Here is a 288358-nt window from a genome sequence, read left to right as displayed (position 1 = left end):
AGCTGTGAGGCTTGATGTAGGCTGCATTTCTACATGCTTAAAAGGCCCATTTCCTTGCATTAAAAAATCGTATATCAGAGTTGAAACTTTTTTAGTGAATATATTTCAAGTTGGAATGATAACTTGAGATACATATTTTGAGGTGCTAAATTTGAGTAAGAAAAGAAGCAGGACTACAGAAAAAACTACCAGAGAAGACCTCATTAGCTTCTTGTTTCTCCAGATCTGCAACGAAGGTATTCATCTTTTGTACACTTTATCACTGTTCTTATCAACACCTCAATATTTAAGCAACTGAAATTGAATGTAGCTGAACTTCTGTTCTGTTTTATTTGCCCTCATGCAACTTCTACTGAGTTCAATTTAACACAAAATTGACTTTGCCTTTTTATGCAGGCAAAGCTGAGACTCTGCACCTTCAACTGCCCCTTTACCTGTTGCTTGGCTTCACAAGACATGAAAACTGCAGTAAAATGCAATTTCCTCTGAATAGCAGCCTCTGAAAGAAGAAAAGGATTTGATTAGGAGAGACAAAGAGATAAGGTGTCAGTTCCCATTTTGAAATGAGTCGTCAGGAGACACCACTTGTAGAGAGATATTGAGTGAGCATATTTCAGTTCAAACAGGTTTACTCCCTGCAATGCCACTAAAGAATATTGTAAGTGATCCAGGGAGAGCCTGTGTAGATAAAAAAACCACACACTTTAAAAAGGGCACCTCCTTCAGCGACTGTAATTTTTGTTAGTAAAGAGCTAGAAAGAAATACATTGTTTTCTCATTATCTTCCTAACTGTTTTGCTATATAGACCAGAAACTTAAAAAAACAAACACTGCACAAACAGCATTAGATCATGCCAGGTCTACTTTACAAATTCCCCTCTCTTGCTTTACCTTAGTTTTATCATTTGAAAGGAATATTATGTTTTGGCTTTCTCTTTCAACTTCACTGTACAGCTTTTATAATGACAGATGTGCCAATTTTGCAAGTTGCAAACATTGCTCAGCACTTTCTTCGCCAAGACCAATTTCAAGGGGTTTGTAACATAGCTTGGGATTAAAAACTTTGTTATATAAAGGAGGCAGTCTCAAACATGGAAGGAAATGAAACAAAACCTAAGAAACACAATGGCTAAAGAAGAAAAACACAAAATTTTTCTTCAAGCTTTCAGAGCTACGTAGTATAGAATTGAGTGGATGATAGTTTTCTCTGAAATATTTCAAACATTTCTTTGTCTTCTCTACTCTCATGAAATTAAAGCCTTCTGAACAGGAGAGAAACACCCCACTAGGGATTTTCTCTTAAACTCATGTTCTGGACTTGTGTACTTGTTATAGGCTAAACATTTACTTGTATTAAAATGTGACCCTTGCCACTAGCAAATAACCTGACAAGTTTGACAGTTAGGTTTCTTCCTCTTTTCTCCCTTGTATTCAAAACAGTACCTCTGCCATCTATAAATCAGGGGGAACACAATAACCAATTTAACATGGTTGGAATTATCATTTATTAGATATGCACAGATTTTTTATTGAAAAACAGCTGAAAATTTATTCAGTGTAGTATTACAAGACAGGAGATTTTTGTGCCCATTCATGTGTGCAATTTTGATTCGTATGTCTCATTTTGTCCTTTTGACCAGTCACATGCATTTCAAATACTAGCCACTTTACTGTGGTACCTTGCCTGTTATGCACAGGCAAAGCAATCCAAGTGATGGCTTTACTCACATTTAAAACTACCTTATGTGATCAAACAACTAGTGAATATGGGCTACCACCCCATCAGTAACTAATATTTTAGCTAAAGCCTTTCTGAACATTTGCAGCATTATGAATGATTATACCGCATATTCAAATTTGGAAGCCAAAAATTGTATGAAGATCGACTGAAAAATACAACTAATAAAATAGTACTTAAATCTATTAAAATACTCATGTCAATGAGGGAAGAGAGACCAAAACCCTGAGCATCTTGATCTGATATCACAGCTGACCCTGCTTTGAGCAACTTGAACTACATTCTACTACTACTGCCTTCTTTGTCTCTGTCTACTCTGCTGCAGGCAGTTCTGAAGAACCCTGTACCCCTGAGACCTTAGATGAAGTCAGGTTGACGGAGCGGTTTGCCTTAGTCGATGAGGAATGGGTTAGAGATCAGTTGAGCAATCTGGACATCCATAAATCCATGGGTCCAGATGGGGTGCACCCGCGGGTGCTGAGGGAACTGGCGGAAGTCATTGCTAGACCACTCTCCATCATCTTTACCAAGTCTTGGGAAATGGGAGAGGTGCCTGAGGACTGGAGGAAAGCAAATGTCACTCCAGTCTTCAATAAGGGCAAGAAGGAGGACCCGGGTAACTATAGACCGGTCAGCCTCACCTCCATCCCTGGGAAAGTGATGGAATACCTTATTCTTGGTGCCATCTTAAGGCATATCAAGGATAAGAGGGTTATGAGGGGCAGTCAACATGGCTTCACCAAGGGGAAATCATGCTTGACCAATCTCTTAGCCTTTTATGAGGAAATAACACGGTGGATGGATGATGGCAGAGCGGTGGATGTGGTCTACCTTGACTTCAGCAAAGCATTTGACACAGTCTCCCACAGCATCCTCACAGCTAAATTGAGGAAGTGTGGACTGGATGATCAGGTAGTGAGTTGGACTGTGAACTGGCTGAAGGAGAGAAGCCAGAGAGTTGTAGTCTATGGGGCTGAGTCTAGTTGGAGGCCTGTAACTAGTGGAGTGCCTCAAGGGTCAGTACTGGGACCGGTATTATTTAATATATTCATCAATGATTTAGATGAGGGAATTGAGTGTACTATCAGCAAGTTTGCTGATGACACTAAGCTGGGAGGAGTGGCTGACACGCCAGAAGGCTGTGCTGCCATCCAGCGAGACCTGGACAGGCTGGAGAGCTTGGGCAGGGAATAACTTGATGAAATATAACAAGGGAAAGTGTAGAGTCCTGCATCTGGGCAGGAACAACCCCAGGTTCCAGTATAGGTTGGGGAATGACCTGCTAGAGAGCAGTGCAGGGGAGAGGGACCTGGGAGTCCTAGTGGACAACAGGATGACCATGAGCCAACACTGTGCCCTTGTGGCCAAGAAGGCCAATGGCATCCTGGGGTGTATTAGAAGGGGGGTGGTTAGTAGGTCGAGAGAGGTCCTCCTTCCCCTCTACTCTGCCCTGGTGAGACCACATCTGGAATATTGTGTCCAGTTCTGGGCCCCTCAGTTCAAGAAGGACAGGGACCTGCTGGAGAGAGTCCAGCGCAGGGCAACTAAGATGATTAAGGGAGTGGAGCATCTCCCTTATGAGGAAAGACTGAGGGAGCCGGGTCTCTATAGTTTAGAGAAGAGGAGACTGAGGGGTGACCTTATTAATGTATATAAATATATAAAGGGGGAGTGTCACGAGGATGGAGCCAGGCTCTACTCAGTGGCAAACAATGATAGGACAAGGGGTAATGGGTACAAACTGGAACACAAGAGGTTCCACTTAAACTTGAGAAGAAACTTCTTCTCAGTGAGGGTGACAGAACACTGGAACAGGCTGCCCAGGGAGGTTGTAGAGTCTTCTTCTCTGGAGACATTCAAAACCCGCCTGGACACATTCCTGTGTAACATTATTTCGGTGTTCCTGCTCTGGCAGGGGGATTGGACTAGATGATCTTTTGAGGTCCCTTCCAATCTCTAGCATACTGTGATACTGTGATACTGTGATACATACCCTCTGAAGCCCCTTCCAACCTGAATTATTCTGCGGTTCTGTAGAGAAATGTTCCATCACTTAAAATGCCAACTAGATCTTTCACTTACTTAGACAACCCAGAAGGTATGACATAAAAAATAGAAACTGAATATCCCAGAGAGAGAACAAGTTATTCAAGCAGAATCACATTTGAGCTTCAGAGAATTAAAAATCACACCATAAAATCACTTTTGCCAGTTAAAAATCACAGAGGGAGGAACCTGTGTGGCCACACAGTTGATCTGCACTGAAATCTTGGCACAACTGATGTCAAAAACTGTTGCAAGAGTAATAATACTGAAGCTGATGGGCAAACCTAAGGAGACACAGTGCACTCGAAAAAGTCCAATGTAATATAGCCTTTAGCAAGGGCAAAAGAGAAATGTCAGAGAAAGATATATTTGCAAACTAATGTTCAGTCTTGTAGAAATGTTTTTGGCAATGATAATAATTTTCGATAGTTCAATTTCTTATTTAAAAGTAAATACAAGAATTTCTTACAGAAATGACAGGTACTTCTACTGGGATTTTTAAAAATATTTTATATTCCTTCTCTTTCTATTCTCTTTCTGTAAGGCTTCACTCCTTTACTTGCAAGAATGATTCCTGATACCACAACACTCACACGAGCTGGCAACAATAATGGCTCTAGATATGAGAAGCACAAATAACCACGGTGCAACCGCACACTCTTAGAACAATCTTTTTTTAGATTAACCAGGAAGGATGTGTCCCTCCTCCCAAGTAATCACTTTCTGAAAAGGCAACACTTCTGTCCACTTTTCTATACTCTGCTCCAAACAGGACTTTTCAGAGGACCACAGATTCATGAAATTGCTGCAGATTTAAGCACTCACAGCTTGATTTCTGTTTATTTCCATTACAATTTATCTCTATTTTGTTCTTGAAGTTCTGGGATGTTTCACAGTTTCTTACACTGACCTGCTGAGTTGTCTTCAGCAACTTGCTATCACATCAAATCATAGTCAGGTCCCACACTGAATTTTTGTACAACTACATTATGACATAAACAGTGTTATTTCAGCACTACAAAAGGAACCAATATTTTATTATTTGAAACATGGACATTGGTGTTTTGGAAGCACTTTCTAAAAATTACATGTAATTGAAAAGATAAAGAACTGAAGAACATCATGGTTTCTGAGGCTTGTTTGCTTTCTTTACACTCCAGACTGGAAAAAAAAATCTTCATAATGATATATTCTTCTATATAACACACAAAAAAGCTTAGCATGATTTTTTTCACTTTCCTCTTGTGTTTCATTTTGCTTCAAGAGTGTCATCAAATACATTGAATGGTTTTATTTCAAGAACTGGAACAAAAGTGATACAACTATAAAAAAAAATCATGCATTTATTTCCACTTTATAGGATGGGATTTTACATCTTAAGATATATCTGTTTAGCATTTGTGAGATCATTGTCATTCCTTTCTTACTCAGTTGTTTGTTTAGATCCATTCCCCTTAATATTGAAAACAAACCGTTTAACTAAAAAGAATGGTGCCAGTCTTGCTGCTCTTTTTAAAACACAGGACACCATCTCCAGCATTACCACATTCTAGCCTTACATTAGTTATGGGAAAATTATTGCCAAATCAACAGCTATGTAATGAAGAGGCAACCAAGCACAGGGGCATAGGGATATTTCTGAATATACACCTCTGTGCTCCTGAGAAAAGTTTAAAAAGCAGGAATTTGCTGGTCATTACCAGTGAATTTGAAGTCTTTGCCTTCTGCCCTTGTCTGTGACAACATTTGACTATAGTTTGAGCTAACCAGATCTACTGACACCATAGTATATTTAGAACAAGTTCTACTGACAAATGATGCTGTATTTCTGTCAGGAAAACAGTACTATATCTACATTCTTGCGTGTGCCTAAACTTCCCTTTATGTGGACATGTTGAGACCAGTAAGCAAATCCAAAAAAAACAGACTAATTTCCTGGCAATGATAAGAAATTTATACTCGTACACATCTGTGGTTCTGGGGCAATTGACTGAAACTATAAATCTTAACTAAAGCTTTTGAAACTGCCTCAGAGTGGCTTTCTGAAATGTAAGTTTGCTGATGAAACTTCTAGAATATGGGAATAAAACTTTACAAAGCATCTGAAGATTTGTTACACAAATGTGTTACTGTCGAAGATGAGAGCTGTAAAGTGGGACTCTGTAGGGGACTGCACTTTGTCAGTAATCTGGATGGTTGAATATAGCCTACATAAAGCCTAGGTACGTTAAACATGGCAGGAAACTGAGAGGGATCACAAGTACACTGGAATTTATAGAGAGCAAGTAACCGTAGATAACTTGGATTACTATGTATGGATAACAACCTGCACATACCAAGTGATCAACAAGTGGTTAAGGCAGCAAGTCTTTAAAGAATAATTTGGAAACTGCAAGCTGAGCCCATATCAGAAATGTAAAGCAAGCCAGGCAAATGGGCTGAAGCAGAAGAACAGAGCAAGAAGCACGGAGAGACCCTTGTGCTTTACTCAGCATTTGTATGGCTTTAAGAGAGGAAGCTGTGTTTCAGGCCAGATATGAAGTGCTATGTTCACATAACCCAAATAGACCTTAAAAAATAATCAGGAAAAAAGGAAGCATTCTATCTGCATTGTTGAAAGAAAAAAATTCTATATAAATCCTTACACTCCAGAAGTATTCAAACAACTATGAAAAAGGGGGAGAAAACTGTTGAAAATTACCACTCATATCATAAAAATAATAATCCATATCATATCATAAGGAAAACATACAACACTTTTTCAAATCTGCAGAAACAGAGAAAATATTACTAAACTTGTAGGAGACATTTAAAACAAATAAAAATAAGTACTTTACACAGCAGGCAGTGACCTTCTGGAACTTGTTGCAACAGAAGGCTGAGGAGGCAGATGTTTGCTGAATTTCAAAAAGAGGATGAGACAAATACATGGAACTTCAAGCAGATAACAAAAGGACTGAACCTTTTAAGGAACTGAAGAATTTGACATGGAAACTCTAACAGGTCTGGGTGCTGGTGGATCACAAAGTCACAGAAATCAGCTATGCTGATGTGTTCTCCCAGCACAGCATTTCTCTGATGCAGTGGGGCATTTCTTATGTTATTAGGGTATGTGGGACAAGAACTTACACTGAAGTATCCTCTCCTTCCAATTACATATTGTTACAGTAAAATTAAGAAAGCATAAGAACACACCCTTTTGATGGGTAAGAAAATTATATTCATAAAATAACAGAGGTATAGTTGATTCTGCTGTAGGACTACAAGATAATCACAGAGGATCTCAGAAATCCCAAATTTGAACACTATTTTCAGTTTACTGTCAAGAGTTCACTCAAGAGTAGGAAAAGGTGGGTAAAGACATTTCGGATATTGTATATATGACTTTTATTTTCTATCTCCGACATATTTAAACAAACACAAAACTATTCATAGAAAATAAAGGTAACATGCAGCTAATAGATATATTCTAGAAAGAACTATGTTCACTACTGCCATGGTAAAATGACATTACTGAAATCGTAAATGAGTGATGAGAAAGGTAATAGGAGGGTGACATCTTTTTAGAAGCTTTCTACAGAGTTTCTGTCTGAAATTTATTTTTACAGTACACATTTATGAGGTAAGATGAAATAGACTTGTTAGAGAAGAAATTATGTAAGGATAGTAAAAACCATTTATGATGCAGATTACCTTGTTATCTTTAACAGATCTAAGACATTAGAAGAATATGATGCTAGTCAAGAGAATTTGGTGTATTTCCAGCCAAACCATAGCAGTTACTGGAAGCTATATACATTTTAAAGGCAGAACAAGTTGTTAGTGCTATAACCTATTTGTGTACAGTAAAATGAGGGAGGATTGGCAGAGTTGATACATTCTCGATTCTTAGTTCTAAGAAAATGTATAAAATAGCATTATACATTGCGAGTGGTGAAATTGAAGAATGAATCCTTCTCTATTTGATGTGTATATAGAAGAACATTAATGAAAATCTGAAAGCTTAGCTGGGAGTATCTCAAGGAGTGTGATTCTTGACTGGTCTTGCAAATAAAGGGAAGACGCCTTCCTTTTTCAGTCCAGAAATTCCAATATGTTTGGAGAAATGGGCCTGATGGCACAATGAATAGCACATTTTCTACTTTAGCTGGCAATGAATATGTAACTCACTGATGTATCAGGTTCCCTAAGAGATTTTCCATATATTTTATTAAATACCTACCTAAGACAAAGTAAAATGTCAACACCATTAGCTGTATCGCTATCGATCATGAGTCTCTGTGGGCTATATTCCCTATAAGAAATTTTCACTGTAGACTGAGAATAGAACATTCCCTTTTTACATTCTGAATCCTGTAAATGTTTGGGTAAACTCTGTTCCTTCAAAGCCAAGACTAGCCAAAGGTGACTTACTGTTTGCATTTTTAGATACCGGAAGACTAATAGTGTATAGATTACCAGGTCAGCACAGGATATTCAAACAGTTGAGAATGTATGTTTGTAAGTAACTAATCTGTCCTAAAATTTTTACCCCTAAACACAATTACAGTCTTATCTGAAATTACTGGCTCCTCTCCACTTCTGTTTTGCAGAAAGGTCTATATGGAGTAATTTTAAATAAGCTTCTTTTAAATGGGTAAAATAATGTATTAAGAACAAAGAAAAAAAACACCAACAAAACAAAACCAAACAAAAAAACAAACAAAAAATTCCAAGTTTGTAATTACTACAGCAACACTGCAAATTTCTTGGCTTGTGTGCAATCAAAACCATAAAGGTTATGTCATTTCTATTAAGTACCTGGGCTAGTATATGGCAAATGCAATTTCACTGCAGCTAAATGTGCACTTTAGAACTGATACAGTATCTTAATAAATCTATCGGTACAGATTCAGGAGCTAGAATATAAATTACACTAAATGGAAGAATGATACAGCCTAATGACTTAAAAAGGGCCTCCAGCATCCCAATCAAGTGTGCAATCTGTAAGTTTCATTTCCCCTGCTTGCAGCTCCCCATGTAGTTTTAAATGTCTGATATTTATCTTCACTTCTTCTCCTAAATACTTTCAACCAGTATTTGAGAAATAAGCAATTCACACATTTCTAAGGACTGAACACTTCATGGGTGAACAGAGATTCCACCTGAAAATAATTAATTATTAATCAACTACAGAGTTTTCTGCAATTTAGAAAACAGTTAAGAATGTTTGCTCTGATGTGGGAAATTACAAGCTATGGGGGATACATCCTCCTTATTAATGCATTCTATCCAAGACCTGAGAAATCAGTAGAATTCAGGGTCAGTGAAGCTTTGTGGGGTGAAGCGCATAGCACATCATAGGAGAGCCACAGATGCTTATGATTTTCCCGCTATACACCAAATGGCCACAACTAATTATCATAGAATGGAAATTTATCTCAGTCGTAGGATAAAATATGTAGGGGAAAGGAAAGTGAACTAACATTAAGCCTGCACCTGTTAGGCACCCAAACACAGAAAGTGACTGCATATACTCTCCCACCTAGCCCACTGCAATGTAAAGTCAAGCAGATTAGTCAGAAAAGCAGTAACTTCTTAAGCTAAAACGCTAAGCAGTAGCTTCTGACACTGCCTTTATCTTAAATCTCAGTGAAAGAGATTACAGTTAATGTATTTTACCTCATAAATGTGATGGTAATTCATAAGAAAACAAGGTCTTCCTTTAGTTGTTCAGTCCAAACATTTTGGAGGCTAGGGTAAAACTCTCAATTTATCATATTTTGACAGATATCACATGTGGCAGTTGCAGCTACACTCAAATCTTTCTATGAGATTTTAATGAGATGAAAGACACAAATAATTGCTGAGTGGCATTCCCATCATCTATCATTGGTGCTTCTTTCATCAATTTGACAGGACCTCCAATGCCCAGAGACAAGATGAAGAATTGTTTATTGAGACAAAATGTATGCTGGAAAATAGAAATATACTGAAATATACCTTTAATGAGCATTCATTAAGCATTTGAGGATAGACGGCATTGCTAGAACAAAATGCCAAAGGTTTCTTGTGATGCAGTCATAGTGGAATGCTTTTTCTCCCTATGCCATCACACAAATGCAGAAAAAAAAGAAATTCTTTTCAGATGTGCAAAACAGTGTCCTGTACGTAGGATCTCTTGCCCATTATTATTAGCTATTGATATCAGGATAAAGACAAATTCTTGGAAGTAAAATTTTAGATCATTAATTAGTCTGAAATATATTGTTACTATGGACAAGAATTAATTGCAAGGGAAGAAAATCTGGGGAAAACAGATCTATATCTTACTCAGGAAAGCTGTGTCTATCCCTTCAAACCAGTTACATTCCAAGTAACCATCAGTGGTAATAATGGAAACACCTTGGTGACTTAAAGGAGGTAATAAGGTAAAGCATGAGACCCAGTGGAATCATTTTTCTCTCCACATATATTTTACTCCCAAGTTTGATACCTAATAGGTTTGGTTATTTCTTAAAGAAGTGATATTATGTATGAAACAAGTGCAGCTTTGGCTTCCCTCTGTCATTTGCCCTTTAGAAAGCACGGTATCACCAGAGTATGAGGATCGACAGCTTGGCAGAAATAAATAAGCAATTTGTTGTTCTGTAAATAATTGTCCAATTACCTAAACATTTTGCTTCATTTCCCAGTAGACTGGGCTTCTTCTGCTTCCCCACTTTCATTTTGAATTGGGCCAAACCAGAAGTTTCAGCTGTGTGGCACTACCATTTAATTATAAGGAACAGTAAAAGTAGTTTCTCTAGAGATATATCTGTAACAAGCATTAGGGAGCAGAGAGCATATGGAATATTTTTTTTTAATTCATATAATCTTCATTATACATATTATCAATACTTACTGGTCTTTTGCAAGAACCTTTCTCACAGGTATACACTTTTCAACAACCTCTTTGTACATCGCTATAAAAGAAATATATCCATATCATCTACGTACATCTTTGGAATGAGGTAGGCATTCCCTTATTCTACCCACCACCATTTCTGAACCTACATTTTTGACTCTTCTGCTTTCCAGCCCCTCAAAGTCTCTTCAGAAGAAGAAAAACTGCTTGTCTTGATCTTTCAGCTGGAAAAATGAGAAACATCTCTTCATGTTATATAAGGGGAAAATATCAAACAGTTGTAAATACAAGACCTTGGCTACTGAGTCTACTTCCAGAACTCAGATAACATATCTGGAAACTCACAAGTCACTAATTCCCTCTCAAAGTATTCTACTTATCACTGGATGAGTCTAACTCAAGAGCTACTTTTTAAATTAGGCAACTTGCCATGAGCTTGTGGCATCTGATTACTTTTATTAAACCCTGGATCCCATTGTCAAATTATTATAGTGAAAAGTCAAGATTTCTTTCATCAAAAAGTGTGTTTTCACACCAAAACTACAGTAATAGCAACAGCATCTATATTGATCTTTTCAAAAAATGAATCTCTTATGATTCTTGTATTGTCATCATTTATGCAAGCAATTATGTGAGGATTTTAGATCTCATGGGCCTGAAGTAACAAAACAATTATTTTGTGTATAGTTCACAGAACAGAATATTTTAACAGAAAATATACAGTTATTATCTTTATGGTTTCTACAAGAAGTGGAGCTCCCTAAAAGGGATGTTATCTACACTTAATAACCTCTTTTATTTTGTGAAATCATATCCTTTTTTGAGTGTCACTACAAAGAAACACTGGCAAGTGGATTTGGTAATAAAAATATTATTATAGCTGAACTATCTCATCTTCTGGGATATAGTTACTGTATACCCAAGCCAAGAGAAAATCAGAAAGAAAGTGAGTGGTAAATTCAGGGAAGGGGAAATCTGTCTCTTTTCTTAAGGAGAAGCAAAGAAAATGTCTACTCAAAATTATAATAATTTTCAATTGTGATTCCAAACATTCACTGAAAAGAGTATTGCAAGTTATGCCCCTATGACCACTCATACCAAGCAGTATAACATGTGCAAACTACATAGATTTTTGAGGGTTCCTTTCTATAAGTTGTCTACTTCTATACCAAATGTGAAATACAGCTTGATATTATCAAGGACCACTTGATAGCAGAGTATGGTAAATTAAAATTAGAAAGAAATAAAGATGTCACATATGGCAACATCGGATCCTCAGACAAATTACTGTCTCAGTACTGAAAAGTAGAGCTGTGCTGCACATCTTCCAAATCTCAGATTTCACTGTTCTGGGGGAAAAAAAAAAATCGAGTAAATTCTCCACAAGACTTGGCAAGAGCAAGATAAGAAGTTGCAGACACCAGAACAAGTCAAACAGGATATAAATGTACATTTTATTATGTATCATCAGTTTAGTTACTATTGTTTGTTCATAATTTGCATGTAATGTATATTATACCTTACATTTGCAATGTCATGTTTAAATTAGTTTCTCCAAGACTATAATCATGTGACTTAAAGAATGCTTATACACTGTGTTAATTTTCATTTATATACTAATATCATGTTATATTAATTCTTAAAAAAAACAAGCAGAAAGCAAGTATTATTTACCTAACAACACTCCTCTAGATGCCTGAATAACTGAGTGCACTAAAGTGTACTGGGGGAAATATTTTTCAAAGAAGAGCAGATAATTGTTAGAGAGAAATTAAAATGCATTAACAAGATATTAATAAATCCACTATAATATAAGTAAAGATTATTTGGTTTCATTGGAATTCTATAATGAAATAAAAAATACTTTATTTTTAATTGCAACTCTTCCTTGAAAAGCAAAAATAAAGCCTTTTTTATAGGTTTCCTTGTTTATTATCTCTCAGCAATTGATTTCCATACTAAGCTCTCATTTCGCATACAAAAGCATATTTCCGCACTTTGAACACTCTCACCATCCAGTCATTTTTTCTGTTCCAAATATTGTCAGTATTAGTACAGATACATAACAAAGAGCAAACAGCACTTGAGAAAAATCTCATAAAACTCAATCACAAAACCTACTGTGAATATACAGTCAGTAAATGTACAATTGCTTTATACTTCCAACATCAACAGTCATTTCAGTTCCTGGATAGACAAGGGAAGTATCTAGGTCATAACCTGGAAGAGATTTCTGTTTTCTCTCAAATGTCTATAGCCCCAGGAAACTAGTTTCCTGGTCTAACTTGGTTAGACAATGAAAACGGTCCAAGTAAACAATCCTGTTGATACAAAATAAATGTTGAAACCCGGTTCAGTTTCAGCTTTGTTATTTTAGTTTTTTGGATTTGTGTTTTTTTTAAGTCAAAAGACTAGAAATCACTTTCTGACAAATAAAGACCCAATACAGTTTTTTTTTTAAATTTATTAAACAACCAAAAAAATTGTTACCATGAAAAGGGTGAGCACAGTTACATGACACTTGCACTACACTCTCAGTCGTTGTCAAGCTGAGTAAGTGGTGACCCTACGCTAGCTTTGATGCAAATGGTCTTCTCCCATAAAAATAAGATTTTTCAGAAACAGCATACCAAAATTCTATTTCAGTACTGCCAGGACTGAATGCAGTTAAAATACTTCTTCTTATAGTCAGAATCTGTATTTCTTCAAAAGGCAGAATTTTTATCTAACATATTATTTGGATACTTCATGAGAACAAGGCTATCCCTTGTATAATGAAAATGGCAGTAAAGGCCACAATGAATCTTTTTTACCTACATATTTTTAAATATTTATTGAGAGAACTGAAGTTGCAATTGAAGTCAGTCTTGCTGTCATTGAAAAACTGTCAAAACTATGTGTGGACTAGATAAATAGATAAAGGATAGATTTTATTTTATTTTAAAATATTACATAAAATATCTAAAAATTAGTAACAACATTTTTTAGTTACATCAATTTTCTCTTCCCTGCTACATTTTAAAACCTTTTCTCCTGCTTTTTGTTTAAACAAATTCAGAGAATGGGTTTTGTAAACATATTTCATATCATAGATTAATTCCTCATGCATAATTTAGATGGAAAGCTTCTGGAGTAAAAGAAGGACAAAGAGGGTGGATGGATTTAATTTGAACTGTAAGTGAAACAGACAGCTGGCCTTTAAAGACAAGAAGGTTGTAAGTGAACTTTTAAACTGAAGAGTAGGGAAAAGCTAAGATGTACAAAAGTGTATCTTTTACAGAGAAAGCAAAAGAAATTCTTTAACTCATGAAGGCTAAGAAACAGTCATACAAGAAATGCCAGACTGCCATTTAAATGGGATGCCAAGAGGACCAAAATGAATGCTTTAACCTCAGTGCTAAAAATCTAAGAAATAAGAGAGCAGAAAAAGAATGTCCAGCAAGAAACACTAGAAACTTGTTGGAAGAAAAACACTCACACAGAAATATCAAGGTGCAAGAGATCACACACAGTATCACACACAGTATGCTAGAGATTGGAAGGGACCTCTAAAGATCATCTAGTCCAATCCCCCTGCCGGAGCAGGAACACCTAGATAATGTTACACAGGAATGTGTCCAGGCGGGTTTTGAATGTCTCCAGGGAAGGAGACTCCACAACCTCCCTGGGCAGCCTGTTCCAGTGTTCCGTCACCCTCACCGAGAAGTTTCTTCTCAGAAGAAGATACAAGGATGATTCTGTGCTAGTGATGAAACACTACATCTTTAAAGGGCTGGTCCAATTATGACGGTAGCAGAGAGAGTATCTTTATGATACTCTATCATCTACTCATACCTGAGGTGAAAATGGAAAGGTTCAGGGCTACAAAGTGCAGAGTGGCTTCTGGACAAGGAAGACGCAAACTGGAATTCTTTAGATCAGACAAGCAAACAAGGAGTTTTGTGGAATCAGAAGCTGCAAGAACTGCCATGCTAGGGTGGGCCAGCTATTCGTGTCCCCTCTGAAGTTAAGAAATGAGAAGAAGCCAGCAGCCAGGCTCAATTCCAACAGAAGGAGGAAATTCTTCATGCAACAGAATGCTAGAATACACAGGTTCAAGTTCACAGAAGAAAATTATTGAGAGCTACTGAATAGATACAGATAACAATGTCAGCATTGTATTAAAGTGTTAAATATGCCTGCCTAATCTTACTTTTCCTCTACAAAATGCTCATGACCACCACTGGTAACAGGGTACTAGGGAAAATGATCTTTTGGTCCAGTTTAGTAGAGCTGTTTTTCCCAGCTGCAATTCAAGGAGTGTTTTAGTCACAATTAGGTACTTCTTATCTGTCCTTGATCACTGGCCTCGCAAAGTATTACACTTCTGTGTCTCTGCTGAGCCCCAAACCTGAAAGAATAAAAAAGTAATCCCTACAAAGCCTGCTTCAAGCTGAAATTCAAGCATACATGCAAATACACATGCATATATTATTAGGAATAAAAAAATTGCTCCCAGCAGAAACACAAATGCCCACAGTGGGAAGGAAAGAAGATCATGCATCACTGTCATGTGTAATTCTTTTAAACAAAGGCTTATTTCTGTCAAGATTTTGATCTGTTTCTACTCCTCTGAACCTTACTCCGTGAGAGCAAAAAGGATATAAAATACAACCAGTCAGGAATAAATGTCACTTTTCTTTGCACCAAGATCAATTTATTATAGCTAGATACAACAAAGCTAGGATATAGAACAAAGTGACTGTTCTTGTCTTCATCCTTCCTGAGTCTGTCTAACCTACACCTGATTTAGCAAAATCAGTATTTATTACGCTATTAGTTATTCCATGCAGTAACTCAGAATTTAGGAGGATGTAGAGCTAATTTTGTCCTCTGAAGACTGTATGAATCACAAGAAAGTTGTTACAATTTACTAATTTTTGTTAAACACCATTGTAACATATAGACTTTATGCTGCATCATTTGGCTCTTATTTTAGCATTAATACAGACAGCAGCAATACAACAATTATCCTGTCAGAGATTAAATTTTTAATTTTGCTCAGTATAAAAGGAACTTGTATTAAAGAGTCACCAAAAGAGACAGCAAACATGCCTTTTAGTCTTTAGATCACATATATTCAAGCAAACAATAATAGCTGTACTGCTTGCAGGAGCATTAAATAGTGACCTAATACCATTATGGTCACCAGCTAGATAAGGAAGATCCAAATGATTCAGCTAGAAGACTGGCAGCTGCACCAATATAGATCTTTGTCTATTTAATTTGCTTTGTATTACAAAACAGTCTTTGATGTAAGCTTTCCCTCACTTCATGTATTTCTGATACCTTTCCACTTTTTGCATTTACTGTGCCAGCAAAGAATATCTGTTACTCTCCCTGAGACACCCGAGAGGTGTACTAGCATCTCCTGAATAACTGTCATCACTATTCCAGTTACTTAACCTTAAAAAAAGAATAGGGAAATTAAAACAAAACCTTCTCAAATCCAATTTCACAGCTAGGCCACAGAGATAGCAAATAATCCATTGGTCCACATCATGACTGCAGACGTTTCATGTCAAGCATCTCAACTACCTGAAACCACCAGCACATTGCCTTGGTCCAAGACCCACCACAGTTTCTCATTATATGTTTCGGCTGATCTCTCTTTTATTTTGACTCCACCAATATTTCCTTACTTGCTTATTAACTTTCCTAAGCAGATCTAGACTTCCATAATCATAGAATCACAGAGTGGTTTGTGTTGGAAGGGTCCTTAAGATCATCCAGTTCCAACCCCTTGCCATGAGCCAGGACACCTTCCACTAGACCAGGTTGCTCCAAACCCCATCCAACCTGGCCTTGAACACTGCCAGGGATGGGGTAGCCACAGCTTCTCTGGGCAACATGTGCCAGTGCCTCACCACCCTCATGGTGAACAAATGCTCCACAGAACCCTTGGGAGGGCAAGGACATGAGGGACAATGCAAGCAGTGGATGTGTCGACCAAAAAGCATATAATCATAAAATAATTAGAAATTATAATAATAATAATTATAATAATTATATATTATAATAAGGATTGTAATAATTATTATAAATCATATAATAGTAATATAAATGATCATAGAAAAGAAGAGATGCCATGTAACAAAACTGGAGTTTTGACAGTAAAATTTGGTGATCATAAACCTATCTCCAACCTCATATTTGTTGTCTTCTTCTTCTTTACTCCACTTGCCAAGAACCACCCTCCCACTTACTATTTTCCCGTATTTTTCCTGAGTTTTTCTCACAGGCTTCCTAAAATCTCACTTTCATGATGGGAGACAGTCATCTCAGATTTACCTTTATTAAGACTCTGATGCAATTGCAGACCCCTTCTGAATTTCCCAGGGAAAAAATACATAAATAAATAATAATTAAAAAAAAAAAAAAATCCAGCAAGGTAAGTGCCAGACTCTCTATCACAGGGCCACTTATCTATATGCCCTTGTGTTTGTATATTTTGATCACCATAAACCGCAGTTAGCATTGGTCTAACATCTGTCCCTTAGAAAAATAGTGTCTTTCTGAAGACACTGTTAAAATCCAAGAGAACCTGGTATAACACTATGAATAGGGGGCACTGATATATAAACTGTGCTAATAATGCTATAAATCAAAATAACACAATGCTGGCTTCTGGCACTGAGGTATTAAAACGAGCAAATTCCCTCTAAGTCACTATAATGGGGTAAACGCATCGACATAATCTTGCTGTTACTTTACAGAACAGAAATAACTGCAGAAAATTTACTTCTCCAGCCCTTCTAACTCCTCAGTACTATAAAAGCCTTGTGTCTTTGCCCTTTTCAGATTCCAGTCCTTGACTGCTGTTCTACAGATGACTTATTCTCTTTCTTTCTGTAACAATCTTTTATTTATATGTAAGACTCTATTACAACTTGGAACAAAGCCTGATTTTGTCAAATAGTTGATTTAAAAGGATTTGCATTTCTAAACATTCTGTATGCATTTTAATACACTTAAATAAGAAAACCATCTGTGCATTTATTTCTTTATTTGAAACTATGCTTGACAAATAATCATTACAATTATAAGTAGCAAGCCATTAAGCATATGGTTAAATGACAACAGATTTGCTTATTTCAAGATGAATTCACTTGAAAGCACTGTTTCGTTTAATATTAAAATTCATAAATCAAAGCTTTATAATAACAAATAGCGTCTACCTATAGCAGCTTTGGCTCAGGAGAAAATACATGATCATGGTGTCGAGAGGTTTAGAGTTGTATATAAAGTTAAGTTCTTGACACAGTTGAACATCCCACTTGGCCTTTTGCTCAAGGAAACATCTGTTAAATTCTGAAGATCTCAGACATTGTGCCTGGAAATATTTACTACTTCTATAGAAACTGACCCCATCTGAGCTGCAATATGTATTACTGCTTTTCTTGACAGCCCATAATGAATGTCATAGTCCCCAAAAGAATGATACTGTAAGAATGTATGCAATATCCCACTTCCTCATAATTTTCTTTTACTCCCAAAACAAAAAACAGGCAGGAGGTCAGGACTTATTGCACATAAAAAAAAAAAAAAGGAACTAATTTACCAAATTAAGCAATTTATTCTTAGGTTCCCTTTAACATTTATTCCTTCTCAGTTTTTTTATGAAAGATGGTAAAGTCTGCATTTTCTGGGAAGAATGCCCACCTAAAAAGCATAATCATGCATTATCTCTTAAATCTTGAAAAAAATTTACTGCATTTAGAACTGAAAATATGATTCCATTGAGCTGTTTGACCTGCAAACCCAGCCTGGAATCTGATATTTAAATTACGGTGGTTTATTGCATCAATATCATTCCCATATTAATATTTTCTGTTAAAAACTGGATGGGTGATGAATGAGCTGAAAAGTTTCCAAAACGTTGTCACGATGATGCATTTACTCAGCAGAATCAACAAGAAGTTCCAACATATGGAAGTAAGAGAGGAAAATGAGTTTATGACTGTCTAGTCTCAATTACCTGCATAGGATCATAAGTAATTTTCTTTATTACACTCTTCATATGTAAAAATTAAAATAAATTAACAGAAGTATATGAGGAAACATGTATTCTGGATAGTGCTGAACAAACTCCTCTATAAAACAGATTATTCCATTTTACCAGTAAGGGTGGGTAACAATGAACCACAAGGTTTCAGCTTCAAACAGGCAAGAAAATACGTACATGAAAATAAAAACATTAGGTGGTCACAAGGGTGAGAGGAAGTGATATATCTGAACTTTTAGGTTCTAAAATCCAAGCAGAAAGGACACAGCTGCCACAATTGTGAAAGCTGCAGAAAGACTATGGAGTTTTGAAAGGAATGGCAGGAGGCATAAACTAACAAGGGCAACATGTGTAGGTTGTTTTTTATTAGTTATTAGGAATAAGCTACTGGAGGAAAAATAAACCAAGCCAGATCATGTTTACCTTCTGTATCATTTTTCTGAGGAGACAAATGACATAAAGCAGAGGCAGTGTTTTGCATATTTAGGATTTAAAGTCTAGCGTGGTGAAGGAGAGTTGCAGTTTTCCATAACCCAATGAACAGGAACAGAATAGGGCACAAGCAGACCTTTCCTCACAAGGTGCTTCATACATAGAGAGCAAAAGAAAATGTTTTCCAAAATCAGTGCATGAGAGCTTGGGCCAGGCAGCTCAACTCATTCAAGCAAATTGATGAGCAGCAGCTTGTTTCCTTTCAATTATTTTCTCTATGCTCTTGATTGGAAGAACAAGCCTTTCTCCCCTCTCCACTCTTGTTCTGATCAATCTTATAAACTTACTAAGCTACAGATCCTAAAAAGGATTTTTTATTTATGACAGCATGAAACCAAGGTATTGGCTAAATCAATTTCTTCTCCCTTCTTGTTCTCTGAAAATGTATTTATTTTTATTAGTAGTGTAATCTCAGTAGCAGAACCTCGGAGAAGCTACATTCAGGCTTCACTATAAGTCCTCTTCTGGCATGCAAAACACAGGTTCAGACACAGCTCAAATGCACTAGACATTTTAGCTCACACAAAACTCCAATATGATGTTCAATTAGAGATCTACCTTACTAAGAGCTGCATAAGGACAAGAAATGAACATCACAATATTTGGCCTGCTTTCACTGTAATCTTGTTTTCTTAACCCACTGTAGCCTGACAATTTTTCTATGCTGCTTTTCACTGCCCTGCATATTTCTTCCATAGACTGCTTAACAAAACCTTGGAAGAAGCTCCATCTAGTTCCAGAGACTTGATAGCTTTCATTTGTGCTAAATTGCTAAGTGCTTTTGCCTCACTGGTCACAGAATCATTCAGAATATCGTATACACAAATAGTGTTAGATGACTTATTTTTCCTGAGAAGCACCCATGTAATTGTCTGCTTTATCATTCCCTCCATCTTCTTTTCTAATCCACTCATCTGATGTTTTAATTTCTTTCTTCAGTGAATTCTGCTTTGTCACCTAAAAAATCTTGTATGTGTTCCTATAGGTTTCATTTTAGTTCTCTTAGTGCTGCTAATGCATTCTTTTTACAGCATTCAGTATTTTGCTTGAATTCTTTTCATTATTTATGTCCTCTTCTGTTGTTGCTTACACTTTTCACATAGTTGTTAACTTTTATTCTTCTCTAAATTGGTTTAGTGATTTTACACTATGTTTAGTCAGAATCTTTTCTTATGCTAAATAGATATGTATATAAACGAAGATATTTATTGCTGGGTCCTTCATAGTTCAATCAAATTCATTTCAGTCCACTGGGAACTTTCACGTTTGTTTTGTTTGCTGGTACAAATAATTACTGTGTAAAATTTTAAGTCCGAAGTAAAGCAATACTAGTAATGCCATGAATCTAAAACGGAATCTAGAGGTCCTATTTCCACCACCCCAATTCTATTTACTTGGTAGGCATTGATTATTCATTTTCTATTAAAAAAATAATTTGAACTTTAATTCAGCATTCGCTGCTTTATCATCTCTAATAGTGACAAAGAGCAATACTGGGCCCTCTGGAAGAGTCAGGCAGCACAAGTAATCCTTAAGACTGTCTCTTGACAAATGCCCAACTTCCTAGCCTAACATGCAGGAAGCATGAGATTCATGACACACAGAAATGATCCAGAAATTTCTGTTCTGATTTCTGTGCTACAGGAATCATTATGGGAAACTTGGAGGCAACAAAGATGCTCCGTGTCCAGAATTAAGGTCTCCTCTGCACAGTCAGAAATAGCTACATTTCTAAATGAACGATGGATCAGTCCTTCAGGGAAGATTTTATGTCAAATGTAAATTGTAACAGTTTAGACTCCTTCAGGCTAATCTTTGATTTTGGCCATTAGTCATGTTTGTAAGCTCTGATCCCATCTGCATCCCTGAGTCCAAAATGCTCTGCAGTGTCTCCAGCATGGTCTTCTTTGATCTGTGCTGCTATAGGAAGGCATAATAGTATGGCAAAAATGTACAACAAAAAGCACTATTTATGCTGATACCAATACCCATGAATAGAATTGCTGCTTTCTTTTAGACAAGGACTATCTGTTAGGTTAAGGTTGTACCTGGGTTCATATATGACATACAAGAACTCTTTACAAAAGAAAACACTGACTGAAAATTGTAGCAAATCATGATAAAGTATAATTAAAAAGACTAGGGGAAGGCCACCCATGGCTTTGAGACACGAATGTTTATTTACGAGCAAAAATAGTCAGAATATTTGTTCAAGGCCAGGTTGGACAGAGCCTTGGGTGACGTGGTTTAGTGTGAGGTGTCCCTGCCCATGGCAGGGGAGTTGGAACTAGATGATCTTAAGGTCCTTTCTAACCCTAACTATTCTGTGATTCTATGATTCTATAATACCAGGAATTTTCTTACCATCAAATATAGTCAGATATTTATAGACAAGGATTTAGGAGAGATTTTGAGATTAAAAAATGGCCACCTACTCAAGTCTTGCCTATTAAAAGGGATTAGAAATATTCAAGTATAACCCTATGCCATCAGCAAATGACCACAAATATCCCAGCGTTAGTTAATAATGTCAAGTGGTTCCACATGGTCAATAGCCACAAACATTGCCCATACAATACAATTGAAGCATATGTCAATACTGATGGTTGGGATCAACTTCTATCCCAAAGCAGGTTTGACTCCAAACTCAAAACTCAATTCACAGACATCCAGGGAACCAAAGAGTTGAAGAGGCTTCAGGAATTTGCCCAGATTGTTTTGGGCAGTGGTCCTCCCCATATGGTATGGGCTGATAAACATCAAGTCTGCTATGAAACAGTGTTTTCAGAAATAGGGAGAGCATTTTAACTACCTTAGGAAATGCAGGCGCCAGGGCTTTTGTTTCAGTGGCCACACTGCAGTGACCTTTCTCAGTCAGACCAAGGATTTGACACAGACACCCCAGGAGCACCCCAGCTTTAGTGAGTAACACAAGCAAGGGAAAAATCAACCTGTGTCCTATCAAGCATTTGCTCTGTCACCCCTGGATCTCTGCAGCCTCATGCCCCCCATCCCAGGGGGGGTCTGGCAGTGAGTTCTCACCCAGTCCTGCCCAGAGTCAGCCGTAGGGCTTGGACTTCTCAGCTAAGAGGATACCAGGAGGAATCAGGCTGTGAGGAGCCCCTACATGGCCCCCGCTTCTCAAGGCTGCTTGAAGGTCAGCCATTGCTCCCAGCCTGTGCCATGTCACAGCCACTTCCTGCCCCAGGCACACACTACCAGTGTGGTTTCCCAGCCAGACATTATCCTGTCCTCGTCCCTGTGGCTGCCACTGTGCCTCATGGGGCTGGGGGTGAGTACCCGCCTGTGTCATGGCCCCCAGCTCCTTCATCCCCCAAAACTGACTACTGAAGGAGAAAGTCTCCCATCAAACAGCAGAAGATCATTATTCAGGAAAAGGAAGTGATTTTCCCAAATACAAAATCTGGACTTAAGGCAGTCTAATCAGAAGATACCTGGTTCAGCAGGTGTTTTCCTTAGCAGCTGTGCCCAGTATTGCTCCATAGCTGTCACCTGCCCAAACTCACAAGCATTAGCCCTCTCAGCACCTTCTGTGTCACCACACAATGACTCTCTTTAACACTGTGGGGGAAAAAACATGTTTAAGAAATTATCCTTTGATGGCACTTAAGATCTTACACAACAAAATGAACTCATATTCTTAGCCTTGTCTACAGCAGAGTAATTTTTGTATTTGAGGCTGGATATTGAAAGTGCAGCTGCAGTCACCATCTCCATGCCTTCCTGTTTTGCACCTTATGTTAAGCTGGAATAATGTGTGACAATAATGGCACCGATACACTGCATTTCTCACAACAAATACGTGCATATATATTTCCTGTGTTAAAATATGTAGTTGTCCTGACTTCTTTTATTCAGTAATCTCAAATCTGATTTCAAAGTGATTGATGGCAGAGCTGCGTGTTGATTCCTACCACTTACAGTAGGATTAGTACACAAATATATCTCACCTTTTATACCCACTCACCCCTCTGCAATTTCTTTTCTTGACTGAACAGTAGTACTGGCACTTTCTTATTCAAGATTTCTTGTCAAACATCATTGTCAGATCTCAGTGATAAAGTCCTTGCAATCTGTGGTGCTGGAGAAGCCACAAGATAGTATATTCTGATATATTTTTAGTGAGTTAAAAATGCTATGTATTTTTTATAATTGTAGGAAGGACAACAACTTTTATAATAAAAGTTAAAAAAAAAATCCGTAGCTCATAACCCGAAAGCCTGATTGATAGCTGTCCTCAAGAACATAAATCTAGAATTAATTCAATTTTTATTTCAGCTTTCCACTTCACTTTTATGACAGATTTTTGAACCAACAACTAGTGGAAACCCCACTGCACTGTAGAGGTAGTCTGAGTATTCACAGATGTCACCTACCTGGGGGGAGTGTACTGCTTTCAGTTAACATTGCCTCATATTTAAAAGAACATTTTCTTGATTAAACAGCCTGCTATTGAAACCTTATAAAAGACAACCCACTACAACAATTAATTATCTTGTATGGATAAAGAACATTTAAATTATCTGGAACATTTTTCAATTTTTAGCTGAATCATTTTTTGAAAGTAACAATAAAAGCCTCAGTGTGGATAATTTTTTTCAACTTTGTTCATTTTGCATAGAAAACCTTGCATGACATTACATACTTTTCTGTTTAATATTTTTCAGAACCTGTGTTATACAAATCACAAGTTGCAGTGACTATTTAAGTTTTTCTACTTTTTGTAATCATATATTGAAGAACCTTTCACTCACAGTTGCCACTAACAACTCAGTGTTCAGTGTTTATTTTTAGGCCACTGGTACCTGACATTATACCTGCCTTGAGGTACTACAAGACAGCATGGCTGCTCAGGCAGACAGGAACAAAGTCCTGTGTAGCAGGACAGCAGATTGAGATGAAACTTTGCTGTCCTCAGTCACACACAGTAAGCATTGGAAATCCTATACTTCCCTATAAAATCTACACCTGCTCTATGACAGCCTTCAGAAGCTTTCTTACTTAAATCAATCAGCAACCCATAAAGCTGTCCAAAGGGAACAGTATGCAGCAATTACAACGTACCAAATCACTACCGTCAGGAACAAAAGAAGTACCGAAGAAGTTTCTCAAATTCTCTTTGCACGCTGTATCCAGTTACAGTCAGACCTGTACATAAAAGACAGAGAATATAATCAAAAACCCAACTAAATCTGTGCAAATTTAGAAATTTTCAGAAGTATAAACCACTATTCCACCAGAAGATACAAAAGGGAATCCCAGAGATACGGATGTGCTCAGTTGTACATGGAGTGGCATGCTGTCACTGAAGACAAAATAATGGTGGGAAAAAAAGATTAATAGTTACTGAAATATTTCAATGCACAGAAGTCATAACCAGCTTGATGGAGATGTCAAACTATCCAATTGAAAGAGAAAGGGGTACTTCAATTACAGCAGTCATACTCAGCTGTCAGTTTTTAAGTTCCCTGTGATACCCATGGAGTTTTCTTTATGTGCACTCGGGAACTTAGCAATAAACTTGCTGATAGATGTCGAAGTTCATGTTCTTTCTTATATAACTCACATCTAGAAAAAGAGAATGTGAAAGCCATCTGAAAAATTCCTACCTCTTCACAGAGATTTTTTTTAGTTTTAAAAATTGATCTTGCTTACCCATCACAGTTAAAATGAGGATCTCCAAAATCCAAACTGTTCTTCAAAATTCTGAAAAACCAACTGTAATATCTGCTCCTCCTCAAAAAAAAAAGCTCTCTGGAGCCACAGTCTGTCCCACCATCCATAAAATCTTTGTTGTTAATAATTATCATAATTGCCAAAAAGAAAACACAGCGACTATGCACTACTGACTTTCAGACTTGCAACTCCTATTTTATGGAAGATTAAGGTGTTTTTCAGACTGTTCTTTTGCAAGTTATTCCCCCCTTCCTTTTAATTTGGGGGTTTGGTTCTCCTTTGCCTTCACAATTTCAAAATCAAGTTTAGAAAAACTGAAGAACCAAGTGGTGTGAGTCTTGAAGGCCATCGCCTCCTCAATAAACATTTCCAAAGAGAAAAACTAGAGAAACTTGTAATGAGGTGTTGTATGTGTAATGCCTGCAGTTTGCTGATGCTCCTTAACTACTTCAGGATTTCACTGCAAGAAGGAAAAATTGCATAAAAATGAAAATTGGGCCTTTCTTGTAGGTTCTGAATGCACTGGCACATCTAACTAAGGCATCAGTTTACAAACCAGATTATCAAAGATTCAGTGAACAAAAAATATCAGTTCATCTAAAGCAAGGTTCAGGAACATAAGCCTGAGATTATTAAAAAGGTTGTTTTGAAGAGTCAGACCTGTGCTATGCCTGAGTTCAAAGCTCCTTTGGTTCCAGTGTATATTGATGTGATATTAAAGCTGGCGGTATATTCAGACATAGGTAAAAATAAACAAAACTGTTGAAAATACAAATTGGAAAAAGTATTTGTAACCATGCTCGTATAACATCCCCAGTTACATGATCCTGGGAGGCATGCTAGCCTGAAACTATTTCAGAGGTGGTAATAGCATAAACCATCATCCTGAGAGACAACTAATAAGAACATCTGATTTGTGTTCCACATATCATTCGTTACTCCAGATTCTATCACCTGTGGAGAGAGTCCATTTTCTCTTTAACTGCACGGTCCTGGGATTTTCAATCTTTCTCCACATGGAGTATTTTCTCATGGTTTTTTTTTTTATGTCTGTTTTTCAGTTCCCTACATTCCTAATGTTTTTGTTTGGTTCGCTTTCCTTTCTTTTTCAGGGCTATTACAGGAGGCAGTAGCCACAGGAGGGCATACTATGGATTTATATAATGACAGCCTATCAGTATGAGTTTGACCTGTCGCTTTATATTACTGGCTGCCAAACTCCACAGTTGAGTCTGATTGCCTTGTCTAAAACAAAAGTATATATCCACTCAGCTGTCAAAGGTGGGAGTGCAGCTTGTGTATACACATCTGAACTACCTTTACATGAGCTACTTCAGGTGAGGAAGGTAGAGTGGTTCAACACAGGCTATAAAGCCCACCTGAGAGGCTGTGTAAATATTCTGCCAATTAAGCTCTGTGCTGCTGGGACTACACTGCCAGGAGTACCTGAACTAGCTCTTTTTAATATGAGCTTGGGCGATGGACATGAGCTGGAGATGCCACAGCCCTGCTGGGGAACCTTAATGCTCATTTCAAAAAAGGAGCTGCAGAGCAAGAATAAGAACAATCTCTTGTCCTTTGTAACCTGTTCTATAACATGCAGGTGGAAAATAGGAAGCTTTCACCTGCCAAGTGGGTCCTACACTGATTGAGCTCTCTGGAAAACAGAAGCCTTCATAGAGCAATGAGGGCAGAGTATATGTTCAATGCACAATACAGAATATGTGTAGGTACCATTATACATAAGAAGTGTTACACTTTAAATACAGGTATCTGAGGCCATGCTGTTGTTTTGAAAATAAAGTCACACCTTTAAATGTATAAATAAGGAACTAAAAACCTAATTTTAGCCATCTACTGTCTGTAATATTTTTATTTCAACTGTAGACTACATGGCAAATGTCAAATTCCCTAATTCTGACTCCTGCTTTCAGTATGAATTGTTTGCTTGTGCTTCTACTGAGATACGTAACAAGGCTCAAGATAATATCTGAAAAGAGTTTAAAGAAAATGAGCTTAATTATGGGTATATATGTGGTCTGCAACATTCAAGATATCCTTCCACAGTATGCATGATGAATTACTTACTGATAGTCCCAGTGAACAAGTTTGTTACCTGCATATCTTTGCCTTAGAAAATAAAAAAAAATACACTTTATACAAGTGTAGCAATCTATTACTCAATGGTAGCTTCTGCTTCTGTGGTTTGGGTGTCTACTAGAACATCAGCCTTTGGTGTATCCTAGAATATAAACCTTTGGAAGAAGTTTTTAAGTGAAGGGAAGGGCACAAAGGTGAATTCTGAGCAAAACATCAAGTTCTGAAACACCAGGTTTAGATCCACACAGTGAAGAAAAAAGGCCAAATCCAAATGTTTTCAAGTTATGTTTCCTGCAGCGTATAAAAAGGTCTTGTATTTTAACTATCATGCAGGAGGAATTACTGGATTTACACTATGGTGTGAGTTGTAGGACACAAGTCATAACATCCTTTGTTTTCAAATGCTTGAATGAAAATGCTTGCAGACAGAGTAACTTAGGTGGACCTAGTTCATAACTGCAAAATGAGAGATGACAGTGATTGCATATTTGTATCCACAAAGTTGGGGTATTTGCACAAGGATTCAGGTCAAGGATGAGTGGAAAACAGCCATTTGGGGACTAATCAGCTATCTATGTTGTTAACATGTAACACTGAAATATCCATTCTACCAAGGATAAAAAACCTCCATCCTTTTTTTTTGCTAAATCACCTACTTAGTCTAGTTCTACAAATAGAGTAACATGATTACAAATATAAGGTTGGTATCACACCTATTGATATAGTTCTGAATATGACCGTAGTATCTGGAGACTCTAACTGAGAGTCAGGCACAATTATACCTGGATATTGTACAAACTTTCATGTTGTACAAAAGTCTGTCACAGACTTCTGCTGAAGGAGCTCAGCTGTATACAGGAGAGAGAAAAGCTGGGAAGAAGCATATATTGATATCCCCAATTTTTGGCACACAAAAACTTAACGAATTGCCATGTTGCTGTTTAATGTCAGATGACTCTAGCTCTCAAATCACTGAAACTGCAGACTGAAATGATGTGCTCTTGTCTGCAGTTAATTAAGGAGCCAAGTTGTAACCTGCTGAACTTGAGCTGACAACTTTAACTAAAAAACATTTGAAATCTACTAAAACTGAGAAACCAAACATTCGCATACCTACCCCTCCAAATAAAACTCAGAAAAAAAATCACCATCATTCATACTGCTATTTCACCAGTCATCTCCGCTGTGTTTCAAAAGATAACACTAATGCATGCTGATTGACACAGTGTATTTTTTCTTCTCTTGAATTCAAGACAGGTAGTAAATGTATGATTTTGTTTTGGTTTTGTACCTTCTGTATGCAAAGAACAAGAACTGTCTTTCAAGATGGTGCACAATGAGGACACAATTTCTATTAAAAAAAAATGACGAAAGACACGGGTTTTTTTTATATCATTGCTTTGAACTGGTGGTTTAGGAAGCCAGCCTTGATGATGCAAGTGTAAACAAATCCTTCAAGATTAAAAGCTGTCTTCATCTTGTGTTGAACAGAGCGCAAACTGAATTTTAAAACCAAAGAGATGGGGCTATGAAGTTGTATTGGAAGCAAATCTAATTTTCAAGCTGCCCTCAGGCGCCAAGACCCGCAGAATATTTGAAAGGACTGTGTAGAGGATTATTGTTTGATCCCTGTCTCAATCTCAGAATTTGCACTATGCTTCACTCTCTGTTGATAAACATCTCTGTTCCCATAGGCAAAGCTAGGCATTTTCACTTGGGATTCCAAATGCCTTCTCTGAGATTAGGTGAGCTCTATCCCAGGGAGCAGGATGAAGCTCAGAGGATTTGAAGACACAAAAGGAGCACAAAGAACAGTAGGAACACCATCTTCTTTTTTGTGCTTAATTAATTATTAATATTGTTTCAACCAGAAACACCATGGAGATGAATATATAGCATGTGAACAAAACAACTCAGTTTTCTTAACTTACCTACATTTGAAAACAGGAAAAATTTAATGAGGCTGGGAAGGGGTGACTGATACAAGGGAAGGATAAGATTTACACCTTACCCCATAAGTTTAACAGTTACTTAAGAGCTATTTGAGAGCTATATGCTTTCTAGTGTTAAGAATATGTCTTCACGGTCTCCATGATACCTTTCACCACCTTTTTGTTATTTCTCAGGGAAATGCAATGTTTCTTCTCTCAAAATCAGTATGAAGGAAAGGGGAAGAAATAGGGGGCCGCTCATCTTTGCACCATATAACAGTGCTTTCCTGTGAAGCACTTCTTTAGTACTTCAAATTCAAATGTTATGGGAGGTAATGAAAAACCTTTAGCTTTACTACTCTCAAACCAATCTTGTGACAATCATTTCCACAGTGCCATTAGTTGCAGAAAAAAACACTAGTGAGACATTAGGCCTGTCTAGCTCTTATATTCTTACAGCAACAATTTTTTGTAAACCACAGAATTTCTCTTTCCTTTTTCTTACTGATTTTTACCAGTGCTTGTTATGTTTGCCCTTTTTATATATTTGAATTTTACACATAGTTTTGCTTTACATATATTTGGGACTAAATAAAGACAGTGCTTCTTCCTTGTGTTAAGAAATAAGTATAAACAAGAGGAATCAATCAATTAATTGTTTTTTGTTTATGATTATAATCGTTTCTATAGTTTATACTGGCAATTACTTTGTTGTGGTTTAAGCCCAGCCTGCAACCCAGAACCACGCAGCTGCTCGCTCACTCCTCCCACTTTCTGCCCCCGCTCCCGGGGGGATGGGGAGGAGAATTGAAAGAATGTAACTCCCACGGGTTGAGATAAGAACAGTCCAGTAACTAAGGTATAACACAAACCACTGCTGCTGCCACCAATAATAATAATGAGAAGGGAAATAACAAGGGAAGAGAATACAACCGCTCACCACCTGCCAACCGATACCCAGCCCAACTGAGCAGTAACCTAGCCCTTCCAGGTAACTGCCCCCAGTTTATATACTGGACATGTCGTGCTGTGGTATGGAATACCTCTTTGGCTAGTTTGGGTCAGGTGTCCTGTCTCTGCTCCCTCCCGGCTTCCCCTCCTCCCTGGCAGAGCATGAGACTCAGAAAGTCCTTTGTCAGAGTAAGCATTACTGAGCAACAACTAAAAACATCGGTGTTATCAGCGCTGTTCTCAGGCTGAAAGTCAAAACCACAGCACTGCACCAGCTACTAAGAAGGAGAAAAATGACTGCTACTGCTGAACCCAGGACATAGTTATACTGCAATTTTAGCTCAGAGACCTATGAAAATTAAATCCTGATTTCAGGACATAACAATTATGAATGATGTGTAGAAAACTCTACTGAATATTTTCTGCCCTCCATGTTACTGCTTATAATGGAAATATATAAATTGGTCACAAATTACAAATCTTGTCCCTAGCTCCTAAAAATAAGTCTGATTAATAATTTTAGGTTAATAGCACTGCTAATAACTGAAAGACGGAGGGAGAAGAAAAGACTTAATGTTTTCAATCTTAACATTAAGTAGACAAATTCTCCCAGCAGCTGTTGCTATTCATTGAAAAGCAGTGTTCACAACAGTCAAAAAATGTGTTGCTCTTCACTTGACATTCAAAATAAATCCATTGTAGAAGACACAGAATTGACTTGTGATTAAATGAGAAATCTTACAGTGAGCAGAAATTAAGAAGGAACAAGCAAGGTCTCAAGTAGCTTCCAAAGGCTTTGATAACTAAAATTATTTAATGAGGAGAATACTTTTTTTCCCCAAGTACTCTAGATCCATGATTTCTACCTTACTGAGAGATTGGGATTCATATTTCATCCCTGAACATATAGGAAGATCTTTATGAGAATTCAACTTCATGACAAAAAACAAAGGAAAAAAATAAACTGGACAGAAAAACTGACTATATAAAGGACTTTCAAAGTTACCGTAATCCCTTTATAATAGATACAGACTTCACGGACAGCCTGAAGTGACAGGCACTGTAATTGAGGAGACCTAGGTTAGAATCAATGATTGAACTTTAAAGTGCTAATCAGAGCTACAGTGTTGATCGATTTTGAATAATTTTAAGCCTACTTATCAAAGATCTGGACTGACAATTAGTAAAACATTAAAATAATGAGTTCAGGAAGAAACAAATGGTATTGATTAAAAATGGAGAGGGAGGGAAGTGAAGCAAAGAAAGAACACCTGAATTCCAGAGTGAAAAATGTTTCCCAGGTGATGGACACACAAGTTTATGGCTGCCTAAATGCAGAAAATAAACAAAAGCTTAACTAGAAAAAAAACCAACCTTATTTAGATGACTGCTCCAACACAAGAGTGGTGGTGGGAATTATCAGAGTGAATAATGCACTTGAATTAATAAATGTTTCTGGCTGAACATAAATTATCCAAATAGTGTACATATCTGCAGATATAATCTAGAATTTTTAGAAGCATGTTAGCCTCTGGAGCACTACAAGGCTATTTTCTGAGTTTTCTGATGCCACTGACCACCTCATATTCACTGCTTCTATTGGGCAAACACTAAATTTCCGACATATTTCCCTGTGAAAAGGGAACTCTGAGGGCCCAACATCTGTCCCAGAAAATGTTACCACCCTTTTGCATTATTAAATAGCTCAAAGCAAACACAGACGTAAAGAGGGGGAACTGTCTTAATATCTACTCAAAGAAAAAGGTATACATGTGTTAAGCAAATGTCTATTAGAGACAAGACAACGTGAATAACAGCTTCTGAATGCAGACAGGGAGAAACTTGGAACCACTGAAACAGTTCAAGTGGTGAATGTGCAGATTAGTCACTTTCAGTCAAACTGAGATATGTCCACTCAACGCAATGACCTGACTGATGCTGTCCTTTGAAACAACAATATACTGTGAATACAAGCAACCCCTAAATAGCAGCAGGTCTGAATTTCTGCACAGACTCTGAGCACTTATAAACTGGAGAATGAGGCTTAAAAATACAGCTTTAACTTAACACCACTGAGTTACCCCTGTCTACCCTAGCTAAAAAGAGAAGCCAACAATAGCTTTGAGGAAGATTTACAAAATCTTCATTAATCACACCAGACTAATATCACCATCCTGAGAAGATTAATTTTAAACAGCACTAGGTCAGCTTTCTGACAACAAGCACCAATTCAACTACTCTTTTTGTATCATATATGTTGGAAAGTGACAGTTCAAAAAGAGAGCATCAAATAGTACCCAACAAGTTATACTCTAGATTTCTTCTTGTTGCAGTTTCAGACTATTGACCTGAGATGCACATTGCACTTTTTATTTCTCTAACATGCAACACGCTCCAAACCATTCAATGCTACTTGCACTTTCAATTATATTTTTTGTTGGCTTTGTAGGATAAAGTTCTTCATGTAAATGACAGAGCTTCTACGACATACATCATTTATTCTCTGGCTACATCAGGAGAACCATCCCTGACCTATTTTCCCTTATTTTTTCCATCTGTACTTTTGATTATGTTCCTATTTACAGGGCTGCCACTTGATGCCTTTCATTTCTTGTTTGAAAATGTCTCATATATGGAACATTTCCTTGCTACTGACCTTTCCAGATTCCATCATTTTGAGATGCCCCTACTTGTTTTTACAAATAATCATGCTGTTTAGATTACCTAGAATGGGACAGCCCTGTAACATACTATCAAGCAGTAAAGGAAAATGTGAGATTGCCAAGTCTGAAGATTTAGATATCAAGGCACAACTGAAATAATTCTCCTTATTATCCTATTTCAGAAGAAGAAAGAAGGAAGTTATAGTTTAACCAAATGGAATTCTGTGGGCAAGAGACCAGCCTTAGCTAAGCTCTTTGGGTATATGTCTGATTGATAGTGCAAAATGTTTTGAAGCATCTATCAACAGAAATTATCCAAAGCAACAGGAACAAATGGTGTAGGTTGAGTTGTGCTTTTCATAAACAGACGGCTGTCATGGTTTAACCCCAGCCAGCAACTAAGTACCATGCGACCACTCACTCACCCATGGGATGGGAAGGAGAACAAGAAAAAGGAGAGTTAAAAACAGTTTAATAATTGAAATAAAGTAAAATGTAATAAATAATAATAATAATAATAATAATGGAAAAAATAGATAAGAAGAGAGAGAAAGGAATAAAACCCAAGAAAAGACAAATTATGCACAATGAAATTGCTGACCACCCACTGACTGATACCCACCCTGACCTGAACAGCGACTGATTTCTTCCAAGTAACTCCCCCCAGTTTATATACTAGGCATCATGTGCTGTGGTATGGAATACCCCTTTGGCTACTTTGGGTCAGGTTTCCTGTCTCTGTTTCCTCCTGGCTTCTTGTGCCCCTCCTCATTGGCAGAGCATGAGAAATAAAAAGTCCTTGATTAAGGCAAGCACGACTGAGCAATAACTAAAACATCAGCTCTTATCAACATTATTCTCAGACTAAATCCAAACACAGCACTGTACCAGCTACTGGGAAGAAAATTAACCCTCTCTCAGCTGAAACCAGGCCAATGGTAGATACTCTTTTAGAGTGCATACCTTCTTTTTCTGCATATCATGGAAATATACAACCACTGAATTCCTTCCTCTGAGTTCAGAAATATCAATGTGTGCTCAGTAAAGGATCATTTCACAAAACCACTAAAAGTAGATAGTCACTACAGGCAGAATATGTTTACCTAAACTTTCCCCATCCAGTCTAAATTAATCATTTATGCTTTAGAGATGATGGAAACATTCTACACCTTCCCGGAAGATGATTAATCCCGCCTGTTTTATGATGGGAAGCAAACGTCTGGAGAGACAATTTACTACAAAGGAAAAGAACATGACAAAAAGAATGCTAGTCCTAATTTGCATATTCTGAAAATAAGGGAAATAATGGAGAAAGATCTATAAATTATACCGGCAACAACAAAAAAAAAACATGCAACAACACACATGGGGAAAATAAATAACTTTAAGAGTGTTCTTGGGATATGGCATAGCCAATAGCTGCATCCCAATTTTCATTTACATATTTATTTAAGACATAATGCCAAATCCTCAGCTGCTATAAACCATTATTATTCCATTTAAGTCAATAAGACTTCATTAATTTACACCAGTAGGATGTTTGGTCAATAAAATTTACAATCAAAGGAAAAATTAGACCAGATGGCAGGCAGAAAGATTAAGGGACTATGTGAATTTAGCCAAAATAGAGAATATAAAAACCCAAGACCTTTATTCTTTGAAAAATAAACCAATGGACCTCATGCAGAAAATTATGAGGGAGCAGGGACAGACACTTCACCATATTTGAACTTCTGTGACATGAGAGAACGCAGGGTACAGACTGAAATTTAAGGAAGCTTTAGGAGTTAAAACCAGAAAAGCATATTTTCCTTCAGGAAACCTTTTAAAATATCCATATACACTCAGGCAAATCTCTTCAGACTTTTCTGTGGCTGGTTCCCATAGCCCCTAACCTACCTGTCCTTTTTGAACCCTGACACAACTGTGCTACTGTGCTTTCACAGGACACTGGAATTTTACGTGCCAGGGACTTTGCTGTTGCTGTTTCAATAAGAGGACTATTCACCCAAGAACATCTGTACAGGGCACTATGACTCACTTTACAACTCCAGGAAGCAAAGTTCTACATTGTCAAATAATTTTTACAAGCAAATTACTGTGCAGAATTTTTCTATCTCAACCTGAGTTTATAAAAATGTGTACAGTATGAATTATTTTACTGAAGGAACATGAGAGTGTATGGATTGGAGTAACAGAATATATAAATAATTCCAGGCACAATTGTTAGTGCTCATAACTGTATTTGTAAGAATAAAGTATTGTCACCTGTATCTAAAGCTAGCTATAATTTTATGTATACAAACAAAGCTCCTTGTGAAGATTTGCTTTGAAAGGAGTATAAAAAGTTGAAAGGAGTGTAAAAAGTCCCTCTGGGAACCTAGTCAGCTCCTCTTCCATCTGAGCTTTAATTCAAGCTGTCAACATATCAAATATTCTTCAGACATACCAGAAAAGTATTTATACAGCTATGCATATCTGACAAGCAGGAAGTTTGCTTTTCATCAGCATATTTTACCATGCCTTTCCAAGGATCACTGAAATACTAAGGAGTTCTAGTGCTATACATACGTACATGTCTGGAGCATAGGTCTTAGGAGAGTTACACTGTAGTTTTCTGGTCTAACTAGGAAAAACTTGGTATTTGAAATAAATCTTAGGTTTGCTATTATTAAGAAATGTTTCAATGGTCAGATGAACATAGGCAATGCTGGTTTTCTTATCCTTTAAATTTAAACCATTGTGGACATTTTTTGGTAAATTCTGCCACAGTCCAGAAGGTAAGGGTTTATACATACGTATAAATATATTTGTATATTATAACTTCTTTCTCTCATTACATACATAATATGTAAGTAAGAGTATACATACATAAAACTTTATATAAGTGCCATATACAAACCTTCTCACTCCCACAAAGAAAACCCCTCAACCTACAGAACTGCTCACACATACACATTCCCATACACCATGATGAGGGTCCCACCTAAAGAAAGAGTTGTGGCCTCCCCAGCTCATGAAATGCATCATGAGTGGGCAGCAAAGAGAAACAGCATTCTCAGACCTTCCCTTTTACTGATTCCTGAAAATAGTATGCATTCTGTGTTTATTTTGCTTTAAGCTTTCCCAGATTAAACATACCAACATACATCACTTAAAAAGTGCTGCCTTGGGTATCACACTGCTGGGCATTCACAAGCTTTCCTTGGGTCTCCTCCTCCCTCCTATCAATTCCATCTTCACGAGTCTTCACTTCTCAGTTTCTTTGGCAAACAAGACAAGACAATACGCTGTTTGTCTCTGCTTACAAGATGAAAGCTTTCCACTTCCCCTTCTGGCCAATGCTGATGTGGCAGCACAAAATATACTTTCAAGTTGAAAAACATTTAGAAAGCCAGCACGCACTACAGAATTCTGTTCTGTTGATGACTACAAAAATCATGAATATGAGGAATTGCAAGCACCCAAGTGCATACAGAAAAGCCGTAGCTACCATGGCAGTTTCCCTTGGGATATATTGTATACAACAGAAGTACTTTATGGATTTGATTAAAACCAGACAATTATTCTGAATCACAGTACTCTGAATGTGCCAACATTTCCATAGTGTATTCTTAAATATTCAGAATTATTAATGGTTCTTGCATATACAAAGGTTTAAACCTACTATTAACCACCTTATGTAAGCTATTTTACACTGACAAACAGAAAATCTGGGTGTGGAAAATGTCTCAATGCCTAAGAATTGTTCATAGATCTTGCAAAAAAACTAATGCAATAAAACTTGCCAGTTGAAGAACATGATTGTATACAATATAACAAGGTACTAAAGAAATGACTTATGAGAAGAGGAAGGCTCCCACAGTTTGGAGAAGGAGTTGCTGTTACACTGAAACAAAAAGGTCTCCTCCTCTTGGTATCTATAAAGTTCCTTGCGAGCATATGAAAATACCTAAACTGATAAGAAATCTAGCTGAACATTTACCAATTTGTGCATTTGTCAAAGCAGCTAGCAAGAGCAATGAGTTATTCATCTATATCCTACCTTATAACCATGTAAACCAACCTGATCTGACTGGATGCTCAGAATGGCTCCTTCTCTTTTTTTCCATGATAGACTTTCAGGTGGCATTTTCAGAACCAAATGCTTAGGCAAAAAAGTCATCAACCACTCCCATTAATAGGTGCATACCTCCAAACTCAGAGGCAAAAAAAGGAGTAGAAATTCTTCTAGAGCCAAAGTACTGAAAGCAAGTATAGAATGATTTTACAAGTAAAACCTGATCTCCGTAGCATCTCTTTCCTTGCCCTGGTATTTTCAAAGCTTTTAAATACACTGACAGTATTATAAGCCCTTAAAAGTATTACACTTAAAAATAAATTTATAAAATGTCATAATGTACCAAAAGAAATTAAGTTGCTCTCTCATACTGTATCACTTTAACAATATACACTCTATTAGAGCAACTGAGAACCAGGCAACATGCAGGCAACCTTCAATGCCAGAGGTGCAGTTGTTGCTGTCAGCAGAGTTTTAATAAAAACACTTCCTTAGATTTTTCGCTCCTTAACATTGAGAGTTTCTTTAACTCCATTTAAAGGAATAAATGAGAAAAATACAACTGTGTGTTAGTGTCTCTTCCTCTCCTAAATACAGCTGGAGAGAGCAAATAAAGAGCAATGTTAGAAGATTAGCCCAGAGGAAGGATGATTAGCCAAGTGAAAAAAATTACTGCAACTAAAGATAAGCTGAACTGATTCAGTTTAAACCAAGAGACTTTCTTTATCATGGTGTGTTTTATCTGAGACAGCTGGTGAACTTTATGAGAAATATTATGCTTCCAAGTAGTACTACAGAATTTGCTAAAATTTAGATTTTTTCAAGTTTATTTTTCAAGTTCAGATATGAAGGGCTATTAATGCGTAGTGGTAACTACTAGTACATTACGACTGCAAACATTTTGTGAATAACCATCCTATGTGTACTTGGGAACAACTGTCTGAATGACCTCTTGTGTTTGGGATAAAACGTTTGGTTAAGAAGATATTACTGCTGAAAGGGCTGGTTATCGAGTACACTTGCACTCTTGTGAGTTCTGATAATTTCTGGATTCTGCAGAGAATCTATGCTTTGTTGCAGATTTTTTTGTCCAAGTAATTCAGAGATATGCAGTAGTAAATAGAGAAACATGTATGATGTTGACTTCAGTTGTGTTCCACCAAAGCATAGGGCAGTGCCAGATCTTATACTGCATTTTAAAGACCATTAGTTTGTCTTTACATGGCAACAGAAGTGACGCTATACATAAATATCACAATTTACATTATAGCTTCAACTTAATCTAGCAAAAGGAGAAACAAGGCTATTTTTCGCATTTGGTGCAACAGTTCCACAAAACAGCGCTGTAAATAGCATACAATACGTTCTTGATCTTTTGAAATTTCAACAGTTTCCTTTTGCTTGTGGAAGCTCAGCTGATCAGGGCATTAAGAAGGTTGGACAGGAAAAGAAGTGGTATTAAATTACAGAAAACGAGGATGATCAGGGGACTGGAGCACCTCCCGTATGAAGATAGGCTGAGGAAGTTGGGGCTGTTCAGCCTGGAGAAGAGAAGGCTGCGTGGAGACCTCATAGCAGCCTGCCAGTATCTGAAGTATCTATAAGGATGCTGGGGAGGGACTCTTCATTAGGGACTGTAGTGATAGGACAAGGGGTAATGGGTTAAAACTTAAACAGGGGAAGTTTAGATTGGATATAAGGAAGAAATTCTTTCCTGTTAGGGTGGTGAGGCACTGGAATGGGTTGCCCAGGAAGGCTGTGAATGCTCCATCCCTGGCGGTGTTCAAGTCCATGTTGGACAGAGGCTTGGGTGAGATGGTTTAGTGTGAGGTGTCCCTGCCCATGTCAGGAGGGTTGGAACTTGATGATCTTCAGGTCCTTTCCAACCCTAACTATTCTATGATCCTAAAACACAGCTTGTATTAGGTGAGGAAGAATTCACTGTTAGGAAGATGCAGCATCTTAAAATGAAGGCTCAGAGCTGACCTTACAAATTCTCCTCCTGTTTCCTGCAGATTCACTGTGAGATTTATCATAAACACTCTAATACCTCCAGAATTTAATGTACAGCCTTGGCTTCAGCTGGGATAGAGTTACTTTTCTTTCAAGTAGCTGGTGCAGTGCTGTTCTGGATTTAGCCTGAGAACAATGCTGATAACACATCGATGTTTAGTTGTTGCTGAGTAGCACTTACCCTGATCAAGGACTTCAGTCTCTCATGCTCTGCCAGTGTGGAAGGGCACAAGAAGCTGAGGGGGTGGAGAAGAAACAGAACAACAGACTGAAACCAGCCAAAGGGGTATTCCATACCACAGCACATCATGCCCAGTATATAAAATGGGGGGAGTTACTTGGAAGGGACCAATCGCTGCTCAGGTTGGGCTGGGTCAGCAAGTGGTGAGCAACTGAGTTGTGCATCACCCTAGGGGTTGTTCTTCGGTTTGTTTTTTTTTTCTTTATTCCTCTCTCTTTTTCCTTTTATTAGCATTATTATAGCTTATTAATATTATATTTTAAATTATTTTTATTATTAAACTGTTCTTTTCTCAACCCATGGGTTTTAACTTCTGTTTCAATTGTCCTCCCCATCCCACTGTTGAGCGGTGTGAGCAGCCATGTAATACTTAGTTGTCAGCTGGGATTAAGCCATGACAGGTACTTACCATTAGTACCCTGAAAACAGCAGTGCTCCTCTACCTCACAAAGATATTAAAGCTGAATGCTGGGTGATAACGAGTTGAAGACTGGATTCTCTTTTACATCATGAGCTCCCGCTGCCCTTATTTCTACATCTGAGTACACCTTCCCTGCCTATAACTGCTCTGAAAATATTACCAAGTAACACCCACAGGCTGCAGTTTACATCACGTTTGCACTTCTGCAGTGCGGTGACCATACAATTAAAAAGATGAGAAGACCTGATGTAGGCCTGACATAGAACCAGTTTATCAGTCCAAGAAAGATTTGCACCTCACCTAGAGCCTTCTTATCTATTGCTTTACCCTTTAAACCAAACATACTGAACAAAATTTCTAGGACATAAATCCTGTCTTTTTTCCTTGCTCAGAGCAGGCTATAAGACATCTTTCTTCTTGTGCAGGTTCTCTCTTGAAGCTTTTCCCTCCAGCTGTACTCAATAGTCTATTATAAGAAACATCTGATTCCTTCCCACCTGTCACTATTTCCCCTATTACCATGGCCCTATAACTAGAAACCTCAAAAAAAGGTCTATCTCTGAGTAAACTTGGTTGTCTGAAGAATCAAACTCTACCTTAAAATTTGCTGCTGGACTTATTGTGAATTGCTGTCAGAGTTTCCATTCAGTTCTGAAGCCCAAAGCAAAGCAACAGGAAGCCAAGTGTATGTCCTGAGTCTGAGGTGCTGAAGTGGTACCTTGAGGGCTCCTGATACCAGCTTCTGGCCAGTCATCGCTGTGCAATAGCTCTTGGGTTTGCACATTTTTGAGTTTTTTTAAATTTTAATGACTTCTAGTCGGAAACTCATTAAAAAAACCCAGCAGAACATTAAAATGTGCTCAATGAACTTGTTGCTCATGAAAGCATCTCTTTTCATTTTTTAAGAACACACTGAAACAGGAGGGAAGGCTCCTAAATCATTCAAAGGACTGAAACTAGTTGAAATAATATGTAATTCTCTGTTCGTGACAAAGTTTGTCCAAGATTAAGTGAAAACATGGACAAACACATTTACTTAAGTAAGGTATCTGTATAGGAACCTAAATACCCATAACTCCCTATATTAGCAATGGACAGATAAAGAGAGATGGGCTGAATCATTCCTTGGATGAGGTTATCTTTTTGTATTGATTGGAGGCCACTCTAAGATGGCTATGCTTCTAACCCAAGTTTTGCAGCTGAGTGTGTTAAATTAGATTAGACAAATTTAAGACAGAGTAAAGAAAGGTGTCAAGTTTTTTAATATAACCAGATTAGTATATAGTCAAGAGACAGATAGAAATCCATATCCAATGTCTCTGATGTGTGTGGTCATACGAAACACAGGGTCTACTCCTGGCACTGTGTCCTTTCGGTCAAGTGATTTAAAGCTGGGCCAGTTGTGTAACATGGCAGCATGTATAGGAGACAGTTATTTTCTGAGCACTAAAGACTGCACAAAATTCCTTCATTACATAGCAAAGAAACCCCTTTTTAGGAAATGTGTTACTATGCAATTTAAATCTAACTTTTAGTAATGTGAGAATGAAATATAAGCAAGGGGGGGGGGGGGGGGGGGGAACAACCTGGAGAATAAAAAGTAATGATTACTTATCAGTTGATAAGACAAAACAATTACTTTCCTTGCTGGTGTGTCTAACTGCCTTTCTCTTTTATATTAGGATATGCAGTCTCAAATTAATTAAGGACTGCAAATTTCAATAAAACAAGAAAGATAGAAAAAATAAAAATATACAATACTTCCATACTGCTACTGAAAGTACCTTGAAGGACAGGACAGGTTTTATCTTCAAGCCACCTCCTAAACAACTACTGAGTTCGAGCCCCTCTAGACTGAGTTTCAAGAAACAGTTATAACCTTAACTATTCTGCACTTATGGCAGGTGCAGCTATCATAAAAGAAATAGCTGTTTGTTCTTTATGATTACTTCCTAATGCATTCCATTTTATGTGAAATTCAATTCAAAGAGTTGCTGGGTGAAGCAGCTCCCAGGGCAAAATATCATTATCTATTATTGTTTGCATTATGTCTAAACAAACATACAAACAAACTTGTCCTCAGTCTTAAACTGTGATTAACTTAGAAAGGCCTTATATTAACAAAACCACTTTTAGTTTATGGGTCTTACTTGTTTCCACGGAAATAACTGCTAAAACTCCTGCTGACATGAAATGTGCAGTGCCTTGCCCTTCGCAGGAACACAAATGTCACCCAGTTTCACTGACTCTGTGAAAGGTCAGCCTTAGTTTCAAAAGGACAACTTTCCCTTTTGTCATTAGAGGACACATTTATGTACCCACAAATGAAAAGGTGACTAGGAACAGTCAGCATGGACTTAGTATAAATGATGCCTGACCAGCCTGGTTGCCTTCTATGGTAAAGTGACTGAAGTTGTGGGGGAGGAAAGAAAAATTTTATTTACCCTGACTTTAGCAAGACTAAACACACACAATATTCTCCCTCAGCAGTCTTGCCTAAACCATAAAACCAAGCTATGCATCAATCTGCATCCAGTTTTTGTATCCTCACTCAGTACAAGAAAGGCATTGGGAAATAGGCAACTTCAGGGAAGAACCCCCAGGATGGTTGGAAGCTGAAGCACTTGCCTTCTCAGGAGACAGTGAGGAACTAGGGCTTGTCTGTTGTGGGGAAGAGGTAGCTTCAGTGATGGGGGTACCTGATAGCAGTACCCCAGTATCTACAGGGAAGTTACCCAAGAAACAAGGCCAGGCTCTTGATAGCAATGCATACTGCAAGTACAAGACATATCAAGCATAAATTTTAATAAAAAAGGTTCAGACTGCATATAAGGAAAAGCTTTGCCATCATGAGGACACTCAGGCATTAAAACAAGTTGCCCAGAAAGCCTGTATCTCTGGAGGTTTTCCTGACTAAAATGTCTTAAGCATCCTGTACTGACCTAGCTGGCTCTGCTTTTATCTCTAGGCTAGAGATGTCCTGAGGTCTTTTCCGAACCAAATTAAATTCTGTAATATGAATGGAGAAAAAAAAAGAATAGACAAAGCAGGATAGGTGGAATTTCATGTCAAAATAGAGTGAACCTGGAACTGTGAAAATGTAACCAAGAAAGTATTTAAACAGACATTCTTTCAAAGTCAGGCATACAAGCATCATCTTCATAGACCTTGTTTCGAAGTTTTGTCTCTTTCACACATGAAAAGTTTCTGCCTCCCAAACCTTCCTTCTATCACTTTATAATCAGAGGATTTTAGAACACTTTATAATTATCACACACTTTATAATCAGAGGATTATAGAAAAGTTAGCAGTTGTGATTCTTATTGACATGTTGAGTCCTCTTACTGGTGTGAACAGATCAGTAATTTCACCACAACTTAAGTCTCTCAGACAGCAAGAACTGTCTTTCCAACTATTTCATGACCCAATCCCTTAGTAACTATTCTACGAGATTCCTGCCTAGGACAGGCAGCTAATCAATTAAACACAAGGCTATTCTAAGATGAAAGATCTTTAAGGCATCAGACCTGAACAGTTTTTCCAAACTTTATCTTGTGGAGGTTTGATCTCCCTTCGTTAACCTGATTCACACATGCAAGTGCATAATTGCTGTCACAAATGAACCCTCCTTTAATTCCTCTGTGTTTGGCTTTGTAACCATAAAACTGCTTTGAATGCAGGAGATACATGCAGAGCTGGACTGCACTGGCGCCAGTGAAGGTCCCAAGCAAAGGAATGACCCTTTGTTCCTTCCCTGCTCGTGTCTAACTCACACAACAGAAGACAGACAGCCAATGCTGTCAGATTTAGTCTAGGAAGGACTCACGCAGCATCAGGCTTCATAGGATTGCCTTGATTGCTATCTCTCTTAAAATGCTTTGCTCATACAGAACAGCAAGTACCCTCTTGAAAATGACATGAGAGAGTGCCTCCATGCCTGTCAGAATTGGCAATTTTAGAGAGAACAGAAAATTATTCTCTTCTTCATAAGCATGTCTCATCATGGAAGCAAGATCCATGAAAAACACTTTGACATGCATAACAACTTAATATCTTGTGTGTATCTTCATGTTATTTGATCCTTTTTGATATTATCCTGTTCTCCCTTTGATGTGCTGAGATGGTTTCACTTTCAGTATTTCAAAAGTTTATTTTTCCTTCTTGAATCACTTGCATATACAAACTTCTGTAAGGAAACATAATATTCTGGTTGCTCTACAAACAGATATCTTTTGAAATTGAAATCATTCTCCTATGTAATGGTTCACCCCAAAAAAACTCTTTCAAGCTCCCACTAAACCTTTCTTCAATTCCTTCCTCGGTATTTCAATTATTCTGCCTTGAAATTATGAACAATAAAACCCTAATATAAAAGGCAGAAGTGCACTTCTAAGGGTTGGCTGTCATTTTTTTGGATAACAGCAAGAAAAATACCCTTTTAAAAGCAGAACTGTTCATTCATTGAGTCATCTTTGAGATCAGGGTGTTTTCTGTGTTGCATGCTCCAATACTGTTCACTTAGTTGTTCCTCGACTCTTTCAGTATCATATTTTTGAAAAAGATTTTACAAATGCAGCATAAAAACCTCCAACATTTATACAGCATCAGTGCTAAACAGATGCCAAACTTCACAGAAGCCAGGTTGTAAGCGGCGAGGAGAAGCAGACAGGCCAACCCAATATGGGTGATATGCAACTTCTAATTCATTTGTGACGCAGTTCACACATATATAGGAGTGGTATTCAGCCACTCCTTCGTGGCATAACAGTATTGGTTAGCCCCCACAGCTTCCTCCACATTCTCCTCCCAGGTCCGGTCTCTGTCCACCTGTGGGGGCCACCCCCTGCCTTGCTTGCACAGTCCTCCAGAACTCTATGGTTCTGCTCTTAGAGTCATTCTGCAACAATTCCCCCCTTTTTCTTTGTGCAAGCAAGGCATTATGGGTTATTCTGTTCACCTGTTATATCACACAACTATAAACAAGTCTAATAGCTACGATAATTAACCTAACAATGATACATAAGTGCAATACTTCAAACAGCAGTGTTTGACTCAACCTGTAATGCCCGGTGAAGACAACCATCTAGTTGTTCTTAGGATATTGCTCATTTACTATTGCTGGGTAAGCTGAGCCAGGGTTCTCAGCTGTGCGTGCATCGAATTAGCATAATCAGAGAGACTCATACAACACCTTCCATCAAACTCTTCACATCCATGTCCCTGTTCCAACAACAAAAGGTTCTGCAGTGTTGCATGTCTTACAGAGTCAACATTAAAACAAATCAGGAATTGCCTTCGATGTAGAATTGTCTGCTTAGCAACTCAGCAACCCAGTCTGCTTAGTTGAGCCAAGGCCCCGGCTGAAGCACTTACAGTGATTTGGCATATTATGATTGGATACATGTTTTGAAGACCCTTAGTGACTAACATATAATTGGTTAAACACAGGTGTGAGAACTCAACCTTGAAAGCTTGCCAACAGTCCACAGTTCTCATTAACTTGGTGAATTCCAGCCTCGTATCTTGCTTGCTTAAGCTTCTTCGGGCCTCTCATGGCCTTGCTGTGTCTTTCAGGACTATTCAAAGTTTATGTACCAATTATGCATTCTCCTGTGAGAACACTGTCTCCACATCTTCCCCCTTTTGTTTTATCCAGTAACAAGTCGCTACTACAGCAAGGCACACACAAATTTACATTAGCAGAGTTAACTATTACAGGGTGCAGCTGCATGTCGAAGATGCTGAGGGCAGTGAAGGACTAGCGAAAGAAATTTCTTACCAGTGGAATTCTCCCCCCCTCTTAATTTGTTCCATCACCTGCTTTATAACACTACCATTGTATTAAAATTTTTCTAGCTTTTGCCTTAGCATTTTCTAGGAGCTACTGCAAATTTCCATACTCTAACATCTCTTTTACAAGTGACAAATCTATACAATACAAGGTGCAGTTTCTTATTAGCAACTAGCTAGTAAATACAGGTGGTTTTATACACAAAATCACAACCTCTAATATAGCTACTTTACAAGCACACATATTCAGGATGTTACTTTTCAGTTGTCCCCAAGTGATGTTTTGCAGTTATTCGTTCTTTCTCTTCCTCTATCTCAGTCTGCTTGGGGTAATCACAGTCAGCTCCTGTAGCTGAGGCATCAGGTTTATCCATTTGTCTGTCCAGCTCATGGCAGGGCTTCACAAACTTTGCACAGTCACCGTGGCCCTGTAGGCAGGAGGGCACAAATATACCCCCTCCCCCAGGTTATCAGTTCTTCAGTTCTTGAGAAGTAGACAGGTTAAAGTTAAATGTAACATCATTACTCTCTCTCTCCCCCCCCCCCCTTTTTTTTTTTTTTTTTGAGTCCCTGCAAAAGCCATCATTACTCCCACTACAGTCCCACGTACAGAATGTGGCACAAGGACCCTGTGGAGACTAACAGCAAACCAGCTCCGAGAAGTATCATTGCAGTGCGAGGTGGCAGGCTCAACCTTAGCGGGCGTCCCCGCAGAGGCTCTGCCTCCCCCACATTGTATGGGGCTTGGGCTTTTAAACTGACCAAAATGCACACTCATTCCGACACAGGTGGCCAGCCTGTGCTGGAAGAAGTGGCCAGCAGTATCTACAGAGGTCTCCAAGGGTTGACATAAACCTGGACATACTTATATTTACCAACTTCTAGTACATGAGTATCACAGAGAGACTGTATGGGCTTCTCCCTGTCAATTGCAAGAAAAAATCATAACATATACAGCTTGAGTATAAGAGCATTTTAACACATACGTGGTCACCGTTTGCCAGGCCTCCTTAACTATTTTGAGATCAAGAGCTTCCCACTCTTTAGCCCCCTGCTGTGTAGTAAACACAAGATATGCAAAAATGCTCATTGCAGAAAATTCCCCAGTAATGATCACATGTTTGGTTACCCATTGTTACAACTGAGCGTCTCCAGGCCAGTGAGTCTGAGCAGACCGACCCGGGAGACGAAGAGTCAGGGTCTGGAAGCAGAGGATATAAATCTGGCTCGGATTCAGGGGATTCGGGGGCTGATCCTGCGCCGAACTCGGGGTCTCCGTTGCTCGCAGCTGTGTCTCTCTTATCAGATGTCTCTCGTTCGGTATGTGGCCATCTGCAGACCTGGCTCCTCCGTGACTGAGTTAAAAATTTTTTTTTTCACTCTAGGGCGTAGTGGGCTGGAGAGGCTCGCGGTTCCTTTAAATCTCCCGCTAGCGCATGATCCCTATTTTCTACTGCGTGCTTCACAGTGGCGCCGCAATGGATCCGGCGCCGAGGCACCGCCCTTTTTCGGATTCCTCGACATTTATCATGCGTATACCTTCTAATATACTTTCTCTGTCCTTTTCACAGTCCCTACTTTCGGAACTGGGGTGGTGGGGGAGCGGGGTGGGAAACCCTGTGCTCCCGCGAGTTGGGGGGGGGGGACGAGTTGTAATCTTCCCCCGGTTTCAACCGACCGGGGACGTCTGTTCCTAGTTTCTCCGTTGCTACCGCGGCAGTTTTCTTTTCTGCCTTGTATCTTTTTATACAGTTCATTACTTCCCTCCTTGGTTTACCGAGTTTCTTTGCCTTTTTATGATCATTAAGCACTGAGTCAAATAGTTCATCACCAAACTTTTGCCACTCACTCTTCTCAAATATTGTATTAGGATCTGCAAAAAAAAAAATCTCTTAGCCTTCCCTACAGGCAGTAGACCTGCTAGCTGCTTTAGAGTCTCAGGCTCAATTCCCCGCTTTTATAAAAAGCACTGTAAAAGTTCAAGGCTCAGTTCCCCGCTTTTATAAAAAGCACTGTAATAAGTCCAGGGCTACCTCTCGGTCCATTTTCATGGCCAGCCTTTTCCGGATCGTCTTCTTCTGGGTCGTCCTGTAACCTCGGTCTCCGGATCGGCCTCCCGACGCAGCAGTGTCTGGTATACCCCAGCGGCGGACTTTTTTGGTTAGTCGCAGCACCCGGGTCCGTCACGCCACCGCAGCAGCATTGCCCGCGCTGCCCGGCCGCTGCCGCCGGCGCCGCTCTCTCGCCGTTCCGGGTCCCCGTCGACCGGGGCCCTGTATCCCGGGTCCCCGCTAGTCGGGGCCCTGTATCCCGGGTCCCCGTCGACCGGGGCCCTGTATCCGGGTCCCCGTTAAACTGGGGCCCTGTATCTCAGGTCCCCGTCAGCCGGGGCCCTTTATCCGGGTCCCCGTCGACCGGGGCCCTGTATCCCGGGTCCCCGCTAGGTGGGGCCCTATATCCTGGGTCCCCGCTAGTCGGAGCCCTATAATCCGGGTCCCCAGCGACCAGGGCCCTGTAATCCGTGTCCCTCTTCGGGCGCCATTTGTAAGCGGCGAGGAGAAGCAGACAGGCCAACCCAATATGGGTGATATGCAACTTCTAATTCATTTGTGACGCAGTTCACACATATATAGGAGTGGTATTCAGCCACTCCTTCGTGGCATAACAGTATTGGTTAGCCCCCACAGCTTCCTCCACATTCTCCTCCCAGGTCCGGTCTCTGTCCACCTGTGGGGGCCACCCCCTGCCTTGCTTGCACAGTCCTCCAGAACTCTATGGTTCTGCTCTTAGAGTCATTCTGCAACACCAGGTAGCTGTTGCAAAATAAAAAATAATGGAGGATATCCACACCATAGACTTTAACTTTGGTGAAGTTCAGAATCAAAAAGCTCTTTCGAAAATAAAGAATTTCTTTTCTTTTTTTTTAATCTCCAAAAATCTAAGCACAGGCAAGTAAAATTAACAGGAAATTCATTATCAGTCATCTGTGTAGACCTAGATTTTTCATACCACCTACCTGCTGATGCTTAAATGCACTGAAAGCATTAACTGTGCAAATCCATAACAATAACAGTAGGAAGCCCCAGAAAGCTTACAGGGAGAGATTTAGCAGCTGGCCTTCTAACCTGGGCACTCCCTGGCCTTGTACCCTCTTTCAGGTTGACTGAAATCCTGGGGTATATTTAATGTCTTCAGAACATGACCCTTGTCAACATCATCAGGAAGGGATTCTCAAATTTAGCACTCCAGCCTATCTGAAAAGTCTTTCCAGGGCATCAGCTGTAGGCAATAAGTTGGTTCATGACCATGCACTTGATCATAAAACTTCGGGGTGCTCAGTCCCACATTTTGTTTTAGCAGATGCATAATCATTGCCTCTAGTCAATTAGGGAAGACAAGTGTTCCAGGCATCTCTTCTTTACTGAGAAGACTGTTGCTTAAAATCATGCAGTAAAGTATTCAAAAAATCCCTGACACTTTGGGTTATCATTTTCATTCGCAGCCATTAAAGAAAACTCTAATTTTGAAGCTTTTCACTGCTTTTTAAATGTTATATCACACTAACCTGAGGAAGCTGAGGAATTTGTGATAAACATTAAAGGTATTGGCAAAGATCAAAGGTATTAGCAACCGCCTTTAGTAGAAGTAGGGAAAAGAGAATATTGATGATTCTGCTAGAACTGAAACTTTTTCTTTAGTAAAAACACTTCAGACTGTGCCTTCTTTTATGCCAAAAGCAGAGTTCAGGAAAAATTGCTAGTTGCCTTTTATTGTCAAGATAATAGGTACATATTGTTTACAGAATATTTATCAGTGCTCCCATTGTATAGTGTGCCATCATGACAGAGAGAAAATACAAAATATAATATACATTAGTAGCAATTTCATTTTTTTTCTGGCAGTAGGTAAATAGCAGGCTATTACACAACAGCAAAAATAAGGGTAATATATCAAAATCCCTGCCTACGCATAGAAGACTTCATAGCTACAGGAAAAACACAGCACACAGACTCTCCCAGAGGTCCAGCTCTAGTGGCAAAGCTATTCTTTTTCAGCTGAAACACCCCACCCCGACTTTGAAGAAGCTGCATCAATAGCATCTGCTTTTCACTGTGGTATGTGCATCTGCAGTTGGGGCCTTGTACATCTCAGATGGGCCTCCACATCCTTATTCAACCTGGGCATGCTGGCAGAGCTCAGTGTTTGAAACATAACCTAAGACACCTGAAGTATGAGGCAAATAAAACCAAAGTTTGACTTTCTATGATGAATAGTGGAAACCTGCAGTGATGGATGGCACAGCATCTGAAAGCAAGGGTAGTTCTATGCTTTAAATTTTGGATATTGCACAGAGAAAAGGCACTCTCAACAGCTTAAACACTGCAGCCCACACTATCCTGGGATGAGCACACGAGCAACATGCTTAATTTCCATGAGCTGAGCCAACCAGAAAAGGCTCTGCATTTCAAGTGAGCAGCAGTGCTGTCTCTCCAGGGTGCTGTGTGCTGAACATGTTAGCCTCTCACTCACTTCCAGTCACTCTTTTCATATATCAAAGCGAGGCAGCAAAGAAAGTAATATTTTTAAAAGACATACCCAACCATTGTCTCAAACATCAAAAAAGAGCACAAATACTTATCTTGTCAAAGAGATGGTCTTCCTTAAGTAAAAAGTTAACCATTTCCCAGCTTGTCATAGACAACTGCTAGAGGAAGCAAGCACTTCTGACACCAAGTATTCAAGCAGAACTAAAAGGCTGAGCAAGCCTTTTTTGATCATAGATGAATTGCCTGATTTGAATGAGTGCTAAACACTTGCAGCTTTTATACAACTGGAAACTGTGAAGTCTAATTTTTTCCAGGATAAAATAGGCTGAATTACTCTTTTGGAAAGTTTTTTGACAATAGATGCATAATTATCAAAATAGCAGCTTATCTGGAATACCAATACAGTAAGATAAAACATTACCCATTTTTAAGAAGTCACATTCACTTAATCATTGATCTTTAAGTGTAAGTACATAAAAGGGTTACACAAAACCAGAAGCAGTTTATGCAATAGATCAACCTCATTTGTTGCTTTAATGGCTCCTTAGCACAAGTAGGAAAGCAATAATTTGAGGGCATGAAAGCACAACAATTTTCCCAATTTCCATGACTTTCAGTAAACACTCACTACTGTTGTTTTCAGACCTTTCCAATCTTCAATGTTATGTAAATGTAGAATTACTCTAGAGTTAGCAACTGTTATGAGTTCATACCAGGATATTTGAAAACTTTTCTTTTTTAATCTAAACATCTGAAAGTAAACTGTAGCTTTTTATTCCTCTATGAGAAACAGGTAATTAAAAAACACCCTGCGCTTATGAAAAAATACTTAAAGTTGTAATGAAAACGCATAAAGAAAATGTATTCTCTGAATTTGAAAAAAATAATTAGAGCCTGTAAGTACATTCAAGTAGGGAGTATTTCATTATAACCCTGGATAATTTACAAATATTAAGACCTATTTCCTCTAAGGCTTTTTGTCCAACGATTTCAATCACTTTTGGAAAACTGCAGGGAAGATCTGTTTTATAGAAAAATACATACAGCATATGAGTACTCATAGAGGCTGCTCTCCTAGAATATGTGGAATGCCAGAAACCCTCAGAAAACAGAAAAGAAACACAAAAGTCTTGAAAAATAAAATTCTTGTCATTTTAACTGCATCAAGATTGTGAAAGAATGGAAGACAAGAAAGGAAAAAAAGAAGTATATCAAACGTGCTAAAAAAATAAACCATCAAAAAAGTTAGTCAATGTTAAGCTTGTACTTCAACCACAGAAGCTAATTAATGGTTGAGAGAACTTGCCCAACAGCATGGCTGACCCTCCATCTGCTCCTAAGTGCTGGATGTTCAGGTGTCTGCTTCTTCCCATGATCTGCTCTGGCTCAACAAACAACTACAGGCTTGGTGCAAAAGTTGAGATCTTACCTGCAGGAAGCCAGATCAGAACAGGCTTAAAACAGCCTATAGCCTGTGAACCTATGACAACAGTAGACTACATAATTAAAGGGAGTTTGACTTCATAAAGGACAGAGACTGGTGTAAATGACTCCAGAGTCTTGCATCCACCTAAGCAACTATCCAAAGGTGAACTTTAAGTCCTTCTCATCTGGGGAAACATTTTAAGGGCATGTTAAATTCCAGGCATGATGTGAACTCCCTTGTTCTCAGTGATGTTTAAGTACTGTAATTAAATATCTCTTTCAGTATTGTCTTCAAGAGGGACATTTTCTTAAATTGGGATCTGTAGTGGCTAAATTAATCTTTAGGAGCAATATCATACTGTTAGACTACACTGGGGAGGAATATGCTTCAGTACAAAACTTTCACTGACTAATAGTAGTAGTGCTTCTGGCTCTACCATCTCAGGCAAATGCCTGTACTTAAAGAATATCATTGCTTCACCATGTTGTGGAGTGGGCTATACTAAAATCAGAGGACAGAGTCTTGCCAGCAGTCTCCTTGTTATCATCCTGGGGAATATATCCAAGTTGGATTAGTATGCTACAAGTAATTGAGAATCTTCTGCCTTGTAATCATGCCATATTACTTTTTAATAGCAACAGTGGACAGGCTGAGAAAGTTGGGGCTGTTCAACCTGGAAAAGAGAAGGCTGCATGAAGACCTCATAGCAGCCTTCCAGTATCTGAAGAGGCCGTGCAAGGCTGCTGGGGAGGGGCTCTTTATCAGGGACTGTAGTGATAGGACAAGGGGTAACGGGTTAAAACTTAAACAGGGGAATTTTAGATTGAATATAAGGAAGAAGTTCTTTACTGTGAGGGTGGTGAGGCACTGGAATGGGTTGCCCAAAGCAGTGGTGAATGCCCCATCCCTGGCAGTGCTCAAGGCCAGGTTGGACAGAGTCTTGGGTGACATGGTCTAGGGTGAGGTGTCCCTACCCATGGCAGGGGGATTGGAACTAGATGATCTTAAGGGCCTTTCCAACCCAAACCATTCAATGATTCTATTATGTTTGCTATGCCACATTAAAAAAAAAAAAAAAATAGACTTTTTCAGTATTGAGGAGTTGCATTTGCAATTCATTGTACTGGCAGTGTTGTTCAAAAATCCCAGAAGGATTCAGTCAGTAATATCCAACACAGCTAAGATGAGAATATTTCCCCAAATGTCTTTGACTTTCCAAAGCTACCAGCAGATTGTTATTTAGAACATGCAAGTGGGCTAATCCACTCAGGTAAAACAGCTGTTTACAGGCATAGGGTCAGTTCTGTGGGTAATCGCAATGAAATAGGAATTTATAATCATGTTCTAGAAATAATTAATATTAAAATGAGTGGGCAAGGGAGACACTAGAGAAAATGTTCTCTCATCTGTAGTAGCTTCCCAACACATAACATTTCTTTTTTTCTTTTTTTTTTCCTTAGCACAGAAGGATTTAGGTCAAGAAATATTGTTCATGGGAAACAACTAATTCATGTGCAAATCCTCCTTGGAAAGCACATGCTCTTGGCAGGTTAACATTTGCCTATAGGGGTCTGATGAGAAACAGTGACTTTGGTTTCCATCACAGTCAGCCCATTGTCATTAGCCTAGATGAACACACACTTGGCATTCAGAAACGCGAGAACAAAAGTGTCCCCTCAAAATAATAATATGCAATAAAAATAATTCCCTCAAAATAATAATAATAAACAGGGAGGAAGAAGAACGCTGGTGGGGGAGAGGGGAACCAACAACCAAAAAGCCACAAACATGTAAGGGATTATTTTGATTTGGAGGTTTTTTTGTTCTGTTTTGTTTTGGTTTTTTTCTAATGGTGTAATAGCCTCTGCTTTAATTACCTGACTGTTATGGTAAACTGACTGCCTAAGGAGTCAACCTCCAAGGAAGCAGCTGCTCTCTCAAGAACTTTACCTTCTTGCTCCCTCTAGTGTTCCCAGAAATCATGCAGTTTTACCTAGCCCTAACCAGAATATTGCTCTCATTATTTCCTTTCACACCGTGTCCAACCAAAGTGATTTGATTGGAAAGGACCGAGATTGACTTTATAGTGGCAATAATTTGAAATGTAAACCTTCACCTGGCATGCAGCTAACTAATACAAATTGGTGTAAGGTCTTTTACATTGCTCAAATTAGTATGTCTTTTCTTTTGCAGACAAAGCAATATTTGGATCTGAGAAAAAAAACACAAATATATGCATTACTATAGCCGTTTTTAAGCACACATTTTAATAATACATAGGTGTTATAGACCAAAGCTGTGACCATCGATCAAACTTTACTGCATCCAAAGAAAAAAAACGTGTCTGCATGTTGCACTCAGCTACTTCTCTGCGCTACTGTGCAAATACATGAAACTACTATCAGCTTCAAGAAAACAAGTTTCTAAGCTCATAGGAAAAACAAGCCTCCACTAGCTGTCTTAATTAACACTTATAGCCTGCTATAAATGGTGGTATTTCTGAATAATGAACACCTGAACTGCTTGATTATAGATGAGAAGCAGTACTTTTCCACTCATGCAGGATAGCAAGCAGCAAATTCATATTATTACCCAAACACCACTTCTACTTCATTTTAAAGGCTCATCTTTATTTTCAAAAGGGAAAGTTGCAAAGCCAGGTCTAAAACATGAACACAGCGTGACACATTGGCTGTCTGTAACTCCAGGCTACCTAGACCAATGCTGCTCCTGGGCACCTCAGTGGAGCAAGTTAAAGTCAAGTCTGAAACACCAAGCTAGCAAGGCAAGACTGTGTTAATTGTCTTCCTGATAAGCAGAAGTACTTTCAGTATAAGAATCTGCAGAATCTACTGTGGAAAACATTAATCTGTGATCAAAAGATGGGCTGAGCAAGAAAACTAGCACTTGTAGATTTTCCAGTCTGACTTCTGCCAGTGGCAAGCTGGAAGCACCCCCATGGCAATAAAGGGTAAAGGGACCAAATTCTCTTCTGCAGCATCAGCACGATTCTCCTGCCACTGTCTAAATTAGAGAGAGCAGAGCCCTTGTTTCTCATAATTTTCAAAGACATTTTAAAAGCTAATTTTTGCAACACACAGGAATATCTGGGATCAGAAAATTATCAAATAAAACCTCTCGTTTTCTACATATACAGATTACTGTAGGAAGCTTACCATTGATGACAGTGGTCTTACCGTATATTAAGTTGCCATATCAAGTTGAATGTCATATACTTTAATGATTACACCAAGAGGGCAAAATTTTTCACTCTTGTACTTTAATTTACGTCCTATTTCCTTCACATGACTAAGTCTTGGAAGGCACATGTAAGCCAACTGCTATGTAGAAGGGAAAACTATAAGAAAATGACACAGAGAAAGTTTTAGTTTCATGTCATTCATGAATGACAGATACAGTGACAGCACCTTTTGATACACAGATGTACCTTTTCAGAAATCAACTCAAAACATTTTAAAAGGTCCACATAATGCTGTCTTAACAGAGTCATATCCTTTTCTTTAGAAAATCAATTCAATGTGAATTGAGAAAATGAGTCACCCTTATTTCCTTGCAGTGTTTCATGTTTGTGGCTGCTCATAGTTTCATTTCAGATCAAAGCAAGATAAAAGTGAATTAAAGAGTCTTCTAATCTGTTATTCATTTCTGACTAAAGTACATGTCCTTTTACCTACCACATACTACTTCATCCATTTGATTTTATTGTGTTTTGCTAAGAAAATAGAATACACTATGTTTGAGGAAATTAAGTTGTATTTAAATTTGGTAAATATCTGCACTTACAAAGTAAACCCACAGAAAATCTCTACACAGATAAGTAAACTTCAACAATCATGAGTCTTATCTAATACCAAAATAAGTGTTTATATGAATTTGGTTGAATTTGTAAGGTAAAAATGCATAGAATTTTCAAAGGCAGACGAGGGACTCATTTTCAGAGTAATTTTCATTTTCTAGACTAAAAGAAAAAAAGTAGAGGCTTAATATTGCTTTGAAAGGTCTTCAATTTTGTTTGAAAAACTTCACAACCAAATATATTTTCTTTGTTCACTTCTGCTCCCAATCTTCTACTTTTCCACCCTACACAAAAAAAAAACACTCTCCACCACAACCCCTTCAAACACCACACACCCCCCCCCGCAAAACAAAAAAAAAAAGAGAAAGGAAAAAAAGCATGAGAAGGAGGAATAACAAACAAAAGAACAAGAGAATGGGTTGTATTTTATTAATTTCCTGTCAAAGAATATCTGTTATTCTTTGTAAAAGATATCTGACAATGCTTTTCACTAGATAAATTTCATTAATTGCAGACCAGGTGACCTTGAAAAACCACATATTGCAATCAATAGAAAGTCCATGTAAGGACTGTACCTTTCCTCAAACCAAATTACAGGCGAAAAGCACTGTTATATCTGAACAGGCACAGTCCTGTCTTTGCAATGCGGCTAGCTAACATAAACACTTTCTGCTGGAAGAAACTGGATTAAAAAACAGGTCCTTGGTTCTTAATGCTCACAAGTATAGTGCCATTGATTTCAGACATTTCTCTATCTTTTTTGTGCCTAGAAGAATGGCTCTTCTAAGCAGGTATTGTCCTTTTGAGATAGCTCTTGCCGTTAGACCTTGCCTTCAAAATATGATTAAGACTTGGACCATTACACCCCCTCTAGACTTCATTAAGACCAAAGGGCTAGATGCAAACATACTGCTTGCTTTCACGTCACTCTTTATTACTGTGATCTAAATCAGTGTCATAACTACTTTATATACTGCTTAGCAAGAGAGGAAGAAACTTCAGCAACTGGGCTTACCTGCAGCATTTTGTCCATTTCTACATTTCCTAATAAATTCAGAAGGGAAGGACTGACCTGAGGACACCCATCAAATTGATAACTGCAGCCCCACCATTCCCTCTTCAGAAGATTCAAACCTTGAACAGAATTTTCAACAGTAGACTTCCCAAATCTGCTCAGGCCCACTGAAAAAGCCCTAAAACCTGTCCATAACTTTTGAGATGCTTTTGTTATTTGGGCTCTTGATTGTGTCAATAAGAATTTTTCTGTGAGACAGGCACATTTTTCACCACTTCCAAAGCCACGTGAAGAAAGTGTAGTAGTCAAACTGACATTTTTCCCCAGTCAGTGAAATCAACTAAACTCTTATTTGCAGAGCTATCAATGAAAATTAGTTGCCAAAACCCCTCCATAACTTCCTACAAATATTGAAGCACCATGTTCAAACCCTAGCACTTAGATCTGATCAGGCACATAGGCAATGTACATGAGAGTCATAGAGCAAAACCAACTCTGACTCTCACCCTTGAATCTTGAATGGTGGCTGTGATAAACTCAAAATGTGCTTTCTGTGAATGTTACCTAATGTCTGTAAATAGATACTGCTCTCACGGACACAGCTACTAGGAAACATGCTCCAGAATGGACCTCCAGAAGCTTCTTTTGAAAAAAAAAACCAAAGCAGTGCAGAAGCATCAGTGATTTTGTTCAGGTCTTCCTGAGCAAAGTGTTTTTCATGTGACAGCTACTGGTGTACCCACTGATGGAAAACACTAATGAGAAACAAGCATAAGATCTGGTGCTGAGCAGAACAGATGAATGTCTTTGAGCACTCCAAGAGTCGTAAATCTGTTTAGAAAAAATTATCTAATGATTTAGCAGAAGCAAACAGAGTAATGATCCAGAGAAAAAAATCCCAGCTCTTTGATATTCCCTACCAAGAGAGTTTAGGGAAAGCTTTTCACATTCAAGATCTGGCAACCAGTATAGTGAACAAAAGGCAAAGCAGTTATGAAAGGAAACAGTTCGGTCAGATGCTGAGTTTTTTTCAGCTGTGGTGTAACAGTCAAAAAAAAACATGAAGCTGAAGCTTGACAGCAGTGGGTCCTATTAAAAGAATAATAATCTTGAGTTAAGTCCTAGCAAATGCAATCTTGGTGCAGACAAATGCTCACCCTTCCTGAAAAACCTTCCTGAAAAAGCATTTTCTCTGCTACGTCTATATATGTGTAGTCACTTGTATTTACAAGGAAGTAAGGCTCACAGCAAAGCTTTCCAATTCCTCTCACAGTTTGTGTCTTGAACTGTTTAAAAAGAGGGCTCTTTCCTCTTGCTAGAGACATGTACCCTTCAGGCACAAAGTAACATTAGATATCTGCTGTCAGACTCCAACCCCGAGTTCAGACATATAGCAGATGCTTGGTTCTCCTGTTACTCTCACCTGAAAGGTGCAGACGTCAAAGAAAGCAGAAAATGCACAAAGGATGGTAAAAATCCAAGCTGAATCAATTTACCGAGCAAGCTCAAAGCCATGGTACTCTTACTCTTGCCCTCTCAAGCCTTTCGTTTTTAAACGCTATTGTTGAGAATCTACCCGAGAGAACCCATGTTTTATTGATTTCATGCAGCTAATTCAGTGAACTGTAGTTGCAAATGAATAACTGAGGGCTTGTTAGTGTTTGGAGAAACTGAATGTGGTTGGTCTTTATGCCCTTTATTCCTTTTCATTATGTCTTTTTGTATGTTAAAACTAATAGCTACTAGTAAGCTTTTAATAACAGCTGCATAGTCAGTTCTTTCCCAAACACTGGATCACGTTTCTTCATCTTCTTATGGACAAAAGCCACCTCCCTGTCATCTTACCTGCAGCCAAACCTTCATTAAAAATTGAATTTAAATTTACTGTTTAACATGTAAATTCTTTACATATGAAATTTAACTTAATTTTAAACAGAGCATACACATGGGAATAAATACAATTCCTGATCACATGAGCAGAGAAGCCAAAGAACAGGGTGTGAGGGAAGCAAATGAGTAGAAAATGATGTCATTTTGTATGAACATAGGGAATCATAGAATGGTTTGGGTTGGAAGGGACTCAAAGATCATCTAGTTCCAATCCCCCTTGTCTAGGTTGCTCAAAACCCCATCCAACCTGGCCTTGAACACTAACAGGGATAGAGCACCTACAGCTTCTCTAGGCAACCAGCTCCAGTGCCTCATCACTCTCAAGAGTAGAATCATTTATGCTAGAAAAGATCAAGTCCAACTATAAAGAATTTCTTCCTAATATCTAATTTAAATCTGTCCTCTTTCAGTTTAAAACCATTACCCTTTGTCCTATCACTACACTCCCTGAGAAAGCATTCTGCCTTATCTTTCCTGTAGCCCCCTTTAGGTACCAGAAGGCTGCTGTAAAATCTCCCTGTACCCTTCTCTTCTCCAGGCTGAACGAGTCCAACTCTCTCAGCCTGTCTTCATAGGAGAGGTGCTCCAGCCCTCTGATCATCTTCATGGCCCTTCTTTGGACTCGCTTCAGTAAGTCCATGTCCTTGTGTTGGGGCCTCAGAGCTGAATGCAGTACTCCAGGTGAGGTCTCCCTCAATCTTCTGGCCACAGTACTTTTAATGCAGCCCAAGATGCAACAGGCTTTCTGGGCTACTAGTGCACACTGATGGCTCATATTCAGTTTTTCATCCATCAATACCCCTTTATTCCTTCTCCTCATGGCTGCTCTCAGTTCACTCATCCGCCAGCCTGTATGCATGTTTGAGATGGCCTCAACACAAGTGTAGGACCTTACACCTGGACTTGTTGAACTTCCTAAGCTTTGCACTGACCCACCTCTCCAGCATGCCAAGGTCCGTCTGGATGGCATCCCTTCCCTCTAGATTATCAATCACAACATTCAGCTTGGTGTCATCAAAATATATGAGCATTTTTCTTTATGTCTGCTTGAAGGTTTGAACCAACTCCCAGGTTTGTGGAACAGGCAAGATCAGCTATTCTGCTGAAGTCTTGCTAAGTCCTGACTGAACTTTTATGGGAACACAGTGAATAAAGTTCTTGAGAAAACAGATTTTGACTCTTACTCTTTGGAGGGATGTGTATGGCAACAAAAAACAGCACAAGAAATAGTGATGAATACATAGGGTCAAGCTCTACAAGATGCTAAATGTTGGCTGTCTCTAAGCCCAATAACAAGACTTTATATGTGTTTTACTAATCTTAAAAAAAAAAAAAAGGGCTTATTTTCCTAATTTAATTTTTCCACTATCCTCCTTTGCAACCTTAGACACGGGGTTGTCATTCTGTGCTTACCTTCTTGCTTTGTAAAAGTGTTTTAACTATTTATACTGAAAGTTTTTGAAATCATGGACTGTCACACCTTTCAGACACATAAGGTAACTGGATTGTAGTTTTCATTGACTGATCTTATCTGCCACATTTGCTGAACCTCTAGAAAATCTATTTCAAATTTCAATTTGCAAAGACTTGAAAATATACTTTTGTGCATTGCCTTTTCCTACCAGTTCAACTAAAACACACAGTTAGTAAAAAAAGGGACTGATAAAATGGGAGTATAGGGTTGTCTCAGTGAGCAGCATGTAAACAGTCTCGGCCCTGGGCCATCAATAAGATTTTCAGTGACTAGTTGACCACTGACAAGTGCCACTTCTAATCATTCAGTTAGCTTTGGAAGTGGAAAAAAAAAACAACAAAACAACACTTCAGAACATTGTGCATGACATCTATTCTTACTTTTCATAGAAAATACTCTCTTATCTAGATTCAAGCTATTTTGGATTCACACATTGCTTAACAGAATTATTCATAATAACAGACTTCTAAGAAAACAATTTCAGATTCTTCTTATGAGACAATTATCATTAGCTATAAAGTACTAGATGACTACAACTCCTCAGCTAGATCATTACATGCATATTTGATTTAATTCACAATAAATGTCATGCTATAATTGTTGAACTCTTAAGAACCAGCTCTGAATAAAATAAGAGAGAAAAAAAAACAAGCTTCACAAACTTTCATATTTTGTAGAAGTTGAATCAAGCTCCACAAGATTTAAGTCTGAGGGAAGAGCTGAGGGTTTTGGAGGGGGTCTGGTTATGGCATAGTAAGGTATGTAGATCAGGAATTAAGAGTGGTGTCAAAATGTTATGTGTAACAGTTTGCAATTTCTCTGTTTCAGCACAAACAAAAGGAAAAAGCTTTTCTGATCCTTCTCTTGGACTTTATGCATTACCCTTAATTATAAACTAGCATTTATTGCCTCAGTATGAGGGTGGAAGGACTCCTCTTTGACCTTACCTTATACCACAGCACATTAGAGGAGCCTGTTCTTTTCCTGCTGGGTACCTCATAGTCAGCTGAATCCCAAGGCACTTCTTTAAACTGTACCTGGCATGCACTAGCAGCCTAACAGGCAGCAAAATTATGCATGTATAGTGTGTTATAGCTGCAATAAATTAGTTGCAGATGGAAATCTTGTGTGTTGACTTAATCATTTGCTTATATAGGTAAAATTTCCTTTTTCTCCATATGTACGTTGAGAGAAAGCAGATATGAACCTTGGTGATTTGATGCTAAAGATGTGCATACATTTCTACTTGTGTCTTTGATTAGGGCTTTTACAGAGTCATTGTGAAAGGAGCCAGAATTTACCCCAACATGTATTTCCATGTAGCAATAGGCATACGGGTACTGCTGGAACAGTATTCACTCTGACAAAAAATTAACAAAGATAAATGTTTGGATTTCTTTCAGTGATCTGTACCATTATTTAGCATGGAGAATTCATCTGTTAAAAAATTTGGCTATACCTTGTCTGCTTATAGCAGCAGACTGCTGCTATGTGTGTGAGAATAAAATAGCTGTGATTTCTGCTTTGTACCTGCTGCCCACTGTCATTACACTTGCAACATCAGTTTCATTTGTAATGCAAGTATATAGCATGCAACTGAGGAATCATTTTCTATTTAGTTGTTGTTGGTCTCAGGAAAGCTGTCTGACCTAGTCAGCTCTCAGTCACTTAAAGCAAGATCTTTGCACTGCTAGCTTTGATCTCTCTGTTCTTTAGAAAGAAAAATTGAATAGTGCTGACATAAAAAGATTAATTCACAATAAACTGAATCAAAGAAAGTGTCAGCTTTACTACCTGCTAAAAAAAAAGACCAGGATAAGTAATATTCTTACTTAAATTTGGTTTTGACGGATCTAGGAGTTGAGCATTTCCAGCAAGAGTCAGATTCAACTCCCTAATTTATGAGATTTCAGAACCAGGTGATTCAAATTTCACAAGGACAAACAAGCTCAAAAGGTGCCCAGTTTCCTGCTGGAAATCACATGACACATCCTTCCACAACCCCAGGGGAAATTTGTCATCTTTGGGCATGACTGAACAAAACCAGATAAATAAGTTCTTTCTTTTCAGGACAAAAATCTATACAGAAATTTAATATGTAGCAAGATTAAAAATGGCAATTCATGAGTTTGCCATCCTATGCACTACTACCACCACCCCTCCATCCCCACTAAATCTGTGGTACTTTTACCTAATGTTCAGACCTACAGCTTATTTTTGCCCACCTCATTCTGTAATTGCATGAAAATTCAAATAGGGCCTGAACCGACCTGCTCTGTTTGGCAGAAGCTCATCTTTCCAACTTAAGTGGAACAGTTGCTTAAAAACATGAAAATCATCTCCCCAGTTTCAGTGTTGAGCATTTCAGATATGCAATTTCCTCATTTTGAGCTTAATTCTAGATTTTCATTCAAGCTGAAGGGCAAATATTCACAGTAAGAGAAATTTCCTTTTGAAATAACATGAAGCTTTCCTAACAGAAATCTCACAGGAGAAGTTATTGTTTAAAATCCTCAGATGTCTTCCATTCAAAATCCAGAGGTGTTAAAGATATTTCTGCATGATCTACAAATTCAAGGACTCTGTCATCATTAACATAAAAATGACCTTTTCTGAACAGACTCCCAGTTTAGGAATTCATTTTTTTAAAGAATTAAAAAAAAAAAAAGAAAAGAAAAGAAAGTCTTAAAAAGCAGGAATGCAGCAAGTCAACGAGAGGGAAAATATCCTCTGAGACAGAACCCAGGACACTGGAAAGCAATTAGATTTTGACCTTCTTTGGCCATAAAGTATTGGTAGGCAAGCATTGTTTGCTACTTGCCTGAATTAAATTGGGTCTCCTGAGACACACATGAAGCAATTTTAAAAGAGAAAAGCACTGTTAACTGAATTTACACAATCATCAATCTGAAGTAAGCCTTATTTACTGTACTCATCTATTAAACTAGTATTATCTTTTACTTTTTAATCAGAAAAAAAAAAATGACATTTAATTAGCGTTGCACAGCCAAACCTTGGAAAAGCTCTCCTAGCCAGGCATTTAGCTAAGGTACTCTTTTTCAGTCTCACCACAGTGAGTCTTGTACGTTTTTATGCTTCCCTTGGTCTAAGCAAGCTGCAGGACTCTCATTAATTCAACTCCCCAGAACACTTCCTAAGCAGGAATAAGCACTCTTGTCACAATTTCATACAAATGGGACCTTCCGGCTCAGCTGCCTTACACCCTGACAACTGGAACTATCTCCTTTCCCAAATTTATCTCCTAAATTTCCTTTTTTTTTTTTTTTGAGGGCTTGTGATAGTTGAAGTAGAGATACTAGTTTATAAAAACAAGTCAAAACCAAAAGAAAACCAATCAATCATAATGTCAGCAATTCGCAGATCTAGACATACCAACAGAAAAAGAAAAAAAGCAGCTCCCTGTGTACATGTTATCTTGCCATACATTCCCTTGTCTTTTTTTTTTCATCTGAGCTACAGAAACGTTCTGTTAAGTAGTTTCAAATTATGACTCAAAGATGCTTGACCATGTCTTGTACCCTGAGATCCTGAAATTAAGCAGGACACTTATGATAGCATACCCCTGTTTCTGCCGATTTCCTGTGTCTGCCTTCTTTTTCTTTCACCTCCACTACTTCTTTCACACTGTTTTGTAAGACTGACCTTTTCCTGTTATGACTGGGGACCTTAGAAACTTTCCATTCCCAGCCTTGTGCAGAAATTGAGAATAAATGGTTTCACCTTAAACATGGTCATCTCATTGTGCCATGGCATTTCTAGCAGGAGGGTGATTGTTGGGGGTTAATGGCTCTTCAGTACTTTGGATCTTGAGGACTGCTACAGCTGAACCCAGGACAGGAGCATGGCAAAGTTCTGATAGTATGTGCAAACTGAATATACCAAACCATTCTAATAATAAAGCAGTTTCATAAACTCACTCACTCTTGTTCATATGTACATGCAGACCAAGTCTGTAAATCTTCTTTTTTATTATTATATTAATCTCCTTTTTTATTGTTATTCCAGGATTTAATTTCACCTTTATAGAAATAAGTAACCTGGATTCTGATTTTCAAAAAATCATAATGGGCCGAAAACACACCAACAAATCAAGCCTCAATACAGTCTTGTGTGTCAGCTTGCAAAGCCTAAAGCACAAATAAATTTTTTTAATACTTCGTCGTTGTACAGCAGCAAATTACAGCAGCAGCACTACAAAATTTTCCATTTAAAATTGATTTTTCCATCTCAAAGTACATTTCCTCTTCCCCTGCCTACCCCCCAGTGTTAAATTGCAGCAACACAATTCTAAGTCACCATTTCTACAATTTCAACTATCAATCAGACAAGATAGTCCAATAAAAGTGACATCCACTGCTTTCCACAGGAGCCCCAAAGACTTTCGTTGGAAGAGGCAGAGGTTTACACCAAAATGGTTTTGCACTTTTTTTCTCCCACTTCAATGCGCAAAGAATTGTATGTTCACTTCTATGTGTGTATAGGGTAAAGGATGTGACATGGCCTAGGCTGAAGTATCTAGCATCATAATATACATTTATTGAAAAGTTAATTGCTCAGTGTCTGAATGTGTATCTTATTTTCTTTTAACATGCCCATTAAACAATATTTTGACATTCTTTTGGGAAAAATAAGAAACAAAAAAATAGAAACAAAATAGGTCATTAAAAAGATACTTGAGAATTCTCCCAGCAGCAACCTGCAAGTATAAGGGAACACTCATTTCAGGTATGATTTATGGAACCGTGTTAAATTTACTTAAGACAACTGGGAGGCAAACTAGTACACTAATCACCTCTTTAATATAAAATATAGCTCCTCATTTATACAATAAAGACTAATTTAACTTGTCACAACACAGAACTGAATTAATACAGAAGTCAAAAGAATTTCATTTTTTGCTTTAAATATTAATATTGGCTGATAGCCTAGCTATTGCTACCATTCAATGGGGTTTTCTCTCCTTGCCATGTAAAAGTTAAACATTAAGTGCGCATGCAAGAGATTACTGTGGTCAAATGGATGTAGAGTCACCACAAAAATAATCTACTATACACTGTGACATTTCAACATTTCAGATCACTCTTTTTTACACAAAGCTGCATTAATGAGGCCCTTATGAATTCCAGTTAATTAAAAAACTGATTTTTAGTCCGCGTGTAACCAGTTTCATGTTTTACTGAGAACTGGCAGCGTTCCTTCTGGCCTACAGATGCAAACTCACCTCTGCTTCTACTATTGGTTTCTCATACACAGACTGTTAACAGCTGAAAAGTTATTACATGTTAAATGTGCCTATGTATACACATACACACACATATATGCTGCTGATCCTGTTCTAAGTCTAGACTGGCAGGTGGTCATGATGAATAACAGGAGATTCTTGTGAAGAATGCGAGACTTCTTGCTGTTGTGTAGCAAAATTAATGAATACCTGTAAGATATGAAAAACAGTAGGACTTTCAAAATATAGCATTTGAACTGAATCTTTGAAGCCAAGCTGATGATAATTTTCAGTTACTTTCCTAAGCTTTTGTGACACAAAAATGAACAGTTTATATTGAGAGAACCCCTCTAGAGATATATTTTGTAAACTCTAGAAATTATCCCCCTTCAACTCTCCAGCTATCACAGTGGTTAATGAATTATAAAAATAATGGTAAAACGAGTTACTAACTTATGTATGAAAATTATATTTTGTTGCTGCACAAGTTAGCAGGAAACAGTTGTTTTAATTTGCTTTGAAATGACACACCTAAGGAACTTGAGCCTGCAGTTTCTATCAATAACCATCACAGTTGAGGGCCCAGATATTTTAAGGTGAAAGTATACTTTTGAATATTGTAGAGCAATGACTCAACAACTGATGTGACTCCTTTGTTTGCTTGTTGTTTGTTTTTTTTTTAACAGATCTTACTACAGAAAGCCTTGTGAGCTTTTTAATCACACAATTATTTATTTGACAGCAAGCAGTGTAGAGGGAAAGACGTTTTTTCTTGATTCAAATGATCATATTCAGATGCAAAAACCAGGATGAATTATAAGGGCATTTGTTATTCAGAAGAACTATTTTCCTTTTAAAACTGTCAGTCAGGGAGAGGAAATAATGGTAGGTGACACTGAGGTGATGGTGAATCACCATGAATAGTGGAGAGGAATTGAGTGAAAAATGCTCTAAATAATCAACAGGTTGAAATTACCTTATAGTCAGGCATTCACAAGCACTTAATAGATCAGTACAGATCAGAATGCTTAATTAATGATCTGCATATGGGAAAAAGAAATAAGCTCACACCATCTATCCTAGAGAATTAGTATTTTGACTAGATGTGACTCAGTTTGTAGAATACGTAACAAGAAGTTGCATATGAAGATGCTGTAACAAATCACGTCCACACAGAAATACCATCCTTTCCGTCAGGTCTGTTCTTCTTTTTGCCCAAATAGGATTTTACAGTCTCTGGTAGTGGGATCTCTTCTGTCTGCTTGTACATTTCTACTGTTCTCTAATGTGCAGCATGATCAAAAGAAAACTCTCAAAAGAATATATCCTGTAAATCTAAGGTTTACTGAAATTTACAGAGACTGGTTCACCATTTTCAAGGACACTGGTAAGATCCCAACTTTTGAACTATGGAGGTGGCAGTTCACAGTCCCACATTCTCTTCCCGCACAGACTGGGGTGCTTCTAAGCACTGGTCAGGTTCACACACAATACGAATATCTGGCTTACTGTGATGATCCAGCAGGGTTCATGAAATTACTATGTAGACCTGAGATGGCCTGAAAATGATGGTTTATCACATATATTGGGTAATCCAGCAAATGATCTAGTATTCCATTACAACAATACTTAAGATAAACAGCATGTTTAGACATAAAAGAGAATAAAATATATATATATACCTGCTCTAATGTGGTTTGGCTGATGGAGTAGTGTTTGATTTGTAGAAAAGCTTTGTGATTCTCTAACACTCTGAAGAGCTCTGCCAAGCATCCCTGGCTTCGTGGTACATGGTACTCGAGCAGGTTAAGATGCTGTGCCTTAAAACAAGAAAAAATGGTAAAACCAGAAAAAATGAATGCACATTGTGATGAAGTTACATTTGCTTATAACCAGTCTTTCTTCAATAAGCTCTTATTGCAAATTAACATGAAAAATATGAGCTTTTAAACAAGAATATATTTTGTCTAAACTGTTTTATTACAAAGAAATGTTCACACTCAGGGCACACATTTTGTGTATGTTCTGAGATCACATTTTGTTAATCTCATTAAAAGATTGTATTAGTTTAGGACAGTTTTATTCTATGGGCTTTTAATCTAACAGACTAGTACTGTTACAATCAGTCTGGGTACAGGTTGAGCAAACACACACTTACAGACATATACACTATCAGTGTATATGCACCTTTCCTACAAAGATAGCCTGAAAGAACGGGATGTTCAGGCTCAACAATAGAAGGCTCTGGGGAGACCTTAAAGCAACCTCCCAGTACCTAAAGGGGGCCTGCAAGAAAGCCGGAGTGGGATTTTTTACAAGTGCATGTAGTGATAGGACAAAGGGAATAGCTTTAGATTGAAAGAGGGGAGATTTAGATTAGATATAAGGAAGTAATTCTTTACTGTCAGGGGTGTGAGGCACCGGAACTGGTTGCCCAGAGAAGCTGTGGCTGCCCCATCCCTTGCAGTGCTCAAGGCGAGGCTGTATGGAGCTTTGAGCAGCCTGGTCTAGTGGAAGGTGTCCCTGCCCATGGCAGGGGGGTAGGAACTAAGTGATTTCTATGGCCCTTTTGAACCCAAAACAATCTATGATTCTAGCAAATAGGTTTGTAACTAAGGTATAGTTTTACATGATTTTTTTTTTTTCTAAACTTGGATAAAGTAAAAACCAAACCAAAATAATTAAAGGCCCTTGAGAGTTCTTGGAGTGTAATTACCGTAGGTCTTTCGTAAGGCTTCATATCAAATAAAAGACTCTCAATAAAGACTGAAAATTATCTTCTGTGGATAATTTCATCATAATTTCTTATGAGAAAGCACTCAAATACTTGGTGACTACATTGCACTCACACTTCAGGAGACCACATATGCAAGTTCAGCTTCATCAACAATAAAAACAAAAGGAAATTTTCACTCAGAGAAAAGGCCTGTTTATACTGCCTAAATGTTTGAGTTGCTTCAATCAATATCACAAGTCAGATTTTTCAGATTTGCTTAATTGGAAAATAAATACTCATATATAATTATTCTAAAAAGATCAACATATCCAAATGTGTATATATTGTTCTTACTAGCCCATACTTAATCCTGCCACAGAAATATTACTATGATGAAGAGTTTTAACTGTACCTTAAACTGTGTTCCAGGAAAATGCAGCTGTAGATAGTCCAAAATCATTCTTTGATAGCTTATATCTTTACTAAGCCAAACCTTGACAGAATAACCATCTCCAAACCTAAGAGCAGCACACAGAAACATAAACCCATTTGTCTACACTATGAAGACAGGAAGAACATTTGCTTTGATTGATTTTCACACAGTATCACAGTATGCTAGAGATTGCAAGGGCCCTCAAAAGATCATCTAGTCCAATCCCCCTGCCAGAGCAGGAACACCATATGATAATGTCAAGAAATGTCATTTATACCTACTGTATTATCACTATGATTCCAGTATTACACTTTTGAACAATAAAATTTCAATGAGGAAGTTGTTAAATTAAGGATAACAAAACAGCAACAAAAAAATGTTATGCCTATGTTTTAATTACTACAGGATTTTTCACTATTTAATGTACCTGAACTTATGTTATCTAAACTATACTTCACTATATTGCTTTGAATAGTTAACAAAATGCTGTGAAGGTTACAAATACAGAAGAAAAATCAATCCTTTTACCTTTCTAATATGACAAATGGGCATAGCTCTATTTTCCAAATCTTTTAACAAATCTGCACATTCATATGCATATTTCAGCAATGTGAGTATAACTGTGTTTTACAGATAAGCAAACACAAGTACAGGAGTATTTAGGGAGATGGTAAAGTTAATGAATTTTCTTTAGCTCTATGGCCACACAATCTCTCTTGAAATAATTTAGGAAATGAACTTCACTTTCTCAATATACATGTGATAAAAGTTAAGTACAGGCAATCTAACCAACACATTACCTTTTATTACATTTACTCACTGCTAATATTTAGTTGAAGAAATTGCAGTAAGCCCATAAACACTGAAATGGCAACTATAGTCTTATGCACATTCCTTAAGCAATGGAAGTTAGGCTGCATCAGTTCCCAGAGTAAGGTCCAAGGGCAGAGCTCAGCAGGGAAATAGGGTGACAGGGGGCTGCTGCGGCACCCTCCCCTCTCAGCCCTTCTTCGCAGCTATGTGTCCTCTCTTTGGATTCAACTCCTTCGTTAATCCCAGAAGCCAAGTCAGAAGAGCTTTCTTCTGCTGCCGCTGTTCCCTGTTGCTGGTAAGCAATGGAAAGGCAGATCTGGTAGAGGGATAGGGAGCTCAGACAGCACAGCTCACATCCCCTCAGAAACCTGCACTTCCTCTGTCTTCCCACAGACCACCACTCCTACATCCTTCACTCTATCATTTCTTCCTTTTCACTCTCCAGCTCCACAATTCCTTTACTCAAGTTATTTTTTTCTAGTGTCTATCCTGTGCATGTCTATCCTCCCTCATGCCAGTACCCACCTCTCCTGTGTCTTTTCTGTGTACAGCTTGTGATTCAGGGAAGAAGCTGGGTTAATTGGATCTGACAGGAGTGAAGCACATTTTCATGTGATCAAAGCAGAAGTATATAACACAGCATGCTCTGTGATGCTGCCCTTTCCCAATACAGAAAAAATATCTACATAATCTCAATCAAAATGTAATAAAAATTGGAAAGGACTATTCTGAGACATATATCCAGTTTAACCACTGTCTGAGTGACTCCCAGCAAAATACTTCACATGAAGCACCACATGTTCCTCATTGACAGTACATGTATAGCAATGTAAGGCCTTTTACTTTGCATTGGATCAGAACCTCTGCTGGAGTAAAACAATAAAGTCTTCACTGATTCCAGAGCAGGGCAAGTTTCCAAAATTCTAGACTGCAGATTTTATTCTATTAAGAATTTCACATGAATTCAAAATATAATTGCCAAGGATCTTCTCAGAGAAAAATCCTATTTCTTTGTCTAGAATAAAACCATAGCTGCTACACTTTAGGTGTGACAGTGTCAGCTTCTGCCCCATTTCAATTAATTTAGGGTTTTTTGGTCTTTAGTCGTTTGGGGGTTTGGGGGGGGGGTGTGTGTTCTTTATTGAAGTCAAGTGCAACCCCTGAACTGCTTGAAATGGAGTAAGAACAAACATTCCTGAAGGACATTTTATGAATAAAATCCTATTGGGTGCAAACCACAGGGTACCAAATATACACTAGGAAGTGTCACCTGACAGATGAACAGTGCTGTTACATCAAAAAGATCCAGAATAAGGTGGAATCCAAAGCAGTGTCTGGCTGATTTGCTTTGGAGTGATTTACTAAAACATAATATAGCCCTAATTAAATGTTTTAAATGCATAGCATCACCCCTGAAACAATATGTTTGACAATGAAAAAAGATGTTACAAAGATAGATATAGTTAACAAGGGTGTTCAGTTTAGTTGACAGCCAACCTGAGGCAACATTTTAAAAGAGATTGATTCTGATCAGGTTTTTGGCATCTCTACGCAGTCGCCATTGAATTGTGGCTTGAAAAATGCTGGCTTATGGAGATGCTCAACAGTCTCATAAAATGAAATTGTTGTATGCAATGAAGTTTCCAAAGAAAATGAATCAAAATTCTGATTACCAAAGACAGACAGTCTGTGCAACTTGGATTTAATCTAAATTGTGAATGGCATAAACACCAGCGTGGTACAAATAGAAACCTTTGAAAGATTTTTTTTCTTTTGACTAGTCAAATTATGATGTTTCTACACCTTGATTTTGTAATTTATTTTAGTATAAGAGCTCCCCATATAGAGTAAGCTAATCAGCAATAAGCATTTCCCCTTGCTATGATCAGGAAACTGCTTTCAAGAGCACACTAAGGCAATGGAAATTTACCATTTTTTTTTCACTGTTTTCCTCTCTCACTCAGACAATATAATTAGTTCAGAATCCCAAAGTGGAATTACAGAGAAAAGCACAATCTGGTTTGATTAACACTTTTAGGATCAAACCTTTAGCACCTGATAGTCCAAGACCTAAGGAGGGAAACATTACCATTAAAATGGCGCAAGTTGAGCCAGCACACCTGCTCAGCAGCCATCTGCTACAAAAGAAGCATCTCTTCAAAGGTTTTCAACAAAGATATTTTCCACTGCTAATTTCCACATTATTTTAACAACACCTGCATTTCTGTGTGTACACATACACACAAACCCACATATTCTAACAAGAAGTATTTTTCCTCTCTATCCTTCCTCTTCTCCCTCAAACTAGTTGTTCACATTTGACTTTCACTTCATTAGTGGTTCTGAAAGTATAACTTACTGAGTGCTTTACACACTAAAATGCCACCATGAGACTGAAAATAAAATATAAAATCCCAGACTGATTGTAAACTAATTAACTTGAGCATTAACAACAGCATTAGCTGCAGAAGCATGAGCTTAGTTAGGACTACAAAACGCATCCAAGAGCTCCACACCTTTAATTACATAGGTCCTCAAGCAAGCTGAGCAGTTCAGCTAGGTAACAAGGGAACAAAAGGAACATAAAATGGCAACAAGGAATTCCATATCAGAAATTACAGAAGAGATTAAAATCGAAGAAAGACACTGAGGTGGTAGAAAGATGTTTTTACAGAGCCCAGAATCATGACTGAGCTAAGGAATGCAACTGAGGAACGATTTTTCACTCTCCTATACTTCTCATGCAAGAACAGGGGGCATGAAATTAAATTGTAAGAAATGCAATGCAAAATTGGTAAGAGGAAGTAATTTTCCTTACAGCACATAAGAAAACTGTACAACTAATTGACACAGGACATGCTGGATGCCAGAACATGACATGAGTTGAATAAGAGATTAGAGAATTTCATTGGAGGAAGGCGGCAGTCCACTAAGATCACCTCTGGTTAGGAAGAATCTAAGCAACAAATTGCCAAAGTAACGTTAAGTAACGTGGAAAAGTAATTTCATGTGCATATCTTGTTCCTGTACTTTTCAGTCCTGGCCGCTGTCAAAGAGAGGATACTGTGCTAGACAGGTCTTTGATCTGACCTCATAGTTGTTCCAGTGTAAATATCACAGAGAGGAGGTCAGACGGGGCTAAGCACGCAAATGGCTCCTCAGTTCTCAAGGGTTTTGCAGCCCGTAATACAGTTTCACAGCCACACAGCCAGCAGTACAAAGACAGATGATACGAAACCACATCAGATAGGTGTCTATGCAAGCTGCCATCACACACTAGAATAAAATGTAGCCATATCAATACTGATGAGGAAGTTCCCCTGGCTGCTTTCCTGGTTCTCATTCTAGCCTTGCAAAGGGAATGGAAGTGAACTTAGTTGCCCAAAGGCTGAGAATTCTCATAAATACCAAGTAGAGGAGTTGCTACTTAGGGCAGATCAAGTAATATTAATTTCTCAATGTTCCCTTCTCCCATTCCTTAGAGGTCCTGGTCCAGAGATTGGAATAGGGACAAGAAGAGTAGTTGCTGAAACACAGTGTCTTACGGAGACACAGCTGAACCTACACTTGGCTCCTCACAGGGGGTCCCTAGAAATACTAACCAAGGGTTTTCTGAAGCTTGACCCACGAAATCCTGTTATCTGTGAAGGATGGAAAAGAAAGTCTGCAGAGGAACAAAACAGAACCTAGAAATCACTGTTCTTACAGCACAGCCCAGAATGACCATTCCATGGAATCGCACTCTTCCCAAAGCCCATTTACCATGTCTTTTCTACCCCAGTCAAAATTGCTGAGTATAACCTCAGGAAATCAAGAACACAGCTCTATTTCCTAAACCCTGATGAATAAGAAAAGCATCTAATCATCCATATGCTTTTATTCCACTCATCAAAGATTTCATTTCCTGGAGAATGTTCTGCTATATATATACACACAAAAAATGTTGTGCTACATATATATATATATATATATATACACAGCTCCTGGCAAGTTTACTGGTAGGAATATAAAGTGCATACTTTATGTATGTGCTAGTCTGATTGATCAAAAGATTACTTCAAAATTACATTATTGGATAACAAAATAAAAAACAATAAAGAGAACATTGGCACTTAATGTCTGGCAAGGAAATGCATCTTTTTTAGAATATATGCCATAAATCAAAGAGGAGGAATAATTTGTTGTGCTGCTGTCTGCCCCTCTGCGTTGGTTTACATTCATTTGTAGACAGATAGATACAGTTCTACTTTCCCTAAGTGAATAAGCCTCATCTAGGCAAGATAACTTAGTTATTCCAGTATGATTGCAGGAGCATGGCACACAGAATCAGGTCATTCTCCTTACAGCCCTAGAAAAAAGTACAATTTACAAAGAAAACAAAACTTAGACAACACTGAAAATAAACCACTTTGAAAAACATTGAAAAAACCCAAACAAATATTGAAATAAAATTATTAAAACAAATAAAACAAATCACAGTTTAAGATCATTTTAAATCAGCCAATAGATTTATTTTTTTTCATCTATTAAGTGGGAGATAAAGACAATATCTGGGAAGGAAAAAATGTTATTAAATTTGAAATCATTGTTTTGGTTTGTTTTGAAAAAACAAAAATGAGAATATAATGTCACTGCAAAATGTAAAATCCTTCTGCAATTATTCAGAACAATATCAGTGCTGAACAGATAAAAATATAATTAGATGCAAACAGACATAAATAAATTATGAAAACTGTCTTTTCTATACTACTCATAGATTTTGTTTCATCATTTTTTAATTGATTATGATTTTTCCAGGGTAACAATAGAAACATGAAAACAACTATTAGAACAGCAAGTAACACTTGTTCAAGTATATTGTACATGTACTATTTGTTCACATGCACTCCAGGCCTTCATATCAAGCCATCTAAAGTTAATTTCAGTATTTAACATGAGCATTGCTGTAACAGTGACAGCCTCAGGTTATGAGCAATTCAGGATACAGCTTTGCTTTGCTCTCCAAATGCAGGCATCTTTGAGCTTAGGTGTGATTTACAAATATGTGGTAAATCCCTCAGAAAATCTTTTTAATTGTTTATAATGTGCACACAGAATCTGTCTGTATATGATCTTGCATGTCTTCACATACAGGCAAGTATCAGATCTGATACTGTTGTATCATTTATACATTACGTTCCCAGAGATACAGGAACAGCAGCACTGTAATTCTGGGCAAGGATGATGGTGCAGCCTGCAAAGAACAAAAATTGCTTCCTCAAAGTTCCTTCTTGGCCTCACCAGTGAAAAAAGTGGGAGGAAGTAACATTATCATTGTGTTGCTGTCCCTGTTTTCTGGTATACTGTTTTTCAAGTGAGTTTCTTAAAAAAATAAGAGTCAGGATATTACACACTAAAACGTCTATTATAAGGACCTTATCAGCACTTCAAGGTCAAATTCTCAACTGTTAGAATGGAGACCAGCTGTGAAATTAAAATTTAAACCACTGGTATATTTGCATTATGTAATAAGCTTTAATTACATCATAACATAACATCTCTTCATGAAATTCTTGCAATGAATGCCTTATATGGAGGTACAAGCTATGTGCTCAGACAAGTGGCTTTATTTGCTGCAGGATCTAGAAAATGTTGCAAAAAGAAGACAGCAGGTTGATGAGAAAAGGAAAGAAAGTGCTTTATGGTTCTGGTATGCCCCTGGGAAACAGAATCCTACCCTTCCAGCCCAATATACCTGTGTGACCTGTGGTAACTCACTCAGACACAATTTTTACTACTGCTTCCCTATCTTGCTAAGGGCCCACCTTGAGACCTAAAGCTCCTTTCTGCAAAAGTCATTTACAGTATTTTCAGAAACATCCACAGGTACAGGTGAAGGCAAGAGGCATTGGACTTTGAATGCAGTGTTAAACAAACAGGAAATATTTAGCCATACACTGCTCAGTGTATTTAAAGTTAAAACCCTTTTAACTTTAGCACCATGCTTCAGTTACTCTCCTATAAAATGGGAATAATTATTTTAAACCCAGATTCCCAGAAATATTGTGGGAAACCTAAGTATTGGTATTTATGAAGAACTACTCCAGCAAATGTTGAAAATACTGCATTATTTAGAGGCAGGTTTGAAATGTGTCTAGAAAAAACAGTACAGAGATCACATACTGGGCAAAGAGGAGAATATGAAATCTTTATTGAATTAGCTGCTGCTCATTGAATGAATATATAAACAGATGTAATACAGCATCCTGTGGAAAACACACTATAAAATTACCAAAAAGAAGAGCAATCTAATGCACACTCACAGTAGGGCTGAATTAATGTTGCACAAAGTTTTATAAGAGTGCAAAGATATTGCTCATTTCTGAACTCTCAAACTGTGTGTTTTTAAAGCAGTAAGAACTCTTCAAATTTTCCTCTGGGAAGATAAACTAATACCTATATTACACCAATACACATCCACTCCCTTGATACATTTTTCATGTTCCAAAGGAGTTTGTTTTTTAGTTGACAAGAATAAAAATTATATCAATTTCTATATTTTATGGTATGTAAGAAACTTAGTGTGACTATATCTGTTAGCATAACACTGTGCCCGCTGGAGGCGTAAATATTGATGAGATCTTCAGATACACTCCTCTCTTTTCCACTTGAAAAATCTAAATGTGAGTTTGAGAAAAGCAATAAAATATTCTCAAGAAACCCTTAAAAAAAATGGCAAAGTGTAAATAGCTTGCCAACAGATTTTCCATTCTCACTCTGCTATAACAAATGGATTAATTGTTAGGTAATTTAATCAGATGGCTTGCTGATAAAATTTGAGCAAAGACTTGATGTGTGTCCAGAACTTGACGAATTGCTATGAGTTTTTCAGTTATGAGAAGTCTGTCCAGATGGCCCTAGAATGAAGGATAGTGTTCAAACCATTGTTCCCAGAGAACTGGCCAGCTGTATCGAACATGGAAATGCTTCTGTGAATTTTTAAAAAAACATTAAGTATAATGGAGAATACTGGAGAGAGCATTTAAATGCAATGCAGTCACAATTGTGAGCAATTGGCTCAGTTGGCAGGAGTCTTCTGAAATTTTAACAGGCGCAACTACAGACACATCTATCTCATACAAACTATATCCAGAACTAAGATGGAAACTCTTTGGAAATTGCCCTTCAGTTCATTCTTTCCAGCTAACACCTTTCTTGGCATTATTCAGAAATTTGGCACCTGCAACAATAGACCTTTCTAAAGTCCAACACTTATTATTCTCCTGAGAAACATTTGAAAGCACATGAAATCTGTTTACACATAGATAAATATAGTCAGGGCTCAAGAGCTGGGAGCTGAAACCCAAACACCTACATTTGTAGCGGGAAGACATTTTTGGATGAGCATTTTGTAAGACACAGGAGCTGGAAAAATGAATCAAGTCTCACACATTAGAAGCTTTGTTACTTTTTATATCCCTATGAAGCTTTAATGTTTCACATTAGCATCTTTCTGGAGCTCACCCATACCCTTCATCGCAGAATTTTGTACCATCTGACAAAGCTGTATTCAGTCCAAGATCATGGTCTTTCACATCTGCCAAGGGCTGAAAGCATCAGTGAGAGAGAAAGCTGAATCCTTGAAACTTCTCATCACAGCAAAGAATCAAATTTAACAGGGCCCCAAGGAAGACCCATTAAGTCTTCATCACAGGTCCATCAAAAAAGTGATCATAATCTAGACTTTACAGGCTGGAACGGTACCAAAGGACAAGCAAATAAAGCAATACTGAGGATTTCCATCAAGACAGACAGAATTGTCAGGCAGGGAAGAAATAATTTCTTTTTAGTGGATGTAGCTATATTTAAAGGAAGAAAAAAAAAAATAATCTTAAGACATGCTAATGTGATCACATGTAATATCAAAATATGTTCCCGCTGTTAATTCTAACAATACAGGACTCATTCTATCATAAATAAATGCTATATGAAAGTTTTCTTTGGTTTAAGTGTTCATAGAGTGTTTGAATTTCTTTCCCTCTTGCAGCCTTCAAAGATAGATCAGATCACTTGCACTTGATTTTAAAATATTTGTTGAATTTTATTTGTAGACATAAATTGAAGACAGACAAGAGGATATCAAGAGCTGCTTATAGGAGAAATTAAAAAAAGGAAAGAGGTGTAAAATCTAACAAAAGCCACATTAATCTACAAATATGGCCCCCATTAATCTATTCTAGTACCAGTCTTGCCTGTTATTACAAATATGTATATTACTGGCTTAATTCGTTCACACACATAGAACACAAAAGCATCATAAAAAAAAAATTACAAGTAATTTAGATTAAATCAGATGTAGCAAAGTCAGTTTTGCTTATGCATTCTTTCACTCACATTGCTTCATGGAACAGTTTTGTTAAACACAATGTCAGTTGATGGGGTTTTTACTGTGAGATGGTGCCAGAGACAAATACACTAGACAGTGCTAATTGCAGGAAAACACTGAAAAATAGAACTGACTAGTGACTGTATCAATAGAGATGGTTGCTAAGGATAGCATTCTTCTGATGACATGAGTTACCTAATAGTAGATTTAGAAATCCTTATGGACTCTCGATTTCGAAGGAATGATGTTTTCCTCTGCATGGCAGCAAGAACGATAGGGCTATTAAATCATAGAGAGGAAAGGAAAATGGGAAGGAAGGAGTAACTCAATACTTTTTCAAGTCCTGGAAGTTTTTCACAATGCTCATAGGTAGAGCAGAAAGGAAGAAAATGAAAATATTAAAATAATTTAAAGCTTAATTATTTCAATGGTTTTCTTGGAGTAGTAAGTAAAAGAATTCTGCTTCTCTCCTCCTTTCGCATCTCATGTAGATACAGAAGTCATCCATAAAGAGTACGGCAGGTTATCTGGAAATCGTCTTCAAAATAGTTTGGAACATGAATTACACAGAGGTACTGGGTTTCTTAATCTACTAAGAATTACTTCAATTATTAGTTGTGTGAACCTGGATCTTACGCTAGAGTACTGTATTGGCAAGTATTGGAAGTCTGGAAACTCAAGTAAGCAACAAAATAAAAGGAGTAACAGGAACAGTGTTTGGATGCTCCCCAGTACTTGGCAAATTTTTCCAAAGAAAGCATAGAAATGTCTTTACTGTGTGCTTAATTATTAACTAAAAAATAAATCCACCAGCCAATCAAGCACCCTTATCTATCAGCTGTGTGGACATCAAGTTTTAAGACTGTGCTCTCTACCATGGCTTTTGCTCCCAGAAACAAGAAAATAAATTATGCAGACAGAGCAAATTCAGACAACTGCATGATTTTAATTAAATCCATTAAATCTTTTTATAAAGCTAGTGCATTATTTTTTCCTAATAAAAGGTTCTAAAGTTTTAGAAAAAATCATTAGATTCCTAAACAATATGTGAAAATTTGGAGACCAAATCAATAAGTTAAGAGTTAAAGGGATTTTGGTCCTGCCTTAAATGAAAAAGTTTAGCTTCAGCTACACAGTTTCTATGGAAAGCCCCAGCAATATTGATATCCAGTGTACATACTATCCCACGTGAATGTCACTGACCTACGTTAAAGAACTGTCATGGCAATACAAGGAACACAAAACTGCTGATAGTATGAAATATTCTTAACAGAGAGAAGGTGTGTTTTTGTTTTTTTTTTATTTTTATTTTACAATGATTTTAAACAAATAATTGCTATGAATATGACTGCCAAACTTCTTAGCATGACCTTGCTTTGGAGAATTTAAGAGAGATGCTCATACAGCCTTCATGCTTGAATGGCTGATCTATGAATGTCTTGATACCTTCAGAATTAATTGGAAGATACTTCCAGCATGTCATATAGCTTATTCTTCTGCACTGATTTGCTTACTGTGAACTGAAACAGGTGTATGTACAGAGACAGTGCAGCAAATTGAGAAATAACTGTCCTATTTTTGAGTATAGTGCATACTTATGAGTATGTTTAAAATGTCTTTCATCCTAAGAAGGCAGATGAAAAGATGCTGCTAAAGGAAACATCAGGAAAGGCAAAACACTGACAAAGTCACTGGGAAGATAAACACAACGGTGGCCTTTTTGGAATGTCTGATTTTATCCTCTCAAGGCTCAAGCTAAGAAGACAGTGCATACTCACTCCAGAGAATCTGAAACATAAAAAGTGGAGACACACATTTATCCCAGCTAACTTTATGCACTCAAGTGAGGTGCCTAAGAAATACCATTTTTCCTTATTAGGGGACAACATGTACATCTTCAAAAAGCAGTTTCAGCTGTCCAGCATCTGCATTGTCCTCTACAGATATCTATGTCTTACTGTGAAAGTGTCTGAAACCAGGACAGAAAGGAACAAAGGGTGTGTGCACTCCAGCTAAAGCACTCCAGCGAGTGAGAAAACAGGCCACTCTGTGCTATGAAACTTGGGAATAAGAGAAAAGATGGCAAAGACAAAAAGCTAGATACAAAAGAACCAGAAACTGTTAAAGAGTGATTGAGTTCTCACGCATCCAGAAACTGAAACAACTACTCTCTGAAATGTACACAAACATGAAAAGAAGGCTATGATCACACAGAGCAATCCAAAATATACCTGCAGATTTCAGTTTATTTTTTTTACCATCCAATTTGTAAGGTTATTAGCTGAAAGTTTGTCTTGATAAAAAAAATAACCAACCAAACCCTTGGAAGGAGAGAGCTTATTAAAGTAAATGTGACTCAGGCTTGTCATCCCAATGCAGCTGCAAAACAAGTGCCTAAAGTTCTACCCAAGGGGGAGGACAGAAAGCCAAAAGTGCCCTCAAGGGACAAGAAGTTGTCTGAGTCACAGATAACTTCTGTCCTATAACTTTGGCAGACAGCAATTCCTAAACATTTTTGTAGAGCTTGTTTACATTTCCTGTACTTAAAGAGTGCTAAATGCTGAGCTAGTACAAAGCAGTGTAGCACCACTGCTTGTAAATGAGCTGTATAATTTTCCACAACTGACTGTCTGGGTGTCATAAAATTCTACTTGTTACTGAATGTGTTATAGCTATAAATTGCAGCAACTTTTCCCTCAGTTTCTGGTCTTGTTTCCCTTATGGTGGTTTGAGCCCATCCTCTAAATAAACACCCTCATTAACAGATATTAGATTAATTCATTAACAGAGTTCAAGCAGAAGAGAGGTTCATGCACACCAGGAAAGGATGCAGAAAACATAGCATAAATATCTGCAATTGCCAGTGAAATCGACAGAAAACAGAGATGGTTCAAAGTACCTTGTCTTACTGGCTTCTGACCTGTTAAAAGCACTTCTTCCTGTTAAAAGAAATCCTCTCAAGGAACCAAAGTGTATTTCATCTCAACATGTTGAATTCTCACAACATACTTCTCAGGTTGAGTGCAGAAGTGCCTCATTTTAGATACAGATCTGTCTTTTTCAATTACCAGTGCAGACTATAAAGAATTTTAGCAACACCATATGTCAATTTAGCTTGCTAAGATATCTTAATTGGCTCTTTTTTAACTTCAGTTTATGGCAGGAAAAGAAATATGTGCTTAGTAGTCATAAGTATTTATGCCTTGGCACTATTAAAGTGTCTAGCCAGCTCTTAAACTGAATGTAGCTGCAGAAGGTTTGATGTTGACATATAATACCTGTTTTTAATGTGCTGGGGAGAACCAAGGCACTTGAAACTTCCATTGACCATAATAGCAAGACGTGTGCAGAGGGCTTCACATTCTTCCATACTACAAAATAAAGTAAAAAAAAAAAATTAGAAAATTACAATAGTGAAAACAAACAATGTTATTTATACCTAGCTTTGATTAAAGTGGAAGGAATCTGTACAGCTGCAAAAATGAGAACATGAAACCTTTGATTTTAAAAACAACAGTCCAAATCATAGTCTTTTTTCAGTACATACCAAAAGTTGTTACGACACGGCAGCTAGAAGAGAGTCCTGAAATGAAATTTATGGTTTTAGTCTAGAACAAATTGGAGATTCTGGCCACAATAAAGGGTTTTACTACCACAGGCAAATACATGATAAGCAGTCTCAGAAACACAACTGAGTGTGAGAGCCATGAACTCTATTATTCCCTGTAATATCTGTTTGTGGTTATTCTGAGCTAAAGGATAGAGGGAGAAGAATGAAGTAAGCTCACTTAGCTTGCCACTTGCATAGCACATACCTTTAAAAAGTAGTTACCCTTAGTCTGATTGCAGAAGAAGATGCAAAACGCTACAATCCAAACAGAATTTATGTAAATACAGCTGAATAGAAAAGCAGGATCCTGTTAGATGCAACTGCTGCAGATGATAAATAATAACTTTGACTTATAAAGCTTAGGGCAGGTGGGCTGCCATTCTACATACTGTGAAATACAAGCTCACTCCTCTAATAGATATAGCAGGGTTTTACTGAGGGACAAAGTCAATAAAGCAAAAGCAACAGTGCTGGGTGCATGACAGTAGCCAGAGGCACGCTGATTAGTATTTGTTACAGGTTTATATACTTTCGCTATTGCATTAGCCACATCCGTAGTCATAATTTCTCTGTATAGGTGGGGAATGTTATAACTAGCTCCAGGAACTTATTATCATGAGTCTCCTCCTCTTGGTGTCATGGGCAGGGGTCTTGAGGATGAAATAAGCAGTCTTCCTCTTGTGAGTAGGGGTCTTCAAGATGAAGTAAGCAGTCTTCCTCATGGTGTACTTTTCACCTTTGACACAGTTTGATGCCCCAGTAATTACAAAACTAGCTAAAACCAGCCATATCTGTAATTCTTCTGATAGCTAGCAAAGATTTAAAACAGTGTGACCTTCCTGCAAAATTTATTGCAAGCAAAACAGGACAGGCAGACAAAGAGGATCTGAAGCTAGCAGATGTTTGGGAGTCACTGTCTCTAAACTAACTGATAAGTAGAAGGATGGTGTGAAATAACTCATTCATGTTCAGTGGAGCCACTAAATCCTGTCATCTCACCACAGACTTACAACACAAACATTGTTCTCTTTCTTCAGCCTAAGTAAAGCTAGAAAGTATTTAACCTTATGTTTTCCAGGCACCAGTTTTTCTTATATCAAGCCCCCCACGCACACCCCTCTTTTCTTTTACCTTTACAGATTCTTTTGTTATATGACTCCGTTTTGCTCAAGAGTTCTGGCCATTTTCAACTTGTAGTCTAATCTTGTGTCTTTAGCAAGCTTTGTTTCTGTTATTGTGAACTCATACAGTTATATCCACATAGCAACACCTATGATTTGCGAAAGCCAATACATTTATGTGTTTATCACGATACTATATAGAATAAGCAATTCTTCGTAACCACCTCTTTAGACACAGGACATCAGTCAGGATATATCTATCGTCTCAAAGAGGAGTCAAAGTTGTTTGTTATTCCTGCAATTCCCTGCGTGTACTTCCCAGCCCCTCTGAGACAGCTGAACAGGAGTTGTCTTGTGCATCTCAGCCATGTGCCAGTCGAAATTCAAGTGCTCCTGCTGAACAAGCATGGAAATTAAGTACCCTCCTACGAACAACTTACTTAAAAAAGGACAGGGATATGGTGAGAATGGCCAAACCATGATATTTGAGAGAGATGGGGAGACCACTTGCTAACGCATCTTCCCACAGATCAGGAAGTTAGCCAAGTCTCTCTGGGATGCAGTAACTCCTGATTCTCCCTTTGGCATAACACTCCCCAGCTGTACCAAAATAACACTAATTTAGGCCGGTATTGTCAGTTAATAAGACCTCACTTCTGCCTCCTTCACACAACCCTGCCCCCTTCCAAACAAAAGTGAAGCCTTTTCTCAGAAAATTAGGTAAATACACCCCAAAACCTAAAACCTGTTTTTTTTACACAGGAAACCCTCTCCATATCTTATGCATGAATATTCACTTATTCCTTTACTTATACAAGTAGCTTTTGAAAGGATCTCAAGTCTCAAATGACCTTCAGCAAGAATATAAATAATATAAAATAATTTCTCCTTCCTCCAACCTGGCACAACAATGTCTCATTAATTAGAAATGAAATGTGTACACTATCACTGTACTTATAACTGCTGCAAGTCACTCATCTGTGGAGCTAAATGAGTAATTAAGAACAATTTTATGGATTTTGTTTGTTTACAGCATATTAGTAATGAGATCACAGCCCTTTTCTGTTTAACATGTCTTTGACAACTAAGGGTTCTTGATCGGGACTGAACACCATTTCCTGAACATCACTTAATTCACAGTGTGTAACTTGTGCTCCCAAAACGCTTACTAGCTCACTCAATCGGCCAAAACGTTATATTGCTAGTTTTAATAATGAGACCGTTCCTCTCCGGGCATGTTTTCATCATCTCTTTCTCATTTAAAACCATTTTATATATAATTATACGTACGATACTATATTCCCCAAGGGAACGTTTAATTTATTCCATTTTACTATAGATGTTAGAAAACAGAATTGATGTTTGCTCTATTAAACTGATATACCAATGACCATACCAGAGAATTGACAAGATATTTAACTCAGATAGTCTCTTCTAAGAGGATTGGCTCACTCCTACCATTTCTGCTACTGCATACAGAAAACAGACGAGGCGTGTGCCTATAGGATGCCATGGCATACTCTTTTCATACACTGATGCATAACAGAATCCTTAATAAAATTAAATGAGGCGTTTTGACTCCCACCTCCGTTTGTAAAGATTGTTAGAGTGGGCAGCTGCAAGAGTATAACTTGGTGTTCAATTACGAAGAGACATCACAACATGGAATAGAAAGAACACAGAAAAGGAAGAATTCATTGCATCATTTTTTCTGTGCCCGCAGCTTCCTTGAGCCACATTCAAATCATTGAAAATTAAATATAGAAAATATTTAGTATTTATACATATTCAACTTTCACAAGCCAAAGAAATTGACTTAAAATACCAAGATGTATCTGCTCACCCCCGTATTTCACACCAGCATGAGTATGCCTTCAGAACTTCTACTCCCAGTTGAGTGCAAATGAAGAGAGTACAGGAATACACTGGCTGCTAAGATAAGGTTCTTACCTGTGGGATGTCAGTACAGCTGCACAGCCGTCCTGAACTTCCTTCAGGATGGTTTTCCAAAGGTAGCGTTTAGAGCAGGGATCCATCCCAGAGCTGGGTTCATCCTACAGGAAAGATTTAAATACCAATACAGCAGGATGGGAAAAAGCACAGTTCCAGCCCAGCATGAAGTATTAACAAAGCTCACAATAACATTATATATTTTTCTATTAAAAAGCTACATTTTCAGGATGTCACTTACAACACACTTGATCAGCTTTTTTTTAACACATACAGTTTAATTTCTAAATTTATAGAAGGCACATTTTATTAAGGATATTTATATATATATAATATGTTTATAGATTATAATATTATTTAGACATATATATATATGTTTAATCATACATATAGGTTTTTAATAAGAGACTTGCAGGTGGTTTTTCTCACTTTCTAGGGGGATTCGGTGTCTTTTTCTCCCCTGCATGCACACCTGCCACAAGCACAAGCAAGTGGAGAGGTAACTCTCAGCTGCTTGTGTTATCCATCCCATAGCAAGATGTGGATACTATGTTTGGAACTGACATCCTTTAGCAGTTACTCCCAGAGTTCTTTTGAGGGGACCTCACTGACAGTGGGGAGAATCTACAGGATTAAATAACAACCCAGTCAGTGCTGCCCAATGCAAACCACCTGGAAACCAGTTTCCCACTCAGATGGGATAGGGACACAAGGTTGATAAGGGGGCTGGAGCACCTTCCATATGAGGACAGATTGAGAAAGTTGGGGCTGTTCAGCCTGGAGAAGAGAAGGCTGCGTGGAGACCTCCTAGCAGCCTTCCAATAGCTGAAGGGGGCCTATAAGGATGCTAGGAAGGGGCTCTTCATTAGGGACTGTAGTGATAGAACAAAAGGGGGAATAGGTTAAAACTTAAACAGGGAAAGTTTAGATTGGATATAAGGAAGAAGATTTTTACTGTAAGGCACTGGAACAGGCTGCCCAAAGTAGTGGTGAATGCCCCCTCCCTGGCAGTGTTCAAGGCCAGGTTGGACAGAGCCTTGAGTGACATGGTCTAGGGTGAGGGGGTTTAGAACTAAATGATTTTAAAGTCCTTTCCAACTCAAACCATTCTATGATTCTATGATTTTCATGAAGAAAGATGTGCAGCTACCAAAATTACCTTTCCCTTTCCTATTTAAACCTGCTGTCCTCCCTAAATCAACTTTTGACTACATCTGTTCTTGGAAGCAGAAGGAATGCTACCCAATTGTCAAAAGCCAGTCTCTTGTTACTGCAAAACCAGGGAGAAGGAAACTCTCCCAGTTGCTTTTTACACTATGGAATTTTATGAGGGGTGTCAGCACCTATTGGGGTGGTATAGCCTTTGACCAATGTATTTGCAGCAAGGAATCACAGCTGAAACCTGAAAGCAAAGTTCCCAAGAAACAAAGCAAATGAAACATTCAGTTTGAGGCTGCTTTTGGTGCTTAGTTACCAATGGCAGAGGTGAAAAAGAATTCAGTTCAGTTTCCTATTATTTGTGGATAGCTAACAAAAAGCAATAAAATAAAGCAACCCACACTATTCCCTAAATTAATAGCTATGATCCTGGATTCAATCTAGAAGCAGATTCAGTGGTTTATATTGGTGTCTGCTTTCAGACAAATAAAAAAAAAAAAGAAAGACTTTTAAAATACTGAATAACTACTTCAAATTCTGCTAGCTTCTAAAGCCAGCCAAATGTTTTAAAGTATTTGACACATTTAGATATTTTTCTTTCCTTTTGTCATTACATATGCAATAGTGTGTGCCCTGTAGCAAGAAGTAAGTTGAAATGGATACTTGCTGTCATAAAGACATTAAAAAAGAGTTGACGCATTTTCTAAGATCAGGAAATAACACTGACTTAGGATTTTCTCCTCCTTTTACTAACTGAACCAGGGTCAGTTTGAGCACAAAATATAAATAAAATAATTCAGCTCAGAAGCGAGGCAATGGTAGGAAGTTAGTAGCAGCAAAATGTGTCTGATCTTCTGAAACATGAACACCATAAGAATACCAGTTTTATCTGGTTCTACTTGGCCTAAGATCTATTACTGGGAGCACCGGTTTCCCCTCCAGCTCTGGGAAGCAAGATTCCCTCCCTCTGACAGTTCTGAAAGGTTTGTTCCACTATTGAATGGGTTTATCTTTTCTCAGCCAAGGATTAAGAAATGGGTATTCAATATTCTGTAGTGAAACAATAGGCAATGACAATAAAGAGAATGTGGTGTCATAATGATGCAGTTCCCAAAGCTTTGTAATTCCCTGATCTTCATTACAAAAGGCATTGTTTAAACTGGAAAGGCCAGTTTCAGGCCTAAATAGGGAGTTGGATGCAAGCACCAAAACGTGATAACCAATTCAAATTAGTATCATTCAGAGGTATTAGTTTGATTGTATGGTTTGTGAATGCAACAGAAATGTAAGAACCATGAATCATGAAGCATAACATAGCAAGGAATATGAATATCCTGAGAAACATGGGTCAGCCATTAATAACACTAGCTCCAAGTTACTAAGTAAAATAAGAATCTTCCTTCTTAAGGAAGCCAGCAGAATTGTTCATATATATTTTTCTCATGTAATATACAAATCAGAGAATACATAAAGCATTAATATATTTATATTTAATTTTTTTCTCCTTCTTCTACATAAGGAAATCTTAAACAAAAATTACATCTCCATTTGGGTCATGGGCCTTTTTTTATTTTCCCTGCTAACCCAAGGAAGATTTCCTAAGGAAAAGAATAAATAAAAGGAAAGACAACTTCACATTTAAGTTTTGTGAGCACTGGAGGATAAGAAGTTTTCATGCAGCAGGACAGTTGTACATCAATGTATCAATTACTTCTTGACTGACCAGAAAACTACCCAATTTTCTTCAGAGCAACATACAATACAACAAAATTGAACCATTCACCATAGGCACAGTACTACCTTTACTCACCAGTAAAAGTATTTGGGGTTTACCAACTAAAGCCAGAGCAGTAGAGAGCTTCCTCTTTGTGCCAGCACTGTACGTTCTCACCAGTTGGTCAGCATGGGCATTAAGGTGTAACCTGTTAACAAGGTCCTCTGCAACCTGTGTTTTAGAAATTTAAAGGCCAGTAAATATGAGCCAAATTAGCTAGCATTTGTGCTTAGATAGAAAGAACATTCTGTTCATGCATATTAAGCAAATGTACGTGTTGTTCATTTATTTACCCCTATTTGCTGCATATTACTACTTTTGAATCCCAGACACATAGATAAAGCTGCTACAGGACCCCTTAGTTCTCCACGAAGAATAAGGATTTTCTTATATAGAAAAGTTTGGTTTATCATTGCTTGTAACATTCATTTGTGTTCATTTTGTGTTGATGGGTCAATGATCTAAAATGTTCCTCATTTCACCTCATTCTCTGGTATTTATTTGAACAAGCATCTTAGTGACTGAAAATTCAAGAGACAAAATTCTATATGAGCCACAAAAAAAAAATGGAAAAGCCAGGAAAGCAATTCACAGGTTGAGGATTTAGAGTTTCTTAAAGACAAAAAGGTAACTTAGGGTTAAATTAATACTCTTCTCTAATAACTGAGAAGGTTAAGTTGACCCTAGCTGGTTTGGTTGCAAGCTTAAATACGTATGTGCAACCTGAGTAACTTGTACCAGCACATCAGCGCAGCTGAAGACAACAGTCATGCTGTCCTCTATGGTCTTTATTCCTTACCTGTCAGAGACAGTCCTAACGTACAAGGTCCCTTCAGATACTGGTGAATTTTAAAAGAGCAAGAGCCTTGCTCCACCTCTATCAGCTGTCACTGTCTGACCATCCAGGGAGACCTCATGCAAAACCACAAGGGACATAGCACTGACTTTTCTACTCGCCACTGCCAGATACAGGCTGCAAAGCAGCGGGTGTTTAGTGGCATGCTGCTGGGCGACTGTGTCATCAAGGGATGATCAAATTTGTAATAGAGCCATTATACCTTGAACCTGTATGTACCACAGCCGGGAGATTCTTGTAAAACAAGTAGTTGTGTGGTGCTCTACTGCCTGAGATAAACTGCCAGAGCATCCCCAACAGTATGGTGCATTTTATTCCCTCTGCACTACCTTCAGCTAAAAGCAAGGAAGGACTGGAAGGATTAGTCAGATCAGACAGTCTCCAATTAATTCAGAAGATCCAATAAAAAAGAAAATCAAAAAACAATATTGTGAATTAATATTCACTATCCATTTCAAATAAACTGCTATAAGCAAAATATTTTTAATAAGATAGTTTTATCTCTCTTATTAAAATCCTTAGGAAATGGTCAAGATGTTTGTGACCCTTTTACAAGATTTTTCAGTGCTACATGTAAAAATAAGAGACACCTCTGAGAGCAGGTTCTCTATAGGCAAGTACAATGCCGCAGTGGTAAGAATATGCAGTATTCTAGTGTGGATTCTAGCACTGATATTAATAGTCACTTGTGTTCAGTGTATCTTAATGTATAACCTGACAGCAATGCATGTTCTCAGACAAAAGGTACATTTTATAAGTATTGCTCTGAATACATTCAATCCAGGGAGATTTGTTTTTTTTTTTTAATTTTAATCAACAACCATTAAATCACAAGCGGGCAATTTTACATTAAAAGTTCAAGTTTTTTCTCTTTCAGAGTTAATTCACAGTGGTTTACTTTCATTTAGACACTACTGATGTATACCAGTAAAAGTGCTGCAGATTCAAATATTCTGTGGCTTTAGAAATGGTCAAGCGTCTAAGCTTTATTCTAAGATGTAACTTTCAAATCAAAACAGCCTGCAAAGTGAACAACTCCAAAGCATATGGTAGGCAGCTTGTCTACTCTACTAAACTAACTTGCCTTTACTGCCACTGGGAATGCATGCATGTTAGGGACAACAGGATTACCCTCCTACAAATCCACTAACAATATACAGAGAAATGTACAGAAAAGCTTATAAAAAATTAAGACCAAAAAGTGAAAAAATGTGTCATCTATTGTTTACACCAAATTTAACACATATTGCAAACTATAACAGGCTTGAAGAGTTATTAAACAATATGGAAAGAAGGACTACATATCACATCTGAAATGGTGATATGTAGTACAAACTATAGAGCTCATTCCTCTTTCAAGAGATTACTTCTATCCTTCTTCTCTTTTCTTTAATGTCTTTAATATAGGTTTCCAGTAATAATAGACTCACCTTCATTAATCCAACCTAAACAACAACAAAACAATTATCAGAATGAAATTACAAATATTATATATTAGGTATACTGTAGAGGAGCCTGCACACCTCCATTATAACTTCATTTATCTGTATAACCAGTGGTATCTTGCGGTTTGTGTTATAGAACACTATAAAGTAAAAATGAAATCCCTCTTAAACTACTTTAAATAAGATTCAGGATTGAGCTTGTGATAAATCTTCAAACAGATACACATTTATGCAAGATATTTACAATTCTAATGGTTTCCTTCCTTTAGTGAATGTGAGATATATACACAAGCACCTTCTTTTCCTCCTTGTCATATTCATCATGCCGTTCTATGTCTGGTTTCAATTACTTTCAGCAGTGAAGAGTGAGGAGATACATTAATTTATTTAGCAAGTTGGTTACACTGAGGCCAAATGAAAAGACACAGTTATAAGCGCTTGAACCTTAAAGATGTTTTACATCTAGTCATTGCTGTAATAATTTATTTAAACTCTTTCCTTTCTCCTCTCTGCCCCCCACACTCCCCCAATCCAGATTATAACAGACTTTCTATCTACCAGAAAAGAATTTTCCTATTTTCCAGTATTCCTTCAAATTATTTACTTTTCTCTCATCAATTCTAACATCTTCAGCAAAAGTTCTTTTTCCCAAAATTAATCTGGACTTGTTCCTCTAGCTTTGGAATGGGCATCGGAATGAGCCTTTCAATCTGCAAAATCTAACCCAAATCCTCGAAGACTTTGCGCATTTCCTAAAGACTGCATTCATTCTAGAAGAGGCAATAAGGTAACATGAATTTTTACACACATGTTAATATTTGTAGGAGAAAAGGTTAAAATAGGCATGGTGTCCTTTATCCATGAGGGAACCAAGTCATATCCCTCACACTGAAAAGAAGCAAGTGATGGTAACTTTGTATCCACTAATGCTGATGATTTTCTACTCTCTTTGAAAATTACCATTAATATTCAAGTAAGAATTTAAGTGGTACAGAGAATTTTCAGGGTGTCTTCCAGAAGAACTTGGAATTAGCAAAGACTCAGTCTATTAGAAGACTAGAAATGCAGTAGCAGGTCTACCCTGACTTGAAAGGCCGCATATATCAGTGTATTAATATTGTATAATTTCAGACAAAATACAGTGTATGACATCTTGTGATTTTTATTTCGAATCAAGCCAAACCAAATCACAAAGCAAACCTGACCTAATACTGAAAATGTGTATCATAGCTAGTACAAATAATAATGGACATCAGATGAATTCTAAAATCATCTGAAAAATAACTATACACGTCCAAAATAATTGTGCAAAGTGTCAGGTTCTGAGTAAGTGAATGAAGTGTAGTTTGAATATCCTAAATAAGTCATTCATGAATTCCACACCAAGCAGTATTCATTCTGTTTCCAAGTAAACTCAGAATTGGTAAATTTCTTACGTTAGGAAAGTGTATACTTATGGTCAAACTTCCAGGCAAAACCAGTTCTTCAGCCCTGTGTTATAAAACTGCCCACACTAATTATTAGCGTGCTTGCTAAAAAAAAGTGAGCATGCAAAGAATAAAAGAATTTTCAAATACCAATCTCCAGCATCTATAGAATACATCCTGTAAGGAAGTCAATGAGATTCCAGAGTCAGTGCAAAAATCTTCTTGGAGAGTTAATGTAAAGAGAAATCCATGCCGACAACCCAAGAAGTTGCCTGTGAAGGCCCAAGGAAACTTGTGTTGCAAACAAGTTCTAATGTAATTAAAAGCCATAAATGTCAATTAATGTGTTAATATTTCATATTTTAACAAGCTGTATGTTGTCTTTTGGAACACATTGAGATATTGAAACATGGTCTATTAAAGAAATAAATATAAGAATTAAGACTATGATGTTATATCAATATGTCTAAATAGCCCAAAAGCTCGACTGTAAGAGTTTTGCAGCAAAAAAGAAACTTTCAGACCAGGTTTGGGAAATAAAGTAAAACTGCACATTACATGAAGCTTAATATTGATAGCAAATGACCCTTTTTTCTCCTTCTTTCCCATTCAGTTAATTACTGTTTTGGAACATTAAGTGCACTCAACTTTATGTCAGGCACTTAACTCCTGCTGATGATGAATCTGTCTAGCAAAGGATTTGATCCTTGAAGTTAGTGCTTCAATAGATAACTTTAGCAGCAACACATCCTGTAAGTAACCTGCCTTCTTGCCAATTAATTAAAAACTAAAGTGAATGTATGTTTCTTTCCACATCAAAACCTACTCTGTAGAATGTATGTGTGTGTGTATGTTAGCATAAGCACTCACCTGGCAAATGTTCAGAGGCAGGCTTGGAATGACTTATAATAGGCAAGAGGGAATGAGAACATAACAGCTTAGATTTCCATACAGATGCTATTCCAAAGCATTCCCAGGCCTTATTTTCTTTATAGACAACTAAAATTCACACTTTCTCCAGGCACCAGCCATCTCCGAGTTGAAACTCAGCAGCTGTTCAGCACTTGACAGCAGTACCACAGTTGGAAATGCCCACTGACAAACACATTTATTTTTCTCTGAGATAGCTGCATTTCAGTTTTTGATGAAGGCAAACCAGAGTAGCTAAATATTATTTGCAGGAGCCCTTTGATGCCTTGACTGCAAGCATATGGCAACAAAGTCTGTTCTGCAATCTACGCAGACAAAAAATTAAGATAACTGAAAGAACGGTCTCTATATCACAAATGTGAAAATGAGGCACAGAAGGCTGCCTGTAAAAAATAGTCTAAGCCTACACCTAGATCATCTTAGGTGCAGGATAATCAATAAGATTAATATTTATCTTCTCTCAGTGCACCACAGTAACATAACTCATCTCTAAATAACACAGAATCAATTTGATCCACTTGAAGTAGAACTTGTATGTGAATTACCTACCACACTACTTGAGGAATGGTTTTGAGAACTGCTATGGCAGTAGCTGCTTACTAATTGCCCAGAGAATAGCTAGTTCTGAACATAAAGTGGAAGCTCTTATGTACACCAATTATTACTAAATACTTCTGCATTTGAAATGGGTTTTATGCATGCCAGATATTTCAGAAAGCATGCTATGCTCATGTTATCTAAACTATAGGAATCCGGGTTACCTTTGTGGCTCCTCACCAAATACAGACAGGAGACAGCATTTGCAGTAGTGTTCATTTACATGTGCACATGCAGAGGAACACCCTGCAGGCCCAGCACAGAAATCTGTTGGTATGGTCATGCTTACCATGATCTGGAAAACTTCCCAGGCACCTGAGAAAATCTCAGTGCTGCATTGGGTAGTTTTCATATGAAATCCAGGTCCATAAGCACACTGCAGATCTCTCCATTCTTAAGGTTCTGCATAGCTCCCAGTCCTGCTCCTCATCCTCCAAAACAGCTGCTGCTTGGAGGCTAGTTAACTTGAAGGAGTTATAAATCAAGTTATGACAGCAGGATTCATGTGCACACATACACAAATGCATTCTCCTCTACTACCTGCTGTTGACAGGGCTTGCAGAGAGTGTAAGATTAAAGCATTAAGAGTCCACTGTAACGCATAGATCAGTTCACACTTCTCAAAGCTACTGTCTCAATTTGCCTGCAGATGAGGTATTACCAATAAGAAGGTGTCTGCCAGTGCCACCTAAACAGCTTTTTCTCACAGCTGTGAGCACTAAAATAAAACAATAGCCAAGAGTATGTGGTTTCAGGAGTCAGAAAGGCAGCACAGCACTAAAACCCCTACTCATAAAAGCCCTACTCGTCTCTCACTCAAAGACACCCTTCTTGGCAAATTCAAGTCAGTTATATAAGTAAGTCTTCCAACAAGGCTGAGGCAATTATTTTAACTGTGGGAAAGTCCTTCTTAGGGTACATCATAATCTCATTCTTACTTCATATCTATCAGAGGATCACCATCTGCCTGGGTTTATGTGCTTCAGCTTATTCATAAATGGGGAATATGCTTAGTTTATAGTATGGAGTGAGCTTGCTGACAGTAACACTGTATGTATATGACCCAAAGTATGCGAGTTAAGCAAGTCCCACAAAATTTAATAAGAACTATGTACTTCTGTCATTCAGGTGCTTCTGAAATCTCCATTCTTAGGGTGCCTTAGAAACTGCTTCATTTATAGTACATGGTATACCATTTGGGCATATGCATTACAAGAATATATTGTCTTTTGTGATAATAATGAAAAAAAAAGACCAAATAAAAGCTTAAAAATCATGCTTAGAATACTTTAAGAGCACTGCTGCATAATTAAACAATCAAATTTTGATTCCTGTTTTAAATTACACTTAAGACCAAAAGCATTCAATAACATCTATGAGATACAGAGGTACTTAACAGCATCCTTTTGAATGACTACAAAGCTCTAGAGGAGATGTTGCCACCTTTGTGTCTATTAAAGAGCTATGACAGGTGCTAGTCATGATAAGCTTTTAGCCCAGCTGTTAGAGAGGAGCTGTCAGTTCATGGAGAAAACAGGTAATCAGAGTTGAAGGATTTAATGCAATAACAATTATCCCTTAATATATATCTTTTAGAGCAAGGGAAACATATTCAGGTTTTCAGTACTTTGTTGTCACGAAGGAGTTACAAAGAGCAAACAACTGAGCAAGAGACTGTATGATGATTTCTAAGCAGCCTGCAAGAAATGTACTGCTCAAGCAGTCAGTCAAAAATCCAGCCAGGCAGGACACTGCCCAAGGGAAGGGGCAAAGACTGGTAAGAATTTTTTATTTCTCCACAGTTTGTCATCCAGAAACACCCAAATGATCAGCTTAATACTGGAAAAATTCAAAGTGCTGCCTGTCCTGATACTATTATTGGGGCATGATGGCAGTAACCTCTGAATACTCAATGTCCTATTGCAGGAATCATACCTTTTTTCTGGAACAGTACCTAGCTGCTGAGGAAGTAAAGCTGCAAAGAATCAGAAGGTGGCCCTCTCAAATACAGACAAGCAGCTGTCTGCAAACCACTTAGCGGACCCTGAGGCAATAGCCAGGAGAATGCTGGATAGGTATTAAAAACAGGCATTCCAGTCACATGCAGATTTGCTTTTGGAAAAAGGAAAAGGAAGACAACAGGTGGCATTCTGGAGGTTATGACAACAATCCTAGAGCCATAGTAACTGCATGGAACTAAATTTTACAGCAGGAATGACAGACACTGTTTTTGTGTCACACTCTGATATTCTCATGTTAATAGAGATGCAGTTAAGCACAAGAGGCTGAGCTGCTCAAGTCCAGATCGGATGAGAAACCTCCATCTGCAGAGACAGAAAACCCCCACATTTTACACTATATATCCAATTGGTACTTAGGTTTTGGAATTGGCTGGCTGATTGCCTCACCATTTGCTAGTCAGCACAGCTACATCTGTATCTGTAAATTCAAAACCTTCCAGTGACATTCCCAGATATTGTCATCATCTGTGCTATCAAGCTCTTGAAGCATTTTCTGACATGGGTTTGGCCTCTTCTCGGACAACCCCAGGCCTTGTATGGTAGCTGGAATATTTTAGGGACTGCTTCTAGCAGGTGGTTTGAATGCAGTCAGCATCTTGTGATGTTTAAGACTAGTAGCGTGTTGACAGCTACCACCTCAGTATTCAGATGTTTGGTTTATTTATATAATCATTCAACAGTTTTTAATTCCTTCACAGCTAAATCCCATCTCTGAAGAAGAGTTTTTCAGAAGTGTATGATTTAAACCTGTGGTGTTCCCTCCCAGTTCTCCAAGTGTGATAATGAAGCTGTTGAAGAATTCACAAACTCCTTTAGATTTGGTATATCATTTGCATTTGTGTTGATTTACTGTCCTCAGTGATATTACTGTGTTTTGAACCTGGCATAACAGGCAGGGAAGAAAAAACATATAATTTAAATAAAGCAGTAGTAATGAAAAATCTTATTACTAAAGCTGTTAAGTTGAAACATTAGATATTCCCTCGTGAAAAAAAAAAAAAAAAATACAATTGTTTTATAAACTCCACTGCCCAACCTGGCCTCAGCTCCCCCTGCAAATCTGTTCTGAGAAAGTACCTTATGGATATCATGTTTTGGAATTCCACGCAGTGTGCTGTAATAATAAAGATGTTCCCAACCAGTTAAAAATTCATCCAAGGCATCTTGCTGTGGACAATAGCCAGTGAGAATGCCTTCAGAGCTGGCAGACAATATATCCATTTCAGACCTGTTTAAAGAAAGAGCAAAAACTTGAATATTGTTTAAAAACACACAGCTCTGGGTTTCAACCTCAGGATTACAGAGATTCCCAAACAAAACCACTTGCCCCCAAACTCCATAGGTGAAGGAGTTTGAATCTCTTCACTGTGATTACCCCAAACACACAATGCATGCTTTTTGTCCCTTCCAGATTAGCACTGCCACCCATGTGTCACTATTCTAACAGTATTTGCATGAAGGTGAACAAATCAGTACAGGACAGATATATGATAATTAATTTTTACCACATTTGCCTCCCTTACCTCTTTGGTAGACCCTGCTCTAAGGAGACATTTCAAAACCATACTGCCTGAATCACATTCAGTAATGAAGGGATAAGAGTTGAGAGAGAAGGAAATGTTGCTGTGTATCCTTTGTGTGTCTGTGCACACACATATGAATGCATGCATTCTCTGAACAAGAGTAAAACAAAATGCAGAATATTATAAAGTCTAGTACATTAAAAGACAATACAGGGAAAAATATAAAATGATCCTGATTTAAGAGACTTTGACCATCACTTTGTAGCTGTACAGCATTGCTTGAAATTACATTCATTGCTAAGAAGCAAGCTTGATTGCAAGGGTGTCTCATTACCCATAATGACACTAATCTATCCAATTTATTCCAACATCTAATTCCACATTCAATGATGCTGATTTCCATGTACAGAAAAGACCTGTCAAAATTGAGATACTTAATAAAAAATCTGAGCTTTGGCAGAAAAAGGGTTCTAAAAGGTTCTGGGTAATAGAATGGTTTTCTCCTCAGTGGATTTCTACGTTTCTGGTTAAGAGAACTAAATACACGATTAATCATTTAGACACAAAGTAAATATATTAAATGCAGAATCTACAAATAGCAGTACTAGTGAAAATATAAATATGTATCTCCTGTTAACAAGGTTCAGGAGACTGGAGAGAAAAAGAAAACACAAATTCTGCATTTTACATAATCAACTACAGCATCAAAATATATTTTAATGCTATCAAAAGATAAGTTATCACGATTCTGATGAACCTTGCTGGGGACTAATTAGACTTGTCCTCTGCTGTTAATAGCAAAGATATAAAATTTCAGTATTTTTGTAGGTTTGGGTGGTGCCAAGGAAGTTTACTCCCTGTAGACATCTATCTAGACAAAGACTTAGCAAAAAAGAAAATAGGTACTAGGGGAAAGGAGTTAACAAAGTGTACTTCCTCAGTAATTTATATCTGCTAATTGGTTATTTGAAATAATGTATATACAGAATTTTACCAGCTCAGTCTCCAGCCACACCTAAATCCAATTAAATTGAATTTTTAAGGTTATCTTTACCATAAAGTACGGATTTATTAACATTGATGTTTTTGCATAACTTGTCAGAAGCAGTGGATTCCTTATTTAATAAACACTAACACAGTGAAACACTATCCACAGTGAAAAGTTATCTAGAATCTGCTGTACAGAGAGACATGTCCGAAATTTGTTTTGCTAGGAATATTCAGGCATAATAACAAGGTTTCCTTTTAGTGAAGCTGCTGACTTTAAAGAAACAAGAGACCGGGCTCTTGGTAGTATGCCAGCTTCAGTCACAAGAGAACAAATCACGCTCAGGGGTAATTTCAGGGACATTTTCTCAGCATGAAGCCTGTAGCTGACCCTGTAGCAGGATAGAAACATCTAGTCTGGAATGAGTCCCTACCATGAAGAACAAAAAATAAGTATGCATGGCTGCAAAAAATAACAGACATCTAATGTTCTTTAGCTAGAACTGTATTAGACAGGAAATAAAAGTACTGTGTCCCCAGTCCTAATTGTGCAGATCCAATTTTAGTGTTGTGGCTCCAGTAGAGAGCACAGCCTTAGATGAGCAATATCCCACTCACTGACCTTTAGCTTTCATAAAGGAAGAGTACAGTAAGAATAGATCATTTAATATTCTTCCTCAATTTGGTCCTTATCTTGCAACTCCATTCATTAGTGCTGACCTTGAACACTTAAAGAGTTCCCATTAATAAAGAGATTCTAATGTATTCACTAAACAACTCATGGACCTATTTTTTTTCCAAGTCTGTTCCTGTCAAAGCAGAAAAAAATCTGACCAGAAGAAAAAAAAAAACAACCAAACAAAAAAAAACCAAAAAAAACAGAAAAAAAACCACAAAACAAACAGACAAAACAAACAAACAAAACATAGGAGCATTCTGGACATTTTTAGAATGTAAAGTGCAATGCCTATTCTTCTCTCAGCAATATCACTGAGTAGATTTCAAAATCAAAAAGCTGGAGATTATCCTTTAGTTTTGTTTATCCAGGTCCTAAGCTTTTTCTGAATACTGAAGGAACAGATGAAATAAAAAACACGGCTTAATTTTTAATGATATTACATACCTTACAACAGAAAACTGCCATCATCTCTAGGAACTGATTTTCCTTGAAATTCAGTTAATCTTTCAGATTTCATTTTCATGGGTCTAAATGAAATGAACTTTTCAAGTAGTGATGGCATGATACCAGAAAGCCTTTTCACTAAATTATATCCTGTAAATGCTTTTCTCTAAATGATATATTGTAAACGTTTTTCCCTTTTTTAAAAAATCCTGATGCCATTCATTAAACCAATTATAATCCTCTTCACCCTCAACGAACACCTTTATGTATGTATTTCCAATGAAATTGGAAATATAGGGGGTTTAATATTTTCTGAAATATAGATTAGCATGTAACAAAATGCTGATTTTTTTTATTGTTTTTTCCTTAAGCTAGAGAAAAAAAGGTTTTGTTTTCTGCACTTTTATTATCATGCTTGCATTTCTCATTAGGTCATTCATATAAAAAACAGGACATACAGGAAGAAAAAAACGGCTTGTTTTATAAACAAAGAGAGAAAGAACAATGTATATACACATCTGAGGGAGGCTGTCAAGAGGATGGGGACAGACTTTTCTCAGTGGTGCCAGGCAATAGGACGGGAAGCAACAGGCATAAACTAAAGCACAAGAAGTTCAACCTGAACATGAGGAAGCCTGAATGTTATAATAGGTTGCCCAGAGAAGTTGAATATCTCCAGGGAAGGAGGCTCCACAAGAGCTGTCTGGAAATAATCCTGAGCAATGTACTCTAGGTGACACTGCTTGATTAGAGACATTGGACTAGATGGCCTCTAGGTTAAGGTGGTCCCAACCTTAACCGTTCTGTGAAATAAATAAATATTCCAATCTCTCTCAGCCTTTTGTCCATAGTATAAAAAGACTGAGTAAATGTTATCTTTAAATTGTGTTAGTAACTTCGGTTTCATACCCTGATAAAGTTAAGATATAGAACTAACATGGAACACAAGTTTTCTCCTTCCTAGTGAAGACTTCACTTTTAGACTACATTGTTATGCTCAGTCACTACTTCCAATTGCTATTTATTTTTTCCTTTAAGATGGAACAGCTGCAACAGATGAAACCAACAGAACATGTCCATAAAACTTTGTATATTGAACAAAATTTTAAAGTTGCAAAATTACATTTCTTCTACTCTTTCAGAAAAGGTCAATAAAATGTATGGCAACCTCAAGAGAAATAGCAGTCTAGCACTGGAAGCATGGAAGATATTCTATTCCATCCCTTTCTAAGTGCTTTGGTCTCTATTTATACAGTGAGATACTTTGGTACAAATAATACTGGAGGATTCCATTAAGTTTGGTGTGTTCATCTTACAGAATTTTGTGCTGTCAATGAAAGAAACTTACCAAACTCGCAAGATACTGGGGATAATAAACTAAACCTTGAGTGAATAAAATTTTTGATTCAAAGTTGTTCCTCCACTGATCATTTTAAGGCCTTTTACATTGATCCATTTCTTTTGTGCATTGAAAGAAACCCTTGAAATCTGATTACAGCCCTGAAAGCTACATTTAGGTGGCATGAGGCACTCCTGTCAGAAAGTCTTTGCTAGCACTGGAAAGAAACCAAAACACTGGAACAAGTGAGAGTGATCTTGGACAAAAGCTGTTGCCCTCTCCCACTTGAACTGGACCTGTAGTTTCCAAAAGGATAGACTGGTTATTACAGAGATAGATTTGGTTCTTATTGTTACAGGGGTTACCAGGAACATAGCTTATAGGTAGCTGTGGGCTGATCTTCAACAGTACACCTCAGTCTTAGCCTTACACTTAGTATTCTCAATATCAGCCTTACAGTTGTTTACGGAAAAATTGTTTCACTATTGACTCCACTGCGCACTTTGCTTCACTTTTGTGTGCTTCTCTGCAGTATTTGAATGCAGTTAAAATAAAGGCAGTGATATATACAGTTCTTACAATGTCTTCTGTAAAGAGATAAATTCCATTTTAGTCAAAATGAAATATAAATGTACAAATTGCAAAAGCAGTTAGGCATTCTATTGTACTCTTAACTACAGACTCAATCAAGTGCATATTAATGCTCAATTAACAATAGAAAAAAAAACAAGGTTACAATTTAATTAATGTAACTATAGCATAGTTACAGTTAAACTAATTATAAAGATATACAGTGTAGCAGCCATTGTATTGATGTAAATTTATTCTGCCTTTCAAGTAAAGCTATTTGAATTACATTTTTAAGTGTTTATCAAGATGAATATCATACCTATCAAGAGTCCGAATTCTAGCTATAAAGACATTATTTTAATTTCACCTCTTTGGAGAGCATTTTTTTTGTCCTATGACTTTGTAAGCCAACAGCTGAGATGACTGACACTTAATGAAAACGGGATGTGAGGCTTCTGTCATGGGGAATCTCTCTGTGCAGAAGTAAGATGGAAATTCATGGGAAATAAATTAATTAAATGAAGATGATCGCCAAGTGCTTCAAGCCTCAGTTGGGCAATTTATGAACAAAATGACACCCAGCTTATCTATATCTTCCTCTATGCACCCCACAAGTGGGATTTTGGCGTAAGTATGAATTTAAAGTGAACTCTATTCAGCAAACTACTGAATATTCAGTAAAGAATGTACGTAAAGAGTACAGAGTATGCAGTAAAGACTGCAAAATACAGAGTGCCAAAAAGGCACACAAATGACTAGTCACGTTATCCATTATTTTACGTTGATCTTGACATGACGAATGGAAGGATTTCGACACTCTTCTCCCAAGCTGTGTTTAGCCCTCCTCATTTGAGGGAGGATTTAGGACAGAGTTACTGAAGAAGGTTTAGAAACAATTATGAAAAGAGAAAGAATACAAAGACTGGCTAATGTACACTCAAAAAACCAAACAAATATAAAGGAACAGATATACAATATCTCCTGATAGATCAGCCCAGCAGAGATTCAAAGACTATGATGACTTGTTTTGTCCTCCTTTGTTTTACCACTTTATTGTCATCTTTTTTTAGTACACATTTAATACAGACCTTACTTCTTCAAGCTATTTCAAAGAAAAAATAACAGAAAAAATATTTACAGTTTTACACACTATCTTTCATTTAGCCAGCTCATGCACTGGTGACAATCTATTTATGGCAGTAGAGCTAAGCATAAGCTAATTTGAGTCCATTTGTACTCTTAAAGAGGAACAGCTGTGTTACAGAGAACACAAAAATACCCCTTCTAAATGTCAAGCAGACCATACAGTTAACTAGTATACATATTTAATCTTGACAACTCATTGTATGGGTGTTGTTCAAAAAGCCAGTTACAATGTCCTAATGTCTTATAAGACCATACTTCATAAATACAGGTAAGCAAATTTTATTAAAATAGTCTCCTTTCCAGCAATTTTCCTTTCTGTTTTTAATATTTCTGTCTTTTACGAAAGGGACTGCTGGTACTTCAGTATTTTATTTCCACAACTTCCAAAGTAACTGTTTCAATGCTGCTTCTTACTTTAGCACTCTCATACTGGGGTTGCAAATATCCCTAACATGGAGACACTTTGTATGTGATAACTATTTTTATGTTCCATTTGTACAGACATGTCACTGACAATGGCAAAATTAATAAAAAAGGTAAAGTCCTCTGTAATACCCTCACAAGACTGGATGTGGTTGGTGATAAATGCCTATTATTTCTCTTACTGGACTATCTTTACCACATTGCAGTTACAATCAGCATGGGATTGTAGAGTTCAGAAGTTGCCTAAAAACAGTTGCTGCAGAAGGGTATGAAAATTAAAAGGTTTTTTTTAGACTGCCTAGTTTATGCACTACAAATGTGTATTTGCCATGTAAACGGTAAAATATAACGTTCAGGCAAATAATGTATTTAAAATATCTATTTAATTTGTAGTGTATCAAAAAGGGAAAAGCTTAATAAAAAGAGATCAGAAGCCTTCCCTTTCCCAAAAGAATGCTCCATCAAGAAGAATGCCAGGAAACCCAGATTTGCAGAATAGGTAAAGCTGGTTCTAGTATTAAATAAATATTATTGTGGAATAACAGCCCATTTTGTGAATCTCACTGATACTGAAAATTTACATAACATCTATATTTTATACATTTTACCAAGCTTTTGTTATGAAAACACTTTTCTCTTGGATTCTTAGGAATAAGGTCCTTTTTGCGGGATTAAGCATTAAGAAAACAACTAGCTGCCAACAAATCTCTTAGAAGTACTTAAAGATATTGTGAATGTGTTCTTCTGCCCTGTTACCAAAGCAGCTGCCACTTAGAAATACATTTTCCTTTTTTTCTTTGAGAATCTAACAGGAGTTCCCTGAATACAACTTGATTATCAATGCATGAGGTTCTTTCTATATAATCCCATGCACTTCCAAGATGTTTTAGGTTTAACTTCTGAAAATTATACTTTGCAATTCAACACAAGCTTTTCAAAAAGATTCTCTTCCATTTCTAGTCCCTATGTTGTCCAAAGGTGCAAAAACTGTCCTGTAAAATTCAAGGCTGTTTTCAGCGCACTTGTCTCACAGAGACACTTCTGACTTAATTTTAAATTCAGTGAAATTATTAAAATAGCAATCAGGAAAATGTACATATGGTTTTGTCTGGGGATTTTTGGAGGGGGTTTGGGTTTTTTTTTTGGAAACCAGGAACATTCAAACATAGTTATTTAAGGAAACAGGAACTTCTATGAATTAAGGATATTCTGCATGGAGTTATGTCAGCAAGGTTCTCCAATATTTATAATAATAATTTTGCATACTCATTCATTATATGATCATGAAGAATGTATCAGGAAGGATCCAGCAGATAATAGTATCTTGTCCTTTCAGGGTCACAGAGGACAAAATTTGTATTCTTTCCAGTCAAACCCAACAGACTTGCAAACTATATTTCAGCATCTGCCCAAATTATTCATCAGGAATCACTATCAGAGGTAATGTCTGAATGGAAGATGCTTCATGACACACATTTTAAACAAAGAAATCTAGATCTGCTGACCAGAAAATGGTTTGCAGCTGTGACCAGCAGCTGCTTTCTTCAGCTGTCTCTCCTCTCTTCCTATGCCAGGAATACCAGGCTTTTGAGCACACTACTAGAGTAATAAAAGAAGACCTCTTACCATATAAATCCGCCTTCCTCCATTTATCTCAGGTGTAAATATAAACCAATTCACTTCAAAGTCACTGTGATGAGTAACTTTAGTCATTCCTCAACTGCTGAGGGGTTCTCTAGACCTATGGTTATAATATCACCTGTGAAAGAGTCAATGCATTTGGCCCCTACTGATTTTCAGTAATTGAGCAACACAGGGCACCATGATCTGCTTAACGGGAGTTGACAAAATATGAGGCAAGGAAAAAAATCAGGAATTATACAAATCTTTTCTCCTATCCTTTAAGCTGTTTGCTGCCTCAAGTTTACCTACTGTGTAACTGAAGCTCTTACTTGAGGTTGCCTTCTCAAGTTAGTGATAAATTTTAAGAACTTGGGGATATGGGGTTTTACTCTCAATTCAACCACTTCAAACACATAAAAATCCACAACCTAGATTGACACTACAATAATGCAGTGTGATAATCAGTGTTGCCCAGTGTATTTTTGACATTTAAATGCAAATCTCTAAGAACTAGGAACTTTACTTCCCCTCCAGTTTTGCTAGGAAAAATGGTAAAGGTTGGTCACATCTGACCCACAAAATCCATTATTCACTTACCACTCCATCAAAATTAGCCGCAATACCACGAACACTACCTCCTATATTTACAGAGCATATTGATCAAGTAATTAATGAGTTTGAAGGACATGAGTGTCAGAAAACATTTTAAAATTATCCACTTGAACCATTGCTCATCAGCCTAAGCCTGGAAACCTTTCAATGCATCACTAATGTGGGGGATATATGTCCATGCATCTGGACATACTGTATGCTAAGATTTTTGTTACAATTTTAAAAAGCTGCATGTTAAGGCTTCCTAAAGTCTATTCATTTTCTTCCAGACAAGCTTATTCTTAATTAACAGACCTGTCAGATGGAATTAAATGATGCTAGAATGCTTTCCAGCAGAGATTTAGCAGCAATAAAGCAATATATATTTAAAAGGGAACAAAACAGGTCCTTAGAGTACAGTACAAAGGACTGAAGACATAACAAGTCTTTGATCACTGGCATTATCAATTAGCACTATTCTGATCAACCTCTGTGTTATTTACCCTGTAGGAGTCCTGATAACAGCACGTCCTGCAGATGGGATGATATCTCCAGTCAGCATCTTAAATGTTGTGCTTTTCCCAGCTCCATTTGTTCCCAGGAGCCCAAAACACTAACAGAGATCAAAATTTAAAAAAAAAAAATAAAAAAATAAATAAAAGGGAGCAAAAGCAATCAATCTGCTATGCTGAAAGAAATAATATTAATTCTTCAACAGTTTCTCCCCTTCTCATATTTCTTATCATGTCTGTAAGACACTGTATATAGAGATATTGTGTCTGCAAATTCCCTTTCCCATGGAAAACTAGTTTTCAAAAATAATCTCGTAATAATTTGATTACCCTCTAATTCCTAAAAGTGACTTATTTAGGATACTAGTCCTCCACTTAAAAACCTGCTCAGTAACTAAATACATCATTTATCTATATTATTAGTTCTACATTTGAACATGAGGTTCTCAAGTCCTATTTGAGGGCCCAGACTACCAGTCTACAGATTCAGTATTTTTCAGTTTCTCATGAATGGCTTCACTCTGTACAAGTGAAAAAACACCAAACTACCAAGAAGGAAACTGACTCTGAACAGTTATTTTAGGCCCCCAGCTGCAATGAATACATGTTTAAGCTAGGACATGATTATATTAAGTCTACATATAGCACTCATAACTTTCAAAATACTTGTTTCATGAACTTTCTTATTGATAGATAGGCTGTAAACAGCAGTAACATCCTCCTGGTTACTCAGCTAACAACTGATATCTAACTGGCAGGCTGTCGCTGGATCTAGGTTGGTTGCCATGTACCAGTATCTCATATCTGAATTTGCAATTAGCAACCACAAAAAGTCTTTCTTTTAATAGTATTTCTGAAATCAATATCTGCAATTCTTAAAAGCATCAAAGTCATGAAAAAAAACAAAAAACCCCAACCCAAACAAGTAAATGCTGTTCTGAAATTTTTAGAATTATCATATTCAGTGTTAAATTTCAGTTTATTAAAATAGCATATTACTATACTGTGCTGTCTTAATTTTGGCTGGGATAGAGTTAATTTTCTTCCTAGCAGCTATATTAAAATATACTGTGATGATATTTGCCTTAGTGACAAATTCAGGATTCAGTCCACAGTTTACAATTGAGCTAGGTACATTTTGCATTCTCTTTGTACATTGAACTGCTATGCTGCCTACTTGCTTTTTATGTTGGCTTATAAAACCGCAACTTAGTATAGATAAGCAAGAAGGAAAATTAAGACTGATGAATGTATAACCCCCCCATACGAGTGAACAGTTGCTTCTTAAACACCACCAGAGCTTCTGCTTTTAAACAGCTATTGATTTTCAGAAATTGCTACAATTGAAACTGCTCTGCTGCTATCTGCAGATCACTGATTATAGACATCCTTGGTGTGTGAACAATAGCTCAGAATGAAGTGTTATTTTCTGAAAGGAAAAAATAAAACAACCCTCTTTACCTCTCCCCTTGGTATTCCTAAGTTTATGCTTTCCACAGCTGTGTTCTTCTTGAAACCTCCATAACACTTCCTGAGGTTGTACAGAAGGAGGATATCGTTACCAGTTCTTCCACTAAAGAGTCGCTGTCTCTCCATTTCTACATCAATATCTTCTGAAGGCATTACCATGCTTTTAGATGAACAATGACCCCTAAAACAGAATAATTCTGGTTTATTTTCCTGTTTGCAATCCATTAAATCCCTCAAATCAGCAGAATACAAGGGAGATAGCAACTACCTTGTCTTTTTTCTGCAGTTTTCACTAATTTAGGTACACTATATTATCAGAAGTGTTTAAGTTCAGGTGTTCAAAGTAATCCACTCTTTTCTTTCTTTAAAACATAGTCATTGTCCACTATGGCAGAATACAACTAGTAACACACCTTGGTTTCTGGAGGAGATCCCAATGAAGAAAAAGTCTTAAAAGAAGAAATAGTGTTCCTTGCATGGTCATTTCCACAAAAATCCAGCCCAGGAAATTCATCTCAAAGGGGCTCACATATGAATCTATTCCAAAATTGCTGGTCAGGTCAAACTTGATCTGATTGTACGAAAGTTCTATTAAGCCCTGGCCTAAGCAGAATTGTGGGAATACGATGAATGCCCATTTGAGGATACCGTAGATGTTCTGCAAACTCTGTATTAAGATTCAACAAGAGACAGGGGGAAGGAAACAAAATCAGTTTTCACCAACAGCATATCAAGCACACTTACAAAGCTGGATACAGTATTCAAATCTCATTCAAGGTGAACTGATTTTGAAGGAGCATATTGTGAACTATTTTGGGTCAAGGTTCATTTATTTTAGACTGCCAGAGGATTCTAATCTTAGTGAGGTTCACAGATAGTAAGAAAACATGATCATTTTATTTTCTTAAAATTTTAATATTTGAATACCATTAATTCTAAATTAACAACTTAAACCCAAGTCTTTTCCATCAAATTGCTTAATTACCATTATGAATAATGAAAATTACAGACATGGAGTGAAAATGCATATTACTATTCATACAGTGCATTGCAGATCCTAGGAATATGCAGCTTCTCTCTTATGTCAATATTATTCAAGCACATTTTATAATGCATATAATCTATTTAATGGACCAGAACAGCTCCTATTATATGCCAATTACAGCTTAATGGTCTGGAAAATGTCAAGGTTTCAATTAACACTGTTTTCCCATTATTACAGCGTGTTTGGTTTGGGTTTGGTTTTTTGTTGCCTTTGTTGCCTTTGTTGTTCGTTTGTTTTTTTTTTGTTATAAACATGTTAAAATTCAAGATGGCAACAACCAATACAGTATACACTAGGATAGGAAAATCATAAATTTTTAAAGCACAAGTTTTTGTACTGGAAAAAATTCTTGTCTATGTATATGTATAAACACATATGCATACACAAACATACATGCATGAATGTGTGTGCATACATCTTATGAGTAATGTAAAGAAAAGGGTTTATACTGACCTGCACTCTGGAAATTATAGCTAACAAACGAGGTAAGAGAGTCACAAGCATGGTACACAGGCCAAATACAAAATTTAGGGAGATGTAAGAAATAAAAGCTACATCTGAACTCGAGAAGAATCGGGAGACAAGATACATCCATGGCAAAGTTGCATATCTGAAAGGTTAAAGAAATAAAATTATTGCAAATAAGTTATGGGTTTACCTCGCAAAAAAAAAAAAAAAAAAAAAAGGCAGTTCCAACACTGGGGGAAAAAAAGAAATTACTCCTTACTTTTAAAATAAGCAAAAAACTTTTTTTGACCAAATGAGAAATAAACACAAATATGGGATATGTTTTTTTATCAAATTATCTTATGATTCTATAGATGTACACATAGCTGCTGCCATGTGAGGGGCAGATATGATCCATTTTTGCATATATTGACTGCATATCTTTGTTTTCACTGTTCTAGGAAGATCACAACAGTGCTTCCTGAATTACTGCAAAACCAAGCATCTTAACAAGCCTCTACACAGAGATAGATTTAAAATCAAGTATTTGAAGCTTAAATCATGAATGCTGAGGAATCAGCTTTTCTTAGAAGCTTTTTCCTAGTAAGAAAAAAGAATCAAACAAGGAAGGAGAGAGTGACAGTGTTATCTGAGAACTGAAATTTGTCAGAGATTATATAAGCATTTTTGTTACCTAAACCAGGTTATCAGCTAGCAGAGTAGTAGCCATCAAAATGAGTGCATAGTTACTTCATAGCACAATGATGATAAGTCAGTATTGTTCATGGCTATATAATTTTCAACACAATCTTTAAAGAAGGAGGGAAGTCACCCTCCGTGCTGGCAAGCCAAATGATACTTGTCCAAAATGGAGTGGTCATATTTTTTATAAAAAGATATATCTAGCCAGACTAAAAAGAATGCCCAGGAAATTTGATAAGCATGAATGTCATGTAAAGGAAATTTATTTTCCATTTAACATAGTGCAAGACATATCTATCAAAGAACAAGTATATAGACTGCAGGACAATAGGCATCAGCATAAACCATTCCATGATGTTGAGTATATATGTACTATATATACATATAGTTGTATATATAAATACTTCTTATATAGTATTAATATATGTATATAGAATTGTTTAATAGTGAGCTCAATGAAAGAGAAACTAGCCAAAAATCTGTGAATTTACTTCTTCATTGTTTTAAACAGTAGATTATGAGCCTTTAAATTCAGTATCATGTGCTTTGCAGATGAATTTTTTTATCTAAAACACCAAAATACTTTTCCTTAAGAAACAAAACTTTCAAATCCTGCTGTGAAATAATAATAATGTTATCCTTAGTTTACAAGAAGGTAAAGGTTAAATGACCTAGTGTTTGGGTCTCAAATGAAGACAGTAAGTATTCAAGATCACACTATACTTTTCAGCATCCTGTTGTCAGTCTTAATTACACAGTCTTTTCTTCCTTTCAGTCAGATGCCAAAATTACTGTTCTAAGTTTTGCTCTGAATTATAATACCATAAATAGAAGACAAGTCCAACTTTGGAAAAAGCACAGGAAAGAGACATGATTTAAAGTGCTGTTACTCTGTGGTAAATGAAAGCAAAATTTGGTTTGTTTGCCTGTAGCTGCTAAGAAATGAGTAAGACTTTCAGAATACTAAAGTTGTATGATGTTCAACTGCAGCTTTAAAGTAGCTGCCAGTCATGCCTACATTTCTATCGTAACCTTCTTTTCCTTCAGCTTCAGCTGTAATTTACTATTTTGTAAGTATCAAAGAGTATTTCAGACAAAACTGCTTAAGCAGTTGCCCTATAAAACACTTCTGCTATCAGCTAAAAGAGGAGAAAAATGCAGCCTAGATAAGAGACTACTGTATTTTTAAAGGAAAAGAGTTTTAAAGTAGCAGACTAGGAAATTGTTGATTATTCTTTTCAGTGCAACTTTCTGGAGCATAGTTTAACTTTTTTATATAACTGCACTGTTTTTATCTTTATTCCAGATGAGAAATGTTCCACAAGTTCACCCTGATGAGAAAAAATACAATTTTTAAAACAAAAAGTGTATTATGGAATGCAGATAAGTAAGAATTTAATGTATGGTACTGGGATAGGATAAAATGACCACAATAGGTTTCATCACATTTACTTAGTACAATGGGAAGCATGGCAACTCTGAAATTTATTAGTGTCTGTGAGACGTTAAATTTACTGACTGCTACTGTTTCTTTAATACATGTTAATACACGTTGAATACATCATAGACCTTCGTTTTAAAAATCACCATAACATCTGTTACGTCAGCCAGAGCTGAACAGTACAGAAGGGATTATGCTGAGATGATTAAATTGCATCTGCAGTCAACAAAAAGTAATTCCTGGAAGGCAGTCCAGCTTTTCAGCCAATGCTCCTTTCTTCTGAAACACCCAAACTTTACCTCAACAACACCAGCATAACACTTAACACCTGGGATTTAGTAGCATACTGTGGGAAGGCCCAAAAGCTATAGCACACCATAGAAAACATGTCATGACCTCAGCAGACATAGAACTATGTACTGTATGGTTCATTTACTGTTCAGCTAAGATCTCTATAGATATTCTTATGCTAGGGTCACAGCAGCTGGATTACAAGAAGGATTCAACAATTGTAAAGGTAATAAAAACAAAAATGAGTGTTAATAGTGAAGTCTTTACACAAAGACTGATAAGAATTTCTTCCTTTAATTTGCAGGAAACAATTGGTAATAGTGCAAAAGGAAGGGGAAGGAAGATGAGAGTGATATAGAAAGAAAAGTATGAACTTTGAATGTTTCATTTGACTTATTTGTGAGATCCTGGCACCATGACTTCTAGAATATTACATACAAGTCTGACCACTCATGCCCAGGGAGGATGAGCTCAAACCGAAGTTTTAAGGAAAATTAGAATTATCCAGGGAATGGGAAGGGCTATTTACAAGAGAGGACTTAGCTTGTTTGGGCTTACAAAAGATGTTTCATGAGGGAGAGTTACAAGGTATGGTTCCAAGTATATGCTTAGGCTAGGATTTCAAAGAATACATCTAGCTACGGAGATATTTAAACAGTTTTCAAAAAAAAAAAAAAAAGCTGCTGTTGGTTGTTGGTGTGAAATCTTGAAAACAATTTCAAGGTGCAGTACAGTAAGTACGGGGTCTTTAAAGCGTTTATCTGAGACTCTTCCTGGAATGGAACATGTTTTGACCTTGCAGAAGTTACTTTCTACTTTTCTTCCCTGTCATTATCTTATGGAGCAGTTATATTTCATTATCTAAACATCTGTCTTGTAAGATATGCATTCCCCCCTACAAAGACAACAACATTTAATTGCTTGAGATAAGTGAGAAACTTCTCAGAATGCATATCCTGCAACTATTCATCTTTTCTCACATCACCTGGAACTACACAGAGGAAGAGTTAAAGGAACAAAGTAGACAATTATTTTGATTGAGCCCAGGGCTCAACAGCTCTATCTCTACAGAGAAATAAATCCTCTGTTTAAGCAGTTATTTTAACTTTTTATAACCGTTCGTTCCTTCACATGAAAATAAGGAAGAGGGTGATATTGGAGAATTTTCCTCTCTTACGCTATTTGGAGACAAATCTCCAGATAGCCCAATACTCCACATAGGACAGAATTCTCATTGGAAATATAAATTCCTGAAGCTATGTAAAATTACAGGTTTACAGAAAATGGGTAGAACCATAATAAAAGACAGACACTTCTTACCTTTTTGATAGTATTCTGCACAGCAAAGCACTGAAATTCTGACCTGCTTATGTTACCACTCCCTCATTTTCTGGAAGATAACATACAACCGATTTCTAACAACAAATGACTGTTATGCAGGCTAAGTATTTTCTGAGACATTTCTAGTCCTTTTTTATTATTAATATTTTTCCTTTCTTTTTTTTTTTTTTCAAATGTGTGAACAAATCTCCCTTCACTTTCCCTGTAGAACTTTCAAACTCATGTTCCAGCCTGCACTTTCGCTATCTGCTGCTAAATCATAATCATTTCAAAGGAGGGAAAATCATGCATCCAGCAGCAGGTGCAAACCAAATCTGAAGATTTCTCCTTGTTTCTTACAAGCTATAATTCCATAGTAGCATTTCCAATCACATACCCAAAGAGTATCAGCAGGAGAACAGTGGCTGCCAAGTTCTTTCGGAAAGTGAAGGCTGATAGCTGGAAGGCGCTAATAACACCAACACACAGGGTGACTGGAACCATGTAAAACAGCTAGAAACAGAATAAAAAAGGCACTTAGCAGGTGAACATCTCTTACTGGACTTTTTTAATTAGCATAGAAGAACTCTACAATTTAACAATTCCAGATTTGCAATATAATTACACTATAAATAAGGAAGAATTAGGCAGAAGAGCTCTGAGATTTCATAGTCCATACTTGATGTGAAAATGCTTGTTACACATATACACATGAAACAGCCTGACAAAATCTGACCACAGAATATTCCTCTTAATTCCATTTCTATTGACTTTTCCAATACCTCCATTTAACAAGCTAACTCTTCCAGACAATGAGTCCATACAGGACTATTGCTCCAAAACATCCAATTATACTGTGAATATGGAGTCTTGGATTCAGAAAGAGCAGTTTCACTGACTGGTGCTTCAGCCATAGGAGAATAGTAAGGATACAATTTTAAAAGATACTTTAATGACAGACCAAGTGTGTTGATGAAGCAAATGACAAGTTTTAATGGGAACAGACATAATATTTAGAAAAGTTACAATCATTACACAAAGGAACACAGTTTCTCTGTTTAAGTCTCTTGACATAATGGTAAGCAAATACTTCAGGGAGGGGTGGCAGATGTGATTTGTACAGCGGATTCATATCCAAGTGTTCAAAAGAAATGGGTTCTGCTTGCAACTAGCAATGGCAAGGTGTGAAAATCTGTGTTCAGTTCAATTCTCAGTGTCTGTCTCCTTGTGCACCGAAGCTGAGCTCATTAAAGCAGCGGCTGCCTCAATTTCTGCTTGTATAATATTTACACTGATAATAATATAACTAAGATTCTGAGATGCAACTGCAGTAGAGGCAAAAAAATCAAGGTCTAGCTAAATACTTAGTGTAGAACAACAACATTCTTACTGTTAAAATTGGGCTTTCATACTGAAGTACAATGTGAATCTGTTCAATTAAACCAGAAGGTGGCATTACTTTGCCAGTGGGAAGACAGACATTTTTCTCAAGAGAAAGGCAATGGAATGAAATGTAGATAGATGTAATATTCTCATCTTGCTCTCAGTGTACCTTATTCAGTACCATATACAAATTTCATACCACTCTGTAGATATAGGTTTCAGTTATCTTGGAGCTGTTTAAAAAAATATGGTAGAGAAGTCACAAAACAGGTGAGTCACCATATGTTTCATCAGACCAGGGACTTTTTTTCCCCAGAAATAAATGGGCAATTTTAAACATTAAATTCTATTAGAAATCTTACCTGAAAATGTAGTGTGTTATAAAAGTTGGGCTTGCACAGACAAAATAACCTTAATATTGCCCCTTAAGTGACATAAACTTCATCTGAACAAAATGTCTCCATTTGTAAAGACATTTTCCTGGCACTTATACATCTTCCATTTGTTGGAACATAGCAAAGAATACCAATCACATCTATAAATACAGTAAGAACAGCCTGATCCTCATGACAGCCATTTCATAAATCAAATACTTCTGCAAGTTTAATAAAGATTATGCTACCAATGATACAGGACACAGCCTGTAATAGTTAAAATATGTAGAGGAATTTCAAATTTGACAGTTCATATATTCATATGTTAGTGTCCCTAAATGATCAGCAGCACAATTAGCATTTAAAGTAGCATCTGTTCTTTCCCAGATCATGATTGATCATGCAGTACTGTGCTGAATTTGAGAGAGCATTTTGAAAGGAAGAGATTGACAGAAAATAATGAGGAGTTGCCTTTGTTGCACAAGGAGAAACTGCATGATGAAGGACCGTTTTAAACCAAGCCCTCTTATCTAAAACGGCAGAAAAAGGAATACAAAGATCGACCAGTCAAGTAAATAACATTTGGAGAAATGTGTTCCTACTTTGAGCTTGCTCAAGTGTGAACACCCCAATTTCAAGCACGGATGGGTGAAGCTCTTAACAGTTCAGATTTATAACAATCTGAATGAGAACAGAGCATTACAAAAATCTCTGTTCTTGACCAGGCTAGTCCATATTTGCTTGTGCTAGATTCCAGCCCTTACTTCCATGACTCATGTGTGTTAAGCAAGGTGCAGAATGTTTATGCCCCTTCACTGGGCCAGAAATCTTTCTACTTTTGAATAATCCAGGTGACTCCAATTGTTCACTATTGCCTCTGAAACCAATCTCCCAATCCAAAACAGTTTGAGACATGAACAATCAACTAATCGTACTCTAGTTCTTTAAAAATAATAATTCTAGCCCTTTCCCAGAAGCAGATGACCTAATCTCAAACTCCTGCCAAACACTCAACTAATACTATAGCTAGCCTCGTGACAAGCGAATTATGAAAAAGCCTTTCAGTAAGAGATGTATATGTATGCCGTATTTATATAGATACACAGACGTTATACAGACATATAGTGGAGAAATTTTTAATTTTAGTTTTTAAAGAGTCACCTTTGAAAAATATATTTGAAAATAATTTGTGGAATTCATGCTTAAATGGAACTCAAATGAGCTCCATTATATAGATTAAAACTTAGTGACTAGGACTAGCAGTGAGACTTGAGAAAGTTAATTCTATTTCACCAACTTTGGTTATTGGCCTGAAGAGAAAGCAACTTCTCAGGCTTGAAGAAGGCAAGCAAAAATTCCTGTTTCATTTAACTATGTTGGCCTGAATCTGACCTGCCAAAATCAGGTCTCAGTAGCATTCCTGTCTTTACATTTCATTAAAAGGGTAAAATTTAGGGAAAAATAATGACTTTTACGGTATTTTCAAAAAAGTAGATTTTCAGATTTCTTAATTAACTGCATATATTTGCATATATTTCTTAATTAACTGCATACTATTTGCAATGTCAACAATTTTAGAAGTTATTTGGTGTGAGAAAAATATTCAGGATAGCGACTTCACCCATTTCTGATCTAGGTCATTCTGTGTATATGAATCCATAAACAATATTTTCTACTGTCTATCTTGCCACAAATAAAAGGTACCAGTTAAGAATATCTGTTATATTACCCACCAACAGACAACGTTATTATGCCTTTAAAGTAGCTAAGCAGTATATTCAGGTCTCTCCAGTAATCTGAAAGATTTTGCCAGTGGCAAATCAAGACACAGAAACTCCTATGAAATTCTGTATTGAAGATTCTGTCTGTCTAGGTTGTTTAGCCAGATTTCTTTTATTTTAAAATACTGCAGGTACCTAAAGCTAGCATATGCTTTACCTAAAAATTCAACTTTGGAAAACAAAAAACACAATCCCTGCCTTAAAGAATTTTATCTAGCAGTATCAAAGTAGCAATTGTGTCCCAGCACTTGTTATCATGGCAGCCAAGAGCTGTTGATCTGCACAATTAAAATCTCATTTATGAGTCTTGTGACCATATTTTCCTCATTTATGAAAAACTAGTTAAAAATTTATACCTGAACATGTTACATACCATATCACAGCAGAAGTTACCAAGCCAGTAAGTTTTGTAACCCAGGCCGGTGATATGCTGCAGGCGTTTTGTGCCAGACACTCTGTCTTTCACTATGGCACTTCCAATGGAAGCGGTAAAGATAGAGAAACCCAGCATGATACAGAGTGCTACTCCACACTGACGAACGTTCTCCATTCTAGGGTACAAAGTAAAATGGCAAAATGAAAAAACAATGGGGAGGTGGGGGGTGTGTGTGTATGAACAAACCCAAATATTTTCAATCCCAGCTTCTCACTGAAACAACACTAGACATTAGGACCTTAATCCTGTTTACAAACACCATGTCTGTACACTGTCAACATTTAATTAGAGAAGAGGAGCAAGATGATGTGTTAAGAGTTACAGAACACAGTATGTGTTTAAAGTCTGAATAGTAAAGTGAAGCTTTGGCAAATAGAATCATAGAATCATAAAATAGTTAGTGTTGGAAATGCCCTTAAGATCATCTAGTTCCAACCCCCCTGCCATGGGCAGGGACACCTCACACTAAACCACGTCACCCAAGGCTCTGTCCAACCTGGCCTTGAACACTGCCAGAGATGGAACATTCACAACTTCCCTGGGCAAATACTTCCCCCCTTTACAGACAATTAAAATCCAAAAACTTGGCAACCTTTTGAAGCAGTTAACCTCTTTGAAAACGTCATGACCTGTTCACAAACACTGTAAAATGCAATCAGTGTAAATTCAGTATTTTTCTCTGCAAAATAGTGGAACCATATCTGATATAAACACTAGACATGGCATATAAACACCAGAGTAGAAAAAATGTTTCACTCAGTGGAACTGAATTGCATCTATCAATCAAGCCACAACATCTATTGCATGCAAAATACATGCTTATTGAATTAATATTTTCAATTGTCTGCTCATGCAGCTGTTATATATATTAAGAGTTATCTCACATTTTGTCCTCATCCAGGAAGGCTCCTCCATATGGTTGGCTGTAAAGTGTCATCCCTGTGCAAAGAAAAATAAATATGAAATTAAAAATTCACAAAAAAAATAACAAAAACAAAAAATAAAAGGCACACCTTAGATAGATTGAAACTGTAACTGTAGAGCTTTCAATAAAAAGATATTCAGTTTGGGAAACCAGAAAAAATCCTTACTACGCAATGCAGTCTTAGGCTTATTTTGGTTCTTGGTACCACCAGCCTGTAACAATCTAGCAATCTGAACTTCAGAAGTGGAACATAATTTATGGACAAAAAAATGTGGCTTTTTGCTTTATTTCTTTTCAAGCAAAGAAAAATAATTGTGTGTGTGTGTGTATGTGCGTACAAAATTTTATCAGTGAAAAAGCTGCTGTCAAAGAATCACGGAATGGTTTGGGTTGGAAGGGACTTTAAAGACCTCCCAGTTCCAAACCCACTGTCACAGGCAGGGATGCCTTCCACTAGACCAGGTTGCTCCAAGCCCCATCCAGCCTGGCCTTGAGCACTGCAAAGGATGGGGCAGCCACAGCTTTTCTGGGCAACCTGTGCCAGTCCTTCACCACCATCACCATGGAGAATTTAATATCTAATCTAGACCCAGCCTCTTTCAGTTTACAGACATTACTGTCCAACTGCTCTTGATGCAGGTCCTGGCTTATTCCTGCATGTGTACCTGATAGGGGTGCCAGCTGTAATGTTATACTAACCAGAAATTCTTGCCATGAGATCAAACTAGCACTGTCTGATTAGAGTATCTAAATAAATCCATGCTGTTTCCAATTTTAAAATAATTAATTAAAAAATCCATCCTAGCAGCATTATAATCTTCCCAGTATCTTTGCAAAGAAATAAACTGTTGGTAGCCTTAGATGGATTCTGCAGGGTGCCATTTAATTGAACGCATTTTGTAATACTTTGATAGAGTCCAGTTGCATAAAGGCAAAACTTGTCCTCATTCTAGTAAGAGGTGCAGTCCGACCAAGTATATCTATACATTTATTTTCACCCCTTTAATTCTTCATTCCTCACCTTAAAGCCAAAGGAATTTAAACATAGAAGCGGAGAGGAACATCAGTAAGTCACTGTGTGGTAAAAATCTGAACAGATGATGATGATTGATTAACTTGCACACAAAACTAGTACAAGGCAAAGATTTTTTTCAAAGAGTTAAAAGCCATACAATGAAGCCCGATAGTAGTTAACAAATCAAAAGAAGATTCAAGCTGATAAGATTTTGATTCATCACTACTAGGTAGATGTGCTATTTGCAGAAATCTTTCATGTCATTTGCTTAGAGGGACTGTTTAAAGTTTTCTTTGTTTTTCCTTTGCACCATTTTTTTTTTAACAATAGCTGCTATTTGTTCTGAAGTAAAAAACAGCATATCAAAGAAAACTGGAACCAAGTATTAGCTGAAATTTCTTTTATGTAAAGGAAAAGTAGCATGATAGATAAAAGCTTCATTCAGAGAATTTATTTCTAAGGTTTATCAAAGGTTGAATGGATGTGTGCATATTAGAAGAAAGAGTGTCTTTAACCCATATGTATATGCATATACAGTACCTATTGAATTAGAAATTAATAGCCAAAAATAGAAGTTTTTGGAAAATGGGAATCCTGATAATGTCAGAAGCACTAAAACAATAAGTTAACGATATTAAATGTTCTTCTTATACTCACTAGTGTTCAGCTAAATTATCAAAGAGCAGAAGTACGTCTTAAGCCAAGTTCTAGTTAGAGAGGATCTTCCCACAGTTGTCAAGGTGTTGTCTTCATGATCAAGAATTTGAATACTCTAACAAGCTGTCCTCCCCAAAGTTTCAGGAGACAGAAATCCTACAGTAAAATTGCTCCAGCTCAAGAAAGCTGGTTTTTACAGATTGCAAATCTTATAAGACTGCCCATGATTAGGAAATACCAAGACTTGGATAGCTCTAGGTCTTACTGATTCACATCCCTTTTCCTAGAATTTAGACACAGATAAAACTGTCATGTGGATTGTGGTACAGAATTATTGTCCATAAGGTATCCAGGCCTAAGGCAGTTTGCCAGGAATTCAGAAAGGTTCTCCAATATATTCCATTAATTTACCCAGGCTGGTCTGAATTGCATCCAATTGCTCTACTGCCATCAACTACCTGTTGTATGCAGTGAGAGGAATATGCACTAGCAAAAATGGCTATGATTTCATGTTTGTGCAATTTTCTGTGCAAGTGAATTCATGCTTATAAACATAGGTTTGCCCACTTGTACATTTTGGGAACCTGTTCAATGAATTTCATAGAAGAGAATCATCTTCACTGCTTAAACTTTTCAAAAAGAACCACAGGGAATTAATGAAACATGCAGAACACAAGATAAAAATAACACCAAATATTTTATAAGGAATGACTTCTGCTCGGGAATATTAATGTGTCTGGAAATAATTTTTCTCCTGAAATCACCATGGCCTGTCCCTACTGAACAGATCCCAAGAGGATACTAACAAAAGTTCCAGATTACTGCAATGCTATTAAATCCTACAACAGTTGACATAGGTTCCACACACAGAAATACATTGCTATAAAACTCTCTAGTATAGAATAAAGAGAGACTGAAAAAGAGATAATTGCTGGGGAAAATAAAAAAAAAAAAAACAAACTTTAAATAACATAATGCTTATTGCAGTCTTGCATTGCACAATACTAATCAAAAAGCAAATTGAGTTTAACTGATTTCATAGAATCATAGAATAGTTAGGGTTGGAAAGGACCTTACGATCATCTAGTGCCAACCCCCTTGCCATGGACAGGGATATCTCACATTAAACCATGTCATGCAAGGTTCTGTCTAACCTGGCCTTGACCACTGCCGGGGATGCAGCATTCACAACTTCCTTGGGCAACCCATTCCAGTGCCTCACCACCATAACAGTAAAGAACTTTCTCCTTATATCCAATCTAAACTCCCCTAAGTCTTAAGCTGGTTCAATTTGTGCCAGTTTTAACCTACTACCCCTTGTCCTATCACTACAGTCCCCAGTGAAGAGTCCCTCCCCAGCACCCTTATAGGCCCCCTTCAGATACTGGAAGGCTGCTATGAGGTCTCCACGCAGGCTTCTCTTCTCCACGCTGAACAGCCCCAACTTTCTCAGCCTGTCTTCATATGGGAGGTGCTCCAGTCCCCTGATCATCCTCGTGGCCTTCCTCTGGACTTGTTCCAACAGCTCCATGTCCTTTTTATGTTGAGGACACCAGAACTGCACACAACACTTCAGGTGAGGTCTCACAAGAGCAGACTAGAGGGGCAGGATCACCTCCTTTGACCTGCTGGTCACGCTCCTTTTGATGCAGCCCAGGATATGGTTGGCTTTCTGGGCTGCAAGCGCACACTGAAGCCAGCTCATGTTCATTTTCTCATCAACCAACACCCCCAAGTCCTTCTCTGCAGGGCTGCTCTGAATCTCTTCTCTGCCCAACCTGTAGCTGTGCCTGGGATTGCCCTGACCCAGGTGTAGGACCTTGCATTTGGCATGGTTAAACTTCATGCGGTTGGCATCAGCCCACCTCACAAGTGTGTCAAGGTCCCTCTGGATGGCATTCCTTCCCTCCAGGGTATCAACCGAACCACAGAGCTTGGTGTCATTGGCAAACTTGCTGAGGGCGCACTCAATCCCACTGTCCATGTCAGCGACAAAGATGTTAAACAGGACTGGTCCCAACACTGACCCCTGAGGGACACCACTCGTTACTGGTCTCCTGCTGGACACTGAGCCATTGACCACAACTCTTTGTGAGCGGCCATCCAGCCAGTTCTTTATCCACTGGGTGGTCCATCCATCAAATCGATCTCTCCAATTTAGAGACAAGGATGTCATGTGGGACAGTGTCAAATGCTTTACACAAGTCCAGGTAGATTACATCAACTGCTCTATTCTATTTCCTTCGATAGGAGAGTCCCAAAAAGTAATTGCTCTTCTGAAAAGTAGCAACTATTTTCTACACTCAATTTCCATTCAAACCATGCAGATGAAACAAAGAATTGAGTTTTTTAAAATTTACACATGTAACTAAGATTAAATTTCCTAGGGTTGCTGAATTAAACAAAGTAGAACCATGTTAAGCCAAGTTCAGTTCTATGTTAGAACTAAAATTCTAGTAATGTACTAAATATAATACTTTCGTTTGTTGGGTTTTTTTTTTTTGCAATTAGTCTGCAGCATAAGGGTCTTCTGCATTTGCCACATTTTTTAGCAAATTATTTCTTCCTTCCCCCCATCATCCAAAAATAGATGATGAATTTATGTAAAACCAATAATCTGACTTGTGATTCACAGAGGAAAAAAAGTTCTTTTGAACCTAAGGAGGAATAAACTGTCTTACCATAGGAAAATAAGCCAACACATTTGATATAAGCTATTTACTAGTATCTTTAATTCTTAAATAATAATACAAAATTCAAAAAAACTGTGTACTTTTATAATCTGTCCCTTTCTAGATTTCTCCTAACTACCTAGACCACCTTTCTTTACATATATGTTTGCCCCAATATAACTGTTAAAATGATGTAAGATGTACCTATCAATGCTTTCTTGCCTTTATATGCCTTTTTATGCCTTTTTACTACGTAAAGCTGCTATAATGACGCTCATTAAGTTGAAAACTAAACACAATCTTTGAGGACTTAAAATAAAAACCATAAATGACAGATAAACCAAGAAATTCCAAATGACAAAGCTCCTATTAAACAGATATATGTGGTGTTTATGCAAGGATTTTTTTAAGGCTTATATTGGTAAGCCTGTATGAACAGCCTTCAAAGCAAATTTTACCAGATCAGTATTCACAAGGGAAAAATGAGATAGGCAATATCAAGTGATATGGTATGATTCAGTCCTAGATCTCTGCTCCTTTTCATAAATTTCTCAATATAAAATTGTTTCTTTCACATCTACAGATTGCCATTTCATTCTCCTGACTTAAATACAACCAGAATTTTCCCAGTTGTCCTAAAATATCCTTTGTTTATGTTCTTGACATGGAGCTGGTGACATTATTTTTACAGTGACAATTTAGACTCCTTTGAGAGCACACGTGAATAATTGTGATAGGCACCGATTGTAATCTTTTGAAAGCCCTGCATAAGCAGTGCAAGAACAGGGAAAACTGTGATGATAGACATTTATACTGTATCAGGATTTTAATGCTGCATTCAGAGTGTAAGTGGACACCATGATGTAAAGACTTCTTTAGAACTTTTAACCTTCTTCAATATAAAAATTAAGAGCTTGAGAAATCAGAGCCACTGTTTCCCTGATTAGAATGAGGTTAAGAAAAGAGCATCTCAAAGAAAGAAACATGACTGTATACATGTTAATTGATATATGTGCATGGGTAGTTCTGTAATGAGGCCAGATGTCAATCCCAGCAGAGAACACAAGTAACAAATAATTCTGGTAATATATTTTTTTAGCTAGTTTTCAGCTAAACCCCGTTTTTGTTTTCAGCTAAAACCCTTTTTTGTTCTTTCATCAGTTTAACTACATTTTTTGGTGTGGGTTTTATTTGGTTGGGGAGGTGTTTGTTTTTTCTTGGAGCGTGTGGTGGGCTGGGATTTTTTTAAGTGAAAGGCTTAGTTACTATCTCTTGTTTTGGTCAGTGGAAGAGTTATCTTTACACTACTGAGAAAAGGCATTTTTACCAGACTTTCAAGCCATATTAGTAAGAAAAAAGACATGAGCGAAGTAGTCAGAGCATCACAGTTTAACTACAAATTGCATGAATAACCCAGTGGGAGGGGTGAGGGAAGTATTTGCATTGGAAGTGTCACCAGGAGCTCCATGCTACATGCTTAATAGTAGAAGAGACTATAAACAATTAATTGTGCCCTCTTCAGCTTCTCTATGATTTCCCCTTCGTCTTCCCCCCTCCAGGCTGAACAACGTTATTCCTTTTCTAACACTGTTCTCACTTAAACTAATTTCAGATTATAATATGTTAAAAAGGCATCCCTAAACTCATGGAAAAAAAAATCTTTATGTTATAAGCATTACAACATTCTGTAGAATAAAATACAATTCTTTTACATTTTGGATAGGACAGTTTACAGGAAAAACGAAAAAGCTTTCACATTACAGACATTTGAAATGAACAGTAGCTTGGTTGTAGTAGGAAAAAACCTGCCCTGTTACCATTCAAGAGCTGCACAACTCAAGACACCTTTCCCCATGCTATCTTGCAAATGGTACCTTCAACAGAAAGTGCTCTAGGTCTTCCATTTCAAATCTAAACCGCCTGAGCATTTGTCTGCAAAGAAAGCCGCATGCAATTTGGCATAGTCTTAGAGACTTGGCATGTTTCATTCCTATAAGTTATAAAAACCACGAGTTATTGGTATCCCAGTCCATCCTGCCTGGGTGCAACTTTCCACATAATCACATTTATAAAATCTGTGGGTTTGGAGTAAAAATTATAAGAGTGATATGAACCAAGCAGTACTTTTTCAGCATAGGGTGGAGAGAGGGAAAAATCTCAGCAATCTTCAAGCTTATATGGTGTCACTATAGGCTAACCAGAGCTATCCTTGGGTATATTTCTTGGTTCTGCACTGTATTTTGAAGGTGTCTGAGCCCATCTCTTGGTACTCTTTTGTAAACTCTCTCTTTTTTCTGTCACATAGCATGCTGAGTACATGGATCAGTTTGGATCTGTGCTACTAATTCTAAATATCAGGATTGTTACAGACTTGAATAGGAGACCAATCTAGCTTTTTTTATTCCATATGTTTCAGTTCAGATTAGAATAAAATAGGTTAGAAGAAAATAAAATAGTATGTGTTATAAAATGGAGGTAGCATGTATACATATTTTTTACAAGGTCTTCTTTGTGAGGATTTAAAATTTATGATGAGATTTCTGTTTGTGTGAGATGAAATAGTACTATTTACTGAAAAACACATGAATAATTGAGAATTTCACAGGCAGCACTCTCAGTACTAATTTATATTTTACTTTCCCCCCACTAACTAGATATGGTTAAGAAGATTCCTCCTAAATGTCATTTCAGTTCAGTTTGAAAAAAAGTTTAAAGTTACGATTTGAAAAGCAATCAAGAAACTATACAGTCGCTTTCCACCAAAACTCAGCTGAAAATGGGTCTCTTGATCCTTTCAGCTCTTTTGAAGAACTGAATCTGAAATAAATGTGGATGCTATATGAACACTTACAATGAGCCCTAGGATGAAAGGGTTTTAAAAAAATCAATGACTTCAATAGAATTCTGAGATGGGGCAGCTGCATCGCACAAGGCCTTTCTATATTGATACATTTCTGTTCTTTGAGTAATGATGTAAGAACTTTCTTGAACTGCTGTACTTTACAGACATCATTATAGATGACTACCACTCCTTTTTCTTCATATAATTTTACCCTAAGAGGAAGGTAATTGTCCTTCCCCTATATTCAAGCACGATAAACACGCTCTGACTCAGCTCTACACAATTGTGTGAAAAATAACATAGGTCTTCATGAGTATTTCTATCTTAAGCTTAAGCAGAAAACATTGCCTTTTAGCTTTTTAATCTTCTTCATTAATCCATTTTTAATTTGTTCACAATTACACTATCTAGCTGTAGGAATGCAGCATTTCAGAAAGAGATTTAAAAACATACAAACATCATTCACATAGGCTTGAAGACCAGCCAGGACAGATATTTTGTCAAAACCCCAGTCCATCTTCTCTGTCAAATAGTCTTTCTTGCTTTTTTCAATTGTTTAAAGCATTTATTTTCCTTATCTGTCACTGAATTTATAACCACTATAAAAGAAAATGTACCTGGTTTCCTTTCCAATGAGTTAGATTTTTTTTTTCCACAATACAAACAGAGACTTACATGATTATGAAATAGAGATGGCTATCCACATGGTAGAGAAGATGAGCTAATTTTATACAAGAACTATTCCTGAACTGCTGTTCCAAAATAGACATCTGATCCAATAACTGTGATAAACTGATGTAATTCAATCTGGCTATCTTCTGTTGCTCTATCTTCTTACATGCACCTCCAGCTGGCGCACACATTTTCTTCAACAACCATTCCACTAGTTACATGAAAATTACAAGACAGAAACATAGTAATTTTCCAAGGATTCTCATGGGGAAGCTTACTGATAATACCATATGGGAGGTAAAAGAGAAATCTTTCCACTTGCAAAGAAAGATCAGGTTACACAATAATAAAAAGCAATGTATTTTGATCACCAAACAACTACCATTTTCTGCTCCTGCATGTTCATGGTGATCAAGAGTCAGTAACTTGGACTGACACAAGAAAAACAATCATTTCTTTTTCAGTTTTTTTGAACAGATACAAATCCATCAGGATATAAATCTGTACAAGATATCCCCTGTAATCTTGGGTTACAACTTCTTCCTTCAAACTCTCACACAAAATCCTAAGTCTAGATTCTCTGTATCCTGTTGACTGAACAAAAGACATTAAGCACAAACATTTAGTCTTCTTTTCAGCTTCTTGTCACTAAAAACTATCACACACTGGGACCTGTACTACTGATCTCCTGTGAAAGTTACTAGGTCTGTCGCTGCAAGTAAAGCAGGTAGAACTAGGCACACTGTAATGACTTCCATCCTCCGGAGAACCTGGGAGAACTCCAGCTGGGTTCATGCTCAAGAAATAGCCATAGGACATGACTACTAAGTGAAAAGGTTCCTCGGTATTTATAGGAGCATTTAAATAAGCTGTTGACCTCTCCCAGAGTTGTTTCAATATCACAGTAGTAATCTGGATGGTAAATCCCCACTTCTCCATAACAGGTATAAAAATAAGGATACTTAAACACTGATGTTCCAGAATGAGATATCCAATGCTACAAGCCAGCATCGGTACAATTAATGAAGTGCATGGAAACTTGATTAAAAATCTATTTCTATTAAAAATTACCATTAAAATATCTGATTTCATTTAATTCAAAATATATGCAGAAATATATTACCTTTGATTAATTTTCATAATTTATTTAGAAAAATAAAACCCCAACCATGTTGAAAGCAAGTAATTGTTCTTATTTCATTGACATTCTGGAAACTTTTCCTAAGGAAATTCGGTGTTCTGACACTTAGGATTCCTTTCCCTTTGCAGTGACTTTTATCTTTTTACTTCCTTTCCATTGTAAACACACTGAAAATCATTTTACCATCACAGACAACTATCCTATCTTTTAAAAAAACACTTAACCATTGGTCATAAGCTTTCTTTAAATTTCTCTAAACCAAATTAATTTCTGATAAACAGAACTTTAAGAACAAAACAAACTGGAATGAACAGAAGTTAACCTGAACTACTAAAACCAGATTTCAAACTAGACTTCAACATCCTAAAAGTTCACCTGTGTCAACAGCTGTTTCTTTAGCTGCAGTCAATTTTTTTTTTAAGTCAGTTTGTAAATTTTTTGGTTTTATTAGTTCTCATACAGTTCAGGGGTATGTGAATCAGAGAACTGAGATGTCAAATATATTAATCTCTTTTTTTGTTACATACAATACTAAGATATACCAGCCTTTCCCATTCCTTGGATAACAGGATGCTATTGAACATTACACTGCAGTGTGAATTTACAGGATACTCTGGGTTTAACCTCAATATTTACATAAGGAGATAAAGTGACAAGTTATAAATCCATAACCTGTTGTCCATTTAAGCAAGCCCTAGCAGTGGTCTCACAGGGACTAACATCCCAAGTGTGGGAAACCAATTTACACTTATTCCACAGGAATGTCCTTTGAAAGAAATTCATATGGCATAATGAGCTATAAATTAAAATTCTACCTTATTGTGTACTACGTTCTTCACACACACACAAAACCCTCTTCTGTTTAATTAAAAGTCCACTTTCTTATCTCCCAAGAAATGTGTGACTCCACAATTCTACTTTATACTATGAAATATTTTAATACTTAAAATTTAGTTTTTTTCAAAATCATTTTTAAAAGATATGAAAAAAGACTTAAAGAAGGACTATTACCATACTGTCTCCAGTCTACATTAGGAGGCAAATTCACCCACAGAATGAAGTTGTTGAGTTCATTTAAGTAAGATGGCAGTGCATGGAAACCTTTTTGGTTGTACCATACCTGGAAAAGAGAAGAGAAATTATTAATCAAAACATAGTTGAATCTGTATGCCTAATTTGAAGTGTCCCATACGTTTAAGAATTTCATAAAGATGTCTAATTCTCCTGTTATGACACCTATTTAAAGGTGAAAGTTAACTAGGTAAAACAGAAGCAGTTAATTTGCACAGGTCTTTCAACAGCATGCAGCAGTTTGTTTTCTACTGTTGGAGCTGTGCACCTATGTTAATTATTAAATTGAGATTCTGTGATTTAATGGAACACTCTGTCCCTTTCTTTACACATATTTAGTCAAACAACTAGAGGAAAAACAAATCAAAAGGAACATTTTCCAATTCAATTGAAAATACAAAAAGATGAGTAAAACTAGTATTTACAAGCAGAGAACACCATTGAAATTTCAAAAAGACATATCTAAATAATACCTGCAAGTGACACATAGCATAAAATATCTAGGAACGGAATATCCCAGAATGTGGGGAAAAAAAGAATCAAGGAGGCACTGGTTACAAATATTCCACAAAAGACAAATCTGCATCTCCACCTTCAACAAACAATCAGTGATTTATTAGGCACAGATGATATCAATATAGACAAACTTTAATGCAGACAAGGCAAGCCACTCTTTCTGTGGAGCGGAGGGAAGCAACTATCATGTAACATATAATTTATCCACAAATCATGAAGAATCACCCCAAGCTGATAAATATACCCAAATTCACACTTCTGAGTGCTAGAAGAATCATTGCTGAGAGACTGATATGTCCCTAAACTGAAAATACTGAGGGCTGAGGTTTGAGTTTTGCTTTGCCTTTGAAAATCGATTCCATGCCTATGCCTTATTACTGTTAATCACAGTGCCTTTGAACCTGCACTATCCGTAATGAAAACTAGGTCAAATTATTATGTATGTTTGTTTTCAGTTTTAGTGACATGTTTAAAATCATCTTTGATTGCTATCCTTTCCTCACTCTAAAGCAGCCTTTCATCTCCCTCTTTTTATATACAGTTGAATGTCTCTTAACCTTTTCCTATTTGATATGAGTTATTTGCTAATCTGCATTTTATACATCTGAAAATGATGGTTGGCAATTCTAACTTTGTGTCTGGATGCTGATTCATATTGCAAAGTGCACAAGGTTTAATATAGGTCTTTCTTGCCTTAACGTCCTTCTAGGATTTCAGTTTCCTTAGATCCTTTGCAAAATTACCATATACAGAGTTACATTTGCAAATTTCCCTGAAGATTCTTTTCTCATCACTCTGATGCTGTTCTCTTCTAGAGCTCTTCCATACATATATGTGCCTTTTCTTAATACTGGTGTAAACTTCCAGACTGGGGGTGGTGTGCATTTATTTTATTTTATTTTATTTTATTTTATTTTATTTTATTTTATTTTATTTTATTTTATTTTATTTTATTTTATTTTAATTTAATTTGCTTGCAGATCATTCTGTTTTTTCTTTCTAGTATCCAGCTACAATCCTTACCTGGACACTAGTTCCAGACTTTGACCATTTTTCCTGCTGCATTTTACTACATATTTCCCAGTGCAGGTTGTCCAATCTTCAGTTCTATTTCCCTGTCTTAATGATTGTTTTGTTCTGATTTGTTTTCCTGACTACCTACTTGTTTGGATCTCTACATTGTACTCTATTGTGAGGCACGGTTTACCACACTCTAATTGCACATTCAGTTTCCTCCCATCTATTCTATATCATGCTTTCATATTCCACTCTGAGCTCCATGTAATTTCTTCCATGACTCTCACCCTTTAATCTTCTTTGCTCTGTAAGCTCTGTTAGTCATTTTTTAAATTAGCAGCTTTGGTCTACCACTGCTCTTGCTTGCTTTCACATTAGCTACTCTTCTTTATGTGGTCTTCACATCTGCTTGAAATCTCAACAGCATCTTATATCACCACATTTAAAGAAAAAAGAACAAATCCCAAACTCTTTCCCCCTTTGCAAATTCATATGCAACTCCTTTGTTCTCCTCCAGTTCAGTTCCAACAAATTCCTACACAACCTAGATATCCCATTCTTTAATCAACAAGAGTTCTTTGAAATAAAGAAGTGAAATGGAACCTAAATGTCCTGAGGAAAACTGCAAATCTGGATTTCCTGTGTAAATAGCAACCAGAGAAAAGAAACATAAACAAGTGATCAAGAGTAGACACTCTTTTTTACACCCCCATACAACCATTTCTTACTCTATCTTTTTAAAAAACATTTGTGCTGAATAGAAAGTTATACATACATAATGAAACTCCACTGCGATTGTATTCATTGTATTGAAAAAAAAAAAAGCAATTAAGAAAACAATAAAGCCAAATTCTGATGGCATATCCTCATTCAACTGAAGCAAGGAAAGGTCTCAAGTATTAGCAGAACATATTATAAATGCAATAATGTGGCCAATATTCAAATGAAAATATAAAACTACAATAAAGCATTGTGTGTAACAATACATTTCAATATCCAACATATTAATTAGATTTTTTTCCTTTAAACTGCATTAGGCAACTGAATCAAGCGACCAGGAAATGACCAAATTGAAGCTGAATATTGAATAGCTTGTAATCTGGCAAAAGAGGCATTTGATGTCATTCACTTTAACAGAAAACAAATTTAAGGGATTTTTCCTAAAATCTTGTGGCTTATTCTAAATTGATTGCAAAAGTACAATGAAAAAAGAAAAAAAGAAAAATATTAGTTCCAGCTGAAATATCTTTCATATTTCTTGTGTGCCACACAGATAATTATTTACAGAGGGAAGAAAAGATATAATGAAAAAATATTTACATTAAGATGACAAATTTTTATTTTTCCTTCACTGTTTTATTTTCTATCTATGGTTGATAAAATTACTTCCCCAGGAAAACACAACCTCAAACCAAATTAAATATAAATTCTGTAAAGACATGTTTTCCATTATTGCATAACATTTATACTTACTGCTAATATTCCATAATAATGCTAGACTAACATTCTGACTAATCTATGGTCAATAAAAAAAAGGATGAGGAGGGGCAGAGAAATCACTAAGCATTGCTAGTCCAGATTCATGACGGGGAGACAGAGACAAGCGGTATTAGGCTGGAGGGAAGTAACTTCCTCTGCATACTTAAACTTTACTTTACAGTAAAGTGTCAAATCCCAACTTTTAAGATTGAAAAAATGCACACTTCAGAATGCCATATAAATGTAATAAATTGCCTTTCGATGATATTTCAAATTGCCACATGTTCTTCCTATATTTAATAATGGTATAAATAATAGCAACTATGACATCATAATGGAACAGGTTTTGCTGATATTTTCAAAGATAACCAAAGAATACACAGTCATGAAGACACAAAAAATTGAGGAGTTGTGCTTCTGCCACACGGCAGTGCTAATCAATGAGAGTCAATAGTCAATGGTTTTAATTAACCACATTTAGAATCATAGAATCATAGAACAGTTAGGGTTGGAAAGGACCTTAAGATCGTGTCGTTCCAACCACCTGGACACGGGCAGGGACACCACACACTAAAACTTCTCACCCAAGGCTCTGTCCAGCATGGCCTTGAACACTGCCAGGGATGGAGCATTCACAACCTCCCTGGGCAACCCATTCCAGTGCCTCACAACCCTTACAGTAAAGAACTTTCTCCTTATATCCAACCTAAACATCCCCTGTTTAAGTTTTAACCCGTTACCCCTTGTCCTGTCACTACAGTCCCTAATGAAGAGTCCCTCCCCAGCATCCTTATAGGCCCCCTTCAGATACTAGAAGGCTGCTATGAGGTCTCCATGCAGCCTTCTCTTCTCCAGGCTGAACGGCCCCAACTATCTTCATACAGGAGGTGCTCCAGTCCCCTGATCATCCTCATGGTCCTCCTCTGCACTTGTTCCAACAGTTCCATGTCCTTTTTATGTTGAGGACACCAGAACTGCACACAATACTCCAGGTGAGGTCTCACAAGAGCAGAGTCGAGGGGCAGGATCACCTCCTTCGACCTGCTGGTCACACTCCTTTTGATGCAGCCCAGGATACGGTTGGCTTTCTGGGCTGCAAGCGCACACTGCTGGCTCATGTTAAGTTTCTCATCAACCAGCACCCCCAAGTCCTTCTCCTCAGGGCTGCTCTGAATCTCTTTGCCTAACCTGCAGCTGTAAATTTGTCATGTGGTAGATATATTTTCTCTTGTGCAGGCACAGATGCACATTTTCTGTGTACATGCATATAGCCTGTATGGGGTATATACAGTATGGTATGATTAAGTAAAGTAGAACAGGTATTTGAATAGGTATCTTAAATTTGAACGGATCACTTTTTGAGTGGAGGAGAATAACGCACAAAGGCTCGGAAACTTCTGAAAGTGAAATGAATCGTACAGGAAGTCTCTTCAAATGCAAATTTTTCCTTTTCTTTCATACCAGGCTATGTAAATGGTACATTCACTGTCTCATGAACAAGCCTGAAAGGTCAAAGTAAAAGTCTAGTCATTAATTACTGAAAGGTTAATGCAATAATTTGACATTGCATCAGTTGAAAGCCACTTCCAGGAGGTATTTTAGATAACACAGTGCCCTTTATAAATCTACTCCACTATTTTCTTTGCGTCTGAAATATGAAGTTTACTCACTAACAGTATAACTATAACTTACCCCGGTGCTGATGGCAGGTGGAGCTCTATGCCAAAGACATTTAAAATGAAAGGACCCTGACAAAAACTACAGTGCGAGCATGTCAAAACAAGAGTCTAAAATGATTAAAGATATATAGGACAAAAACAGCAGCCAGAAAACACATCTTGCTGCAGTCCTCTAGGACTTCAAGTTCCTAATGAAGGACTGATGGAACTGGAGTTTAAAGCTATAAGAAATCTGGGGGTAGAAGGGTCACAAGTGACCAAAATTAAAATATATATAAGGTATGGTGTGTATATAAGATTTTTTAAAAAACTACATGGAATAGGCATTGGAAACCGACTGTGATTTTGTGAAACTAAACATGAAATTATATTTGATTGGAAAATATCTGTATGTTATTTTAATACATAGTTGTTTTAACACTTTATCCCCAAATGGATTTGGAGACAGAGCTGATTTACACTGTTCTTTCTCTTCTTCTATAAAACAAAATAAAATCTAGTTTCTATACCCCTCCAATACAATTTCAGGCAGAAGCACCTCTCCTTCATATTCTAACCTGGAATATGGAAATTCCACAGTTTTCTCTTAACAAATCTGTTTTACTTCAAATAAAATGCTAGAGAACACTCAATGATATTCTTAAATACTCCACCTAGACTGCTGTTCCTTTACACACTACTATTCTACATTTGAATGGATGTCAAAAGAACATTTCAAAGCATCCCCAAGGAAAATAGAATCCCTTGCACTTATAATTGCCTCTTAGGCTCTAGGTCACATCCCAAGTTATTACAGTACAGATATACTGTATCTTTGCAGTGTATAATAAAAGGTCTCAAGGAAAAGTTCTTTATTTTGATTGCACTTAAAATAATCCTATTCCTGACTTCAAAGGTAGCTCCAGACAGAAAACAATGGCTCTATGTAACATTGCAAGACAGTACAAGTTGCTGTCAAAGAGATTCAGATTTCACAACATGACTAATTTCAACAAGGCACACTTCTGTTTCTCTAGGATAAAAATGGAAAGTTACTCTTATTTGACAAGGGGATTATAAAAACAGGGTAGCATATTTGTTATGCAGAAGCAACTAGCCCTGGAAGCTAAATCTTTACTTTGGGGCAAGAGAGGAAAGTATTCCTTGCAGGAATGTAACAAGCATCAATAATTACTAATTTTTTATAAGTTCAATGAGCTTTTGTCAATTCTGACGACTTTTTTGTAAGAAAAAAAAAGGAATAGCTAGGCTGACTACCTATAAAAAAAGCTTGATGGGTAAGATCTGTTAGACTCTGAAATGAGTTCACAGGAAAAAACAAAAGTGGTATCATCTGATTCACTTTAAACTGCTTCTCAGAACATCAGACAATACTTCAAGAACTATAAACAGAGAAGTGAACTAGAATAGACAGAGGAGTTTTCTCCAACTTCTAAGTGAAGGGATTTTATGTAATGATTTATTATTTGCTCAGTGTTGTGAAGCCTGAAGCTTGAATCAGTAAGCAATACATACATACACATGAACAGACATACATGCAACTCTCACCTTAACCATATACTTTGATTTGGTGTTGTTCAATTTTTTATCTTGAAGTTCAAATGCTCTTCTCCTTCCAAAAGACCAACCACCATATCTGGTAATAGAAATTAAAGTAATAACAAGTTATCTGCCTTAAGATTTACAGTCTTTTCTTGCAATGATAAAGTGGGAATATCTACACTAATGCTTTATTTTTCAACTGAAAGTAAAACTTCACTGGTCACAAAACCTTCCATGTTAAGGAAAAACAGGACCTCAATATATTCTTGAATAAGGTAAACAGTGTTGATCTTTTCTGGCAAAGGAATTCCCTCGGATAAGAATTTTTACTTTCTGAAAACTGAAATCCAAGCAGCAGGAAGATTTGTGAGCAAGTGAGGTATTACAGACTTTCAGAAACATCTTAAACAGCTTGGCATCTTCCCATTTCGATGTGGCATCCCTGGAGACATTCAAGACAAAGCTGGATGTGCTTCTGACCTGATCTAGTTGAAGATGTCCCTGCTCATTGCAGAAGGGTTGGACTAGATGACCTTTGAAGGTCCCTTCCAACCTAAACTAGTTTATGATTCTATGATATGCTAGCTCAAATCTTTCATTCTAAGATGTTTGCCACTATTTTTTTTTCAAATCATGCACTTTTTCTGGCTAACCCTTCCTTCTCCTTGATAAAATCATACTTGGTCTACTATTTCCACTTGTGTCAAAGGCAGTGATAGAGCTGCAAAGGCATCTAGAGTAAAACTCAAAATACAGCAGATAGATAACCTCTGTGGCTGGTATCACAGAGTATGAAGTCTTGCCAGGGGTATACCAGCCCTTTTTACTTTGAAGAAGTGATTACATGGAGCATGTCCACTTCTATTTGAGTCCCTAAGGAATGGAAACTATATTGTTTATCTAATTTGTATGTGCATATAATTTTCTTTCCCGGAGATGCTGAAATAATTCACTGTGTGGCAAGAAGACAGTCAGGGCATGCCTAAAGGCAATTACCATGCAACTGCTGGAGTAAGCTCTGAAAATGACCATGGATGGGGTTCCATGTTACCTTAGCCTGACTGTATGTCTTGATAACAACCAACAGATAAAGCTAATTACCCCTTATAGTCTCAGTGACATAGGTCTATGCTTTGGATCAGGAAGGATTTATCAGGAGGATAAATAAAGATTAGGTATTTTAAGGTTACCTTGCTCTGTTGGAAGGTCTCACTAAATACTCTTCTACAAGAAACCCTGACAGATTATACAAAATATGTCCTTTCTTATTCTTCACATATGGAACAGAGGTATTGAAACTTGGACACATCTGAAAAACAGCAAAAGCACTCCTAAATAGCAGTGGCACTACATTTAGCCATCTTTTTTGAATTTTGCTTAGATTTTACAGCATTGTTTTTCAACTTAGTTTGCTTTTCTTAGCTTTCATAACTTTTCAATAAATTATGTATGGTTTTATATGGCATCTCAAATAATTGCAAATGTTATCTACATATTAGAACCACCTATGATTTCTCTTGCAATCCTGCCAGTCAGTTTTGTTCTGAAAACATCAACAATTGTATGTATGTTTATAAACATTTGCAGCAATGAAAAAGGCAAGACTGCTATTCAGCTGTGCCTAAGAATAAATACAAAAAAAAGCACCAGATGTATATGAGATGAAACCAAAATTCTAATTAAAGCAATATGCTTCTAAAAATTTAATTGATGGACTGCAGTGAAAAAGAAAGGGTTTTTTTAATGATTCAGTGGGGTATTCTCACAACCAAAGAAAAGGAGACAGATATTATGATCTGGTATCTCGAAAGCCTTATAGATTATGCATATCAATCGGAAAATTTTAATCCTTATTTGACATCTCAACCCCACACAAATTAAAATTCATTTTCAGAGATTCTGAAGATATATAACTCAGATACAGGTTCTGCCTCCACTGTCAAGTGACTTCTTTCCTTTGAGTTTTCATGGTTAATGGGCTTCTCTCTATGTGAGTTCCCATTTCCATTTTAAGCTTCTCAAGTTTAAGTATACATCTGAGTAGTATTAGAGGCAAATCTGTTCCTTGCCCAAGCAGAGTAAAAGATTCATTTCCTCTTTCCACTTTTCCCAAAAATGTATTCCTATATTTCAGATGCAACTCTTAGACTAAATATGTATATATTTATGAAGGAGAGAACTTATTTGATAGAATGATCCTATCCAAGGTGATGTATTTCTCCCTTCAGACAGTTTCACATTCTTGTTTATTACTCAGCCTCAGAGTAAGTCAGCAAGAAAACTCAACAGTCAAGGCTGTCAGAAATCCATTACCTTTTTCAAAATCCCTTTTTTCCTCAAAGGTTGTTTTATTTTCATATAGGCAATCTTAATCAAAATCAAGCGACATCAATTAAATCTCATTCACATGTAGATTCCCTGGTAGTTTCTATCAGGCAGGATCACTTGACCTTCCCTTTTGAAAGCAACTAGTTTTCCAGATATTATGGAAGTACTATGTTTTAAACTTGTTTTCCAGAAGGATTTTTTGGCAACCAAAGTTCTATAACATCTTTGAAGCAATGCTGTGTTTGCTGAGATTAGTTCAGCCATCTCTGATTTCTGTTATTTCAAATCAATATATAGCCATTTCTAGTGTGTATACACACACACACATAAGTACATAAAAATTGGGCAAGATTTCCATGAAGACTTCACAACATGTAGACTAAACATTAAATGAAACAGAAGGAAATCTCCAGTCATAACAAAGCCAGTGCTCTGAGGGTTTATTTCCTCATGCTTTTCTTTAGTCCTTCAAAAAGAAAAGTCAAGTTTTTATATGTAATATACACATATCTGATTTTTACATGCATAAGTAAATATGAAAAAACATACCTGTTGTTCAGCCATACATCCACATGAATCCTGGGGTGACATAGATTCCATTTGCCAACATGAACTATTTTTTCTAAGGGGAATAAACATAACAATGGGAATAAACATAACAATAGGAACAAACATTAAATAAAAGGAATGTATTACTTAACAGAAGAAATCCAAAGCGTAAAAGCAGATCTGGCATCTTAACATTTTCTTTCAAAAAAGCATTTCATCAAAACAGCAGCTGTGTCTAAAGCTATCTCAATTTTATTCATTTGTACCAAAGTGGATTCACTAAAAATATTTATAAAAATAAAGCAGCAAACAAGCTGAATGTTTTGTGTTTGCAGCAATAAGTAATTCATGGCCACCACTCTGCATTCCTGAATTTGGATATCTGGAATGCTTCCTAACAAATATTGCAATTATTGTCTAACATTCATTCATATGGACACAAGACTTGATCAAAATCCTCCTGAAATTAATTAGAAATTAACATTTAAGGGATTTGGATCACAACTTTAATAATGAAACCTGCTTTGCCTAGATGCCAGCTCCTTCAACAGAACAGATTTGTCATTAACCTCATGCTGCCAAGAAAAGCTCATCCATGTTTCACAGAAATATTGAATTTACAATATTTACAATTCACAATTAAGGAATTGTTATAGTTGTTACAATTACCCTTGTTTTGAATGCATGCATGTGTTGTCCCAGTCAAAAAAATATCTCAGTAGATTCTGGGAAAGGTTCCCTAGATCATCTTCAGTACTGTCCAAAGTGGCCACGATGAGGAAAGGGCGAAGGAGGAAAGAAAAAAAAAACAAAAATTAAAACCTCCACATTAATGTCTAGTTCTATTAGCTTTCAGGCTCAAGATCATACATGTTTACCAAGAAATTAAAGAACTATAAAATCCACATATAGGAAACATATCAAAACAGCAAACTGAACTCATTTCAATGACTATATGTGAACACGTTAAGAAATCAGATACAATTATATTTAAACAAGTCTCAACATCTCCCCATGGCCATCTTTCTCTTTATAAACATGCATTCCTAACAGTTAGCATGCTTAGGTGCTTTTATGTTTCATTTATAAATTCAAACAGCATCATGTTATGTTTACGGTGATACCTACTGGATATTTGTCCAGTAGAGAAAGTGATCTGCATATGAAATGCACTTGAAAATGGCTAAGCAATTAGTTAAAATGAAGCAGGCAAAAGCTTGTTTAAATACACTTGTGAATTTACATATAAATGGCCATGGCTGGTATTGAAACAGATTTCAGTTCAAAGTGCTCCAAAGTCTTTGCCCTTTCCTTCAGAAAATCCTTTGCATAATGCTTTTCTAATTTTATTTCTCCCTCATTATAATCTATAAAAATGTACTAAATATCTGAAAAATAAATAGCTATTGTAAAAAGTAACCTATTGTTCTTCCTAGAAAACAAATAATCTTTAAAATATGAGAACTCAAGGGTGAAGGTCCCCAAACCGTGGATATTGCTGATGATGGATGAGCCCTTTACCTAAAGAAAGATTCTGCGTCATCATAAAGTCTTGGTGTTAGCTTGAGAGAAGGGTAATCAGTAGCCAGTGGCTTCACATTAAACAAGGCCATTGCCAGTGCAACAAAGAGGACAGGCAGCAGCACATTTAACAGGGTTCCTCTCCAGTCTCTCCTAGTGTGGTGAAACCTCTTAATCAGAAGGGCAACAATCTGTGCAAGAAAAAGACGGGCTCCATGCACACTCGGGGCCCCTGTAAGTGAGAAATGAGACAGGCAAAAAAATCACAACCACAACAAACAAGACAAAATTGACAAACAAGAAAAATAATTTTAATTTGATATATTTCAAATGTAGAACATAATAGTGGGAGGGAGGGAGGGAGGGAGGGAGGGAGGGAGGGAGGGAGGGAGGGAGGGAGGGAGGGAGGGAGGGAGGGAGGGAGGGAGGGAGGGAGGGAGGGAGGGAGGGAGGGAGGGAGGGAGGGAGGGAGGGAGGGAGGGAGGGAGGGAGGGAGGGAGGGAGGGAGGGAGGGAGGGAGGAAGGAAGGGAAGGACGGGAGGAGGGAAGGAAGGAAGGGAAGGAAGGAAGGAAGGAAGGAAGGAAGGAAGGAAGGAAGGAAGGAAGGAAGGAAGGAAGGAAGGAAGGAAGGAAGGAAGGAAGGAAGGAAGGAAGGAAGGAAGGAAGGAAGGAAGGAAGGAAGGAAGGAAGGAAGGAAGGAAGGAAGGAAGGAAGGAAGGAAGGAAGGAAGGAAGGAAGGAAGGAAGGAAGGAAGGAAGGAAGGAAGGAAGGAAGGAAGGAAGGAAGGAAGGAAGGAAGGAAGGAAGGAAGGAAGGAAGGAAGGAAGGAAGGAAGGAAGGAAGGAAGGAAGGAAGGAAGGAAGGAAGGAAGGAAGGAAGGAAGGAAGGAAGGAAGGAAGGAAGGAAGGAAGGAAGGAAGGGAAGACAGACAAAAAATGCCATATTTTATGATCCCTTGGGATTCTCTTACTACCTCCCCTTCTGTATATTGAGACCACTCTAAGCAGGATTTCCATGTTACATTTTAACAACTACTTGCATGTGAGTTTTAAAGTACCTCAAATTAATTGTCTTTCACGTAGCACAGGGAGTTTTTTGTCTCCTCTAGAAAACACCACACAGGACATGAAAAATGACTGGGAAAACATAGACTTGGTAAGATTGATCTGTACCACCTGAGAGTTTGCCATGACAGTTCAGTGAATGAAGGAAGAGCAGTGGATGCTGTTTATTTTGATTTAACAAAGCCTATGACATGGTCTCTCACAGTTTCCTTAGAGCAAGTGGGGTGAAAAGGACTATATGACCCCCTGGCCAGACTGCCAGGCCCCACACTGCAGAATGTGACCAGTGGTACTGGGTCCAACTGAGGAGCTGATTACCAGGTCTGTCCCTTAGGGGCAAAGATGAGGAAAACACTGACGAGCAGTACTTGTACACCTGCACCTGAATGGAATCTGTGCTGTTTGGAGAAGTCTGCAGGTCAGGCACTTGGGATAAAGAGAACCTCTTGACAGCAGGAGCAGATCTCTGGCAACACCCAGGGACTCCAGTGGCACCCGGGAGCAAAGTCACTGCTCATGGAAGGAGCAAGAAGCAGCAGGCACCAGCTGGACCATGGGAAATTTTGACTTAATATATTAGGGATAAAAAATTTCATTGTAAGGGTGAGAACCAAAACTCAAGACGAAACTGGACAAGACAATGAGTAACCTGCTCTTACTTGACCTGCTTTACCAACCTTAGTATTCACTGAGTCTATCAGATTCCAGTTAACTCTAATCAATTAATCTTGTTTTATTTCTGGTGAAAAATATTTCCAGTATTTATTCTTTTAATTCTGCAAATGAATGGGGCTTTTTCCCCAGAAAATCACCTAGAATAAAAATTCTGTCCTTAAAGAGTTCTAATCACAGACATATCTTGCTAATTTGACAACTAAAACAAATAGGATTTAGAATTTTGAATCTCTGGAGAGAAAAAAGTAGCTGGATCAGCATTCAGGCGCCCCAGTCAAGAATGGTTACCTTCTGGGCTTGGAACCTTGTTTCGTCTATATATTGGACTAGGACAAGATAACAATCTTAGCAAAAAAAGGTTTTTTTTTAAGCAAACTTCTTATGAATGTAATAAGGTCTTTGAATTATTATGGCAAGACTTCAAATAGTTGACTCAGTACAGAAATTGAGACAGTTGAAAGCAGAGCAATTTTCAAGGTGTGAGTGTTTTTAGAATAAAAGAGGTCCTTTAGGTGCTGCCAGATGAACATCACTGAAATTGTAAAATATACTATCTCTCACTCATTAAAGCTGTGAAATGCCAGAAAAGGAGCATGGAATGAAGTATTTGCTGTAGTCTTAGACCTGTTAATAGATTATAAGCAAGAAATGTGAGTGAAAGATGTTTCAAAATATTTGACCCTTTGAATCTCTGAAAGAGGACTATGACACCTACTTTCTTGGGACAGAAGGAAATCAAAGCTGTCATTCATTCTTTTTTCTTAGCAAATAGAGAGAAATCATAAAAAATTCATTCAGGTTGCAGTAAGAAGAGAAAATGTCATCCTGAATAAAAATAATTTTCCATTTTAACCAATATCCTGACTCTTATTCAATATTTCTAGTGCTGGCCAGCCGAGATACATCACAGGAAGATACAATAAACCATTATAATAAAAGCATGTGTTTGCTGTAGACATCACTTCTTTTAATTATTTTTTTTCTGAAACCCAATATGTTTATTATTTAAAATTCTCATTGACAAAGGTGTCAAACGTCCTTCTGAATCATCTTAAATTTTACTCTTTCTGACCTTGAATTTTGTCATTCCATTGTGTTTCAAGTAAAAACAACAACAAAAAAAATCTTGTTCATCTGTTTTGAATTTATTCTTTTTGGTGGTACTGGATATGTTCTTAAATCTTGATTTAGGAGGCAGTTTATAGAAGTTTCCAAGCTATCATCTGTATAAATAATCTCAACCTTTCAGTCTCCTCTCATAAAAAACTTTATAGTCCAAACCAGCCTCACCACTTGCTTCAAGTCCTCTTATATCACCCACAGTATCCGATTCAAGATATATTGTGTTCAACATGACTGTCTGTCAGATGTGGAAACACTGCAGATTTATACAATAGCATTATGCATTCTTGTACTGATCTGCTTGTCTTTTTTATGCATCATGCCACTTTGACTGCAGCCACACTATGAAAAACAGCCTGCATTGGGCTTTCCATAATTGACTCAATATGGCTTTCAAGATTTCCAAGGTATTAAATCACCCTCCTCCCACCCCCAAAAAAAACCTATTAAATACTATTCCTGTGTACACTTTTCATTTAACCCTTCATGTTTCTGAATCCTACATGCATAGTCTAATTTAATTTTAACTAGAAACTACAGAATTTAGTTTTCCTTCATAAAGTTTCTAATTCATTACACCTACATTTGGTGTGTATGTCAGGAGGCATAAAAGATGCATATATTTATGGCAAAAGAGTTCCTGATTACCACTGATAATCATAAAGGCTAGAAGACAAGACCAGATGACCTCTCTGTTATGAAGTCAATTTTTATGCAGAAAGCTTATGGAAATATTCTCATTAATAATTTAGATCACAAAATTAAAAATCTGACCCAACTGTTAGAAGCTGTCTTGCTTGACTTACGATTGCAATTATCCACAAGAAGTGCAATTATGTTCACAATTAAGTTGTACTTCCCAATTCATCCACTCTCCTTTGTATTATGGAAAAGATTTTTGCCACTTTCCAATTCGTGCAGTTAAGATCAGGTACAGGAAAACAGAGCATAAGTTCTAAAATCTGGAAACCAATATTCTGAAAATCCTTACCTACTGACTACTATAGAATTAGGAGCAAAACCAAATACTGTAAGAGTTTAACTGGAGATTAGATGGTCCTTTTTTCCCTTTTTGAGGTTCAAGAAAATAATATAATTCTAACTTTTTTTCATAGCACAATAAAATAAGGAAAAATGGCCTATGCAATTGCTATGTTAACATCCAGGAGTAGACATTTCCAATTCTACTTCTGTAATTTTCACATTCTGAGGAGGTCCAGAATTTGGGAAGATAATTCTAGAACTGAAATACCCTGGCAGAACAGTTCAGCTTGCTCACATGAAAATGTTTGCATTTGGAAGCAATATATATTGACTAGCTTATTAGAAGTTCTGTGTCAAAGTAGTTCTAGGCTGAGCTGGTGACCTGACATCATTCTGCATTTAATCACATGCCATACTGGCATAAGGCCAGTGCTAGCCAGCCAATCTGTGCACAACATTCCATTAGGAGGTATATAAATTTCCTTCATTTTGTTACATATTTGTTTACTCATTATAAAATTAAGTAAGTATAATATTTATTTTGTTTTCAGGAGGATTTTTAGGACTGATTTTCATGTAGGGCCTTTGAATAAAAGTCATTTTGTGTGAGGTATAAAGGGAATGCCTCTAGTCTATATTTCATACTATGATTAATTCCTGCTTATATGGAATAAGGTCATGAGCTGTCTCCATACAGGTCAGAAAAATCTGTATTTTGGGGTTGTTTTGGTTTTTTGGTTGGTCTTTAGATGTTGTTTTTTTTTTTCACAAAACACTATGACGTAACCTGAAAAATGTTTTGTACAACATATAACATATGTCAATTTATTAACAAATGAATGAGCTGCAACCTTTCTGTTGTTGCTGGGAGAGAAGGAACAGCTCAAATGATTAATTTCCAGTCATGCTTTCATATGAAATACAACTGATACAAACGCTAAGCACTAATCTAAAATACTCCACTTACACACTGATGCACCTTAACCCTACCTTCCGCAGGAGAGCTTTGGAGTGACTAGCTAGCAAACTAAAAAATAATTAAAAACAGGACTAATTTGTGTTATAGTGAATAATCCAACTGAATAGAATACATTATAATTATCAAAATAACAAACTGAATAGTATACAAGATCTAGGTCCTCAACAGCCCATTAAATGCAGCAAATGACTACCCCAAAAATATTTGTTCCTAGCTCCTAACACCTCCAACTTTTGTGCAAGTTATTAAGTGAACCTGAGCAGAGCCCATCTGAATCTACCTGTTCCTAGAACAGTCCATCAACAGAGTATGATGCTACAAAGATCTACAAAATACTCAGAACAGGACATTTTTAAAGGAAGCAAGAATCTAACTCAAGGAGTCTACTGATTTTTTTCCAGCCATACCATAGCCTCACTTGCATTACAAATATCACCCTTTAATTTCAAAACCTTGCACTTTTTTTCAAAGTTAGAACATACTATTGTCTGTATTAAACAAACAGGTGAGCACCATTGAATGCAAGCAAAATATTTCTTAGCAATTATACTAATTAGATAGAAACTAAAAAAATAGATCTCCATTTTCCTTATTTTATTTCTTCACAAACATCTGTGTCTATTTATAGTAGACATTATAACTCTATCATATGAAACATTAATTTACCTGTAATGCCCATACAAGATACAAAGAAGATAAGCCAGCCTCCTGAATTCACATAACTAATACTGAAATACACATAGCATTTCCTGACTCTTTTAACCTTCTATTTAATGCAAGAATACCCAGTCTCATACCACTGCAAAAATCCATTAAGCTTTTTTATCACTCATATCAAAAAAACAGAAAATCCTCTAAAAGTAAAAATACCACACCATGCACCAGCACCTCATGTATGGTAATAGATAAGAATTTTAGAACAGATGTGCATCACAGCCGCTCTGTATTTTAAAGGAAGATCTGGGTAGTGAAAGAGTCCAAATGGCATTTAGCAAATAAATACGGTAGTTAGAAAGTCAGTGAACTGAGACTTGTGCTTTTAATTTATGGATATGATTTATAATCTTACCTTCCCAAACCTATTTGTCAGTTTTATCTACTCATTGCATTCAGCCTTAAAATGACTGCCAGCTGCCAAAGGTACTGAGAAACTGGTTTTTCTTTATCCTTACTATTAGCCCACAGGGTGTTGAGACAGGGCTTGTCTTTAGGTTATGTTTCCAAGATACTGCTGCTAGTATAATAAACAATAATAGCCACCACAACAGCTAGGAAAAATAACACCCTAGTTGCCACTGAAGTGTTAGCTGATATCAAAAAAACACTTGTTGTTCTTACTAGTATGAAAATGAGCAGACATGCAGCCAAACAGAAACTTGACTGATTATATATATATTTTGTTTGCAACACTTTTAGGGAATGGTACAAGCACTTCCTCTGGGTGTAAAAACACTGTTATAATTTTCAATGGAAGGAAATAATTTTCTAGTACAAAATTGTGAGTTTTCTTCCCTCCTCCAGTAAGAAGCACACAAATAGAGTACAAATATAAAGAAATGGGAAACAGTGGTGCTGCCTTCCTATCCATTACCCTACAGACATCAAAGAGACCCAAAAAGGCCTGTTACAATGACAGACAACCTGATTTGATGAACACCCATCCAAATTAGTCTGCCTAAACTAGTCTGGTCCTGATGAAAGAGGAGAACACATTGCTGAATGCACTGTTCCCATAATTTATAAAAATAGGGTTTATAGATGTAGCATGACCATCAGGTCAAAGGAGGTGATCCTGTCCCTCTGCTCTTGTGAGACCCCGATGGTGTACTGTGTACATTTCTGGTGTACCTCAATAGAAGAAGGACATGGAACTGTTGGAACAAGTCCAGAGGAGGGCCATGAGGATGATCAGGGGGCTGGAGCACTGCCCATATGAAGATAGGCTGAGAAAGTTGAGGCTGTTCAGCCTGGAAACGGCTGCATGGAGACCTCATGGCAGCCTTCCAGTATCTGAAGGGGGCCTATAAGGATTCTGTGGAGGGACTCTTCATTAGGGACTGTAGTGATAGGACAAGGGGAAATGGGTTAAAACTTAAACAGGGGAAGTTTAGATTGGATATAAGGAGGAAGTTCTTTACTGCAACGGCAGTGTGGCACTGGAATGGGTTGCCCAGGGAAGTTGTGAATGCTCCACCCCTGGCAGTGTTCAAGGACAGGATGGACAGCCTTGGGTGACATGGTTTAGTGTGTGGTGTCCCTGCCCATGTCCGGGTGGTTGGAACTAGATGATCTTAAGGTCCTTTCCAACCCTAACTATTCTATGTTGCTATTATTTATTTATACAGCTGTGACTTTCAGTGCCTAATACAATCTCTGTTGCTACATGTTTTCTTCTGCTTTGCCTTGATTTATACCTCTTCTTTACATTTTAGTTAGCGTTTCTGCCAGCTTAAACTGTACTGAAAGAGAAGTTGGAGTTAAGCACCAAGTATTTTTTTAGCTTTTTGTGGCAAACTGTACTGTAGACAGAACACCTTCAACATGGTAAGATGGAAATATTTTTTAAAAACAAATAAAAGACAAATATTCAGCCAGGTGAACACAATCCTACCACGCCCTGAAAAGGAAAATTACTCCAATTCTGGGACATCTATTTCTCTGATTCTGAACTTCTGCATGATTAATTTGCAACATTAACAAATATGTTAATTTCCATTTTCAGGAGATAATTTTCCAAATAGATATGCTTTTATTGTAGTACTATCTCCCCTGCAGTGATCCACCTGCAATGAACTGCCATGTGGAAGATGGGACAAGAGGTGGAACAACTGAAAAATAGGCACAGAATGGTGGCTACAAAATGGAAACCCATTTGCACTTTCAATCTGTATTCTCTAAAAGTGTAAAAGCAGGGAAATACAATCTACCACAACTGCCAAAAAAAATCTCAGCTGATTTCATACACAGATATATACATATATATGTATATATCTCAGACTTGGCAGAGAGAATACATTTATACTTGCATAGGCAAACATCCATCAGATACATCACCTGCTCTAGTATATACCCTCTTATAACAATAAGCAGCACATGTTTTGAGATCAGTTACTTTTCTTTGTAGAAGTGGAAATCAATACTCAGAAAGCTATTAGAATTCAAACCACTGAATTCAGCCTGTAGACTAAGGTTACAACATTCCAAGAGGCCAGGCTGGATGATGCTTTCAGCAATCTGGTCTAGTGGAAGGTGTCCCTGCCCACGGCAGGTTTGGAACTAGATGATTTCTTAAGGTCCCATCCAACACAAAGCATTCCACAATTCTATAATTCTATGACTGAATCTAAAGTAGAAAATAGAGGTATAACCCATTTTGTTGCAGACTTTGGCTGTGCCTGATGAAAATTTGGAGAAAGATCAGGACAGAAACACAATCTGAATCTTCTCTACCACAGCACTTGGGTGTGAGACAAGGCTAAATTTTTTAGCATGTTCAAACTAGATAGATTAAATGTAGTAAGGGTTGAAGAAGCAATATATTTAAACCAAGCTTTCTCAAGTACTTCCCATGGGTAACAGGCTTTCCAGAAAGGGGACTTTTCATTTTTTTACTGCAGATGACCTCTGTTATGCAGCTGCTCAGTTCACAGTGAGTGGCCTTTGGAGGCACTGTACAGAGCAATCCGTAACAAGCCTCCTGGAAACCTCCTCTGGAAAGGAGGAAATTGAAAATCTGGAAGCCTCCTCCTATGAGTTACAGAGGAAACTCAGACAACAAATGGAGCAAACCTCTTCAGCAGGGCCAAGAGTTCACCCTGATAAAGACATTCTTAGCCACTTTAACTTTTACAATTTGTGCAAGTATTAATAGGAACAAAGTACTTGGGCTAAAACATTGCAACTTCCATAACTGAGAATATTTTTAGACACTGTCCCTACCGGAGTTACTCTATTAACAATAAAATCATCTCAGTTTGGTCACAGGAACAGTTCAAAACTGAAAGATGACCAAGTTCTGCACAAGGCATGTTTTATTCAGCCGCATCTGTAGCAAACAATTGAAAAATGTATTTGATGAATAATCTATTTCCTCAGGCATTCTTGTATATCATAAATAGTGATATTAAACAGCTACAAGGAGCTTAAAAGAACCAACAGTTCCATTTTTCATAATGCATCCAATGGATATGGTAACCTAGATAAACTGCAAATTATATTAAGAAACAGAGAAAAAACGCCATAGGTAAAAATTTCTACCTGTAAAAAAGTCCAACACCAGGAATACCTGTCATAAGGTCTCACTTAACATTTCAAATGAGGAATTAACTGGCAACAGTGTAATACATAAATCTTATCAAGGAGTCATCTTATGAACTATATACGTTTATTGCAAAACAGCAAAAAGAATTTCAGTTCTGTCTTAAGTTCTGGCTGCTCATCATTCTGCCTTTCTTACTGAATCTGCTTTGGATGTTGTCCCTGTAACTCCTAAAATAGGTTTTTGTTAGCTTTGAGAAATTAAATGTTACTAGTATTGGGAAAACAAATGTGTGACTATTGATAACGTTTGTGGTCTTTTGTAACACAAATAAATATTCTAATGACAGAGCAGAAACAACAATTTCACCAAATGAGATAGTTTTGAGAAGGTACTGGACACATGAAAATCTAGTTTTATGCATAAGTATCAACCTCAAATAGTGCCTTGCTAGGACAACTGTGTACCCCACCTTCTACTTACAAATGACCTTTACTTATTAGATGACACAAGATGTTAAGAAGACTCCATGAAGCCCCTTCCCTAAGCAATGTTCCATTTCAGAATGAAAAGTAAGTATACTTACTTAATGATGAACATTTCCTACAAAATTTGACCATTTACATTACTTACGTAACAGAAGTTAAAGTATCTGTATTTGCTGATGAAAAAGCATTAACAAAGCAAAGCTATATTTAAAAATACTTGTGTGCATGTGTGCACATACACTGTCTTCTTCTATAAAAATATATAAATATAGACACATCCAGGAAAACTTGGAAAAAATATTTACAAAATACATAATCTACCTGTAACATAAAAACAAGGCAAGGAACCAGCAGATTTTACTTTGCATATAAAACCTAAAGACTAGTGATTAGCAACAACTATTTGTTAATATCAAATACAATTTTCTGTTTAGAAGGCATTATAGATATGTAAAAATTCTATGCATAAAGTCATGAAAAGTTACATGCATATCAGTTCCAGTGACCAGCAATTTCAAAAAAAAAGTCTCTGTCTCTCTGTTTTTTCTAGGCAGGATATAAAAGGCATCACTTCTTTCATCATAAGATGGAGTGATGCAACAATTTTCTTCATTCATTTTCAATTAGTTAGAAACTGAAAATACTCAATAAACCTCAGATCACAATTTGACATCTGGATCTACATAGCATAACACCTTTCTTCAAGTATACCTTGCAGTCTAAATGAAGTTCTTTCTTACACTTTAAGAACAAGAAATATTACCAAATGACAGAGCCGAGAAAAGCAGCTAAGTCATATGGGTGACCTATTATGGAACCAACTCAATTCCATCGGCACGTCATGGACAATTCATACGATTTTTAAAATAGAGATTTCAGAAGGGATTATTGTTTTGTTCTGTGGTGCTTTACCACTTGCAGAAAACTATACTCTTCAGCTGAGCCCCCTTTTTGGCAGGTACTTTACTGACCAGCTGCTTTAATGACCCTTTTTTTCTTTAGAGCTGAAGAGAACAAAACGCCTCTATGAGGAAGGCAAGAGAATTCACTTCTTTAATTTTCTAGCAGTTGAGATGAATAGGAGGACAAAAGCGTGGAGAACAGGAAGTGGATCAGCTTGCTGGCATTTTAAGAGTACCTCTCTTTATTAGAAAACAGCTCTTTCCATTGATTTTTAATAGCCCTCTGATGTATAAGCCTTTCTAGCAAAGAGCCCAAGATATCTATCCCTGTGGATGAAAAGTGAAAAAGGACCAGGCATCAATCACAAGGACATTAACTGGTAGGGAAAATATTCAGATGAGAGAAGAAAGTAGTGGGTGAAAAAAAGTGAAACACATTTGAGGTAGTGGGAGAACATGACTGCTTACTTTCAGGAAGATAGGAGTTACAGTTATGCACTTACTGAGAAAACGAATTAAAGGTAAACGAATTTAAGGCAAACCTTAAACAAGGTGATATCATTTTTGAGATCAGATATCTTTTTCTGATTACTTATAGGTAATATTATAAAGGTATTTCATCCTCATTCTATGCTTTAGAGAATCCTGAAAGAGTGACAAAAGGAAAAAAGAAGCAAGGTTGAGGAGTATTAAAACAATGAAAAAGCTGAAGGAAAACATAATGTATGTAAGATAATGGAAAACTGAGATGCTGTATCTTCTCCTTATCAGTAGTTGGCAAAAATCTGAAAATTTTAGTATCAGTCTTCATTCCATCAGCCACTTCTAAACTGGCTAGTAAGTAGCAACTGCTACTTACTGTCCAGTTTTCTACTCAGAAAATCAAGTTACATTTTGCAAGGTGGATCACCAAAATAATTCTTATGGCCTTTTAGGAGAATGTTACAGGGAAATAAAAGAAGAGTGTTCCACTTAAAAACTGATGTTATAACTTCAAACATATTATAAAAAATACTGGCAACCTTCATTTTGTAATTATAACAAACTCAATTTGTCATAATGTACTAAAAGCTCCTCTCTAAGAACAGAAGAAACCACTTGATCACTGATCAATAGACATCAAATTCCACCCATGTGCAGAAATCAGTAACACCTTTTACTGTCACGCATTTTCTGCAAAGGCCCCAGGCATGTGTCAAATGCATCAGGAGAGGGAAAATACTAACTGCAGGGTAGACAAACTGCAACTGTTAACTAACCTATAGGAGAAGTGCCTGCCTTTAGCTTACAGATGTTTGTTTCTCTTAATGTTTCCTATATTCCAGTTATCACTTCTGTCCCTGTAAAACTTAGAACTATACCTTAATAGACAGTATTCTCCATGGATTAAAAAAAAAGAATTGTACTTTTTTAAGCAAACCACTTCTCCATCTTTTATTCCATAAACTACATTAACTGACCCCTGACAGTGCCTTTATAAGCAGTTATAAGGACTTCATCTCCAGCCTCCAGTGTTAAATCTTCTCTGTTCAATTTCCAAATTCTCAACTTTCCTTAAAGGCATTCAAACTTAAAAACATGGACATAAAAGTTGTACATGCTATTGTAGCATCAGTCTCATCAATTTTGTTCTGATAGTCAAACTGACCTCTTCACATCCTTTTGTACATTAAATTGAAACATAAATCATCTCAGCTATACTGTTTAAAAGCGCTTTTTCACTAGGATTGGTAGGTAACTTTCAAAGTCAATGTTTTCTAGGATATTGCTCCTCATTACATACATTGCCCAGCATTTAGCTTAATTAAACCACACTTTATTTAGAATAGATTCAGCTTTTCAAGTGATCTAAGTCACTCTTTAGGAATGATTCATTACCATTCTACCAATACCTTGCAGCAGTCCTCCTTTTTTTTTTCATAAGCAAGATTATATACTTCAGTATCACTGATGATAATAATCCAAAGGCAGAGTTGAAACGTAGTTAAAATTCACTGAAAGCTCTTCAGTGTGATGTTTTACTATAGATAACTGCTTTTTTCAGCTACAGTTGCTGAATTAAATTAGCTTTCAGAAGCACATTAAGTGCTCTATGTTGTTGATCTCTTCAATCCTAATAGAAGCAATTTAATATTTTGCTCCAAATCCTTTAAAATGGCTGACAACAGCTACAGCTGCTTCAGAGAAAGGTGTAAGCAACCATAAAAATTAGTTATGAATCAACCTGCTTCCACTCAAACATTCTCAGTGGCCAACTTATTGAAGAAGTTGATGGACACTAAGTAATGTCATTTTTGACTGTGTGAAAAATATAATTTTATCCATTTTGAATTTTGTACAGTTCAGTTTTCGCTATATCTCGGGTTCCAACTGCATTTTTTTGCCAAAAGAGATTATAATCAAAGCTGGTAACTTCCAAACATCTCTGAGATGTAGAATGCTACAAAAATTTGTCTCTTTAGCAAGATATCTGAATATTTTAATTTTGCAGCACTGATTCATTGATGATCCAATGAGCCCATTCTTCTATCTTATTGCCTGCTTTTGCATATGCTCAGAATATTTTGGTATTTACCCATGGTTAACTAGTCACCCCTTAGACTTTCTCTTAGCTCTCCTGATTATTTGTGTACACAGACTGCTTGCTGTAATTTATGATACTTTTATTGGACTCCATAGGGTTGGCTTCTCCATTTTCTCAAGGCTATTTGGCTCCAATGATCTTGTCATGCAGTCATTGCAATCTCAGTCCAACCTCTTTCCTGCATGCTCTGTATATATCTACAAAACAATAACCATCAACTGTGTGCCCCAGTTGTGTAGAAATTAATTATGCATGCCTTTATTATAATATATTCATGTATTATGCCTGCACTCTTAGGCATTTCCTGACTTAAAATTGTTAACTATTATCACCAAAAGGTGAGTTTTATTCTAAGTTTTTTTAATTGTAATAAAGCTAAATATTATGAGTTAACCTTCCACAGAGGAAACTTAAACCACTAGAAATTACAAAGTGTGCTTTGCATCTTAAAATTATCAATATTGAAATTGTTACATAATTTAATGAATAGACTACTATTTACCTCCAATATTTGCATTCAGAATGGGTCAAATGATTCTGAGTTTATTTTACATGACTGTCGTGTGTTGACCCTGGCCAGCAGCTAAGCACCACACAGCTGTGAGCTCACTCTCTCTCTGCCAGCAGGATGGGGGAGAGACTAGGAATACAGCAAGCAAGAAAACTTGTGAAGAAGAAATGAAGGGAAAGAAAAATCAAACAAATGAAAGAAAACAAAAACAACCAAACAAGAACAAAACCACAGGGAATGCAAAGGTAATCACATGAGTCTGGTAGCAATGGCTCAGCTGTCCAGGTCATGTCACCTCCCAGCTTCTTGCTCAAACTTAGCCTTATTCACCACAGGGAGGAGAGTCAGAATGGGAAAAAGAACCTTGACACTGCAAGCACTGCTCAGCAATAACCAAAACACTGGTCTATTACTAAGACTGTTTTAGTCACAAATCTGAAGCACAGCACCATAAGAGCTGTTAGGCAGAAAATTAACGCCATTCCAGCGAGAGCCAGTACAATAAGACACTATAAAACATAAACAGAAATTATCAAAACTCCAACTTCAGTGAAATGCTGTCATAATTTGCTGAAGCAATGGCTTTTGCCTGGTTTTGTCACTGGTCATCAGCCTAAATCATGTACTGCTTTTTGTAGATTCATTTAAGAAGGCACATGTACACTTCTCTTCTCTGGGAGACAAGAGACAACATTTTGGCTTCTGCACAATCCTGATGCCTCAAGGGCTGGGTACCAGTAAAGGATAGACAATACCTCTGCTTGTGCTCAGATCCATGCTTTGTCAAAGCAGCTCTCTATTCCAAATTCCTTTACAAATCAAATAGCAACATCCTGTCATCTTCTCAATAACCCAGCTGTTTGCTCCAGGGGATTTAGAAAATTCATTTGACTACTTTGACAACAGAAAGTTTGACTGCCTTTGAATCTGCTTTCAAAGACAAAGTTATACAGGTCAAGGTATTGCCCATGGAGTATTCTGTTTAGCTTTGACAATGATGGATACCTTTCATGACCATTTCCCAGATCCCTTATGCCTACACTTTACAACTGTCCTTAATGATGAATGACAGTCATAGGCATGAATGACAATTTTCCACTACACTCAATACACTCATCCCCAAAGAAATGGCATTATCATTACATATCCTTGCTATAATTTATCAGACTGAAATACTGCAGAGTCTCTGATTACTAGATTCTTTATTAATGTAATAACTTGAACAAATACTAGGTTATAAGCTTTGCAGATGGTGAAAGATAAGAAGTTGTTAGGTACAGCATATTCTGTTTTCACTACTTTAGGAACTGTAAATCTTACTCTTTAAGGAAAATGCAATGTGAAGAAGACAGACTGTTTTGATTTGAAATTGGTTTGGATATCCTAGCTGAGCCTTGAAGAAATACATAACTGGTGGTTATAAAATTAAGGGATATTCAAAACTGTATTTTAATGGAAGTCATCTTCTCACCACTCGGGTTTTTTTTGCTGTATAGTTACATCTTCATTGATTCAACAGGGACTGAAGTAGTGTAGCAAAAAGGCCCTCTGGAAAAAGTCATCAAGTCTTTGTACTTTGCGAGAAAAGTTCTCAGGCCACAATTCTTGGCATTGATTACTCATTACCAGCAGATCCAACTGAATTTATCTTAACAACTAACACAAGCTTTGTTCAAAATTATTATTTCCATTACTATAACAAGGAACATTGTAAGTAGAGACGCATAAGAATCACAGAACCAATAAGAAAATATTGATCAGCTTGGTGGGCATTGTTTTTAGAGAACTTGAGTTGCATTTTGCAAGGTATCACATTTGTGATTTATATAAGAAGCTTCCTAAGGTTTCAGAAATGTAAAGGTTTGCAGGGCAGGGAAACAGAAAGCATGAAGGAACTTGTTTTAAAACAAGCAAGCATGGAAGGGAACCTGAAATAACATGCCACTTGAGAGGATAAATGATCTTTACTCTGGGGGGCAACAGCTTTTATTTATTTTTTTATTTGCACATATATGGAGATGAATACACTTTTCTAATAACTTCCAGATTTTACATCAGTGGTATACCTCAGCAATATTTATCCATTGTCAATATGAGTTAAAGAGGGTAATTTTTTTCAGGGTCTAGTAGGAGGCAGTACGTTAATGCTGATACCTGAAGAGAATGCTTGTGTTCACATTTATACATGGCAGAAGGGTGGGAAGACAACTCTAACATGATACAGAGGTGAATTGCAGTGCAAATAAAAACTTACTCTCCATGGCAGATCACTTTACACAGACAAAGAGAAAAAAAGTATTACTAGATGATGCCAGGCAGTATTCTCAATCTGCTTGTGCATTCCTCAACTTTGGGAACTTTGTGCATGTTTACCTTTGTATTTGTGATCTTTATAAATCTGGCTGCTTCAGGAGGTACCTAATTTTATACTTACAAGATGATTCAGCACCATTTCTATGGTCCAGGTGTGCTGTCCGTGGAACGCAGGGCATCTTCTCTGAGTCCTGCAGTAGCTTCAGAAAAACCTTTCATGAAATAGGAAAAAAAGAAATTAGAATCCATTTTCTAAGAAACTACTTTACATATCCCAAACATCCACATTGCCAGATGTTAGCAGCGGCTGCTGTAGCCACCCTCCTGGAATATGACTATAAAATTAATCAAGCTCTCGAGAGGAAGAATCCTGGGGATAAGGGAAAAAGAAGAAATGCCAATAGATGCAAAAGCACCCATACAATGTATTGCTGGCCCATGCACACTACTATCTGCAAAGATTTTTCAGTAGACTGGTTGCTCTTGGTTGATATTTTATGCTCCTAAACTGTGGTATATTGCGGAAATCAGTTACTACAGTTTTTTACTAAAGGCATGTAGACAGCTTCAAGTCTTTTCTGATAAGTTAGATGGAAATCTGTGGGCACAACTGGAACTGCTATCAAATAGTTCTACATGTACCAGTACTAAATCTAACGTACAGAATTCTACAGAACCAAAAATCTGAGAAGGGTCCATAGATTTATGCAAGCATATGGGCAATAACATTATTGATATTGAAAGATATTTAAAGAATGCAATGCAATCATCAGGCGTAGTCAACATTAACAAAGACCTGTCTAATTAATACTATGGAGAAGACTGGGCAATAATGTGTGTTCTGTAGCAAAACCATCAGCATTCTTATCCTGAATTGGAAGAACATAATAGAAACCTGATACCTAAAATTACTGTGGGAAAAACTGAAGTAATTTTTTATAAAAGTAACAATCTAGGAAACTGCACTAAAGTTAAATTGTAAGGGTTGAATCTTCCTAGGCAGGGCGACACACATCAGAAGGGTTTTAAAGGTAACATCACAAAAAAAAAAACAGAAGAATCCACCAACTTTATAATCATGAGATCTGTTTAAAGGTGTATACACTTTGCCAAATAGATTTGTGTTTGACCTATTGCTTCTTGCTTAATCCTGTTACACAGTTCTGCCCACATAACATTCTTTGAATTTCATAGAGTTGTATTCAATTCATCAGTCCCTCAGCCTTGCAGAATTTTGGAACAGCTTTCATAGGGAGTCAGTTACTAACACTTACCCCCTTCCTGTAAGCTCAGATGAAAAATAAAATTAACATATTTTTACCTTAACCTGACCTGCAATTTAAACAGTGATCTAGATATTTCAGACAAAAAGAAAAATTAACAGAATTACCATGAGCATCTCTAATCAAACAGCAAAAGTACAAATAAATTTTTGCTTTCTTTTGATGAAATCCTTCTTCTTCTTTTTCATGTCTGTGTTGAGCTGCAAGACTTTGATTATAATCACAGTGCAAATTTCAGAAATCATTAAGAAACTGTTTATTTCTTCCCACAAAAGAACCTGAGAACCTGATAGCAGTTATAACAAAAAATTCCCTGTTTCCAAGGATCTTATACAATAGAAAATAAAAAGAGTCAATGTGAAGTACTGTATAGTTACGGAAAGATATTTCTTGACTTGCTAAGGTCTGACTGTTACAATAACCATATTTTCTGTAGTCAATGTAATTGCTATTTAACAGTGATTATTGATTGCACTTGTTACCTGCCAGCTTTCAGAGAGCACTTCTGGTCATTAACAACTGCAAGGGCAGAAGAAATTAATACCTCCAGACATTTTATTATAGGACTCTGGAGGGAAATCCTAACTGCCCAAAGCCACATTCTAATTTGTTGCCTCGGGCCTGTTTGCAAATGGTTCCTCTGCACACCAATTCCATCAAGCAAACTGAAGTGAACCGACTAAAACCACAAAGGAATTAACCGTCTCTGGCTAGGATGAAGGATACATTACAAAAGTGTTGCCTGCACATACACAGTTCAGATCCAAAACTCCTGCTGAAGCTGCAGACAGACTTTTCCTTCTTTAATCACAAGAAAGAATGTAACTATGCCTTAGAAAAGAAACAAAACCACCATCTATTTTTCTAATATGGGCTGTGCTCACTGCAGCTTCACTGATGCAGTTATTCTGGCAGAGCTCTAAAGACAGAAGGCCAGCTGCTCTGCCCAGTCCTCCTATAGTATCCAGGCAGCTCTCAAACATCCCATTAAACATGGGAATCATTAGGGACTAGACTGTACAGCAACATGACAAATTATCTAATGGTGCACAAGATATTGTGGACAGAAGTAGTATTAGCCTAACAATGTTATTAGCAAAGTACCCTTCAAAACAAACAGACCTGGAAAAGTCAGGACTAGACATGATGACAGAGAGACAATGTGTTCTTGCATCCCTTTCCCTACACATCTTAGCAATTTCTGCTTAATTTCTGCTATGGCTTGCAAGTCCACATCTAACCAAGGATTTTTCCAGATGGCTGTCTGTAGAGGAGAACCTGAGGAAATGCACATTTCCTGTAGCCCTCTGAGATGTACTAGGCAGCTACTACTTCATTTCTTCCTGATTCCTTCTTTGGGACAGCCTCATAAAAACAAGCCTGGTCCGCTGCTATAGTGGCATAGTATCCTTGACACTTCACTGCAATTATCATTCCTAAAACACATTTTGACCTGAAGTGAAAAAGTGCAGAAAACCAAGGTGGCTGAAAGAAAGAGAAAGTAAAGGTGGGGGAAAAAAAAACAAGAGCAACAAAAAAACTAGCCAACATCTGTAGACAGTCCTTTATCATCTAAAAGCACTAACTAATATTTTAGCAGGATTTCTGGGCCCTACTACATTTTCTATTCACATTGGGTTTATATTATCTTCCAGGAAGTACATGCTGAGCCTAGCCCTCCATAGCTATGGGTATGTTTGACTAAGTAGAGCAATGCAGAAGCAGTTTTAGAGCCATTCACTGTGCATGAATTAACTGAGGAACCTTTGCAAGCATGTCAACTGTTATCTGCTAAACAGGAACATTTCTGACTGTCAGACTTAGATACACACTCAGGGGGAGACAGACACTTGGCACAGTTCAAAGCCACAGGAAGAAACTGTTTTTGAGGAACATGCTTAAAATAGGTAAGGAGTAGCATGACTCAATTCTAGCACTTGCCCCTGCAAGCTTGCTCCATGCCAGACACTGAAGTACCACCTCAGCCACTCATGGGAATGGAGAGAGCAGGTAGCCATACTAGCTGTTGAGGACTGCCTTACTTGCAAGGAGCAGCCACTGCCTTGGCTACTTCTTTCAGAGCACCAGAGATGTTTAGAACATCCTTCACAAAACAGAATCTCCTTAGAAGCTGCATAGTTTTTAAGGCTAAACTATTTCAAGGAGGTATATGGCTTTCCCTGGAAATTTCAGGAGCAAACTCTCTGATCATTTCAAGGAAGAGAATTTATAGTGCGCCATTAACAGGTATTTAGACACACCTTATTTTGCAAAGATGTTTCAATGGTTGTATTCTCTCCTCAAATCAAAGCAAGAAAGACATAAGCTTTGAAACCTCCAGGGTTGTTCCACTCAATTTAATTAACCACTCTTCCATCCTCCTTTCAGTTCTGCTAACACTCTTTGGATTGCAAGCATTATAAAGTACACAAATACAAATGGCTGGAAAACATATTTAAAACCCAAAATGAAGCAAATACGATATTAATGAGATACAAGGTTTCAGGAACTGATTTTGTTAGAACTTCATGATTTTGAAGTGCACTTTGAAGTATGAATGGACTTCTAGAGAGTGCAAGTGTCCCTCAGACTGAAAAAGAATAATGGTGAGTGTATGAGAGACAAAAAGAAAGGATAAAATGAAAATTGGAAGACATTTCTTCCTTTAAAGTAAGAGTTCTTTGTTTCCAGATTGAATTGTTTGAATAGACTAAATAGCGCTATTATGTGCTAGCCATTTAGTTGCCAATGCAAAGAGGCTTTTGATAAGAAAATGGAGAATTGAGATTGCAACAATAACTAATGATGAGATGCAGAGATGACAGAAATCACCCCAAATTAATGTATTAAGTCCTCAAGCTAAAGAACTACATATCAATATCCAATACCGCCTTTAAACCTTTTTTTTAACCTTCCCTGCAGAAAACAGCCAAAAGAAAACTCTCAACTGAATAACAGATACAGCACACTGAGGAAGCTTCCTGTATTCCATAACAACTTCACATTTACTTTACACATGCTGGTTCCGCAAAGTGCTATGATATCCCATAGGGACATAAAAAAAAGGCTCTCAATATATACATTAACTCACAGTCTATGAAGTTAGGCACTGAAGAGCATTCTTTCTTATAGCATGTTAATCACCTACATAATTTGAAAGAAAATAACAATTTTTCAAGAAGCTTTTGACTTGCCTCAGAATTGTGTATCAGGAATGTGATTTATAGCACCATATAACATGTTTATCGAACTTCTGTGATTTATCACCCTGCCATAGCAAATGCTTGCCATGCTAGCTTTGTGCACTGTGGTCATTTATAAGATAAACACCGAAGAGATGCCTTTTTTTTTTTTTTTAAATGACTCAGCTGCATAGAGCTTAACTTCAAAGGAAACCACATACTTGCTAGCAGATGACCCTTTGGAGTGCAGTTTAAAAACAAGTGTGAAAACAGAGATCATTTATGCTTGTGAAGGGTCCTAAAAACCTATGTTGTAAATCAACATAGTGCTAAAAGACGTCTCCCAGTGGACCACTTCACGGTATAGAAGCTCCGCATAGTGGCATATTGGTTCAATAAATTTCATGAACAATTGTCATTTTAGGTTTATTTGCATTATTTGAGTTCTATTTGTATCTTTTTCCACAGATATGCAAGATGAACAAGTCTAAACTTGCAAAGCAAACCCAGAACTACTGATGCAGTTTCAGATATCACAAATTTCACAATAAAGTGTTATGCACTATGGAAGATACAATCAAGAGTAGCTGGAAGCTAATACAGGTTTATATAACCAAGAAAATGCCATTACATAGAAAAACTAAAAGTACCTCTTCCAAGGTGGTGTCAGAAATGCCATAGCCAGTCACATGTAGACGATGCAGGCTTTGATCTAAAGCCTGAAAAAGACTTTTAAAAGAGGTCTTGTTTGCCGTTTCTGGAATCACATAGGTCAGCTCAGTCCCACTGTTCTCTTTCAAGAAGGCTTCTGGGATGTGGGTCTGTACAAGAGATGTGACCTGAACAGTATGTTTAGGATCCTGGATTTCAAACACAGAAGGCTATGAGAAAGAAAGATAATAAAGCACACAAAAAAATAAATATTACCAGAAGTATGGGACCCAGTAATAAAATTCATAGAGTAAAATTTCCACTGATGAAATTGCTTCAAACCTGGGACAAAGAGACTACTTCCCAGGAATAAAAAAAGTGAGACAAAGCACTTTTCAGCTAAATATTGAAATTCATCAATTTCAAAGACGTAATTGTGATCTTCTAAAGAATAATAATAGTAGTAGTAGTAATAATAATAATAATTATAATAATAGTGCCACCCATGGAAAAACTACCAAGAAAGCTAATAAAAATGTGTTTTGCAGGCTTTCTAATAATCTATCACATATTACTTCCTTGCAGCGACATACACCTCCCTTAGAATATACACAGCCATTACTTGGCAGGCACTGTGAAACTCCCTACAGTACCTTTTTAGCATACCTTTTTTGTCAGCGTTAGACTGTGTCCCTGGCCATATGTTTCTCTCAGATAAGAGGGAGAACCCCAGCACTTCAGCTGGCCACACTGCAGGATAGCAATGTGATCACTGAGCACCTCTGCCTCATCAAGATGGTGAGTGGTAAAGACCAACGTGCAACCTGCATCAGAAAGATTGGTACATGTCTACAAAAACCTGGTTTCTAGAGAAACACTTTGTGCTTTCACGAGGATACTTTAACCTTAAGGGAACGTGTTTTAGCTCCCTTCAAAACATAAATGCCAGACACAAAAAAAAAATCTGCATTTAGATTTACAGCCTGAATTAGAGTCAAGTCTAAGCGTGCATTGCCTTGTATTATACATGTAAGCAATATTAAGCATTATGACTTCAAGCTGTTTTAAGAGTGTGAGAGGTGCCTTAAAATCACATAACAGCAGTGTCTGTTTCAATGGATCATTCACTGTGAGTTATTACAGCTAGTTGAGTGCTCACTAGCTGAAGAGTTTGCTTCCCACAGTTTTTTACCTTATGGCACTTAAAAATTAATGTAGCAAACTGACTGACGATTCTTTTTTCGTTAGAAGTATATACGCATCTCTACACAGATATGTGAAAAATGGGAAATGAAAACCAGAAAATAATTTTGAGAAGCTAACAAAAAAGAAAATGGTAAGAGAAGAGAAACTTGAGGACAGGTCTCAAAACGAAGCTCAATCTTCTGTCACACCAGACATCCTTCTGTGAGATAACAGATAAGTTTTGTAAACTCGTTTGGCTGTTGTAGTTTCTCAAGTTAGATTAAATGTTACCTCTGAAATTAATGTATTTAGTTACTGAATGGTACTAGTAATATTCTGAAGATCCTGATTAAATTGATTGAAACAGAATTACAGAAAGGAAAGTAAGCAGCAAATTATGTGTGTAGGCTTTGTACCAGCTTTATACTTCAGAATAACATCCCAGATGCTACGTCGAGAACATGGATCTACTCCACTGGTGGGCTCATCTAGAACAACTGTCTTTGAGTTTCCAATGAATGAGATAGCAATTGACAGCCTCCTTTTCATTCCCCCAGAAAGAGCTCCAACTGGTTTGTACTGGTGCTGGGATAAATCCACATCTTCCAGAGCTCTAAAGTTCAGAAATGGGAAACATTTTGGAAAAGTTTACTTCCAGTCACACCATGTGCTCTCAGAGCTGAATTACTGAAAAGTCACTGTAAATGGAAAGTGAAAACAACACTACCTCTGACATTACACTTTTTGGTGACAAGAAAAATAGGGGAAAAAAAAATATTTCTCTACCTATGTAGTATAAATGCTCATCACCCCCTGAAATACAAATTCTGGATAAATATTGTGCAGGAAAGTATTGTGCAGGATAAGAACAGACAATTTTGAAATTAATTCCAATAAAATAAATGCCAATTTGTGTAACAATTTCAGCAAACTCTAGAGTATAGCCTCTTATGTCATGGTAAAGATGGTCATTTCATAACTCAAACAGTGCTTCAGTTTTTGTAGCTACATATCAAATCTTTTTTGGTTTTGGGGTTGTTTTCTTTTTTTTTTTGTTGAAGACATATTTCTGTGATCTAAACAGATTAGTGATCCCTATGTAGCATAATACTACCTAATCCAACCTAATGTAATTCCTGTGTTAAGGACTTAGAGATACCTCACAGACATTGCCTTTTCAGCCCTGCCCTCTGACTAACTTGCCTCTGAGCAGTATGCGGAAACACGGTCAACAAAGGCAGCACTGAAAGACCACTGATTTATTTTTCATTACATTGAACATCCACTCATTGACCTAAAAGGTTTCAGTTTCTATTAGCCTGGCAAGTAAGACAGAAAAGACTCAACAGTCCTAAGCTAATCCCCTGAATCATCTGAATGCATATGCAGTATGTAAACCATGCCATTTAACCTGAGAGAATTGTTAATTTTAAAGAAAACAGGTTCCTATAATTACTGTATAGATATATATCCAGGAAAATTATTCTTAATCTCTTTGGAGTCCTTTTTTTTTTGCTTAATGAAAAGCAAATTTTTTTCATTGTTTTGCTGCATTTCTAGTTTGTCTGAAATATTTTAAAGAACTCAATGCCTTTAAAATAAAATATTTTTTTCTTAGTAGCAAGGCCTGTAGAGTTCTGAATATTCTTGTATGTCATTAGTATGACAGACTGCTGCTGAAATGGCAATTCAGAAGTCTAAGTACAATAAAATACAGGATATTATTTTGCAGAAATTTTAAAACAAAAACAAAATTTGATTTGGGTTTATTGTCCTACAGAGTTGGTTCTGGTTTTCTAGAGAGAATGCAATGTCCCACACCAGAAATTTTTCAGATCAGAATTTTTAAGTAATGGATTTTTCTGACAGCTACTGAAAAGGAAAGCCACTCTGCCACAAATGTGTCTGCATAGGCCTAATTGTACATTCAAAGAAAAGTCCCATCAGCTTGGCATTCTTTTCTGTTAAAGCATGGAAGTGCCCAGTCCTTCACACAGTCTAGCATGATTTAGAAGGTAAACAAAAACTATTTACACTGACACACTATTAGAAAAGCATACATTTTTTCCCTAAAGTCCAGAAAATGAACCAGTTTGTTACTGGTGAGCAAGATCTCACCTTGTATGGTTTACTAGCTGTTTAATATACATGATGCAAAAAATTAAGATCTAGTACTATATCAACAGGTAGCAGCATAGACCCACTAGGAAACATTCTCGACCTGACAAGTGGCAAATCCTCTGAGGTGACATCAGAGCTCTGGCTTTTTTTTCCTATTGGATTGCTTGTTCTCAGAGCCCTTCATTTCTTAAACACACTTAAAATCTGAATTTGACAAAGGAAAAAGTTGATGGCTTATTTAAAAAGATTATAACAAGTACTGCCTTTGCCTGCCTCTTCTGGTTTTCCAATCTTCCCTTTATTGTAGGTGATGGAAAATAGGATAGTAAACACATAGTCAGTGTTGACTTATCTGAAAACTCAGGGTGAAGTCACAGCAGTTTACTTTCTATCTGTCTCTCCAGCATGGAGGGAGGTAAGGCAGACAGTATGAGGCAGGAACCACTACCGCTGCTACCATGCTTACCACCTCCACTCCAGTCATAACATCTTTATTTGATGGTTCTTTATAACAGGATTTCAAATATTGACAGTTTCACAACAAGCACATTCAAGTAAAGGTTGGAAACTAGTACATCTATTTTCAAAAACTCATATAAAACCTGCGGTTTCTATTTACTTCTACTTGCAATTTTGCTTTAGCACTTTCTTCTTTGACTGGCTTGCAAGAGACAGTACCAATTTACTTGACAGTTTTCAACAAATGAAAAAAAGCTTACCCACTGACTTTCTGATTCAACTGTTCTTTTGTCCAGCCAGGTGCCTTCACTGATCCATAAAACAGCAGATGTTCTCGCACAGTTAGTACATTGAACAGGACATCATACTGTGGGCAAACACCCAGCTCTGTCCTGATGGCAGCCAGATCACTATGTATGTCCTTTCCATTAATAATAATGGTACCAGAGCTGGGTGGATACAGACCAGCCAACAATGACCTGATACAAGAAAGCAAAACATTCAGCAAGATCACGTGTAATGACTGTATTACATAGCTCACACTTGGATTTCCTGAGGCATTCAGCTGAGAACAGATGCAGAAGCACTGCTTTGAGCTTTTTTTGATTTTTCTTTTTTAGTTTTGAGGTTTTTTTTCTTTTAAATCTCAACAATCCTTCATTTTCTTAATTCCAGAACCAAATAACAGAATTCATTTTTTTCCCAAACAAATATAACAGACCATTGTTTCCTTTTTCAAGTGTGTATTCTAGCTGAGGACTAAGTCTAGATTGGGTCCCATTCTGCATCACTGGTTTTATTAAAGCTGATTATAGTTAACATAAAGGTAGAAATATATAGAGTTCTTACTTCAGAAATTTTTAAATGTCATTTTCATTTTGTTATTTTTGTTTCTGGTTAACTGCCGAGAAAGAAGTCCCGTGCAACCTCTAGTAACAAACCACAAAACGCCCATCACACTCTGTGTGCGATAGGAGTACACATGGAATGCCAGAAAAGAATGCCAAAAAAACACTTTCCTGAGCCGCGTTTAACTCCACAACTAAATGTGTTCAGCTCCTACTTAAGCTGCCCCTGAACTATTACATCATGTTTCAGTGGCACAGAGGACTCGGTTCTTTACTCATTACATTGCTTTTGTTGTAGACATATAGCCTTCGCTTCCCATATGCTTTGGAGAGTTTATTAAATATTTATTTGGGGAGGAAAAGAAAAAAAAAACATAGGAAAGAATTCACAATATTTTGAAGTGAGAAAGCATAGCAGAGATCAGAGAGGAGTGTAATAGCACTGAACAGCAGACTTACTTACATAATTGTTGTCTTGCCAGCTCCATTAGGTCCCAAGAGTGCTGTTATCTGACCTCTGTGGAAAGCGAGGCTGAGATCTTTAATGGCAGCCTTCTTGCCATCCATGTGCTCTTTGGTGAGAGACAGTAGCATGACACCAATAGTAGCTTCTTCCATGCAAGGGCATTTCCAAATTGGAGGTGCTGGGTCTGTATGGGAAAGAAAAGCAGATCAAGAGGGCTGCTGAATCTAAAGATACAATTGTGTGTATATATGAAATAACAAATTAGCTGAATCCCTGATAACATTTACCAAAACTTGCAATAGATACTCAGATGGTCTAAATGGACGTAAACTCCACTGAAATCAAAGATACTATGCCTGTTAATATTTGCTAAGAATTTGGCCTATTTGCAGTTTTAAAAAGCAATTAAATCAACAAGTTCTATGCATGTCCACATATGTCTCTATCGAGTCATAAAATAGTTATCTTTTATTTCTAGTAGATGAGTAACTTAACATGAGCCAGCAGCTTGCGTTCGCAGCCCAGAAAGCCAGCCGTATCCTGGGCTGCATCAAAAGGAGCATGACCAGCAGGAGGTGATCCTGCCCCTCTACTCTGCTCTCATGAGACCTCACCTGGAGTATTGCGCGCATTTCTGTTGTCCTCAACATAAAAACGACAGGGAGCTATTGGAACAAGTTCAGAGGAGGGCCACAAGGATGATCAGGGGACTGGAGCACCTCCCGTATAAAGATGATAGGTTGGGAAAGTTGGGGCTGTTCAGCCTGGAGAAGAGAAGGCTGCGTGGAGACCTCATAGCAGCCTTCCGGTATCTGAAGGGGGCCTATAGGGATGCTGGGGAGGGACTCTTCATTAGGGACTGTAGTGACAGGACAAGGGGTAATGGGTTAAAACTTAAACAGGGGAAGTTTATGATTGGATATAAGGAAGAAGTTCTTTACTGTAACGGTGGTGAGGAACTGGAATGGGCTCCTCCAGGAAGTTGTGAATGCTCCATCGCTGGCAGTGTTCGAGGCCATGTTGGACGGAGCCTTGGGTGACATGGTTTAGTGGGAGGTGTCCCTGCCCATGTCAGGGGGGGCTGGAACTAGATGATCTTAAGGTCCTTTCCAACCCTAACTAGGATTCTATGATTCCATTAATAAACACTTATATTATAACATTTCTTGAACCATTGTTTTATGCCCTTAAGTATGCGAACTACTCCTTATATTCCATCCATTTCCAGACACATTACATTACATAACGTTAACAGTCATAGCCAGGTAATCCTCTTTGAATGCCCTCAGTCAATAAAGTAAACCAGATCTCTTTGCAAAATGATTCAGAGCAACAATCTAATCTAAACATCATTCAAGGTCTTCAATGGAGGTAGATATCCAGCATTTCTCTGTGAGGTAACAAGCCCTGTAACCTGAGATGACCATATGACACAGATTAAGCTGACTTCCTTTCTGTGTCAGGATGAAAGGTTGGAACTACTCTCTAAACATGAGCACAGTCAATCATCAGCCCCATAAATATATTATTAATATTCAATATTTTAACTTATTGCAAATACAAAATCTTTTGAGATGAGAATACTTGATATAATGTATCAAAATACATAAATTACATATTTATATATGATGTTTATAGTTTATGATTCTAATTTATGTAATAAAATCATATATAATTAAAGTAGATAAAAAAACAAATGTTACCAAGAAAGAGACATGCTTTATATAAAAATACATAAAAATATATAATCAAATTATAAGTTAAAAGTATTTCAAGGATTGGTTTGTTTATGAATATGGGTTTGTCCCTTTAATGACCAATTTTAAGTTTAGAAAACAGTAAAGGAAGAGAATCAAACTGGAGTGGAGGGGCGAGTTAATAAAGTACATTTGTCAGATTCAGTAAGAGTATGAAAGGGTCCAAGGAACTTCAGAAGATCCTACTAAGGCAAAGAGGCAATACACTGCAACAGGAGGAACTTTAGAGATACTTATTTTACATTCTTCAAAGAGTTTTATTAAATAGTTGTGTACAGTAGTTTTCATTGAATGAGTCAAGCATTACAGGTGGCAGCTCAATTAACATTTAGTATATAATATTCATAGTATACACTACATAATGGAGGATAGAAAGGGACAAGATCTAAACACAGAATACGATATATGTACCAAGCAATGACAAAAGCAGGTTGATAAAAATCAGCACAGCATCTGGAAAAGAGCTGTTGTTAAAATGACCACAAACCTTTGTCTTGGAAGTTTTCATTGAAGAAAAACATATTAGAATTCAGAAAATGTCTCTTCCTCTTCTCTGCACCACACAGGTTCTTCCAGTAGGAAACAGTAAAGGGAAAATACCATCGGTTCTTTAATCCAGATTTTCCTAGATGATAATCATGATAGAAGCTGTTGCAAAATTCGTAGTGATTTCATATTTGTAGACTACTAAGGTCCTATCACTACTTTAAAGACCTAGTTAGGCCATTTAATCAGCTCAAACTCTTTGCTGCACTTAACAAATGTTAGTGAAGTGAAAAAAAGTCATTTGGCCAAAACACCAGATCCTGCCATAAAATAATCAATCCTCAGTGATACTGCGTTTTACCTAATCTCCAGATGAGCTTTAAAGTGCAACAGAATCATAGACTTAACAATATATAGGCACAGCCTAATATATTCTTGTAACCTAGAGGAATGAGAAGGCACCAAATGGCCTGCCAAAGCAAACATCTTTATTTTTACCATAATAATCATCCATTGCAGCAATAATTAAAGATTTTTCTCTCACTAATACCTACACAATTTAAGCAAATCAGCCAGCATAAGAAACATTTATTGTAGCATGAAAACAGAAAGGGAAAAAATATGCTCCTACACACAACGTAAATTGCATTGCCCAGTCTTTCCAAGCTTCACTTACCAATCATACAATACACTCTCGTGTGTTTGGAGTTGCATTTCATTGACACTGAAGGGCAGGTGTCAATTTTAGCCAAAGTTTGTAAAATTCAGTTGTATGTTCCACATACTCCTGTCTTTCAAGGCAAAATTACTTTTATATTTTTATATTTTAAAACAAATGCAGAGTAGCTGGAAGAAAAGGTGACTTGCAAAATCAAAAGAAAAGGAAATTTCAAATAGCTAGTGAGGCATTAGGCTATGACTAAAAATGCATCAACCAACTCAATAATACTCATAAAACTTGGTTAATGGAAAAAACCTACTTGCTGAAAAGATATTTCTTAATATTCTAAGTTAATTAGTTTTCTTTATGCAGTGGTCTGTGGACTGACAGAGAGCAAGATACAGTCACCAGGCAGTCTGAAGTCTGTGATCTGAAAACACATTGTTCTTCATGGGTTTCAGCATGAGTACTGAGTTACCCTTTTCATGGGAAGTTTTGCTACTAGACTGAGCTCTGTTACTGTGAGGTACCAACAACTACTAAGTCTTTCAAATATTAGTCATCCCTACAAGCTAACAGAAGGTATTTTATGCCTGGCTATAAATTCTAGTCCATGTGTTAGCACTACGCAACATTTACGTATGTAGGAAGACTCACCACGTCCCTAAAGGTAATGTCAGTTTTGCCCATCAGAAACTTAATTCATGAAAAGGTCAGGTTTTGGTTTGGTTGCATACAATGAGGGAAACCCATTCTATAAATCCATTCAATAACTTCTTCAAAAACATGAAATAAAAACAACACCATAATCTTACCAGGAATAATATTGCTGAAATACCAGCCACCTACAGAATATAAAATGGAGTCGAAGAGCATCATCCAGCACAGCCATCCAAAGGTCATGCATCCTCCTTGTGCCACTGCCTGGTGCATATTATTCCACTGAATTCCTGGTAGTAAGAGTAATAATAATAATAATGATTTTTTAAAGGTCAAAGCTAAATCAGTAGAGCATTAAAGATCACAAACACATCAACATCACACATTTCTGGGTATTTAAACACTGACACAAAAAAGACCATAGTTAATCATAGCAATCCTAATGAATAGAAATGAATTGCTATGCTTTTTCAAGCTGCTGTTTAGAACAGCAGGTGACACTGCTGCTGGGGAAACACAGAGAAGTTGTTGTAGAAAGGGCTGTTTGTGAAGTTTTAGCTGGCCCTTAATTTGGCAAAACTAAAAACAATTGATAAAATGGAGCGCTGATCTCTTCAATGAATCAGGTTTTACACCATTGTGCTATTATCAAGAAATAGGTTGCACAAGGTTTAAAGTAATTTCTACAGTGCTAAATCTGAAAATGTAAATCTGAATTCTAACTAAGGAAATATTTGTGTGCACTGACTGTATTCAGAGGTAAACTGAAACAAACTCCTTGAGAAATTGCGTCATAAAATTATTACATTGCAGAAGACATGAAAGGATGAAAGGAGGCGCAAAACACTAGTACTACAGAAAGCTACCATATTGCTAAATGGAAAAGTAACCAAAGTGTAAACAACCAAAACAAAACAAAGCCTATTTTGCTCTTTCTCCAATAAAGATGACTAATTTTGATGAAGAGTCCGGTGAGAAATTTAAGTAATATTTTCTGCAACTGTCTCTTCCACTCTTAACAACTCTTGTACCATAATGATACCTTTTCAATGCCTAATGGTTTGGAGCATACACTCTCTCAATGTTGATCTTCTCAAAGTAGTAAAAAAAGGATTGCATCTCTTTATATATTTAGATATATAAATGACATCCTTCGTAGATATTTATCAAGGGCCCAGACATTCACTTGTCACTTTTCTAAAAGCAGCTACAACAGGGACAGCTCTTAGCTTGGAGATAGTAGTGATCACCATGTTAAAACATATAACAACCTGTTAGAACATTTAGCCCGTTTCCAAACATTTTTCTCTTCCTGACATTTAAACATAATAGGGTGTTCTCAAGCATTTCTGCACCTGCACAGTAGCTCAGCAGGGATTTTTCCCCTGCACTCAAGCTTGCAGAAATCCCTGGTCCCAGAGACCAAGGATGATGTACCATTGGTGAAAGAGGATCAGATTAGGTAATACTTAGGCAAACTGCACATACATAAGTCTCTGAACCCTGATGGGATGTACCCAAACGAAATAAGGGACCTGGCAGATGCTATTGCAAGGCCACTATGAATCTTTGATTGATCATGGCAACTAGGAGACATGGCTGAAGACCAAAAGAAACAAATATCACTTGAAGAACAAGGACCCAGGGAACTACAGGCCAGTCAGCCTCACCCCATTCCTTGGGAAGGTGATGGAGCAACTAATCCTGGAAACAATTTCCGGGCACATTAAGGACAATATCATCAGGAATAGTCAGCATAGCTTCACTGGGAGGAAGTCATGCTTAACCAACTTCATTAAAATTCTATGATGAAAGGGCTGGCCTGTTAGAAGAGGGGAGACTACTGGGTCTTGTCTGCCTAGAGCTTTTCTTCTAACCAGAGACCTTACCTGTTTCTTGGCCCTCAAAGAATGTAATGAAAAATACTCCTTGCCCAAAGGCAGTTGTAGAAAGAAGACACTACAACAACAGAGAAAGAGGATGCAAACATCAATAAAACACATCATTAACATGTTCCATGAAATAAAGTATCTTGTGACACTAAAAGCAAGCACAAAATATATAGAGGTTTCTTTCATGTGAGTGAATGGTCATTGTTTTCTTTTATATTTTAGCAATACTCCTCCACATACTGTAGTAGTATTTGCTCAATTTTAAAGAGCTCCATCACCTAGCTATTAAAATTGGAAAGCATTATTTAACTCTATAAGAGGTTGTAGATCATCATAAATCTATCACATACTAAAAGCATATAATGTCTAACACGGTAAAAGCATTCAAAGGAATGTACTTTCTGTGAAAACATCAGTCATCCTACTCGTTTTTGTAAGACCAGAACTCAAAAAGAGACAGAAGCAGAAAAAACATGTGCAATGAATACTATATGCTGAGACAGCGATTTGTGCAAGAGAATATTTGACTTCCAAAAATGCAACATAGTCATGCTGTATTGCAAAAGTACATATGGAAAATGAGCAAGTTAGTGATGTAGAACAGCAAGGAAGTGCAACTGATAGTGGAAAAACACTGGTGAGCTCATGAAGGAAGGCTGATGGGGAGATCCAAAACATTACTAAAATTGATAAGCATAACTCAGTGATAAAATTCTGCAGTTTGAAAGTGATCTGAAATCATTCATTTTATCTCGTATTTTAATTAATGAAATTAAGTAAGGTTTCTGACAAAAAAGTAATACAGCCTGCTAGCTCTCTGAAGAAAGAACTGTGACATAGGCTGCTACTAAAAAAAAATAATAATTCAAAATCATTACTGGCATGGATTACATTTTTGTACAGAAAAGTTTGTGTTAATTCCCATCAACTGAGTCCCTGTGTCTTAGGTTCCTAAGATTTCACCACCTCACTTAGTGGCATGTCCCCTCTCCAGAATTATTGCCCTTTTTACATGTTGTTGCATCTGATTTTCAGTAAATGCAGGATACCTGAAGAGTTATTTTGAAATAACTGATTTTGAAGAGTGCAAGGTTTCTGATGCGTACTTTTCCCTCTCTGTGGCCCAAAGGAGCAGAAAAAAAGCAACAACAACAACAACAACAAAAAATTCAACCCTGCCTATTTATTCCCGAAATCTACAGTCTTATGCAAAGAATCAAGATATTTTATTTAACCTACTGACACTGAAAAAGTGTCCTTTTTTTAATAGCATATAACTTGTGAAATATGGTTTTCATTGTATGATGGTGATATTTGATATCCCAGTTGTAGATATAGCGTGTTAAGATAGCACAAAGACATTAAACAGCCGATGGCATTCATAAAACAGGAAACGGCATGGAAGAACCAATGCCAAAGAAACATATACTGCAGACTGTATAGCTAGATAGACACTAGACAAATTTCTGATCTAATCTCCAGTTATACTCAACAGAGAATCAATTACTATTTTTCCTTCAAACAATGACTTTCAGGAGACGCATATCATCAGGTGTGCTTGAAGGTACATTACCATAACACATATTTTTAAGTCAAAACATAAAGAGAACTCATGAGCATGAGAAATGCATCTTCCTTGAGGTTGCTTCTTTCCCCAGTTTTGTAAAATTTCCCTGAAAATTTATTTTTTATTCCATTCTACATCCAAAACACTTTCTCCATAGGATATCTATTCATGTGACTTGCTTCCAGTGAAACAAAGCAGATATAAACCTGGGAAAAATAAGTAAATTATAATCTACAGTTTCAAAACTGTGGAAATCTACAGGATGTTTGGAGAAGAAAAATTGGAAAAGGAAAAGAAATATTTACCATTATAATCTGGATGGTGAAACTCAGCTGGTTCTGCAAGACCAGTAAAACTATGTAGGGTAAAAAGCTGATCATATATACAAGGCTGGCGCACAGAGCTGCTGTATCGGCACTGCTAAAAAATACTCCCCAAAAATAGCTTAACATAATAACTGTAACTCCAAAGTCCATGAGAAAAAGGAAGATGAGGAAGCCATTGCTATAAGCAAAGATACCACTTGCTTTTAAAATGATGGCCAGAGCACAGCTGCTTATTGTGAGCACAGTTACATTTTCCAGAAACCAAGCAAAGAAATGAATGGCTGGATGTACACCCATTGTCTTCATATACTGCAAGACAATATAGCAAAGAGAATTAAAGTTAGGAAACAAATCTTCTCTGCGTATATTTGCTTTTTTTTTAATTTCAGCAAAACATGTTGCCACCAAGACAACCCCAGCTCCCCAGAGGATGTCGTCTTCTCCTTAAATGACTCCTCTCTTTTCCCTTTTCTGGGCTACCCCTTCTGTTCCTCTTCTTTAAAAACAAAAACAAACAAAAAAAAAAAAAAAAAACAAAAACAAATAATAATGCTTTTGGAAACAAACTAATACTATTTCTGAAGTTTTTTTTCATAAGATGAACAAAATTAACTTAATAAAGTTGATTTTATACTTTAGAGCATTAAAAAGGCCTATCTTACAACAGAAAGTTTAGAGAAATTAGATAATTTCCCAAATTAAATAAGGCTTACTCCAGCATACAACCAGTATAATTCCTCCAAAAAGAGTATATTTAGCCATGCAGAAAATGTATCATAAAACCTCATCCTTCCATATGCTCAGCATCTCCTAAGACTAGCTGGCAATATAAGCAAATAATTATGTAATTTTTTCTGTGTCATCCTCTCTTATATTTCTGACAGTTACACAGTATGTGGCAAATTTTTTGTCTGGTTTAGGAAGTTTTATCATTGTAGACTACATATAGCAAATCAATCCAATATAAAAAACATTCTGATAACAAGGGCTTTTCCCAAACATTTTCCAGCTTCAACTTTTATGAATCTTTTACTCCTTGCTTTTTGTCTCAGGGACAATATTTGCACACCAAGAGGACTGATGCTCAAACAGTGTTGTGAATCTCTGTTGGCACCTAGAACTAGAACCTACAGCCCAGAGGAAATAAAAAGCAAAGCCAGCTGGGTTACGAGTACATAAAAGTACCTCAAAGTTTACGTTCTGTATTTCAGTAGGCTTTAATAAATAAATTTTATTTTCAGGCAGTAATCTGCCTCTTACCTCTTCAAGATGAATTTCTCTTTCATAAACCAGTCTGCGAACCATGCCAGCAACTGAAACCATCCATGTTAACATCATCATAAGTGGGAAAAAGAATCCTATATTGTTCAAGAATCTATGAAAACATACATGCAGAGTTGTTACTCCAAAAGTTAAAATATTTTTTAGGAGAATGTTAACATGTGAAAAGTATTCTCAAAGTATGCACAAAAGAATGTCTGACATGAGCAATAAGACTTGTTCTGGTTTTTCATGTAACAAGCCAAACATATGTATTGTTACTATAATATTATATCAATATTTGTCAACAATACAACTAATGTAATCACTCTTTAGGGCTCCAAAGTCAAACAGAATTCAGATTTGTGTCTATGGTAAAGTAATATATTTGAACAGTAAAGAATAACATGAGCCAGTCTATATTTGCTCCACTTTAACAGTTATATTACTACCAAATAATTTTAAATTCTAATGCTCAGGATATTTTGATTGTTTTACAAAGAACAATCCTACACTTTTTCTTTCACCAATTTTATGTTGCATTTCAACACATACCAGGGACCAATTCACAGTTTGCATATAGGGAAATTGAGGATGGAAAGTGGTTTCTTAGCATAATTTAAGTTAGTTGCACAATATGTTGACAGAGTCTCTGCCCAGCAGATTACTACATAGTATAGTTGCAAACAGCCCTTAAGGGGTCATTTGCCAGACAGATGTTGTATAATGTGTTGTGGTCACAACTGTTAAACAACATTCGCTATGCTGTGATATTCTGGTATTGGTTCAATCCTGTACTGAGATATACAGTCACCCACTACAAAGACCTAGTGGTTTCCAAAGTCCTCTAGCATTAATTTAATAAAGATAATATATTGAAATAAAAAGCTGAGGGTTTACTTACAGATCACTGGTATGACAAGGGTAAGGCATGGCTTGCACCTGAATGTCTGGCTCTGAGGTATCTGTCCCAGTCTGTGCTGAAACAATTGCCCTTTCAATCATGTCTTGAAGAGGGATAAAGATATGGTTGTATTTAAACCCATCAGCTGGTAACTTCTGGGGATGGGATTTCCACACTGGGTTTTTAATCAAATCCGTCCTCATGCTATAGAGAATGCTGGTTCTAATTGTATATGAAATGTGTCGTGGTAGGAGATTGCTAGAATCTTGCATCTTATTCTTTGGCGTATCAAAGATGATACCTGACACAAGAAGAAAAGGAACTTCGCATCCAAGCTTATATGATTTATGCTATTTACATAGCTAACTCATGGCCAATTCTCATGTGATAGTAGGCTACATTCACCTGTCAGGGCAGATTTCATGACCTTTCAACACAAAAATGGTAGGTTTCTTAGAAATTTACATTTTATAAGATTCATGATTATGAAATGTAAAAAAAAAAATATTCACATGATAAATGGGTTTGCAATAAGCATTCTTAACAGAGAAAATCCTTCTGTGGTTTGCTTGGGGGTTTTTACTGCAGTTTATTCTCTTTGTATTCAGATTTAACCCCTTTTTGATGACCGATCTCAATTCCACAGTGAAAGCAGCAGCCATAAAATTTGTTGATGAAAAGATAACAGCTCACAGAAGTGGGTGACAAAGGAAACAGTACCAAATCATTAAAATTTCCTCTTATTTTTAATTTCTGAGCCAATTATAATACTTTTAACATAGCAGAATTTGCATGTTTATTTTCTCTAGCTCTGTATGAAATTAAGAAAGCAAAAAAAGGCAGATGAAAGCTTAATCTGTAATTGGGAAAATTATGTTGAACACAGCAAATTGTTTACATATTTTTTCTGATGACCCAGACTTTTTAGGACTCCTTGATGAATGTGAAATGTTGACCTCTTTCCCTTAGAAAGGGAAAAGATATTTTAATCAGCACCTGGCTCTCTGGAAGATAATATGATATAGAATACTCTAGTCTGCTATAAAGATTTTATCTTTTTTCACTGGAAAAAAACCTCATTTTCTCACTTATGCAAACATTTAATTTCCTAAGACATTTCAAGAGGTTATGAAGGCTTTAAAGACTACAAACAAACCAAGCAAGAAAAATTCCACTTTAGTTTCATGTCTTACTGTGTAAAGGAATGTATGCTTATATCTGAGCACGTAATATTGATGTGTTGGACACATTTGACCCCTTAAAATGCCATCTTCCCTCTTCAAGCATATGAAGAGACTGTAAGGCCACAGTAATGAAAAAAATACAAAAAATATCTTGGCTTATGTTAGCATATGACCGTTCTCTATGCAAGCTGAAACAAAACAGATTTAGAATTTGACAATTTGATTTTCTGAGGGCCAGCAGGTATGAAGGGGAAATTTCACTTCCTACTAAGCAGTCCTGAGAAATTCCCCTTATCTCATGTTATGGCTTGCTGGTTTTACATGGATTGAGGGCTGTCATTACCAGATTGTGTAACAAACATACGATTCCAGACTGAGTAGTTTCATTCTCTACAACTGCTTTGACATGCCTTCTGTTGTGTACTTACAGGAGTCTAAGAAAAAAAAACACAACAAAACAACGGGGGGAAAAGGGGAAAAAGATGTGGCACACTTTATATAGGCTTAAATTGGGCTCTCATTTGGGAAGGCTACATGCAACTTAAAGTACTTTATGCAAAAGGAGAAGGTGTGGTAATAAGAAAAACAGTCTTGTTTTTTGAACTCTTTTGAACAATTAATTAATTCCCAGTAATAAGGATACAATGCAGAAAAAGGATAGAGAGTACAATCCAAAGGAAGAAAAGAAATACATCTATAGCTTAAGAACTCATTTATTCTGAATAAACAAGCTAATTTCTCTACGATGTTGGTTTAGGAGTAAACCTTACCAAAAAAATCCTTTTCTCCTTTTTGTAAGGAAAAAATATAAATGTTAAAATTCAAAAGTATGTAAATTAGATTATTTTGTCATAATAAATAGTCAAGTTTACTCAGTATCCTGCATATTTCAGATTTTTTTATTCTACTTTAAACATTTGCTGTTTGTTTTATTTGTTGTTTTTTTTGTTGTTGGAAATGACAGACCACAAGGATTCACTTAGCAACTTGACCATTAAAATAACATAATTAGCCTTTACAACATATATTACAGCATTCAAATGTTGGGGAATACCCCTAAGGTAAATGTGCTTTATGTTTCATGTATTGTATGTGGTTTAATAAATATTCTGAAATAGTGTAAAGCTTAACCTACCTTATAATAAACATAGACAACAGTTAAAAAGTCTGATGTTTTCCATCGATATACATTTTAACTAAGGTACTTACTAGCCAATAAATTATTTTGCTGCATGAGCTCATGAGCCTTCTCCTCCAATTTCTCAACAGAGTCAAAAGGCTGGAAGCGGTCCAATAACACACAGGAAGATATATTTACTAGAAGCTGCGACAATAGGTCAATCTGTTTACTTGCTGAGCTGTTAAGCATCTTCTTCATCATAGTTTCTAAGATAAGGAAACAAAACTGGATTTCCTCAGTTTTAATGAGCAGACCAGAAATGTTTGTTCTCACTTGCACATCCTATAAGAGTAAATAACTTTTTTATTTAAAAAAAGGAAGAAATTTTTGAAGCATAAGAATTATAATGTGAACTTGTGGAGCTGTAGCTCATGTTTCAATAGCTTTTGGAAGTCCTCAGCTACGTTTTCCTTCAATTTCATAGCAACAAAAATGTAACAAATTCCAGCAAAGTTCTAGAAAGAGACAATGCCTGTGAAGCTGTAGGACTTCTAACATTTCCTTATCTTTCCATAACTACTCCCATAGATACTAGTGAGTTACTGTACTTTGATCATCACAACAGAGATCCATCTCTTTCATTCAGTAATGTATTGGCCAGTTATTCTGTCTTTGGCATTGTAAATATTTCAAGCGCCCTGTTTATATATAAGGCATAAACATGCAAGAAAAGCCTACAACTCCTCCATTCAGACTTTGATCTTATCTATGGATCCAGGAGGAACGTGCACCTCAACCAAAGCATGACTTCCAAAACTTTGGAGAAATTCAGATATTCACCCATTGATAGAAAATCTAAAGATAGTGCTATATCATTGTTCGAGAGAATAACCAGAATAGCATAATCTAGAAACAATCTTAAATCATTTTGATTTGATAGAAATGTCTGATTTTCTCAGGTAAAATACAATGTAAAAAATAAAATACAAAAACATCCAACATAAGTTTCCATCTTAAATTTTTCAGGATTCACTTGAAGATACAGGATTTAAAAAGGATGGATGGTGACCGCATTTAATTACAGTGGTGACAGACAAACCCTGGATCATAGGTGTTATTAAGCATCAGCACAGGAAATATTACAAAAGGAAGGCAGATAAATGGAAAAATACATGGAGCAGTCTGAAGAAAAGACAAGATTAACAGTGAGAAAGGATTAAGATTGTAAGAAGAAAAAGTAGAGGAACTGATAGTCTGGAACGCTAGACTAGATAGCCTAGACAGGCAAGTAATGACAGGGTGAATTCATGGGTTGAAGAAAAACAGCACCAAATATTGACTCTATATGTCTTATTTTCTGCTATCAATCCTCTGTGTTCACAAGACTTTGCAGCAGGAGTAATAGGGTGAATAGCATGTTTCTAAGACCCTTAGCAATTTATAAAATTGTAGAGAAGTAAAAAAACATACAAACATAAGCACCTTGGATTTCAGCTTAATTGGAAATCAGCTTAATGCAAGTGTAGATGTAATAAACCAAGGGAAAATTTGCTTTAGTTAGTTAGAAGGCAAAATATATAATCACACAGATCACATGATTTTAGAAAATCCGAGCTTTGGATGGAATTAATCAGATTGTGTGTTGTAAAACCAATAACATATATGAATACATTTAAGACTTTATTGGATCCAAGCAAAATAATTACAGGACTAAGAAGCTGATGCAATATGAGAGCAATGAACTTTTAAAAACCATAAGAGTTTTATAGTAACAGCTGCACGTGATTATAGACTAATAAAATGAACAAAAAATATAAAAAATGTACATAATAAAAGGGCTTAGCCATTTTTTTCAAAAAGCAAAATGACAAAGCGAATCTGTAAAAAGAAATGTATCAAAGTGTAACTGCAGAAGAGTGATCTGGCACTTTGGACAGATCAACTTCACAAAGGCATAAATGCTATTGTGATCTATAGCTCATATTGATTTTTACTTTTTATATGATGTTAATTTTATTGACTGTGTTCCATTAAAATAAAGAAATTCTAGTTTCATAGCCATTGTACTTAAATAATTTCCTGTATTCACCACCAAAACTATGAACCATTTATTACACATTGTCAAAAGTTCTTAGCTCTGCTAATGAGCTGCAGCTTGAGAAACACATACACAGATTTCTCTGATGATGTCTGCAACATGGAAGAAGTACCTGGTAACTCCAGAGATCTTGATATCTATTTAATGACATACTGTTTGCCCATAACCCATGAAGTTCCCAGTGTTAGATCCAAACAAATAAAATTCATGTATTACTCAACTAATATAGAGACAGCTATTTTTCAGCAGGCCTTGAAGGTTAAGAGACTTGCTCTTTCCTCCCTCTTTTCCAATTGTGTGATTCTGTGGAGCTTTTTTAGTTGTATTGTAAACCAGCTTCACCATGAGGGGTGAGATATGACTGACCCATACTCAGCACCAGTTCAGTGTTTAAGTAAATCTTCCAGAGAGACAGAAGGTTCAAGCTTCAGTCCCTTGCCTAAGGACAATACTGAGCCCGGATTCTTACTTTCTGGATTGAATTTGGGATATCATTTGCCATTTTTCTTAGTGAAAGTGTGAGCAGCTAGTCCTAGCCTTCAAATATAGCCTTCAAATCAAGATGAGTTTCAATTAAAGCTTCCTTTGTACATGATGTCACACTCTCTGTTATTACATTTTTCCCACTTTTTTTTCTTTCTGGTCCTCAAAATCATGAGCATTTCTTAAATTACTTTAGAATGCTTTTGTATGGACAGTTCCTTCTGGCACATACCAGCAACCATTTTAATTATCATGCACCTACCCTACTGACAGCAGGACATACTGGAGTTTTTCAGTTATTAAAATCTCATAAAATCTCTAAGTAACTTAAATTTCCAGCATAATCCCCTTTCCCATCAAAGCTGCACAGAGCTTTGGCTGGGTCTGCCCTAGGCTCTAGTTCTCACACGTCACAGCCTGGCTGTGGATCTGTCCATGGTCCTGCTGATCTCGGCCCAGACCCCTACCTGTCTTGGCCCCAACATCACCCTAATAGTCCCACCTGCCCAATCCCAGGGCTGGGTCTGACTCTGGTTATTCTCTAACCTGAGCCCAGTCTTGGTGCTCCCTCATTATAACTGTATCTCAGGCTTTACTAAGGCTCAACGATACCACAGACAACTAATTCTCAATAAAAGAAGAAAAAAAAAAAATACAGACAGCTTTTGATTAAATGTGTATCCAGACTATTTTTCTATTTATTTCCATTTAAAGTATATATATTCCTTTCAAAATTTACTACTACCTAATGGAACTGTTGCTACATGAGTCTTCTCCCTCCCTGCTTTTAAGTATGGCTACTATGTTTATAACTCTCGCATGACAGTTTGCCACTTCTAGATTGTTACCAGATTTTTCCAGTCTTTCAGTATTTTGAAATGAAAATTATCCAATCACTCACAAGAAAAAAGACTAGAAATATTTGATACTAACTCAACAAGATAATTTAAAGACTGTGACTTTAGTATAATTTAAGTAGGCAAAACATTCAATTTCAACTGAACAGTTCTAAGTTTAAGTTTAATAAGGGTACTCAGTACATGTACTTTTATGTACATACCATATACTTGCATTTTTTTAAAGAGTTTTTCCATGTCAATATCCAAATGACTTTCTACGAAGTGCTTTATGAAATTGCTTTGCAGTGCTTCCTAAAATGAAAAGTCTTAGATATTACATCAGGTTTGTCTTCTTTAAAGAAATATAAAATATACATATACATTCATGTTTAATTCCATTACTGAGATTTCCTGCATAACACTGGAGAAGTCACTTAGCCTCTCCATGTCTTCTCCTCTTAAAAGTCTGACTCCACACATTTCAAGTAAACAGCAGAATATATACTCTCCATTGCTTACATATCTGTCCTCCTTTACTGCCAATACTTCAACTGTGAGTCCATTTTAATGCCCTTGCAAGTCTGCTAGGACAGAAACCCATTTTCTTCTCATGCAAGACTTTTGGCCCTTTATACTATTAGCTTTAACAGTATTAAAAAAACACCTTTAAAAAAATGGCATTTGAGAGTTTCTTTTACATTATTTTAACTTCTTTACCTCATTCATCAAGTTCTAAGTGGGAAAAAATCATTAGCTCTACAAGAGCATCCTGGCATCTGCAAGTCTAATGCATGATTGTTAGCATCATTCCTTAAACAAACTTACATAACAGTTCAATTGACATGTATGGACCATGACAGGACTGCTCTTATTTTCCCAAAGTGTTCCCATGCATGTTTTCACAAGTCAAACATGATAAAACTAAATTTTATTAGGGGAAAAAAGGACACAAATATGTAGGATTGGAAAAATCCCAGTAATGAAATTACTCTCTTTTTTTTTTTCAGTCAATATTTTTCTCACATCTATTTTTTTATCAGCTACACACACTTTTGGAAAAAGCAAGTGATAAGCAAACAAGTTCCATAAATAAGTGTATAAAGCTTGTTGGTGTACCTATTTATTTCCCCGTTGCCTGGTAATACCGGACATAGTGAGGTAATACAGGTTTTAACTATTTTCATCTCAGAATTTTCTCAGTACCACATTGTAGGCTCATAAGCTAAAGCTAAACTGCCTCCTTTTCAGCAGTTTTTAAACCTGAAGCCGATTAGATGGCTTAGATTAGATTAGTTTTACATGCACAGAAAACCTTTCTACATTACAAAGAAAATAACCAGAAAATAGGAAGCCACCCCAGTTCACCAACCTGCAGGTGTGAGACTGTGAGGACATTTCCACTGGTTTTAAAAACCTCAGACATCCTAAGCCATGTCTCAGAATAAGTCTTCAAGTTTTCCACAAAACTAAAAGTGAAATTAGCCTGGAAAAACAATACGTGAAGACCAATGAAATAAAAACTGTGCGCAGCAAATCTTAAGAAAAAAGAAAAACTGTCACACTTCAGATCTTCTGCAACTCTTTTCCATTTAACTTTGATAATCATCACTAAGGATATCCATGTTTTCTTTTTTTCTACTTAAGAAAAGTATTTCCTGCAATCTCTGAATACCAAGCAAATTAAAGGCTCCCTGCAGCATGGATATTTCCTACTTGAAGTATTATAAAGACCTCTATTTTACAATATCTCTTTCACACAACCACAGACGTGTTTCAGAAAGATATTAAAAAGAAAACAGTTAGGACATACTCAAAAGAAAGCATTTGCAGACCTTATGGATCTTTCCTTCAAACTACTGTGACTAAATATGTAACAAAAGTGAAAGCCGGAAGCATGGTCTGAACGATGAATTGTAAACTTCAATTTGGACCACACTTTGCAGTAAGTCCTATTGAAAGTACACAATTTTTTGCCTTAGCATTTTAATTCACTCTTGCAAAATACTACTCCTAGCACAACATGGGAAAACAATTTGTGGTGATTATTTCTTCTTGTTTGTAGCATAGAAGGCCCCAATGGGACCTTTTCAAATATTTTCATTTTCCTGAAAAAAATTATGCATTTAACTTCTGTGAGATTCCCCATTCCACTTCCCTTTAAAAAAAAAAAGAAAAATTATATCCAAATAACAGAAGAAAGACTCAGAAAAAAAAGGGGATTGTTTAAAATGAGAAGCCTTCTACATGGAGAGGACTTTAGAGAATGTCTCAAATTGAAGCATAATTTTAAAAGGTCATAAAGTTTAACAAAATGAACAATAAGTAGTTTCCAGGAAAAGATACCATCTAGCCAAGAACTCTAGGAGCACTCAAGGATTAAATGTTTGAAGAATTCTTTGTAGTGTAACCTCTTGATTAAAAATAATTTGTTATCAGGGAAGTGGAAAATTACAAATGCAATGCTATTCATAGGAAAGATGCTAAGGGAACCAGAGGAATACAGACTAATAATTCTGAAATCCATGCTAAGCAAATTTTAAATTTGCTATAATAATAATAAATTAAAATAAAGAGTAGTAGTGGAAGTAAATAAAAGGAATAAACATAGCTGGGAGATAGAAACACAGGATTTTAAAAAAGAAGTTGCCTCTGCTGAAGTTGAACAAGCAAAGAAGAGGCAGTTGACACGGAGCACCTCATCAAAGACACTGTGAATAATAAGAGTTTATATAAGCTGAAAATGCAAGTGGACAAATTATAACAATCCACTCCTGGCAAGCCTGATCCTTAAGGTTTGGGAAGCTGGGACAGTATCTGGGGGAATATCACTTTACTGATTCTCCAGCTCTTCTCTATACAACCTTTACTGATTACACCAGAAATCAGAACATAAGGCAAGAAGAATGTTTAATCTTACATGGTAAAGCAACTCCTGTGAGTTTGTATGCTAATGACCAGCTGGACTTTGATGCTTAATAGAAATTCTCATCAAGTTCTCTCTAATCAATGAAGATCCATTAAAATAAATATTCTTCATAACATCTAGGCTGGATATTGCCTTTGATTAAATTAGAGTATCAACTTTGGTCATGGATTGAATATGCCTAAGCCTCCTCATGATGTAAGAATAAAAATGGTATTTTAAGCTTATCGAACTGCTTTTATAATGACATCTTTTAAGAGGCTGACAAGTCAAGTGTGCTTATGAAGAGCCAGACAGGATATGTAAGATTCGAATAAGAAATTACTCAATTCACTATCAATTTTTATAATTATACTAGACAAAAGCCAGGAAACTGAAATTAATTAATTTGCTAGTTTTCTTACTTTCATTCTCAGTTGTCTTGCTAATTATATATTTTCCTTATATATATATTGTTTGACTGTTTCAATTGCAAAGAAATAGCACGAAGTTGTTCTAATGTGATTGCCTGAATATAAGATCAACTCTGAGACTCTTTTGAAATAAGAAATGCTTTCATAAGATCAGCTCAGTGGCAAAAAGTTCAGTAGTAAAAGCAAGGATCAAAGACATCACACACTGTCTTTGAACTCCCAGATGCCAGTTGCCACTGAACTTTTTTGCTCTGTTAGCACTACAGGCTCTATCTGGTGGTCAGTTATTCTACACCTTAGAACTGTTGACTTCCCAGAAGGTAAAACCAGCAACCTCACAAGTTATTGAAGAATGATCAACTACACAGTCTTAATATAAAATAGTCCATGTGAAAAACGTAAAGAATATATCTTCCTATACAAGCATCAATGTTCTTTTTAGCTTTACTCCTCTAATTCTTTCTTTTATTAAATACCTGCCATGTGGTCACATAGTATAAAAGCAATTAGTACTTCTGTTCCAATTCCAGTAGAAGATTTGGCTCTGTAAGAGCTACAGAGTAATTTTTAGCAGCTAATTTTTTAGTAGATGTGTTTGAGACACTTGGGACAATATTTTGCATTTAAATTTTGTTTCTGTTCAAGCAATAGCAGACAGACTTCCGTAATAGAACAAATGATAAAATTGCTGAAGAAACTCTCCTACTACTTGCATATTTACACATAAACAGATACACATCCATACTTGCTTGTTAGATCTACATGTCTGGGGGAAGTGTGAGAGCATATTAACAAAGATTCCTGAATAGGATGGTGAAAATTTTGTGAGCCGAAGAATACATAAAGCAAATGAGAAACTCTGCTGGAGGCACCTACCAGAATCTTTGCACTGGTCCAGAGCACTAAAAAAAACCAATCAACCAAATAACAACAACAAAACAACCAAAAAAACAACAACAAAAAAAAAAAACTAGCAAACTTCATCCTGAACTATGTTACGGAGCCTTGCTTTCACTAGATCCATAGGAGAACACAATGTATGCAGGACATTTATCTTTCTTACAGATGCTTTAAGAACATGATTTTAGCATATTAATTGGCAAAATAATGTGGAAATGTCTTAAGTGCCTTGTTTTAAATGTCATTGTAACACAGAATATAATTATCATTTCTCACATCTCATTCTTTATAGAATTTCCTTCTATAAGCATCAAGTGCACCTTCATTTCTGGCTGACTAAAAATTTAAAATTAATTATGCACAACTCTAGGGAGATGGCCTGTTGCCCAAATTAAAGTTATTTAACAGCAAAATATGGAATCACTGAAACCTTATTTCCAATTCACAGCAGAAACCATAAAGTTACCTAGTATCTTCTATCTAGCATGTGTTTTTTTGGCTTAGTTGTGTTTGGGCTTTTTTTACTAACTTTTTAAAACAAAAGTCCAAATACTACAATACACTCCATTTGCATGGAAAATAGTTACTATCATATTTAAAGTAGCTACAGTCTTTTGTCGTAACACATACAAGCAGTAATGCTTTTTCTACATTTTAAACTAACCTAATTACCATTCTTGCAATCAGTAACATTCAGGGTAAAAAACATACAGGTTCAAGATAAATGCAAAATTTACACAGAACTATACTTAAAACAATTTATCATCCCTCCTCTTAAAGAGGCCTTAAAGCTAGTCATGAACAATTCTTTCATTGTAGATAATTATGCTAAAGACAGAACAGCTACCATATCAAAACTGCAAAGGCAGTAAAACTGTTGAATAATATCAAGGCATCAGCATCCACACATATAGCAGCTCACTCATATTGCTGGTGTTAGAAACATAATCAGAAAGGATGTACTGCAGATTTTTTGGTTGGGTGGGTGGGTTTTTTTAAATGCAGCTCAGTGACTCCTCATAACAGACTTTCGTTCATGAAGCCTTCCTTCCCCACAGCTACTTATTCTGCCCCACTAGAGTTCTCATCATAAGAAACATTTGTTGAGGGCAAAAGCTCACTTGGAATACATATCCTACACCTCACTAGAATATGATTCACATGCTTCTTCTGCTAATATTCTCTTTTTAATCCATCTATACAAGATTTAATGGACTTTGAAAAAACTTCTGCTTTTCACACTGAGATGAAACCACTATAACAAGTAGGATAAAAGATAAGAGATATATTAAGCTGACAGCGAGAGCCAGGTGAGAACTCAGGGGTCAGGGTGGATCCAGTTTTCTGAAAGGCAATTATCCAATTGATTCTACCTATCGTAAAAGAAGTGGACATTTAAAATGAAGTACAAAGACAAAAATCAATAAATAGAAATAGTGTTTCTTTTGATACTCACCTTCTTCATCACCAGGTCAATCATGTTGATGTTTGAATTGTACAGTATCTTCCCATGCAATAAAGGTTTTAGGAGAGTCCAGAGCAAAGCACCATTAGAAGACTGCAAAATCTCCTGATAAATCTTCAAGCAAAATGGAGCTGCAAAAGCAGAGATTCACTCACATTTAAGACAGAAAACAATGGCAAATTTGGATTATTATTATTATTAATTTCAAAGAAAAGCTTGAGTCTTAATTTAGCATCTGCTATAACTCCATGCTAAATACCATCGAATTGCCACCAAGCAATCAGTAAGGGTCCCTGAATAGGAATTATCTAACCACAGTCTGTGATAGTGTTGAGGATGCAGAACTCTAAACATGAGTGTCCTGGGTTCAGCAGTAGCAGTCATTTTTTCTCCTTCTTAGTAGCTGGTGCAGTGCTGTGGTTTTGACTTTCAGCCTGGGAACAGCACTGATAACACCGATGTTTTCAGTTGTTGCTCAGTAACATTTACTCTGACCAAGAACTTTCTGAGTCTCATGCTCTGCCAGGGAGGAGAGAAAGCCGGGAGGAAGCAGAGACAGGACACCTGACCCAAACTAGCCAAAGAGGTATTCCACATCACAGCACGTCATGCCCAGTATATAAACTGGGGGCCGTTATCTGGAGGGGTTAGATCACTGCTTGGGTCAGGCTGGATATTGGTCAGCAGGTGGTGAGTGGTTGTATTCTCTCCCCTTGTTATTTCCCTTATCATTATTATTACTGGTGGTAGCAGCAGTGGTTTGTGTTATACCTTAGTTACTGGACTGTTCTTATCTCAACTCGTTGGAGTTACATTCTTTCAATTCTCCTCCCCATCCCCTTCGGAAGGAAGGGTGGGGAGTGAGCGAGTGGCTGCGTGGTTCTGGGTTGCCGGATGGGCTTAAACCACAACAATGAGACAAGCAAAAAAGAATTACAAACTAAAGAGGTTCTCACATTTGTGAAAACCAGCCTGTGAACCCCATCTATCCTAAAAGTTACATTAGTGAATTTTAGAGTGGAAGGATGCACAAAACGTCTGCCCAGAAAACGAATGCTGAGGGAAGAGTGACTTTGAAACATTCAGACTTACTCCTCACCCTTGGTTGTTCTGCAGTTTTCTATTCTTAAGAAAGAAGTAGGTATACAGAAATTCGTTCACAAATACACATTTTTTTATTAGTATGATTTTGCGATAACCTACTAAAAGCACAAGGGAAAAACAGCATGGCACAACTTCTTGATTTGAAAAATCTAATCAGTTTACTTTTCCATTCCTTAATGAAAAACACATGTTCCTACATTAGGAGGGGTTTATAATGCTTTAGAATGCATGTCCTTCAGAACTGGGATCCAAAGAATATCCCACTACAAGACACAAGATATCCCACTGCACTTGCACTCAAGTAAGGTCAATGAGTTTACTATCAGAAACATTTAGATTTTTACGTCCAACTCATGTGCTTTGGGGTGGGTTTTTTTATTATTTATTATGAGTGGATTTAGAAATATCCCATTTCCAGTGCTGTGTAGAAATATTAAGTAATGTCATTAACTCCTCAAGGAAGACAAATTATTTTACGTAATCGAAAACTAGGTCAAAACCATGTAAACTCCTGCCAAAAGTTAAAGAAACAAGTGTTTCTTTGTTCAATTTTTCACTTTCCTCAAGGAAACAATCATTACTAAACACAATCATTGCTAAACGAATGAATTAAGAGGCTTCAAGCTGGTCAGTCAGAAATATCAATATGCCAAAGACCGAGAGGTCTGGCTAATTTGAGTCTGATTTTCAGAAAGTCATTGGCAAGTGTCTGGTACACAAAATAAGTGCAAGTTAATCACTGTGAAGGAGTACAGATTAAGTTTCTGTGGCCACCTAGAAATGTTTCTACTTTGATTTTACATTGCCTCGTTTACCAATTTTTTAAAATAAAAGAAACAGAATTCATTCACTCATATGAATGCTGGAACTAACAGCTTTAAAGGTATTTCAAGGTCCTGAGGTAAAATGGCTTACAACACTCCAGTTGTGACAATATTAAAATAAATAAATAAATAAATAATCGAGAAACAAATAGCACTTCTAGCCTAAACAGCTTTGAAAGAGGCTAAGTCACAAACAATCTCCCTAATCAGCCATCCTGCTAAGTGCATTCTTCAAATAGAAAAGAAAAGCAGAGCTGCCTGATTACTGCTGTCCCCCACACATAAGTGAAGACGGCTAGGGCAGAGCTCTGGCTCCCTCCCCAGGGTATCAGTCAAGCCAGAATCATTTTCTGGCTGTAGAAACTGATAGATGAGAGAGTCATGATCCACAGTCACAGATCCTTCCCTAGTGATACTCTATCACTGTATTCTCTCACAGGGCCACTGAGGCACTAACAAGGTTGTTAACATTACTAAAATTAATCAGGGAGAGTCAAATGTATTGAGGAAAGGGAGCAAAGGTGAAATTATGAAAGAGCCAGGAGATTTTCTAGGTATTTGATAAAGAGGAGTATCAACTATTAAAAAACATTTTATCCAGAGGGCTTGCGTATTTTACTGCACAATAATACCACAGCTTTGTGCTCACAGAAGAAAGGCATGCAGCAGTAAATTCTCAATCTTGTATCTGAGAGACACATTTTTAATACCAAGTGCCCTAAAAAGTCTAATAAATATGTCTCTAAGACAGGAATATACTTATTTATTATTTGTAAAGATAGATAGAAAACAAACAGAATCATTTATGTCTCATCCGTAATTATCTCATAGCCATAAAACTTCTATTGATTAACCCTTGTGCTCAGAATTACAGTGTCAGCTGAGATGTCAGCTGGTATATAAACATTTCCATTTAGGAAGGAAAAACTTCTCTAAACTCTGAATGCATACATACAATTTCTGATAGTTTTTCTTACTTGAGTCTTCAGGAATGCCATATTTTGCCATATCGTCCTCCGAGAGTCTCTTGATTCTGGGCATGTCGATGAACAGGTTTGCATTGCTGAATAATGAAGATTCTTCTTTACACACTGCCTTGATTACAGACTCTAGGGACCCAACAGCTGAACTTCTGAACTGCCCACTTTGCAAAAACTAGAAAAAAACAAACAGAAATACAGATGAATTAAAGTTGCTTTTAGTAGCTTCAGGGAGAAGCCCTGGTGTTCTCTCAGTATTGGTATCCAAGGAGCTTGACAAAATTAGATTGCTGTAACTGCCTACAAGAATGAGGGCCTGCTGTGCTTTTCTGTTTTTCTGATCACTTTTATCATGGGGGGGGGGGGAAGAGGAGAGGGTAATGCAGTTTTAATTGCCAGAATATTTGATGAAAGACAGTAGCATAATGTACTACATTAAACTTTGAAAAATACTGTGTATCAGGAAGAAAAAGAATGAAAATATCAAGACAACTGGTCTACAGTTTCCTTGACTATAATGTCACTTTTCACAAACTCTACTCTTCTGGTAGATTAGACTTGTGTCAAAGACAGCAGAAAACCCAAACCATATTGCATATAAATGTTTGCAGTGAAAAGAGTTGCTAAGAACAGGAAAAAAAAGACAAGCACACATGCCCTAAAAACCTATTTTTCAACTATATCTTCTAACTTGTTAGATATGTTTCTAGTTTTTTCACATCTTGAGTCATTTATTATTGCCATTTGCTCATGACTAGAGTATATCTAATGAGCACCATCATTCACCACATTAAAAACAAAAACAAACAAACAAACAAAAAAACAAACAAAAAAAACAGCCTCCTTTGTGCAGCTTCATTTTTCAAATATCATCCTCAGTTGTAACTGGCATCTCATGGAAGGCTGTACAGATGCAGTTCTAAGAGAGGATACAATTGTAAGACAAGATGCTGCTAGAGTATTACTGAAGGTTGCATTGGACCACATGTTGCTCATTGCTGTTGCAGATGCCTGTCAAGAAAAGCATAATTAGACTATCAGATATCATTTGAAGACTGCACAACTGGCAAATAGTAAAAAGATTGAGATGTCAACCAAACAAATTTCACACTGGAATAAATTATCATTTTATCACTGAATTTTTTTTATTTGTTTTGTTTGTTGTTTTGTTTGTTTTGTTTTGTCTTTTTTTAACATAAGAGTCAATTTTCAAAATAGTGCAGCACTTTATATAAAGAATAAATCACAGTCAGTTTAGAGATTGTGCTATTAGAAGCCGTTTATCCTGATCAATGCATTTACTGAAGTGCCAGGTGCTTCTTTAATAATCATGGAGGAATATTAGAAAGTGTTATTTACAATTCAGTGTTGGCTTCAAAAATCTGAGGTTTTGCATACAGTTTCAACATACAGCATAGTAAATAAATAGTATCCAGATTTTATAATACCATCATTTACAGCTCTTGAATGAATCTGTTGGCTGGACTTTACTGGGGTATAAAGTTTATTTATGCACAATGCTGAATAAAAGTGGGTTTGAATCCTTATTAGTCACTATTTGCACTAGAAGAATAAATGAGGTTTATTTCAGTCAAAGAGTACAAACTTGCCAATTAATTCCAATTCCAATCAAAAATAACTTGAAATTTACATATTGAATATTTATGCAGTAAGCTGCCACCAACAGACTGAATCTACTTACTGTCTTTCAACTAAGTATCCACTGACTCAGTAAGATGTTACCTAAAATTTGGCTTTGATAAAGTGGGAGAACTATCTTGGATGGATGTTCACAAAAACACTATCTTTGATCCAGCTGTTCTAGTTTAAACTAAACAAAGTAGGCTTGTAATCAAAGCTGATGACCCCAAAAAAGCAGCCTCCTACAAAAAAAAACAATTTGTCAAGTCACTTGCTCCAACAGATTCATGGCAGAGGAAGGCTGCTACTGAAGATTAAAAAAACTGTCTGGAACTGGATTCTCAAATGGAGAAAAACCCCTCATAGTATAGAGGCTTCTGATCTAATTGGACAGCTGTGTGCTTAAAAAAAAAAGTATTATTAATAAAAACAAATTCATGTGGAGTAGAAATATCAACTATTCAAAAAAAGAAACCAAGCCAGGCTACAGCTCAAACATAAAACTAAAACAAATTCAGAATCATTACATTAAGAGAGACAGAGAAAAAAGGCAATTTTCCTGCAAAGTTACAAGGTGGTTAAAGATACTTCAAAATCTGGTGAAACCAAAGGGATAAAAGTAACAAATACAGAGAAATAAATATTCCTACTTCTGAGTAGAGCCATAAACAAAACAAGGTCTTTATTGTAGAATCTGGTTAAAAAATGGCAAAATTACTGATGTGGTTGAATTGTTTTTCAGGTCTATCAAATTTAGATGGCAATAATTAAATAAAGAGTAGAAAATCCAACTGTACTCAAGAAGGACATAATGCTCCAGGAAATAATGGATATCTTGTTGTGATGTTTCATAAGGCAAGATATGCAATAAATTTTAAAGTGGAGAGCAATTAAAGAAAGAAAGTATGTGAGGAGTAGAGTTAAATGCATCATAGAATCATTCCAGACTAACACAGTATATTTATTTGGTAAGGCAAGTGTTTTTTCCTTAAAAAGACATATACTATCTCTAAACTAGTGTTCTTGTCCTTGAAAATATTAATCAGCATTAATCCAATATCTATGTGTTGGGTAAAAAATGGCATTAAGAAGATATTGCATGGATGCTCTTAAAAGGAAAGAAAATACTGGGTCATAGAGAAGTTGATAGTGTTATTCCTGTGAGACTGATCTTAGTGATCAATTATTGTGATGTTTTTTAGCCCTGAAAGAAGCAAATAACTGAAATTTGCCCATAATTTAATAGCAGAAGGCATTTCAGCAGAAGAGATGATCAGAACGCAATATGGCAAGAAACCAATTACCTAATTTAAAGTAAATCAAGTGTAAAAAGAGAGAGTGTAAAACATTATTTATCAACTAAAATTGTGAGATGCTGTTATAAAATGGAGCTTACCTGAGTATATTGCTGATCCTTGATCAAGTAAGAGACAAAAATATATGCAGATTACAAAAAAGGTGAATGCAAGATTAAGAAAGTCATTTTAGGTGGTATAGACATGAATGAGCAGAACTACCAGTCATCAGCCATAATTCCCCTCAAAGATGATTGTACACATTTCTTGTCCCCAGCATTCAAAATAATCTTAACACAGTGTATGAAGATGACACTAGGATGTTTGAGACAACTGAGAGCTTGTTACAAAAGGAAATAAAACTAAACCAAACAAAATAAACATAAAAATAAATCTATTTAATTTATCAGAACAGAAGGTCTATGTCTGGCCTTAAACAAACACATGGGCAAGTCAAAGAAGTTATAAAAGCTATGGAACATTTTTGATACAAGAGTAAACATACTAGTCATGAATAAACTTAAGCCAGAATTTTATAGATTTAAAACACCAAGAGGCTTTTCAGTAATGATACTTTCAACAGAAAACTTGTTCAAGTTAGTGGAGAGATTATGGAATGAGGCCACATTTCACAACTTGACAGCATTCAGTAAATCAGCAAGTCCCCTCCAGCATGTCCATTCATGACTGACATATCAAAAATTAGCTATGGAAATATAAGCAAATAATTTCAAATAATTTCAAACAAGCAAACAAAAATCATGATTGAAACCAGCAGCGCTTTTCCTCAGGGAGTTATCCATTCACTCAGGGTTGTTAACAGTTGAATGTGGCTCTGTATTCCAGTTACCACTGACTGGTAGATACTGAGGTTTTTTTACATAATCTTTTGTTGCACAACATGTAGCACACCAATTCACATTTTACAGATATATTAAAGGTATTTTAGCTTTGTCTTTCGGATAAAAATCCACGTGCATAATTGAAAATTACTTTATTACCTCTTTTATTATAGAGGTTTTGGTGTTTTTTTAATCAACTTCAAAATAACTTTTTCAGTTAAAAGTTAATGAGGAGACAATCTGTATGCTGAAGATCCATATATTTTTACCTTTAAAAATCTCTACATACATTATTTGATAGTCTTCCTAGGTCACTGAACCACTTTGCTGCAAGATATCATGAAAATAAAAATCCAGAAGGGACTGATTTCTTTGGAAATAGAAAAAAAAATTTAAGAAGGGAAGTGCATAAGCAATATTTTCACTTTAGTAGCACTGTTATTCGTAGCACAAGTCTGGCCACTACAGAAAAAGCAGAAAAAAAGTAATTAATAATCAATGGTATTGTTAGAAAGTAATAAAAACCTCCAGTTAAACCTGAAAAGGAAAGGATACTTTACAAGGATACTTATACGGGTAAAAGATAAAAAGGAACAAAAATTCCAAGGTTAAATAGATGCTATAGCTATAGAATATGGATTGCCATGGAGCAAGCATTATAATCGTAACCAGAAGGCCCTCTACTGTTCGATTTGTGCCTTTGCAAACTCTTTTTGAACAGGACAACAGGACCTTTTGAGAGATTCTTCAATCAAATAAGCAACTTTGAGATTTCACTCCAAAAAGAATACTTCATTTGTTCATAAAAAAGTCTGACGCGTACAGAACTAGTTTCAGAAAAGCAGAAAAGATGTAAGCACCTGATGAAAACCTTTTATTGCTTCATCCAAAGAGCTACCCCAAAAGGGAGGCTCCAAACGGAAACTAATACATACAGAAGAACATTTAACAACATGCCTCTATCACACAGATCAGAAGACCTTGAAAAAGATTTATATAACTATTATTTAAGGTAGTGTTTACTCTGTACTGTAGTCACAAACCTGCATGTACTGTCTACCATAGAATCATAGAACAGATACTGAGGGATCTCTTACAGATTTGCAATTTTAGAACCAAATAAAATCCTAAACTTCCCACAAAGAATAGCAAATCCAAAAGGTAAGGTATGCTATCAGGTTCAGCAGGTCTTTTTAAGGAATTGAACTTATTTAACGTTAGATCCACCACTGTGCTAGCTGCATATATGTTCACACAGCAACTGCAATTAAAGGCAGCAACAAATGAAATATGCTCACTCCCACCTCTCATTCCACATTTAAGTGCCAAGCAGAACTACCACACAAAAACATGAAGTGACAAAAACAGAAACCCATGGCAGACACAACTGCACATGTTATCTTGAAAACTTAGGCATTAAAAAAGCAAAGCTATTTCTTATAAACAGAATAATAGTCTGTTTGTTAAAACAAAGAAACAAACAAAAAACTACAGCATTAGCAGAAAAGGCATGGCTATCTCCAAATCACAGATAATACATGCTATTATTATGAATCAGTAACCTAACAGCCTATTAATTTAGGCTATGATCTCCTAAATTAAAAAAAAATAAATAAATAAAAATTAAGAGATGACAGAAAAAACACCTTCAATAATCTGTAGTCTCTAAATTACCAGAGTGCTTGAAAGAGACCAAATGAATCTTCATAGAGTCTATGGACTCCTCTGTCCCTGACTTTCTAGGACACAATTTCTACTAGTCTTCTTACTAAGCACACATCCCTAACAAAGTACCTGATAATAGGAACTAGGTTTGTATATCAAAACCATACACATACCTGTTGCAATGAAGAGATGTCAAGCACAGCAGCAGTTTGAATTCTTTGGAGGAACACTGGAAGGTTTTCCATGACATAATGGGCTTTATTGAGAAGAGAGCTGATACTAGAAACCACATCCAGTAGCATGTTTAGCACATTGCCTACCTCAGATGGTATCTTAATCTTGGAAAAGAAGGGAAAAAAAATTACAACAATAATTTGCCTTTAGAAACACTCAAAATTATTCAGTCTTTTATAAAATTGATCTTAAAATGTACCTGCAAACCATGTTCAACAAAACGCCTTTTAGTGTAACTCCCCAGTTACTCTCAAATTCAGCTAAAGACAAATTCTTTGGCCTATGACAAATCAGGAATTAAAATCCAGATAACACATTTATACCTACTGAGCTGAAAAGAGCTCTCCTACCCAAGATGCTGTTTTTTATTCTTTGCTAGGAATTCATTGTGCTTCAGTAAGACTTCAGTAGAAAAGACCATAAGAATAAGCACTGTTTTTTTTCTCACTCTCCACCTCCTACCTGCCCTTTCTTCCCCCACTCCTTATTCCTCCTCTAGGCTGGCAGATAATTCAGAAAGCAGAAATCTTTCCTTTTTCCTCTAGTATCTTAACATATTCTGGGAAACTGTCTTGTTTTTAAAAGTGTGTGGTCAACCTGTTTACCTGCACACGCAGCATCCAGAATATGGATGAACAAAATATTCGTCCTCCCAATGTTATAACTGGTTTTCAACTATTTGTACTTACAACATTTTATGTTCTGTCAATCCGTTACCCTAAAAGAACTGAAATAAATGTCTGCTAACTGTCAGAAATCTCATCTGATAATTTTGCTCTTACAAGCAAAAATATTATCTCACTGAAAACCCACACTAGATCCCAGTTTATCTGCAGTTGTACAGATAATACCATTTTGCTACAGACTTCTGCATCCCCTTCATTATAGCTTTGGCACTCTATTGTTCTTGTCAAAGTCTTTTGACTTGGGTCATGTAAAATATAGGAGGCTTGTGCTTATGGAGAGATTTATCTTGAGAGTTGGAAAACTCCTTCCTGAAGGAGCTACCTGAATTTCCAACATGATTTCTACAGCAAATAAAGTGCATTTCAGAGTGCTACAATTTTTTCCCCAAAACCAATTTTGTAATTCTTATAATGCAAATGCCTATGCTTGTTTTAGTTCCAATGATGTCACATCAGTCTTCCACACTTTCACATTAAGCAGTGATTAATTGCAGGAATTGCAAACTCTGCTAAAGATTAATAAAACTGTCTTCTATCTCTTGTGTTTTCTCTAAAGCTTTCATAATTAATTCCTTAGTGATAATTTTCCTGAGGAAGCAAGAAATGGAATACAGTAGCATCTACCAATCCCATTCTTCAACTGCTGCATTTATTTTGTGGAGTTAAACGAAGACAGAAAAAATGGCGTACATTCAGTGTTTGCTTCACAGAGAAAGAAGATCTGAAGAGATAATAGAACCATTTAATTTATCTAGCTGCATGTTTTAAACTACCTTCAAAGGAAAATTATAGGAACTGCATGCTGGTTTTCCCAATCTTACCTTGTAAAAAATATGACGTACGTTCAAATTCTGTATAATCAGTACAAACATGGTATACAAGTCCAGAGCTGGTAAAGAACATAATTCTTCTACTACCAGGGAAGTTTTACTGTTTTCAGGTAGCTTTAGCAGCAGGCTAAGTACTTCTTCATCACATCTTCCGGTTAAAGCTACCACAAAGGCACTGTAAGAAACCTATCATAATATATGTGTATTAAAAATGTTTCTCCCTGAAATGCATCGCCTTCTTCTATAGCCAATAATTTGTGTCACAGTAACATGACAATTTACAGTCATCCACAGACCTGAATTAACTATACAGCTCTATATGAGACTGGTACGTTCTTACGTTGTATTCTATATACATATAAAGAAATTAAGCATATTTCTCATAAAGATTTGCTTTCATTTGTGAACAGGTTAATCATTTATTCTATGAGCATTCATAGCATAAGCAGGCACATGTACAATGCTGAACATATCCATTCTAGCAGATACATATACAGGTTTGTTGCAGAAACACTTATGGATCAAAATCTAGATGTACAAGTCGCTAAAATAAAAAATATATGGACTTTCTTTCTTTCAAAGAACACACAGATGTAAAACTTGGGGATTCCTATATGCTCACTCTGAGCTAGCTCACACTTCTTAGTTCAACACTCATTTGAAGTGTTATTATTTACTAGTGGATAAAGGGACAAATGCCTAAGCAGACCTAGGGTGAGACCACAATAAAACCTCCTAGGATAATGCTAGTTTGTTTCTTCCTATGAAAATGTCCATCAAAAGACAAATGCTTGAAGTCCAGATATATCAGGGGTTCTTAGCTACCCTTTCTCCTGAAATGCCTGAAAGGCAAATGGCAGCAAGTCCAGAAAAATTAGAAGTTCAGAAGGGCCAAAGTACTGTACTCAGGGCTTCACCATACTCCTTAGGAAAGGATCTATCTATACTGCCTCCAGTGAATGCATTTGTAACTAGTGACAGTACCCAGTGAGGAAGAGGGTTCCCCAGAAAATTAAATTAGGAGCCAAAGTTGGTCAAGATATCCAATTTAACTTTTTAATTCCTATGAACATGTTAATTTCCATCTTATTAATTTGGCATTTAGATTTAGTTCCCAGGCCTTTCTGATTCCAAAGGCTTTCCTATATATTTAAATATTCACTCTTTTGGGAATGTGCAAGAAGCACAGTATGAATATAAACACAATTCTGTTACCAGCATAAAAGGATACTGATTTGGACTACTTTTTGTGGAAGAAATTTGACTCTATGATAAAATTTGATATTTATTCCCTCATGCCTCCCATGAATATCATAATTTCAGTACAGTTTTAGCCCATTCAATATATTATCCACTAAATTAAGTCCCTCTGAACCTTCCTGACAGATTTGCAAACACCAGAGCTAATCCAAACTCCTATGTTCAGTAAATGAATGCTTATAGTCTAAAGTTTAAAAACATTTCATCACATGGCAATGGGCATGGCAAAAGCATGATATTCTGGTAGAAATTAAGGATAAGTGAAATAAGCACAGACAACCCACAGACGTACCATTCCAGAGGCAAGCACAGTAGTAACATGGAATCACAGAAATATAGGGCTGCAGTGGGCCTGCAGCTATCATTGGGGTTATCAGACAGTCACTATATATATAATAAATTAATAGGTATGCCTAAACTCCAGCTTTAAAGAGTACTTGTGCATCTTGCATAATCAGTGAGAGGCATAAGCTTTAATTTTCCAATTGGACTGACGGAGGGTTTAAGCACTTAAGTAAACAAAAAATATACATCTGTATAGATAGACAAATTTGAGATGTGTATATCTATCTCAACTCTACATAGGACTTCGGCAAAAAAATAAGGATAGAAAGTCACTTGAAAATAAAGTCAATCAGCCTTATAATTCCAGCAAATCAAAGGTGTACCAAATCCCATTTAACTGAATCATTTCAAGATGACTTCTCTCATTACCATTTACTAGTGTCAAAACAACAAGCTAACAATAAGGGCAGTCACGCTGCCAGAGATGCAAAAGAACAAATCATCTAGAAGTAGTTATGATGGTCTGAACTGCCTTTGTAATAGCCATACTTTTCATGAGCTTCTTACAACTGTTTCTGCAACATAAACAGGGGAAGTTTACATTGGATGTAAGGAAGTTCTTTACTGTAAAGGTGGTGAGGCACTGGAATGGGTTGCCCAGGGCAATTGTGAATGCTCCATCCCTGGCAGTGTTCAAGGCCATGTTGGACAGAGCCTTGGGTGACATGGTTTAGTGTGAGGTGTCCGTGCCCATGGCATGGGGGTTGGAATTAGATGATTTTAAGGTTCTTTCCTACCCTGCTCCATGATTCTATGATTCTAAGTGGAGCATCAGTGACACCCAGTGGCTGCTTGATTGTCCTGATTAGTTTATACGAAATGTGCCCCAACTTTTCAGTCACACAAATATTAACAAGATAGCGAACATGTAAGCTATCATTTTTCATGATTTTTACTAATTACTTGGACCACAGGGAACAGAAGCAGTGATAACACACCCAGTCCTTTACTCAGAAAACTTACACAATCCACCCTTTAGACAATACACAAGGGAGATCAGATAAAGCGGAGTTAAGGCAAGATACTGGTAAGATAATGCGAGAACACCAATAAGCACACAAAGGAATTAAAAAAAAATATCAAATCAGACAGCTCCATACTGCAAAGATCAGAATTGGGAAGATGCAAAACGTTTTCTCCAGGAACCTTCACTTTTTCTACAGTACCAGGATAGCAAAGCTCAAATTCCATGTCAGCACACAGGGTAGAACACTGCTGAAAGTAATGAAGCAGTGATATTTAGAGGAAAAGATGTGCTGCTATGAATTGATCTCTTAATGCATCACATTATTATTTTGAAGGCATAAATCTCACAAAATGTCCTGCATAGAGGTGAAAAATTGTAAGATGCCACACAAACAAAGTGGTTTGTTTTGTTTTGGTTGGCGCATCAGGCTATATATAGGTTGACCTGTTAACACAGTATCTTTTTCTGATGTTTTACCTTTGAATGAGAGATACTGGCTGCCAAGATGGCACCTATAGTTTCCTCAGAAATATTCACAGAAGAGACAATGTCCAGCCTCAGCTGAGTAAGATTCTGCACACAGTCTTTGACTTTCATACCTGAAGAGAAGAAAAATAGTGCCAACAGTACCAATCTGCTTAATTAAATTGCCTGCAGACTGTATCCTTTTCATTAGATTTACTTTAAGAGGTGATAAAGGACACAAAAACTTCTTATCATGTAATTCACTTTAATTTCAAAAGTAAAGGTCACTCTCCTGGAAGACTGAAGGGCTTGTGTATCCATTTGCATTATCCTGTAGGAGCATGGGCTACCTCACATCCCTGTATTATGAGAACATCTGAAATTAATGAAGTAGTCTTTAGTCCTTTAAGATTTTCTTCTTCCACTAAGTCCCCTCTTCTCTCTAATGAATCTGTGCATCTTATTGGACAAGGTCTGACAGAGTAACCTATGCAAGCACATGTATGGGCACACGAGTACCATGAAAATACATTACATTAAGTCAGTAGTCTCCAGACGTTGCATCCCTTGAAAGTCTGAGGAACAATGAAAAACTTATTGTCCTACAAAATTACACAGCAGTGACTTGTAAAAAAGAGAAGAAAACTTGAACCCACCATTCAAAAGATTAAAATTGCTGAGAAACGCTGCTGCAGGATTTTCTGACAAATGTAGCTCCAAATTTTCAGCCACCCTGAAATGATAGCCTTAGTTTCAGAGTTTATCAGAAATGATTGACATTACTATGTATAATGGTGTGAATAATGAAACAGTCACTAAATGAGGCAAAAGGGTGACATTAGGCTCTACGTGCACACACTGTGCATACAACCATACAGACCTTCTCAGGCTGTATTTATATGGTGTAGGGATCGCCATATTTCATGCCTAAGTGAGACTGTGAATGTAGGTATCTCCCTGCAATGGCTAAGCCTCTAGCAAGCCGTAGCTTATGGAAAAGTACAGGTCTAGCAATGTCTCATTTCCATGTTTCTTACTAAACACACATTTTTGAAACTTAGAGATACAAAGCACTGCAGTTCAGGACAAATAAAGTCTATCTAAGGGTAATTTAAGTAATAGTTTACACACATCAGGTACTATTTACCATTCAAAACTGGACATGAGTCTATAGTCCATAAAAGCACAGTCTAAAAGTTCAAATTCTTCTGTATTTTTACTAGAATTCAGAGACCATTCAAAGCAATCATGAAAATAATCCATCAGTCAAACCCGTATAGCAACAATTATAACAAAGATCACTTCTAACTGACAGCAAGTTTGAAATAAGCTACAGTAGCAGTTTTATTCATATACTTAAAAGCTACTATTTTTCCTCCAGGGATGAGCACATATCTGAAATTATCTGGAGTTCAAGCCTGTCAGTTTAAAAATACTATCCTGTGTTTCTGACTGAACTGATTTGAATGTTTAACGTTTTGCAAGAGACATCCAGCTGCTGAGAGGACAAGACCATAGAAAAACAGCTTTAAGTAAAAAATTAAGATATCAAAATTTTGATTCAACTGAGGTCATGGAGGACTGAAAATTTTCTTATTTGTGATCCAAAGCATTCTACTTGTGGAGCAGCAAACAAAAAGTATAAGGGCTTTTAAGAAATATCCAGAATTTTGCTAAATTACTTAAATAATTTGTGCAATGCATTCATTTGATTTTCAGTTAAATGAACAAAGCTTAAGGAGACTTTGATAAACAACATTTCTCCTGTAACTACATAATTTAGGACACAGATGCATGCACAACGTAACATCTCTAACAAGAACTGTTTAGGTTGTCAAAATATAAAAGGTTTTACATTTGCAGTTGTCTCTGTACATTCCCCAAAGTTAGTTGACATTCACAGTTGCCATTGCTGGTATTCTGCATGGTTCTCAGGAAGCTCTCCAAAATATTGGAAAGTTTTTGGTTCATATATGCCATACTCTCACAATCCCCCTTGTTAAAAGCAGGCCACATTCTTTCAATATCCTGCAAAACACAGTGATCATAGGGTTAGCAAATCCCTGAGATGGTGTTATTGCTTGAAGTATCAGGTCTTGGTGACTAGATGATGCGTATTTTCAAATGAGAATATGAGCAAGGTTATACTCTTTTAATCATTGTATTTGTAATTGAAAGTGGGCAACGGATTTTCAAGAATGAAAGAATATTCAAAGATTTGAGTTTTGGAAGCAACCAAAAATATTTGTGAACATGACTTAACCTATCAAGGAGATTCATGCATTAACATAAATGCCATCATTTGAATTCAAAATTTAATTTCAAAATTAAATAATCTTTGCTTTTTGTTTTGTTTGGTTTAGGCTGACCATTTTATCTTTAAAAAAAAAAAAAAGAGAGAAAAAAAAGTCTAGACAAACATCAGTTGCCATTCAGCAGACCAAAATATCTGGATATCCATATCCAAAGTCTTTCTTGCATTATGTTTTGTGTAATATTCACCTTTACTTTTTCTCTTGCACATTTACATTTCTGATTTTGCAAGATTTTTTTAATGGTTGCAGATGTAGGTCATAGAACTGTGGTGACTTCAGAAATGCATTTGTTCAGCAGAAGTTTACTTTGAGATATGAGTGATGTCTCTGACATATGTTTACCTCAAAACATTGCTGTTCACATTGGCAAAATGTCCAGGTAGACAAAATAGAAGAGCTATTTCCTAAAGAGGAGGCAAATTCTATAATGAAAGCATGATTTTAGTATTTTGTCTCTGTGTGCACGCATATATGTTCTATCCACAGGCATGCTTCCAACTGTGGATGAGTCTCAAAATGCCAAAAGTTACTCTCTCCTGCTGGTAATTTCACACACTGTTGAAAAACAGACTGACCCCAACTGGTGACCACAATTGCTATTTTAGCTGGAATAACTCTGATCAAGAAGTTTATTTGTATCTAGCTTGATTTCACACTGTTCTTGTGAAGATTTCAAAGTATAAATGTCATCTGATTTATGAAATTAGCAGGATCACAACATTTAAAGGAACAGGCTGCTGCTTGGTATTTAATGGCAATTTCATTATTTGAGTTATAGGAATTCCAGTAATTCTAATTATATCTACAGCTTTCAAAGCTCACCAATATTTACTTATAGGAATTCCTTCTATCACTATCAAAGGTGTCACTATCAAAGGCATCAGAGCTGTACACACACAAACCTCATCTTTGTACAGCTACTGTCAGAACTCATCATTCAAAGAGCAGGGGTGGGAAAAAGGAATTGATCGGTTTCCAAAGTTTAATGCATGTTGTAAAGTACACTTGTTGGTGTAGAATCTACTCAGACCTGATAATGATCTTGAACCAGAGTGATTCCTTCCATGACAGAGAGGAGTAAGTGACCCATTAATCCATCTTTACATTTTGTAACAACGCAGAAAAGGTTGTTAACGACAGCTGGTTCTTCTGTAAGAGAAAATGTCCAGGCTTACTAGTCTACAAAAAATAATAAATTACTGTGATCATATGAAAAGTTAACCAAATAATAAGGGACAAAAATAACTTAAAAGCAAAGAAAGTCATGTGTTAAGGCACTGAGACATATTTCTGGACAGATTTCTCATTTTAGGGGACAAGAAGGGCTAGTTTGATTCAATTTTCATTAGTCTTCTCCATTACACTTTCCTGGTCAGTAATAAGAACAGCAATACTTGCTACAGAACCAAAGAAGAAAACTTCATTTTTGTTTTGTGAGCAAGAAGCATAACTCTGAGAAGCTGCTTATATTAACCACATCTAACCTCCTTCTCAGGCAGACTGTCCTGATCCTATTTCCCTGTGGAGACAACAGGATGTTATTAACCCTCCAGTGAGTAGCAAACTTTGTTGGTTTAATTTCCAGGCATGAGCATGCTTGCCTTCATTGCCATCATTCAAATTAACTTATTTTTACAAAAGCTTGCTCAGACTAAAGCCTTACCATTACTGTACTAACACATACAGTAACCCGTACTGTCACTGCTGTGGTAACCAACCTGAAAAGATTTTAAGAACATTCAAAATGGTAAACTGCAATTTCTGCAAGAGTAGGACACTAGGAGGGCTTAAATGTTCCTGAAGAATCTTGCAGATTTTAGATGCTCTGTAAAAAGATTAATAAGAAAACATTATTTTCATTACAAAGGTACCACAGAAAATTTCTAACAAGTGATTATGATAGGTTGCAATCTTCAATGGACCATATGAGGATTTCAATATTAACAGTTTTTACATTTGTCTGAACTATTTCAAAATCAAAATATACTTTCTTTTAAAACAAACAGTTTTTCATCATAGTAGCAAGTCATCAGCTTTCTCAAGACATTAGAAGTGTTAGAAAGTACTTTTATAAAATAAGCGAAATCATAACAGCTTTAGAAATACTGAAATCCCACAGCATATACTGACTTGTTGGCAAATACCCAAAGTCTCTGATATTTGAGGGAGAGAAACCACTTTTCTAGTATTTGCTTTTGACTTTTTAACATATTTGTCTAATACCTGGCCCTGCTGACTATTGTTTCTGCATATTTGCATAAAATTTAATCATAAAGGTCTAAATAACAGACCAGAGTCATGCATCAGCTTCAGTATGCCATTTCTCAGCTGGTCCATGGAAGTAGGATCAGTAGGTCCACCAGCAAGACACCCTAAAGCTGTTTGGAGCAACCACCTTGTGGATTCATTCAGTGAGTGTTACCCCAGTCTAGCAGTAGTTTTATTTAAGAAGTTGTTAGTAAACAGTTTCCTGAAGCTGAGTTTCCTCTCATGATGGTTGTGTTTGATGTGAGATCTTTGGCTCAAGATTCCTTCAGAAACTGTATTTGCTAAAATGAAAAACTTAACCTTATATGCATAGCCTTAAAAGGGTCATCATGTTTGCATAAATCACCAACATTATTTAATTTGAATACACTTCAAATACAGTATAGCTATGTCTGGATATAGAAAGAAAGAAAAAAAACCACAAAGAATTAATCCCAAGCATTTCTTAATATTTACCTCCATAGCCAATATGACTGTTGGCCACTAATAACTGTTGGTTCAATGTTCATGCCTGCAAGGATTTTAAAACACTAATATCTTCAAACATTTTTTTCTGTAGTAGTTCCAAAGAAACCACCTTGAGTATCAATACAGATGACTTATCACATCTGTAACCTGGCCCACAAAATATAACATCATATCACATATGCCTGGTCTGAACAATATAAGTTCAAACACAGTAGTGTTTTACTCAAAGGCACAAATCTGAAATTAGACAGTAATTAACTTAAAAGTTTTGATTGAGCTGTTTACAAACAAGGACCCCTTCTGTCATTGTCAGCACACTGTCAAAGTACATAGAAAACACTCACCTAATTTCTGTTATTATATCCTTATGCAAATCTTTTAGCAGGAAGGTTATTTTGTTCCTGTCATGTCCTGTGGTAGACTGAAATATCATCTGCAAGATCTCTTGCATAAACTCCAGAGTTCTGTTTTGGGACTGAAGAGAGACTTCTCTATTCTGTGTGTTACCAAAAAATGAATCAGTGAAATCAGCTGCCTGAAGCTCAGTATTGTTTGGATGGAGTAATTCTTCTGTAACAGCAAGATCAGCAATTATATGAAGGAGACTCTTGAGCAAAACTGAATTAGCAGTATGAGTATAATTCAAGTTTTCTCTGCTAAGATGACCATCAACAAACAACATACTAGTGTAATCTTCCTTAGGCTTATTTTGGAATATCTCCAGAAAGTCAATAACATCTTTCACAACCAGCAATAGGTCATTTGCTGAATTTTCATTAGTCATGAGGAGAATTAGAGAATGTATTATTTTAGAATAATTTTTACTGTTACATTCGCATACAAAGCTGTTCATGATCTTTTGTATGTCTTCAAAATTTCTTAACATAGGAGTTACAGATGATGCGTTAAACTGGTGTATTAAAGCATCAAGATCCATTGAAGAGGACTGTCCAGTGACTAACCTTAATAACTGAAACTCTTGGTTTATCACTGCAAGTAAGTGTCTAACATTAAAATTCACCAATAAATCTTCTACACTTGTAACTACAGGCAACCAGAAGTTCTCAAAGTTATCAGACATATTACTGTTTCCATTTAAAGCTGATAATACCATAAGCGTTGAGTATGTCTGGTTCCCAACAGAAGACAGCACCATGAAAGGCTGAATTAAAGAAAGAAAAGAAAGGATAGCTTCTGTATCCAGAAGCCCAGAAACTTCACTGGTCATATTCTTAACATTAGTAAGAACAGTCTTTATAAGTGATGTTCTTGAGTGTCTGTTCCAACTTAGACCACCATAAAGATCATCTAGCTGTCCAATAACACTTTTGGCCATCTCCATTTCTGCCACTGCTATACCGCCCAGTGTTTCTATAATTTGTAAAGCCACTTGTCTCTTCGGTGTAGAAGAACAGTTGACTGAATATGTATTGTTCACCTGCAGTGGCACAGCATAGAGGGACAGCTTATTCCAAAAATCTAGAAGCTCTTTAAGAACTGACCCATTTACATGATGAAGCTCAGAAAACTTCAAAAGAATAGAGTTCCATTCTTTGATCTGATAAAAAAAGCAAGTCAGATTCCGAGTGATATCCATCTGAAAGTCTTCCATAGTGCATGAGGAACTGTCTTCCAGAGTGATGAGTTTCAGCTCCTTAATTACTTCAATGACTGCACTGTAATTAAGGGTATAATTGGTATACACTAAGTCACAAGGTGTAAAAGTGGGAGGTGTTGCTGTTGTGAGACTCCAGCAGAATGCTGCAGAAAAACAAACTGAGGCTTCTGCAGGTTCATCAGACGTATCTGTCAGTGTCTCCAGTAACATCAGAAGACTTTCTACTTGATTAGAGAACTCCTCTTCAGAAAACATTGGCATTTTTTCTTCCTGAGTCAGTATGAAAGCATAGATTTCAGTTAGAGCTTCCGTGATGTTTCCATGAGCTAATCTTTCTGTAAGACTGATGACATCAAGGAGGAAATGGAACATCTCTTCTACATCATAGAGCTCATCTTGTTCAAAGAGTGCTGTTATTTGCCATAAGCCAGTCAGGTTCCAATTACATGAATTGTTCTCAAATGCATCCCACCAGTCTGTCAACATTCTTAACTCAGAGTTCTCAATATACAAAGGTTTGATATTTTTAAAGAAGTTATCCAGGCTCCTCTGGACTTGTTTGAATTGTCTTATCAAGAACTCAACATCCATGCTCTTCATGTTCTGCACCAAGACTACCATGCGCTTTAGAAATTCTTTATCATCTCTTAATGGAAAGCCAGTAAAACTAGAAGACTTGAATATTTTAAGCGCTTTATTTACCAGTTCAATATTTAGAGCTGCTGTTTCTATCAGTTCCTGGAGAAATGTTTTGTATTCACCCTTTAAGTCAAGTTTACTAATCATATATTGAAAGAACTCCATCAACAAAGTAGTATTTTTCTGATGCAAGAAAGGTTCAATCTCAATATTTAAATGAGAGGAGCTGTTTTCTTGAACTTCAAAAGTTTTATTTTTCAGAAGAGTTTGTATTTCTGCCAAAAGTTCTACTGATGAAAGCTGATCGTGGTGAAAAGAATTAGGGAACATCTTCAAAGTCCTGTTAAATCCATGAATTGACTGAATAAAATGGGTCTTATTTGATGCATACCACGAGTGCCCCACTAAATCATTGACAGCCATCTGCCTTCCAGAGTTACTTAAAAGCATAAAAATAAATTCAAGCACACTAATGTAATCTTTTACATAAAATTCAGGATGAATATTTTTTAAAGTTTTTGCTACAATACTGAAATAAACGTTTAGACAAATCACATCAGAACCAGTTACAGAACATTCAGGGAACATCAAATTAAAAACCAAATTAACAATGTCCATCACATGCATTAGCTTAGTACCTGTCTCAATGCTTTCTAGAGATTTCAGCAAAAATAAAATATGTTTTGCACTTTCAAGGTGGGAAGGTGACTTGTAAATTTCACTGAGATTACGGAATCCATGTATCCATCTGTTACAATCCTCTGCTTCATCCACTGTACTATAAAAGTTTAGTAAGGAATTGAGATGAGATGAAAAATTTGTTTGCAAATGGCTTGTGTCTTTCAGAGTATTGTCCAAAAATAGTTTAGTAATATTCTGGAAAACACTGATGCAGACCATATATTTTCCTTGAAGTACACTCTTAAAGAAAGCAGATGTGTCTTTCATTTCAGTGAGAATAATTCCAAGTTCCTTTTGGGAAAGCTTGAGAACAGTAGAAAGGGAATTTCCAATGGAAAATGCACCAGCACCCCTACCTTCTACCTCAGATTCTCCTGATCTCTCTGAGATTAAAGTATCAAGCCAAGAATTCAAAATCTCTCCATTAACAACCTTTAGTAGAGATTTCTGCAATTCGGTTATCATGAGTCCCATCATTTCTAAACCAGTTTCTAAACTGTTACCTTTAAGTAAGCTTGTGACATCAACTTCATCATTAAATACATTTTGAAGATTGGCAAGGAAAGCTTCAAAATCTTTCCAGTCATTTAAATCACCACCTCCTTCAAATATTATATTTAATTGATTCATTGCTGCTCTTGTCGTTTCAACAATAACCATAGCTGTACTATTGCACAGTTTATCATGAGTTGCATTTAAAAGACTTTCAGAGAGATTTGCCAAATCATCTCTTAGACAGACAAAAAAGGTTGAATTCAAATTTAAGATTTTGGATGCTTCTTCAAAAATCTCTGTCCAGGTTTGAAGCCATGTGAAAGTGCAGTGCAAAGCATAAGGCACACTTACCTTATCTCCCAAGTTTGTTATATTAGACAGAACACTGTCCAGTGAAAGCAGAAGTAAGCTGTAAACCTCTGCTGAATAATCATCAGAAGTAATGTCTGAGAGATAAAAATCAATGCACTCATTATGTGACAGGCATTCTGGGGAGATATCAAGAAACTGTTCCAAATAACAAAAGGCATCTCTTTGGAGCTCTTCATCTATAAACAAAGTTTTAAGGCTGCTCAGAGTGCTATAGACAACATGCATATCTTTTTTTCCTTTCTGTGCAAGAGACTGGGCCTGAAATTCCGTGTAGTTGTAAATGGTTAGTAACTTTTCACAGAGAGATTTACTACTGAAGTTCCAGAGAACATCAAAAGTTTCAGACAGCAAATCAAAAACTTGATCCCTATCTTGGAAATCATGCCATTCTTGAAAAGATGATATAACTTTCAAACTCTCATAAAGAACTGTTAACAGAGTGTTATTGCTTTCAACATTTAAGATGAGATCTTCATTCTGATACAAAGAGAAAAGTATTGGAACAAGTGAGACCACACTATTGCTGTTTAGTTTTTGGATGTTTTTGAAGAAACCATGCACAATTTCTCCCAATTCTTGTACTTTGTATCTAAAAGTTGCATTTGAGAGTAATAAAGAGGAGGCATTACTAACCCCATGAATTCTGCTGAAAGAAACATTGACATGATCATCAGCCAACAATCCAACCTCATAGAGATTCCTTAGGAAGTTTTCACTTAAGTGTTTTTGATGGTTCAAAGCAGCAATATTTAACTGTGGCCAACTAGTCAGGATATTTTGGAGCAATAGTATACTTCTATTATGGATTTTATTTTCTGTAATGAAAATTCTAGATAAGGCCTCTAATACCTCCTCCTGTTCCACTTGCCTCAAATGAGAGAGCCTAGAGAATACAACTTTCACTATACGCCAGAAAACTTCTATTCTCTCTTTCGTCCAGAATCGCTGAAGAGGCTGGAAATTTTCTTGCAGCTCATTAAGGAGTTCAGAAACTGCAGATTCCTTCCCCTCACCAAACGTTTTCATCCATCTAATTGTATTATTCAAGACATTTTCAATTAGAGACTGGTTTGACGAAGCTGAGAAATCAAGCATTATAATATGTTCTATGACTTCTACCAGATGAAAAAGATGATCTATATCCTTTTCACCAGAAATAGTTAAGTTTTCTTCTCTCTTCAAGAACTCTTTGAAAGATGTCAAAATCCTGAAAAATTAAGCACAAGTTTTTTTCTTATTACTTATGTAGCAGGCAGACAATAACTGGTTAATTAGATACTATATAATTTTAGAATATAGTTTTATTCAATTTAAAGAAGTTCAAATATCATTTAATTATCAGTCATAAAACAATTACCACAAAACCTAAAACAGCACAAATGACAATTACTTTGTTTTACAAAAATGTGAAAGAACTTGCTGAAAAGTCACAGCACATTCAAATCAAAACCTCAGTGTAGGCAGCTAGGTTAAAGAAGCGTGCACTGATCAGTAATTATAATCCACCTTGTAAGCCATGAGAGTCAAACACCTTTAATTTAAGCATGTCACATTTTCAGCTGATGAAAAGAGCAAAGCTTTTATGCTTCACAGACTAATTATTTTAAAGAAAGGAACTATCAATAAAATCAATCAGACCCTCTAATTTTCCATTAATTCAGAATGAAGTTTTGGGGTTGTTTTGGTTTTTTGGTTTTTTTTTGCTTTATCATAGATACTGAAAGCCAAAACATTCCAGTTGACTGATTGATTGATAGCTGAACAGTGTCATTTTAATACCTGGGGGAGGGGAAATGAGACAGGACACACCAACCAACCAACAGCAACAACAACAACAACAAAAAAACACACATGAAATCACAGTAAAAAATTCAAATGGTGTTTCCATTGTGTCAATACTGTCTATCAAAAAAAAAATTTTTACTAGTTCTGTCAGACTGGTGACGACCGAGGTGTAAGGAGAAGGAGCATTCCAATGCAAGATCTCAAGATGAAAATACCTTCTGAAATATGTTTTCTTTTAATTGCTAAAATGCAGAACACCACACATGACTAAAAAGTTTTGTGAGGGAATTTCTGTGTCACTTACTGGTATGGCTTCTACAAGAGAGAAACCAAGATGTCAGCCATTAAAAAAAAAGTATTCCCCAAACAGAATCTCTTTCCTAGTCAAAGAAATACCTCTGCATGCATAGCACAAAAATCCAAACAAGTTAGCTGATTTTGTTAAGTCCTACTGTGTAAAGAAAATAGTGCATACTTTAGAAACAGTGGGGGTTATATTTCCCTTTTTCCAGTCATTAGGAACTTCACCTGACTGCCATGATTTTTCAAATATGATGGACAGTAGCTTAGCAACTTAAATACACATTGTAAGAAGTGTATTTAAGCATAACTCAACATTGAAGTTAGCAATTTACATTCTGCAACCTGTGGTTTTTTTTAAGGTAGATATTAAGAACATCTAAGCTTTTGATTCTTCATCTTTCACTGCATTGATAGTGGCTATTTCCATTCGATAAGTTAAAGAAGGAACTGGTTCAGCAAAGAGCTGAAATATCAGCACAATGAAAAATAAAGTTCAAAGTCCAGAAATATAATTTAGAAAGTATTCTTATCTATTAACAGCTGTGATCACCAGCATAGCATGGTAAATACTAGCACTTAGTAGCAGAGGCAACACTCAACAATTATTCCAAAGTTGTTCAACTAGGAGTATTTTAATTTTTTTTTTTTAACAGAGTGATGATTAAATGGCTCTGGTTTCACTGTTCATCTAGATATTAGGAGGACTATAATGCAAGTAACTTAGTGACAAGAAGGCCTTGTTACACTACATTAGAACTGTCAGGAGTATACCACTTTGATTACTGTTGATAACACACCAAAGATGGAGACGTCTTTTTTAACGCCTTTGAATGACAGCCACAAAATCGTAACTTTCTTTGTAGAATTCTGTTTCTTCCCAGTAATACCAAAAACCATCAGTCATTTGGTGAAAAGAGGCAGGGTAACTATCAACAATTGCAAAAGTCCAAAGTGGAGGTGGGATAAAGGATTTCTGGAAAACAGTTAAATAAAGGAATTAAATTGAACCTTACCGTGCCCAGGAAATAAATGAGGAATAATCTGGTAAGTTTTGCAGAAATGCTAAATAATGGCCTAAAATGGTCTCCAAATTGAGCTTTTGTCTAGAACATAAAGATGCTTCTAGCTCATCTGCAGAGAAAAATGAAAACGTCAACATCAAGAGACATGTCAAAAAAAAAGTAGACACTCCACAGGTTCAACCAGTTGGAATTTTCCCAGTAGAAATGGACAATCCAAAAATTCTCTATCTGTCACTAAAATCATAGCTGTTTATCAGAGTCAGGCTTTGTATATTATCACTTTTCTTTGCTAATGTTTCAGTGAGCTGATGAATCCTAAGATTGATGGAAACACAAACAGGCTTACAAATATAAAAATCATCATCGTTTCCCTTTCCAAGGAATACAGTACCTTACAACAGACAGGGAACCATCAGAATAAAACCTATGATGTGCAGTAGCTCTTTCCTCACCTGACTGACCTCCCATGGTGCCTGCTGCTTTTTCATTCATGGATTGAGCTACCTCACACATCCAACTGACAAAAGCTGCTAAATCCTCCCAGTATGGGTTATTCTCAAAAACAAACAAAGTTTCTTCAAGTGTATTATTAGTTCTGAAATGACACAGAAAACAAGGGTACCATTATTAAACCAGTGATTTCTTTCAAAGTCAAATTACCTAGTGAACACATGCTGCTTCTCTGCAAAATCTCTAGCTAAATTCTATTGCTACTTTATGTGTACAGACAGTCCTACTGACTTAAGTGGGAACTCAAGCAGGCAGTCTAATAGCAGAGTCCTTAGCTAAAGAAACCGACAGCATAGGTATTACATCGTTCTAACCCCAAACCAGAAACCAATCAGTCAAACACAACAACAAAACATACAAATAGCGCTTAATTTTTCTTGGTCTTCAATGTTACTTAAGCATCTATTCCCAGGGACCTTTAAGCTCTATCAGCAGGTTTGATGCTCTAAAGAGGAATGTAAAACTAGTCCTTACGGTCATTTTTTAGTCTTTTAGTAACAGGGAGAGAGAGAGAAGGCAATCAGCCATTGACCAACAGCAAGAGACAAGAAAAATGACAACAATTTTCTAATATCTGGGATGTTATTAATATCTGTGGATTTAATCCCTGCTGCCAAAGCAGCTTGTGGAATTTCTCATAGATTCTTGAATGATTAGAGCTAATAGTTTTAGAAAACTCTTCTGTCAAGTATCTCATGTACAGAAGAAATGTAGATATTTGTCTTCTATACATGTTTAAGTTTGTGACATAAAACACGTGTCCAATATAAATGCAATTTCACATTAAATGTATTATTCTCATGCTTTACATTGCCAAGCAGGAAAAGTAAAACACTACCTTATTATAAAGTACTTTATTGATATAGGGATTTGTCTCTAATATAGTCTGATTTAGCACCATGAAAACTTCAAATCAGTAGAATTACTGAGTCACTGAAAATGACAATCAACTTAAAAAGACGAATGGATTTTCTGCCAAAATAGAGGAACAGCAACTACTTGATGTGTTGAGAAAGCAACTTGAAGCTGCAGTACCCCTCCTACTGTGCTTTCCTAACTACCCTCTTTTTGATATTTCCCTGCATCTCCCAGGAGTCTTTCAGATCCAAGTTACCAAGCATCCTGAGCAGCACAGTGCCAGAGAGCAATACGAGGAAGCAGGCTGAAAAGTAGCAGAAAATACGTGGATGTGAGAAGATAAAAAGGAAGAATAGATTTTTAGAATCCTAGATACCTGCCTATCCTCAGGCTATTTCCACCCTTACTACTCTCCAATACTACTGCTGCTACTACAAAAAAAATAATAATAATTAAAAAAATCATCCTCTACCTTCCTGTTTGTGCTTACAGGGAATTGTTAATACTGGGTGGCAATCAAAAGCAAAAAGCAGGATTTTAGCCTTTTTATCTATTCAGTTACTCGTTATAATACCTTATTCCAGGCTGGTACCAGTCAGAATCTTTATGTATTAAAGGGTACACAAGATACATACAGTGAGAAGAGCAGCTGTTCCTGACAAGAGCTGAAATGGACATCCTCCTCAGATGGTGCTTCTGTGCTCAGCAACTGACTAATTTCACAGTAATAAGCATAATTTTTGGTTAGCTGTTCTTCTATTTCTTGCCATCCCAAAGAGTCATTCATTACTGGATCTGGCAGGCTCTGTCGTCCCTGAGTTACTTTCTGCAGAAGCAGGACCTTTCACAGTAAAGAAAGCAATATTTGAAACCAGCAAAAAGGAAACTCACCTTTGGTCCTGCTTCTTATATTTGTAATCTTAATGTTATTGAAATACAATGTAAAAGAGATTAAATGAGCAGTCTTTCAAACCTTCCAGTTCTTTTTCTGTAAGCCACAGATACTTAGCAGGTCTAAAATGGCACATCCACTCAGGAGACTTACTAAGACCACTTGTGCCTAACCACCAAGCACATTTTGATCAGTTTAAATGATCAGTTACCCATCCACTTATTATTAGCAAACAAGAAGCAGTAAGCTACAACCCCTGCTAATCCATTTTATTTTGTAATAGTATTATAAGTAAGGCACTGCAAGCCTTAAACACAAGAAAAGTCAGAACTACTCACAGATTCCTTTAGTGACTGGAGCTGGTTACCTAGCTTAAAGGTCACCTCTGAGCCATTGCCAGGGCACATGTATATTGCTAAAATGCCAATGCCATCTGAGCCCTGTGGAAGTCTTAGGGTCTTCTCAAACATTGTAAGCAGGTCATTGCAAACATAGGAAGCATTGCTCATCAACATCTAAAATTTAATTAATATACTGTCAATTTAAAAATGAATTCAAGATGAAGGAACAGATTTGATTCACACTCCATATTAATTCTTAAAATGAAATGTCAAAAGACAAAAGAGTACAAAGTAAAGTTGGACCAGAATGCTGCCAAATAAAAAGTAAAATACTTAACAAGTACTTTTTATCCCCCCAAATAAGCCTCTGGAGCTTTATGCAAATTAACATACAAATATCAAATAACAGCATACCTGTTTTAGCTCCACAAAGAGCTTTCTGATGTCAAGATGAATGAGTCCATCTCTTTGGGCAAAGGGAATCAGTTTTTCCAGGCTACTTAAAGCGTCTGTAAGACATTTTTCCCACACACCCCACAAAGAAAATATTTAACCTGCACAGTAATTTTGGGATATTACAGTAGGAAACATCCTTATAGGAAGAGAAAACTGTGCATGACAGAGTTTAAAAATACAGCAATTAGAGAGGTATAAAGGTTCAATTTTGTTTAGATGACATCCCTGCCCTGAGCTCTCCATTTTTCACAAAAGATGTACGCAATTGCACTCTGCACTTCTGGGGAGCAAAGACAGCTCCCCTCATGTGCCACCACTGAAAAAGGCTCATGGAGACAAGGCAGGAAGAGACAAGTCTTCTTACACCAGCAAAAGCATGATCCTATCCACTTTCATAGTTATATCAGAGTAGCTCAAACAACTTCAGTGACCTTTCATGATTTCCAGGAAGGAAATGAGGTCCTCTGTGGGCTTCTAGCTATGAATGTTGTAAACTCTTCCCACATGTAACTTGATTTAACCAGCAAAAATTTCTGGAATATGGAAAGGTTGCCTAATTCCTCAAGCTCTCAAGCAAAACTAATCTCTCTCTTCTCAAATGAAAAGACAACCACAGAAATGTTACCAGGTCATGTTATTGAGTTGCCAAATCCAGTAGCCCTACAAAGATCAAGCTGTCACACCTCCATGCCCCCTGGTCCAATGAGCAGCAAGGCTGGGAGGCACACAAGCCAATGCATGCACAGTAAATGCACATGGCCATCCACATAGATCAACACAGACCAACACATACAGCACTTGCATGCCCACAAACAGCACCAAAGGCCTCACCCTGTTAACCTCCCTGGCTGGTCAGGGTGAAGGTCTGCTAGAGACATATATATATATATATATGTACACACACAGTGTCAATCCCCCCTAGCAGCTTGGCTCAGCCAACCAGATTGCCCAGCAGATGCCCCTGGCTCTCAGTCTCCCTCCACAGTTGCTGACGTCTGGGTATGTGAGCCCAGAATAGAGAGATCTCACCCAGTAAAAGAATTAGAAGCGCAGTCTAGAGAGAAAGCAGGACAGACCTACAATGGTCAGGGGCATGGCCAGGCAAGCAGCCTCTTTATTACGAGAGACCCCTCTTTTGTCACCTTATTGCTGTTTTCCCATCCTAGTTACTCCCCAAACCACCTAAATAATTTCATCTCCCCGCTTCTGGTTCCCCTTCCAAAGCTCTCATACTGTCTTGTGCAACCCCAAAACACTCTTTCCCTGCTTCCTCTAATAAGTCCAATGCCCCCAGGCAGTAATGCTCTTCAGTCTGTAAGGTGGCCATTTTGATTCACTTGCAATGACCAGCCAGAAAAGCCAAGCTACACCTAAATCTAAACCAAGACTTCTTGTTCATACCTATATGCCTGGCTGGATAGTCAACACTCAAAAGGTTGTGGTCAATGGCTCGACAACCAAGTGACCAAGTACCACCAGTGAAGAGTGACATTCCTTAGGGGTTAGTATTAGGACCAGCACTGTTTAACATCTTTGTGGGAGACACGGACTTGGGGATCATCAGCCAGAGTGTGAGCTCGCAGCTCAGAAAGCCAACCATATCCTGGGCTACATCAAAATGAGTGTGACCAGCACATCAAAGGAGGTGATCCTGCCCCTTTAGACCACTCTGGTGAAACCCGAACCTTGAGTACTGTTTCCAGTTCTGGGGCCCCCAGCATAAGGCCAGGTTGGATGGTGTCTTGTGCAACCTGGTCTAGCAGAAGGTGACCATGGCAGGGGTTTGGAACAAAATGATCTTTAATGTCCCTTCCAACCCCAACCCAGGGCACATGTATTGCAGAGCCCAAATGCCTTCCTAGAGGTAGAATGTTACTAATTTTCCATGTTATACTGTGGAAGTCATTTGAGTGATAGTAACAAATAACCACCATTCAGCTTTACCTTCAGTGAAGTATAAATACTGTGCTATCACATTCCTTATGGCTCCATCTACCAGAAGCAATCTCTTTGAAATAGGCCATTGAGGTACATCCTGAAGTACAGACTTCATTCTCTCCAGATTCAGGATTCTGCAATCAAAAGAGGTGGAGCACAGTGGCATTGTGTACTACAAACAGAAAGATAAAGTTGCTAAAAAGCTATGGGACTTTTTTTCTGTTGTGCAGTCACTATATCATCTACTTTGTAGGTTCTTACAACAGCACCAGTATAGCAGTTTCCTTGTATAAAAAAAAGAACCAAATTCCAAAATGCACAAATAAATTATTGAACAATTTGACTGCAGGCTCTCCCTTAACAGTAGATAATGGATTGTACCTTTCAGATTAATCCTCAGATGTTGATTTGTATAGTATAGATCATCTCTCCTCTAATGAGGAACAGGTTTTGATATGAACAATTTATTACAAGTATATAGCCATACAAATGCCAAATTGAGGCCAACATTATAACTCCCAGAAGGGATACAAATCATCCAATGTGCAGTTTGAAAGAGAATTATCAGTTCCTGTGTTCTGCCACAGTCTTTTCATAAGCCTCTGACAAACATAAACTCCCTGCATCTACAGCTTAAGTCCTGTGCAGAATCTCTCAATTCATTTATAAATCAGAAATCAGTGAAGTGTAATGTCAAAATAAATATTCAGTTGATCTGAATTTTATAAGACAAGTTGCAGAAAGATAACTTACAGATCATGAGATGCAGTATATCCTTCTGAAAAGTAGGCATCTGATTTCTTATTCCATTCCTGGATCAGGGTACTTATCTCTGCAAAAAGTTTCCTGACTTCCCTGTCATCTAGAAACTGAGACATTAAATCATCTATGATTCTTTCAAGTTCCAAAAGGAGTTTCTGAGAGAACCTGTTGTTGCTGAACCATTGCTCAAATACCTAGAAGATTGAATGCAAAACAGAATGCACCTTGTTAAAAAAACAAAGCTTTATCATTTAGAAAATACACCAAACTTGCATGTCTAAAAAAAACCCAAGCACACACACAATTAATAATGACAGCAAATTTTCTCCCTAACAGTGTCTCTAGACTCTGAAATTACTGGCCTCACAGAGGCTGATTTACAATACAGTTTCAACTGACCTGCAAGTTGGCTATATAACATGCTACATCATATGGAGAACTAACATCCTGTGTTGTGCTGTCCCTGCCCACAGACCCAGGAACGGTAAAATAAAAACGGCCTGAGGCTGAAACCAATCAAAAGCAGACCTCCAGTCAAAAGGTTGCTTTCCCTTACAGGGCTTCTGCCTACACTAACAAGAAAATGGAAGGCAGCAGCTTCAACATTTTTGGTGCCCAATTACACAGAGAGAAGAAAAATGAGCCTGCGTGCTCCTATTGTGTAGTCTGGAATAAATAAGGCATACTAAGGCCTGGCCAAATCTACTGACTACTTTCCTTTTTCCACCATTAATTTATTTAATGCCAAGTGGTCATAACAGAATTTTACTGTAAGAGATGTTCTGTTCCCCAAGGGAATTTCCAGTGGCCAGCAGTTTACAGTACTTCAAGTTGCCACCATAAGGATGTCAGCTCTTCTGAAAAGTTTTTAAATCATGGCTGAAATTATTAATGAATTTTCCTGCAGCTAATAGAAATTAGTGCATTAGTTTGGGCAATCAAATTATTACTTCAAGTCACACATCAGTGAAACCTTTATCAAGAGAAAAATCAAAGGCTCCATTTTTGAGGAAACACACAGTAAGCTCTACATGCTTTCTTCAGATATTGCGAACATCTCCACAGCAGCTTGATACACAACTTCTATTATTTTATTTAAAAAAAATCTCATATTTCAGTGAAAAAACAAACACCAGCATTAAGACAGCTAGGGAAGTGTTTTCATTCAAAAACATCTGAATTGTTTATCCTTTTCTCTATGAACTACACATATGTCATCCTAGAGACTGCATGCCAAATTGTTCTGCCAGAGCAGAATTTTGAGATGCTATACTAGACATGTACTCTCATCCCCTGCAACGTGCTTCAGCTACTATTGCCAGAGATAGTGGAGGAAAAGTAAAAATAAATTAATTGTATACTATATCAGTGGAGGCCTGTAGTCTGCTTTCAGTTTTGCCCTTAATTCAGGCTCAGGTCAGACAGTAAACTTCTTTCTGCTAGGCCTCTGCATCATATTATATTTCACCATATTCCCTATTAGATTTCAAATCTGTATTTGAGTTAATGACAGAATCTGATTAAGTGGACACATGGTGATAGATTAGACTGCCACTGTAACAATTCTTTCTATGGATTACTTTGTCTTATTAGCAAGATGAAAATTTTACAAAAGTAACATTTAACAGATGATAAGTCAGATCTTTATACCGAGTTACTGTTGACAACTACATGCAAAAAATTAGGAATTTAATCTATTAACTTATTAGCGTACCTGTGCATAGAGTCTGAGCTTGCTGACAGCATGAACAAGATATATTTTGGCCTCATGCCATGTAGAAATACAATCGTCTTCATTATTCTCTTTATTTGCTTCATCTTTTGGCACTCTCGACAGAGCAAAGCACACAAACTGCTCCAGTGTCTCTCCTGTGGGAATCTGGCAAGGATATAAGAAATTAATGAGTATCTCAAGACAGTTGCTGAGTATTATCTCTGCTATCAACTTACTTATCTGGTGACAAAAAGAATATAGCCTCCTTCAGTGAGAACAAAGCCCACTTAATCCAGCCTCATATTCTAGGGCACATACTTCAAAGTATTCCACATGAAGAGTGCTGTATAAAATACCACTGGCACATTAGGGTACTTGTAGACCTGGCAGAATGATGAGACTAGTATATGCAAGGAATTTTCACCATGTAGCTACCCCAGCATTACTACTTCTATAGTCATTTGCAGGTTGACGCTGAACAAACTTGACAATGATATAGTACCCCTATACTAGAATAACTGTATTGAAGCAACTTCACCAGTATTAAAATTACTGATGTGGAAAGCACTCAGCACAGTGATACATATGAACCAATGACTGCATGCAGAAGACTAGTTTTAAATTGAAGTCGGCAGGTTTCAGCAATGTGGCCAAGAGGCCGGAATTTTTTCCTCACAGCCTGACTTCTAGATTTTGTGTCGAAAGATTTATTATTCCCAATCACATAAATGTCATTAAAGCATACAAAAATAATATAGCTCATTTTAATTATTCTTGTTAATGCCTTTCTAAAACACTTGACATCCTAACTCCTCTTGATTGTGACTAGAAAATTCATTAAAAGTTTTGCAGAAGTTTTGGCCTCAAACTACCTGGGGCTTCAGATGCAGAATTAAAGTGCTCAGAACAGATATTTCCAGGTTTCTATATTTCCCTTCATACTTTCTGAAGGTCTTCAATGCCCTAACACAATCACACAAATCAAGATATTAGCTTAAGTAGCTAGCGAGTTGCCTGGGATTACACAGCCAACCGTATCTACCAGGCTGCAGTCAAAACCCATTCAGTTGATCAAACTGGCCAACACTGATTATTTCATTAAAAGGCCATTCAAAAGTGAAGGATTTTTTAATAATTCATCCCTTTGTATAAATAAGCTATTCTTATAGTGAGCTCTTCTGGAGTACAACTCCAGACTGTACTGGCAAAGAACAAACAGATTTCAGATAAATATCAACGTGTTCAATTCAATCACTGTGGACTTCAGCTGAAATTCAAAGCGTTTCAAGTGTTTTGCAGTCAAGCCATCACAACAGGTCACTTTGATCTAGAAGGCCAGAAAATCTCTTTTCTCAGAGAGGGCTTTCTTCAAAATTTGATAGATCACTGGTATGTTTGAATAGTCCCACTGAGAGACTCATCAGTCAAGTATACTGATATCAAGACTGCACAACTGAGAAAAAAGGACTCCTGATGTGCCTTAATTTACACACAGAAGACACGGGCATTCTTTGTCTAGCAAACCAGATGAAAAACACTACCTGACAAATTAATCCAGGCACCTTCAAGTCTAGGAATTAGTTTAAAAGCTTAGTGAAACAAACCAGAGTTCTCTACAGGATTAGGTAATAACCTCAGGACCTTGCTGTGTTCAGTAATAACTTCATAGAAGCATAAATTCATTAATGAATACAACTACACCTATCAATATTTTCATGTGCAGAAATTTCAGCTGAAGCTAAATACATTTCTGTTTTGGTGGGAGTGAACCCAGGATATTTAGGAGAGTTATAGCTTCCTCATGAATGTAAGATATGACTATAGCTCCTGTAAGGCATGAAAAAAAACCCTTCAGGGTAGAAATAAAAACAAAGATGGAAAAGAGTGACACTGAAATTTCCAAGTGATTTACCTTTCTTAATTGTGCTGTATAACTTAGTAACTTCTCAATGTGAAGATCATCAAAACCACACCTGGATTCAAGTTCTGTTCTCACTGCATGTGGATTCCACAAAACATGCCAGAGAGAAAGATTATAGTGAAAACCTGAAAGAAAGAAAACCTTCTGCTTGCATCATTCCTGCTTTTTGTTCACGTTGTTTCTGATGACATCCAAGTACCATGTACTTTTCCAAAAAAAAAAAAAAAAAGTGTGGTGTGTACCTGAACACCAGTTTCACTAGGATAAAATTCATGAGTGCATTAGTATTATGGCAAGGCCTGTTAATCTGACAGTTCATATGACAATGGTGAGATGCCCCTGTACAGTGATTGCCAGCAGACCAAGCAGCGTGCAATTCAAAACTGTGCATCTAATTCTGCACCTAGTCATGAAAATGTGTGTGCATGGGCTGGATACGGATCATTGCTGAGAGCACACATCAGAAGAATACCAGAAGACCCAAGAAACTCAAGTTCATTCTCTGTGCAAGGTCTCCAACATAAACACCCTTTTACTACTTCTGTCTTCATTTTGTCAAGTGAAGTGGGATTCAGACTGCATATAATTCTTACCCTGACCTTACATGCAGAGCAGACAGCCACACCTAGAATCTTATCATGTGTTACCAGATAGTTTGCCCATGAAACTTGTTCCTGACCTTTTCTTGAGGAGTTGTCCTGGGGCCAGCCTACCTCCTCTAATTAAACTCATCTCCTATAAACAGCCCTTCAGGTGAGACCAGGATTTATAGCAACAGAAAAGCTTGAAGAAAATAATAGAAGCTTAAAGAAAAACAACCACAATGCTTAACACACATGTCCAAACCAAGAGGCTATCCTATCAAATGGAAGAAATTGTCCTCTGTAGTGATTTCATCACTTTCCAAAATTCATCACTGAAAGATCATTCTAAACCGAATATATGAGACTAACGTGTTTTATTTAGCAAATAGTTGCCAGAGTTTGATGCACTTCAGTTTTTAGTAGTTAAAAGACAAATCAATAAAGAAATGGGTTAACACTACAGCAATATAGCTCATTCTTAGACCTTGTACTTCAAGAATTTAGCAGAAGCTTGGATAGTTACTTCTATTGAGTATTCCCCAGTGTGCTTGAGGTACTTCAATGAAAATCTGAAGCAAAATTACTTACCGTCTAAGCTCCTATCTTGTACTGTTGCAGCAGTTAAATTCAACGTTGTTTTCACCATTTCATAGAAACTTTGGCCCCATGGCATCATAGTTAAATCCTTCAATGATGCTAAGATACTGGAAGTGAAAGATAAAGCAAAACTCACGATCTCTCTACACCAGAAAACCAGAAAGGGCTTGGAGGAAGAAGACGATGCTCGAGCATTTGAATATTAAGACACTTTTTTTTTATCATTCAAAAACTGATGTCAAATTAGACTTTTCATGAAAAGAAATACCCACACATTGAGATTTTACTGTTAAGAGTTTAACTCAATTTTAAACAAAAATAAAGAAACGTGTCCTGAGAAGACCAATGTCATCTGAAAAAAAAAAAAAAAAAGTAAAGAAAAGAGTTTAAAATGAGAGTAAAAATGAGAGCAAAAATGAGAGCAAAACTACAACCATTATCCCCACTACAAGGCAGGATGGACACAAAAAGCATACATTTTATTTCTACAGAATCTGCAGAGAAAAAATGAAACTTTAAAGCAGCAGAACACTTTCTCTCAAATTAAACAAAGCCTATTACAGAATGCATTGATAAAATTATATTGAATTTCTTAGAAGTCTCAGTCACACTAGCTGTGAAACAAACTTCTTTGTTAATGTAGCTGTAATTTGCTGTTAAAGGTTTATGTTAATTTACCAGTGATTTCCTATAGAATATTCCTTTATCACTATGCAAATAATCCAGTTTTGTTAGAGTGGATCAGCAGTTTCCAACATATGTGAGAAGAAGAGAAGAAAAGCACTATTTAACTTCACCAAGTGGGTGTGAAAAGTCTCTATTAAGTACCTCTGGGAGACACAACAAACACAATACAGTCCAGGAAGTGGGAGAAGTAAATTTAGGAACCGTTTTGCTGCCTAAATTCTGCCCAAGACAGGACCTCAATGTATGTTAGTACTACAAAGCTAGTCAAGAGTAAACACTGGATTTTGTGGCTGTCTTTCCAAATTGCATTAATTATGACAAATTTGGTTACTGAAGGACACCAAAGTCTTAAAAAAACCAAACCCCAAGTCTCCTTTTACTAATCACTCGTGGGTTGACACAAGCTGTCAGCCAAGCACCTATGCAGCTGCTCATTCACTCTCTTCTCCCACAGGGAAGGAAGAAAATAAAACAGAGGTGAGAAAACTCATAGATCAACAGAAAGACAGTTTAATAGGTAAAGAAAATGTTGTGCATGCAAGCAAAGCAAAACAAGGACTTTATTTACTACTTCCCCTCAACACGCAAATACCCAGCCACTTCCTGGAAAGCAGGGTCTCAGCATGCAAAATAGTTGCATGGGAAGACAAACAACACAACCACAAACATTCTCCAGTTTTGTCCCTTTCTCACTCCATCTATGCCTATAAACTCAGAGTAATCACTGCTGAGAGTATATTAACAGATTAGTAACTTGACCAAGCACAGCAGCCAGTAGTTACTGCTATCTTTGCTTACTGCTGCTGAAGAATAAAGCAATAATCATGAACTTATGATCAAGTTCCACTTTTACCTCAGGAACACACAGAACCTTTCGGAAAAGACTTCTGCTTTTGGGATATAAGCACCACAAGGACAGCTAATACATCCTTGCATGCTCATAGTTCAGAGAACAAGCTGGAATAAGGTTACACATGTCTCATGCATGGGCCAGGGGAATTAAGCCCCGACACAGTTGCAGCCCACATATTGTAAGAGATTTATTTCCCAATTTAAAAAAAAATATGCCATCATATCCTTATATCTTTTTTTATTAGGAAAAAGGCAGTGGGATGCTAAAGGGTGACAGAATCAGCACAGTAATTCCCCATTCAAAGTCTTTGGGCCCCTGCCTCCCTATGCAGTAAGGCTGGTGAAGTTGGTGCAGTTTTGCACAGGCAACCAGGTTCAGTGGCCTTCTCTAACCTTATAAATATGTTGATTGATTACGACAATTTACTATCAACTGATTACAACCAGCTACCAACAAATACATTCCTGACTTTTCCTAATTAATAATTCCATTATTTTACTGAAAATTCCTGTAGATACTTCTCAGTCTGTGCTTTTGACGTCATGCCTTCCTCTGGATCCAACTGTCCTGTACCTGAGGCAGAAAACCTTCACATTCAGAATAGTCTCTGTGGGTTTTTTCTTACTGCTTCATTTCTTGAAAGAGAACAGCCAAAGCTACTTGGATAGCAAGAGGCTTGAGAAACGAAACGGAGACATTTTCCTGATATTGACAAAGTGATACATACACATTAAGTTAATAAGAATCCAAAATATTATTTTATTATATTCTTATGTAAATATTCTGTCTTCCAAAGACTCCCAAAGCACATTACAATTTTTAAAGTCATATTATGTGATGGGCTAATTTCAGTCATTGCTAACATGAAGATACTTCTTGAAGACTCCCAGAGAATCTCTGCTGAGTTTGAGAGACAACAAAAGTATACTTATAAAGGAATTAAAATGGGCAAAACCTCTTACCACACTTCTACAAAAGCAGAATCTGGTAAACAGAAGAAAAATTCACCCTCTTCACACCAATAAGAATGCTTATTTTATTAAATAGGCAGGAGAAGAACAAGAATTGCATGTTGTCGTGGTTTAAACCCAGTCAGGTAACTCGTTCACTCACTCCCCCCCTTCTTGCCCTCCCCCTACTCCCGGAGGGACGGAGAGGAGAATCAAAAAGAATGCAACTCCCACGGGTTGAGATAAGAACAGTTTAGTAACTAAGGTATAACACAAATCACTACTGCTACCACCAATGATAATAATGATAAAGGAAATAACAAGGGAAGAGAATACATCATCTCACCACCAGCCGACCGATAACTCGCCCCCCCCAGCCCGACCAAGCTCTAACCGATACCTCCTCCAACCCTGCAGTCTCCCGGCCCTTCCGGCTCCCAGTTACCTCCTGGGCATGACGTGCTGTGGTATGGAATACCTCTTTGGCTAGTTTGGGTCAGGTGTCCTGTCTCTGCTTCCTCCTGGCTTCCCCTCCTCCCTGGCAGAGCATGAGGCTCACAAAGTCCTTGGCCAAACCAAAACATCGCTTGTTATCAGCTCTGTTCCCGAGCTGAAAGTCAAAACATTGCACTGCACCAGCTACCAAGAAGGGGAAAAATGACTGCTACTGCTGAACCCATGACACATGTAAAACATTAAAACAAAGTGCTTTCAAGAATGCAAAAGTACTTACTTTTGAATAGCTTCTAGAAACTGTGTTACAGCAGCTACCTCATCTTCTGTATAAAAGCTGCTCAATTCAAGGTGAGGGAGCGAATGCAAAAAGTTCCAGAAGTATGGTTGCTTGTACAGGTTTTCTGCTCTAGAAATCATCTCCTCTGCTTCATTCAAATCCATCTTTATGTGAAGAAAACACATTTACATGGAACTCTTCCATTAACAGAAAAGAAACAAACAAAAAAAAAGCAGGTGCCTGTTACTCTCCCTACCCCTGCTCTTCCCCTCCTAAATTTTAAACCATTTAATTTTTTTTTTTTCAAGTGGAAATATACCTCTAGCTTTGGTAATTTGCCACATCATTTTGGTGGTACTTTGAACTTATGTCAGCTTTGTTTCAGATGTCTTTTTCTGCTTTGTTGGAAAACGGAACTGGGAGAAAAGCTGAGCAATCTCTTCTTGCTCAGAAGCATTAACTTTCCCAAAGAGATCTCAAGCACAAAGGAGTTCTTTGGCCCTGAAATGAATTTCTAAGTCTAAAGAGCAGGGGACTGCCAGGAACATGCCATATTTGCCTCAAAGTTCCTTGCAGTGGGTGTGAAATAATTGATAAAAATGGCTCTTTAAATATGAACTGACTGGGGTAAAATTACCTCTTTTATAGGACTACACTATCAGATGCCTATGCAAAACATAGCATCTATCACATTTGGGTTTTATTCAGTGTTTGTTTCCCTAAATTAATGTTTCACTAGGGCACTTTTGGAATATGATAACATGAGCAGTGTTTACACAAAAGGAGGCTTATGTATACAAGCTCTGTTACTAATAATGATAAACTACATTCATCTAAATATTTTCCTAATGTTAATACATTCTTTCTATTCTATGTTCCATTCCTGATATTAAATTTATACTGATACAGCTCTTTTCAATCATCTCATGAGCAGTCTGAAAATGTTACTATAAAATTGCCATCTAATTTCAAGTTACAGATTGGAAATCTAGGTTTCATGAAGTAGCCGTTACCATCAAATATAGAGAAAATTAATTTTAAAATATTTTTAAACTGAAGCCAGTGATCTGTGAAAGGTACAAAAATGATAGTAATGGTGATCTACTACTGTGCCCATTCAGCCTTCCTCTTTCGTTGAGAATGCAAGAGTGAAAGACTAATGCATTAGGGACAGCACAAAGACTAAATTCTTTCACAAACTGCCAAAGAGATTCTGAGGATAGTTACACCATATCTTGCAATTCTGTCTTCCTTCACCCCCAATTGAGCCTGCTTTCCATATTTACTGGATCAGAAATCTGAATTCAAACTAATCTCATCCAAGCAAAAGCCTCACCTTTTCAGTCTCACTGTCCTTTTTTAAGTGCTGGGCTGCTGAGGGAAGATGATTAATAATAAGTAGACACTAGGATAAGAGTTCCTTGCAAGACATTTTGTAATATGTTATATAGCTACATGGGATCTGGCAGATGCACTTTTAAATTGCTCCTAATGAATGACTAGCCTTCAAACAGCTGAGGATTTTAGCTACTAACAACCTAGACTGGTTTAAATCAGTAATGTAGAAATCACTGAACCTCTGTCAAATTTACAAGCCATCATTTTTTCTTTCAACAGCATACCAATTTTCTTCTTAAGATAGTTTACTAAAACTTGACAGGATGCAAATCTCTAACCATTATAATAAAGATGCCTCAAAATCCAGAACTGTAATTTAGAAACAGACTATAAAAATACTTACATTAAGAAAGGTGGTGATGTTACGGAGCCCTGTAAAATCAAATATTTTCCTTTACACAGAAGCCTTATTAACTTCAAGAGAATCAGTTTTATAAGCAATAGCAAGTAGTGCACAAAGGGCATTTCTACAGGACTAAAGGCATGTGAAACAATAATACCCTACAAAGACAGCAATCCATCTGATTTTCTGTTTTCCAATACTTTACTATTATCAGAAGAAAAAGAAAAAATCAAACCCCAATTTAAAAGAAACTGCTAATCATTCACTTCTCAGTAAAGCAAAATCATCATATCCACACTAGATGAACGTACGAGCTCCCAGACAGCCAGGCATGAAAATTACTTTTGCCTAAATCTTTCTGCTTGAAAACTCATCCAGAATGGCAGGATAGTAGCAGCTCTTAAATGCCCACCTGCTACAGCAGCAAGACTGCACAGCATGGGTGGGAACACAGCAGCAGCATCAGACCTTGGTGTTTCCAGTCTCTTTTAGTGTGAGACTGAATTGTTTGCCTAGTAGTGAGCTACTGAGGTTTTCCCACCCCTACACTCTCTAGTGCAATAGAAAAACCTGGGAAGAAGAACTTAACTACTGATAAGTTACTTTGGAATGTATCTTATACCAAGTAACTATGTACTCAGGTTATTAATCCTTACCTTTAAATCTTTCCCTTCATAGCATTTTGTTAACTATCAAGTAGCAAAGCAAGTGTATAGTTTTAGAAAATGAGCTTTTTTCTTCTGATAATTTTAGGATGGCCACAGTAATAGTAATCATAAAAGCCCTTCTTTCCGTTCTTTCAGATGGGCTAAAAATTTAGTTTTTACATTTTATTTTTAATCTAAGAATATTGCTTTATTTGCTGGTTGTCATTACCTGGTAGACAAAGAAATTCACTATTAGAAAGATCACAGCTTACCTGAGAACTTTGAATTTTCTTCCCATAGCTTTTCTAAAGCCATGGCTTTCTCTGTGGTCTCAATAAATCCCTCTGCAAATTCCTCTATCTCTTTCATGATGTCTAGATCAGGTCCTGTGAATCTCTCTGGACCCGTCTGGATGCCTGCAGTACTTTTCACAAAAGGAAACAGGGCAGGGGAGGTAATTACAAACTGAAAGTAAAGAGCTGTGTATAAGCTCACAGTAGTATTGTGATATTTTAATTTTTTTTTTTTTTTTTTTTTAACTATCATGCATTTACACAACCTTTACTTAGTTCAGTTCATTAATGTGCAATCTGCAACACTGAGCCTCAGAACCTCAGGAAAGAGAGCAATGAAAAATTGCTGGGCTGGAGCTGCTCAACTGCACCAGGAACCCAATTCTGGCAGCAGCCAAGGACAGACACGTCCAAAAATGTCTTTTATGTCTCTAAACACATACACATCTAAGCAATCAGAACAGGTAAGTTGGTCAATGTCACTAGATGAAATATAGGTAAATTCCTCTTTCTGGGCCCTGAAGAAAGTTGGTGCTTGCTCTTTAGTCAGTTTACTAAGCAAAAGAGCTGTGATAACAACTCCACCACCTTAATAAAAAAGCATCCACACTAACAAACATACACTGATTCCAGATGACATGCTCCTCAAGATACCCTTCTACTTGAAAAGTTAGAAAAGTGGACTATCTGGCTACATATTTCTGCCTCATGCTGACTCACAGACAAAGTGTTGGTCACTAGGAAAACCTATATAGTTTGTATTTGGGATATGACAGCCTATTTTTTTTCAAAACACATGCAACAGCCTATAAACAGATCATATTCTCACGACTGACTTTCCCCCGATTCTAATAGCTAAACTCGTGGTATATGTTACTATCTCTACCATACTACCATCTGGTGGCTACTCAGTAGCACAACAGTTTTCCATCAAGGTGAAATCAGTTAAATATCTCGTTACAGGACAAAATACTTAGACCCTCCTGAGACACCATAAACACTTTTAGCATGTTACTAGGCAATTGTCGTGGTTTAAAACCAGTCAGGCAGCTCGTTCACTCACTCCCCCCCTTCTTTCCCTCCCCCTACTCCCGGAGGGACGGAGAGGAGAATCGAAAAGAATGCAACTCCCCTGGGTTGGGATAAAAACGGTTTAGTAACTAAGGTATAACACAGATCACTACTGCTACCACCGATAATAATAATGATAAAGGAAATAACAAGGGAAGAGAATACAACACCTCACCACCAGCCAACTGATAACTCCCCCCCCACCCCCCGCCAGCCTGACCAAGCACCAACCCATACCTCCTCCAGCCCTGCAGTCCTAACCCTTCCAGGTAACTCCCAGTTACATCCTGGGCATGACGTGCTGTGGTATGGAATATCTCTTTGGTCAGATTAGGTCAGGTGTCCTGTCTCTGCTTCCTCCCGGCTTTCCCTCCTCCCTGGCAGAGCATGAGGCTCATAAAGTCCTTGGTCAGACTAAAACATCAGCGTTATCTGCTCTGTTCCTAGGCCAAAAGTCAAAACACAATGCTGCACCAACTACTAAGAAGGAGAAAATTGGCTGCTACTGCTGAACCCAGGACAGCAATTGAATTCTGTTTTATCTTATAGTAAGTTCAAATGATCTTAGAGTGAAATCCTAGGTAGCAAAAATACAGTTATTTTTCATTAGAAGCACCATTAACTGTCACATAAGCCCCGCTTACAAAAGCATACTAAAGATTTACATTTCTTTCTTGTCAAACTTGTAGTTTGACTTGTTTTCAGAACAGTACTTACTTATTGGTAAAGGAAAACCTAATTAGATAAATGATATGAAGCAAACAATAAATCAAAGCAAAAACATCAGCCACTGCTTTCAGGTTCTCTCATTTCTCTATCTCTCCCTCCCTGATCCTTGTTTGTTCAGACACTCACAGGCCTGTCTGTAACTTTAGACTAGGGGATGAGAAGAAATTCTAATGTTAATCAATTTCTTGATTGTTTCAGTGCAGCTTATTTTGATCCCAACTTGGTCACCAGCCAGTAGGATTTTGGAAAACTCTTTCAACAACCTCAATCTTCAATGGATTAAAGGCAGAACAATTCCTCACTATTTTTTATTTTAATGGAGTTTCAAAAATCAGGCTTCTGTTGTTCAGAGGGAGGCTTTTAGGGTGATTAATAGCTGCAGTTTTACCTATTGCTTTTGAAAACTTCCATATAAGTTCCAAATTTACTGCCTGAAATTCCAGACAGCTAGAAACACTGGTATTTGGCAAAGAACATGAATAATAACTGCATACTGAAAACTTTCAAGCACTGTGCTTTTTAAGCATGAACAAATAGCCAGCACTTGGCCAGAATAACAAACATCACATTGGTTAAGACACAAATCCAGTCAGAACTGTAAAATAATAGTATTCTGGCTCAGTTTCCACAGATATTTTATTGATAGCTATAAAGTTTCCTTTGAACTAAGATGACCGGCAAAAGGCTTCCAGGTCATGCTGCCTTAAGTGCTGTGTGAGGTGTCTCCAGGCTTGAAGGCTGGAAGACAAGCCACGGTCCTGCAAGGGGTTCCACAGAGAACATGAGGGGGGAACACAACTGGGAAAGGTACACAGACTAGAAACATTAAAGAAAAAAGCTGGCAGCACTTGGAGCACGGTGGCTCTGAATCACTCCATGGAGAAGTGCAGGGAAAAGCAAGTTGATGGTGAAACTCCCAAGCACAAGGATGAGAGCAGCCATTTCAACATGCTGTTTCTGAACCATTAGCTTTATGGGGATTTCCAGGGCAGAAGCAATGTCAGCCAGCTGCCACTGTGCCCCTTTTTTTGCCATCATTGCCACAGACTGGTTACTCATGGAGCTGAGTGCAACCTCCTTTGGTAGAGGAAATAGCGACGGGCAGATTAGTTATCAGGCTGTTTTGTGAAACAGATGAAAATACTTCAGAGCTTCTATCTGCTGAATATCCATGCTAAATTTGAAAGGATTTTATATCTTTTCAACACGGTAATAGGGAAACACAGTTATCTCTTAATAACAATGTCATAAGATACAACTAGTTTCTTAACTCAGAACAAACTGCACAAAATTGCAGGAAGATGTCATTATTTTGCCAAAGAGATAAGAATCTAGACTTCAAAACCAGACGTGGCAACACTCAAGCAATTTTCAGATAGTGTGCTGAAAAACTTAATTGTTGCACTGTTACTCTCCCAAAGAGCCTTCAAAGTATGTTTTCTGGAACAGAAGATGTTGTGAATGTGTAAAGGAAGTCAACAGCAGCAGCTGCTAGGAACAATAAAGAGGATAAGCAAGGGATGACAAAAAGGACAAAAGGAGGAAGCCAGCAATTTGTAAGAGACTATGTACTTAATTAGAATTGGGGTGTTAGGAGAAAGTATGTGTGCATGTGTGTATATGTGCATATGTAAATGATATCATTATCGTCCATGGTAACTCTTCCCTTAATTGTGCATTTCCAGAAGTGCTTTCATGAGGGCAGAAATTAAACTGAAGACATATATTCATACAAGTTCTGACTATAACAAAACACTGTTAAAAGGCAAAAAGACTGCATCACTCTGAGCATGTAAAAGCAACCATCATTTCCTAAAGTCATGACTCAGAAACGATAACTCTGTCCAAATTACTCAGTAACTCAGGATGACAATAAGAACATTTCAGAGTTGATCTGATATCTCAGCTCTGATGTGCAATGCCATTTAGACTGGTGATTTTCAAAAGCCTCTCAGCAAACTCTTCTCTCAACCTCACCCCTGTCATCACATTAAAAATTAGTCTCTAAAATCGTCAAGCCCCAGCTGCTCTGGCTCCCATTCTGCAGCATCTCAGGACAGCCTTGGAGACATGACATCTTCAACACCAATACACATGCTGGACAACAGCTTTCTGTGTGTTTGTCCCAGAAAGATCTTTCTCCTCCTTGGGTACACACTGTTATAACCCTTGTAAAATGCAAGGAACCACAAAAATATAAAGAACCATAAAAGCATTGTTCCTTACTGGCTATCAAATGGAGAAAACTCATGTTTAAAATTCCTTTTCTCCCCAGCTCTCTAGCAATCTATAAGCAAGATCACAAAAATTGCTCAGGTTTCTGTTTTCTAACTACACAGCACAAGACTACAAAACTTGGCCCAGACCACACAGGGTTACTGTTCAGTAAGTTGCTGTAGAAATGCAGCTATCTTGCAGAATTATTACTTTTTTAATTTGAAGATACACATCATTATAGAAAAAAAATAGCCCACTAATCAATTCTCATGCAAGTGCATATCACAGTTGCTCAGACTTTCCTTGATTTTGTTTTTCCACACCTGCTCTTGTACATGAGCTTTTCTGATACTACTCCACTAGAGGAGGCCCAAGTATCAACAAAACTAGTAACAAGAAAGGAACCAGCATGAGTGGTGCTGATCCAGGAGCAGGGACTAAGCTAGGAGCCGAGTCCACCCTGGAGGAGGCCATGCCCTCACTAATGGGCACTGTCCCTCAGCATCCTAGCCAGCAGACAGACCCAGGGGTGGGTCACAGGCTCCAGTGACAGCCCCTACACAGAAGGATGAGCTTTTTTTACAAAAGACAACTGTATTTCAAACTGAGAGCAACAATATGGCACATACTATGAAAACAAATAGGCTAAGCGTCCATGCAAACTATGCAAAGTCTCTGATTTACTATTAATAAACACAACATTGTTAATGCAAAAATGTCCCTGAAAATTACTATAAAGAACCACCTATGATTTGATATACATCCTCAAAAGGAAATAATTGGTACTACTGTTCCTGTGCCACCCCTTCTTTCTAGTCAACACAGGGACATTGCAGGATTCGGTTATGCTTGGCTGATCAAGCTGACAGCCTGTAGTCCTAAGGCTGTTGGCAGCCAGCATAAGTCAGAGCAACCCTGAAGTTGATTTAATTTATACTGATGGACCTGCTAGAATAGACTGACCTTAGAATGAGTTTCATCCTACCTTTTTATCCCTTTTCCTTACCTGAACTATATACTACTCAGTGTAGCTTATTGAGCGTACAAACATGCATTTTATTTTTCAGTTGAAAAAATTAGAGCCGTTGAAAAACTTCCCTAATTCTTAAGCTGGTCTAAGACTGCCTCCTGGAAATTCTTTCCTGCTTTTCTTTTGAGCTGAAAAATGATTTGGGCAGTTCAGTCAAAGCAGTGTAAATAATCATGCAGAGCAGTCAATATAGTTCATAGTTTCTAGAGGTTTAACACACTTAGATGGCAATTGGGCTATATAAATAAAAACTATCCTTTTAGGAAACAGTCTGCAAAAAGATCAACAGCTATTGTAATTCTATAACCCAGTAATACAGTATTGCTACTGCAAGTGACAGGCTACAGCCTTTGTACTGAGTGCAAGACCGTGGCACAGAAGCTTGCCACCTTTGCTTTGTCTGAACTTCTGAACTTGTCTTAATGTACCTGGAGTTCTGTTTTGCCTTGGTTTAGTTTTAACTTTTTTTCTGGCCAGATGGCTATTTGCTTTACTTTCACTGTCACTGTATAACACCATCATAGGTTTATATGGATTAACAAGTGTTCATCCAGTGCAAAGTGAGATATTTATGATTAACATAGCAAAGCAGTGCAGAGGAACACAGGCCCAGTATAACAGTAAAGACCTTGAGAAGTGGGGACACAAGATGTACTTTACTGAAATACAAGATGATAAGGGATGAGGCACAGGCTGGTACTTAGGAACCTATGGCTATAAACAACTCAAAACTGACCAGTTAAAATGCAGAGCTATAGTCAGACAAAGCCAATTTATAAGTATCAGGAAAAAAGAACAGGTATCTAACATACGTGAAAGATACCACATACATTCAGATGTACCACATAAATTCAGATATACCAGATACAAACCAATGGAGAACAAGAAGGGTAAAAAGCACATTAGCAAACATAAGTGACCCCAAGTGCACTTTAGAGTGGAAAAGAAGCCAGCACCACCACATTCCTCCAGGTAAAGGGCTCCAGATCATGATTTGCCATAACAACCTCACCAGCAGCAGACTGCAGCTACTGACCCTATGACCCAGAGCAGCAGAGGAAAGGTGAGCATAACCACAGAGAAAGGAGGAGAAATTAAGTGGCTGTATAACAACTTTATTATTTTTTACTAGGAGAATTATTGTTTAGGGCTGCATCAAAAGGAGCATGACCAGCAGGTCAAAGGAGGTGATCCTGCTCCTCTACTCTGCTCTTGTGAGACCTCACCTGGAGTATTGTGTGCAGTTCTGGTGTCCTCAACATAAAAAGGACATAAAACTGTTGGAACAAGTCCAAAGGAGGGCCACGGGGATGATCAGGGGACTGGAGCACTTCCTGTATGAAGACAGGCTGAGAAAGTTGGGGCTGTTCAGCCTGGAGAAGAGAAGGCTGCATGGAGACCTCATAGCAGCCTTCCAGTATCTGAAGGGGGCCTATAGGGATGCTGGGGAGGGACTCTTCATTAGGGACTGTAGTGATAGGACAAGGGGTAATGGGTTAAAACCTAAACAGGGGAAGTTTAGATTGGATATAAGGAAGAAATTCTTTACTGTAAGGGTGGTGAGGCACTGGAATGGGTTGCTCAAGGAAGCTGTGAATGCTCCATCCCTGGCAGTTCTCAAGGCCAGGTTTGACAAAGCCTTTGGTCAACATGGTTTAGTGTGAGGTGTCCCTGCCCATGTCAGGAGGGTTGGAACTAGATGATCTTAAGGTTCTTTCCAACCCTAACTATTCTATGATTCTATGACTGTAATACTGTTATTTCTGTATAGAAGCATTTTGTGTAACAATAGACCTGGACTAATAATGATTTGTGACTTAAACTGTTAAGATTTCAATTCTACTAACAAATTAATACTTCATGTGGAACGTGTTTGCCCAGCATGATCTTATGCTCTATCAACACTTCTCTAAGTGTACAAATAACTAGAACACACTGTCTAGATCAAACAGCAAGTATTATGGCCTGTTACTGTGATACTGAAGCTTTTCAACTTGGTACAGGCTGAATTTATTACTACCTATAAACCTTTGCAATAATAAACCATAAATTTGGTGCTTTTACACACTTACTTGACTCAAACCAAGATCTTTTTTCATAGATATTTACAATTTTCTAAGAAGAAGCATTCATATATATATACACATATATTCTGGTTAGCTCATCTTAATTTGAGCTTTGCAATATATTTATTTAAGACTATGTCCTTCAGACAATTTACATAAATATCTTTGCATCTCCACTCTTCTCAACATTTTTAAATAGATGAAAATGCTACATTTCTTATGAAAAAGCCCAAATTGATCTTTATTCTCTCTGCAGTCTGGGCTTCTGTAACAGGGCCTTCTTACAGACTACTTTTTCAAGTTCTTTTTATTACAGACCTTCTGCTACTCCTTTTTGGTTCTTTGTGGGGCTTACTCAAGAGTTATTCTTGTGCTGTTTTTCTATGTTTACTTCTCCCTCCATGTATGCTCCCAAATTATTCAAATTTTAAATCCATTTATTATATACTTTCTGTTGCTCAATTTTACCCTCATGTAATAAAAAAACTTTCTAGTGAAAGACAAAATCATGTTTTCACATGGCAGAAGTGAAAGGCAAGAATATCACAAGGTACCTCCCCATTTTTTCCCCCAAAGAGTTTTTGGTATCTAATAACAGCATGAAATGCCTAAGAATGGCAAGCAAAAATTACAAGGAGTCATGACTAAGGCCCTACATCTTTTGCATTCATAAGGATACTGAAGGAAACTTTAGCAAAGAATAACAAAGCTCTTATTGTACCTGTCTACAAGACAATAAGAACCTTTGCTGTAGAAAAAGATGCACTTTGATACTGACAGCTCTGTCAAATTCATGCAACTTACCGTAAGCGGTTGTTTTCCTGTGTTGCATAGCTAGTATTTTTGCATTTTGAACCAACATTACAGAAAAGGGTCCGTATGAAAGGATAAAGGCCCCCACTTGGTAAATCCCGAGCTTCCAAGTAACCTAAAACAGAGTAGCAGCAGAATTAAAACCAGTGACATTGCAGTTACAAACCTGTACCATCACATTGTGTTCTCTTCTCCTAGAAAGCAGCTTTGTCACCTGCCAACAATGTAGTTGTATCGATGGCAGGTGCCATAGAACCATAGACTTGTCTGGGTTGGAAGCAACCTTAGTCATCTAGCTCCAATCCCCCTGCCATGGGCAGGGACACCTTCCACTAGATCAGGTTGCCCAAAGCCCCATCCAACCTGGCCTTGAACCCTGCCAGGGATGGGGCAGCCACAGCTTCTCTGGGAGACCTGTTCCAGTGCCTCACCCCCCTCACAGTGAAGAATTTTGTTCCATTTAAGAACAACTAATTCATCACAGAAAATTAATAACTTCTGTGTCAGACTGTGGCAACAGGGTATAACATTTGAGAGAAGTCATTGAAAAGCTGATTTTCACAGTAGTAACACCACTGCAACATCATATGCTGATAGCCTCTCTTCCAAAAATTACTTGTGACCTAGATTAGGATACAGACTTCTTCACTAACTAGTATTTCCTCTTTTTTCCCAGGCTTTCATGAGGTAAAGGAACTGGTATTCAGCTATATTCATTCTAAATCCCATTAAATGAGTAGGGGTAAGATTCATATTGCTTAACTTAATATCTACTGTAGAATTACCTGCCTCTGAGCCAGTCACCTATACTCTATTACTTAATAGAAGGAAATAAGTACAACTGAAACTTAAATAATCCACTTTACTCCAAAGTAGATGTCTCAAATCTAAATCAGACTATCTCTTACCCACCTAAATATAACTTGGTTAGATCCACTGTTAGACACAACTGAAGCCTACTGTAGGATTCTTTCCATTGACTCCACTACATTTCAGTTCACCCTTCTAGGATAAATGCAATATTTCCTAAACACTTCTCAAGCAGAGGCAACCAGAATAGAACACAGGTGAAACAAAACATACAGTTTTCCTTGTAATTTGGAGGCTCTTGGAAGCGGATTGCAGCCAGAATCAAGAAAAGCACACATGGCCAGAGTATTTCAGTGAGAGACAGGACCTGAAAAGGGAAATCAAAACATCATCAGTACTATAGAAAACACAATTTGGGAACAAATCATTTCAATTCATATACCTTTTAATAAGAAAATAAAAAAAAAATAAATATTCCCTCTGCAACTACTTCAGGGAAAATAACATAATTACAAGTAAATTAGCAATTAAGACTTCTATTTAAAACCCTTATCGCTTTGCCAAATACAGAGTATTCAGAGTTCAAATGCAGTTCTCACTTGTATTTCTAGTGTTTGTAGATATTTCCCTCTGGTCAATGCAGTGACTGGTGATGTGATGACAGTGACATCCAGCTTTCCAATTCCTGAACCTCTGAAAAAGCCAGCATTACTCTGTACCTTGCTGCAACTCTTCGTGCTCCCCTACTGTCTTGAACCTTGCCCAGTGGTGTACCTCCTTGTCATGCCTTGCTCCCTGACTGGGAAACTGGTTGGATCCCTGACATCTTTTCTTTCACCTCTCTCCAAAATCCATCACCTCCAATAGCACAGTGTTGCAAGACCAACCAAGCAAATGGGCCTGATGCTGCCCACTGCCACTCTTTGTCTTGCCTTCCCATTTCCAGGGACACAATGAAAAGGCACCCAAGCTAGTGCATTGCAGGACTCTCAGATTTTGAGTACATCTGTCAAGCAAAATTAAAGTACACAGTCTGTGCTTGTATATGAGGAGAGAGAGGATGCAAACCCCCAAATGGATTGCAAAGAGAAAGAAAAAAAACGATTTTCAGGTGCAAAAAGGAACAAATCGCCATTCAGCCAGCTTTCAAAAGGCTTCTAGATTCACTGATAAAAGTGCTACAAAAGTGTGAACACCAAACTCAGTAACAGAAATGTAGCAGAAATGACAGCCACACTAAATATTTTCCATTAGAGGTTATTAACTTCTCCAAAGTATATTGAGGATTTTTATTTCTAAACTAGTAGAGCTGAATCAAGTTCCACTGGGGAGTGATTCCTAAACTTGGGTATGTTAGAAAAATACCTGAGAAAGGCAACGTAATGCTTAGAAGAACAAAACCCAGTGAGAAAGCCTTCCCTGTGGAAAAGGCCTTCTCTGCTGAACACAAGGCAAGGAAATAAAGGCTTTCTGAATTTTGAGAAGTTACCATTTATCTAAACTGAACACACTCCAAATTCAAAAAGAGCGAACCAAAAAGAGATTGAAGCAATGTACTTTCAAATGTTTAGGGAGCAGCAAGTGCCAGCTGCTGCTTCCTAAGGCACAAGGAGCCATGCATAGCGGTAACACTCCCAGCAGAGCAGGGGCCCCATCAGCTAGGAGCCACTTCTTCAGGACCCCACAAGGTGAACTGGACAGGCCCAGACATCACAGACAGGAACCCAGATCCTCAGACTAGGTCATGGTGATGAGGCAGGACCATGGTCAAGCCAGAAAGACAGTGGCCAAGCACAAGAGCTGAGCTAGAGAGCAATGCACCTCTGACTTCACCCAAACAGGAGCTGAACCCCCAGAAGCCCCATTTCAGTTGGGCCCTGGGCCCAGGTGGGGCTGGTCAGGGTGATTAAGGCTTATCAGTGCCTCCAGGGTGCTGGCAAGTCTCTCCTCCTTAGCAAGTTCATCCCCACACGTCCTACCTAGGATTGGAAGTGGAGTAGTTCTGTTGCTGCAGGGTAACAGTGGGCTATTTTGGTGGGTGTGGGTTGTGGATTCAGGTACAGCAGATGAGGAAAGCGAAATTACAGGAGAGCTCTGGAGGAGGTGTCACCATCCTGGCCATGAGGGGCTGGGAAGGGTCAAGGCTGCCCCTGGAGACACACACACACCATCACCACCAGACTAGTGCTGGGGAAAAGCAGTGGAAGGTCCCACAAGAAGCTCAAGCAGGGGGCCAGGGCTGTGGGAGGCCAGAGCTCAGAGGGAGGTTTATAGGGGGAAGGCCCTGGGCAGCCACAGGATGGGCTCCCTGTTACTCACCACAGGGCTTGAAGCAACCTAAGCTGGCAGTCAGGGTACAGCATGAGCCAGCTGCTCCGTAAAGGGCAGGGAGTCAAAGGGGATACCCCCAATCTAGGGATCAAAACAAACAGTGTACAATGCCATGTTGGCACCAGGGGAGAAAGGTGTCTAATGAAATGATTAGAGCTGTAAACAACCATTACTTTCTTTTTGGACTGCTTTCTCCTTGGTTGTTGCCATTCACCTGAGAAACCTCCCTGCACCTGAAGAATAGGGTAAATAGCACTAATTTTATTGAATCTATAAAATTCAACAAATATACCAACAAATATATCAAAATCATAACTGCGTAATACCAGTAAGCCAAGCAAGTCTAGGCCTATTAAAATAACTTCCATTGTTTAGAAGGTTTTAGGGAAACAAATCATTTCCTCATTTTCCATTCATGTCCAGAATTATGGCTTATCAGAGGTAGACTTCTCAGTCTTAACATGCTTATGCCTTTCTGTGTTAGAGTACCATGAATCTAGATGCTGATAATAGCAATTGCAGAGAACCTAGGCATATTAAGCCTCTTCACTGTGTAATATCAACTAATGCCATATGACACTCATGACGCATCATTAGTTCAACAGACCACACTTTTCTTTCAGCCCTAACTGCTGATAAACAGCCATGAGAGGAAAATTGCCTTCTACAAATAGATCTACACAACATCATGCAAAACAGAAGCACATCAAATCTTTCTCTCCTCAGATTCACAAAGGTCTGCCTTTGTGAATATAGGTGAATGATCCATATGGATTTCTCCTTGCGTAACTGCAGAAGGAGCGCCTTCCCGGCTCAGTGTTTGCACAACACAAAGAGATTTTGCGAATTCCCCGGGGCAGCTTCTGGCTCTGAACAGTCAGAATTAAATTTGCTTTGGGTCATTGATTGTAATTTCTGGTTTGGGGAAGTCTGCATGTCAGCAAGCTCTCCATTCAAGGAAGCTACCAATTAGGCAAACTTAAATTTTACATGAAATGAGATTTTTTCCTTCAAAAAATATACAAGAGAGAAAACTAGACAGAGCAAGAAGAGAAACAGATCAGCATGGAGAACAGGAGATACAGAGAAGACAAGGCACAGTTATTGAAGTCTGAGGAACAGGTAGCGTACAGAAGTGTCTGGGAATGGAGAAGAATATAAACAACAGTATGTCTCCCCCAGAATTGTCTTTCATATTAAAAAAAAACATAATTTGAAATCACTTGGAGAAGAAATTCTCTTTCTAAATCACAATTTTATTTAAGTGAAATACTTCTGAAATGAAAAGCTGTATGTTTATCTGATTGAGGTAATCCTATCCAAAGCAGCCAACATGCCTCATTGTAAATCCACAGATCATCACAGACAAGGGAAATCAATGAGAAAGTATTAACTAAGTGACATTTTTTTCCACAGAAATGTTGTCTTACTTCAGAAAACTTACTTCTTTCTAAGTTGAAAAATCACATCAGTCACAGGGAAAGCAAACAATGATGTCTCATCTCATATTTATTTTAATTTTGACTGCTGTTGAAGTAGCTGCATATTGAAATTTGGAAGGTTAAATTAGGCTTTGTAGAATGGATAAGAAAGGAAATTTAGAAGCATATAAGATTTTAATATATAATCTTAATATACAATCCTCTCATTTCCAATATCTAGATTTTGATCAAAATTGTGCAAGATTTCTTACATTGCCACTTAAGTACCTGTAATGTGAAGAAAATTGATTTTCATCCTCTCCACTGCTACAAGTACTGGTAGTATCTAGTGATAATTAAAAGATAAGCTGTGGCTCTTCAGAACTTTATGAGATTTACTATCTCATTTACAAACTAGAGAACATTGTTGTATTAAGCCATTTTAGAATTAGAACACACTGTTGTTCTCTACTTGTGTTTTCAACAATTAGGAGACCAAAACCAAAACAGGAAACATTTGCAGCTAGCCTGTCTTTAACAATCCACAGTAAAAAGGAAAAATTGATAGATACACACTTTCCAATGGATATTAAAATAAGATTTAAGGTATTCCTTTTCCATCATTTCCAAAAACTCACCGGCTGCCTCACACGACAGAGCCAGTTCTTCCAAAAGAGAGCCTTGAATTGCTGTACAGCACGCCCCATGTCGTCTTTTCTTTCCTTCATCCCTTGCAGAGTGGCTTCTTAAGGACTTTCTAACTGAGAATCATCTCACCAAGCAGTCTGAAGGTATCATTCCAAAGCTGATTAATTTCAGCACTAGAGAATAGTGCAAGAGATTTTTCCTTGCTTGCTGAGAAAAGATGAGATTATGTTTCTGCCTGTTGTTTTGCATTCGTTGAGGAATCTCATCTTTCCATTCGTTTCTCAGTGCAATGAACAGTGAGGGGATGGGTTTGTATGAATGCCTTCAGGGTGCTTTACTCCACAGTACATATTCTGCACTTCTTTCTACTTTACTAGGATAAAAATGAATGCAAACAACAGGGAAAAAAAGAACATGTAACACACTTTCGTCCTTTTCCAGAGTCTGGTGACTTTCTGTCACTGCAGTGTTAATGCAATTTTGCATGCATATACTTACATTTTTGGCGAAAAAAAAAATGTAGGAAATAAGTAAACTGTTTAACTATGTAGCCCTGTAAATGCCTGTATATTTTTACAACACCAGTAGAAGTACACATTTAGCACCGCAATGGCCCCAGTGCATTATCATATGGCTGTTTAGGTTTACCTTATGAAGGCTGTGAATTTGACATTTCACTCTTCAGTATACATTACCTACGTAAAGGCAGAATATTCTGACAAGTCAGAAAACTGTTAATTGTCACATGCTACCCAGGATGAAAATCAGTCTTCTAGCATTTCCTTCAGCTTACAGGAGAGAGGGTAATTCATGGAGCAGTGCAGGGGGACCTTCAGGAGGGGACTCTGCACATATCTATGGCAGCAAGGCCACCAGGAGACACAGCAGGTATCTGGTGGCGCAGTGCTGTGCTATTTTACTGAGGGGTGAGGATGACTGCCCTACCAATTGGGAATGATACCTTGAGAAGAGAAGTAAACTTTCTGTATGTTTTTTTCTACCCAAATGAATTACCAAAGGTAGAATCTGATCCCCCAAAGCTCTCTCTGTGATCAGTGGAAACACAATAACACAGCCATTATAGAAGGTGATTCACACCACATATACTTTGAATCATGAATCACACATACAGAAAGATTAGGATAGTGCAATGCCAGAACAAATATTCTTTATTTCCCATTATTGCTGAGTAAATTGTACCATTACACTTTCTGCAAAATGTATTACTATTGAATGAAAGAAGCATCTTAATATTCACAGATATTTTTCCACAATAAGAATAAAATCCCAGAAAATATAAGAGCTTTTTGGATACAGAAGTCACCACTGAGGTAGCTGACTTCCTCTAAATTGGAGCTAAGGCAGCAGTCTAAAAAATTAGTAAGCCTGATATTTCTGCAACGAGCAACTCTGCATCTGTAGGTCCACTGAGCTCTGCCAGTCTTGATGGGAGGAGGTTCAGCTGGTGTCTTATGTCCAGTGCCTGAGTTTCCCTTTCCCAAGCTTTGGATTTGGGTCACTCATCAACAGGTTTTGGCCTCCAGAGCACCTTATGAAGCTTAGTTACTCCATTTCATGTTAAACTGACTGATTAATCTGCTAAAATCTTTGCATTTGAAATGGTGCAAATCTCTGGTTTAATTTTTATGTTTTTCACAGTTTCAAGGAGTAGAGAAGAACAGATTATATAGGTATGATGAATTCACAAACTTTTATATACTGGTAAAAATCACCTCCCAGCAAAGCAGAAATTTCAGATGCAATCATGGCAGAATATGAGTAGTTGAATGCCTTTAATTCCTCAAATATGGTAGGATTTCCTTTAATTTTGCTCTGCTCTGAGCCTGAAAAAATCCTGAAGTAATCATTTAGCAATAGAAATGTGAAAGTCCTCAGGACATATTAAAAAGCTATGTAGTTCAGTGTTTGCCTGAATGACATTAAGCACATTTGTACTTAACTTGATTGCAGGATTAATTAAGTTACGTATGAACTTTGATCTATTGAGCACGTCTTCTGTTCTTCCATTAACCCAGTCCATTCCTCCTCATGGTGCATACCTCCAGCAGTCATCAACAAGCATCTTCCTGATTCCTCCGATGCTGAAGAGCAGCTTGTATGCTGTGTAGCAGAGCCCCACCTCTCCCCTCATTCTCCTCATCATCCCCCTGCTCTGGGGCTCTCCTCTTGGCGTGCCCTATGACAGCAAAGTGTAGCTGGGCAAACAACCAAGAAGGAAGCACATACCTCACCAAGGAGCTCCACTTCACAGCTGGCTGGCATTTGCATAAGGGATGTTTCTGCTTTTAGTCCAACAATGCTAAAATCCCTGCTAGTTCAGAGGAAGTACAGTAATTTTGCTCACTAGGAAAAAGGTGAAATTCTGAGATAGTTGAGATGAAAATTCTGTGCACAGTACAAGTATGCATTTTTAAACAAATATTTGCTAATAATTGAGTATTGTGAATATATGTATGGGTTTAAAGAGCCATTTCAGAAAGCCAGGGAGCAGAATCTATAGTGTGTGATTTGTAGGAAATTCTAAACTAATCAGTCAGTATAATGAACTACAAGCATTTATCAAAGCAGCTGATACAGAAAACAGTTCCTAACTATGTAAGCTAAAACAGCTCACAAAACATTTGCCAAATTATTTTGAACAGTAATTCTGCAAAATCTCTGCTCATCCAACTGTGATGTGCATAATTCATTATGCACTATATAATTACATACTCATAAATGTTGCATTCTATATTTTTAAAGCTAAACAGCTTTTCATGGTTACAGGAAACAACTACTTTGTGTGCAATTAGTATTCAGTACTAATGAACTACTGACTCCTCATTTTACCATTTAAGACATGCAATAGACAAACACCTTTCACCAGTGAGTTCTGTTAACTTCATTTGCCCTCATACATCATTGTCCTTTCTGAAAGAAATTCATTCTTGCCTAGTATGGTGTTCTCCAGTAGTAGACTTGTTTTATCTAGGAAAAAATTGTGAAAATAAAAGACACCTCATAAAACATTCAACCAAGAATAATCCCTGCAGTGCCATTCTGGGAAATCACTTCTAAAAGTAGCTTTAGAGGAAACAGGATGTATTAGCTTGACTGTGTTACTTGCAATGTTACAGAAATATGAGAAATAGGAAATCAAAGCACCACTCTCTGCCCCCCAAAACAAACCCCTGGCACAACAGACACAATATTACACAAGTAGGAAAAGCAGATCAGTTCTGAATATTTTTTGAAAGATATGTCAGCTATACTGCTGCCACCCTGAAGCTCTTCTGAGTGATCTAGCTTTCCTCAGTACAGTGCCAAGCAGTATCCTGTGCAAGTACCAGCCTTAAATAGCAACTTTGTTTAGCAGCTGCATGAACAAAGAGCTTAAAAGGGTTCAAATGCAGCGCAGTTGCTGGTAGGCCAAATAAATTACATGCTTTCAGGTCTCCTTAACAGAGTGGCTGCAGTCAACAACATCTTGAATACTGCAGGTATTAGAAGATCGTATTTTTAATTATGATGTGCTCTACTCTTTCATATAATCATAGAATCCAGATTAGAAGGGACCTCAAGGATCATCTGGTCCAACCTTTCTAGGCAAAGCATGACCTCACTGGATGTCCCAACACCCTGTCCAGACAAAACAGCACACTGTCAGCTGAAACAGAAAAAGAAATATGCTCAAACTCAGGTCTCCAAGTGAGGACAAGCCAATGACCTTGCCCCTTCCTGCTCAGCTTTAGCAGGCTTTGTCTCAATTTTAACGGAAAAGTTTACTCTTAGAAAATGCAAGATATCCAAAAACAATGGGGCAGAAAAGACAGAGAACGTTTTGCCAGCATCCATGTCTGGTTTTAAAATTTGACAGCTTTATAATATGACATCATCAACATGCCATGTCTAGCTTACAGTTTTAATTTTAGCTAATTAGACTTGGTTAGCAAACACATTCAAAGAAACAGAGTTTTTTATGTTAAATAGGTTAAAGCCCAGGAGCCAAAAATACTGTTTGGTAGACAGGAATGCATATGAGAATATGGCTGGGAATATGGTAAACTAGCATATTTTCCTATCACCACCCACAATTTCTTTCACAAGGTTTGCTGTGTGATCACAAAGCTTTCCTTTCAATATTATTAGGAGTACTACTTGTAAATATTTACACAGCACAGACCTGTTTTGCAGACAAAATGCCTGCAGGATGACATCAATTAGTAGCATTTTTCCTGGAAGACACTTTCTGTGGCCAAAGCTAGGATACGATGAAAAATGTTAATTGTGGGTAAGGTCAAATAACAAGATTATTATTAATAAAATGGAGCTGTACACTGAACAAACAAGCAGACCCGATCTCACAAGCAGGTCAGTGGCTTGTTTGAGCTGCTGGGCAGCAATTTTATTCTTGCAATATGACAGGCTGACAGTAAACTGAAAATTTTCTCACAGTTACAAGCTCAGCATCAACAAGAAGCATCTGGAATCAGGTTTCCGTGTCATGTAAAACCGTCTCTGTCTTTTTTCTGCTGCTGGATTTTGTCTGTAGCCTGAGCAAAAGCATTGCCCTGTCAGCACTACTCTTCTACTACTGTACCATAGAGTTTCAGCTTTAATGTTGCTCTGTTCAGTGACCTCCTTTCTTTTCAGGCAGAAGACTTTTAAAACTTTAATTTAATTCACACTCTGGAGTATAATATTGAATAGCAATTATTTTAGACAGAGGAAGGATGCATTTAAGTCACTCCAGCTTAAAGACTGAGAAACTTCCAGGTAAAGCAAATCTCAACATCTTGTAGCAAACCATAAGCATCATCAAATCACACTCCTGTGCTTTTTGCATTCAGTGTTGCATGCAGATCCAGTCCCCAAAGCTCAGTTTGCTGCTTGCACTACTGAGTGCTGCATTCAGAACATAATTAGCTGAGAATGGGCAAATCTAAAAACATTCACACTTTAGTTTCACCTTTCTTGTCAATGGCAATTAAATACATCCCTGATTCAACTGTATAAACATTTTATTCAGGATATATTGAGATCTGAACTTGAGAAGAAAATCCAGTTCTGTTACACGGTGCACTGAAGAACCTTTGCATGGGCTTAGGAAGCACGTTAAAAAAGATACTGCATATTACAGGTTTATATTTTAATGAAATACTGAAATTAATGAATTATTTATTTTGTTTTTTAAATGACAGATAACAACATTTATACTCTGACTGCTTCTAGCAACAGGTCATGCCAAAATATTTCTTTTCAGGATTTCTAATACCTTCCATTAAAGAAAACCTCTGAAGTATATCAAGATGCCAAAAATAAAGATCCGCTCCTTCGAGTCACTACTCAAGTTATTGCACATTCTCAGTCTCTTGCATATGTGAAACAAATGCATTCGACCTATCTTCATTACGGTCACAACCATTTCTTTAACAAAAAGGAAGGAACAGGCCAGAAGAACACTGTGAATCACAGAACAAACTATTGGTGGAAACCACTGTTTTCTCCCTTCACATTTCTGCCCTATTTATATCTTCTACCTTCCTGCTTTGCTTTTATCCCTTCTAATCTCTGGGGTAAACTGATTCTGTCGTGCACTGCTAGGTACAGGGCGGCACAGAGAACCAGAGCAGACTTTTGATTGGAAATCAAGGTTTCCAGGCTTTGCAGACCTACCAGGAGACACTGTCCTGTATAATAGCAAACATATATGTAACATCATATCAAACTTAATATCAAACAGGGGAAGTTTGATAGATTGGATCTAAGGAAGAAATTCTTTCCTGTTAGGGTGGTGAGGCACTGGAATGGGTTGCCCAGGGAAATTGTGAATGCTCCATCCATGGCGACGTTCAAGGCCAGGTTGGACAGAGCCTTGGGTGGCATGGTTTAGTGTAAGGTGTCCCTGCCCATGGCAGGGGGGTTGGAACCAGGTGATCTTAAGGTCCTTTCCAACCCCAACTATTCTATGATTCTATATATGCTTTTTAAAATACTACCACTCCAAATCCCAATACATGTTCTACAGAAAGAACGTGAATGGCTAATATTAAAGAACTGATATATAAATCAATTGAACCAGCTTATAAAAGCCGCACCAGTATTATATAATTCTGTATGGTCTTACAGGTCTTTGTAAAACCTACAGGAAGGCAATCTCACTGCCGGATGCACAAAGCTGACTCATTTCTTTATCTCTCTGTCCAGTTGCAGTCACAAGGGAAAATACAATTGTTCTTATCAGAGTAAAATTCTGACTAGTTTCCTCTGAAGCTAAGAAAAGTATTTCATTGCACGTAAGGTGTGTCAATAGAGCACCCTCTTGCATTAGCAATACAGCATTACAGGATAGTGACCAGTATAAACAGGAGAATACTTCGCCTCCTTTGAATTCTAATTTTACATTGTCATACATCCCTTTACTCCATCTGTTAGGAAACACAGAAGAAAAACATTTTAGCCGTAAGAAAAGTACTTTTTCTTTTTAACCAGTTTCCAGATTCTTGCTCTCCTTCCTTTAAAAGGACGAATCACACCATTTCAGATTCGTATCTTCAGGACAGCTGCCATAATACATTTCCCCAAAGCTTCACAGAGCCACATTAGGTGGGGCTTTTTTGTTTTCTTGGTAACGTATTTTTTCTCTTCTTTAGGTTACTAACAGTAAGTATTTCATTTACAACAGCAAACTGTCTTCTGTGAACCCATGCTGGTCAATTTGGTAAAACTGTTCTTCAGCCTAGAGTGCAGCAAGCAGCTTATTAAGTGATCTCCTTTTTATCTCCTTGCTCCTGTTCTGCGAACAGGAGATAGTAAGAGATAGAATGTGCTTTGCTGCTTTTTTCCTAAGGGACTTCACAGGGCTTTTTGCAAGGCCCAAGAAAGCACCAGGCATAGTTAAGCACATATTATTAATTTATTTTTTTAATTAGAAATAAGGGAGAAGCAGTTTTGTTCCCATTTTGTTTAAATGTGGGGCCATTCCCACCTGACTCCTTCCCTTTAGTTTACAGAGAAAAAAAGGCGCTCTCTGAAAACTTACTTTCATTGTATATCCTGAGCATAAATGAGAAAATGCATTTCTAAAATTAAAGGAAGACTAAATTAGTAAATTAAAAAAAAAAAAAGAAAAATAAACTATTATTTTTAGCTTTTCTCCAGCTGAAAAATCAAACAAATTTAAGGAGACTAATGCTCATTGGCAGCTTCCTATTTACAAGTCAGCCCTTCCTTTTTCTAAGGTTTTCATCATATTGCTTCCACTTTCTGCCAGTTCTTGGTGAATGTGCTTACAACTACATCACCCCCTCTCAGATCTAATTCTCATGCTTGTTAACAGAGTACTGCAGACTTTTTCTCAAAAAGAAAGATCTCTTTTAGCTGGGTCAGTGACAGCTGTTCTGACAGTTGATTCAGACCCTTTTGACCTGTGACTCCTGCTAGAACTGGACCCTCCACTGCAGTAGAAATTTAAAAAGAGAGAGAGAGTGATAAATGCCTTTTTCTTTAGCTGACTATGTATTTATCTGGAACAGGTTGCCCAAAGAAGTAGTAAATGCTCCATCCTTGATAGTGTACAAGGCCAGGTTGGACAGAGCCTTGGGCAACATGGTCTAGTTAGTGTAAGACATCCCTGCAGGGAATTTAAAAAGAAACAGGGTAAAATTAAAAGAAGGGAACTACCATAATGCAATGCTGCAAATATGCTTTGCATCTCCTGAATGCCTCTGGTTCCTCTTCAGTAAGCAGGAGCCTTGCTTCAGCAAAAGATTTCAAGTTCTTTAATGTAAAGTTACTTAACACATAAATGTTTCCTGGGTATTGATTCAATCATGTAGTTAAAATGGGGTATGAATGACCTCACTGGATCAGTATCTAGGAAATACAGATATTCAGCAGCCCAGTGTCAAGCTTAGAAAATTCAGTCCCACACTTTCATTAAATTTCGTTAAATTTTAATATATGAAAATAAAATTATTTGTCAAAGCTTGCAAAAAATAAATTGCATTCATTTTAATTTTTCTTTACAAGTGAATCAACAAAGACAATTAAAATTCATATAATTTTTTAACAACCAGAAAGGAACTAGCATTCTTAATTTATTGGTTTGCAAATAATTGGCAATAAAGTTTGATTTACTTCCTAGTTTTTCTTTCACAGCAGAGATAAAACTTTTTCATATATTATAGCACGCTTGTCCTTCACAGCAGATCCACTTTCCAGTTCACAGAAAAGTGAGTCTTAAATCCAGCAATGCATAACTAAGCAAAACTTAACTGAAGTCCATTCCCAAAAAACACTGACATAAATGATTAACTTTGACACAAGGAATGCTGTAAGGTGTTCTGAGGCAAAATACCTTTAATGCACAGAAGATGTGACCATGACTTCAGCTGTGCAAAAACCCTTCTGCTTCTATGAAACAAAGATGGGTATTTCATACTTTCCCAAGACTTTTCTTAATGAAATATCCCACTAACTTCTGGGGTCTTTTCTGATACTCCACAAGTACATCATGTGAGCTACTAATCTGATCCCCTTCAAGCCGATCCAGAAGAGTGACACACACTACAGCGGCTAGAAATTAAAAGAGAGCATTAATTAGGAATAACATTCTGGCACTTCTACAGTCCAAGATCATAAACATTTGAACAAACAGCTAGAATATTGGAAATGCAAGAGAACAAACCCAAACCACAGAGCACAGTACCATAAGATGCTTGGGGACTAGCATGCTTTGGGTGATATAAAAAAGTTACAGAAAGATTAAGACAACTGATTGCTACACTAGTAAAGCAAGAGCTCTCAGGCACCTGCAGATACTTGTATCATGATTCTTATGTTTTCCTGGGTAGAAACTATATTTCACAAGTACCCAGGCCTTGACTGGTAGAAAGTAATCAGCGACACTGTTCTAGCAGGTGTAGTTACAGGCCTCTGCTATCTACCAGATCCCTGCACTGTAGATGCCACTCCTCAGGAGCCAGCAGATGAGCCGCTTTGACATTCATAGGTGGGGAGCACTGCAAGTATATAAGGATCTCATGGATCATCTCAGGCTCATCTGCTGTCTTTTGGCGATCAGAGCCCCAAAGGTACAATCCCTCCTTTTACTCAAGCTGAGCTCTACTGTCACCCTTCTGTACCTGGGATCTCTGCTAGTGGCAATTTACAGAGCACAAGCAGTAATACACATTAAAGACCTGCAAAGCAGAGACAGCAAAAATAATAGCTCAATAATAGCATGGGTTGGTTTTTTGGACTCTCAAATCAGTAAGAACCAAGGATGCTTAAAATAACTGCTGGCCTTTTTGCTTCTTTTCATCCTCCTTGAGTTTAAGGAAGTTTAAGAAACACTGATGTTTTAAACTGGGAGACTTCTTGCCAAGAAAAGTGAATTCTTTGCCAAGGAAAGCAAGAGACGACAGTTAACATGGTAAGTAGAAAGGCACTGCATTACATTATTTGTAATTGCTTGTTTGGTAGTTATTTTTTTTCCCCATAATCTTTCCTGAAAATTAGTTGGCTCGTGTGAAAAAGTTAAAATCTCTGTTTATGATTAGGAATGCTTTATTCATGATGCTGCTGAAAGTCTTCAACTGTTTAAGAATTAAAGCTGTAAGTCTACACAAGATACATTTTCAATTTTCTTATTATAGAAAGTGATATTAGTGTTATGTATATGAGAATCACACAACTGCTTAAATTAACCAGTTGCTTCCTCTGAACTTCAACAACTAACTGAAGAAAACAAATTAATACTATAGTATAATTAGGTACTTCAATTATTTGTGTGCTTGCCTTCGGTTGGAATAGCAAATGACAGAACTAAACTGTGTTAAGAACTATGTGAGGAAGTTTGCATAAATTGTGAATACATATGATACAAATGAAACAATCATAGCAACAAAACTATAACCAGGATTGATTTTTTTTATATGCAGAAGGTACGTTAACACCTGATTCACAGTTTTTACTACAAACCCCCTGCAATGCAAAAAACTTCCCATAGCTTGAATAAAGTGACTTTAAGTTAGTTTACCTTTGACACCACTGAGATTACACATTGCAGCAAATACAGAAGACTCCATCTCTATGTTCCTGACACCAGAATCATAAGCTTCCTTCAAATACTGCAGTTTCTCTTCTTCACTGTATAAGCAGATTGCACCATCCAACCTACCTTGTCCTACAAAGTAATTTTTTAGAAATTTTCAGTGTGACAAAGTCACAGAACAATTTGTTTCTAAAACACATAATTATTGCAGTTTCCCCTATACATTGTCCAGCTTTTACTAGCACTCTCCATTTTAATGTTCAAGACAAACAGGACAAAGTGATTCTCAGCTATTGCTAGAGCTTCTACATATTACTTGTACTTTTTGTAATGTGAATAATAACAATTTAATTGGTCCTCTCCAGCTTAAATTCTCAAATTCATAAATGGGAAAATAAAAGCAGTGGATTCCCATACTTTCAACATGAATCAAAATTCATCAATAAACTTTAAGCTATATGCACTTTTTCTGTTTATTCATTGTTTAGAAAAACCATCAGGCTTGAAAATGCTTTCCTGATGCTACCTTAAAAGCTGACCATTTTATTAGTTTCAGACTCTCTAAGGTAAGAGATTAAGAAAATCTTAAGATAATTAGCTAATACTATTACAGGTTTTTTGAGAAAAATTATTAAAATTATTCAAGAATACACTTATAGAGAAAAGACTAGCAGCATATGCACAGTAAAGTTAAATTACAGTGTTTTACCTCATACCTTCTTGTTTTCAGGAGATGGACTCCTAAATTAATGCCTGTGAGCTTGCCCTCAGTTTTTGTTGTACGAGTTAAAAACATCCTGACACCTTTTTCTTAGCATCGTTTGCACCTGTGACTGGTGCTTAAGGAGATAGGCAAACTGACTGCATCTGCTTCTGAACAAACCTGAGAACTACCATGACTCTGCATTGCACCTTTTGTCACCTACTCAGTAACAGCTAGAGATAGAAGTACCAGGTGCCATCTACACTCTGTTCTGATAAGGTTTGAAAGATGTTTGTGAACACATTTGGGAAATCAGAAAAGCACCTGAATATCTCCATGTTTATCCAAAGTAAGCCTTGGAGTTTTGCCCCTCCTACATGGAAGCACTGACACAACTCAGCAAAATATTGTCTTCTGCTGTCTGATCATCACTTTTCTCAAAATCCACAATGGGAAAAAAGTCCCAACACTTCTTTTAGAAATATTTCCTTTAGATACCTAACCAGAGTGAAACAAATGAACAACAACCCCCAAAACACTACCATTCCCTCCCCAAATAAAACAAGCCCAAACCAGCCACAAATAATTCTCACTCCTCTAACCCTCTTAGGATGCCTTGGTAGGCTACTGAAATTTTATGGAAAACACACCTAACTGCCGAGTACATAAAAAGCGTGTAATAGACTATATGTATTTCAGAGGATCTATTGGAGGTGGGGGGAAATAAACTTCCACAAAATTAAAAATTTGATACAGCAAACTGCTAAGCACAATGCTTGATCTTAGGTGTAGGAAAAATAGGTTCACTGTAGTTGACAAGTCAGCTCAAAGTAGAGAATGTGTTCTGCTCAGTGAACTGGACCCTTAATGTTAAGCATTATTCAGTATTTAAAATAATACTGAAAATACTATTTGATATTCATCTGTTACCGCATATCATTACACTTCTGTTAGTCTGTCACCAGTCTTACCTTCATAAAAATCCAAAGTGCACATTGTGTTTCCAATAACTGTATGGAATTGACCAATTTCTATGCTGCACTGCATCAGTTCCTTAGTTAGCTGTTCATCTAGGTTTGTACTGCGAATTACAGTCTTTCCCAGAACAACCTGCTCAAACTGAGGCTTGAAGGTGGCATCTACAGATTCTCTAGTTATAACCACTGAGCCTGGGTCCAGACCTGCAGTAAAAATAAATAGATATAGCTTCATAGTGTAGTTAATCCTTTGTTTCCACACATATAGAACACAGGTCTTGAGCCAATCCTGCTTCTTTTAAAGGCAGCAGATTTGCCCCTGAATTCACCAAGAGACTTTTTACGCATGCATAGCTGCTTCATTGCATTATTATAGATAATTTCTGAAATAATTAAATTTTACCTTTTTCACTATATATTCTTTCTTATCTCATCTTTTTCATACAGGACAGAAATGTCCTTCTCCTCACATCGTCGGACCTCTTAAGTTTGTTTTGTTCAAAGACAGATATTGTTTTTTTCTTTCAAAATTATGGAAGAAAAATGATTCTTCTCCTGCAGAAAATTGTTCTGACCATCAACTACTTACTTGCAGTGAGATGTTTTACTCTCCTACACACATGACTTAGTTTGAAGAAAGAAAGAAGTCAAGAGGGGAAATACCTATTCCACCAGATGTGCCAATGCGAAAAATGGTTACGTTGGAACACTTGGCATGATACAGCAGCTTGATCAGCTCGTGCAACATGATTGCTATAGAAGGAATGCCCATACCATGCTGAAATGAAAGCAGAAATTCATATTCAGCACGCACATAGACAACACAAAATATATATGGAAGAAGGAGCAGGACAGTATCTCCTTCCTGATTACTTTTCTTCAAATGTCTCCTAACTCATTCTATGTAGGCCCTATGCTCTGGGCCTACTAAACAGAAAGACTCACACTGGCTTTGGTAGACTCAGATGAAGCATAATATTTCTAAAAATCATGAATTATAAAATACTTACATTCTCAAAAGTATAAGCAGGGTCATTTCCTAATAGCTGATAAATGCACTTTATCGCAGAACTGTTCTTAAACACCAAAAACCTGAACCTGAAGTGCTAGTGAATAGTTAAGCGATTTACTTTTTCAAAGTACAGACACTGTGGTTTAGTCACAAAATTCAGCAAATGTAAGTTCACTTTAACTTGCATGATAAAGAAATAATTACAACTCAGAGGGTGTAGGATGATACTACAGTTATGCAATTCAAGTATGCAATCATATCAACAAATTAAATGTGTGACGTTTTAAAATGCATACATGAGTCGGCAGCTCATGCATGCATTTCAAGTCCCATGGAATGCTACTCTTAAGTTATGTTAGCACACTGGACAATGCCACTGGATGTGATACAGCCAATTTTTCCAATATCCCATATACATCAAGTGACTTTTTTCCCCATATTATTTAGGACACTGAACAGGGACAAGGCAATAGGAAGTCTAATAAAAAAAATTTACAAGGTCATTCCTGTAACACCTCTGTGGTACACAGGGGAAAAAGGAGGCAAGAAAGGAGTGAAGGTCTCAGAGATTTGCTCTCTCATAAAAAAAGGGCTAAAAAAGAAATCTTAATTAGCTGAGTGCACTATTTTGAGCATGGCTGGTGGAAACATAAAAACATGACTCCATCTACTAAGTGCTTAAAAGAAATATGCCTTCATACTTTCTACATTGAACAGTATCATCGAACTCTTCATCAGGAACTGCAGAGATAGTACAAGGGGTGATGAGTTTAAACTTAAATACAGAAAGGAAGTTCTTTACTGTGAGGGTGGTGAGGCACTGGAATGGGTTGCCCAGGGAAGTTGTGAATGCTCCATCCCTGGCGGTGTTCAAGGCCATGTTGGACAGAGCCTTGGGTGACATGGTTCAGTGGGAGGTGTCCCTGTCCATGGCAGGGGGGGTTGGAATCAGATGATCTTAAGGTCCCTTCCAACCCTAATTATTCTATGATTCCATGATACGTGTCCCATAACTGAGTAAGTAAGTGAGGTACTTACACTGACAGATAAAACAGGTCCCACTTTGTACATCGCATAACGGTCAGTTCCTGCACAGATGTTAGGATAGTCACAACCAGGGCTCCCAAGCTCCAGTTCTTCAGCTATGTAGGTGATGAAAGCTTTCATCCGAGAAGGGCTACCTCCAACACATACAAACTGGGGAGGAGAGTATTCAACAAAACAAAATCAATTGCATGATTCACTATATCAAAGAACATGCAGAGATCAACATACGGATGCAAACACCTTCAGGTAACAGAACCAGATGCGATTCTTCTCATACAAATTCTAAAAGGCCATGAAGAAAAACTGGCAAAAAAACACACTTCTATACACCACTCAAATTCCTTCATCCTGTTTAAACTAGTAAAAGACAGCTACTGATTTGAAGCCCCCCCCGCAAAAGGGAAGTAAGAAACAATTATCCCAGATTTTGTTTGATATTGAAAGTGACAAGAACCCATAAAAGCTTATCCTCTTTCTATTCCCTCCTCATTTGGTAGTATGTTGACACATTTAGTCTTATTTTGAAGACAGCTACACTTCCACCTGCTATGGAAAAGCACTGGCTGGCTGAATGAAGCAAACTGCCTTACCTTTACATCTCCAAATAATGCTGGAAAATCATGGGTACCAGTCCCAAGAGCAAAATGGTACAGGATGTCTTCTTTCATTTTCTCCAGGTGAGGGTTGCAGAGATGGATAAAATTCTCTCTGCCAGGACAACAGCATAATGAAACTATATACACAACCCCCTGCATTGAACAGATGCTAATTTTGTGAAGTCAAGCAGTAAAAGTAGGGACATGCCACACCCAAGTATGCCTGCACTGCCTTATTTTGGTTCCTGATGCACTACTTTAAGAAAATCCTAAATTTTATGACCAACTTGCATCTCATAATAAATCACAATATTTAAAATTGCATTCATTACACAGGATGAAATTGCTGAAGAAAAGCCCAGATGGTAGGATGCATCTGCAACAGTGCAACCTTTATCTTAAATAATCTTAAAGCTGTGAACCAGGGTTGGTGTTTATGGAGAGCAGAACAACTGGGAGCTGGACCAGGGAATATGCAGTAAGACACCTTCCTACATAGACATTCCTTAGCATTGTCTAATGCTAGGATCTGGAAGAGGTAAAAAGAACTTACTTCCTCTTGTTTCCTATAAGCAAGTCAGACAGCTTAAAAAAAAATCCCCACCCTTTCTGAAGATTCAGGAAACAACAAGGCAAGGAGGGAAAACTGAATTCCTCAGCGTATGGGATTGCCTTCATGGAAAATTTGGTAGTGGACTAACTAAGCAAGCTGAATTAATCATAAAACATCTGCCTTCTGTGCTTGACATTTTAAATTCAGTTGAAACAGGGAGGAAAGACTTAAGCTTAAGGAAAGACATAAGCTTAAGCAAAATACGGGCCAATACTTCAAAATAGTTTCCAAGACATGGAATCAAGCAATAAACACCTTTCACACACAGGAAGACGACTTAATAGCTTAATGAATGCTCACTGCAGTCACAACATGGCTCAGGAAATTCAAACTGCTTTGTCAGAGGAGACAAACAAAAGAGTTCACCTGGAGTTTATGCAAAAACTTGGTGGGACTCTGAAGCCTAAACAGAGGTGTTCAGCACTATTTGAGATGTTTTAGGTTATCTGGTCTGCCTTCTAATGCCTCTCCAGAAAGGCAGGGCTTTTCTGTAGGTCCTATGTCTTATCTGTCAACCTTGTGCAGGATGGATGGGTTACCTTAAGAAGCCTAAAATGGCCTAGATGCCCATACTGGGCTCACTGAACTGTTCCTCAGTGAAGAAAATAGCTAGAACCCCAGTATTCTCAGTATAACAGTTGTTTCTGTTCTTGAAATTCTCACCCCAGTGTCAGTCACTATGGAGCAGCAGCTGCACAACCAAAGACAGTTATCATCCCAATCCACCCTATTTGTCCCAGCCCACCACTACCACCTTCAGCACAGAAAAAGCAGCCCAACAAAGCGGGTGGGCTGTTAGCTCCTTTGGTAGCAATTCCTCTCCATCTCCCACATGCCCCATTTGCTTCTCTCAAATCCTGCCCGAGGTGGAGCCAAAGGCTTCAGTTGCCTTTGTTCTTCCTTCTGAGAGACCTGTTTGACTACAGAAGAAATAAAGAACAGGTTTGTGGCTCTCTGGAAAGGCACAGACAGCCCAAGAGTTTGCCAGCTCACACAAGCAGAATTCCCAGGCTGCTCCTCTGAAATATTCTCCTCTTTGGTTTTGTGGGATTCTCTACCCATATTAAATGGGTCACTCACTAATGCAGACCTAATAGCTGGCTGTGATGTTTATTGGAATAGTTTTTACTTACAAATAGGATATGATTTGAAATCACTTTACAATTTGTTCTCAGTCAAGAAAAAGAAATACTTCCTTCTTCATGAGAATACCAGCATCAAAGCTTCTCTCCAGGAAATAAATTAGGAAAAGGTGAGGCCTCTGTTAAAAGTACAGGGAAATTCATGTAGTATGTGCCAACACCACCATCCTCATGCACGCCCTAAATACAGCTTCCTTCCTCAGCAGCGTCTGTATTTCACCTTTTTCATCTCATACCTTACCAACAAAGCTTTCCAACCCACTGCCTTCCTGCACCTAGAGGCTGTTACTAACTTGCACTGGTTATCTGCCCATCCAGATCTAATTGCGGACTTTGACCCTGGGGTAAAATGGGCAATAAAATAAGCATATCAATGTTTGTACATAGGACCAATATCATGAATTAACAGTAAAGGCAAAGTTTGACTGATAAAAATCTTTGGCCTGTAACTCTAAGGAGCAGACAATTTATTTCCCTTACACTGTTTTAAAGCTGATGTTTGAAACAAAACGCAAATATATGAGGGCTAAACATGCAAGTATGGTTTTACTAAAAGCAGCTTAAAATAAGGTTTACAGAAACAGATTTCAATATTTGATTAAACTCCTGGAGCAGGTAGGCCTGGACATATGCAGCAACCAAAGTCAACATTTCAACAGCTCACTGCATTAAAAAATAAATAAATAATACAACCAAACATCACCTATGTTTGGAAAAATTCACTGTCATGATAAATGAAAATAGCTAGCCAGCAAAGCCCACCGCATGGGCGTTTGTGGTTAAATCACATAAAGACTCCATTTCTCAGAACAGCTTCTACTAGATACTTGATGTTATAATCAATATTTGTACCATAAACTTTATCTTAAACTAAATGAGTAATGAGTTTGGGGAGGAACGTAAATATGAACATGGACAATTCATTTCCGAATCTTACTTTGAAGACTGTTCATCATCAGTTTTCTTCTTGTCTGGGATATCAGGAGCCATGTATGCTTATACCTAGAATTATATTTAAAAAAATCAGATATAAAGTGCGTCAAAATACATAAAGCTAGCATCATTAACAGTGAGACAAACCCTCTATATACATGATGCTGTCATGAATATTAAACCTCCGAAATAACCCAGCCCCACTACAGCAAAATGAGTATCACCGCCTTCAAACCACTAAAACTTGAACTAATCCCTTTCTAAGGTAACTCCCATCTCACCACTATTTCCGTTCCATGGTACAAGCAACAACCGGCCCATGGGCCAAAGAGAGGTAAGTCTCATAGCTAACTAAACAACCCTCTTTCTTCTGTACCTCCCACAATGACAGTGACTGCTGACCTAGCCTTAGCCCTCCTTCACCCCTGCCTCCAGAAGGCCTCCGAAGCTCATCTCTAACTGCCATATGCCTGAAACCAGAGTTCAGGAAGCACCTTAATCATAATATACATTCCATTAAACTCCTCATACTGACAATAAGAGATTTTTATCTGCTCCAGTGTAAGGGCAAGGAAGGTTAAAACAAACCGTAACTCCAAAAAGTCACAGCCCTTTATCATCTTTTTTCCTAATCCATTAACCTATACTATAAATCTTCTTTCTGCATACAAATAGGCATATATCACCGAAGTTTTGGTGCCGACACAATGACAAAATTATAGAATGATTCATTCGTTGTTATTTTCAGAAGTGACAACAACTATGTGCCACAGTTGGCACTTTCTGGGAATACCCTTCGAGAAGGTATTGAATCAGAAGTTCTGCTCTACCCTCCCTTATAAGAGGCCTGACAGCACATACACTGTAATCCTTAAAAACCCCAGGATTACACTACAAGGAAACAAAGAAATCAATCTTGCAACAGAATTACATAATATGTGAATTTTGAAAGAACTGAAAACCAAACAAGATTAACCTGAAGTCTGTGTGTTAAAAGCCACTGAATAATGGGAATGTATTAAAACTTTCAAGGACATTTTCTTCATTTAAGATGTAACCTTTATTAAACAGACCTAACCATCACATGTACTACACATACTAAACATATCCTAGATTCCATGCTCAAGGAGGTAAACTATAAAAGTCACATTTAGAATCATTATGCATCCTTGTGGTCATAGGATTAATCAGTTCCCACAGGGCATCGCTATTATACCACGTGCATCACAGGAAAAATGCATCATTTGTTCCAAGAAAACTACAGTGCCGGGAGTGCTAATAACAAGGAGTTATCAGATAAGAAGAAACATCAAAATGCTTTTTATGTACCTAGATGACAACTGGCTGCAAACAAAGCAAGGATATTCATTCAGCTGCTGCTCACAGCATTAAGCAGCCACATAATTTTTAACAGTGTTGTTGGTTCTGTGATGCTCTAAGTAACAATGTACTTCAAGAAAATCTGACAGCAAAGTTCTGACATTGCACAGGTGCAGAGTACCCTCTCCAGCAGCACCCAAGCGGAGACGCCTTGGGAGAAACAGCAGAAAGGAGCAAGCAGAACTCAGTTTTCCCAAGGCAGACCCTTCCGGCCATCACACGGAAGACAACAGGCACCCGATTACCATAAAGCTGTAAAACTCTCACACTGCCTATACAAACGGAGATTTTTATAGACACGTCAAAACTTCCAGCAGCCATCCTCCATCAGACTGATGCTCAAGAATAACGTGCTCCCAGCAGGATGCAGCACAAGAAAGGGCATGGCCTGCTTCAACATGTGTGTGACTCCTCTGCCCAGTGATTCAAAAGCGGGCAGAATCCATTATATCTCATTACACACACACACACACACACACACACAATTTTTTTGTTTCCTGGTGGTGGTTTGGGTTTTTGTTTTGTTTGTTGGTTGGTTTTGTCGGGTTGCTTTTTTTCTTTAGGAAAGTCTCAGTTAGTAGTATCTTTAAGGAAAAGCTCCAGGTTAGCGTTGATCCATCATTAGAAAACCGGACGAGCCCCTGCAAAACTGTTTTCTGCCCTGAGCGTCCCCCATCGAGGTTATGCATGCAATGACAGCTCGCTCCCGACGCTCATCACTTACTTCCAGCCGGCTTCCTGCCCGGCGGGCAGCTCCCATCCACCCAAGCTCGAAAATAACGGCACCACCGAACCTCCCATCCCACCAGGCCTCTGGCCCCACCGCTCTTAACCACCGCTCCCCCGCACCGGTCGTATGCTCCCCCACAGAACGGCACCCAGGGTTCCGCCGCTACCCGCCCGCGGGGGTCCCGGTGACCGGGGGCTGGAGGGGCTCGGCTGAGCTCTCACCTGGGGCAGCGGAGCCACCGCTGTGAACCGCAGCTCTCTCTCTCGGTGTACCTGGCCGGGCTGCGGGGTGCGGGGGCAGACCCACCTTCCAGCAGCGGCGGGCGGGAAGGAACTGTACTGCACAGCACCTCCCCGCCCCGCCCCGGGCGGGGCCCGCAGCACCGGGCGCGGTTAACTCTCGGCGCGCCGGCCGCCCGCGGCGGTCGAGCCCCGGACATCGGTAAGGGGCTGGGTGTGAGAGCCGGTCTCCTGCCGCTCCTCTGCAGATCTGCTTCGAGGCGGCGAGGATGATGTGATAATACACATGTACACACGATAAACACGTGCTGGCAACGCCGAGGAGCACAGCCAGGTTGTGTGGGTGGCGGTGTCTATACCGGTCTTTCTACATGTATATTCATACAGCCTGCCTGTAAGTGCACTTCTACTAGCGCTTTGGTATGGCAAAAAACACGTGGTGAGAAAAGAGCACAGACTGCTGCTAACAGACTAGACTCTTTCAGCTGGAAGGGACCTACAATGATCATCTAATCCAAGTGCCTGAACAGGGGTGACAAAGTTAAAGCATGTTGTTAAGGGCATTGTCCAAATGCCACTGCCAGGCTTGGGGCACTGAACTCCCCTCAAGCACAGCTTGTTCCAATGTTTGACCACTCAGTAAAGAAATGCTTCCCAATGTCCAATCTTTGAAGCATTCCTACATGTCTTTTCACTGGATCCCAGGCAGAAGAGCTCAGCACCTCCCTCTCCACTCTCCCTCCTCAGGGAGCTGTAGAGAGCAATGATGTCGCCCCTCAGCCCCCTTTTCTCCACACTAGACAAGCTCAAAGTCCTTTGCTGCTCCTCACAGGACATGCCTTACAGCCTTTCCACCAGCTCTGTTGCCCTCCTCTGGATGCCTTCAAGGACCTTCATATCCTTCTTAAATTGTGGGGGCAGAGAACTGCTCCCAGCACTCAAGGTGAGGCTGCATCAACACTGAATACAGTGGAATCATCACCTCTCTTGACCAGCTGGTCATGCTATGTTGGATGCACCCCAGGATGAAGTTTGCCCTCTGCGCTGCCAGGACTCACTGCTGACTCACATTTTTCAAGCCTACTGCTGACCAGCACCCCCAGATCCCTTTCAGCAGCACTGCTCTCCAGCCATGTCTCTCCCCATTTATATCTGTGCCCAGTGTCACACTGTCCTAAGTGCAGAACCCAGCATTTCAACTTGTTAAATTTCACCCCATAAATCACTGCCCAATGCTCTGACCTATCTAGATCCCTCTGCAACACCTCTTGTCCCTCAAAAGAGTCAACAGTGCCTCCCAGTTGGTGTCATCAGCAGATCTGGCAATGGTGCATTCAACTCCTGCATCCAGAGCATTGATAAATGTATTGAACACCACTGGTTACAGTCACCAGCCAGGTGTAGCCACATTCGCTACAAAGTGATGGGACTCACTCCACCAAGTCTCTAATACCAATGATATCAGCTCTGGGAGCTGACCAACACTTCCAGTTCATCCTGTTTTTTTCCTCATACTGTAAATGTTGGTGTACACGTATTTAAGATACGCTCCCGAGCCCCCCATCCTCCCAGAAGCAGTGTAAATATTCCCACTAGCATTGCCATCCTCAGGCAATACCATGTCAACCTTTGGCTTACCTTCAGCAATCCTGTTGGTATCCCCTTCTGCCACTGATTCTAGTTTAAAGCCCTCTCAAGCAGTCCCACCAGTTTATGTCCAAAGACACATTCTTCCCATTGGGAGAGCTGGATTCCATCAGGTTCCAAGCATTGCAACATTTTCCTCTATTTGAGGAGTACAAGTGCTAATACAAAGACCACTATGTGAGTCTGGAAAATTTCATTGAAAACAGAACCAGAGTTACCTGACCAGTAGTTTATTTGGCCATTGCACCAGCCAATGATAACAGTGTAGTATTTAAAATAAGTATACCCCTTCCTGCTCACCATTTACCATCTTTATAGTTAATCAGTCAAATAATTCAGTGTAGCTGTCTGGATACTTACCTACTGCATTTTGGTTCTTGTCATTCTGGATGTTTATTATCATTAATACTATTAATAGGAGGACAAATCAGTAATACTATTAATAGGAGGGCAAAACATGTTAACACTGAACTTCTGTATTTCTGTTTCTAGCTTATTTTCCAGGCTATAGCATAATATATAACTACATTCTGAAAAATGATCTGCAGAGAACTGCAAAACCAGAACATTACACTCTTCACAGAAAAGAGCTGGCTTCATCCTGCATCTTTTACAACTAAGTCTGCATTACTCAGTACAGGTACAAGTATTTAAGAAATGGATATTCTGAATCAATGAAATTTTAGATGCTTAAGAAATGCATGGGCAATTCAACTGTTGCGTGCATTGCTATACAAAGAAAGTTAATGTATGTGTATCCTTCATCTCTGAAAACATGTTTATATTCAAGTCTAGTCTAAGAAGACGTTAAGTGGTAAGAATGAAGTATATATTCAGTCACGTTAAAATGAAAACAGCCATTAGACTCTGCTGTGGAAAAACAGTTGCATGTAAAAACAAAGTTACTCTTTGGTACCTAAACTGTCAAGTTATTTTTAAATCTGTATCTGGAATTCTCTTTTAAAAATATTCACATATTCAGTATACTTGGGTTCAATTCATAAAATGCAACTGCACTTTTGTTTTATCTTTGGGCTTGCAAATCAATCAGTATTCAAAAGTAAGAAGTGAGATAATTTCTTACTTAAAGGCATTCAAGTCAGAAATGGAGCACAACGCAACTAAATAAACATTTCAGCATTTAAAACAATACGGCTAGATTCTGTAAGAAATTACCCAGCTTTCAACTTTGGCATCTCTCTGAATAACACTGAAAACCCTCCCAGACCCAGAAGCTTCCACTGCTGTCACATGGAACTACTCATGACTTTTAAAACTGCCAGCAGCATGACTGCATTGACTCACAAGTAAATAACAAACATAACTACTGAAGCAAGGTGAACTCAAGCAACAGATTTCCATCCTCCAGCTGGGACTTTGTGATTTGTTACACTACTTTGATTTCACAGCTCTTGGAGAACTGGCAAGTTATGCTTCTGCTGCAGCTCTGCACTATCAAGAATTCACAAGCAGGAATTCCAGGATCTTCCACCTGCTCTTACCAAGAGAAATCTGTTAATATTTTACCTCATAGTAGTCAAACTGTGATCCATGAAGACTCAGTTGACTGACAGTGCAGATCAAATATCTCCTTGGCTTGACTAAGGAAAGCTGAGTGTACATTAATCGCATGTAAGTAAGCTTTTAAGAATGTAAGAATGTCATGTGGATATTACCTAATAGTGACTAAGATATAATTTTTACAATTAGACTTCTAAAATATCTGAAAACCAGCAATATAAACACTTCTAAGACCACAAGTACAATAAAACAAAACAGTGCTGAGTGACCATGCTGGGATCTCAGTTGTCTTTCTGTCTCTGCCTTCAACAATTGCCTAAAAATTCTGACAGGTTTGGACAAGGACTCCAATACTGACAAAGAACTGTTCAAAAGTAAAGAGGACCTAGATATCAAAAAACTCAATGTAATAAATTTGCTTTAGGAAGATCTGTATACATCTTAATGTATATAATATAAATAATATAATTCCATAATACAGAAAAGAATTACTAGAATTCTTCTTTGCAGGTCAGCAGTATTGCAGCCACACAGGAATTCTTATGTTATGGAATAGATTTTGAGGGCTTCAGCACAGCAAGCACTTTCAAGTCTGTGTGAACAGGCGATTTATAAATTTGTCTATATTTTTACCCATGTTAGTTGGGGTTGTTTGGGGGTTTTTTGGTGATAACAACTGTCTCCAACTTCTTCAGTACATTTGTACTAAACACCTTTCAGAAAACTTTCTACAAAAGAGACTGAAATGGACTTAACATATGCTTAAGAGCAAAATACCTTCTTAGTCCCTATGAGCATAACCACCACACACACACACACACACACTTGGCTGCCCTGCCATGAAGCGATTTAACTCCAAAGAGTTTCATCATCACCTCTTATTTCCCCTTTCTTTCATGTTTTGGACAGTAAATCATGTAACTGCAAACAGTATTTGCAAAAGCAGTTTTTCCTATAATGGAAGTCAAAAGATAAAAGTGAGACTGTAAAGTAGCACTACTGCTGATAGTTATACCCTTAAAGTATGCTACAAAGGCTGTCATACAAATAAATTACTTTACTGTTGCAGTTTACCATTGATGGGCACAACAGACCCAGCCCTCTATTACACTTTTCTTACAGATGCTAAAAGTAAAAATTATAACCTTATCCAAAGACTATCAAACAAAGACAGCTGAATTCCCAGACTGAGTAATACTGAAATAATACCATAAAATGGCGCTTTTATTTTTGGAAAATATCATGCAGCTCTGGTGATTACTGTATTAGGTGTAAAGTTTTGTAATTGAAAACCTAAGGGTATCAACAGTCTTCCTATTTGGTTTTAAGCATTACTTAGCAACAAATTGTAAGTGAAAACAGCTTTAAGGTAGTAATTCCCTCCTGCCCTCCAGATACAGCTTGTTATAAGCTTTTTGTACAGTTGGAAAACTTTGCTGATTAACCAATAACTGTACTTTCAAGTTTTTTCATATGCTTTAGACTTTTATTTTTGTAAATATGACTTAGATGAATTGTTGGTTAGAATGAACACCAAAGATGGACTCAGATGCTGGATCTAACAACAACAGCAAAACTTTCACCAACTTTCACTGAAAATTTTGAGGGTTCAGATTAGCAACAAGTTTACCTATTTCCAATCAATTTTCATATCAAGGTTCTAAAGAAAAGCAATATTAAGGCAAATCCTCTCAACATTCTGTTCAAATATATATTCAGTTACACATTTTTAAATCTTCTTAGATTCAAAGGTGTACAATGTACTGAGTACACTCTGAAAAGGAGACTAAAAATTACCGTTTACTTATTAAAAACTTCGCTTTTCATAGTATTAGCAAAAAATATCATACTGAAATTGCATCCACTTTCTAATGGGCTTTATAATAAATATTCAATTATTTATAGGATTTTAAGGATATATCCTAACTCAGCAGTGGCTTTGACTCATTGCTTGTAGGTGCTTATTCAGACTGATGGCTCTGAATCTGCAATAAAAAAAAAATTAAATAAAAATTAAAGTTCTTTGGATAACTTCAACTGCAATAAAAAGGTCAATTATAATTTTCAGTTTTTCTCTCACATCAAAAGGCATACAAATTCCAGTACTTTTATATTTTAGCTAGTAAGATAGAGAAGCTACCTACAAGGTTTGCACATATGATGTAAATCTGTAAGCCAGCATACATGGGTTACAGATTTACATACCGAAGGGGATGTATCTCCTGCCTGATGTCCTGGACTTATCCTGTGCAAGACATAACCAAGAAAGCTCCATCTCAAAAGGGAGCTGCAAGGTGCTCATGCTGGCAATTGTTTTGGATGAGCAGACAAAATTACCTAAGTGGGAAAATACAAGCACTACCTTCAGCGCATACCTGAAAGAATGAAAAGGTCAAAACTGAATCAAAGCACGTGCCTGGATGAAACCACACTGTTAAGAACATTTAAAAACCAAAAAACTCCTTTTATATCGAGATACAGAATCTCTCTCAATCAGAATGTAGCTATGATCAACAAAGGAGGGCAATACAAGCAAAGCAGGAGGTATTATCTAAGAATTTGTAAAAGAAAAGCATCTCAAAAATAAGATATCTAGATACATCTTATTTTTGAAGATACATCAAACTATGCAGCATACTGGCTCTACAGCAGTCTTTTGAGTATACCCATCATTTTGGTCTCTATGCATAGGTGGTATAACCAAACCAACATGATTACTCCAAAAAAAAACTCCAGCTTCCTTCAAATCCAAAGGCAAATTTCACATTAAAGAAATTGATTATCACTAAATGAATGAATTTGAGATTTCAAAAAATGAAAAATCCTTTCATGTTACAGTAATGCAAAAGAAAAATGTCAGTGCACAAGAAAGTTCAATAGCATCCAAAAACAAAAGAATAATGAAGGTTCTTTCATGCTAAGGAAGAGCTTTTTTAGGCTCCACAGCTCAATTGTTAGGTGATTCCATCTCCTAAGGCAGCATCTCTGCATGACCAGAGTTTGGATACTTAAGCTAACCCAAGAAGTCACTCTTCAAAGTCATGCATCCTCTTTCAGGTCCAAACTGAAATCTGGTTTCATCCCTTACTTTTATACCAGTTTTATTTCTGAACAATAACACACAACTTCTAGTTTTGTTTGCCTGATTTCTTCTGATACTCACCTGGAAGAAAAGATTCAGCACACACAGACACACACAAACACAGTTACTGTTGCTGTACTGATGGAAGGAAAACATGATGAATTCAGAAAGTGCTAAGGTGTCACAGAAAGTAAATTAACTGTCCTCTAAGCCTTTCACACATTGATATACCAAGATCAAGGGAGTCATGGCAACCCCCAGTGTATACAAAAGCATTCAGTGATACAAATAAAAAAATAAACAAAATTCTGGAACTTGCAACCTCTGTGTTCAACAGCATTTTAAAAGGTTGCTATAGGAAACTGACATACCCTCCATGGTTACCGAGCCATTGTAAAAAGCCTGAACAAAAGGTCTTTGACATAAGGAAGGGGAATTTTCCACCCTTTAACCTTTCTTCCTAAGTATTTTCAAATGATGTCTTTCATAGCTATTGCAATTGTGCATGACAAAGAAAGGCCTGAAATCGTAGGTAAACATCAAATAATGTTTTTTCTCTAATAAAACTGTTACAATGCCACTGTCTTTACAATGCACATATATCTGTTTTGACAAAGTCTTACGAATAGTTCTCTATTTCTTAAACATCAGTATCAATGACATTTGCCAAAGTAGTTTTCAGAACAATATTAGTGGCCACAGACAATTCACAACAAATAGGCAACAAATATTTTATTTTGCTTAAATTTAGGCAGAAGGACAGCTGTGCCTTTGCAACATTTCACAAAAACACAGAAGCGCCTGGATTAGAACCGAGCATACTTCTGGAATTGTAAAGATGGAAAAAAATCCATTAAATCCCTGCCTTCGCTGACTACAAACAGGAGTACACTTTTCTTTAGCTGCCCATAGGGAACTGTAAGCTAAGCAGAGCAATTCAGTTAAGTCTCACCGTATCCAAAGAGAAGTGATTCAGGCTGCCCTCTGCTGTTACCTTGAGATCCCAACTCGCTTGAAAAGAAACAACTTTCAAAAATGATACCTTTGGACTGATCACTATTTTCTGATGTTTCTTTAATGTTTTTGTTTCTTCCGGTACACTGCTGAAGCCAGTCAGTCCCATAACCATTGCTAATTAATTTGCTAAATTTACTGCTTCGTTTTTTTTTCTGAGCAGGCCTGTAAATCCAGATATATTAAGGAAAACAATAGTATAAGTAAACAAAAATGGGGATTAGATGGTAAAATTTCATTTTGCACAGAAAGGGAATTATCCTTATAATTTATTTCTAAATAACTAAACATATATTCCACATGTAATAATCTAAGAATTGAAGATTATCAGAATTAAGACCACTGCTCTGGTCTTAAGAGGAAAAAAAGTGAAAAATGAAAATCACACAAGAATGTGTAAGCAAAAAAGGCTGACAATACTCATTCTGTGCTGCACAAAAATGCAATTTTGTTACAGATTTGCTCATTAGGCAGTTTACTAATTTATTCTGCATCATTAATGTATTTCTAAAACATACTGGGATTACTGATGACTGCACAATAAATTTTTAAGACAAAGTACACAGAAACAATTCAGTTTTGCACAAAGCTGATGATACTACATCACATCATGGGTGATATAATAATTTCCTTAAAAGACTTATCCTCCATGTTCATTGCAGTAGTTTTGCTGTGACTGATCTTACACAGGCTACAGTTTGTGTTTTCTTAAAATAGTAGTAGCCCCACTTGTGTCTTTGTAACCTATGTTTACAGAACTAACAATAGACATTATTATTTGAATCTGTACACTGGCATTGAGGACAAAACCAAGACAATTTAGAATACAATAAAAGCGTGCTACATGAAGACATGCAACTCTATGCTTAGTTTTCCTAAAGCAAAGTTATACTGAATAGCTTTCCTGTATGACTTTAAGTGCTATTACTAAAATAGTTTTACAAACAACAAAAATACCACAGATAATAGCAAGTTTAGTAGCAGTAAAGGATCCATGAAGCCCATAAACGTAACCACTAATCTGCACTTTCACAAATAGTAATAGTACTTGCTCAGGAATTTAATAAATTTCATAAGCATACTACTTACATGGGTGGTAAGGAAAGTTTATTTTTCCCACTAAATTCCTTGTTCGTAGAAACATTTGGCATTCTGCTTGGATATTTAGGGTTTATAGCTGGGAGCTTTACCTGTGTTAGAGAAATCTTAATTAAAGGAGTTATGATAAAAATAACCAAGAAGATTGTATGATAGTATAACCTTCAAAAGTGAAGAATATATTAAAGGCCCCAAGTCTTGTCAAACTTCATTATCTTACCTATATTATTTCCATAAGTAAGAGTAGAGGATCATAAAGAAATAGCAAAAGATAAAGCAGAACCTTAGTCAGTCATTCTAGATGAGATCAGCTGTTTTTTCACTATGTCAATAAAGCAAAATGTGCTCTCCACAAGCTTTTCCCCCACAGTACACCTCTACCCTAAGTTAAACTTCCAATTCAAACTATCGCAGCCTCTTATCTTGGCTCCTTTCTCTGTATGCTGTGTACGAAAACATCCCAATCAGATTAGAATTATTACTTGCAAGTTACTTTAAAAAAATCAGGACAGAGAAACTGGAAGTGAAATGTATTGCTCTGTAGATTGAAAAGTACATTAAGGATAAATATACCTTCCTCCTATGTGGAAATACCTACTGTGATACAGTTAACAGAGCAAAAAATTATGAACAAAACGCAAAAATTAGATGCACCATTATCAGACACTACAAAACAACTCCCATGAAAACATCCATGAGAAGATTACGAAGTAGATGTAAACACACCACAGACTGCTCAAGGAGCCTGTGCACATTTAAAAAGAAAGAGCAAAGAAAAGTATAATGGTATTTGAATACATCTGATCAGTAAACTAGTTAACAAGCCACTAAAAGAAGCAGACCTGGATGTTCAGAGAGTATAAATTTTATTGTTTTCTGAAAGAAAGTGAAGCCTAAGACAGACAGTTCTACTGATTCTGAAACAGGACACCAATGCAAACCAACGTGTTAAGTCAGTGCTGAAATCCCTACAGACTTCAATAGAATCAAAGTTTCACCAAAAGAAAAATTTCAGAATCTGGTAAAGAATAAGTGGATGGGCTACTAGATTTCAGGCTGACTATGCTGAAGCTTAAAAAGATGAAAAAAATGGACATTGGTCAAAGAAGAAGAGATGATACCAGCAAGAGCATGCAGTGATGCTGGAAGCAGTGATGTTGGAGGAAGAGTAGAGTTTGTTGTCCAACCTAGAGATTAAAATATGCTTTAGTTATTCAGAACTGCTTTTCAAATCCACCAACACTACACTCTGCTGAAGCAGCTTACTCATGCTTTACATTTCACAAATCGTATCCTGTTGTGCAAAAAATTATAGTTCTGTCTTCCATCCAGGCACCATTAAAATGCACCATTTCAGATCTGACATACCATGGAAGTTTTAGATCCAGCCCAGCTACTTAACAGTTTCAACTGACAAAAGCAATTTAGTAAGACAAGTAGAAATCACCAAACTCGGTCACCTTTGTCACATATTGAAGGCATGATGGAACACAGGGCAACATGGAAAAACTGACAGACAAGATACAAATGGCAGATGGAAAGTTGAGACTCCTCTTGGCATTGAAGCAAAGCACTAGAAAAGGAAGTCTAATAATTAAAAAGTTAATTAAAAGGTAGGAAGAGGGGGAAAACCTAGAAAGAATGACTAGAGATAGACAAAGGCCAAACTCAGAAGGGAAAAAAAAAAAAAAAAAGATAAAAAAAGGCAATGAGAAAACATCTGAAGGCTGCCAGCAAGTCTGTCATATTGTTTAACATGTTCTGTTTCTTTTCTTGGTATTAGATGAGACAGACTAGCATAAACTGCAGGTATCAAAACATTCCCTACTGTTCAAATGAGTTGAGGAGTAACAAAAGGAGCGAGGAAACAGATCAGAATTTGGCTTTGGAGGGCACCTGCAATCTGCCAGGTGCTGTTTGTTACTTTGCTTTGTTTACAAATTCAGCATTAAAAGCAGACCCTTGTCCCACCACACCCCAACGATTATAGCTGGGGAGGCATTTTCACGTTGACAATCTTCTATTTTACAGAGGACAACTTACACAGATAAAGTAAACTATGTAGGACATCTTTTGCATGCTCTCAGTTTAAAGTGATTTCTCTCTTTGTCAAGAGATAGCAACAACATACCCTAAAAATTACTACCTAAATTTATTATACATACACAATTATTAGTCTCAGATTCAAGAAACATGAAATGTGATAAGTATTGTGCCTCGCTAGTATATTAAGAACAACAGATACCTACTGCCAGCATGGAAAGCTAAAAGCCCCTGGATGAAGTCCTGGCTACCCTGCAATCAAGGGAAAATTTGATTACATTCCAATTCTCTCTCTTCCAAATCCTGACCTCAAACAAGTAATCCTTTTACTACAGCACATACATAGGGATGGATGTATGCGTATATATATACACACACACACACATTTCAGGCAAGTGACTAAAAGGGATTTCTTCAGAAATGAAGTAATAATCTTGCTGATGATGCAGGAAGATTGCCTAATGCTGATGCTAACCATGACACAACCTTGCAACAGATCTCTCACTCTTACACATGGCTGCCTCTTTCTTAAGAGTCATAGCATTTTCAATCCAACCCAGCTGGTCCATATGATGCATAAGCAAAATACGCATACTTAGGCTCTGTCGTGGTTTAAACCAAGTCAGGTAACTTGTTCACTCACTCCCCTCCTTCTTTCCCTCCCCCTACTCCTGGAGGGATGGAGAGGAGAATCGAAAAGAATGCAACTCCCACGGGCTGAGATAAAAACAGTTTAGTAACTAAGGTATAACACAAATCACTACTGCTACTACCAATAACAATGATAAAGGAAATAACAAGGGAAAAGAATACATCACCTCACCACCAGCCGACCGATAACTCGCCCCCCCAGCCTGACCAAGCACCAACCCATACCTCCTCCAACCCCCCAGTCTCCCAGCCCTTCCGGCTAACTCCCAGTTACATCCTGGGCATGACGTGCTGTGGTATGGAATACCTCTTTGGTCAGTTTGGGTCAGGTGTCCTGTCTCTGCTTCCTCCCGGCTTCCCCTCCTCCCTGGCAGAGCATGAGGCTCACAAAGTCCTTGGCCAAACCAAAACATCATTGTTATCAGCTCTGTTCCCAAGCTGAAAGTTAAAACACTGCACTGCACCAGCTACCAAGAAGGAGAAAAATGACTGCTACTGCTGAACCCAGGACAGGCTCATAGACCATCATGTTGCCATGAGCATAGAAGCTAAATCCTTCATGCACTAACACATCTTCGCAGCATTTTGCTGCAAAATTCCCAGAAGAATAAGAATTATTCTTGTGATTAAGGCATTAAGGAGGAACTACAGGATCCATCCCAAGGCACAGAGAACCATGTAATGGTCCTCCTGATCTCCAGACCTCTACACATTGACAATCATAATATGATGAACAGTGGAGATTCCAATACTTCAAAACAAAGTGGCATAAAGGCTTAATGTTCTAGAGAAAGGGCCCACCTGGGAAACAATGTTTTCCAAACAGAGTTGAAGAGGTACCCTTAGAAGTCAGAATGTTTTTGCACTTGTGCCTAAGGGCACCCTAAGGCATTTATCTCCATGACTCCATCATGAGTGTCTTCTGAGCAACTGCTTAGTCAGACTGGACTGAAAAATATTTTCAGTATGTTCAGTCTCAATAGTTGAAGTAGTTTGCTGCTGCAATATAATCACACAGTCAAACAAAGGAATTGAATATTGCTTAGAAATTTGCTTGTGGTGTTTTGGAATATATCTCTTACATTTCAACATGCAAGATGTACACTGAGAAAACTAAAGTCAAGACCATTTGGCAGGGCTAGATCCATTGTCTCACTTAAAGACTCTTCAGAAAGGTAGTCTATAAGCACAGGATAGAAACCTCCTGTAAGAGGAGATACAAGAAGCAGCTGTGAAAGAAGCATCATGCAAAGTTTCAAGATATACAAGGCACTTTTCAGGGTACAAGAAAGGTACTATGAAGGATAACCATTCCAGAGATGGTGGTATGGAGGTAAAGCTAAAGCTAAAGACGCAGAATCTGCCTTGTCAGGCACGTAGTCCTAAAGAAAAAGATTTGATAGATTTAGCACCTCAGACAAAAACTCAACTTCAGCTTCCAAAAGAACAGTGTAGACTATCTTTCAGGACCTCAGCAGACTTTGAAATTGAGCTGAATATACAACAAATTTGCTTTATATTTGGTGCTAAATAAAACATATGGAAACTTTCATTCACATGACTGAATGAAACTGTCTATCAAACTTCACACAAACAGAAATGGATCTCAGTCTCACTTCACAAGTCACCACATGGACTTGCATTACTCTTACTGTTACGAAAGTTTGACTTTTAGAGTACTGAAGATCCTTTCAAGAGACCCCATGGCAAGCCAAGTTTCCATTTTCAGTCCTTGTACCTCTGATTGAAAAAAAGATTCACCTACAAGCACCAGGCAAATTGTAGCGTAAGCATACATTGCTTGTTTGCCTCTTTCCACAGATTAAGTAAACATTCCCTAACCTATTCAGTAATGAGGCGTTCCCATCTGCACATGCCATTGTTCTGAATTTGCACTACTCATCTCAGCAAAGGCTAAGAACTTTTTTCCTAAAATATCCAACATCCTTACCTCTCTTCAAGTACATCAAACACCTTTCCATGGATACTCCAAAGACCTACAGTAAATTAGGCAACCAAGATTACAGAGAATATTAATAAAACCATAAGGTTTCAACTTCTAAAACAGGCAAGGGCGTGGAGGATGAAAGAGGGAGGACAGGAGAGAGGCTTCCTGGACAAAATGCCAAGATCACTACAGAAAGGTTTGTTCTGGACATAGCTTGCGCTATACTTGTCTTGGATACATCTTCTGTTCAAAGACAGCTACTGCAGTATCTTTAGAGACTCTCTTGCATCTTAAACTAAAGCACGCTCCTTTTTTGGAAAAGTCTTCTGTTCCTTTCTCCTTCTCATTTCTTCTTCCCCGAAAATTACTAAACAAAAATTCTCTTCACCAAGACTGAACTGCAGGGGAAATAAAAGCATAAGGAGATGGAAACTAACTACTGGCCTTCTTTCACACTTCAGTATATGCCCTATATAATGTGACTGGAAACTGCATTTCTGTTTCTTATGCTATACCTACTGCACTTGAGAAACACAGCTTTCTTCTCAATTAACTGCAATATAAAGATTGTCTCTGGAACACAGAAGCTTGGGTGGACTACAGCTTCCCTTCTATAACAGGCCCATCTACAAGTGTCTTCACAAGCTGTACAAACCAAGCAAGTGACAGAGTGCCTCTCCATCATACCTTCTTTTTCTCTGCCTTTTCTTTGTCCTCAGCATCCTGCTGCCAAACAGTTTTCGTATCAAAATCGAAAGGGCCTCTTATCTCACAATGGTTACCACAATGTTCATCAGCCTTAAACTCTCTGTGAATTACATAATCTGGTAGAAAGGAAACATAGCTCCTGCAGGCAAAGATTTAACACCTGTTTATTATACAAGGGATACATATCTTCTACTTTAGTACAACAGCATTTTAAACACTACCAAGTGAAGAACCCAAGAAGTTATGTAAGGTCTCAGCAGACTTACTGTGGCTTATTGGTCACTGGGGGATTGGAGCAGTGCAAGTACCAGTCAGGTGCAGCATATGCTGCTGGAGAGGATTTACTTATCACAGCAGTGTAGTGCTTCAGTAGGTCTTGAGAGAAAAAGACAAAAGCTGCTACTTTTCTGACTTTTATCTGGTTGCAAAAGCATTACCTTTGTTTTCAGGTTACTGTTTTATCAGGAAAAAGTGCTTGATTTTATTTAGTAAGGACCATTTGTTTCCCTTCATAAAATGGATAGTCAGAACCTTGCAGCATTATGTTCCACTTGTGCTTTATCTTGCTCTAAATGCTTTGAAATGTTTCTACTGCTCTGTTAATTCTTATTTCTGGATTTGTCACCTTGCTCAGAGCATGCATGCTCAAGTTCCTCAAGCTTCCTTCTTAGATAAAGGAAATAACAAAACCACAGATCACCTTCACACAAGAACAAATATATACAGCACTGTAACAAACTGAATGTCATCGCAAAAAACAAACAAAAAAAAAAAACAAAAAACAAAACAAAACCCCACACTTTATAAACCTCTACCAAGTTCTCTGATGAAGCTTTCTTGTGACATCATTTTCACCAGACTGCTACTTAAACAGCCCAAGCATAAATGGTACAGACCTCACTGAAATGCAGCTAAATTGTCATCATCTGCTTAGATCAGATACAGTGCAAGACTACACATTTTGACACAAGATACCTATACACAACTGACTACAAGGATGGTTTGAGAAGGTGACATCGCTCATTAACTTTTCATTTAACTTCAAAATTCCAGAGGATTCTTCTGCAGTATTTACAGGCACTTCCCACCACCACACCCAAGCAAAGCCAAAGAAAACAAAGGAAAACAAAATGAGCAAGACAGACACCATTCAGATTGGCCTCCTTGCTTTGCCAGCCTGACATAAGCTGAATCTGTCTCTTTGATCCACTTCCTGCAGCACCTGGATGGCATTTCATGTGGAGCATTTGCAAGATCACCAAGACCTGGAATCTGGGATGTTGGAGGAAGTGGGCTCTTAAGGGTTACTGATTTCTCTGGTCCTGTTAGTGGCATGTGGTATTACTGTCCTATGATAATGGAAAAGAAAACGCTTATGGTAAAACCCTCTTCCAGGCAATAACAAATCGAGCCCACCTGGAACTTGAGCAACATGCTGTGCTGTTCAGCTTGGAGACAGAAGACCAGGCTTGGTTATTCTGGGGAATATAGTAAACACAACACCTAGAGGATCAGATGCAACAAGAGAACTTCGGTTTCCGTTTTGAAACGGCATTCAAATTTCATATACTGTGTTCTAATACAGGGGATCATGCATCTTCATGAAGAAAACTATTTCCAAGAACACCAAGAGGCACAGACAGCAAGAAGCACTTACCCTTTTGTTTCCATTTCCTCCTCACACATTAACAAAAGCAAAGGCAGTACCTGTTTGCAGGTCTTTATTTATAAAACAAGCAAACTAAGTCCCCCGCCTCCCCAAAAACATCCCAACACCACCCAACCTCTAGATACATTACTTTCTCAACTTCTAGTGAGCAAAAAAGAAAATGTAAACAAACCTTCATTAATCGGAAAAGGGAGTGGCAGACAAGGAAGAAAAAGTCTAAGGAATTATGTCACAGGACACTTGCCAAGTTACTCCAAGTGCATCAAATACAATTTCGTGGGTGTAAGTAAACTACCCTAAGGCAGGCAGCCTATTAAAGAGCTCTTAGGTACACATAAATGTTAACTATGCTGCAACTCATGTCTAAGAATTCCCCAAAGCACTTACTCTTCCTGGTATCAGGAGTGGAAAACATTAGACTATGTTTGCTGTCACTTCATTAACTGGTCCATGAGAAACTGCACAGCCCAATTATCCCAAAGGCTCTCTCTCTCCTTTGCAATTTGCTGGGTTGCCACTCTCCTGAATCTCTACTGCACACCACAGCTTAAGATTATGAAACAAAATCAAAACTTCCTCTAAGGGGGATCAGGAACCCCAGTCAAACAGGCTGAGCAGTACTAGGCTTCACCTAGAGGGCAGAGTGTTTCAGAGTGTTTTTTTCCACCTGACATCTTCTAAAAGAGCCCTGCAAAAGGAGTAAATGCCCTCATGCAGCATGCAAGAGGACACTAGGTGGAATGATTTTGGGATGGCAAAGATACATGGAGCTCCGCCAGTACTTGCCGAAACTCGGTCAGGCAGGAACTGGCTGTCAAAGAAACCGCAACAATGGCACTCTCCTTTTGCTGGGCTTTGCAGAGCTATGCAAAGGCCAGCAATTAGCTCCACATTCCCCAACAGGATCTTCCTAACACCCATCCAAACAGCAAGCTCTTCACCTGACACAGAAAAAGCTCCTTCTCTTCCAACCTGGCTTCGGCAACAGTCTGAAGCGCTAGAGATAGCCTGGCACCCAGGCACTAGCACCTCCAGCACAGGCACAGGGCCAGGCGGGAGACAACCGGGTTGAACTCTGCGAGAACCCCCTTGGTGGCTGCACCACACCGCGCCGTTAGCTTCAACCCTACAGTCACGGGCCTGCCGGAAAGCCGCACCTCTCCTTGCCGCGGGGCACGGAGAGACCCTGGGGTAGAAAGGCCAGAGAAAGAAAGACCCAGCGAAACTGAAACAAACACCGACAGCTCCTCCACTTGCCCACCGCGGCTCCCCGACCCTGTCCGCAGGTAGAAGGCCTAGGCGGGAGGCAGCGCGGCACCGGGCCTGCTGTCCCGCTGCGGGAAGCCTAACGCAGCACCGTCCACACGCAACACCGCCTCGAACAACTCCCATCCCTCACAGCCGCAGACTCCCTGCTGGAGAGGTGGGGCCTCACCTGCCCACCGGCTCCGCCCGCGGGGGCCCAGCTGCGAGCTGCCCGCGCGTCCCAGTGCGGTGGCGGAAGGGTGGGGTGTGACCCGAGCAAGGGGAAGTGTGGCGCCCGCACCGCAGGGGTACGGAGGGGCGTTCACGGGGGGGTCGAGGGCTTCTGTTTTTCTCATACGTGCAGTGTGTCTTCAAGAGCTGGGGTGGGTGTGCAGGGCAGGAGCGCAAGGGCGGCCTGAGAGCGTCTGAAGGTGGTGGAAAGCAGCAGCCGTCTGTTCGGTCTTCTCATGAGTGCCAGAACCAGGCCTTTTGTCTCTGCAAAATTAGGAACAAGGCCATTTTCGGTGTCGTAGAGGGAGTCCAAAGCAGTTGCCTAGGTCTTAGTAATTTATAGAGCTTAGGACATTTGTGTATTGTGCTCTGCTGTATGGGTTATGACCCTGAGCTGTCTGGGTTTTCCTTTTGACCCAAACTAGAAGGACGCGGATGTTTCCTCTCTTGGCAGTTGCCTGGTGTAACCCTAGCTGGCCGCTAAGCACTGCAAAGCCACTTGCTCACTCGTCCTCAGTGGGATGAGGGGGAGAATCAGGTGAGAGAACTCATGGATTGAGGTAAAGACAGTTTAATAGGTAAAACAAGAGCCCCATATACAAGCAGAGCAAAATTATTCACCATTTACCATTGGCAGGCAGGTGTTCAGCCATCCCTGAGAAAGCAGGGCTCCATCATGTGTAATGGTTATTTGGAAAGACAAACACCATCACTCTGAATGTCCTCCCTTCCTTCTTCCCCTAGCTTTATATGCTGAGCATGACACAGAATCATAGAATCAACTTGGTTGGAAAAGACCTTTGAGATCATCAAGCCCAACCTTTACCCCAAGACTGCCAAAGCCACCATCCATGTCACTGAGGGCCTCATCTACACAATTTGTAAACACTTCCAGGGACAGTGATTCTACCAATTCCTTGGGCAGCCTGTTCCAATGCCTCTCTGTGAAGAAATTGTTCCTAATATGCAATCTAAACCTTCCTTGGCACAGCCTGAGGCCTCTTGTCCTATTAGTTGTTACTTTGGAGAAGAAACTGACACCTATCAATGTGGAAGTTCAGTATAAAACTCCAATTTGAATTCTTCAACCCCAATTAAAGATATCCAGTCCTTTACATTCTATTAGAGGTTGCAAGACCTTGCTGGCACCAGTTACCAGTATGCATTTTTTACACATCAGGTAAGCTGCTTTCCTCTCAATGGACATCATATGGTATGGAATATCCCTTTGGTCAGTTGGGGTCAGCTGTCCCAGCTGTGGCTCCTCCTGACTCCTTGTGCACCCCTAGCCTAGAAGAGCAGAAAAGGTCTTGGCTCTGTGTAAGCATTGCTCAGCAATAACTAAAACGTCTCCGTGTTATCAACACTGTTTTCAGCACAAATCCAGAGCACTCGATTACTAGCTACTACGAAGAAAATTAACTCTATCCCAGCCTAAACCAGCACATTCTCCACCCTTTATCCCATACTGTTTACATCATGCTCAGGTCCCACACTGTCCAGTTATTAACCATCACCACTCACTAACCACCACTCCTCATCCTTTGATATAGTACAAAGGTAGCATTCCTTGGTCTATGGAACGCACCTGTAAAATGTCCTTAAAGTGCTCTTAAATGTATACAAAACATCCACTGAGTTCATGTAGTCCGTGACTTGGGGCTCCATTATGGTGGTCACTCAGGACAAGGGATGTGGTGTTTTGTGTGGAGTTACTTGGCACCAAAGCCAGCTCAGTTCAGGTCGCTGCACTTGCACTGGTTCTTGTAAGACTTGTCCTCCAAGAAGATGATCCTTGGGGTGCCTTCCAACCTGGTGTTCTACAATTCTATGATATGAACCAGATGCAGGTGGAGCAACTCTGCTACATACATTTACTCCTTTAATGTATGTTTTGAACAGTCCAACCATTGTCCATGTTTTATTGTCTAAATAACTAGAAACATTAAAATTACCACAGGAGGTCACTGTTGTGCAGTATATGTGTTTATCTGGCGGCGATCGTTCCACTTTTGATAATATGATGTCAGCAATTTACAAAGGACAGGTAGTGACTGAACTCTTGACCTAGGAAAGGAGCATATACCATTGCCAGTAACACTTTTTAAACCCATGCTTGCTGGTAAACCAGCACCTTTAGGTGTAGCGTGTAAGGCCACTGTCAAAGGTGAGTACTCTGTCGTCATGAAATTGTATCTGGCTTAACTAAGGAGAGTAAAATTACTGAAGTTGTGGCACATATAGAAATGCCCATTGAATACATGAAGCCTCCTTGTTCTTCTAGCCAGGATGCCCGAATTCAGCCCGTCAACCTGATGGTCTCTGATTTACTGACAGGAGCACTCAAAAAATACAGTGTAAACAGCAAGAAATGGCTGCTACTGTATTTGTAGCCAAAGAACCTGTAATAGTTGAGCAAATAAGAGGTTATGGTCAATTAGCAGAGCTCTGTGCCGTGGTATTAGCTCTTAGAAATAGAGCACAGGCCATATATACTGATTCCTATGCTGTATGGCATAATGCTATAAAATTGGGCAAATTCCCCATATATCTCATATATAGAGAAGCAAATATTGAGATCAAATATAAGATATTGACAACTCTCATCTTGTTACTATAGGGCATGTAGCGGCACACCAGGAAATGATGGTATTTGCCTAACCATTCAGGACTCAAGGCTTTTTTTCTGCTTTGATTGCTGAATGGCTGCATGAATGATTTGGACATACTGGAGCATGTGACTTGCATCAGCATGCCAGAAGGTGAGGTTGTTTAATTACTAAGAAGCAAGCAGATAATATAGTGATAACCAGTGCATTTGATCATTTTAAAAAAGGATTCTCTTGTCTAGAATCAACGACAAGCAAACCTTAGGGCAGGGGAAGTCCTTTGGCATGTACCTCTGAAGGGTGGAAATTTATTATAACCACAGCTGAAGTAATGAGTGGTTTGGATAACGTTTACCTTGCACACACTACATCCAGACTGCAAACTTTAAAACCTGCATAGTTAGGGATCTTTCCACGGCATTAAGAACAGTTGGATTGGGCACAGGAACACTGGATTCTATCAACTTAGAAATCACTAGTAATAAAGTGTCCAGGCTAGGACCATTAAGCAATAATTGTCAGACTATGGACATAATAAATGGAAAGGATGCAGCTACCAATACTTTGACTATTAGCCTAACCGCCTGGAATAAACTCCAGAAGATTTTCAAGGATATATATGCTGGTGTTTACAAATTTGTTTCCAATACCAGCACTACCATTGCTTCTGTTACCATGCAAATCTTTATTATAAATGAAGATGAAAAACAAACCAATTGGATCAATAGTGGGAATTCTGCTATGTTAGGGACTCTATTATTTTATTTGTGTCAGTACTGTAAAATCCATTTTATCAAAGCTTAGGGGTAGCAAGTGAAAGTAGTCTGTTAAATGGATCTATTTATCACTGCACCATAAATGGGGAAAGTAAAGAAAAATCCATTTACCAGTATGGTCCACTCCTCATTATTTTAGCTAATAGAATATGGATGGCTACCAGTTCAAGGGACCAAATGCATGAATAACAAAGGTAATCTAATCTGTGTTCATGGTTGTAAAATGGGGAAACCATGAACACTTAGTAATACAAGACACTTGATCTCAGGTACCTGCTCTTTAGGCTAAGAGTATGATAATTCCATGGTTGTACTTCAGTGAAAATTGGGTTATATATGTATTGGTTTTGTTTTGTGATGGTCTGTGTAATGACAGAATGACTTCAGAGAAACCAAAAACCTAATTCATATTGCTGCTGGAGGAATATTGGCCTACAACTTAGACAGGACCCTTAGGACCAATATGGAACATGGTACATTCTCAAACTGAAGAACTTGAAATTTTAATCACCAAGTATAAAAAAGCAATTGCTTATCAAAACCAGGTTACTATTCCTATCAGGTATGATACTGACCAAATTGTCAATTGCAACAGGATTTGAACAAACTTCTAGACATCATTAATGTGACATTTTTATGAGTTATGCACCATCTGCAACCGGCATAATACATCTTATGTTGCAACTTACACTCATTGTATTGTTCAGTATTTTATTAATTTTCTATTAATATATTTATATATCCAGATTTATTGCTGACATCACCATGCTGAAATTATGTTACCTAGGAACAAACCATAATGCTAGATTTCCATGAGAGTGCTCAAAGCTTTCCCTTATGCTCACCCTCAGTGAGGCAAGAAGAGTAACAGTACCTTCTCTCACAGAGGCATGGGATTTACATGTGTCATTCAGAATCTTCTACATGACATTGCTGGCACTCCATTGACAGTTATTTTGTTGAGTAAGGGATAGGTTTTCATTCAGTTGTTCCTGTCCTTTAAGTATGGCTTACCTATAATAGGACACAAGTATTTATAGGGAGCTGACACCTCTAATAGTTCTATGAAAATTGTCATTGTATGTTGACAATAAAAGAGAACTTCTGGTTTTGTCAAGCTTTGATGACAAGCTATGGCTTGCTTTCTCTTCTGTAAAATCCCATAACATTAAACATAATAATTTATTAGTGCAAAGAGAAAAGATGAGAGGAATGGAAGAGCTTTACATTTCTTAACTTCATTTCCTATTTTTGTACTGGGTGTTTTACTGAGAGATATCAGTTTTCACTGAACAAAAAAATTTCCTTCCTTTGAGAGACTGGATTCATGTCATCATACTGTTTCTTGCTTGACAAGTGTATATTAACTTAAATGGTTTGTTTCATCTGCTCCTTCTGGTGCCTTTGTGTTAACACCAAGTAATGATTAAGAAAGGTCTCTTTTGTATTTTCTTCGAGCTTTAGAAGTCACGATCACAGACATACTGTATGGTAATAAGGTATATGATTTCAACACTTTTTTTTTTCCAACAAAAAGAATGAGAGAGTTAGTCATATGCTAACCACCATAATTAATCTCAATAGAAACACTACAGAAAAGCATAGTCAGACTCTCAATTTCCCATACATGTGTCTGTTTTTTTTCTGTCTTAAGCCATTCATTATTCAAGTTTCTCTTTTTTATATGATACATTTTTTTATGCAGTCAGGTGAAGGAAAGCATGTCAGTTTTCTGTGCTGCATAGTATTCCCAAGAGAAATTATATAGCTTATCAAATTATTTGCAACAAGCACTTTTTCTTTAGAATTAAGTCTACAGTGTCATTGGGGTTTATCACAGGAAGTGATCACTCCAGAGCCAGTTACTTTGCACCAGTTTTGACTCATACTATTCATTGCCAAAGTAAGCAGCATAGCCTTACTGAACATCACTGGGAGTGAACGACGGTGTGGTATGTCTGCAACAGCCCTTATGGCTGTCCTGATATGAGTAAACTAAAAGAAAGAGTGACCCTGGAACCTATTAACTGCCATTACTTTGGTCCACACTCTGTGCTACGTGTAACTAGCATTAGCTCTTTATTAATGTGATATTTCCCTTCCTGCAGCTTGGAAGTTAGCAAGGGTGACAAGTTATTGGGACAGGCTTCCCAGGGAAGTGGTGTGATCACCATCCCTGGAAGTGTTAAAAAACATGCAGGTGAGGACCTTAGTGACGTCGTTTAGTGGTGGACTTGGCAGTGCTGGGGTAAAGGTTGGACTTGATGATCTCCCAAGCTTAGGGTCTGAACTGGGCCACGTGGAGCCTACTGGGAGGGGAAGATTGCCCCTGAGGATTCGTGGGTGGGTGTCTGATTCAAGCATCATCAGCAGTTGAGTCAGCAGGGAGTGACATCATGGGCCCAACATCAGCTATGGCAGGTGAGAGAGACTTGCAGGTACATATAACCCAACAGCATGGGGTTATATTCTATGAACACCAACTTGCAGGTGGGGTGTAGCTGTCTTGTTGGGAGTCTGTGGCAGTGAATTTACCAGCGGAGCCATCTCACACCAAGTTGACTTTTGGGTTTAACAAAGGTCTCAGCCATGTTTAATTTACCAGCATAGACAGTTGCTCACATGACTCTAACACAAACTTCATCTCTCCGTCACTGCTTATCTGCTCAATTCATAGCATGTAACTGTGCCAAGGAGATGTGACTGTGCTACTTCATGCTGTAAAAGAGAGCTCTGAGCCATGCATGACTCAGTTAAACACTTTTTGTGAGGACACATCTGAATGCCCACACTATACAACTTTGTTGAATAGTGTGGATGTTGAAATTAAGCTGATGCACAGCAGAGACAGCTTTTGCTGGGTGAGCTCCCTGACAGCAGGAGCTTGTAAAGAGGTTATCACCTACATTTTGGTGTCTGAGAAGAGATTGCAGCTAGTGCCTGGGACACTATATGCTTATTGGTATTCAGATTGTACCTTAATTACATTTTTTGTTATCTAAGATTAAACATTTTCTGCTTCACTTTTTCCTTTTAAATGAGCTTGCTCAATCACTCCTTTGTTTCAGCTGCTGCGGATTTTGACTGGTGCAACATACAATCATCTCAAAGAGGTCTACTGTTCTGGTTGAGTGAGATTCAGGCAGAAAAGCTTCAAAAATGATCAAGTGTAAATATGCTTATTTTTGGTTTGCACAGGAGGAAGAACTCAACTTTCTGTTAAGCTTTAAAATTTGTTCCTTCTGCTCCATACCCAAATAAAAGTTTCTGGATATTAAGACTTTCCTATTTTTTTTCTATCTATTCAAGTTAGTCTAATTAAAAATATACTACCCTCTCTTAGTTCTCAAGAACTTTTCTGATCTTTGACTAACACCCAACTACAAAATTCCCCAAGAATTGTGTTTAGGTTGCATCTACAAAAAAAACATACAGTGTTTATTTGCCAGTTCTAAAAGCCTACATGGACATAAATCCAAACTTTCTTGAGATTATCTCACAGGAAGGTAGAAATTTCAAAGTCTATAAACCTTATTTGAAGCTGCTGTAGCCCACTTTTGGTTTGGGTGAAACAGCATGCCCACACTGGAAGATCTGAACTACAGGATTCTCTCCAGGAAACACATTTCTAAAGCTTTAATGATAAATGCTGTCAGAGTTTTGAAATATTTTTAATGAATCATTCAGTGCTACATATTGGCCTCCTCTTTCCAACTGAGTCATAATTTTCAGTAGGAGGAAGTATGGGAAAAATTAAATCTTATGAGCCCCTTTTGCCTTTCTCTGATGATTGGTCTACTGATTATCAGAATTAATTAAAAGCCTGCTAGCAGGAATTGAATTTGGCAATCAGAAAAGGGCAGCTATCATCAACTTCAATGGTAATTGCAATAATGAGAACATACAGAAAAGGCCCTTGGTGCCAGATACAATGGGTAGATGAATCTCAGGTGTCAAGCTTCAAAATTACAAATGAGAAAACATCTGCTTAGTTGCTAACTGAACTTAAAAACATCTGAAATTCAGCAGTCAACTCCCAGAGAAGTTGCAGGTTCTATATATGCTGCAGCTGACGTTCTGCATCTGCTAAAGTATCTCCTGGCTAAGCTGAGTCGGGATGCTGAAAATAGAGTAGCAGCAAAGTCCCAAGCTATGTCCAGTTTTCCTTAAGACAGTGGTGTCTGTGGGCATCCTTCTGTCATGAGCGTGTGGCTTGGACACTCGTTAGAGATGCTGAAAGTACCCTTTGCCCATAAAAGCAACAAAGTCTCACAGCTGCAAAGACTAGGTATTTCCATAGGTAAATCATATGTATTAGCAGAAGATAATGCAAAATTTGTGGAGCCCTCAGGACAACAAGCAAGAATAGCTCTAGGTCTGTGATCTCTAAGACAATTATATGCTAGACAGCTTTAGAGTGAGCACAGAACAGAGAAGCTTTAGCAGAGATGAGAATCCAGAAGTCCCACTGCTCGGCAAATGATTGAGGACAGTGAGTCGCACGATTTCAGCCTTCCTTGTCTCCGAATCACTGAATCAGTGCTTGAACTGTGTCTATGGGAGAGGTATTCAGGAGCAGTGCTGGCACTTTTAGCAATCCCTCTTGAAAAAGAAAAAAAAAAGGAGAGAAAATAAAGGAGGGGGAAAAATTAATTGCTCTTCTGCAGACTGTCAGGTGCCTTATGCTGTGGAGAAAGACACTGTGTTCATTCCATTATTAACTTTAAACAGTTCCCTAGTCAACATGCTGGATTTTGGGATATTTTCTGAATTGCCTAATTCTCCTTGTGCAATGCACAGGGATCACAAGTACATAACTGATAACATATTTCTATTATTGCATCTAAATCCAAATTCCTACAGCCATAGCTTCATTTCATTGCCTCTTTGTAATCTTCAGAGTATAGAATGCATCATTTAGTAGCATGAAAGATCTAAGTATATCGCATCCCTGTATTATCTTCAAAATATTTGTGTACTCTCAGGCAAACAGAAGTTATACACACACAAAAAAAAACCTGCAGGGAAAAATTCACACTGTAAAATGTCCAACTGCTTCTAAAGTAACATCCTGTTAGAGCTCATATAAACACTAGAGAGCAAAATGATGCCAGTAAATTCTATGTGGTGGCTCACAATTGGGAAGATTTTAGAAGTTCTTCAGATCTTGTTTTCAGTTGATCATGTTCAAATACAATCCTTTCAATAACATGGCTGCAATAACTCAAAAAATGCTTCAAGGAATCTTATTTACTTCTGTCATTCATTTTTTGCATCTTTTGGTAGTGTAGCCTATATTTTTATTTCTATGTTCTTGATGAATATTCTTTTCCCCCATAACAGATAAATCTAGAGAATTTGATACAGAAAAAGATAGAAAAAATCTATTCAATTTCCTGAAAGCAAATTTTTATTTGCCTAGAATGATATTGCTACACAACATGTTCCTGTTCTGTGATTCAGAAGCTCATGTGAATCATCCATGATTTCAAAGGCAGTCCCAAGAGCAAAGTCAAGGAAATATTTTGGCACCATTTAGCACTGCTCTGTCCTTTGAGTCCTAGATGAGACAAAAACAGTAAAAAGGAACACAGCAAATGAACGCCCTTGGAATGAATAAAATGGCATGCATTTATGTCGTTTATTTAATATCTTGAATTTTAATGATACTACCGAGAATGAGATTCCCTTTACTTTTGTAATTATAAAGGAGAGCAGATGGTGAAGGCTTAGATTAAAGTGTTAATTAAAACAGCTTACACAGCCAAGCCTCTGCTTGAATAAAGTACATCAGGAAGATATAAGACATGAGTGAGTGCCCAATTCTAGTGAATTATTCTTAAATAAAGCTATCTTGGAGCAAATTCATCAGAGATACTTAACATCATGTCAGTGAAATGTCTTTGCCCTGAACTCATGAAACAAGCAGTAGACTACATGTTCTAAATGTATGTTTCTAGAAGTGCAAACAAGTCTGAAAGTGAAAACAAGTCTAGAAGTGAAAACAAGCCTAGGTTCACTAGAAGGATTTATATAACTGACTGTCTTAGTAGGCATTCAAGTAAAACAAATGGACCTTCAAAACCTAGAGCTTCCTATACATTTGTTGGCAGGCACATGCAGGATAACTTCTGTGTGGGCTATGTGGAACTGAAGGAATGCCAGTACACCCTTGGGATTCATATCGTTAATTCATATAGGTGAGTCAACACAAGAGAATGGTTCGGAGATAGTGGCTAAGCCTCCCATCTTCATAAAAAAATAGTCTGAGTGTAGCAATTGTCAGTCTGCTGCATTCAGCTGTTGGAAGAACTCAGACTGATTACAGAAGACCCAGTCTTAGTGCATTTTTTGCTTGATTTGGGACAGAACTCCTTAGGTCAGCAGCAGCACATGATAGCCACCTAGATACTTTATAATCAGGTATGAAGCTGTTCACTGGAGCAAGGGCTAGAAGCCAGTTGCCCATATAGCCTTTTAGCTGATCAGTGGACTTCTGTCTCATTTCATTCTCTGAGCCAGTACAGTTTCAATTGAGCTGTAAAAAAATAAAAGGCAATCAAAGAGAGGAATAACAGGTGTCTTTTTAATATTTGGTTTAGTTTATTTAATCTGATAATATCCATTTTGCTTTAAGACTTCAGCAAATGAAACTAAACAATAGCAATAAAATGGTTTATGACCTTTCTTTGCACCCAGGCACAGTCATTCGATGTTTGTTTTAAACATAAATTTGTTCCAGGGGAGCCTCACCTCTCATGTTCTGTGCTTCCACAGTTTTTCAACTTACCAAAATGCATTGCCTTTTGGAACTTTAGTCCAAGGTCTGATACTTGCAAAAACTGAGACACATCTTATTCACTTTCTCATATGCCTAAGACTGTGTTAAATATTAAGTATAGCTGAAAATGAAAAATTCAGCATAAGCACGGTATCAGTCAAACTATGTGAGAAATTGACTTAAAATATGCTTGACACCTCTTTCTAATATGAAGTTGAGAAAGTTTTCGCTAAATAGAGGTGTATGTAAAAGAAACCTTTGATTTTTACTTGCTATGGAGAATTTAATCTTTTCATTGGAACTTTTTGGCAAACTATTTCCAAACATATTTACTAACTCCTGATAGGGTGAAGTGGTCAGAAAATCCTAATCTGTCTGTATATCTGCTCTTGGAGAACATGACAGATGGGTGAAAATGTTGCTGATGCAATATCATATGGCCATCCTCAGAAGACTTTGGGAACAAAATAATGGACTGGGAATGATACAGAGAAATATATCTCCTCTCCCTCAAACTCCTACTGTGTTCCACTGACTCATCTTTGTCCTAAAATTTCTCTCTCCTTTGAAAATAATGTCCCCGCTACGTCAGTTGCTGTTTCCTTTCTTCTCCCATCCTCCACTGGCATTCCAAAATGCTATACTGTGACATCAGAAGCAATGAAAATTCTGGCTGGACTGTCCTCTTCAGTTCATTTTTGTGCTCTAAGCAATTTTGAGCTTTGGGTTAAGAGTGGAAGAAAAACATATAGTAACATTGATGAGTGCCATCTTCAGAGCATCAGCACAAGGGAATTTTTTTTCCCTGACAAGGTACTGTAAACATATGTATAGAGCTCTGCTTTTAAATAGCCTTTATTAAGACAAAAAAGGTGGGGAAGAACAATATCTCAGTCAGGTACATCACATATATTTGGTAGGTCTTGGCAGTGAGGAAATGTTAAAGATCACCTTGTAAGAAAAGATGTCCAATGCTTTGACTGCCTTTCTTTAAGGGCTCAAGTTTTCAGACCCTTTTCTGTTCTGAAAGATTACTGAATTATGTGTGTGTTAATAGGTCATGGTTTGTCCTTCCAGTTAGAACTGTTCTTATACCTTGGCTTGCTTAAAAATTGGGTACAGTCTGGAAACATAGCCAGTTAACCAGCTTCATAAATGTAGGCATTTGCTGATCAAAATGTGAGACAAATACGCAGTTCTTTGTTTCTTCCCTGTTTCTCATTGTTTGCATATAAGATCTCCGTTATTCTTACAAAATTGCAGAGAGAGGTTCATATGTCAAAGAGATTACTCCTTTCTGGGCAGCGTTCTCCCATCATCTGCCCTTTTTACTTGATGTCGTTGAATCCTTGTTCGTCTTGAAGTGCTGAAAAATTCTGGATGAATTCTGGATGGATTGGAAGTTGAGTTATGCTTAATGCTTACATTTGATCCATTTGATCCCTCAGCACAACGATACCCAGGAGTTAACAGATTCCAGGCTGGAAGCTTCGGTGTTGAGGCATTATGATAGATCCTGAATGCATCTCAGCCTAATAGAAACAGGAAGGTGATGTGGAGGACGTGGCTGTGGTTCACAGTGGAGGACAACCGAGAGAAGGACAGGAGAGGAAGCATTCTTTCTGGTTAAGCACTTCAAAACAATTTCATTGTTTGAAAACAACCTACCTGGATTTTCTTGTGAAAGAATACAATTCAGACCATGTGTAAGATGGAGAGCTGCATTTTCCCTTCAAGCTGTTTTCTTTTCCCCCATGTACTTTGATGAAGTGCTCTGATGTTACTTACAGCGTTCACCCTCCTGTAACAAGCTACAATTATGAGTAACTCATGCTGGATTTTGCCTGAGCACTAGGAATGCTTTTTAAATTCTACAATCATTGTCAAAAAGTAGCTAGATCCCAGATTTTAATAGGGGTTTATAATGAATGAGTACAAATTGGAAGCCCCTTCTATTTTAAAAACTCAAAAGCTCAACAACATGTTTTTTGCAATAACATCAAGTATTCATGTGAAACAGAATAGTCTACCTTCTACATGTTAGAAACTGGGAAGGAGGCTGTTTATCCTACTACATCCTTTCATTCCCAAAAGAAGTCCCTGCTGTCCCTTTCAGATTTTAAGCAAGAATTTGACTATTATGATTCTAGTAACTTCTAAGTTCTAAACAAATTTCTCCTACCTGGTTTTCTGCACATTCAAGGCTGCTCAGAGCAAATTAAGTGTTGCAAGGAAAAAAATCTGAGATATTACCAGATGACTTGATATGAAGACTTTTTGTACCGTGTGATTGATTTTTTTTTTTTTCTCTCCTTTTTCTACAGAACCAAGCAAGATCACAAAAAGCCACTTTGGACCAGTATTACTGGTCCGTTATCACAGGGAAAACTCGATGTATGTGCACCCAAAAGTGAAAAGGCAAGGAATCGCAAGTGCATTTCAGCCACAAAACACCAGCTGTTAAACCTAATAAACCTAAATCTCACCTGATGATTCTGTTTCACCTTATCATGGGAAGAAATACAATATTAAAAGATTGTAAGTTACAGATTTATTGCAGTTCATTCAACCATTGCTTCATGCCATTATTTAGCATCCAATGATAACATGGTTCATGCAGGCTTAGCATGTAAAGGATGTTCTTCCTCTTTCTTTGTTTATTGAGAACCAAAAGCTGCACAATACTTTGATCTTCCATCTGATCTCTACAACATCATCTGCAAGTCTGGATGACGTAACAAAGCCCCCTCCATAGCCCTTGTCTCCTCACTTTGTCAAAAGCAGACATCAGAATCAAGTCACCTGATTGTTAGAGTTTGGTTTTAATCCACATTGCCACAAAGAAACTGTATCCATTAAAAAAAAAAAAAAAATTGATTCTTCTTTTAATGAATAAAACCTTAGAATTAGGAATGTAAAAACGTAACTTGAGCCATATTTTAAGTACAGATTTGAAAAATAAATTCTTGATACCAATATTACTTCACAGAAAGCTAAGAAGAAAGCTAAAGACTTACAGAAGGCATGGAAAGTAGTGAGTATGAAGGAAATTAGAAGTTTACTAGCAGAGATCTTCAAAGAATATTCTATTTTCATAATGATCTTCATCCTGGTCAACCAGAGAGAAGAGCAGGATGAGGCTGTTGGTTGAGTTTGTGTTTGCATGTGTGCTGGGTGTGTCTGCCTGTACTGATCTCTGAGGACAGCCATATATATATATAAGTAACCTATGAATGTGTGTATGTGTGCGCATGCTTACTGGGAATCCATGCTGAGTCTCACTGCAGGTTGGACCTGGGGCATGCCGCTGCAGGAGCCTCACCTTGCTGAAGCTGCTGGATTCAGCCACTCCAAATTCTGGATTCCCAGTGGAATTTGGAAAAATTTATTTGTTCAGATTACATGATAGAATACCAAAGGGATAATAAAACACATCATGTCCCATGAAATAGCTGATCAGAGAGGATCAGAGGATCAGGGGTTAGCTGGTTTAGACAGGTAACTGCATACACAGGCTGTTCCAAAATACACTAGAAGAACAGGCTATTACCTCAGGAGGAAGAGAGAAGAAAAGAAAAAAACAATGCTGACAAAAAAATAGTGTGACCAGTTTGAACAGGTCACACAAGTCATTTTGAACCAAACCTAAGTCCCAAATAGATTTAATTCCTATGTAGCTTAAAGAGACTATCTGGTGGGCACATCCTTTACAGTCATGTGTTGAGAAATACTTGTGTTAACCAGAAGGAGTAAATATAATATACACACCTTGAGCAAATCCTACTTTTAGTCATAAAGGAAATATGGAATATGAACCCACCAAATGAGTGTGTTTTTAGAATGAGATTGCTTGTGCTAACATTATAAAGCCAGGGGTACCTGGTATGGTGCTTTTTTTCCATTAGAAGACATGCTATGGGCAAGTATAATACTCTTTTCCCATTTGTATTAAAATCATACCACCTCTTAATGATCTCTGTGTTATTATTAGCATGGATTGTCATCATTTCATGGTCTTTGATTGGGTAGAATGTGAACTGATCAATGCTTTGCAATAAAATTAGGCAGTGCTGTGCAGAATTTCATTACATTCTCTGATTAACTTTTATTACAGTAATTTTGCAACACCAACACAAAGTGTTGCACAGTTTGATAGGTCTCCTTTCCTTTCCATGATAAGTGTACCAGAGAATGTTTTGAGGACTTACAGGATCACACTTCTCAAGGGATTTTAAAGATCGTTTTGCTTCCTCTGATCTCAGAAAATGTTTGCTAAAATTGTGCATATAACCAGCACTTCTTTTATCTCATCTACAGTACTAAT

The 288358-nt window shown here is 37.5% G+C and overlaps 3 protein-coding genes and 1 long non-coding RNA gene across 7 annotated transcripts; 1 reads left to right on the top strand and 3 right to left on the bottom strand.

The window, feature by feature from the left end:
• Positions 1–63819: 63819 nt before the first annotated feature.
• ABCA13 (ATP binding cassette subfamily A member 13) lies at positions 63820–238259 on the bottom strand. Of its 2 annotated transcripts, XM_062610878.1 has the most exons (61): positions 237573–238259; positions 233456–233549; positions 232364–232487; positions 224426–224577; positions 223507–223535; positions 221766–221929; positions 218534–218649; positions 217353–217486; positions 215441–215605; positions 213718–213920; positions 212971–213098; positions 210985–211079; positions 210568–210744; positions 209973–210178; positions 208422–208564; positions 207961–208078; positions 201399–206066; positions 200037–200143; positions 199349–199467; positions 197859–198031; positions 196660–196736; positions 196016–196137; positions 192958–193152; positions 191390–191554; positions 185771–185948; positions 182857–182996; positions 178534–178647; positions 177386–177476; positions 173834–174010; positions 171441–171741; positions 170537–170651; positions 169256–169585; positions 167381–167450; positions 165647–165781; positions 164172–164309; positions 161925–162111; positions 160874–161092; positions 158450–158646; positions 157515–157672; positions 156848–157078; positions 151854–151944; positions 135854–136085; positions 135002–135088; positions 134333–134405; positions 132646–132764; positions 131462–131549; positions 125163–125271; positions 115112–115166; positions 114165–114342; positions 110651–110766; positions 106506–106662; positions 105421–105674; positions 104999–105188; positions 103529–103638; positions 94778–94928; positions 86461–86595; positions 83493–83596; positions 80090–80182; positions 67613–67718; positions 66167–66304; positions 63820–64694 (listed from the first exon to the last, which is right to left on the bottom strand). In XM_062610878.1, exons 1-61 carry the CDS (start codon positions 237660–237662, stop codon positions 64605–64607), a joined length of 13221 nt encoding a protein of 4406 aa, XP_062466862.1. In that variant the 5' UTR covers positions 237663–238259; the 3' UTR covers positions 63820–64604. The 2 variants fall into 2 exon arrangements, with proteins under 2 accessions (XP_062466862.1, XP_062466863.1); XM_062610879.1 differs by lacking the exons at positions 232364–232487; positions 233456–233549; positions 237573–238259 and having other exon boundaries at positions 223507–223630; positions 224426–224511.
• A 7089-nt stretch (positions 238260–245348) lies between these two features.
• On the bottom strand, positions 245349–257036 carry UPP1 (uridine phosphorylase 1). Of its 3 annotated transcripts, none has more exons than XM_062610908.1 (8): positions 256994–257036; positions 254667–254731; positions 251969–252086; positions 251370–251528; positions 249983–250097; positions 249314–249523; positions 247625–247771; positions 245349–246159 (listed from the first exon to the last, which is right to left on the bottom strand). In XM_062610908.1, the coding sequence occupies exons 2-8, from the start codon at positions 254717–254719 to the stop codon at positions 246020–246022; spliced, it is 942 nt and encodes a 313-aa protein (XP_062466892.1). In that variant the 5' UTR covers positions 254720–254731; positions 256994–257036; the 3' UTR covers positions 245349–246019. The 3 variants fall into 3 exon arrangements, with proteins under 3 accessions (XP_062466892.1, XP_062466893.1, XP_062466894.1); XM_062610909.1 differs by having other exon boundaries at positions 256921–257007; XM_062610910.1 differs by lacking the exon at positions 256994–257036 and adding an exon at positions 256767–256866.
• A 5104-nt stretch (positions 257037–262140) lies between these two features.
• On the bottom strand, positions 262141–273134 carry CUNH7orf57 (chromosome unknown C7orf57 homolog). The gene is given in 8 exon segments (XM_062611027.1): positions 262141–262153; positions 262155–262164; positions 264304–264440; positions 265365–265465; positions 270703–270862; positions 270990–271098; positions 271869–272072; positions 272140–273134. Coding segments are annotated over 7 exon segments (720 nt in total). The 5' UTR covers positions 272059–272072; positions 272140–273134.
• Positions 273135–275117: 1983 nt separating this feature from the next.
• Positions 275118–280500, top strand: LOC134159682 (uncharacterized). The gene is made up of 3 exons (XR_009963254.1): positions 275118–275188; positions 278712–278752; positions 280322–280500. It is a non-coding gene; the product is annotated as an uncharacterized LOC134159682 (long non-coding RNA).
• The last annotated feature ends 7858 nt before the right edge of the window (positions 280501–288358 follow it).

This window comes from Pezoporus occidentalis, unplaced genomic scaffold, assembly GCF_034315485.1.
Source record: "Pezoporus occidentalis ecotype Australia unplaced genomic scaffold, CSIRO_AGI_Poc_V1 ctg15, whole genome shotgun sequence".
In the NCBI taxonomy this organism is placed as follows: domain Eukaryota; kingdom Metazoa; phylum Chordata; class Aves; order Psittaciformes; family Psittacidae; genus Pezoporus; species Pezoporus occidentalis.
This window is presented reverse-complemented; position numbering and strand designations above follow the sequence as displayed.

What these genes read in the sequence shown, in the direction of transcription:
- ABCA13 (XM_062610878.1), bottom strand. Translation starts at nt 237,662, where the DNA reads ATGAAGGAAAGAAAAGACGACATGGGGCGTGCTGTACAGCAATTCAAG. An exon ending in GAGAAATTCATCTTGAAGAG is followed by an intron (nt 169,586 to 170,536) that starts GTAAGAGGCAGA and finishes ATTGTCTTGCAG; the next exon opens with TATATGAAGACAATGGGTGT. An exon ending in TGTAGACTGGAGACAGTATG is followed by an intron (nt 115,167 to 125,162) that starts GTAATAGTCCTT and finishes TTCTTTGCACAG; the next exon opens with GGATGACACTTTACAGCCAA.
- UPP1 (XM_062610908.1), bottom strand. Translation starts at nt 254,719, where the DNA reads ATGGCTCCTGATATCCCAGACAAGAAGAAAACTGATGATGAACAGTCT. An exon ending in GATGATGAACAGTCTTCAAA is followed by an intron (nt 252,087 to 254,666) that starts GTAAGATTCGGA and finishes TTGTCCTGGCAG; the next exon opens with AGAGAATTTTATCCATCTCT. An exon ending in GACCTGTTTTATCTGTCAGT is followed by an intron (nt 250,098 to 251,369) that starts GTAAGTACCTCA and finishes CTTTCATTTCAG; the next exon opens with CATGGTATGGGCATTCCTTC.